Source organism: Capra hircus, chromosome 16 (genome assembly GCF_001704415.2).
Source record: "Capra hircus breed San Clemente chromosome 16, ASM170441v1, whole genome shotgun sequence".
NCBI classification, from domain to species: Eukaryota; Metazoa; Chordata; class Mammalia; order Artiodactyla; family Bovidae; genus Capra; species Capra hircus.
The window spans coordinates 1552033-1837365 of record NC_030823.1 but is presented as its reverse complement, the minus strand read 5'-3'; the positions used below and the strand labels follow the sequence as shown (position 1 = coordinate 1837365).

Sequence of the window (285333 nt, the reverse complement as noted above, 5' to 3'; positions counted from 1 at the left end):
CCTGCAGAATGCCCAGAGTAAGGGCAGAAATAAGAATTAAAGGGAGATTGTGCAAACTTGGAAGGAGAAGGAAGTGATTTAAAATTCAGCGAACACCTATCAAGCCTCTACCATATGCTGGGTGCTTCCGCACACATCACCTCACTGCATGTCTCTATAATCCCGGGGGTGGGCTTTATCTCCGTTTTACAGAGAAGGACACTGGAGGGCGATAAGGAGAAGCAAGGAGACTCGGGGCTGGGAGATCAGGGGCGCAGTCGTCACCTCTGCCGAGGAGACACGAGGAGGCTGGTGACAAGCCCAGAGACACAGAGCCAGGCAGGGGCTCACTGGAAAGAGCTCCACAGCCCTTCACCCTGCGCCGCCTCCCAGCCACACGGTGCAGCTGCGGGGTCGCAGGATCTCAGGTAAAGCCAGGGAAGGTGCACCCCAAGAGGAGACGGTGACCAGGACTGCTTAGTGCCTTGACAAAGGCGGCCCCTCTAGGATCTCACACTTCAGCGTGCATCACCTGCAGGGGTTGAAGCGGAGGGCTGAGCCCCACCCCCTGAGTTTCTAGATCAGTCAGGGTATGTTTATACTTTTTATTTTTTGTATTGTAAGGCACTTTGTAATCTTGAAAACCTTTCTGGCTGGGAAGGACTGCTTCTTGGGCTAATCAGGTAGCGAAGTGTCCAGCTGGGAGCACATCTTCCTTTGATATATAAACTAACCAATCTGGAGCCAAACCTCTTCTAATATTTGGCCAGGACACCCCAGGAGGCAATGCTTCTGCCTTAATCATCCCAAGGCTGGGTACCAGGCAACTAGCAACACCTTATCGCCCAGAGCCCTCCAGAATTGTGCAAACCTGCCAATTTGGTTCAGTTCAGTCACTCAGTCGTGTCTGACTCTTTGTGACCCCATGGACTGCAGCACGCCAGGCATCCCTGTCTGTCACCAACTCCTGGAGTTTGCCCAAACTCATGGCCATTGAGTCAGTGATGCCATCCAGCAATCTCATCCTCTGTCGTCCCCTTCTCCCGACTTCAATTTTTCCCAGCAGCAAGGTCTTTTCCAAGGAGTCAGTTCTTCGCATCAGGTGGCCAAAGTATTGGAGCTTCAGCTTCAGCATCAGTCCTTCCAATAAATGTTCACGACTGATCTCTTTTAGGATGGACTGGTTGGATCTCCTTGCAGTCCAAGGGACTCTCAAGAGTCTTCTCCAACACCACAGTTCAAAAGCATCACTCCAGCGCTCAGCCTTCTTTACGGTCCAACTCTCATACCCACACATGAGCAGTGAGAACACCATAGCTAGCAGCTTTCCCCACAGAAGCCCCAGTAAAGGCTGTGCTGCCCCCTCCCTCCTGCGCCTCCTACCTCCTGACTGTGCTTTCTCGTGTGACCCTCCCTGTGAGGCAAGCTTCCGGTTTCTAGAAGCTGCGAGTATAATAAACGTGTTTCCCTGAGTGTCTCCGGTGTCTCTTCCTATGGCCACACCTGACTGACAACCACATAAAAGAACATAGTACAAGAGCTCCGGGGTGAGCCCTGAGAATTCGAATTTCCAACAAGTTCCCAGCTGATGCTGCTGATCCAGGGACCGCACCTTGGGAAGGTGGACTCAACGATAACTGCGGAAGGGCTAGACAGACTTGCGTAGGGCCCAAGAAGCTTCGTGAAAAGAACACGGCCAAGTCACTGATCTTAAGTTCAGTAAGCAGTGGTGACTGTAGACACCACTGGGGAGAATGGACACCAAGGTCTCCCAGGGAGAACTCATCCTGAGGAAAGAAGCCTCTAGACCAGGCTCTGCAGGGGGCCCGGTACTGGCCCTGGCATCGTGTGGGATGAGAGGAAACGGTTACGCCCCATCCAAGGCCCACTCGGTCAGAATCTCTGAGGTCTGTGTTCGAACAGGCTCTGCAGGAATTCTAATACAATGCACAATACACCTGGGGAAGCCCTAGTCTACACTGGCCGTCTGGCTGTAACGCCGGAGCCCAGGTTATCTTGGTAGCAGAGCGGCTGGTTCCGGCACAGAGGATGGCCGTAGCCAGCAACGCTCCCCAGTCCAGCTGCGAAGGCGGCCTCTGGGGACCGTGGCTGAGCACGCAAGCACACATTCATGCGCAGTGAGTCTGAGGCCCGGGAGTGGAGCATCCCTGCGCTGGTCTGTGTGAGAACCTGAGCAGCAAGGACGTCAAGGCAGCCGTGGAAAAGCGTCGCTGGACCTGAGAGACTGCTGTCAGAGCCTCATTTCAGGAGGAGTGACGCAACGTGGACTGGTGAGGCCTTCCAGTTCTCTGCTCACCCATCTCTTCCCACTTCACAAGGCCTAGGACTGTCCTTACAGTTACAAGGGCCAGGAGTTCTGGCAGAAGAGAGGGGCATCAAGAAAGAGGTACGGGACTTCCTGCTAAACTGGGCAGGTGGATGCTCAAAGGATTTAACTTAAATACTAAAAAACATCTGTGACCTGACTTGTCTCCTAAGGCAATGAAGCAGATCACATTAGTTATCTTTTGATACATTTCAGAATTTATTTGTGTCTCTAACAGAGACGGGTTACTGGTACTTGCCACTGAGGGTTCTGCCTAACGGTAACCTGAAGGTGAGGTAAGGTGTGGCCCAGCGTCCTCACCCTGCCCTCAAAGACTGCAGAGTTCACACAACTGCAGATGATTCCATGAAGGTTTGCTGCAAGAGAGGGTTCCGGCCAGGAGAAGGAACGAGGCCCCTGAGCACCAGGGTGCCCTGGCCTCACCCTCATTTCTCACAGTCACCTATGCCTTCTAAGCCCCGGGCGACTTTCCACCTCTGCTAAGGACGCTCCCTCCTGCTGGAAGGTCATGCTCCACCGTACCCAGATGACAAGTGTCTATGCCTCCTTCAGGACTTGGTTTGAGGACCTTCTCTCAGATTTTCCAGACCTGCTCTCTGATGGTATGGCCATTGCTTTGCCCCCACTGGACACTATCTGTCAGAGCACAGACAAGGCTTTTTGCTGGACTGTAAATCCCCAAAGAGCAAAGATTACCTGCCTTTCTCTTTAGGCTCAGCTTCTTGCTGGGCAAGCAAGATAGTTACTACTCAGGCGGAGTATATAATCAGGTATGATTATTACAAAGTGATCCAGATAAAGAATTCAACCTTGAATGAGGAGCCTTAAATGCCTGATATTTTACCAATTAAACTACCAAGACCTAATCTGCTTAAGAAACAGGCCTACCTGGGGAGCTCCCATTTGATTGGGGAACCCAGCCCCTGCCCGGGGAACACCAGTCTGGTACGGGTGACACATCTCCGGTCCTCAAGAAGGTTCCAGCATGATGGGTAAATATATTCATCAAGACACTGTTACCTGCCATTGATGGGGAAGGTAGCCCCTAGAAGCCCAAAGTTAAATTGCCCTACAGCTCACAGTCCAGAGGAAGAGACCCAGGTCCTGATATCATGTCCTGATGTCAGAGAAGGTCCTGTGCGGCCTGGCAGGGGAGGCAGGGTGAAGAGGGTAGGGGACTGCTCACGCTGCCCAGGCACACAGATGGCTCTGCCGTAGGAGAGGGCTCTGGTGCAGGGCTGAGAGGGTGGACAGAAGAAAGGCCGCTCCGGCTGCAGGAGGCAGACCCCCACACCCAGCCAGGGATGCAGGCGTGGGCACAGACGGCAAGCGCAAGCGCAGGTTTACTCCGAGGGCGCTTAAGCGCGGAGGGAGCCTGGTGGTCCGAGTCAGCGGGGTTAAACAGCAGATGCTGACGGGGAGGCAAACCTTGACCAAGAACTGGAAGAGAGAGGCCCACAGGTGTTTGGGTCAGAGGGCGCGGAGGGGGGTCCTGTCAGATACTGGGGTGCTGGGAAGGGGTCGGGGGCACTCTGAGGAAGGAGAAGACAGTTTCTCAGAGCGTGCTGGAGGCGTGAGGCCCACATTCCCACAAACCTCACTCGGGTCCTCTGCCCCTTGCTCCCGGCTCTAGCACAGGACACGTGCCCCTCAGGGCTTGGCACCAGCTCCTGGAAATCTACAGCTCTTAGGAGGACTAGAGAGGAAAGCGTGTAGCTCTACTCCTTCCAGAGGGAGAGACGGGGCAGGCAGGGATTTGAGTCCCACGGAAGTTAGGAATGACGGTGGGGGAAGGGGTACTGAGTTGGAGAAACTGAGACGGAGAGAGGTTTTTAGCTTGTGCAAGGAGCCGAGTATGGGGTGGGAGCGAACCGAGGCAAGCCACACTGTTGTCATGGCAACACAGGCAAACCCAACCGTGCCTTAAACACTGCCGTCTGCGAGTCTCTTCCTAAACCCGGAGCCCAGAGGCCCTCCCTGGACAGACAGGAGTGAGGACAGCAGAGCCCGGGGTGTGCGATCCCCTCGAAGAGCCTGCCCCCGGGGGTGCTGAACGCTCCCGGGGCCAGGGCAGGGCTGGACTGGGCCCTCCTTTCGGAGGAGGCCGCCTCTCCCCTCGGAGCAGACAGAGGGCAGCCGCTCATGCAGGGCGCCTCCCGCGACAGACAGAAGCTGAGGGGTGCAGCTTGGGCACCCGGAGTGCTGGAGCTGTGGGGGGCAGAAGAGATGCCTTGCCCACGCATAGTCCCAGGGAAGCCGGGACTCATCACCAGCACCGGTGGTCTGGCGAGGCACCGCCCTGCTCCATCCTCCCTGGGAGGGGGCAGGGGGTGGCAGGAGACAGATCCCTTCGGCTGGCTGGAGGTGGGTGGCCGCGGGAATCCCTGCCACCCCGGTCGTCTGCCTCCTCCTTTATTCTCCGCTCCGTCCCCTGCCTCTCCCAGCTCTCAGCTTTCCTGCCCCCCGCCGGCCCGTCTCCCCGCCCACCGCGCGCTGTTCCCCTTCCTCTTCCCCGCGCTGCTTTCCTCCGCCTCTTGTTCCCTCGGTCGCACTCTTCGCCCGCCCCACCTGCCTTCTCTCTATTTAAATCGATACTAAGCCAGAGGAGTGGGTGGGAAAATACGGCGCTGGGGACAGCAGGGAGGAATGCTTTAGAGTCAGGCCTTTTCCTTCCTGCCACAGTGGAAGTGGCAGAGAGCCCAGGGGGCACTATCCCGGGCACGCGGGTCACCACGCACCCCACCCCAACACCGCCCTTGGGAGGCTGGGCGGTGGGAGCCCAAAACTCAGGGGAGGAGCGGGGGGGCTCGCACCCAGCCCCCTCTTCTGTGTGGACACCCTGCAGCTACCTGCGATCTCAGACTCAGGAAAACTGGACCATTCCTGAGGGTTGTTCACCTCGGGACCAGCCCCAGAGAAATCCTAGCTGTTCTGCACTGTGGCTGGCGGAAGCTGACAGAGAGCCCTGTGCGCAGAGTCGTGTGTGGACCGCGGGAGGAGAGCTGGGGCTCTGCAGGAACCCCCGGCCAGTCCTCTGTGCTGGAAAACCCCCAGCTGAGGCCAAGAGAGAGGGCGGGTTGGCCTGAACGTCTGATGCGGACTGGTTGGTGGGGAAGACTTTCTCCAGAATCGAAACTAAAAGTTCATTAATGAGAAAGGCCCTTTGATTCCCATTCTGCTAAAACAGTGATACCTCTTAAGTTGTAAACCCACCGTTGAGACTGCGGCTATTCCTAACGGCCTGTAAACACATTGCCTGGATCTTACACGTCCTAGTTTTTTGGGGGTGAAACTGCGCATCTCGGAGCCCACCCTCAATTCTGGAAGGCTACACTAGATATTGGAGAGCCAAGGGGTGTCTGAGGATGTCACCCTGCCCCCATAGAAACTGTTGGCCCTATAGCAGGTCACCTTTAAGTCTCCAGGGTCCTAGAGTACGGCTAAGGGTGGTGAGGAGCAAGGCTGCACGCAAAGCGCCTTCGGCCCCGGTCCACGGGCCCACCCTGTGCAGACATCTGGGATCCTGGGCACTGTGGGCAGCACAGCTGGTCAAGCATCAATCAGCAGCATCTAAGGTGTGTGTGTGTGTGCATAAAATGGCTAGATCACATACACCACATGGGGAAGAAAGAGATCAGGTTAGCCAGCACAGGGGGTAAGAGCGTGGGCTCAGCAAGGTCTCCCGGAGCACTCAGCTTCCTTCTGGTACTCACCACAGTCTCCACCTGCGGATCATAACACTCCCTGTGACTGCTCTAGAATCTAGACATTCTAGAGCACTCTGACTTTTCAGAGCTCTTTCTCATCCATTATCTCATTTGATCCTCAAAGCAGTTTCACGGGGATACTTTCCCAAATTCCAAGACAAAGGTTGAATTCAGAGAGGTTAACTGAATTGCCTAAGGTCACACAGCTTATTGGATTTGATAACCCCCCAGATGTTTCCACTGGGTTAGAAATGTGTTATTTCTCAAAAAGATATGGCATATTATTTGGTAGCTCACTGGTCTAAAACGTGTCAAGTCTAACATTGGCCTAATACAGCCCAGAAATTTGCCCCTCAGACCGCCTGGGCTTGGACCAGGGTGGAATGTGTGGGCAACTGCCCTGAGAGACCAGGAATAAATAAAAAATCTAGGATGCCTGGGGAAAAGCAGCCCCTGTAAGACCTGTGAACCGCCCCTCAGTGCTAGTTGCTTTCTGTGTGAATGCACACACGCACACACGTCACCTGGGCGCCCTCTCCCTGGGTCTCCTGCGTGTCCTGTCCTTGCTACTGTTGTCCTGTGGCCAGGCCTACTTGAGAGCAGAATCCTGGATCTAGGAAAGGGAGCAGCCCTGTTCCCACACCTGAGGCTCTCCTCACGTGTGCTGCCTGTACACACAGCGATGCGACCCTGGCAAAGGAAACAGAACCAAATGCAGAGAACAGCCCAGCTGCGGCAGCTCTGCACAGCTACGCTGAGGGTGCAGGGCAGGGGCAGAGTGCGGACCCGGGGGTGCTGGGTCCAGGCCGCTGTGGCTGCGGTTCAGAAACTAACTTTAAGGGTGAGCTCTAATTCATACAGAAGTCCTGGGGCCCCTCCGCAGACAGTCGGCGGTGAGCACAACTGGATGGAAGCTTAGACAGCCCCTTGGGCTCTGACCCAGGCCTGAGGCTCCTGTTGGAGCTGCGGCAGGAAGATAAAGCTGCAAGAGATAGATATTGTCTCTGCCAAGGGGTAGAGAGAAGGCGCTTCCCTAGAGGGCTGGGCTAGTGACTTTCTGTGGCCAGAGAAACAGCCTGCTGTCTGAGTGCAGAAAGCCTGTCCTCAGTTCCATTGGCGGGTAGCAGGGGGTCCCTCCCACTACAGTAACTGGCCCTGTGAACAAGCTGAGAGAGGGACCAGCTTGCAAAGGAGGACACGTCAGGGCAGAGCAGGGCACTCTGAACTCCTGGATGCCAGGCCTCCTGCCTTCTTCCTGCAGCTCTTCACCATGGGCCTCATCTGAGATCTTCTGGAGGCTGATTTAAATCAAGCTTGACCAAAAACTTCCTCCCTTGTATCCCTTGGTTCACACTCCCCAGGCTCCAGTTTCCTGCTTGTAATTTGGACCTCAAGGAAAAGACATAAACATCTGTACATTTGAAGCAGCTCCTGGGACCCAGTGATCAGGGGGTGACGGCCCCAGCCCTCCCCCAGAGCCTGGCCCGGGGCTGGAAGACGCGGGGTCCTGCCCTGCCTAGGAAGCCAGGAGACACGGGGAGGAGAGCTCCTCGCACCACGGCTGTTCTGCAGTTTACAGCCGGGCACCTAATTTATAAGCTGTTTTTACTGCTGTTGTCAAACAGCCACAAACCAAAGAAATAAGCAGCCAGAGGAACAATGTCTGCCCTGGGCCTGGGCCCTCCCAGCCTGTCTGCTGTCTCAGGGCGTCTGTCTGAAGGGCCGGGGAGTTGAGGTGCTCTGTGACAGCCCCTCCAAAGTGACTCCCCCAGGCGCCTGTGAGAAGGGAGAGATGTTCAGGGGGCTGGTGGGAAACATTCAAGGCTGGCCCCTGCGCTGGACGCCCGAGGAGAAAGCTCCTGGCCCTCCAGACAAACGAGGACGAGCCCAGACCTTCCCGCCTCCTGGCTGAGCATCCCTGGTCCGCCCTGTGGTCCTTGCTCCCTGAAGCCACCAGGAAGGGCGTGCAGCAGAAGGAAGGGGTGATGACATCCCCCCCACCCCCGCCAGGGTGCACCGTGCCTGAGGAAGGCTGTCTTCTACAAAATGACACCTTACACGGCTTTGGGCCCCCTTCCCGTCACACGTGGGCCTGCAGAGGGCAGCTGAGCAGCACCTACAGGGATTAAATGTAGTTCTGGGAGGGCAGGGCTGAGAGCACGTGAAGGAGGCAGCAGGCAGATGGGAGGGGGCCAAGTGTGCGGGCCCGTCTGGGGAGGGGCGCGTGCCATCTGGGTATGCCTGCTAGACCCGGGGAGGGGTCCAGGGTGCTGGCCACATCTCACAGCCACTCTTCTGTTGGGGGCAAACACAGGACATGATTGGTCAGATGCTGAGGCCCTGACCAGTCTCCCCTGCGGAGAGAAGTGTCAAGGCCTGGCTCCTCTCCTTAATCACGCTGGAAGAGCAGAGAAGGACGGTGTTTCCCGGAGCCTCCAGGAGGGTGTCACCCAGATAAGTATTGAAAACTGAGGTTCCCAGCTAAAGCAGGGGAGACAGCCATTTGAGCCGCAGAAAGCTGGCTAGGTCGTGGTTACTCCATTGATGAAGTCTGTTTGCCGTGGCTCAGCACAGACACCCAAGCCCAACCATAGCTCTGAGCTCTGCAGCCACCCAGACTGCAAGCTCACATCTACCACTCAGAAATCCCTGTGCTTAGAACTGTGAGCCTAGGTGACTCCCCTGCGCATCCTTTAATCCAGACCCTGGCTAACATCCAATGGGAGCCCCTCCGCTGTTCCCTCCTGCCCAGGCAGGCTCCCTCTGCTGACTGTGACTGGCCGCCCTTTTCAATCCTTCACGCGACCAGCACCACTCACCTACCCTCCCACCCACCCACCACAGCTCCAGTCAGTCTCATTTCCATTCAGCAGCCTGAGTGGGCCTCCCCTCAAAGAGGAGAATGCGACATGCTGGGGAAGGAACCCTGAGGGATACCTCGTCCTCGCCCTTGAGGGGCCCACGGTGGAGCAGAAAACCCTGGCATGATGGTGGGATAACTGACAGTCAAGTCATTTCCAAATAATTCCCATGTGCACTCTAACCCAGGAGGGATCATAGTGGGTGATCCTCCTAATAATCATGGCAGGCTTCACAGAGGAGGCGGGCACGCCAGAAGGAGGGGAATCTTCAAGAAAAATGGAAAGGGAGGAACAGACATTGCAGAAGGAGGAAACGGAATGAGCAAAGGCCCAGAGGCCGGATTTGACTCAGTTTGGAGAGAGGATATTGAGTCCCGAGTTTACATATTCTCTTTTCATTCACTCATTCATCCCTTACTCAAAAAATATTTTTTACTGAAGTATAATTTATTTCCACAGTTGTGTTAATTTCTTCTCTACAGCAAAGTGATTCAGTACATACACACACATTCTTTTTTTATATTCGTTTCGTTGTGACCTATCAGAGGATATCGAATATAGTTCAATATACACAGTGTGTGTGTGCTCACTCAGTTGTGTCTAACTCTTTGTGACCCCTTGACTGTAGCCTGCGAGGCTCCCCTGTGCGTGGGATTTTCCAGGCAAGAATAATGGAGTGGGATCGAACCCGCGTCTCCTCCTGTGTCTCCCGCACTGGCAGGTGGCTTCTTTACCACCGAGCCACCTGGGAAGCCTGTGCTATATACAGTAGGACCTTGTTTATCCATCCTATTTATACCAGTTTGCATCTGTTAATCCCGAACTCCCAATCCTTCCCTCGCTCCCTGCCTTCTCCACTGGGAACCACAAGTCTGTTTTTTATGTCTGTGAGTCTTTTTCTGTTTCACAGATAAGCTCATTTGTGTTGTGTGTTCATGTGTGAGATGTTGCCTATAAGTGATACACGCGGTCTTTGTCTTTCTCTCTCTGACTTACTGTCTCTAGTTCCATCCATGTTGCTGCAAATGGCATTGTTTAATTCTGTTTTTTTTTGGTTGCACTGTGAGGCATGCAGGATCTTGATTCCCTGACCAGGGATCAAACCAGTGAATGAGCTTCCCCTGCAGTGACAGCACAGACTCTTTACCCCTGGACTGCTGGGGCAGTCTCTGTTTCATTGTTTCAATGGCTGAGTCATATTCTGTTGAAACTCAACATGCAAAAAACTAAGATCATGGCATCCGGTCCCTTCACTTCAGGGCAAACAGAAGGGGAAAAGTGGAAGTAGTGACAAATTTTCTTTTCTTGGGCTCCAAAATCACTGTGGATGGTGACTGCAGCCATGAAATTAAAAGATGTTTGGTCCTTGGAAGCAAAGTTATGACAAACCTAGACAGCATATTAAAAGCAGAGACATCATGTTGCAGACATAGGACTGTATAACCAAAGCTATGGTTTCTCCAGTAGCCATGTCTGGATGGGAGAGCTGGACCATAAAGTTGAGCACCAAAGAATTCATGCTTTCGAACTGTGCTTCTGGAGAAGACTATTGAGAGTTCCTTGGACTGCAAGGAGATCCAACCAGTCAAAGTCCTAAAGGAAGTCAACCCTGAATATTCACTGGAAGGACGGATACTTTGGCCACCTGATGCAAAGAGCCAACTCACTGGAATAGACTCTGATACTGGGAAAGACTGAAGGCAAAAGGAGAAAGGAGATGCAAGGGATGAGATAGTTAGATAGCATCACCAACTCAATGGACATGAATTTGAGCAAATTCTGGGAGATAGTGGAGGACAGAGGAGCCTGGAGTGCTGCAGTCCATGAGGTTGAAAGAGTCCGACACGACTTAGTGCCTGAACAACAATATACAAACCACATCTTCTTTATCCACTCATCTGTTGACGGACATTTCGGTGGTTTCCACGTCTTGGCTATTGTAAATAGTGCTGTTATGACATGTTTGTTTTGGATTGCAGTTTTGTCCAGATATATGCCAGGGGTGGGATAGTTTTTTGAGGAACTTCCATACTGTTTTGCATAGTGACTGCACCAGCTTCCATCCCCACTAACAGCATAGACGTGTTCCCTTTTCTGCACACCATCTCCACCACAACAAATATTTCTTGAGCACCTGCTCTTTGTCAGGCATTGTGCTAAACCTTGAGGATAGAGAAATGAACTATGGATGCTGTTCTCAAATAACTCAGTCTAGTTGGCAAGATCAGTGATACATGTGAAGATACTAAGGCACACAAGTTTGCGTGCTAGGGACCCAGAGGAGGGGCCCTCCATCCCTGCTTGTAGACTCGGGCGAGATTTCTCGAGGAAGTAGTTTTTAAGCTGAAACATGAGGGGCACAAATATAGAACGATTTTAAAAACATCCACAGTCACTATCATCATAATCAGCGTCGTCAAAATAACTGACATTTATTGAGCCTTCACCGAGTGCCAGAGACTAATCTGAGCACTTTACGTATCTTCTCTTCCAATACTCATGATATCCCTGTAAGACAGACGCTATTCATTAGCCCTATTTAGGGATGAAGAAACACAGGCTAAGAGTGTTCACAAGACTTGTGCAAAGTGACATGGCCAGGAAGGGACAGCGTCAAGATTCAAACTAGGTCGGATGGAGCTTAACCTTTCTGTCCCTATGTACCATACTAGAGGTCAGGAAGAAGTACGCTTAAATCCCATGACATTCATGTTTGCACACATGTGCGTGTGTGGGCAGGTGTTGGTTCGGGAGGACACTTGTTTAGCCAGTCTGCCCACAGCACCCCCAGCATCACCACGACTGCCCGCGCCCTCAAGCTCGGCCCTCCTGGCCCTGGCCTGGGCCGATCCTTCAGTGTGAAACCGCTGCTCCGAAGAGCCAGAGCACCGGAAAGCCAAGGAACCTCCAGAAGAGCCAGAGGCACCGTCTCCCTTTTCCTAAGCTTGCCCCGCGCCTCCAGCCCCTTCTGAGGCACCTGCCGCAGGAAAGTAGGGGTGCGGCACCGACCCACACAGCTGACTCTGAGCTGTTTGCCAAAAAGTAGGGGTGCGGCACAGACCCACACAGCTGACTCTGAGCTGTTTGCCAGGGTAGTTCAGGTGGAGTCCCACATCTGCCATCACCAAGCCTCCCAGTTAACAGACCAGAACAGTTAGCCAGAAATAAATGTATGTAACTCACTCTCCAAAAGAGGCAGCATGGAGTCCCATGGTGGGCTGCAGACCAGCTCTGCCATTAACTGCTGCAAGGTCTTAGGGTCTTCATCCACAGAATGAGGCGTCTTGTCCACAGGAACATGGACACAAGACAAGAAAAGGGGGACATGCACTCCTGGATGATTGCCTGCCTTCCTGGGAGCCCCACGGGATCAGGATGGGAAAGATGAGGGTGGGCCTAGAGGAGCAGTAAGGAGACGGCACGGGATCAAAGCAGGACAGGCCTGGCTTTCCCTCCCAGAGCCTTCGGGCAGGGACAGAGAGCAGAGCCCCTGGGCCCGTTCACAAGGGGAAGGGGTGAGCGTGGTTAAAGCAAGTCTTAGGATGACTCTTTCAGGCCCCTGCCCTGGACTCCCCTAGGGCAAGCTGCTCTCTGTAACCCATGCCAACAGCAGGGTGGGGCCTCGGATCTCCAGGTACACACCACGGGTTCAGAGAATGCAGACATGGCCCCCAAAATGAAGCAGCAACAGAAGCAAGTCTTCTGGTAATTGAACTCAGGATCTTCCTTAAACTTGAAGGTGAAGCTGATTAGACTTAGAATAATCAAATAAAAAAAATATGTTTATACTCCTACTTCACAGGGTAGATAATCCACTTAGAAAACAATACCCCAAGAGGAGGCCCAGGAAGGAAGTATGCAGAGCTCCCAAACCAGATTATAACGATTCTGGGGGAAATGGATTCATTGTAGGTTAGAAGAAGAACTGAAGTATTTTAGCTATCATCCTAATATTTAAGAATGCCAGCAGAATCTGGTCCTTCCAAACCCATCTTGAACATCAAGCCAGAGATCAAAGGCAGCCCAGGGACGGACAAATAGTAGTAACGAAGGGTGGAGAGGTTCCTTTTTAAAAACGAAATAGGAATCGAATACTGGTGCAATATACAGGCCTTACTGAGATTTCACCAATTTTTCATGCACTCATGTGTGTGGTGTGTATACTTCTGTGCAGTTGTATCACACGTGTGTGCACGCTAAGTTGCTTCAGTCGTGTCTGACTCTTTGTGACCCTATGGACTGTAGCCCACCAGGCTCCTCTGTCCATGGGATTCTCCAGGCAAGAACACTGGAGTAGGTTGCCACGCCCTCCCCCAGGGGATCTTCCCGACCCAGGGATTGAACCCGTGTCTCTTATGCCTCCTGCATTGGCAGGTGGGTTCTTTATCACTAGCCACCTGGGAAGCCCAGTATCACGTGTGTAGATTCATGTATCTCGTGCCACAGTCAAGAGGAAGAATTGCTCCCGTCATACCTCCTCATTACTACCTTTTTATGATCACATCACATCTCTTCTCTTAAACCACCCCTCCTCCTCATAGCCTGGTAACCTCTAACCAGTTCTCTGTACCATCTGTACAATTTTGTCATTTTGAGAATGTCATATAAACAAAATCATGCAGAAGTGACTTTTGAAATTGGCTTTTTTCACTCAACACCATGCTCTGAGAGCCATCCAAGTTGTCGTGTGCATTGCTAGCTCACTCCTTTTTGTTGTTGAATTGTATGCTGTGGTGTGGAGGGACCAGATTGTCTAACTATCTACCCTCTGAATGACGTTTTGGTTGTTTCCACTCTGAGGCTATTACAAAGAAAATTGGTCATTCATGTACAGGATTTTATGTGAACATCAGTTCTCATTTCTTCAGGGTACATGTCTAGAAAGATGACTGCAGGATCATATGGTAAGTACACATTTATTTTTTAAGAAACAGCAACTGGGATAAATAAATAGGCACATCTGGGAAGTGCAGGCACCTCCAGCACATGATCAGAGGCAGCCACTAAGTCTGGTTGGGTCCAACTGGGAAAGCAACTGATACTTATCACGCTACAGAGACTGAGATGTCAGCTGACACAGCGGGAAACGGGCAAAAACAACTGGACGGAAGAGCTATCTGAACTGCAGAGCTATTTCAAGCAATCTAGAGAGAACTTAGAAACAAATTTTAAACAGCAAAGTAATACTAGCCTCCAATAAACCCCTAAACATCCTAGAAAGATGGGTTGCCCAGATGATTTTCAAGACTTAACGACGTTCTGATAAATCAAAGCCCTGCGCATAAGGAACGCAATCAGAGGAACTCACTTGTTCACTAAAGAGCTTCATCACGATCCAGCCCCAACCTGCCCTGGCTCGGCCTCCCTGGACCAGAGGGGCAGCCAAGCGGAAGGCACCAGATCACTCGGTCACTCTCTCAGCAGGCATCAGTGGAGGCTCACACGCACAGCAATGTGCCAGGCGTCTGATTCAACCAAAAGGAACCAGTAGATGGTCAATATCCGGGGGGGAAACAAGAGAATGTTGAGGGCTGTCCAAGGTACCTTAAGAAAGTTAGCGTCTTCACCAGAGAGCATTTCTTAAGAGAGGGCAGCCACCAGGCCGTGTGCAAAGGCAAGGTGTCGGGGGCTTTAGGGAGAGTGGCCACCTCTTATTGAGCACTTTGTCACCACCGACACCAGCAGCATGCCGAGCATTTGACAAGATAAATGGTCCCTGACTTCACGATGGTTTAACAATGATTTTTTGACTTTATGATGGCACAAAAGAAACCCTTCGGTAGACACCCTTCTTCAGATTCAGATTTTGATCTTTTCCCTGGCTGGTGACATGCAGTCTGATACCGTCTCACTTCTTAACATGCAAACATTTTATATTTCACTTTCAGTACAGTTACAATCAACTACATGAGATATTCAACACTTTATTATAAAACAGGCTCTGTGTTATATGATTTTTCCCAACAAACGCAGATGTTAAGTGTTCTGAGCACATTTAAGATAGGCTGGGCTAAGCGATGTTATTCAGTAGGTTATGTTAAATGCATTTTTGACTTCAGATATTTTCAGCTTATGATGGGTTTATTGGGATGTGAGCCCATTGTAAACTGATGAAGACTTGAAATTCAATAATGTAAGTTTCATGCAGTATATACTTAATGAGTTTCCTCCTGTGTGCCTGGATGGCTGAAGAAGACACTGATTTCTCAAGATGAGGGGAGCGACTTGGACAAGAGACTAAAGTGTCCCTGGATAGTCCCAACCTGGCACGGCTGGTGCTTTTCTGCTCATCCTGTGCTGGATATTATGGCAGTGATTCAGTGATTCTCATGGAGAGGGGTGGGGAAATTTGATCTCCAATGTGGGGCTTACATAGAGATTGAAAGAGCATATTCAAATGATATTATAATTCTGTTTGGAAAATTAAAATTTTTATTTTTATAATAAAAATTACATTAAGTTGGGCTTGATGAAATGTTCTCAGGTAGTACAGATACGCAGAACAATCATTCTCAAAGAGGGTAAAGTTCTGGGGTGAGATGCTGCTGAATCTCTGAAAGGGTGTGTACTATTTTTATGGTCATCACAAAGAAAATCTGAATGAAAAGAAAAAAAAACCGCATTATATTATAGGGTTACTATAATCACCCTGCCCTGCCCACTTTCTCAAATAGACTCTTCCAACCACAGGTCGAAAGCACAAGCTCTGGAGCACCAGTCAGGGGCCCTTCGAGGCCGCCCGTCCCATCTTTCTTTCTGACACTGTCCCCTCCTCCAGTAAGCCCTTTGTGGATGTCCACGTGTTTCTCTTTTCTCCGAAGGTTCTGCAAGAAAAATGCACCACGTATTGGGGAAACTAACTGGAGCTGGCCCTGGCTAAAAACCCTGGCCCTTCTTTTGGTGACCTTGTCAGAAGGTCGGTCTGGCAGTGAGGGTCCTGCCACATCACGCAATCCCTTCAGCAAATCCAGCAGCAATAGGACAGGAAGGCTGGGCAGTGGGAGGCTGTCAGGCCTCCATCCTGTCGCACCCACTAAAGGCATCTGGCAGCCCCTAGAATGTTCTAAACCTCAATCAGAGGAAAAGGAGCAGATCAGCTTCTCTTTGTCCTTAAGAAAAAAAAGATACATTCCAGATAATTTCACTGTGATGAAAGAGGAAGAACCGCTGAAGTAGCAAAGGAAACAAATTAACGCCATCTCAGCTAAAATCACACACAATTAAAACCTGGATCTGCGTGTACTTTGCTTTGCAGAGAGAGCATCTTGAAAATGACATGCATTAGTCATCCCCTCCAGCCACCCTCCTCAGTGTGGGGAGGTCATCTCCGACTCCGTGCATGGGGGGCGTGGGGGCAGGGAAGGCCAGGCGCTGGGTGCCGGACCTGGGGCCTCAGCTTCCTGTTCTCCCGTCTGGAGTCTGAAAGTCCCACTCCTCTGGGATGGGAGTGTCCTAGTGAGCAAGGGGCAGCTTGTTCCAGAGGCTGTTTCACCCATCTTCCCTTCCAGGGTGGGACCCATCTAGCAGAAACAGGGGCCTGGTGTCTGTGAATGGATGTGCACCACTAGCCAGTCGTGCAGAAGCAGACAGAAGTGACCCGAGATGCCCAGCTCTCTGCCAGGGTCCTTGTCTGCAAGGAGCACGGCACTCGTAACGGGGATCACCTGCTCAGGTCCTGCCTTCAGGAAGACCAGCTTCCCTCAGCTCGGGAAGAGGCGGACTACTTTACAGCTGCAGCTCTCTTCTTTCTCCTGCTTTTCTCCTCCCTCCTCTCAAAATTTTTCTTCTCCCAAAAAAGAAAAGGAAGCCCCTGACCCTGACCACCAGTAACGGAGATGAGTTTACAGTGCCTGCAGAAAAAAAAGACTTCACAAAGCCAAAGGCTAAGGGGTTCCCACATACAGAAACTGGTGACCGGTGACAGGCCATTCTTCATCCCCCCGAGGCTAAAGCAGGAAGCAATGTGGTTTGTGGCAGGAGGAGCAATAAGGATAAAACCTAAGGACGCGTTTTCTGACAGTGAAGATTTTAATCCCTTTGACACGTGGCTCTCAGGAATAGTGGGATGGGGAGGCAGGGGAATTGCACCGGGGGAGGAAAACAAAGAACAACAAAAAGACACAGCGGACTTTGACCAGAGGACATGGGCCTGAGTTGGTGGAACCCATAAGGACCAAGGGAGGCCACTCCCTGCACAGAACCAGGAGCTTAGAGTCAGTTTTATCCAAGTTGCTTATCACGCAAGACAATGCCTTGGGACAGCAGAATGGACCAAGCTGACCTCTGCCTGAAGAAGCATTTAACCCAGGAACAGGACAGTGTTCATGCCTTCCTCTGTCTGTCCATCTTAAGTGTCAAAACTTAGGGCCCAGGATGCTTGCTTTAGCCTGCTCAGCAGCGCTGGGAGTAGGGCGAGGAAAGCTGCCTAGAGCCGAAAGTTAAGGAGGTGCCCCCTCTCAAGGACCTGCAGGTGCAAGGTCAGCCTCTGAGAGTGGTGGTGCTGCTGCTGGTTTAGTCACTAAGTCGTGTCTGCCTCTTCGACCCCATGGACTATAGCCCATAGGACTTTCCAGGCAAGAATACTGCAGTGAGTTGCCATTTCCGTCTCCAGGGGATCTTCCCGGCCCAGGGGTCAAACCCAGGTCTCCTGCATTGAAGGCAGATTCTTTACCAACTGAGCCACCAGGGAAGACATCTGAGACATTTAAGACACTGCCTTAAATTTTGCTCCGTAGGCAGCTAGCTTGCCTCATTCTAGAACTAGCCGTGCTGCTCAGACCCCTGCCTTCGCTCTTCAACGTGTTTCTGAATGGGGAGCACATAATAGCCTTTGATGAAGCTACAGTTCCAGCAGGGTCATCTAGACTCATCAGTTTTTACCGATTCACTTCTCCCTAATGCTATGGAGGTGAGATGGAAAGGACAAAGTCAGACACAGCTGAAATCACCCCATCAATAAGGCTGTTGGATCCAGGGAACAACGCAAACACTTACCCCTGCCCTGAGCACTCGGGGTACAGACTACCCCCTAAGCAGACAGGGGCTGCAAGGGGTAGGGGGGATATACGGGAGGATTCTGTATTATGCACAGAGAGCATATGAGAAGTCTGCCATGAGCAAGGTCCTTTGCTGGGCACACTGGGGAAATAGTAATGAATGATACATTTCCTTGAGGGAGCTAATAATTAAAGTAGGAAGGTGGGATACCCAGATAAAATAAGTTTTCAAAGTGCAAATGATTGCAAATAAAAATAAAGTGGCAAAAGCAAGACTATTCCTGCAGAAGAGAAACAGGAGTGATCAGAATCAGAAGGGAATCGGAAAGCTTCCTGCAAGGAGGTGCATTTTCTCCACGGTTCATAAATACACAGTGTTTCTCAAAGTGTGGTCCTCAGAATCACTCAAAGAACTGCTCAGAACTGCAGTTCAGGAGCCCCACTTCAGATGGATGTCAGATCCAGGAAAGTGCATTTTAATCTGTTGCCCAGGGGTTCTTTCGTATGCACAGTTTCAGAAGTGTGAGTTTAGAAAGCAAAATTAGACCCAGGCACCGGCTGCTGGGACAGACCTTAGGAGTGATCGCTGGAGAGCCCTGTGAGCTCTAAGATCTCTGTTGGAATTAGCTCAAATATTGGAAGTAAGACCATAAAGATTTCCTTTTCTGAAAGAAAATAATAAAGAAAATATAGGTGTTATGAATAGCCAAAGCAGTCTTGAGAAAGAAGTATGGAGCTGGAGGAATCAACCTTCCTGACTTCAGATGACTACAAAGCTACAGTCATCAAGACAGTATGGTACTGGCACGAAAACAGAAACATAGACCAATGGGACAAGATAGAAAGCCCAGAAATAAACCCATGCACCTATGGGCATCTTATTTTTGACAAAGGAGGCAAGAATATACAATGGAGCAAAGACAGCCTCTTCAATAAATGGTGCTGGGAAAACTGGACAGCTACCTGTAAAAGAATTAAATTAGAACACTTCCTAACACCATACACAAAGATAAACTCAGAATGGATTAAAGACCTAAACATAAGACCAGAAACTATAAAGCTCTTAGAGGAAAACATAGGCAGAATACTCTTTGACATAAATTACAGCAAGATCCTCTGTGACCCACCACCCAGAGTAATGGAAATAAAAACAAAAGTAAACAAGTGGGACCTGATTAAACTTAAAAGCTTTCGCACAGCAAAGGAAAACTACAAGCAAGGTGAAAAGACAACCTTCAGAATGGGAGAAAATAATAGCAAATGAAACAACTGACAAAGGATTAATTTCCAAAATATACAAGCAGCTCATACAACTCAATAAAAGAAAAACAAACAACCTAATCAAAAAGTGGGAAAAAGACCTAAACAGACATTTCTCCAAAGATGTACAGATGGCTAACAAACACATGAAAAGATGCTAAACATTGCTCATTATTAGAGAAATGCAAATCAAAATTACAATGAGATATCACCGCACACCAGTCAGAATGGCCATCATCAAAAAGTCTACAAACAGTAAATGCTGGAGAGGGTGTGGAGAAAAGGGAATGCTCTCGCACTGTTGGTGGGAATGTAAATTGATACAGCCACTGTGGAAGATTCCTTAAAAAACTAGGAATAAAACCACCATATGACCCAGCAATCTCAGCTCTAGGCATTGAGGAAACCAAAATTGAAAAAGACACATGTATCCCATTGTTCATTGCAGCACTATTTACAATAGCAAGATGTCCATGAATGGATAAAGAATGAATAGGGCAGATGAATGGATAAAGAAGTTGTGGTACATATACACAATGGAATATTCCTCAGCCATAAAAAGGAATGCATATGAGTCAGTTCTGATGAGGTGGATGAACCTAGAACCTATTATACACAGTGAAGTAAGTCAGAAAGAGAAAGATAAATATCGTATACTAACCCATATATATGGAATCTAGAAAAATGGTACTGAAGAATTTATTTACAGCGCAGCAATGGAGAAACAGAGACATGAGGAGAGGGGAGGAGAGGGTGAGATGTATGGAGAGAGTAACACGGAAACTTACATCATCATATGTAAAATAGATAGCCAATGGGGATTTTCTATATGGCTCAGGAAACTCAAACAGGGGCTCTGTATCAACCTGGAGGGGTGCGATGGGAAGGGAGATGGGAGGGAGGTTCAAAAGGGAGAGGGTATATGTATACCTATGGCTGATTCATGTTGAGGTTTGACAGAAAACAGCAAAATTCTGTAAAGCAAGTATCCTTCAGTAAAAAAAAAATTAATCAAAAAAAAAGAAAGAAAATATCCGGGTTAAAGACAGTGCCGAGAGCCAAGGACAGGATGTAGGATCCAGGGAGTCCTGGTTTTTTTGCCCTGCCAACCAGTTCTGAAATAAAATGCTCAGAAATGAACAGAGTCTTATTGGAAAAGAAAAAAAATCAGAGAATTCATGCCATGGAAAAAAGCTGGATTTGGGTAAACACTTTATTTTTAAAATGTGAGGTTGAGTCAACTCCTAGGCCGGTTGATAAGAAGTCTGGGGTCCCCAAAGAGGAGATAGGGGTCTGGGGCTCTCAAGGAGGAGATAGGGCTCTGGGGCTCTCAAGGAGGAGATAGGGGTCTGGAATTCTTGAGGAGGAAAGGACAAACATCTTTTTTTCCTCTACATTCCTGAGTCTTAGTTACATAAAAATAATTAATTTTAATTAATTTTTTATTAATACTTTTGCTCCAGTTTCACGAAATCTTATGTGTGCACTATGTCATGGTGTTCAATGAATATCTTACCATGGGTCTCTACCAAATTACGGTTATTTATTCCAAACAGTCTGCAAATAAGATACTTATGAGGATCTTGATAGCTTCCTTGGAGAAGGAAATGGCAACCCACTCCAGTATTCTTGCCTGGAGAATCCCATGGATGGAGGAGCCCATGGATGGTGGGCTACAGTCCACAGGGTCGCAAAGAGTTGGACACGACTGAGCGACTTCACTTTCACTTTCACTTTGATAGCTTAAGGTGAAAGGTGTTAAGCTCAGAACTGATGATTACACAGCAAACAACTCAGTTTAAACTCTGTACTAAGGATTATATAACAATAATATACCCTGCTTGAGGACAGTTTTTCCTTCCTGAAAACCTTCTGACTAATCCTGATATCTTAGACTGTATATTATGGGAATGGATCTGGTAAAATCTTTCTATTGTTAAGTTCTAATCTTGTTAGAACTTATTTGCTTATTTTACTTATATGCAGATTATATCATGAGAAACATCCAGCTGGGCTGGAGGAAGCACAAGCTGGAATCAAGATTGCCAGGAGAAATATCAATAACCTCAGATATGCAGATGACACCACCCTTATGGGAGAAAGCAAAGAAGAACTAAAGAGCCTCTTGATGAAAGTGAAAGAGGAGAGTGAAAAAGCTGGCTTAAAACTCAACATTCAAAAAATGAAGATGGCATCTGGTCCCATCACTTCATGGCAAATAGATGGGGAAACAGTGGAAACAGTGACAGACTTTATTTTGGGGGGCTCCAAAATCACTGCAGATGGTGACTGCAGCCATGAAATTAAAAGATGCTTGCTCCTTGGAAGAAAAGTTATGACCAGCCTAAACAGCATATTAAAAAAGCAGAGACATTATGTTGCCAACAAAGGTCTGTTTGGTCAAAGCTATGGTTTTTCCAGTAGTCATGTATGGATGTGCGAGTTGGACCATAAAGAAAACTGAGCCATGAAGAACTGATGCTTTTGAACTGTGGCGTTGGAGAAGACTCTTGAGAGTCCCTTGGATTGCAAGGCGATTCAACCAGTCCATCCTAAAGGAAATCAGTCCTAAATATTCATTGGAAGGACTGATGCTGAAGCTGAAACTCCAATACTCTGGCCACCTGATGCGAAGCGCTGACTCACTGGAAAAGACCCTGATGCTGGGAAAGATGGAAGGCAGGAGGAGAAGGGGACGACAGAGGATGAGACGGTTGGATGGCATCACCGACTCAACTGACATGAGTCTGAGTAAACCCTGGGAGTTGGTGACAAACAGGGAGGCCTGGCATGCCCCAGTCCATGGAGTTGCAAAGAATCAGACGTGACTGAGCAACTGAACTGAACTGAACTGTGGTGTTGGAGAAGACTCTTGAGAGTCCCTTGGACTGCAAGGAGATCAAACCAGTCAATCCTAAAGGAAATCAGTCCTGAATATTCATTGGAAGGACTGGTGATGAAGCTCCATTACTTTGGCCACCTGATGCGAAGAGCTGACTCATTAGAAAAGACCCTGATGCTGGGAAAGATGGAAGGCGGGAGGAGAAGGGGACGACAGAGGATGAGATGGTTGGATGGCATCACTGACTCAATGGACATGAGTTCGAGCAAGCTCTGGGAGATGGTGGAGGACAGAAAAGCCTGGCGTGCTGCAGCCCGTGGGGTCTCAAAAGGTTGGAAATGAGTGAGCAACTGAACAACAATAATGCAGGGGAGGAGGAGACTCTGCAGCCCCCTCTGTGGCTCCCTCCTTTCTCCCAAAAGAGCATTTCTCCCAGGAATCTTCTGACTACATCAAATTAAACTGAATGGGATTTGGTTATCATATCGCCCAGTTTAGATGTTTTATATTATAGTATATACTCAAAGTCAATTTAACAAATAGAGTGCAGGCGTATCATTTAGAGTTCATTAAATATGACGCTTATGATGTTTATACTTATTTCTTTATAAAGCTGGGCACCAGGATTTCGGTGAGGATTGTAATTTCCATCATCACATTGTTTCTGGGCAAAAACAGATTCAACTTACATCACTCTACCTGCAATGTCTTTTCCAGGAATATAACCCAAGATAAATTTGCGGACTCCCCGCAGTTCCACTCAGCTCGGCCATCTGCAGTGCCCTCTTGCATTTCTGCGCTCCAAGGGTGTCTATGGATCTTGGGAGCTCCGTGAAGGCAGGGGCCAGGGGAAGATCCAGTTTTTGTGGAGCCCTCTTAAGAAAAAGAACAAATACAAAATTAGGCCCAATGGTTTTATTTCTTTAGAACTAGAATGATCACAACAATTTATGTAAACCTTGGAAATTCAGATCCCTTTCTTCTGATACCTCTTCATGAACTGAAGTTCACCGGAAATGCTTGCATAAAAATGCCTGCTGTTTGTAAACCGACCTCCCCTCCCCTCATCCCCTCAAGTGAACAACCGTAAAGCTTAAACTCCATCAGCTTCATCATGAATCTGCCTCTGGCAGGGACCCTGTGTTCTCCTTTCACTGTTGTTCCCCAACAGCCGGAACACAGGGCTCTGTACTTGACGTGCCCAGGCAGAGAGAGGCCAGAGAGTGATGGACGCTCCAGGCCAGCGTCTCAAAGCAGAGTTCATCCGCCACTTGAATCAGAATCACCTAGAGCGTTTGCCAAACTGTAGATTCCAAGAACTAGAGGATCGAACTCTGCGGTAGGACCTGTGACGCTGCATTTGTACACACGCTCTAGCTGATGCTCAAGCCTGAGGACCACCGCTCTGGGGCCACAGTCTCTACTGAGTCGAGTCACTGGTGGGACCACAGTCCTCAACGACTCCAAGGGCCTCGTTCAGGGCTGCCTGAGGTGTGGACCGAGCAGAGGCTACAGCCAACGGTGGGGGTTCCATTGAAAGAGGTGGCACCACCCTCCAGCCTCCTTTCTCTAGCTTGGCTCACCACCAGGCTCCAGGAGGACCCCTCCTCTCCTCACTGACCCCCACCACACAAATAGCATGCTTCCAGCTCAGTCTGTGACCCCTACATTAAAGAGCCAAGTGGAGTTGAGCTGAGAATCATTTGTAGTGGTGTGTAACCCCAGCATTCTTCTCCCAAGACACTCTGGGGTCACAGAGTTCCAGGCTTCTGGCAGCAGTGATGCACAGCTAAGCCTAGAGATTAAATCTGGAGGGCAAAAGGCCACTAACCAGGCCATTAAATCTCCTGCGAAATTACCTAAGAGCTTCCAAAGGACTGAGCTGAGTGCCCATCTTTCCCCAGGAAAGTGTCTGGTTCGGAATGGAAACCATGGAAGACGAGTTGAGAGAGAGAGACGACCATTTACTGAGATGCGCTATATGCCGGGTAACATGCTCACTGCCAGACACACGTACCCCCTGTTACATCTCCCTGCAGTCCTATGAGTCTGAGTGAATGTCCCTATCACTACCCTCATCTTCAAGAGGTGGTACAGGCTAGTGGTTCAGTGTTGGAACTCTACCATCAGATACCCTGAGTTCAGATCTCAGCTCTATTATGTACTGGTTACATAACTTTAAACCTCTTTTGTCTTCCTATCTCCAGAGTTCTAGGGTTGACGGAATTTTCAACAAGCTGAGGCATAAATATGCCTTACATGTACTAGGTATTCAAGAAGTATTAACTGCTATTACTTGAATTTTTTTTTACATAGAAAAGAACTGGAGCCCAGAGAAGTTAAAGCACTTTTCCTGAAGAAAGAGAAAGTGATGAGGAGAGTTTCAAACCTCAGGCTCTGAAACCAATGCTCAGCTCCACTGGATTGTAAGGAATCTGGAGTCAGCTCAAGAAGCCTCCCCTATTCTCTGCCCAGAGACAATGTAATTCCCTATCCCTTACCCAGCACACGTCTTACAGGTCTGCCACTTAGAAACAGCCCACTGGCAATGTTACTTGCTTTCACTCCATTTATTCCTTAATTATCAGTTATTGAGCATCTACTATCAGTTATTGAGCACTGCTTCCCTGGTAGCTCAGAACTAAAGAATCTGCCTGCTAATGCAGGCAACTCAGGTTCGCTCCCCAATGAAACGGCAACCCACTCCAATATTCTCGCCTAGGAAATCCCATGGACAGAGGAGCCTGGCGGGCTATAGTCCAAGTGAAGAAGGAATTCATAGGGCCTGGACTCCATCTTAGGCCTGTTCATGCTGATCATGCTCGGCCACCTTTCCAGTGGACTCTGAACTCTGTGTTTAGTGCCTGTGGAAACAACAGAAGGGTAAGACCCCCTCCAGACCGGGGAACCTTGAAGATCGTATCTAGGTTACTCACCGCCTAAGAGAAAATATACACTAATCACCCCTTCCTCTAGACAGGCCATAAATTTTTCTGTATCAATCAGAGCGTAACCTCGGGTTTTATTGATTACTGGCTAATTGTTTGACTGTTTGAGCACATGAGCACAGAGCACGTGAATGATGGGGTTATTGGGATTGTATTTTCCTTGCTTTATGTAAGTCTCAAGGAATTTGGAGTGGTGGGTTCAGACACGTACACATGGGGTATAAAAGATTTTCACAAATGCTGGTTGGGGTCCTTGGCTAAGAGGAGACTCTGTCTTGGGCCCGCCGGTGTAATAAACTGCACTCCACTATCTGCGTTGTCCTTCCGAGTGAGTTTGTTTCCCGGAACGCGTGACTACAACACATGGGGTCACAAAAGAGTCGGACTTGACTTAGCGACTAAACAGCGATAAGGCACTAGTCCTGACCCAGTGCTGCGTGGGAAGTCTCAGCCTCCAGAAGTTCCCCATCGGGGCTGGGAGCTGAGACACCATGCAGCATGGATAGGTGTTGAGGGGCTGGGGCCCTGGAGCGTCGCTCAGCTGGTAAAGGGCTGGTGACATTCCCTCCTTTTTAGGAGTAGCCTGAATACACTGACATTGTCCCTCAGGATGGTGAACTGACAAGGGACTCCAACACTCCTGCTCAAAAGCTTAGAGTCAAGTTGTGACCCCTTTCACTCAATCAGTCAGTGTCAAACTTCTAGCAAATCTTCTTCCAGAGGCCTCTTGCATTTACTCTCCAGCCTCACTGCTCCCCTCCCTTTTGTTCCACCAACAGCCATCTCTCTGGCCTCCCACCTTCCAGCTTCTTTTGTCCCAAATCACTTGTGTACTGGGCCAAGGCTAAACTGTTCAGCCTGGAAATTCATGCTCTTTGCTCTGCAGACCCAATATGGTGTTACAGCATGGGCACTGTGGTTCCAAGAAGAGGTTCAAACTCTGCCCATAGAACTTAAGCTCTCTGAGCCTCTATTCTGCTGTCTGTTAAAGAGAGGTATAAGAGTCAACTCAGAGGATAAAACGAGAGGGGTGTGTGAAAACGCTAACTCCCTCCCTTGCCCCTGCCCTCCAAGCAGCCCACTCTGCTCTGACGTCTCCACTTGCCTGCATGTGCTGGCCCCTGTCTTCTGTCAGTTCCTCCACCTGGGCTCAGCCTGAAGCTCACCTCCTCCATAAAAGCTTTCCTGAATAAACTTAACCTATAACAGCCTTTTCTTTCTGTATTTCTATGGCACTTCCTTTGCCTTGAAATGTTTAAAATCATTTCTTGTAGTTTCAACTTGTCCCTCTAAGCTCCTAGAGGCCATCATGCCCCACAGCAGGAGTGGAGAGCGCGGCATGGGAGTGGTTTAGGAGGTACAATGGGAACTTATTATGTGCTTACTGAATACAAGAAGGTGAGAACCCCTCTGTGCATAGGACACACAGACCTTCAGGCTGATTTGATAAGAGCCTCCAGGCATGGAGTTAGCACTGGCTGTGCCCTTGGAGGAGACAGTGGAAAAAGCTCTCTGAAGCTCACAAGAGGCACTGAGCTCAAGCCCTGGATGGAGGAAGGGAGACCGGATGCCAGTCCTGGCAGGACTCCCCATCCCTTGGGCTCCAGCCCACCTGCTTCTCTATGGTTGCTTCTGCAGGCTCTGGTCATGGATCTGAGCTTGTTTTGAGCGGTCCAGGTCGAAGGCCCCACTGAGGCCTGGGACTCAAGCAGCTGGCCCCAGCAGGAGACACGCTCCCCAGCCTTTGTAAGCCACCACGTAGCATCCGAGCACCACCTTCAGCGCCCTGCTCTCCTTTCCTAGTGTTCACAACGCTCTGCCCGCAGGGGGGCATCCGCCCAAGCCAAGCCCCTGAGTGGGCTTGCCAGTTTCTAACACCTATGGAGATGGACACCTTTGCTAAAGGCCAAGATGGAAACTTCCAGAAGGTCAGAGCTGCCGAGCTCAGGGGGCCATGCTAGAAGGGTATGGAACTGGCGGGGGTGCAGTGTATATTCCACACTGTTCTTTAGGATAAGAGACGCCTGTGCCCGTGGACAAACTCTAACCCACTCTTTGCGTTCCTTAGTCCAGTCCGCTGTTAACTTGGGGAAAAACGGGGGAACAGCACCGCGCAAGGCAAAAATGCTGTGCCTGTAAGTTGCACCTGTCCTCTAAAAGCTGCTGAATTTCCCCCGTCTTCCTTGGCAAGGGAGTAAGAGGCAGTATGAGCACGGCCCCTTTCCCCTCTCGGGTCTCCTTTCTTCCTTCGGACCAGCGCTGCGTCTGAAGGCGCAAGGGCGCCGCGGCCCCGGAGGCCCAGCCGTAGCATCCGGCCCCGGCCCCGCCTCCCGCGGGCTGTGTCGGGAGCGGGCCGCCGGCCACGCAGGAGTTAAAACGGCAGCGGGCCTGGAGGGAGGGGGCGGCGCGGCAGGCAGACGGCGGGGAGGCGCCCGGCGCGGGCTGGGGAGGCCGGGGCGCGGCGCAGCGGCGAGGAGAGGCCGGGCGGAGGGCGCGCGGAGGGGCGCGGGCGCCGCGGGGGCCTGCCGGCCGCACCCGCGAACGCGCGGCGGGCGCAGGAAGCGCCGCTCTCGGCCGCCGCCCTCCAGCTGGGCGCGCGCGCCCGGCGCGGGCGGGGAGCGGGTGCGTCCACCGGCGCCGTCCCCCCGCTCTGCCCCGGGACCACTCCCAGGAAAACTCCGCGGCGGGGAGGCGCCCGCGACCCGGCCCCGGCCTGTGCGCGCGGCCTCCCTGAGCCCGGCCCGGGCGGGAGCCGAGCGGCGCGCGGGCAGCAGACGGCGCCCGGGGTGAGTGTGCGGCTCGCGGGCGGACCCCGGGGGCCTGGGGGCCCGCTGGGGAGCGGGGGGCTCGGGCGGGGGGCGGCCGCGCGGGGGCAGGGAAGGAGGACCGGAGACCGGCAAGGTTGCGGGTCGCGCGGGCTGGACCCGAGGAAGGGGCGTCCGAGCCTGAACGCACCCGGAGAGGTCTGAGCATCCCCAAACTGTGGCTGGCAGAGCGGGGGCCCCGAGATGTCTTGGGGCCGCGAGGTTAGGGGGGGCGTGACGGGGGGCCGACTCGCCAGGGAGGGCTCCGGAGCCTGCGGACTTGCCCTCCCCCGGAGCCTGCGGACTTGCCCTCCCCCGGAGCTTGGGCGTCCAAGGTGGCCTTCGTGTCGGTCCGAAGTCTCTGGAGCCCGGCTCCTCCCGGGCGGCCGGAGTCTGTGCGCGGCGACCTGCGGCGTGGAGGAGGGGCCGGCACGGGCCGCCGCGGCCGCCGGCCGACCGAGGGTGGGCCAGCCACAGGTGGCGCGTCCGTCCTGCGGGCGGAGGGCGGCGCGGGCTCCTGCTGCCCCGCCAGCGGGGCGCCGCCGGGCGGGGGGAAACTGAGCTCCGAGAATCCCCGGAGGTGCGGGAGACTGGGACCTAGAGGGGGGGCCCGGCGGTGTCGCTGTGCCCCCCTTCTGGCCCTGCCCTTCCTCCCCCACCAAAGGAACAGGAAGGAAAATGTCAGCTGGGCTTTGTGCCCTGTTCTTCAGCCTGCCGCAGCTCCCATCTGTTGGAGCCAACGCAGCTTCTAATTGGGCAGCCGGCAGGGTCGGGAGGGGGTAAGCTGGGCGCAGCGCTCGGTTGATAGAGATGGGCCGATTGGGCCCTCTTCTTGAAGACCCCAGAAGGTGGGTGGTAGAGAAAACAAACCCCCCTCCCCCAGGTCAGGGGGGTAGAGATGGCTCCCTGCCAGCTTGGCCATCTTCATGGGGAGATCTGGGTCTTTCCATGCGCCCTGATAGCCGCAGGCTCCCCCTTTCCTGACAGCTTGGGATGGGCTCTGGCCCATGTCCTCTTCCTGAATGAGAAGGCATGGATCCCCTCCCACTGCACACTGCTCATTAAAGCTCTCTCCAACAAGAGCACTGGGCATGGGGCGGGGGGGGGGGGGGGGGCAGGGCCGTGTACAGGGCGCCAAGGCCCCTTTGCCTGTTGTTGTTAGAAGAAAGTCACATGTGAGCGGCCTGACCCACTTTCCTGGCTGGCCAGGTGCCCTTGTGGGGAGAAGATGGAAAGAGACCAGTGAGGGGTCTGAGCCTTCTGGATACCTTTCCTTCCCCTGGGCTGGCTCACACTGAGTCTCCTTCCCATGGTGGCTGGGGAGGGCCACCCTCTAGACCTAGGGTGAAACCTCATTGTTTGGAAAGGATGGAGCGAAACGCCTCAGGCTTCAGGATTGGGACCTGCCCAGGGTCTGGCAGATACCTGGCATCTAGGGGCACCCCCAAATCTACAGCCTCCCCCCTGCACAGCCCAACCCAGAGGAGACGCTGAGTGGCAGGGGGAACTCAGAAGTCTCGCTAAGATGAATTCCACCCAGGCTGAGACAGCAGATTTCCTCTGGAACTCTGCACAGTTCCTACCCACTCCCCATCCTTATTTCCGGTGCCTCTCCCCCACCGTTCTGCTCCTGTCTTCTTCAGGAGTCTCTTCCTCTCACCCCCACTCCCCCCCAACAGTGCTCCCCTTCCTCTCTCACCCTCCTCCTCTCCCCAGATTTCTCCCTCCCTCCCAGGCCTGTCTGCACCTTTCCCCCTTCTCTTCTGTAACCTGCAGCTTCAGCCGCAAGCCTGGCAGTGCTGGGCTCCTGGCTTTGGAGCCTCCTAATGGGAACACCTGCGCTGGTAGCTTTGTTGCGTCCCCTTTGCAGGGGTGGAGCCTGGGTGGCCGGCCTGGCAGCTGCGTTCCCCTGGTATCACTCCTGTACCAGGGCATTTGCCCCTCCTACCCTCTCTCTCTTTGTAATTTGAAATGGGAAGGAAAATCCATTGTTTAAAAAAAAAAAAAAGCATTCATTCAGCAATTTATTGAGCACCTACTGTGCTCAGCACTATCTTAGGAGCTGAGGATACAGCCTTTAAACCTTTATATCTCAAGGCCGAATTTGTATCTCGACCTCCCAGGTGATCAGGTCTCTGCCCACCAGGCTTTTTACCCATTACTTGTGGTGTTGCTGGGGGAGGGGTGTGAACAGTCCTAGTAAATTTTCACCTTTATCATACTAAGTTACCTCCAATGTGACAGGCGCATCTCCTTACAATAAACCAGGTACTGCAAAGCTTACAGACCCGAGGTCATCCTGTCCTTAAGACATTTTTCACCTTCAAGGATGGATCAGTTCATGTCTCATCGTTTATCTGGGACGGCTGAATAGAAAGCCAGTGCCTTAGATGGAGAAGGGAGAAAGAAGCATTTATTATTGAGTACCTACTAAGCATCAATCTGTCAGGAACTTTACAAAAATTATCTGATTCGATCCTCCTAATAACCTTCTAAATTTTGGATTATCATCTGCTTTATAACTGAGGATGTTGAGGACTGTAGAGGATAAGCCACTTGTCCCAGGTCACGAAGGTCTCCATTTTGAAATCACTGCATCTTTGCAGTTCATTTGGCACCTGTGTGTGTGACATCTGGTAACTTATGCAGTTCTCTGAAGGTCACATTTTAACCAAACTTTTCAGAAGCATGCCTTGTCTCCTCAGAATACTAAGATATATAAAGATTTGCTGAATGGTTGCATGAATAAGCTTTCTCAAGGGATCAGGGAAGGCTTCCTGGAGGAGCTGGGACTCTGGGAGAAGAGACAGGGAGGGCAGTGGATCTTCCTGATCCAACACAGGTCTGTGACAAGCTACAGGCAGGCGCGCACACACAGACACAGCACATACGCAGAGACCGCTGTTTTCATTCAGGGTCCGTGTGTAGGAGCTTGGTCCATGGCCAGTCTAATGAATCCATGCCACTGGTGTTCTCAGCTTCCTCGGGGAAGTCTGGATTCTAGAAAAGCTCTAAGGCAGGGAAAGAGGGTGGAAGGCTTTCAAGCCTGCAAGAACTTTACGGAAGGACAGGGCCGATGGGTGGAGGCTGAATGGGACAGGAAAGGGGAAGGGTGACCAAGGAACAGACAAAGGCAGGCGACATGCAGGAAAAGACACAGCGGGCAGGACAGACTGCAGTATACGGTGCACTTGCTAAGAGAGGGCGAGTAAGAAGGATGCCTTTATCTGATACTTTCCAGAGGGCCTTGGTCTCTCTGTCCTGCAGCTCAGAGGCTGGAACGTTCGCCACGTTAGCCGTGTGCAGGCACATGCTTAGCCCATCTTTTCTAAGTGCCTGCTCTGCGTTCAGCCCAGTGCTAGGTGCGAGGGATAGAAACACATCAGGTGTTGCCCCTGCCTTCTCAGAGTTCTAAAGCCACATCACTGGGGCTTGATCCAGCCCCGTCACTTCTGGCTGAGTGACTTTGGGCAGGTTATCTAACGTCTCTGTGCCTCGGTTTCCTCGTGTATGAATGGGATAATAACAGGACCTACTTCATAGAATTGTGATGATTGAATGAGTTAATACATGTCCTGAGTTTAGAACAGTGCCTGGCATAGTAAGCGCCAGATAAATATTTTTCTTAGTATTATTAAGTGGAGTAGTTATGTACTTACAGTAATGAAACAAGTGTATAACGCAGGGCTCTCCTGGTGGTCCAGATGGTAAAAGTGAAAGTCGCTGAAGCAGTGTCCGACTCTTTTCGACCCCATGGACTATACAGTCCATGGAATTCTCCACACCAGAATACTGGAGTAGGTAGCCATTCCCTTTTCCAGGGGATCTTCCCCACCCAGGGTAAAGAATCCACCTAAAATGTAGGAGATCTGGGTTCGATCCCTGGGTGGGGAAGATGCCCTGGAGAAGGGAATGGCTACCCACACCAGTATTCTGGCCTGGGAATCCCATGGGCAGAGGAGCCTGGTGGGTACAGTCCATGGGGTCACAAAGAGTCGGATACGACTGCGCAATTGAGCACATACAACAGCTAGTCTTACGTAAGGAAACCAGTGCTGTAATTCAGGGATCACAGATAAAGAGGTGACTGTGCCTGTCTCCAGTTTACACGATGGACCTTGGAGGCCATGATACTGGGGCATGGTTTGCAAAGGAGTCAGCCAGGCAGAGGCGGTGGGCCTCAAGGCCCCGGCGCTCGGGACTGCGTGTGGAGGGGGCCGTGTTGCGTGCGTGCTGCCCGCTATGGAGGGCAGGAGCCCCTTGGACACATCGCACTGCAGCCTCTGTTTCCAGTGCTCAGAGCTGGGCTTCCAGTGGGGCTGGCAGGTCACCCGGAGCACCCCGACATGCGCCAGCCTCGTTGGGCTTCGGGCCGGGGGCCTGATGCACCCCTAGGATTGCTAGGATTGGTCTCGTCACCATGGCGTCTTAACTGTTCCAAGCCTTCGTCAAGCAGTCTCTGCTCCAAACCCAGAACGGTCCTTGTTCTCTGGCTTCTTGCTCTTCCTGGGGACCCAAGAGATGCCTTGGCCTGAGGGCCTGTCTTAGAAGGTGAGTTGAACCGGGCTTGGCTTCGGCTTCAGTTTCTGTCTGTGCATTTCTTCCACCCACACCGTCCCTGCTGCTCAGCCTTTGACGGGCTTGAAGTTCCCGGATGAAGAGCAGGCAGAGGGTTCGTGGGGCGCTGACTGGTATTCAGCCTCCACCTCACTCGTTGTGATGGCATTAATTATAGCAGCTGGCATTTATTGAGCACTAACTATGTGCCAGGTACTGTGCCGCGTGCTTTACCTACATTTTTCCATTAAGCCCTCAAAAAGTACCCCATTATCCTATTATCCCTAGTTTAAACACCAGGAAACTGAGACTCAGGTTCAGTAACTTGCTCAAGGACATGTCGCTAGAAAAAAACTGAGGGAGGCCTCAACATTCTTTCTGACTGCAGGGCTCCTGCTCCTTACGCCCCCAGAACCCAGTGTTCCCCGCGCCTAGAGGTGCCCTGGTGGCATCCTGCCCGTTCTCCCCACTCCTTCCGACAGTAAGCTGCTCCCCAGAAGAGGGAGATGGGAGGGAGGGGATCTGGGTGTACCTATGGCTGATTCTTATTGATGTATGACAGAAAACCACGAAATTATGCAAAGCAATTAGCCTTCAATTTAAAAAAATTAAAAAAAAAAGATGCCCCCCAAGTCCTGTCCAGGCCAGGACCTGCCTGCCCCCCTTTGGGGACCCTTAAGGAGGGGGTCTCCTTTTTTTATCCTCAGATGACAGCTCCTGGAGAACCAACATTTTTTCCTTCTGCTTCAGCTAAGTGCCTCAGGGGCCACATGGAGCCAGTGACCTCAGAGGATCTGCACCTTAAGAGTCAGTCCCTGGGGACCGACACAGTAGTGGGGCTGACACAGAGGAGACTTCTAGGAGAGGTCTGCTCCCAGTGGCTCCGGGGAACCAGAGTGCAGAGGCCAGACACGGCGGTGGGAGGGGGAAAGCGTGCGATTAGTGTTGCCAGTGGGGTGTCTCTACAAGGGAGGCTCCTGTGTGTTGGGAAGAACAAGAACAAGCAAACATCCTTTTTGCAAACATCTTGCAAGGCAGAGCCTCCAGGAGCAAACATGCGGAAGAAGGGGCAGTGGTTGTTAGGCAGCCAGCGTGGGTCCCCCAGGAAAAGTAGGTCTGTCTTCCCTCATCCCTACCAGAGCGGGAAGAAAAGGGGTAAGGAGAGAGGAAAGGTAGGGAAGGCCATGTTCCTCAGAATGAGCATCGGAGGCAGGTGACGAAAGTGTTTGGCCTGGGAGGACAGGGGTGGTGATGCCCGAAAGATGGAGCGACCACAGGGGCAGCTGATGGGCAGGCTGCAAGTGTAAGCACTGTGTGCAGAGGGGAGGGGCTTGACGCTTGACTCTGCCTGGTCCTCACCCTTCACCTTCTCCTTCTCCTTGGACAGCCCTCCCAATGAGATGAAGGTCACTGGGGCTCACACAGCTCCAGGCCTCCAAACAGAAGGTGCTTGCCCAGAGTTGGCCTGGGGTTGGAACTGTGGAACCCATGGGCTTCCCTGATAGTTGGTAAAGAATCTGCCTGCAATGCAGGAGACCCTTGTTTGATTCCTGGGTCGGGAAGATCTGCTGGAGAAGGGATAGGCTACCCACTCCAGTGTTCTTCGGCTTCCCTTGTGGCTCAGCTGGTAACAAACCCAGGGAGACCTGGGTTCGATCCCTGGGTTGGGAAGATCCCTTGGAGAAGGGAAAGGCTACCCACTCCAGTATTCTGGCCTGGAGAATTCCATGGACTGTACAGTCCATGGGGTCGCAAAGAGTCAGACACGACTGAGCGCCTTTCACTTCACTTTCATCTAGGGAGAACCCACAGGATTTCCTGTCCATTGTCCTGCTCTGAGCACAGCTGTGCCTCGGCCATCTCAGACCAGGGTGGCGCTGGGTGTCTTCATTCGGCATTTATGAAGCACCTGTGTCAGACACTGGGTACAATAGCTGAGCAACTGGAGATCGTCACCCTTACAGAGTTTGTTCTTTATTGTCTGAAGTGAAGTCGCTCAGTCGTGTCCAACTCTTTGCGACCCCATGGACTGTAGCCCACCAGGCTCCTCCCTCCGTGGGATTCTCCAGGCAAGAGTACTGGAGTGGGTTGCCATTTTCCTTCTCCAGGGGATCTTCCTGACCCAGGGATCGAACCCGAGTCTCCCGCATTCCAGGTGGATGCTTTAACCTCTAAGCCACCAGGGAAGCCCTTATTGTCTGAGGATACAGTAAATAAATAGTACCTTGACCCTGAACCACACAGGTTTTAACTGCATTTTTTTTTCCCCCAATAGTAAATACTGAAGCCCTACATTACCCCTAACACGCTTGGCTGAATCTGTGGATACAGAACTGTAAAATAGAGGGCTGATTATAAATTAAACTCAGATTTTCAGCTGTGCAGAGAGAGGGTCAGTGCCCCCACCCCACATCGTTCAGTAGTCAGCTGTGTATTATTAGGTTGGTGCAAAAGTAATTGCAACTTTACATTGTCAGACTTTGCCTATTGATATTGGAATATATTCTTAAATAAATGCGGTTGTGTTATACTTCATTTTAACGTGCGTTTCTCACTTTATGGTCTTTTGCTAATGACTTATTACTTGCTGTTGGTTTTATATTTATTTTAGACTAGGGAAATGATGTTAGACACAAAGCAAATATGAGCGATTTTCTTGAGTTCAAAATGGGTCATAAAGCAGTGGAGACAACTCACAGTATTAACAGTGCGTTTAGCCCAGGAACTGCGAATGGACCTACAGTGCAGTGGTGGTTCAGAAAGATTTACAAAGGAGATGGGTCCTTGAAGATGAGGAGCACAGTGGCCGGCCGTTGGAAGTTGGCAAGAACCAGCTGAGAGGATCATCAAAGCTGGTCCTCTTAAACCTGCACGAGAAGTTGCCGAAGAAGTCAGTGTCGACCATTCTGTGGCTATTCGACATCTGAATCAAGTTGGAAAGGTGAAAACACTCGATAAGTGGGTGCCTCATGAGCTGACCTCGGATCAAAAAAATTGTCATTTTGAAGTGTCATCTTATTCTACACAATAACAACAAACGAGTTCTCAATTGTATTGTGACATATGACACAAAGTGGATTTTATATGACAACCGGCAACAGCCAGCTCAGTGGTTGGAATAAGAAGCTCCAAAGCACTTCCCAAAGCCAAACTTGCCCCCCACAAAGGTCATGGTCATCATTTGGTAGTCAGCTGCCAGGCCAATGCAGCTTTCTGAATCCCAGTGGACATCTGAGAAGTATGCTCTGCTAATCCATGAGATTCTCCATAAACTGCAACGCCTACAGCTGGCACTGGTCACCAGAAAGGGCCCAATTCTTCACAGCTCCCGATCCCACGTCGCAGAATCAGTGCTTCAAAAGTTGAACGAATTGGGGTACGAAGTTCTGCCTCATCTGCCATATTCACCTGACCTTTCCCCAGCCCACTTCTTCAAGCACCTTGACAACTTTTGGCAGGGAAAACACTTACACGACCAGCAGGAGGCAGAAAAAGCTTTCCAAGACTTGGTTGAATCCCAAAAGCATGAATTTTTATGCCATAGGAATAAGCAAACATTTCTCATTGGCAAAACTGTGTTGATTATAATGGTTCCTACATTGATTAATAAAGATATGTTTGACCCTGTTGTTGTTCAGTCACTAAGTTGTGTCTGACTCTTTGCAACCCCAGGGACTACAGCACACCAGGCTTCCCTGTCCTTCACTATCTCCCAGAGTGTGCTCAAACTCAAGTCCATTGAGTTGGTGATGCCATCCAACCACCTCATCCTCTGTCACGCTATTCTCCTCCTGCCTTCAGTCTTTCCCAGCATCAGGGTCTTTTCCAGTGAGTCAGCTCTTCACATCAGGTGGCCAAAGTATTGGAGCTTCAGCTTTAGCATCAGTCCTTCCAATGAATATTCAGGTTTGATTTCTTTTACAATTGACTGGTTTGATCTCCTTGCAGTCCAAGGGACTCTCAAGAGTCTTCTCCAAAACCACAATTTGAAAGCATCGGTTCTTTGCTCCCAGCCTTCTTTATGGTCCAACTCTCACATCCATACATGACAACTGGAAAAACCAGCTTTGACCAGATGGACGTTTGTCAGCAAAGTGATGTTCTGCTTTTTAATACACTGTCTAGGTTTCTCATAGCTTTTCTTCCAAGGAGCAAGCATCTTTTAATTCCATGGCTGCAGTCATTGGTCACAGTGATATTGGAGCCCAAGAAAATAAAATCTGTCACTGTTCCCACTTATTCCTCATCTATTTGTCATGAAGTCAGGGGACCAGATGACATGATCATAGTTTTCTGAATGTTGAGTTTTAAACCAGCTTTTTTACTCTCTTCTCTCACCTTCATCAAGAGGTTCTTTAGTTCCTCTTTCCTTTATGCCAGTAGAGTGGTGTCATCTGCATGTCTGAGGTTGTTGATATTTCTCCCAGCAATCTTTATTCCAGCTTGTGATTCATCCAGCCCAGCATTTCACATGATGTACTCTGCATATAAGTTAAATAAGCAGAGTACAGCCTTGACATACTCCTTTCTAATTTGGAACCAGTCTGTTGTTCCATGTCCAGTTCTAACTGTTGCTTCTTGACCTACATACAGGTTTCGCAGGAGGTAGTCTGGTATTCCCATCTCTAAGAATTTTCCACAGTTTGTTGTGATCTACACAGTCCAAGGCTTTAGGATAGTCAATGAAGCAGAAGTAGATGTATTTCTGGAATTCCCTTGCTTTTTCTCTGAGCCAGCAACAAGACCTGGAGCTGACTGTGTCTCAGACCATGAACTCCTTATTGCAAAATTCAGACTCAAATTGAAGAAAGTAGAGAAAACCACTAGACCATTCAGGTATGACCTAAATCAAATCCCTTTATGATTTTGCAGTGGAGGTGAGAAATATAATCAAGGGATTAGATCTAGTAGGCAGAGTGCCTGAAGAACTATGGACAGAGGTTTGTAACACTGTACAAGAGGCGGTGGCCAAAACCATCCCCAAGAAAAAGAAATGCAAGGAGGCAAAGTGGTTGTCTGAGGAGGTCTTACAAATAGCTGAGAAAAGAAGAGAAGTGAAAGGCAAATGAGAAAGGGAAAGATATACCCAACTGAATGCAAAGTACCTGAGAACAGCAGAGATAAGAAAGCCTGAAGTGAACAATGCAAAGAAATAGAGGAAAACAATAGAATGGAAAAGACTAGAGATCTCTTCAAGAAGATCGGGGGTACCAAGGGAACATTTCATGCAAAGATGGGCTCAATAAAGGACAGAAACAGCAAAGACCTAACAGAAGCAGAAGATACTAAGAAGAGGTGGCAAGAATACACAGAAGAACTGTACAAAAAAGATCTTAATGACCCAGATAACCACGACGGTGTGATCATCACCTAGAGCCAGACATCCTGGAGTGTGAAATCACGTGGGCCTTAGGAAACATCACTACGAACAAAGCTAGTGGAGGTGACGACATGCCAGCTGAGCTATTTAAAATCCTAAACAATGATAATTGACTTTCCTGTAGCTCAAACGGTGAAGAATCTGCCTGCGATGCAGGAGACCAGGGTTAGATCCCTGGGTCGGGAAGATCCTCTGGGGAAGGGAATGGCGATCCACTCCAGTATTCTTTCCTGGAGAATCCCATGGACAGAGAAGCCTGGCAGGCTACAGTTTGTGGTATTGCAAAGAGTCGGACACGAGTGACCGACTAACACACAATGATGCTGTTAAAGTGCTGCACTCAATATGCCAGCAAATTTGGAAAACTCAGCAGTGGCCACAAGAGTGGAAAAAGTCAGTTTCATTCCAATCCCAGAGAGTATTTGAGCTTAGTTACAGTGATTTAAAAGTCAGTCCAAAACTGCAATTATGTTTGCACCAACCTGATAGAAAGTTGGCAAGTGCTAAAAAGAAAAATAAAGCCAGGGAGGGGGATAGAAGAGTCTTGGAGGAGGAGGCTGTAGCTCTGTACAGGCTGACCTTGCTGAGAAGGTGATACTAGGAAAGAGGAAGGTGCAGGTACCGGGTCTTGGAGGCAGGGCTGTGCCTAGCAGGACTGAGAAGGCCAGATCTTGGCGAGCTGTGGAGCTGGGCTGGGAAGTTTGTTTTTTTCTCAGAGCGAGGGGAGCTTTTGCAGCATTTAGGTCAGGAGGTGGTATGGTCTGATCCTTTGAAACCCCAAGGTTGGGGCCATCCATTTCAGTGTTTTACTAGGTGGGAAGGAAGTTCTCCAGGCCTTGAAGCTGGTCTAGTCGACCTGCACTGTCCCCAAAAGTCGTCTTATGAAGGGCACGGCCTCCCAGGCAAGAGCAGGTGGAGAGGAGAGAAGATAAGGAAACAGTAGACACGGCCTTTACTGGTAAGGAAACCTCCCGGTCATTGGAAAGGCAAACTTACAGTCACAAGAAATAAAGAGGGAATAATACCAGACCGTATTTAAAACCAAGTGCCAAACAGTGTGATTTAGACTATAAATGTTACAAGAACTGTGAGCTCTGTGTGGGAGTATATACTTCCCTGAGGAGGTACAGCTGATTTGGGCCTGGAAAACAGGGTAGGGTTTGGATCTGCAGAGAGGAGAACTCTCTGGAGGGGAGCTTGTAGGGTGGGAGGGGGGACGGTGGCCGGGCCAGGGGAGGGTGCATGGCTGTGGGTAAGGTGGCGGGTATAGAAGCTGCAAGGGCAGGCGTTTGTCTCTGGAGTGGCCCTTCCCAATCACCTGGGTTTCTGGGTCCCCTTTATGCTCTCGGGGAACAGGAGCGCAGCCATTTAGTGTTCTTGGCCTCTCCTTTGCAGAGCCAGTTGCTCTCTGTCCCTTGGAACCTCTTGCTCTTCTCAGCCCCAGCCCCAGCTCTCTGGTCGTTTTCATGGACCCGCCGTCTCGCAGTCTGGGGCCATCCATGAGCCCCTGGCCTCCTCGCATTCGGGACTCGGTTCTCTGCAATTCCCTTGAGCTCCTTTTTTCTGCCCTGTCTGCAGCCAACTTCTCTTCTTCATTTCTCACTGCCTAGGCTCCTCTTTGGTGGGTTACTCCTAGAACATTACAGTAGTTTGATGTGCAGTGAAATGGGGTCTTCCCTGGTGTCTCAGACAGTAAAGAATCCACCTGCAGTGCAGGAAACCCGGGTTCGATCCCTGGGTCGGGAAGATCCCCTGGAGAAGAGAGTGGCTACCCATTCCAGTATTGCCTGGAGGAATCCCATGGACAGAGGATCCTGGTGGGCTACAGTCCATGGGGTTACAAAGAATGGGACATGACTGAGCGATTAGAGAGAGCGTGAAATGGAAATGAAATTCTGCCCAGATGTGCCCTCATCCTTCTCTTTGTCCTGGAGAGAGGCTGCCTGGGTCCTGGGGGTCGGGCTTCCTTCTGGAGTATGAAGAGAGACAGCCCTGGGGTGGGGTGGGATCATGGGTGGTGCCCTCCCCTGCCCAGGATGCCGGCCGAGGAGCCGAGGAGCCCAGGAGCCCAGGAGCCAAGCGTCACTTGGGCGAAGCCTTCTGCCCAGTGGTCCGCTCTCCCTCCTTGGGGCCCCCGGCAGCCTGAGGAAGAAGGACCTAGCACCGTCACCTCCAGGATGCAGGCCTGAGCCTGGGGCCCGCCTGCTGTCCAGAGGAGCTGTAACCAGAGCTGCTTCCCTTCCCTGACCGCATGCCCTTGGGCGTTTCACCCCTCTGAGCCTCAGTCTCCTCATCTCTCCATCTGGATTAATAGCACCCACTCCATAGGCTTGTTAACAGTCACAGCCGAGCTGTTGAGTGCTTGCGATGTGCCAGAAGCTTTGCTGCATCCGTCTCACTTAATCCACATAATGCTGTGAAGTAGATGTTATTTTCTCCCATTTTGCTGTTGAGGAAACTAAAGCTGGGAAACATGAAGGAACTTGCCTGAGGCCACACGCAGCCAGCATATGGCAGCACCGGAATTCAGCCCCCAGTCTCTGACTCCAGAGCCCTGGTCTCAACCAAGTGAGCTGATGAGCTCATCTGTGTCGAGTGCCTGCGTGGTAGAAGCTCAATAAATGCCAGTTCCTCTTCTCAGTCTCTGCAGGGCCGCACCTCCAAAGAGCAACTTTCCCCTCCTGTGTCACGTTTCTGCTCCAGGGCTCCCTGGGGCGCATGATGAAAGTAGGAATGGGGATGAGCCATCGGCTGATACAAGGGGGAAGAAAAGCTGAGAGAGGGTGAATAATTTTCATAAAATAAAAAAACACCTGGGCTGTGACTAATACCCAGGGTACCTTTCTCAGAAGAATTTGACTCAGCTCCGCTGGATCCCAGGCAGTTTGGCAGAGACTGTCTTGCAGAGGTGAGAACAGAGGTTATGCTGTATGGGAGGGCCACCGTCTCCTCCAGGGCAAGTGTTGATCCAAAGAGGCCTAGAGACAGGCTAGCCGGGAGATTCTAAGACCTTTGCTTTCTGAACTTGGGTGCTGTTTCTTGAGTTTATTACAAATCATTTGGGGGCTCCTCTGGATGGATTTAGGAGGGGGACAGTGTTGAGGTCACAGTGAGGGAAGAAGGGGTGTTATCTCTTCATTTTGACTATCAGATCAGGACACCTTCTGCACCATATGCAGTGCCGAGGGATAGGAATGGGCAATGGGGCGCAAAGGAAGCAAGGACGTGGCCTCTGGGGTCACCCGGTCTGATGGGGGAGGTCATTCACTTGCATGCCTGGATACACTGCACACGCAAGTCCATCCAACCTGACCGGGAGAAAAAACAAGAACAGATGACTGCAGGGTAATATGTGGGTACAGAGGGATGGGAGAGCAAAGAGCTGAGACTGGTGGATTCCCCAAAACAGGGCTCTTCTGGTGGACACAGACCTACCTCTCTGCATGCCCTGCCGGGACAGCCTAAGCTGCCAACATTCGCTCTCGATGGGCAGGCCCTAGAGTTCCTCTGAATTTCCTTGCAAGGGTCCCCCAGGTCATGGCATTTAAAACTGATGGCAACCGAGAGTCTTCTGGTCATGTGGCTTTCAAACATTGCTAGAAATTGATCCGTTTTTCAAAACAAAGCTATATGTGTGGTAGGTAGAATAATGTGGAAGAAATAGATTTAAGGGCCTAGATCTGATAGATAGAGTGCCTGATGAACTATGGACAGACGTTCGTGACATTGTACAGGAGACAGGGAAGACCAACCCCATGGAAAAGAAATGCAAAAAAGCAAATTGGCCGTCTGGGAAGGCGTTACAAATAGCTGTGAAAAGAAGAGAGGCGAAAAGCAAAGGAGAAAAGGAAAGATAAAAGCATCTGAATGCAGAGTTCCAAAGAATAGCAAGAAGAAATAAGAAAGGCTTCTTCAGCGATCAATGCAAAGAAATAGAGGAAAACAACAGAATGGGAAAGACTAGAGATCTCTTCAAGAAAATTAGAGATACCAAGGGAACATTTCATGCAAAGATGGGCTCGATAAAGGACAGAAATGGTCTGGACCTAACAGAAGCAGAAGATATTAAGAAGAGGTGGCAAGAATACACAGAAGAACTGTACAAAAAAGATCTTCATGACCCAGATAATCATGATGATGTGATCACTAATCTAGAGCCAGACATCTTGGAACGTGAAGTCAAGTGGGCCTTAGAAAGCATCACTACGAACAAAGCTAGTGGAGGTGATGGAATTCCAGTTGAGCTCTCTCAAATCCTGAAAGATGATGCTGTGAAAGTGCTGCACTCAATATGCCAGCAAATTTGGAAAACTCAGCAATGGCCACAGGACTGGAAAAGGTCAGTTTTCATTCCAGTCCCAAAGAAAGGCAATGCCAAAGAATGCTCAAACTACCACACAATTGCACTCATCTCACATGCTAGTAAAGTAATGCTCAAAATTCTCCAAGCCAGGCTCCAAGCCAGGCTCCAGTGAGCCGTGAACTTCCAGATGTTCAAGCTGGTTTTAGAAAAGGCAGAGGAACCAGAGATCAAATTGCCAACATCTGCTGGATCATGGAAAAAGCAAGAGAGTTCCAGAAAAACATCTATTTCTGCTTTATTGACTATGCCAAAGCCTTTGACTGTGTGGATCACAATAAACTGTGGAAAATTCTGAAAGAGATGGGAATACCAGACCACCTGACCTGTCTCTTGAGAAATCTGTATGCAGGTCAGGAAGCAACAGTTAGAATTGGACATAGAACAACAGACTGGTTCCAAATAGGAAAAGGAGTACGTCAAGGCTGTATATTGTCACCCTGCTTATTTAACTTCTATGCAGAGTATATCATGAGAAACGCTGGACTGGAAGAAGCACAAGCTGGAATCAAGATTGCCGGGAGAAATATCAATAACCTCAGATATGCAGATGACACCACCCTTATGGCAGAAAGTGAAGAGGAGCTAAAAAGCCTCTTGATGAAAGTGAAAGAGGAGAGAGAAAAAGTTGGCTTAAAGCTCAACATTCAGAAAACGAAGATCATGGCATCTGGTCCCATCACTTCATGGGAAATAGATGGGGAAACAGTGTCAGACTTTATTTTTTTGGGCTCCAAAATCACTGCAGATGGTGATTGCAGCCATGAAATTAAAAGATGCTTACTCCTTAGAAGAAAAGTTATGACCAACCTAGATAGTATATTCAAAGCAGAGACATTACTTTGCCGACTAAGGTCCGTCTAGTCAAGGCTATGGTTTTTCCTGTGGTCATGTATGGATGTGAGAGTTGTACTGTGAAGAAGGCTGAGCGCCGAAGAATTGATGCTTTTGAACTGTGGTGTTGGAGAAGACTCTTGAGAGTCCCTTGGACTGCAAGGAGATCCAACCAGTCCATTCTAAAGGAGATCAACCCTGGATGTTCATTGGAAGGAATGATGCTAAAGCTGAAACTCCAGTACTTTGGCCACCTCATGTGAAGAGTTGACCGATTGGAAAAGACTCTGATGCTGGGAGGGATTGGGGGCAGGAGGAGAAGGGGACGACAGGGGATGAGATGGCTGGATGGCATCACTGACTCGATGGATGTGAGTCTGAGTGAACTCCGGGAGTTGGTGATGGACAGGGAGGCCTGGTGTGCTGCGATTCATGGGGTCGCAAAGAGTTGGACACGACTGAGCTGCTGAACTGAGCTGAACTGAAAGATGCTCACCTCCTGATCTGCAGAACTTGTAAATTTGTTATGTTACGGGGCAAAGGGAATGAAGGCTGTGAATCAGCTAACGTTAAAATGAAAAGATATCCGGGATTATCCAGGTGGGCCCCGTGTTATTATCACAAGTCCTTTGAATGGGGAGGAGTGGGCAGAAGTCAGTGTCAGAGTGACGAGATGTGAGGAAGACTGGCCGTTGCTGGCTTGGAAGGTGGAAGGGGCCATCAGCCATGGAATGCTGCAGCCTCAAGAAGCTGGAAAAAGTGTGGAAACAGGCTCTCCCTGAGACTCCAGGAAGGAACACGTACCTGCTGACATCTTGATTTTTGCCCAGTGAGACCCATTTTGGACTTCCCAGATGGTGCTAGTGGTAAAGAGCTTGCCTGCCAATGCAGGAGAGGTAAGAGACGCGGGTTCGATTCCTGGGTTGGGAAGACCCCCTGGAGAAGGGCGTGGCAGCCCACTCCAGGATTCTTGCCTGGAGAATTTCATGGACAGAGGAGCCTGACGGGCTACAGTCCGTGGGGTTGCAGAGTCAGACATGACTAGAGCGACTTGGCGCAGATGCACGAGACCCATTTTGGACTTCTGGCATTTTGAATTGTAGACAATTATGTTACTTGAAACCACTAACTGTGTGGTAGTCTGTTACCGCAGCAACAGGAAATTAATGCCGGCTGCTGTAGCTAGAGCAATGCTGAACCGCAGCCCCACTGTTCAGCCTCCTGATCCGCACCTGGAGGAGACGCTCCAGAGCTAGAGGCTCAGCAGAGCCTTGTTGAGGTTCACTGTGTCTGGTTATTTTCCCAATGATGATGTCGAGGCCCAGAGAGAAGTGGCTTTGTCAGAGGTCCCCTTAGACTGGTGTTCAGTCCAGAGCCTGCTCCTGTCCTGTCAGAGATCTCGGGTGCTGACCACGTTCATTCCCATCTACTCATCCATTTGTGGCCAGTGGATGTGTGTGCTAAGCCCTGGGCCGAAGCGCATGTGAGTTCCTTGTTCAGGAAGGTGGGAGAGGGTGGTTGAGCATAGTCCTGCCCTCAGCCCTCAGGGGCTTCTTCCTCCAGACTCAGGCCAGCCGCTGACTCAGGTGTCAGCCTTCCTCCCTGGGGCTGGTCCCCGAGCTTCGTCACCTCCTCCTCCGGGCAGAGCGGCAGCTCTCTGAAGGGAGGGGCTGCCTGATGGCCCGGCTGCTCCTGCCCTCTGGCAGCGTGCAGGGCCTGGGGGAGGGCGGGGGGCTTGGCCTGCTGCCCCCGCAGCCCGTGCCCTCTGGGGCCACCTCTCCCCTCTGCCGGGCGGTTCGGCCTTGCCAGCCCTGCGCGCAGCACACCGGGGCCACAGGCCAGTCCCCGGGGCTGCCAGCTCCTGGTGCCGGTCTCCATGGCAACCCCACATTTGCTGTTCTGGTTCCTAATGACTTATTGGCATGTGTGGTAATTTGCAGAGCTTGGCAGGCAGAGCTAGGGGCGTTTGTGGGGGAGCGGAAGGGGGTTTGGCAGTTGGGAGCGGGTTCAGGTTTGGGATGGTAATGGAGGCATGCTTTCCTTCCCAGCCCACCCTTCCTGTTCTCTGCTAATTACCACCTGCAGCAGAGGAGGTCCTTCAGGTCCAGGGCCCCCCTCTCTGAGGAGCATCAGCTCTCTGCAGGCCCCTGAGATGCAGATGGACAGACAGATGTGGAGCACAGCTGCTCACCTGTCAGGCAGTGGCGGGCAGGCTTGGGCTGACAGCCGTGTCCATCCATGCAGGTCAGACCACTTCTGTTTCCTGACGTCTCTGGCATGCTCCCTGGACCCTGAGAACAAGGTCCGTCTTGGACAGAGAGTCTCTCCACCTTGTGGGGAGGGGACAGGGTTGGTTTATCCACAGGACAGCTCTTTGCTGCGTCTTGGCCTCACACACTCAAGAGAACCAAGCCAGGCCGTGCTAAGTGGGATGCCAGCTCGCATAGGCAGTGGGCGATGCAGCCGAGCAGTCCTGACCCTCTGCGCCTCTCTTCAGCAAAGCTTACCCAGCCTCAAAACCACTCCCCCGGGCAAGGCAGCGGGGAGCCTCGCCTGTGGGTCGCACAGTCTTCGCCCTTCTCTGCCACCATCTTCGCTTCTGTCTTCATTCTGGTCTGTTTAGGTGAGAGGTAGCTTGGTGTGTTGAAAAGAACACCATCTTTAAAGTTGGATGCATCTGGGTTAGTGTCCCAGAGCCACTGTCTACCACTTCTATGACTTTGGACATATAACCTCTCTTTGAGCCTCAGTTTGCTTATCTGTAAAATGTGGTTAACAGACCCATTTCACAGGGTTCTGGAAATGAAGCCAGCTCACACGTCAACAATTGGCATATAGTAGTGTGCTGTGCTAAGTCGGACTTTGTGACCCCATGGACTGTAGCCTGCCAGGCTCCTCTGTCCATTGGGATTCTCCAGGCAAGAATACTGGAGGGGATTGCCATGCCCTCCCCCAGAGGATCTTCCCAACCCAGGGATCAAACCCAGGTCTCCCGCATTGCAGGCAGGTTCTTTACTGTCTGAGCCACCAGGGAAGCCCAAGAATACTGGAGTGAGTAGCCTCTCCCTTCTCCAGGGGATCTTCCTGACCCAGGAATCGAACCAGGGTCTCCTGCATTGCAGGCAGATTCTTTACCAGCTAAGCTACCAGGGAAGCCCCTGGCACCAATAAATATCAAAGAATTTAAGAAATAATCTTTGATCTATGCCAGTAAATAGGAGCAATGTGATCAATAATTGAAACAATTCTGGTGGGCTTGGTAAAGTTTTCTTTTTTAAGTATTTGAAAAAGCGTCTTAATTTATTCAGTAAATATTTACTGAGTACCTACTGTGTACAAAGACCTGGGCCAGATGCCGGTCTTTCCTAATATGATTAGGGCGTAGCTAGGTTGTCTGTGCAGTCCCTAAGCATTAGTGTCAGACAGGAGGTGGGGGGCTGCTGAGGAGGGCTGGTGCAGAGAGAGGGGAGCCCAGGGTCAGCCTTGTAGTGCTCTTCTGTGGGTCTCCGAGGAGTGGCTGGCCCCAGGAGAACGGTCTGCACTGTGAAGGCTCTTTCTGGGTCAGGTGTCCTGAGACATTCTGCCCGACTCCTTGGAAATGGGGAGCCTCTTTTTAGAACTGGGAAGTCTGTGCAGGAGCCAGGAGGAGGTTGCACCTCCACTTCCAGAAGGTGCTGCGGAGGCTTGAGGGGGCCACCCACGACCCCCAGGCCTGGGACGGAAGAGGAGCAGACAGCTGCGGCTCACCTGGGCAGCTGGGTAGATCCCAGCCCTGCAGCTGTTGCTTGGAGGGGGGCGAGGGGGGCAGGAGGGAGCTGGGGACTTGGCTTCCGTCTCTGCCAGCAGATGGGCTCCTGCCTGCAGCCAGAGTCTGTCTGTTCTCCCGTGGGCCTCCCCACACCCCCTTCCGAGATGGAGCGCCGAGACGGCAGGGCCTGGAGAGGCTGGCCCACGCCTCCCCACCCTCTCGTGCATGGAGCAGCACGCAGGCGTGATGACGGCGGCTCAGGAGCTCTGGCTCAGGGCTGAGGGCATCCGTGTCTGAGCACACCTGCAGCCCATCTGGGGCTCCCTAACGTGGACTGGGGAGCGCTAGCTTAGCCAGTTCCCCAGCCTGTTTTTACTGATGTGAAATCTGAGGCTTGGGGAGGGGAGAGGACCTGCCCAAGGCCACAGAGCGTGTAAGCGCCATTAGGACTGGTGTTCATTTGACCTCTGGCCCTGTGCTCTCCGTTGCCTCTTCTCAAGACTCTTTCTGCTTTCCTTTCTGACCTTCCACTCTGGAGAAAGTACTTAAGGTGCAAGGGAATGTAATTCCCCTAAGAGACCATTCTTCCCCAAATCTCATAAAATTAGGCTTCAGCTCCACCTCCCCCTGCCATCACCAAGCGCCCTCTTGTTCATAGAAGCCTTTGGTATCTGCCCCTAGGCATCCTCCCCTGGAACAAGGCTGTCCGTCATTCAGAGTGAGATTAGTGACTCGATGGGCAGTGAGTTCTACCCCAAGGCCCGTCAGCCTCTTTACGGGCCTCCCCCTCCGCCGGCCACTCCCAAGGTCACACACCGGATCTTGCCCTTGCCTGGAGGTCACCTGATGGAGTCCCCCGCCTTCTGGCCACCACCTCCTAGCCCCGCAGCTTGTTATCTCAGACTCCCACGCAGCCATTTTTAACCTCGTTGAGACCTTTGGTTCATATGGATGTAGGTCCTTTTGGACCTGTGTTCTGGAGTCTTCGGGCCACTGGTACCTCTACTGTCTTGCCATCCGTGACCTTCATCTGCCTACTCTTCTTCGAATCCAGAGAGATTCCATGTTCCATCACTTTAAGAACTCTCCTGCCAATATCCTAAACTCTCCTGACTGTCTGTCTTCTTATTGTCCCAGTCTGGCAAAGTCCCAGTTCTGGATTAACCACTCTTATCTGCTGCTTTCTGCCTGCATCCAGTCAACAAACCTGCTAGAAAAAGACTCAAAACGAGGCAGATTGGGACCTGTAAAAATTCACCATCGCCAACCCAACTTACTCTGCAGAACTGCCCAGTGTTCCTACCACATTCCTCTGGTTATCTGCCTCTCAGCTCTCCATGATGACTAGTTCACACCTTCGTTCCCCAAACTCTACCTACGCCCTCACTCTCAGCTCAAAACCTCGCTTCCTACTTCCTAGAGACACAGAAGTGTCAGGAGAACACCCTCAACTCTTTGATCAAGTCCGGAAGCCCACCTGCCTCTGCCCAGCCTGCTCCTCCCGCCTGTCTGAGCCGAGGCGGGAGGCCGTGTCGCCCCCGCGGCCCCGCTCCTGCTCCGACTGTGCGGCACACCCTGTCCTCTGGTCTCGGAACGTCCCCCCAGCCATCCTCACGCCTCTCCCGTCCCCGGCGTCGCTGGGGGCCAGCACGAGCCCCTGCGCTCCTTAGGGGCCGTGCGGCTTGAGAGGGCTGGCTGCGCTGGCTCTCCGTTTCTGCCCTCCCGCCTCTCCCTTGCCCTGCCTGGCCGCCGCCGCCTCAGTGAAACAGCTCTCCGTGGCACTAAGCTCAGGCAACAGTTCTTAGTTCACAGAACTGGTTTTCACTCCTTTCCGACACTTCTTTTCCCTCCGCTCCTCTTACGCCCTGTTCCTGGCTTTCCTGGTTATTCCAGGTCTTCTTTGCTGACTCATCCTCCCCTTGTCTGCCTCTCAACGTTGGCATTGCTTATAGTCTGGCTCAAGGCATTCTTTTCTGCCCGGCACAAGCTGCTGCAATCAGCCCTGTGCAGGCGGGTGTCGCCTGCGTGTTTTCCTCTGAGTTCCATATCTGTGCCCACCTGCCTGGTTGACTGAGCGGGATGTCTCGAGAACCCTCAGACGCCGCACATCTAAAGACAGCGTCACAGTCCTCCTAAATCCCCACTGCCTCTCCTCTCCCCTGCCTGGTCCCCCTGCAGTGTGGCCTGGTTTTTGAATGGCACCACCTCAAGCCAGTTCTGTACTGGAAGTCGTCAGCTCTTCCCTTTACCCCGTTATGGATGGACTTGCTAAGTCCACCCGCAGGTCCTGTCGAGTCTCTGGAGCAGCGCCCGTGTTCCCCCACTCCCCATCCTCACACTCCTCTTCATGCTGCCTTCACCTCTCACCTAGGACGCTGGGATCCGCTTCTGATTCTAGTGTCTACACCTGCCCTTGCCAGTCCCGTCTCCAAATAGCTGCTAGAATGGTCTTTGATGGACGCACATCTGATCTGATCCCAGTCTCTCCCTACTCTCAGAACCCTTCAGTGATTCTTGGTGCCCGTATCAGGCTCTACACTCTGCACGCTGCCTTCTTTCCATTCCTTGCTACATTTTTTGATTCGTGGTTTTCACGCATGCTGTACCCTGGCCTTGCGTCACTCTTCCCATTCCATACTTCTCCCTCAATTCTAGTTAGCCTTCAGATCTCAACTCAAATAACCCTTCTTTAAAAAAAAACTTCCCCAGGGTACCTCTAGAATTTCATCAGGTCTGTTGAACATAGTGCCCTGTATGCTTGGGTGCTTGTTGGACAAATGTCTGTGTCTGCCACTAGACTGTGACCCCGTGAGAGACACTGGCCGTTAAGTTCACTTTTGTGACACAGATTAGGTATACAAAAATTATTTGGGGAGTTTAGTGAAAGATCTTGAAATACAAAAAGGATCCCATGAGAAAAGGTGATGGGAAAAGCCAACCCCAAATGCAGCGTTGGTAGACCAGATGACCACTGCCTTACCTGTGTTCCACTGCAAAAGGAGGCAGGGTTGATGTTCATGTCTCATTTCCCTTCACTCTCCTGCCCCAGCTAAAGACCTTGCCTAGCTTCAGAGAAGATTTACTCTGATTTTCCAGCCAGAGGGCTAGACTCCTCTTCACCATAGTTCTTTCAGGAACAATAGCAATCATCTTCCCCATCTGGACAGTTGTTTGCAACCTACAACGCTCTTTCACATATGTCATCATGGTGTGTTTTAAAGGCCTTTGGGCCACCCCATGAGGAAGCTGGGGTGTGTGTTATGATCACGTGTTTCACAGCAGAGGAAACGACTGCTCAGAAAGGTTTAGGGGCTTACTTGCAGCCATGGGGCTGGTCAGTGAAGAGTCAAGTTCAAACCTAGTGTGTGTGGCCCCACTTCTGTGCTCTCTGCCCTGCTTCATTCATGCTTGTATTCTAAAAAGAGACAAGTTCTGGGTTATCAATAGGTGTGGAAGGAGTGGTACCAAGGAAAACAGACAGACCTACATGGGTAGGGAAGGAGGAGGTGGGTTGGAATGTGACGTGCAATCTGGTTTGTGTAGATTTACCTGCTGAGCGGCTCAGGGTGATCCCAGTGGGCTCTGTGGAGCCTGCACAGGCCTCTCACCTTTCCCAGGCATTTACGGTCCCTTGTTCAGCACAGGACAGCGGGACCGGTCAGGCCCTGGAGCAGGGTGCCTGGGGAATCTGGAGGAAAGGACAAGGTGGCTGAGGCGGGTGGGGGACAGCGGCTCCCACGCCCACCTCCAGAGGGAGGGTTCCGGGCTCCTGGGGCGCCTGTGCCTCCCTTCCTGGCTCCTGCCTGCTTTGCAGTCTCTCCCTACCGCTCTCTGCCGCTCCACACCTTAAGCTTTGCTCTGCTCTTGCTCCTGCCTGGGTGCCTCTCATGGGCACTCACCTGGTTGGCTCTCTCTGTGCTTCAGCACTCAGCTCTGGTGACGTCTTTCCCAGGAAAGCTTCCCCGAAGCCTGGAGACCTCTTCCCTTGTACAAGCGCACTCAGCATGCCACATGAAAAATGTCTTTCCCGTGTCTTCCTCTCTCGTTGGATTGGAAGCTCCTTGAGAACAGAGGTCTCTGTGACTTATTGATGTGGTTCCCCCAGCAACTGGCAGGAAGAAGTCACAACAGGTAATGAAGGCTTGCCATGTTCTAGATGCTAGGTGAAGTGCTTTGTATTAATTCATTGAACTTTAAAAATAACCTTATCCTGTAGGTGCTATATACCCTATTTTCAGAAAAACATTTTGTCTTGAAATAAGTAAGGATTCACTGGAAGTGCAAAGAAGTGTACCGGGAATTCCTGAGTATGCTTCATCCAGCCTCCCCCAACATTAACATCTTATGTAGCTTTAGTTCCATTATCAAAACCAGGAGACCGACACTGACGAAATTCACAGCGTTTATCCAGATTTCATTTGTGCATGTAGCTTTGTGTAACCACCACCACAATCAAGATCCTTAACTGGACGGTCACAGGGCTCCCTGCTGCTACCTTCATAGCTGCACACCCCCATCCCTAACGTCCGGCAACCTCTGACATGTCCCCCATCTCTGTGGCGGTGTTATTTCACAGATGTGACATCAGTGGGATCATACGGTCTCTACCCTTTGCCATTAGCTTCTTTCCCATCAGCCCAGTTTCCTTGAGGTTCAGGCAGGTTGTTCCCTGTATCAGCCGCTGGCTCCTCTTTGTTGCTGAATGGTGTTCCCTCATAGGGATGTGCTACAGTTTAACTCCTCACCCTCTGAAGTGCATTTGCGTTACTCCATTTTCGGGTGAGAAAACTCACTTGCCTAGGGTCGCATAACTAGTAGCCGGCATTTAATAAGGGCTTAGTAATAGGCACCGAATAGATGTCTCTTGTACTAAGCTCAGCTGAAGGCGCTTCGTGCTCTTCTGTTAGTTCCCAGCCTGGTGTCTCACACACAGTAGGTGTTCAGTGCTGTTTGCCGTGAGGATGTGGATGCAATTGCATCTGTGTGTACATAGGTAGCAGTAATGTCTAACTTATCCCTGTGCCTAGACATTTGCAAGAGAGACATTTGATAGCTTACATAACTGCACTTTCAGTTTCACTTGGAATATCAGAAAAGGAAAATTGGGGCAGTAAATATGATCACATACAGGGCTGGCATTTTATTGCCTAAAATGCCCAAAGCTGTTGGTTCCAAATTAATTTATGCCATATTTGCGTGGTATTTTGCATCTAGTTTGCAGGTGGCTCATTTTAGCACAATGGAGAGAGGCCCTTCCAGCTCCTGCTTGTCACCCCCGCCCTCTCAGCTGCTCCAGGCAGGCTGGCTGGTGCAGGCTGCACAGACCATGGTTGGGTCCTGAAAGTACCCACCCGAAGACAAGAAGGCCACCAGGGCATTTTTGCCCATCTAAGAGGACCGGAGTTATTGTCCCTCAGCAGGGGCATCTGGAGGTTTAATTAAGGAGGATTTGTGGAGCAGTTGGAAACCTCAGGTGTGGAGCCAAATGCGATTAAGTGACTGGCAGGGCCCCCACAAAGTGGACTTGTCTCCAGCTGGGCACGGCACCCAATGGATGGGTTTGCTCGAGCCCCTGTGCCATCCCTCCTCCAGGAGTCCAGTCAAGGCCTCACCAAGGGTGCGTGTTGAAGGGTCAAACAAAAAAGGTGAGCCCTGCCCACAAGGAACTGCTAATGGTGTTGACCCAGCCTCAAAGCAATGACTTAAACGCCAAACTAAATGGTACAGGCCCCCACACCAGTGACAGTTGGTGGAAAAGAGAGGCTGTTAACTGGAGACAGTGTCCTGGAGGAGGTCGACCCAGTGGGTGTGCCTCTCGGGGGTAGCTCCTCCTTGACTCAGAGGCTCAGGGAGGAAACGCTAGAGAAAAGCAAGTGTGGGTCTGGCGTGAAGTTCACAGAGAGTCCGACCAGGACTGCAGAGCCACTGGGACCTTTCTGCAGGCCCCTTGGGACGGTGTCCTCAGACCCTTGGGAAAGCGTGACCACTCTCTGTGGTCAGGGCCGCTTCGAAGGAGCAGTTGGCTTGCCTCCCTTTAGAGCGTGGAGTGGTGGGTGGAGAGGCAGCGTGGGTCTTGGGAGGATGGCTCCCTGGGGGCTCGGCCGACGCCGGGGAGAGGGTGTGGCGTGTCTGATTTGGCCAGTGTTCGAAGGACTGAGGTTGGAATTTGGTAGCTTAGGGACTGAGTGGAGAGAAAAGATCACAGTGCTTGGTGGTCACCGGGGTGGTGCTGCCAGTGTGACAAGCGGGGAGACCGGGGAGGGGCCCAGGAGGGCGGGGAAGAGCCTGCAGGAGGCCGGTCCTAGACGGGGTGAGAACTGGGAGCGCGGAAGACGGGGAGAGGGGTCCCCAGAGAAAGGGCTCCTTGCCGAGTGGCTGATTCCATCAAGGGCTCCCGGAGGCTGAGAGTGAAGAAAATGCTGGCAGGTTGAGAAGAATGGTGAGACTGGAGAGCAGCTCACAGGGCACTTTTCTAAGCCTCTATTTAGGAGGAAGAGCAGACCGAAACGGCATTTTTGTTGTTGGTTTTAAAGGTGGAGAGAGGGCTAGTGAAGGACTGAGTTTGCCGGAGGTGGGAAGGGATGAGGTTGGTGTTTAAAGAGAGAAAACCTCTCTCCTTAAGATGGAGCTAAGGAAGAGAAGACGGGCCTCTGGGCAAGGTGGGGACGGAGGCCCAGCACCCGGGGGCACAGGAGGTCGCGCCTGCCCAGCCCGTCAGCCCCGTCAGAGGACACGGAGCGGACGGGGAGAAGCAGGTCCGGGAAAGGGTGCTCAGAGTGTGCCAGGAGGCAGGGAGCGGGCCGGGCAGGCTGCTTCGCGGCTGGTCTGCTGGCTTCTCTTCTTCCTCAGTGCTTTGGGAGGAAAGGAACAAAGCAGGGTAGGGAAAATCGCTAATCTTTTCATTAAGACGGGGTGGCATTGACACCAGTAATCTTTGCCTTACTTCCTGGGGCCTGGGCTCCTAGACTTCTCCAGAGACTTTCCCAGCCTGGCCTCCTCCTGCGAACAGCCCAGCCAGGTGGTGCATCCATCTGGCCTTGCCATCTGAGGAGTCTTCCACCTCTCAAAGGCTGAGGTCATTTCTTCTTGGCCTGACTTATCCATGGATCCGGTTCTAAAAGAGCCCCACTTGCCCTCACTGCTCTCTGGGCCCTGCTTTCATTTTTCTCCCCTCCTTGGTCTTGCAACAACAGCTAAATAGCCTGCGAGAGGGTCAGGCGGGGAAGATGAATGCTGGCCTGCAGGGGCTGCATCCTGCTTCTCCATTAGGGAGTCGATGGAAGGCGGGAAGCAGAGAGTGGATAATCCAAGGAAACACCAACAGACGCAACATGCACCTTGCAGGCTAATCCAAACAGCATTTCCACTTGTGCTCGGAGAGAGCGGTGATGACTCGAGTGCGCTGATTTGCTGGGCTAATTAGCTCTGATTTGGAGAGCACTGGTTGCGTTGCCTAGAGGAGAGGCAGCAACAAGCAAAGCATTGCTGGGGAGAAGCCATCCAGTGAATAATCCCCAAGTGCACGCAGAAGCAGGATGGAGGGTTCGTGAAGGCCGCCTCCCGGCCGGCCATCAGAACACTCCAGAGCCTTCAGAGCACCCTGGGACACAGTCCTCCACACGTGTTGTGTGTTGACCTCCAAAGGCCAGGTTAACCAGGGAGAATGCCTGCACTTTACTCTCTCCCTCGAGATAGGAACAAAGAAAAAAGGGGGAAAAAAAACACCGGATTTTTTCTGAGCTTAACCCTAACCCCCCCTCATTGCACTTTCCTCCCTGTCCCCCACCCCAGGCCTTGGAGGTGTCATGTTTGGTCGCCATCCTTCAAGCTCTGGCGTTTCTGGAGGCCCAGGACCCAGCGCTGTGCCGCCAGAGGACCCAGGCCTGTTCCCCTGCCGTCTCGCTGTCACAGCTCCTAGGGACACGCATTTGCTGTGTGCAGATTGCCAGAATCCAGGCCCACTCCAGATGAAATTGGCCAATTTTAGCTACAAATGAAAAGACAAATGAGATGGAAATTGCGCAGAACAAGCCTGGTCCTCATCAGTAGGCATCAGTCCTGACACACAGAGCTGTGTAGCCTGTTCTGGCCCTTCCCTCCCGCCGAGGTCCGCAGGGCTCTCCCGTGCTGAGAAGACTGGCTCCTTCGCTCCCAGCCCAGCGGAGGGGTGGTCTGAGAGGTTTCGAGAGGAAGCCAGGCGGGGTGTGAGATGGTGGTGGGGAGGGGGTATAGGGAGGGGACACAGAGCAGATGCCGAGTAGCACCATGCAGAAAGAAGAGCTCATGCTTCCAAAAAGGAAGGAAAAAGAATTTTTTTGATCATCTGTGTGCCCAGCCCCGTGCTAAGTGTTCACACTGTAAAGGTAGAGAGCCCTGTGGGGCTCCCAGCCCAGGGGACATGAAGAGAGAAAGCGAGATGATGGGGTCTGAGACAGCAAGTGCAAGAGGACATGCCTGGCAGAGCTAGGAGACACTGGGAGGAAGAAGCGAGATGGGCAGGGGAGCGGGGGTCAGCTCACACAGCGGGGACGTCCTGGAGCCTGAGGTACAAAGCAGGCCGAGGCCTGGGAGGCCTGGGAGCGGCGGCCCGCCTGTCCCCTGGCCCGGAAGGGGCAGCCAGGAGAGCTCACCAGTGCTTTACAGACAGCAGCTAATTGGTTCCAGGCGAGGTGTCAAGGAGTAGGGGTGACGGAGTCCGCGCACCAATCTAGTGAAGGAGGAGAGCCAGCAAGCAAAATGTGAAGCATCGTTTGCTTGCTGTTCGTGAAGAGGAGTCAAAGACCCAGGAGTTCTCAATCCCTGGGTCGAGGGACCTTACACATTTTCAGAGCTGAGGGAGTTGCAGAGAGGCAGGTAATGCAGATTTGTTTTCTTATGGATGCAAGCTAAATACAGCTTTTGTCATAATAATAACAGTAGCAGACACTTGTAAAGCACTTACCAGGAGCCAGGCTGTTGTAAGCACTTAACCCTATTAGTTCATTCACATAGTAAATATGCTGGGGTCTGTGGTTCAAAGCCAAATGACATGTAACTTAAAAGCCATCCATTTCCTTCCCTCTTCCTCACTCTGAAAGTGGATTAAGAACTGGTGGCCACAGAAAGAACTCTGAGCCAACTCTCCCTTGCTTGGGTTAGCATGAAGCAGAAGCGCTGGGGGGCTGGATTTGGGAGCAGTTGCAGGAGACCTTGGATGGTCCGATCTTGGTGGGTCAGACAGCCTCCCCCTCTGCCTCCGCATTCTCTGAGCTGAAGTGCTTCAAGCCAGGCCCCTTGCTAGGGTGGGGCGAGGTGCTCGTGGAGAGGGGAGATCTAGGAGACACCCTGAAGGGGGAAACCGGCCGTGAGGGTGAGTATGGCCGGTTCTCCAGGGACTGCCCGTTACCAGAGCCAGAATCAATATGCATCCCGCCACTGTGAATGTCTTTAAGCCTGACTGTCCCCAGGGAACAAGTTTCTATAGTGACAGAGATACACTAGACCCTTGACATTCTCAAGGGAGACATCATAGCCCATCATGAACCAATGGATTAAAAACTACCCTATAATTTTCCCTGTAAAACACAGTAACGTATGGCTGAGAAATGTAACGAGGATAGCTAGTGAGGGCAAAGTTACCTAACTCCCAGCTTGCCAGGAGGTTTCCCTGAATCAAGACTCGACAGCCTGCAAGTCAGCGCCATGCACTATTTCATGTCAGATGTCAGCTGCTGGTTGCAGTGTAAGCCACTTTATGATAAACTTGAGCATGCCAAGTGTCTGCTGCTCGTCAAACAGCAGATAGCACAGAGGGGCTGTGACGGAACGGGGTAGACTGAACTCATCCATGTTTCTCTCTGCTGCCGCATGTAAACAAGAGTGGAGAAGGGGTGCAAGCCCACAGGGCGAGGGACAGGAGACCAAAGTGAGTCGGTGATGTCTGTGCAGCTTTGGAAGTTGAGAAGCTAACTGACTTGGCTTGATGGAGCAAGTAGAACCTAAAGATCCCCGATGGAGAGGCCAGTGAGAAATGGACAGATTCCTGCCATTGAACCACAGAGAGGCTCAGAAATCAGTGACATCTGACAATAGGGTAAGGGGTAGGGCCAGAAGCAGAAGAGTGATTCCTCAGCCTTTCACCACCAAGTAGCATCCTGGAGAGCACTATTCTGCAGAGAGCCTGAACCCAAGAAGTGCTGGCTTGGGAACGTGGGTACAAGCATGGGTGGAGATGAAGCAATTTATTGAAAAATGGGCATCTGCTGAATGTTCGCAAGCTGAACGGGGGGACCCCCTTGCCCTGTTCTCCCTGTTGGCTCTAGGAATGCCAGTGGCTGGGCAAACAGTGACATCTGGGGGGCTCCACTGACACCTCCCTTGGTGAAATCTGCACACGCACGCAGAGCTTCCAGTCAGCTTCCAGATGCCTCGCTTGCGGATACGAGCCATCGGCCAAGCACCACTAGATTTTTAAGGAAGGCATCCAAAGTAAAAAGCATTAGCCAAAATAAACGTAAATTGAAGACAGTAAACATATGCAGGGAGCAAAAGAAAGTGTAAACACCACCACCATCACGACTGAAATCCTCAGAGAAATAAGGGAGGATTTTTTGTGCCCAAAGAACAAGCATCCTTTAAAAAAAAAAATTGAGAGATAATTCACATACCATAAAATTGGTCCTTTAAAAATGAAGTTTCATGCGTCTTGGTGGCACCCGCAAGGTCAGATCACCACTATGTAATTATGGAATGTTTCATCATCCCCAGGAAGCCCCACATCCGAAAGCAGTCACTCCTCAGTCTTTCTTCCCCCTGCCCCTGGCAACCACTAGTCGACTCTCTGTCTGTCCATTTACCTATTCTGGACATTTCATAAGTGGAATCAGGCAACATGCAGCTTTTGTGTCTGGCGTCTTTCACTTGGCGTAATGTTTTCAAGATTCATCCATATTGGGGCATTATCAGAATGTCACTCCTTTTTATGGCTGGGTAATATTGCATTGTGGATATTTCACATTGTATTTATCCATGTATCGGTTGATGGACATGTGGGTGATTTGCAGACAGTGAAAATGTAAAGAACAAGAAGGAACTCATAAACTTAAAATATATTTCATTTTTTAAAAAATTTTTATATCATATTTCTTAAAGGAAAATGATTACTTTCCAGATCACAAAAATCCATTAGGTGGCCAGCATAATTAGTGACAAAAGGCCCTCACAAAAACATTTTAAAATTTCAAAGTATCGGTGATGAAGTGAAGATTCTACAGGCTTTAGGATAACAGCAGACTTCTCAACAGAACCCTGGCAGCCAGCAGATAGTGGAAAGATTCCTCCAAACACAGGAGGGAAGGTTTTTAAAATCTGAAATTACATTTTCAGTCAATCCGTCAATTAATTATGGAGATTAAGACATTTTCAAGCATGCCAGTTGTCAAGAAACTCACCTCTTGTTCAAAAAAGTAACTCGCTGGTGTGCTCCACCAAAACAGGAAAGATGACGGGAAACCCAGGCAGAGGGACAAGCAGTGAGAATGTTTGCTACCATAGGAGAAAGCCTGAAAGGACCTGCACCAAAATAATAGCATCGCTTAGCCGGAATTGGGAGGTGGAAAAGGAGATTATTCAAACCTTCTCCATGTGTTTTCCTCACTTTTCAATAACAATGCTATATCGCACCTATGTGCCTACATACGCGCACCTCCGTACGTGTCGTCTCGTGCTGAGAGATGAAGGCAGGAGCGAGTCGCAGAGGGCAGAGAGGAGTCCCTCTGGTGGCTCTCTCCTCCATTATTCCCACCGCAGCGCCCCGTGACACGTTGCAGCCTCTGGGGCTGTATCAGACCGGCGTCTGTCTGTCTGCTCTGCTAGGCCGAGAACTTACCCAGGGAAGGGCTGGCTCTTGTCCATCGTGTATACACCTAGTGCCCACAGAGAGCAGGCACAGAACCAGAGCTTGGATGGATCTATGGAGTGAGCAAGGGAGGAGGAAAACAGAGAAATAGGAAAGAACAGAATTCCTACCAAACGTAGACCGGACAGTGAGTGAGACCTGGGAGTAGGGACGCCGTCAGAGTTTACAGATCTGCTGGCCTGGAAGTGAGAGAAGTCGGCTAGAGGTCAAGGAAGGTAGTCGGCCCTGGCTTCCTCCACCCGGGGCCAGTGGAGGCGACTCCTGGAGTAGTAATTCCCCAAACACAGAACTGCACCGCTGAGAGGGACCGGTGGTCACCTGGCTTTGATCTTACAGCTCAGATTCAGTAAGCCAGGTTCCGGTGAGGGCCCTGCTCAGTCTCCTCCTGCTCTGGGCCTCGGTTTCTTCCACTGAAAAGCCAGGAGGCAGAATGAGGTGCCTGAGGTGAGCTCTGGCCACCCGAGGCTCTCAACACACGCGTCCCAGGAGGCTGAGCACCAACTCACCTTACTTAGGTGTGGAGGCAGCCCAGGCAGACGCCTCTGCCTGAGGGTAGGGATGGGTAAAGGCTCCGCCTCCCAGCCAGCTCCATCCCTCTGTGGAGGCAACTTCTGAGATAGGTGTGGTGCTGGACCACGTGGGCCAGCTCTTTTCCCCAGGAGGCAGACGCTAGCCTGGGATAGCAAGTGTGGACCCAGCTGCCTGCATCAGAATCACCTGCTTAGAAGTGAGTTCAGTCTGCAGGTTTCTGGGCTCCACCCCCGGGCTTGCATGATCAGGGACGTAATAGTTGCATGTTCGGAGAAGGCAATGGCTCCCCACTCCAGTACTCTTGCCTGGAAAATCCCATGGACAGAGGAGCCTGGCAGGCTGCAGTCCATGGGGTCGCTAAGAGTCGGACACAACTGAGCGACTTCACTTTCACTTTTCACTTTCATGCATTGGAGAAGGAAATGGCAACCCACTCCAGTGTTCTTGCCTGGAGAATCCCAGGGACAGCGGAGCCTGGTGGGCTGCCGTCTATGGAGTCGGACACGACTGAAGTCACTTAGCAGCAGCAGCAGCAGTTGCATGTTAACAAGCACTCCAACTGATTCTTGGGTGCACTCTGATTTGAGAAATGGATTCAGGGGGCTGGGATTAGGGTTGGGAGGTTCCGTGCTCATAATCAAAATAGCTCCCATTTATCCGGTACCTACTCCACGTGGGGCACTTTCTGACATCTCTCATCTTTACAACCACCAGCCGGCAAAGTAGGTATTACTCTTAATTGTACAGGTGAGAAAAGTGAGACCCAGAACAATTAACTTGCCAGACATCGCACAGCTAATGCGACAAAGAGCTGGAATTATAGCTGAGGTCCTTTGCTGTCCTACTAGGCAGCTCTGGCTCTCCGCGTGCCTCCAGTGTTTGGAGGGGACCCGCTGCACCGGCGGAGGATGGGGTCGTGTAAAGGCGGGGCTGCCGCCTCCGCGAGTCCTCTTCCTTCTTTTCTCAGGCTTCCTTCAGGACCCCAGGCGCGTTTTGACAGGGCCTGAAGCCATCCGCGACCTCTGTCTTCCCTCCTCCCAGCCTCTCATTGTCTTGCTAATTAAAGACGCCTCAAAGAATTGCCCTGCTGCGAGCCTCCGGCCGCGTGCCGCACCCTCTGGGGAAGCGGCGGCAGACTCCTGGGCCCCTGGTACAAGAAGACCCTTGGGCCCTGGCAGGGGCCAGCTGGGAAGGCGGCAGAGCAGGGGCAAGGGCAGCCGCCCAGGAGAGGACTGGGCTGGCCCGCCGCCGGGAGGACGGTGTTCCGGGAGGAGCCCGCCAGCGCTCCGGGCGGTCCCGTCCTGAATGGGAGGCCCCCGCAGCTCCATCACCTGCTCTGGTATTTGCCGTGACTCCCACTGGGACGCGTTCAGGGCCAGGTCACCGGAAAGCCCCACCCCAGAGCCTTCGCCTGCTCTCCCCTCTGCCTCCCAGTGACCAACCGTTTGGTTTGCTCGGGACTGGGAGCTTTGGGGATTCTGGACTCTAAAGCTGGGAACCGAGGACAGATTGGTCATCGTCCTCTGCTTGCCCCTCCTCATTCGGGTCTGGGTCCACTAGTCCCTCCTCAGAGAGGTCTTCCCAGACCCCAGCATACAGAACCACCAAGTCACGATCTTGTCTCTCTGTTTTGTTCCTGGGTGGGTTTTCTATTGCTCCTGGAACAAACCACCCCAAATTTAGTAGCTTAAAGCAACACGCATTTGTTGTCTCACAGCGTGTAGGTCAGCAGTCCATCTGGGTTGGTTCTCGTGGTTTCTCTGCTTCAGGTTTCAAAAGGTCGAAATCAAGCTGTCAGCCAGGCTGGACGCCTCATCTGGAGGCTCTTGGGAGAACCCACCTGTGAATTTAGGCGGGTGGCAGGTGGAGCCCAGCTCCTTGCAGGCGTGGGGCCGACGTCCCTTTTTCCGTGCTGGCTGTCAGCGTCCAGAGGCCTCTCTTCAGCCCTGGGTGTAGCCCCTGTGCCTCCGAACTAGCAACAGGACCCCAAGTCCCTGCATGCCTGGACTCCCCCTCCACTTCAGCTGTTCGAAGCTCCTGCATTTAGGGACTCATGTGACCAGGTGAGCCTCACGTAATAATCCAGGGCACTGCCCCTTAGAGTCCACAACCGTAGTCACATCCGCACTGTCCCTTTTGCTGTGCAGATTTCCGGGGTGTTAGAGGGCATCCCGATCCCCGCCTTCCCTCAGAGCCCTTGCCACTAGCAGGCATCTTACTTGCGTAGGCATTTAGTCTCCGCTTATCGTGTGCCCCTCTCCTCCCCATGCAAGTGCCACACGAGCAGACGGCGTCTGGATTGCCTGCCCTGCAGTGCCCCCGGCCCCTTCCAGTGCTCGGCATGCGGTAGGCGTGGCACGCAGTTTGTTCGATGAGTGTTATAGTGATTGCTGGCCGCCCGGTGGAAAGGGCAAGTTCTGCACCTCGCGCCAGGCTTCTCAGAGCCTGCCCCGCCACGGAGCAGATGGCAGGAGGTCGGGCAGGGAGAAGCCCGCGGCTCCAGTGCCCTTGGCACTGACTTCTGACCAGCCCAGCCTCTCTGCCAGTGTCCCCCTCCTCCTCCCGCAGCCCCCAGATGCTCAGTGTCTCCCTGCCCGAGGACCCCAGAGGGCAGAAGCCTCAAGCTAGCTGGCGGCCCGAGGGGTGGTGAAGACTGCAGGCCAGCCTGGGAGGAGGCAGGGACTGCTGCGGTGGCTGGGTTCAAAGCCAATCCACCTGGGACTCCCAACAATTAATTTCCCCCATCTGCACAACGATCAGCTTCTGAGGGAAAACAATTAGCCCACTGCAAATTGTAATTGTCATCTCACTCCTGACTTTAATTTGGACTAATGAGGCTAAGTGATTCCCGCTCCCTCCTCCTCCCGCTGTCCGGAACCTGGGCCCTCACCTGGGTGGGCAGTTAACCCTTGGCTGTCTGCCTTGCGCCAGAGACTTAGGGTCGTTTGGTGGCTGGCCCAGGCCGGGGCTGGGCCGAGCAGAGGCTGGCTGAAGGAGCAAGGAAGAGAGTGCCTCGGGCCCGCAGGGAAGCCGCCTGTTTACGCAGCTCCTAGACGAACAGAGTTTTATTGAACAGAATTGACTGCTGGCTCGCTCCTTTGTCACAGCCACTTACCTCTGGCGCTCGGTCTCTGGGGACCCAGCGTCCGGGAGCCTCTCCCTCCCGCAGGCCAGGTGCCCCTGCCCACCCTCTCCTCTCTCCTGTGCTGAAGCTGTGCTTCTCCGCAGCCAGAAGAGTCACGGGGTTGGTGTGAGCGACTTGGCATCGTTCAGTTCAGCCCTGCTCCTGCTGCACACACCAAGGCTGGAGCAGACAGGGATTTGCTCAAGGTCACACAGGGGTCTGGCCTCAGAAGGAGCACGCACCACCGTGCTGCTTATTGCTTACCCGTCTCTCGTCTCCTCGGGCGCTTCCTTGCTCTCTTGCCCCTGGCTTGCCCCCAGCCCAATGCCTGGCATCCTCACAGATGCAGGAAACGAGGCACGTGCACAGTCCTGAGCCCGCCAAGCCCCTCACCCCGCTTGGCTGGGTTGATTCATTCGCTCACACCCGTTCATTCATCTGCCAGAGTCAGTGTGCTGGGAACCACGCGAGGCGCGAGCACAGAAACCAACAAGGCCCTTCCCTGCCCTCGAGGACCTCCCAGCCTCGTGGTTCTCGTGTGTGGAGCAGTTCGGCCCTGGGTCGCCAGCCTCCGATGGGTCAGTCTTCAGTGAGAACCGACTCTGACCCTGACCGGCCGCAGGTGAGGGAGCGGACCGTGGTTCCTGGCCCCACCTCTGCTGCGGAGCCACCCTGAGCTCTCCTGTCCCTGCTGCCTGGGGAGTTAGGTGTGGAACCAGGAGTGTGGATTCCTCATCCTGGCTTTGCCATTGGCTTTCTCTGTGGCCTTTCGCAAACCCTCTCCTCCCTCCTGAAGCAAGAGTGCTGAGCTCTGGTGTCTGGACAGCGGCCTCTGGAGACTCGGCAGGGCCCCCGCCACCATGGGGGCTGGTGGGGCTGGTGGGGGCCCTGGGTGACCTGAGCCCAGGAGGCCTGCAGGTGAAGGTCTGCGCTGCAGCAGGCAGCCGTGCAGCCCCTTAGTTGGCCGCTGGCGCCACAGGAGAGGAAGAGGCATTGCTGGTGTTCCCTGTGGGAGCCCCACATCTGAGTGCCATCCTTCAGTTTGGTGGGAGCACTGACTCGTGGGGAGGTGGAAACTGGGAGTCGGGAGAGAGAGGGATCTCTCAGAGCGTCCTCTCCCAGGCTTCCATGGTGCCAGGCACATTGGCAGCTGAGCTTTATCCCCCGTGATATCCCCATGAGGGCGGCCTTGAGGGAGGCCCTGGCCCCTCCGTCGCCCCCTCCTGAGGGAGACACAGGCGACCGCCCCTCTGCTGCCTTCTTTGCGTGCTCCCTGTGGTCTGCCCACACCCGGACCAGCCCGCCCCAGCCCCGGGTCGCTTCCTGCTCCTGCCCCTCTTGGCTGGGCTGGGCCACCGGCCCGGTCCCTCCCCTCCCGCCCCGACTGTGCCCGAGGGACAGGCATGGGAAGGTCAGGACCACTTCTGCTCTGAGGCTGCTTAGAGCTCATCGCCATCGGCCTGTTTGTTGTCCCTGAGGACGGGAGGCCAGACGCCCCAGCATGGCTGGTTCCTCACCCGGGACGCCCCCGCTGCGGCCCTGCTGCCACAGCATGGCCCACTCCCCGGTGACATGCACGGCTGCGACAAGAGGGTGCAGCGACCCTCCCCTTGCGATGCACACCTGGTCCTTCACCTATGCCTGAACCTCCCCCGCTCGCCTGCTGAAGGGGTCGATGCAGCCTGCTCCAGGCTGGGGGTAGGGAGGGCACTCCCCAACCCGAGAGTCTTAGGCTGACCCTGACTGGGATCTCCATCAGTGCTTTTCAAAGACCACCTCCAGAGCGGGTTCAGCATGCAGGTTCCTGGGTCTCACCTCCAGAGAATGTGGTTCGTGAAGTCTGGGTGTGTATAGGAATCTGCAGGATTAGTAAGTACCCTGAGCCTGATTCTGGTGTAAGAGGACCATGGCCCACCCTCCATGAAGAACTCTCCCCTGCTCCTTAAGGCCTTGGATTCAGGGTCAAGGAGAGAAAGCATCGGCCCCTGCACAGACTTGGTCAGGGCTCTGGAGTATTGGCTCACCCAAATTCTTCAGGTTGCAGTCAGCACCCTCTTCCTGCCTTGGTGCCCCTGGTAATCCTGGTCTTCATCCTTATTCCTGCACTGGCCTGGGAGGTGGGCGCCTCAGCAGAGAAGAGGGGCTGGCTGTGGGCAGCATCTGGGAGCTGGCCCAGCTCTGTAGGAAGGGAGTTTACTTCCCCAGGGACTAGGCGGTGCTCTGATGCTCCCCCCACCTTCTTTAGATGCACTTTGAATTCCCCACTTGGGCTCACGAGGTTGGTCACAGCCCAGGCTTCGCACGCTGGTGATGTGGGGGCTTGCTTCAGCACTGTGCCCCACGTCCGGACCCCAGCCCAGAGCTGCCACAAGGCGCAAGCACATCAGGCCACCCTAGGAGGTCAGGAGCATCACCACTGCACCTCCCTCCCGCTACTGCTGCTTGCCCTTCTCAAAGACAGGTGAGGGAACAGGCGCCCGGAAGTTAGATTGTTCACATTATGGGTCACAGAGCTTTGGGGCACACTCAGAAGTCATCGGCCCACCCTTCATTTTACACTGAGAAAACCAAGGTCCCAGGGGGTAACAGTTTCCCAGACTCTCACAGAGGGCCAATGAAAAAGTTAAGCCTGCAGCTAGTTAGTGATGAAACTTGGGGAGTGTTCAGTCTTGGCTCCTACCTAGGACTAGGAAGGGGAAGCCTTGAGTGAGTGGTGGAGGTAGGATTTGGACCTGCATCTTTCTAAACCGCAGTCTATGCTATTGCTCCTCGATAAAAATTTAATACAAACTACGTTTTATATATGGAGTAGCCACATGAGTCTGACACGACTGAGCGACTTCACTCTCACTTTTCACTTTCATGCACTGGAGAAGGAAACGGCAACCCACTCCAGTGTTCTTGCCTGGAGAATCCCAGGGAAAAGGGAGCCTGGTGGGCTGCCGTCTATGGGGTCACACAGAGTCGGACACGACTGAAGTGACTTAGCAGCAGCAGGAAGGGCTTCCCAGGTGACTCAGTGGTTAAGAACCCGCCTGCCGATGCAGGAGACACAGGTTTGATCCCTGGGTCAGGAAGATCCCCTGGAGAAGCAAATGGCAACCCACTCCAGTATTCTTGCCTGGGAAATCCCATGGACAGAGGAGCCTGGAGGGCCAGTCCATGGGGTTGCAAAAGAGCTGGACACGACTTAGTGACTGAACAGCAACAGCCACGTTAAAAATGTGGAAAGAAACAGGTGATGCTAATGACGTGTAACCCAGTGTATCACCCCAGAGTATCATTTCAGCATGTAGTGGGCATAAGATTCACTAGCACTTTGGTTCTTTCTGCTCAGTAAACCTGTCTAAGGTGGCTAGACGGTAGCGTACTGCACTCCTCAGTCTGGACTGGCCACATTTCACGTGTTGGGTGGTCATGGGGGCTGCCATGTTGGGTGCAGGCCGAGGTTTTCGCAGCTGCTCGTTTCTGCTGCATCGCCCAGTGACTTAGCATGAAGGTCAGCCGTCTCCTGGCCTCTGTGCCCTGACTTCCTGCTGATCCCGGGGGCGGCCCTGCTCTTCCTTTGGGCTCTTACAGGATTGTGGTCTTCCTTCCCTTTCACCTGCCCATCTCCCGTCCACCTCTCTCATACCGCCCTCTCCTGAGCTCTCTCCTGGAGGACTTGTCAGACAAGAAACCTTTAAATGGGTGAGACAGAGGTGACAAGTGTCCCTCATTTACATTCAGGTTCTATCTGGCTTTTTTGGGCCTGTTGAATGGCACTTCTATCAAAACATCTCATTTGGAAATGTCAGTGTGGTTTTTGATAAGTCATCAGTCACCGTGATGGCGACCGACAGACGGGAAGGAGTGTGGTGGTATCTAATGCACTGTGGGACTGCTCTTCTGCAATTGCGTAGCATTTTATTTATTCAACGTGGCATGAAATCTCTCTTGAAGCAAAGAAGTGATTAACCCTGCCACACCAGGCCCCTCAAGGTCTTCTTTTCTCCTTAACTTGCCAGCCTCGCTTTTGCCTCCTTGCGCCTTCTCCACCTGGAGTCAGGATCCTGAGGTCACCACAGGCTCCGTGGCACCTCCACTTGAGCGGGAGGCAGGCCAGCCACCCTCCTGGCACCCGAACAGGAGCTGTGAAAACTGCCCAGCCGCTGCAGGGCCCTGGCTCTGAATCCAGGCGCCGGGGCTGCCTATGAAGTTCACCTGGGCCTGAAACAGATCCCGTGTGCAAGGGAGGCTGGCATCCTCCAGTCGCTGTTCACTCTGGTGCTGTTGCTGGTCCTCCTCCGTCTCCCCCTCTCTGCATCCCACCCTTCCTCAACTCCTGCAGAGTCCCCGCAGGACTGCTCGCCCAACCATGCACTAACTAGGTGCTTACAGTCCTGATTTCCTGTAATTTCAACAGAAACAAGAGTAGATTTTTGAAAAGGAGCATTAAATATTAAAAAAAAAAAAAAAAGATAGTGCGCATGCCAAAAAAAAAAAGCACAGGAGTCTCAAGATTTCCCAGATCACATGTTTCTGATAGAAAATAAAGGTTCTGAAATCTGAGGTGGGCTGGTTCCGTCGGAGCAGCTGACCCCCGGCTCCTTCCTTCATTTCACTCCTGTGTCTGGAGTCCCCTCTCCTCTCACCCTGAAGGGATCCCTCCCTCCTCCCCGCACTTCCTCCCGATCCTTTTGGGGCTGAGACTTTGGCCAGGTAGTGCAAGTAACCAAACATGAGATAGAAACAAGCGTGGGCTGAAGCCTCTGGGTTGTTCATCGCTGTGCTGAGAGAGCCATTCCCCAGCAGTACTTGGAGATGGTGACAGCTGCTCGGAGGCTCTCCTTGTGACCCCGAACCCCGTGTGAAATCCCCTGACCCGCCTCCAGACATGTGGGAGAAGAGGTTGTCCGGACCTTCCTACATCTAGTCTCTCTTCATTGGTGATGAAGGGGAAATAGCGCACAGGCACACACGTGCGTGCACAGTCTTTCAGTGTGAGCCTTTCCCCATCCCTCTTCCCTCTGGGTTCTGTTATGATTTCTGCAGAAGACAGCATCTTGGGAAGAAAAGAGCTCTGGCTCTAGAGCGGGACCATCTTGGCTCTGGTTTCAGCTCTGTGCAGCTTCTTGCCTGGCTCTGGGCCAGTGAGTCGCCTCTGAGCCTCTGTCCTCGCTGTGAAGTGAGCAGAGGATGCCAGCCTCTCAGAGCTTGCCCTAACACTGCCAGTGTTCCTGATGATTAATGCCCCTCCCCTTCCCCTCACATCCGCTTCCTCCTGATGCAGGTGCAAGGTAGAGAAGGGTCTGCAGTGATTGGCAGAAACCCTGTGCCCTGGCCCCATGGCTTGAAGTAGCCACGTGCAGCTCCGCCTTCTAACTGTCACCCACTGCTCGAGTAGTCTAGACACAAGGTTAGACCTCCCCCGTCAGGTCACCTTTTAATGGGGGGGCTGTCCCTTTTCAGGAAGCCTCCTGTTAAGGGCAGCCCCACTGCCAGGCATGGGCAGTCACACCACTTGTTCTTTTACCCCCAACCCACATTTGCTGCTGCTGCTGCTAAGTCACTTCAGTCGTGTCTGACTCTGTGTGACCCCATAGACGGCAGCCCACCAGGCTCCCCCTTCCCTGGGATTCTCCAGGTAAGGACACTGGAGTGGGTTGCCATTTCCTTCTCCAGTGCGTGAAAGTGAAGTTGCTCAGTCGTATCTGACCCTCAGCGACCCCATGGACTGCAGCCTTCCAGGCTCCTCCATCCATGGGATTTTCCAGGCAAGAGTACTGGAGTGGGTTGCCATTGCTTTCTCCGCAGCCCACATTTATTGAGCACCAATCATGTGCCAACCCCCGTGTGAGGTGAAGGGGAAGCCGGGAGGAGCAGGCCCAGCCCCTGCCCTGGAGAAACTCAGGCCCAGGAGGCAGCCACCCCATGGCTGCTGCTCAGCTGGGGTTGGTGCTGCGGGAGGGAGAGGACGGGAGGGAGAGGACGGAGGGCATGGATGTCACAAAGGAGGTGACGATTCAGCTGACGGTGGATGGTAATTAAGAGTTTCCCAGCAGAAAATGGAAGGGCATTCCAGAGCAAGTTAAAAGGCCTGCAGGCACGGAAGGGAACATCCAGTTCCTATTCAGCTCAGGAAATGAGGAGAGGAGGGGAGGCCCTGCAGAGGTGGTAGGGACAGATGGGGCTGGGGCTGCTGCTCAAGCAGCTGGGGGTCTGCATTTGGTCAAGGAGAGCTGGTGGCCTCCCTCATCACAAGGGGAGAGCTGAGGCGCAGGGAGTGAGTGACAGATGGAGCGCCCAGAGGAGAAGGGGACCCCAGGGACGCATGAAGGATCGGGAGCTTCGGCAGTGTGGGCAGCAGTAGCTTCTGGCCCATTCGCATGTTAGCAAAAAGCCATTCTCCCTTGGGGCGCCTTCTCTCTGCTGCTGCGCTAGTGAAGCAGGAGGGTGCAGGTGTGCATGTCGTGGCCACGTCTGCTGGGATGTAGAGCTCGTTTGTTGAGCTCCCGCTGTGCGCCCCCACTGTGCCAGATTTTTTGTAAGTATTACTTCATTCAGTTCAGTTCAGTTGCTCAGTAGTGTCCGACTCTTTATGAGCTCATGGACTGCAGCATGCCAGGCCTCCCTGTCCATCACCAACTGCTGGAGCTTACTCAAACGCATGTCCATCAAGTCAGTGATGCCATCCAACCATCTCATCCTCTGTCGTCCCCTGCTCCTCCCGCCTTCAGTCTTTCCCAGCATCAGCGTCTTTTCCAAGGAGTCAGCTCTTCGCATCAAGTGGCCAAAGTATTGGAGTTTCAGCTTCAGCATCAGTCCTTCCAATGGATATTCAGGATATGTTTGATTTCCTTTAGGATGGACTGGTTGGATCTCCTTGCAGTCCAAGGGACTCTCAAGAGCCTTCTCAAACCACAGTTCAAAAGCATCAATTCTTTTGCACTCAGCCTTATGGTCCGACTCACATCTATACATGACTACTGGAGAAACTATAACTTTGACTAGATGGTTGGAGGGCAACACTGACTCAATGGACATGAGTTTGAGCAAGTTCTAGGAGATGGTGAAGGACAGGAAAGCCTGGCGTGCTGCAGTCCACGGGGTCACAAAGAGTCAGACATGACTAAGCGGCTGAACAACAATCTCACCAAATCCTCAGTAACCCTGTGAGACATTATTCCCATTTTACAGATACAGGAATTGACACTCGGAGAGGATAACTAATTCGTTCAAGGTCACGCAGCTAGGAAGAAGCAGAAGTAGGATTTGAGCTCAAGTCTTCCCTATTCTGAAGGCTGTGTTCTCTCCACACTGCTGTGTAACGCGTTTGGTCCCCAGCTTCCTGAGCCTGTTCTCCATCTGGCCCCTGGGGTTCTGGGGGGATTTATGTGACTTTGATGCTGCCTTTGTCATTAGAAGGCTGTCACTGGGGTGACAGAGAACAGCAGATACGGAGCTGTCACAGCGGGAAAAAGGTGACAAGGAAGGCACTCCATCCCCGCCGCTCGATTGGAGGCGGCCGCAGCGCTGCCTGGGCAAAGCGTCCCTGTCATGGCGGTTCTGCTGTGTCCCCAGAGTTGTCCTAGGCCCTTTCTCCAAGCTGGTGGAATCCAGGCCTCAAAATCCACTGCTGGTTTCTGAAGGATGAAGAGAATTTTATGGACAGAGGCCAGTCCATCCTCTTCAGAACTCAACCAGAAATAGAGCAGTGGTCCTTAACATTTGGGGCCATAGACCCCACTCGAGGATTTCTGGACCTCCTCTCCAGAGAAACATACCCATATGCCCACACTCACGCGCGCACACACACAGTTTCAGGACTTGCCAGGCTCTTCAGTCCAGCTGTGGACTCAAGATTAAGCAGGCTTTCTCTCTGGAGATGGGGGACGTGTTCATGATAATCACAGTTGCTGACTGTGTTTACCCTTCTGACCCTTTCCTCGTCCTATGGCTCCTGGAGGAAGCAAAGGAAGTGTTGCTCAAATCCAGCCATTGCTTTTCAAGAGTGTCTTTGGGGACGTGAAGCCACAGGCTGCTTGAGAGTTCTGGCTTCTCTGTATTTAAATTGCTGAGGCCTTCGTGTCTGTGAGGGCTGGGTGGGCTGCCTGGGCAGTTGGGAGTGGGCTCTGTGTCTAAAAGTCTGTCAGGATGCCAGCTCTCAGAACTGCGGGAACTCTCTTTGCCCTGAATTCCCTGAAGACTGCTCTGGAGGAGACAGCCATTGCCGCAAGGCTCTGAGGACCTGCTCCTCCCCTTCGGCCACCTCTGGAAGTTCCTGTCCCTCCCTGGCGGGAAGCACGTGCGCTTGTAATAGAGCTGCCTAATCACTTGTTTAAACTAGACATTTGGTGTGTAATGACTCCTGGCTGGGACCAGAAAAAGCCATCAGCCTTTCTCTGCAGGGATCAGACCTGCTGGCCGTGGCTCCATTGGCTGGAGGAGCAGGGGCCATCCTCCCGAAGGCAGCGCCCCTGTGTTAGGAGCCCAGAGAGGGGGTCACCTTTCCAGGCTGGGCAAAGACGGCTGACACCCCACTTCCTTCCTCACCTGCTCACCTGGGCACAGGGTGAGCCCAGAATGGGAAGGAGTGAGAAGGCAGGGCACCGGGGGTCATTTCCCAGCTCCGCTAGCAACCTGAGGGGGCAGCTTCTGGAACAGACAGTCTCCTGTGCGCCTGCCTTGCCACCCGGCTGGAGGAGACAGGATATCTGGCAGGGCCCAAGGCTTCCCAGGCTCGCAGGTACGACTGGAAAGCCAGCAGATTTGCTGTTTGCCCAGAGTTTTGAGATCTGGGGAGAGAGACGCTGGAGAAATATAAGCCACAGCTGTGTTAATTATTATTATTTTTATCATTATTACAGAAAAGAACATTCCCTTGTTAATTCCCTGGGAAAATGAGCTGGCACCACTCAGGCCTTGAGCCCAGGAGAGCAAGCAGTGGTAAAAAAAAACAAAATAGCCTCTGTATCTGCTCCCTTCCGAGCTGGTTCACCTGGCCGGCTATGCACCTCGCCCCCACACATATGCACACACACGCACCCTCACGTGTGCAGCCCGAGCTCCTCCAGCAGAAGGGAGGGGGCATAGCCCCTGGAGCGCTCGTCCTTATGTCAGTGGGAGAAAGCTGGCCAGGCCAGAGCAGAGCCGTGTGAGAGCTGGGGAGAAGACCCCTGCTTCCGTCATTCTGGAGGTTTCGGTCGAGGGGCACTGTGCGCACATCCACCATCCACAAGTGGGCTCCCTTGCAGCCTGGCACATGGTGTGAGGAGTCAGGACCCAGCGTCACACGGGCTGGGCATGGTTGTGGCTTCTGCACGTGCCGGTTGTGGGGCCTGGGCGGTGGCTTCACTTCTCTGAGCCCCCATTTCCCCTGCGGTGCCTATACCTGCCACTCTCAGAGGGCTATTCATGTGGGTCAGAGAAGAGAGAAACCTTGGGAAAGGCCCAGGACAGAGTAAGTGTCCAATAGATTGTACCTGCTAAAACTCAGAGCGGATGATCTTACCCCATTTTACAAGTGATCTGGGGTTCAGGGAGGAGCTCCCCTAGTGGTAAGTGGTGGGGCTGCTGTTTCTTCGGGAGATTTCCGTGGGGGCAGAGTAGACCTGGGCCTCCCACTGCGGCCAGCTCCGTCATCCCTGGACTGCACACACATGGCCACCCCTCTGGGGACTTCTCCAAGGGCTGACCTGGACTGCAGCTGCACCCAGTCTCTGCCGGGGGGGGGGGCAAGGGTGTGGAGACAGAGGAGACCCCCAGCCAGAGGGCAGCATCCGGAGCTGGTGGGGGCAGGGAGAAGAGTGATGGATGACCTGCAAGGCGGGAGAGGGGCAAGGAGAGAGGGCAGCGGTGAGGAAAGGCGGCGGCTGGGAGAAGGCGGGCCCCACTGACTCCCGGGGAGCCCAGGGCCGGCCTGCAGCTCCGGCTCCATTTGCTCAGACAGCTGGATGCCCCTTCCAAGAGGAGCTTCCTGTTGGTAATAATAAGACATCCTTGAACTTGGTGGCAAATCTGGCCACTAAATTTACCTCTCAGATAAAATCTGATTGTGAATTTGTGGCACATGAATTATATCTGAAAACCATTATGTATATGTAACTATGTAATAATTCCATATACTGCATATACATATATACACATACATATGCATATCCTTGCATATATGTGTGTCTGTAATCACACAGTCACGTCCAGCTCTTTGCAACCCTTTGGACTGTAGCCCTCCAGGCTCCTTTGTACGTGGGATTCTCCAGGCAAGAATACTGGAGTGGGTTGCCACGCACTTCTCCAGGGGATCTTCCCAACCCAGGAATCGAACCCACGTCTCCTGTGTGTCCTGCATCACAGGTGGATTCTTAGCCCACTGAGCCACTGGGGAAGCTCTACGTGCATATATCTCAGTTTATAAATATACAGAATGGGGCTGTTGAGACCACTGGTCCTTGCCCCTTCCTGGTTATCTGGTCTCGGGCAAGAAGCTTAAGTTCTTTTAGCCTCAGTTCTCTCATCTGCACAACGGGGATAATATAATGGTTGTTCTGAGGACTTAAAGAGGTAATGAGGGGCAAGTGCCCGGCAGAGAAAAAGTCCCCAGTGAAATTGGTTTGCATCTGCTTTAGTTGAACAAGGGGTATGCCGCTGCCCCTCGTTTAGGATTGAGGAAAGTGAGCCCAAGAGGACTGTCTACGGGCCTGGGGGCAGGCGCCGGCGGAGCGCTGATTGCAGAGAGCGACAGGTGTTTCGCCCCTTCCTGGGCGGGGCACAGCTCTGGGAGGCCGAGGAGGGCAGCCCTGTGGCCCCAGAGCCGACTGGACCCCCAGTGGACGGAGGGCCCCCCCAGAGCTGCCGGGGCCCGGCTTCTCGCACTGGAGGGACCCTCACAAGTGAGCAGCTGAGGGAGCTGCCAGCGGGGGGGAGGGTGGCCACAAGGTGGGGTCCTTGGTGGGCATGCGAGCCCCAGGCACCCTCCTCCAGCTGGGGCCAGGGGCCTGGGTGGGCTCCCACTTGGGGCAGATGAGCTGAGATGCAGTTTCTTGGCAAGTCATGCCTTTTTAACCCCAACCGCTCTGTCATCAGGAAGTTCTAACCCCGCATCCAGCCTCAGCATCCTGTAGCCTGCTTTCCTGACCTTTGGCTCATAACAGAGATGGGCTTGGCTTCGGGTGCCACCAGCCAGCTTCCCGGAGGCAGCCAGGAAGGCAGGTTGAACCCCCGAATGTGTCCACCTGGGTGTGACATTGCGTGAGGCACACCCACATATTCCTGGCGTGGCGGGGCAGAAGGCCAGGCTCCTGGAGAGTCCCCATTCCCACCCCGGCTTCAGCCCGGAATTACTTTCCTAGCTGGGCGCCGGCAGTGGAACTCGTTCTGGAGGCTGAAACAGGAACACACCACCAGCCTCAGGAGCTAACCGGGAGCCTCTGCAGGCAGCCTGTCTGGGCTTGCTTCTCTGCTGCATACTACTTACCAGATCCTGAGCAAGGTCTGCAACCTTTTAAAGCCCTGGTTTCCTTATCTATAGCGTGGGAATGCCAGCAGTTCCTACTCCAAGGGTTTGGGGCGATTCTGTGAGATCCTGTGTGGGGACCCCTGCGCTGGGTGCCACGTAGGTGCCGAGGCTGGGGTTGGAGGCCTGGCCCTGTGGTACCACCGCCCAGACTGCAGCCGGCAGGCTCTCTGCCGGGGCCTGGTGCTGGGGCCCAGGGGGACAGGCAGTCACGGCCAGGGCCCCTACGCTCAGTGAATGCGTTCATGGAGCAGAAGGGGGGCCGGAAAAAAGCAAAGAAGAGGGAAGAAACGCCAGCAAATTCTCCTCTGTCCTCCCCCAGCTCTGCAGTTCCTGGGGGAACTGAGCTGCATAATACAATGGGATTTAATAAAATGCCTTTAACTCACAAAGTTTGTCTGCCGCCAGCTCCTTAATTAAATTGCCTAATGCTGCTTTGCGATGGCAGCACAGACTCCTGTGTTTAAAGAGCGTGGTGTTGCCATGGCGCTCTCCCGGCAGGGCCAGCCGGCCTGGAGGAGCATACAGATGAGGCCTGGCCCTTGCCTGCAGCGTCCCCCACACCACACACACACACACACCAGACACACACACAGTCACACACACACACGACACACACACACCAGACATACACACACACACACACGACACACACACACCAGACACACACAGTCACACACACACACACTACAGGCCTGGCCCCTGCCCACAGTGTCTGCCCCGCCACATTCACACACACACACTACAGTATACCCTGGTGTTCCTGGGAAAGGGTTTAATCCCTGCCAAGAACGCTAACCAAGGCTTTAGCAAGGGGAGACCTGGGGACACTGAGCAGAACAGAGCTGGCCTGCCAGTGTGGCAGTGGTCCTGGGCCCCGCCCTGGCACTCGGGGCAGCCCCTCGAGGCCTGGGCAGCCGGTATCTCCCCAGCCACCCGCTCCTACAGGCTCCATCTCCCCTGGTGCCCACCCAAATACCCTTGTCTGTGTGTGCCAAGACCCAGGGAGGGCCAGGAGACGCTGGTAGAGTCCGTGAGTCTGAAGAGAAAAGGGTAGGATGTTTTTTCACACATGGAGGGTGGAGGAAAGAGAAGCTCACTTGCTTATGGAATTTTCCTTTAAATGCAGTGTTTCTCAGTAAAACCATACTTTATTATGAAAAATGTTAAATATTGTATCACAGCAAAGTTGATGGAATTTAACAGTGAGCAGTCATACACCCACTACCGAGATTCTACCATTACCCTTGGACGAGACTGCTTTATCATCTCCTCCCATCCATCAATCCATCTTATTTTTCCTGCATTTTAAAGTAAATTGCTGGTATTAGTACATTTTCCCTAAGTGCTTCAACAACCATGGAGTTCAACTTTATTTTACGGATTAGTTTTTTATGTAAAATTTACATGCAAATAAATTCTGAGGAGTTTTCCTTCCATGCCTGCACTGTACCCCCAGAGATTGGTTTAACTGGTCTGGAGTGAGATGCAGATATGAGTATATTTTAAAAGATCCTCATATGAATCTCTGGTGCAGCCGGAGTTGAAAAACAGAGATAACAGGAGGCAAAGAGCTATCATCTTTATTTCCCCCAAGGAGAATGCGAAGCTCTGGTTGCCTGTCGCCTGTTTGTACTCCCAGCCCCGCTTCCCTTCCTCCGCTCCTCGGTGTGTGCGTCACACGTCCACAGTCACGCTGCTTTTAGGGTGTGCGTGTGGATCCACTCACGTTAGCCTTATAGGCTCTCATCTGTACTTCCCAATGGCAAAATCCATACCTCTTTCAGGTGGTGTGCAAGTCACAGAGATGAACCTGAACAGATCTTAGGCTGATCAGGGTGCTTAATTGAGGCAGCGGATGCAGGGATGATGATGCTAGTGAAAGGTGCTCACAGTGAAGCGTGGTGATGACAGTGAGTGAGGGGGTCCTGGAATCACAGCCGAGGACAAGGACGACAACAGGGGGTGATATTGATGGAGACGGTGTGCTGCAGGTGGGGTGACCACCAGCGTGGTGTCAATCCCAGGTGACTGCCTCCTAGTGCCGATTCTCATGTGGCGCTGCTAATGTTTCCCTTCCCGTGAGGGCGTGCAAACAGATGCTCACTCACCACACTGATGCCCATCTGGGAAGAATATTGGCCGTCATATGGCAGGAAGGTTGGTCCCGCCATTTGAGAACCCCACCGCTGCAAATCGCAGCTCCTCCCAAAATGCTGAGAGGTCACCTGAGAGCTGCACCCTCTGGAGCCCTGGACGAGGCCCCGACAGAGCAGCCCTGCGGTCGGCCCCCCGTTTCATTGTGCTTTAACAAGACACAGCTCTAGCGTTAAGTACGAGCGGATCATTAGGAACGTTTATTTAAGCTGACCAGCTCTGAGCCAGCTGGACTTGGGATGCCAGCCATCTCATGATCGATAGAGAGTTTATTTGCTGCCTGCATGGTTTCCTGTTCCTTTGATGCCTGGTAAGCTTGAGTGAGGACAGAGGAAAAGGGCTTGGGTTCCTCCCTGAGGCAATAGGGGGCAAAAGGGTGCAAAGCCCAGCACTCCTGTCTCTCACCACAGCACGTAGCTGGCCCCTCTCTGCATTGTCCTGGGCTGCTGGGGTAAGAACGAAGTTAGGATGCCAAGGTTCAGTACTTTAAATATATTCATATATATCAAATATATATCAACATATATATGTATAAGGAATTGATTTAGAAAAAATATCTTAATGTTGTCCAACCCTTTCATTTTACAGATAAGAAATCTAGGGCCAAGTGGGCAACAAATAAAATCCCTTTCATGTATATAATATTTCTAATGAGGCAAAGACACCTCACACCTGTGATCCAATTGGATTTTTAAACCAGCCCTGTGAGCTGGCAAGGACCTTCCTGCCCATTTGACAGAGGACTCCTGAGTCATTCCCAGATTTTTTTCCACTAGCAGTTAAGCCTAGGTGGTATAGCACAGCCCATAGCATATTTCACACTCATGTTTACATTAGATCTAAATCAGATCTCTGGACAAATGACAGAAGGTACGAGTCTTATCCCCATTTTTCAGAAGTGAAAACTGAGGCTCATGGAGATTAAGTATTTTGCCAAGCTTGTACAGTTAGTGAGTGGTAGAGTGACAGCCAGATTCTAGGATCCCAGCATCAGTTTGCTGCTGCTGCTGCTGCTAAGTCGCTTCAGTCGTGTCCAACTCTGTGCGACCCCATAGACGGCAGCCCACCAGGCTCTCCCGTCCCTGGGATTCTCCAGGCAAGAACACTGGAGTGGGTTGCCATTTCCTTCTCCAGTGCATGAAAGTGAAAAGGGCAAGTGAAGTCACTCAGTCATGTCCGACTCTTAGTGACCTCATGGACTGCAGCCTACCAGGCTCCTCGGTTCATGGGATTTTCCAGGCAAGAGTACTGGAGCGGGGTGCCATTGCCTTCTCCGTCAGTTTGCTGGGGCTGCCATATCAAAGTACTACAAAGTAGACTGGATAGCTTAACCAAAAGTAACTTAATCGCCTCGAGTTCTGGAGGCTGGAAATCTGAAATCGGTAGGTTGGCAGGGCGGCAGGGCGTAGTCTTTCTGCAGCCTGGAGGGGAGGTTCCTTCCCAGCCCCTGGTGCTGTCTTCAGCGGCTCAGAGCTGCAGAGCTTCAATTGCATTCTTCGTCACCTCATTGAATTCTCCCTGTGTCTCCGTGTCTGTGTCCAAGTTTACCTCTTCTTACAAGGACACCAGTATTGGATTAGGGTCCACCCTAACCTAATATAACCTCATCTTTACTTGATTACCTCTGCAAAGACCCTGTTTCCAAATTAAGGTCATAGCCCCGGGATCCAGGAGTAGGTCTGCGTCGTGTCCTTTGTGGGGGCACAGTTCAATCCGTAAGGGCCCAGTGGCTTCTGCAACGCTGCTTGCGTCCTGTGCTTCCCACCCATACTCTCCTCTGTGGCTTCCTCCACCAAGGACGAGTCGCTCCCCTCTCCTGCAATGCAGAAAGCGGGGCTGGCTCGGATCGCTTTTCACCTTCCGCTCTTCCCAAACGATTACAGGCTACTAAGGTGGAATCATGAAACAGAGGCAGGCTTTTTGTCTTTTTTACTCCCAGACAGTAAAAATCATTAAGCCTTGCTCTTAATTAGTTTCATTTTGAAGCTTCTAAATATTGATTTAACCTACACTCCTTTGTACTTGCTGCAGTCACTGAATTATGCCTGATATTGATCATGGGATGGAAGCGTTTCCCTCCACCAGGCCGTGGTCCCCCAGCAGGTCTGTGGGGCTCAGAAGGCACTGATGGGCTTGGAGGCAAGAAGGCCCTGCCAGGTTGGATAGGGCCTTCCTCTCCCAGAAGGGCTATTCAGCTTAGGTCAGGGGCCAGTTTCTTTCTCTCGGGCTGGCCCACACTCGGGGGAATTTGATCAGCTGGAAACCTCCCATTCTTTTCTGGGCCTGAAGAGAGCTGGGCAGGGGCAGCTGGAGGAGGGTGCTGTGGGATCAGGGTTTAGAGCGAGGGCACTGGCACCCGCCAGACCTTGTTTGACTCCCAGCTTCACCAGGTGGATGTTCTTGGGCGAGGGATATATCCTCTCACATCTATGAAATGGGGCTAGTAATCCCCTTATCTTGCTGTGGTTTTGAGCATTGAGTGTGAGCACTCATGCCAGAGCCCAGCCCAAGAGTCCTCAGTCAATGGCTACCATTATCAACATTGCTGTCCCTCTGGGATAATAAATCTGGATTTGGAAACACAGTGTCTTTTAGCTAAAAGCCGTGGCTTTTACTTGCTTGCTATATGATCTTGGGCAAGTCACTTAATATTCTTTCCATTAAAATGGGAGTGATGACATCTATGACCTTGCCAGCCTATTGTGAGACTCACACAGGATCATGGAGGTGGAAGAATTTAAACTGCGAGGTGTGAGTGTCATAAGGAGTATTGTTGTTGATGGCTACGGGAGGCACGGCCTTCCATGCCCTCTGTCTGTGAACCGTGTCCCTTCTGGCTCCAGCCTGCTGTTCCGATCTCTTCACACCACCTGCACTCTCGGAAACTAAGGGGGACCACTCAGTTCTTGAAGTTCTCTTCATCATTTTTGTCCCAGGACCTTTGTTCCTGGTGTCCCCAGTATGTAAAGAATATCTTTCCTCATCTGTGCATCTGTTAACCTGTTGATTTAGACATTTCCCTGGGAGGCTTGTTTTTTAAAAAAACAAAAACAACTTTATACATTTCAGACCTTCAGATCTACCTATTTTTTGTGCATAATTGAATGACTTTGGGAAATTTCCTCTGAATTTTTGCTCGTGTCCCTCATGAGGCAGAATTGTGTTTTCTCCTCTGGACCATGTCCCTGTTGCCCTTGGTAGGTACTTCTGTGACAACTCTTATCATGCTTTAGTAGAGTGGGGTGTTTTCTAATCTGTGATCACACCTGCCCTCCCCATGACCTTGTACCCCTAGCTGCCCATGGTGCTATCATACAGTCGCGACTCTATTAATGCCCATTGGGTAGAGAGTTTCCTTGTGGCCAGAACAGAGGTGCAAGGGGTCTGGAATACTCAACCCTTACCTGTCAGCATGGTACCCATCAGCTCATCATACCCGGAGTTTTAATTAAGCATTCCCAGCTGGCACTGTTCTTGTTTACAGAATTCTAGGCTCAGCTGGGGGCGGGGGCTTAGAGATTATCCAGCCCAGCAGTTCTCCAACATGGAGCCCATTGGAGGCACCTGGAGGGTTTGCTCAAAGCCAGGTGAAACTAGGCCCCACCCTCCAATCCTGGAGGTCTGTGGTGGGCTTGAGAATCTGCATGGCTAACAACTCTCCAGGTGATGCCGATGGTGCCAGTCCAGGGACCCCAGCTTTAGAAGCATTCTGTAACCCAGCCCCCAGTTCACAGGTGAGGGGCCCGAGGTCTGGAGCAGTAAGAGGACGCATCCCCAGGTCGGTCCAGGCCAGGCTGCGAACCCAGTCTTGTCCCGCGCCGGGCTCTGACCTCTGCTCCCGCCCTGACTGCAGAGAAGTGGACGCAGGCACAGGTCACACAGGGCCTCTGACAAAGGCTCTCTGCGGGCCGACTGCAGTCAGGGCGGGACGAGGGGGTGCTGACTGAGCGGGGAAGCAGGGGACGGGGAGGGCCCCGGGAGGGGGCAGGCCCAGGCTGGGCAGGGCGGGCCTGGAGGAGGCCACGCGGACAGGCTGCGCTCACTGCAGTCGGTTGCAGGGGGCCCACCGTGGGGCTCAGCTGCAGCCATCTGTCTCGCAGGCCTGTCCGAGACAGCTGACAGGGAGGGGAGGCGGTGAGCCCCACAGGGGCCGAGGCTCCTTCCGACACGCCATTTATCTCGGAGCTTCATCTGGCAAACCTGCTGATGAAACGAGTCTCCTTTTCTCTCCGCCTCATCAATTTTCATTCTGATTTCATTTTCTTTTTCCGTTAGAAGAGCTTTGGCCTTTCTCCTTGTGTAACTGGTCTGTTCCCCGTTGGCTCTGCCTCTTTCTCCGCAGCCCCGAGCCCGCCCCCCAGGCACCCCTCACGGTGCACCCCCACTGTGCACACCTTCTCTCCCCCTTAGTTCTTGGCACACGAGTCACAGAGTTGCCCTCGAGAGGCTCGCAGTCTGACACAGGAGCTGAGCACCGTACTGGATGTGGGTTCCTCGATGAGAAAAAGAGCAAGGGATTAACTAGCTGGGGGTGGGGGTGGTAATGGAAGATTTCAGAGAAGGACAGTGTGAACTGAGAGCCCAGAGAATTCCCAAGGTACACGAGCAGCGAGAGGGACTTCTGGGTGAGGCCCCTGCATGTGCAGAACAGGGGGCAGGAAAGAGCATTGCTTGCCTCTCTCTGAAGCCTCCCCCTCCTTCCGCCTGCACCTGGCTCTCAGGGACCCACTGCTGAAATGCTGCCCAGGGGCAATTACAGGGCGGGAGCGGGAGAGGCTGAAGGTCGGCGCTTGGCCTTGGCTGCCCCTTGGGCTGGGGGCCAGTGCAGAATGTCTGTGAGCTGCAGTCACGCTGGGACATCTGCAGCGCGGCTAGCAAGGGCCTCTCGACCCTTCCAAGGAGCACCTGGGCAATGGAGGAGCTGCTCACCCCAGCCGAGAAGAGTGAGCTGTTTGTTGGGTGAGGGTGTCAGACATTGGTGATCTATAAGTGGACTGAGTTCCAGAGCCTTCTAGAGTCCTGAAGACTAGAAATAGAACCCTGATTGGAAGCCGCAGGGAGTGCTTAGAGTTGACCCAGGAGAGGGCAGCTCCACCAAGAAGGAGTGTCAGCCTGAGATGGAAGGGCTGCCTGCACTAGGGAGCACACAGCCATAGGCAAGCCGTCTGGGGCAGGCCTGGTACGTGGGGGGCCTGGAAGCTGGAGACTGTGGCCCAGACAAACCCAGGGAGATGGAAGTGGAAGAGGGCTCCACTGAATGCCAGGCGCTTGGCAGGCATCACCTCTTTCAAATTTCCCCCATGAGGGAGGTCTCTCCCCAGTTACCGAGGAGGAGCCTGGGGAGGGATCCTTAAGGTCACCAGGATTCAGGTGCTGACTGACTCCAAAGCCCTCTTTTGAATGGCTGACCTAATCTAAGGTCCCCGAGAGTCCAAGGCCAGTCCAGAGACCTGGAGATGCAGATATTTCTTTCTGGAAACAAATCCCTTCCCTCCTAAGTCAGGAAAAGGTTTTTACTGGAACAGTGACTCCTCTCACTGCAAAGTGGGAAAGAGGGCAAGGGTGGACAGGAGGACCTCGTCCTTTTCCCAAGAGATGCCCCCCGTTTTCATCCCTGCTCTCCTCCAGTCTCCCCAGCATCTTCCACTCTTGGAACAGCTTCTGGCACCAGAATCATGGAAGCAGAAAGGGCTGGTGTGTGAGGTGCCACCGGGTTCCACTCGGGCTCTTCCACATCCGAGCTGTGGGACGTGGGTCTGATCCCTGGGCTCCACTGAGTTGAGGTTTCTCTTCTAAAAAGTACCCACTTACAGGGATGTTGGAAGGGTGGGGTGAGGTATCTAATGGGCCAACAAATAGTAATCCGGCATACAGAAAGCACTCAGGAATGTTGTATCTTCCCTCTGACACTGATTTATATCATCCTTCCTGTGGTGTCAACGAGAGTTGAAGGGACTCACCTCAGTCAGAGAGGCCCTGCAGACTCATCATTTCCAAGCTTTTATAGCTGCAACTCAAGGGCAAAAATGTATGATTTTGCATACAAATGTATGATTTCTGACTGTGTGCAAGTGTGTGTGCGTGTATAAAACAGAAAGAAAAACGTTTCTTAAAACATTGCTTCCTCTAGCTGCGTACCACGCACTCTATTGTCTATTTCATTTTTTTAATGCACATTGTTATCCACTTTAGACTGTTTTCAGGACCCACTAATGGGTTGCCGCTCATAGTTGATGGCTGTAAACACCTCCCACCCTCTACACTGCCCTAGGTTCTGAGAAGACAAAAATCAGTACCAAACCATCCCTTCCTCCAGGAACTGGCATCCTGGTTGAGAAAACAGGCTACTGAATGGCGGTAAGACAGATGCTGTTACAGTGGAGGTTTGTTCCGGGCTCCAGGGGCTGCGGTGGGCATGACCACCTTCCTCGGAGGGACTCTGGGAACATGTCACAAGGAAGTGGCATTTGGGATGGGTTTTTATGACTGGAGAGGAGTTTGTCAGTTGAAGCTGGGGAGAGGTTTTGCCGGTTGAGTGCGAGGCCTGAGGAAGGGAAGGAAATAGCAGGTCTAGTTTGAGGGGAGCATGAGGTGTTTGGAAACAAGAGGGTCACTCAGGGCTGAGAAGGAGACACCAGAAGAGTCAAGACAAGTGATGAGAAGGGAACATAAGCATGTCCACTGCGGCGGGCACGTGTGAGGCGGGAGAGGGTCGAGGTGGCAGAGATTTCCAGTCCTGGAGACTGGTGGGTGCCTGAGCAGGTTTGGTGGGAGGTGTTGGGCTTGGGGCCCATTGAGTGTGGGCAGCCTCTGAAATGGGTAGGTGGAGGGGCCTGGGGCAGCGACAGGGAGTCTGGCCTGGGTCTCTCCTCTCTGGCCGCTCCCCTGCTTGTCCCCTTGCCTGGTGCCGCAGACTCTGTCATCAGAATATCTATAGGTCTGGCAGCAGAAGGGGGCTAGCAGTGCTGCCCCAAGAGCAGGCCCAGACCCAGCAGGGCTTTGGGGAAGGGCTGCCAGGGATGTGTGGGGCCAGGAGCTCATCTTGCCTTTGCCTCGAGGCAGCATAGCACTCATGGGTTTGGGCCATAGGGTTCCAACCCCAGAGGGGACTCTAAGATGTAAACTGTAGATCAAGAAAGAGAAATAGAGGAATCTCCCTTCTTGGAGATCACTGATTAAGAATGAGACCCTGAGAAGCTATAGTCCCTGTGAAGCAGGAGGGTGAATTAAGTGAATTTCAAGTCTGAGGTTCTGGAGTTCCCTAGAGCCAGAGTCAACTATTTCCAGAGCCGTGGTTTTGAGTTGTGATGGGGAAGGACAGGGAATTCTGTGCTGAAAAGATGAAGTTGACTGATGGTGACAAAGTCAGGTGGGACAATGGCTACTCCAGGTGGGAGCTGGACATTGACTGGGAAGCGTCACACAGGAACCTCAGGAGGGCTTGGAAGTATTTGTTTCTTGTTCGGGGGTGGTTATATTGGTATCTACTAATGTCGAAATTAATCAGGCTGCACACTTGGGATTTGTGCCATTTATGTGCTCTCTTATTATACCTGGATAAGAGAAAGGAAAAGTTTACTACAAAAGGTAAGAGTTGAGAAGTAGGAGCTAAGATGGGAGGAGGGGGCCATGAGGGCCGCGAACAGGCATGTCCCAGACCTTGATCCGGGCTCCCCACAGCAGCTCTGTGAGAGGGTCTCATCCTCACCTCCCTGCTCGGGTCACTGACTTTGCCCAAGGTTGCACAGTGAGTGACAGAGCCAAACTCAAACCTGAGCGCAGAGGCCAGCTTCCTTCTGCTTCACCGCTCCTCCTTTGCATAAGTTATTTATGGAATTCAGACTCTGGAAGACTAGATAAACGCTGAGGCCTCCTGCAGCCCTGAGGTCCTGGTTGTCTGTGATTAAATGGGGGGCGGGAGCGAGGGCCATGCTCCCCTCCCAGGGGGAGCTCTCAGGGGCCAGGTGTACAGATGGAGCACTGCCCCCCGGCCCCTCATGTCCCCCCACCCAGAGCTTATCTGCTGGTGAGGAGGCCGGAGTTTATCAACGCTACACTCAATTATGCTGCCCATCTGTCTCCGCAGCTCAGGGGGCCCCGGCACTGAAGCTGCAGTGAAGGCCAGGCCATCAATCACTGCCTGCTGCTCCTCCCTCCTGAGAGCTCCCAGCCCAGGGGGGCTGGGCTGCAAGGAGGGGGGCGGGCGGTGGGGGACAGAGCCGCTCTGCACCCACGGCCATCTGGAGGAGCGGCGCTGTCTGCTGGCAGGAGCCCCTGGCTGTGCTGAGCCAGAGAAACGGGAGAATGTCCGCTCTGCCTCTGACGCCAGCTTCTCCAGAATTCTTCATTTGGTGCTTTGCCAAGGATCGGGGTTCAGTGGGAAGTGTGTGGAGTCCATTCCATACTTTCTGCTAGGTCCAGAGCAGCTGCCTGGAAGAGGGGGTCCATCAGGGCTCACAGAGCCAGCTTTTCCAAAAGAAGCTTTGCTCCTGTCTTCTCTTGGGCTTGACGCCCCACGTCCCCCTCACTGAAGGCCCAGGCTGCAGCAGTCTGCGCACAGCAGCCCCAGCCCCCAGTCCAGAGGCAGCCTGAGGTCTGTGCCACCACACAGCGGAGCAGGGCCTTCTCTGTGTGTCCCTAGGGGAGTCCCTGTAGCTAGGAAGCAAGGCATGGTGCCCGAGGATCCCCTCAGGTCGCCGTCAGGGAGGATGGGCAGAGAGTCAGGTCATCCCTGAGGGGCTGGCCACTGAGGCAGGCTTGCTGGACCACCAGGCCTGCATTCTGCTCCTGTCCAGCTGGCATCGTTCTGCCAGGCAGTGAGCCGTGGGCCAGGGAGGCAGGTTATGGAGCCAGACACCTGGGTCTGAATTCTGACCCCACCACGTCAGAAGCCATGTGACCTCCGACATGTCACTTAACCTCTAGGTGCCTCAGTTGCTTCTGCTGCAAAGACTGAATAATCTCTTCCTTCTCTGCCTCCACACAGGATTGATAGAATTACATACTTCGCTCTCTGTATCCACTCACCAGTACCCTCTGCACACTCAGTCCTACACTGGGCACCGTGGGGACACAAAAACACGCGTGACACAGCCCCTGCCACCGAGAGCTTGAAATCCAGCTCTTGGGGAAAGCATACACGTGGTAATCTGAACTCCTGCTCACCCGGGGAGATTATAGATAAAAGACACTTAGCTTTCTCTGCAGCTCCCGGCAGAAACTGCTAATCAAGCCTGCATGAGTGGGCCATGTGCAAGACAGCCTTAAGTGGTGATGGCAGGTGAGTGGGCAGCTCTGAGTTCTATCCTGGAAGGGGCTGTGAGCTCAGCAGCGATGGGGAGGACTTGTCTTTGCCAAGCATCGGGGCCAGAGGTGCATGTGAACGTGAGGCATCTGGCCGCTGCCCCTCTCTAGATGCCGGCTCACCCCCCAGCCTAGCCACAGGGGCAAGGAAGGGGGTGAGCCTGGGGTGGAGGGAAAGGCGTGTTTCTGAACATTTTAAATGAGCTTTTAAGTGGCTTCACACCGTTGTGCATCAGCAGAAAGAGGCACCAGGACAGAGGCGCTGGAGGAGGAGCCTGGGACTCGGTCAGGGCCTCAGGGCCCTCTCCACCCACTGCAGCCCTCTCTCCCCTCAAGAGCTGTCTTGGGCTCTCCTAATCATTTTGCATTTTTGGTCCTGCCAGAGTGGCACTCTTAAAGGTGTGGCATTTAGTTCTGCCCCCAGCTCCCCATCCCACCTGGGGATGATACCGCGCCCACAATGGGCAAGCTTCATAGGGACTGGTAAAGTCCTAGGACCCAACTTCTACCCCCTCTAAGAAGTCCTGGAGCTGGGGTGCCTCCCCATCCTGGGGGATGCAGAGAACTAAGACTTACTGAGCTCTGTGTGCACCGCACCCAGCTCCTTCAATCCTAATGACGAGCTCATTCTACACTAAGGAACAGATGCTCAGAGAAGTCAACAGCTTTTCCCAAAGTGCTCTGGTAGGAAGTGGTAACAGTAAGATCTGTTTGCTGGTAGGTAGTGCTCTCTCGGAGAAGGCAATGGCGCCCCACTCCAGTACTCTTGCCTGGAAAATCCCATGGACAGAGGAGCCTGGTGGGCTGCAGTCCATGGGGGCGCTAGAGTCGGACACGACTGAGCGACTTCACTTTTACTTTTCACCTTCATGCATTGGAGAAGGAAATGGCAACCCACTCCAGTGTTCTTGCCTGGAGAATCCCAGGGACGGGGAAGCCTGGTGGGCTGCCGTCTGTGGGGTCGCACAGAGTCGGACACGACTGAAGCGACTCAGCAGCAGCAGCAGTGCTCTCTCAAGTCAGGCCTGGGCAAGAAGCAGAGGCCTCTGGTGTGCCTGTGCGGCACGATCAGTCCTAGCCCCACGACAGGAACAGCCCCGCTTCCTCTGCACCCACGCAGCACACTGCAGAGTCCTCACCCCTCCTCCTGACCTCCGCTCGCCGGCCTCGGCTGCTGAGGTCCCCTGGCTCCCCTCTGCACGTGGACGGAGGGGTGCATGCTTTTGGCACGTGTGTTTGTTTGCCCTGAGTTTTACGTGTCAGTGTACACACACCCCCCCACGCAGAACCTCTGTGCATTTTAAGTCATGCTGTTTTCCCACCTTCAGAAATAGCTGCAGAGGAAGGTGGGAAGTAGTCAAATGTAAACAGGCGTGCCGCGCCCCTGCTCAGAGGAGGCCTCCAACTGCTCCCCTCCCAGCCCCAGCATCCTGGAAGTGGGAGGAGGAAGGCAAAGAGCGCCTCTGGCCAACTGAGAGGCACCTGCCTGGAAGGTGACGGGAGACGCAGCTCCCAGCTTCCCATAGCTCCCTGGCAAGTAGTCATCTCCTCGGGGGACACAAATGGGCACCCAGCCTGCTGCTGCAGCGGCCAGGGCAGCTCAGGGTGTCCAGGATTGGGTCGGGCCAGATGTGGGGCAGAGAAGGACAGTGTAAGAAGCACACCCTCTGGATTCCTGACTCTTCCCACTTGGCAGCTGTGTGGCTTGAGCCAAACTCTTTAACCATCTCTGAACCTCAGTTTCTTCATCTGGAAACTGGAAGTATTAATGCATATCTTATAGACTCTTTATGATGGTTAAGTGAGATAAGGCATGCACAGTCTTGGGGTCTGGCAAATTGCAGGTGTTTAGTAACCGTGTGCTCCCCTGACGCCTGCAGCTGGAAAACTACCCAGTCAGACCTCCACTCTGGAGTTAGATGAGTCCTCTAGTTCCCCATCTTGGTTCTAGGCCAAGGCTGGACTTGCATCAAGGGTGATGCAGCCGGGCCCTGGGTTCCAGAGAATCTACACTGGATTGTCCACACCTGCAAAGGAGGAACAGCAGTGGCTGGGGTTCTAGATGGGGGTAGCGGTAAGGACCCAGCTTCCTGGGGAAAGGAGCCCTGGGGCTACAGAGACTGATTTATATAATAAACCCTCCCTGGGCCCCTGCTCTGGGCCGTAAGCATAATGATGAGTGAGACAGGTCCCCAGCTGGAGAGACATTTCCACACGGTGTGATCAGGGCTGTGACGGAAGAAAGCAGAGGGCACTGGGAGGGCAGGAGCCAGGCCCTTAGCCTTCCAGGTGTGCAGAGGGTGAGAAGCAGCTTTCTGTAGGTGGTGACTGGCCTTAGGTTGAGTTTTCAAGACCAAGTGGAAGTTGTCTGGGAGACCGTGAGGAGGAGACGGGTGAATGTCGAGGGTGACTTTGGCCCAGAATATTGGCTGCAGTGAATCAGTATGGTGGCCATAGCTAGGAGAATGTGCGGAGGCCAGATCACCTAAGGTCTTACGTGCAGGACTGAAGAGTTCAGACCCAGGCTCAAACCCACCTCCTCCTCCTAGCAGCTTGGCCAGGCTGCTGGGGAAGGGAAAAGCTCTAGCTCCAGGTAGGGAAATTGGCAAAAGACAAAGCTGGCCTCCATCCCAGGACAGCCTAAGCAGACCCCAGACGACCACCCCACTGCCCCAGCTGGTCTGGGCACAGGGCTGGGGCCCACTGCCTTTCAACTTTCAAAGTCTTAGGAGCTTACCCTGGAATTGGCTCTGCGACCCTCTACCCACACTGTTCAGAGAGATGTCTGAAAACTATCACTTATTTCCATTTACTCAGTGAGCCGGGGAGGGAGTGAGGGGAGAAGAGAGGCAGGCTGGAAAATCGACTTCTCGTCTCTCTGGGCTCAGAAGGACTCTGAAGATGACAGCAATTCCAGCCACCCCCTCTCCTCCACACACGCACACCTTCCCCAAGTTATCCCGGAAGCTTCCAAGGCTCAATTTCTTGCTCCTTCCCTGAAGACTCCCAGTCCCTCCCCCAGCAGATGCGAGAAAAGGACAAGAAAGCCGAAGTGTTGTAAGATGGAACTCAGGAGCCCTGGCTCGTCTTGTCCTTCGGCCTCTTGAGTCTAGCCGGGGAGACGTGGGAGGAGGGGGTAGATTTGGATCCTTTGAACCCTCCTTAACTCTGTGTCCTCCCCTTCCAGGCTGCCCTGACGAGAGAGCAGACCCGGCACCTGTAGACCAGGATGGAGCGCTGTTCCCAGGAGGGCAGGAAATGGTGCCCTCCCGTCCCTGCATAGAATGACTGCCCTGGGGGGGCGGTTCCCTGGGTCCTGGCCGGGCTGCTGAGCTGCCAAGAGCACTGGGACGCCAGACTCTTCTTGTGGATGGTCCCCTGCCCTGCAGCTCCACCATGAGGCTCCTCGTGGCCCCCCTTTTGCTAGCATGGGTGGCTGGTGCCACTGCCACTGTGCCCGTGGTAGCTTGGCATGTGCCCTGCCCCCCTGGGTGTGCCTGCCAGATCCGGCCCTGGTATACCCCCCGATCGTCCTACCGCGAGGCCACCACTGTGGACTGCAATGACCTATTCCTGACGGCTGTCCCCCCAGCACTGCCTGCAGGCACGCAGACCCTGCTTCTGCAGAGCAACAGCATCGTCCGCGTGGACCAGGGTGAACTGGGCTACCTGGCCAATCTCACGGAGCTGGACCTGTCCCAGAACAGCTTTTCAGACCCCCGAGACTGTGATCTCCGTGCCCTGCCCCAGCTGCTGAGCCTGCACCTGGAGGAGAACCAGCTGACCCGGCTGGAGGACCACAGCTTTGCGGGGCTGGCCAGCCTGCAGGAACTCTATCTCAACCACAACCAGCTCTACCGCATCGCCCCCAGGGCCTTCGCAGGGCTCGGCAACCTCCTACGGCTACACCTCAACTCCAACCTGCTGCGGGCCGTGGACAGCCGTTGGTTCGAGATGCTGCCCAGCCTAGAGATCCTCATGATCGGCGGCAACAAGGTGGATGCCATCTTGGACATGAACTTCCGGCCCCTGGCCAACCTGCGCAGCCTGGTGCTGGCGGGCATGAACCTGCGGGAGATCTCTGACTATGCCCTGGAGGGGCTGCAAAGCCTAGAGAGCCTCTCCTTCTATGACAACCGGCTGGCCCGTGTGCCCCGGCGGGCGCTGGAGCAGGTGCCGGGGCTCAAGTTCCTAGACCTGAACAAGAACCCACTCCAGCGGGTGGGGCCCGGGGACTTTGCCAACATGCTGCACCTCAAGGAGCTGGGGCTGAACAACATGGAGGAGCTAGTCTCTATCGACAAATTTGCCCTGGTCAACCTGCCCGAGCTGACCAAGCTGGACATCACCAACAACCCTCGGCTCTCGTTCATCCACCCCCGAGCCTTCCGCCACCTGCCCCAGATGGAGACCCTCATGCTCAACAACAATGCTCTCAGTGCCTTGCACCAGCAGACCGTGGAGTCCCTGCCCAACCTGCAGGAGGTGGGTCTCCATGGCAACCCCATCCGCTGCGACTGTGTCATCCGCTGGGCTAATGCCACCAGCACCCGCGTCCGCTTCATCGAGCCCCAGTCCACGCTGTGTGCCGAGCCCCCGGACCTTCAGCGCCTCCCAGTGCGGGAGGTGGCCTTCCGGGAGATGACGGACCACTGCCTGCCCCTCATCTCCCCCCGCAGCTTCCCCCCGCGCCTCCAGGTGGCCAGCGGAGACAGCCTGCTTCTGCACTGCCGGGCGCTGGCCGAGCCCGAGCCCGAGATCTACTGGGTGACTCCTGCGGGGGTTAGGCTGACGGCCACCTGGGCGGGCCGCAAGTACCGGGTGTACCCCGAGGGGACGCTGGAGCTGCGGAGGGTGACAGCGCGAGAAGCAGGGCTGTACACCTGTGTGGCCCAGAACCTGGTCGGGGCCGACACGAAGACGGTCAGTGTGGTGGTCGGCCGGGCCCCCCTGCAACACGGCAGAGACAAGGGGTGGGGGCTGGAGCTCCGGGTTCAGGAGACCCATCCCTACCACATCCTGCTGTCTTGGGTCTCCCCACCCAACACAGTCTCCACCAACCTCACCTGGGCCAGCGCCTCCACCCTCCAGGGCCACAGGGCCACCGCGCTGGCCCGCCTGCCACGGGGCACCCACAGCTACAATATCACGCGCCTCCTTCAGGCCACGGAGTACTGGGCCTGTCTGCAGGTGGCCTTTGCAGACGCCCACACCCAGTTGGCCTGTGTGTGGGCCAGGACTACAGAGGCCACCTCTTGCCGCAGAGGCTTAGGGGACCGGCCCGGGCTCATAGCCATCCTGGCTCTCGCTGTCCTCCTGCTGGCAGCTGGGCTGGCAGCCCACCTTGGCTCCGGCCAGCCCAGGCAAGGCGTGGGTGGACGGCCTCTGCTCCCAGTCTGGGCTTTCTGGGGCTGGAGCACCCCTTCTGCCCGGGTGGTGTCGGCACCCCTCGTCTTGCGCTGGAATCCAGGGAGGAAGTGGCCCAAGTCCTCCGAAGGGGAGACTTGGTCCCTGCCATTGTCACAGAATTCCTGAAGCTCAGCCTGTTCTCGGCAGTAGAGAAATAACTCGGACTACTTTTTACCAAAAGGGAAGCAATCTGGGCCAGATGCCCTGCCAGGAAATTGACCTGGACCCACGTGCTTGAGGCCTGGCAGCTGAAACGAGACAACCAGCTTCGAGCTCCAGGGGTTGCCCCTGCAGCCTCCAGGAACCGCCCTTACCTTCTGGGGGCACCTCTGCTGCCGTTCTGAGGAGCAGCTCCAAGGAGCAAGAAGGACTCTGGCTAGAGCCGCCTACCTCCCCAGTTGGCTCTGTGCCCGGAGAGCCCTGGGCCTCTGCCTGGATGTCCCCTGCCTGCGTCCCCAGGCCCCCGGCCCACAGGAGGCACCCCCTCCTCTTCCCTGTCTCTGTGCAGTCTCAGTTGCTTGCTCCTTCCCCCACCCTGGGCAAAGGCTGAAGGCTTCTCCTCCCCACCTGGGGCGGGGGAGCTGCGCCCCACGTGGGCCCCCCAGGCCTCTCTGGATTGAAAGGACGTGTGGAAGAGGGATGCCCAGGAACAGCTCTGCCCGGCAGCTGGCTTGCGCTGACAGTGACTTTCTGTAGGCAATTTTGTATCTTCGTGGAGAAACGTGTCACTTCCCCTCAACTCAGTTTTGCTCCTGTTTTGTAAAAAATAAAAATAAGAATAACAATAATACGGGGGGGGAAGGGAACAAAAGAGAAGCGATCATTCAAATACTGAGTGTAACTACAGAACTCTCAGTTCTGAATCCCTTTGGAGCCTGAGGGTGACAGGAGGGCTGGAGGGGATGAGGGAGTCCGGGGAGCTTGGAGCTAGAGGCGCGGTTTGCCCCGCAGGTTTGGAGTCTGACCTGCAGGCGCCTCCAGACTGCTCCCCAGAGAGCTCTGTACCTGAGCAGGAGATCTGGGGACGGTGCACAAGAGAGGCTGACAGGAGAGGAAAGAAGAGGAGGCATGGAGTGAGAGGGAGAGAAAAATGGAGAAGAGTCTGGAGATGGCGACAGTGGAAATTTCCATCACCACACCCTGTCTCCCCTTCCTTTTCTGTGATAAGCAATTAACATGCCAGTACATAGGGAGCACTTCCCAGCCTATTTCTAATTAAACAAACCCAAGAGGCAGAGTCACGCAGAGAATTTCAAATCGTCAAGACAGCAAGGACTTTGGCTCACTGGGGCAGGAGGGGTCTGTGGGGGTGATGGAGGGTCTGAGCGGGGAGGGCTGTGGGAGACGGCAGCATCTATCTTTCCAGTCCATTTCAGTATAATTTCCAAGGAGCCAGGTTTGCTTTTGCAGTATTATTTTTTTTTAATGGATCAACTTCTTAGGACCAAATGTGAAGAGAAATATCTGTTGGAAAAGCAGAAGAGCCGAGGGGAGGGGGCTGCCGTGGCCAGCCAGTGGGGGTTCCAGAGCAAGAGGCTGCCGGACAACAGCTCTTGTTTCTGAGACGGGTCTCTTGAGACGGAAGAGAAGCCACATGTGAACCTGAGGACTCCAATGTTACAGACACAGTTAGCAGACAGGAAGGGAGTGGGCTTTAAGTCACCTTCAAGGTTGCAAATGCAGATGCGAGTGGAAGGCAGACCAGTAGCCAGAGCTTCTGACCCCATGGACACAAGAAAGAGCCCTCACCCAAGTCGGGGGGTGATGCCCTTCTCCCAGTGAACACAAAGACAGTAGGGTTCTCTGAAGACCTTCAGCAAAAAGCCAGTTTAGAAGACTTCTTCCTCTTGGACAGAAGGGTTCTCACACACCAGCCTGCGTCAGAGTCACCTGAGGGCCGGGTCAGCACGGAGGCTGGTCCCACCCCCAGAGTTTCTGACCCAGGTCTGGGCGGGACCTGAGTGTGCATGTTTAACAGGCTTTCAGGTGATACTGGTACTGCTGGTCTAGGGACCACACTTGGAGAACCACGGAGCTCCAACCTGGCGTGGCTGCAATGTTTTGCTTCCTCTAGGTCCTGGTTTGTTTGTTTTTTTCCTAGACAGTGGTATAGGTTATGGCCCTGTGAGAGGGTTGCAGGGCTAGGGGGCGCTGGAGGCTGGTCCATTGGCTCCTCTCCCCTCTACTGCGGGGCTACTCAGCCTGGTTTCAAAAGGACAGCCCATTGCCCTGAGTCAGCAGGCTCCACCCACATGTGTTCTTTCCCATGCACAACTTACATGTTCTTAGGGGAAAGTGAAAAGGAAAGTCGCTCAGTCGTGTCTGACTCTTTGCGACCCCGTGGACTATACAGTCCATGGGCTTCTCCAGGCCAGAATACTGGAGTGGGTAGCCTTTCCCTTCTCCAGCAGATCTTCCCAACCCAGGGATCGAACCCAGGTCTCCTGTTTTGCAGGCAGATTCTTTACCAGCTGAGCCACAGTGGAAGCCCTCTTTAGGAGAGGGAGCTGGAAAAGCTTCAGGACCATCATAGCCAAGTTCGGGGCAGCCTATTCATTGCTGGTTAGGGTTCATCCTCCATGATCCAGAAACTCTGTGGGGAAGAGGCAGGGCAGGACCTGTGTTGATCTCGGAAAACTGAAGTCAGAAGTCAACAGCTCCTCTGTCTAGGATGAAGGGCAGGCGCTACCTTCCAGACGGGCCCATATGGCAAGGAGAATCCAGGTGCTGGTCCTTTATATAAGCACCTAGAGCCCTGTGAGCCCTGCAGCCCTTTCCCAGCAACACCTCCTTTGCCACCTCAGAACTCCCACCCAGAATGCCTCTAAGAGCTCAGGCTTAGTCATAGCAAGCCCCAAAGTGACCCCAGCATACCTCAGATCCTGCAAGTGCAAATGCTTGTAAACACGCCTGGGGTTGGAGGGTGGAAAGGCTGGAGGATAAAAATCATCTCCGCTACCTTCCTTTCCCAAAGACTTCTGAGTTACAGGCAGGGAGCCCTGAGAGAAAGGGGTGCTGCTCTGGCTCCATGCCCTCGGGGATTCCCTGCACTGAGTCCTTGAAAGAGACTCCCTTCTTCTGGGGGGAAAGGCATTATGGTGATTTAACCCCAGTCTCAACTGAATTCCCTGGTCCTGAGCATGTGGCTGCCCCCAGAGAAGTTAGGTGAGCTGGGGAAGGATGGGGGTAAGTGGCCTCTTTTCTCCTGCAAAGAGAGCTGATGCTGCCAGGCTGAAGCCAGCTGGGAAGGGGAGGGATAGACACTTTGGGGTTGCCGTGTCCTGGAATAGCTAGAAACTGGTCAAATGAGAGCCTCTACCCTGGTACAGAGCTGGGCACACGGCTCAGGTGTGTTGCGACCAAGTGGGAGGACAGTGGGACTCACGCCCTGTATGTCTATTAATGCAACCTAAGTGCCATTCAGAGTCTTAGCTTTCCCACTAGACTGGGTGTGTGGGAAACTAAACATGCTGGGGTTAAGACAAACAAAGCGGCTATTTAGCCTGGTCTCTTCTGGATATTTAAGACTGCTTTTTAAAAAATGCTAAATAGAAAGCAGTATTTGTCACTGTTTGAATTTCAGGTTGTTACATTGGGCCTGTCATTTCCATCTATTGAGATGATCTCCAAGGCCAGCTCAGACTTGCTGACGGTGTGGGTTGTCCCTGGCTAGGACACGCCTCTGCAGGATCCGACCCTGCTTCTGTCCTCACTCGCGGCCCAGATGGTGAAGATGCAGGCCAGGTTGTGGTTCTGTGGCTCACCACAGTGGCCTTCCCACAGCATGGACCAATCCACCAACACATCTGAGATGCTCAGCCAACTACAAACCACGTAAACACACCCTTTTGCAGCCCATGTCCCTGCATTCTCCCATGAGACCGACTTCATGGGAGGCTCTGCCAACACAAGGAGAGAGTGAGTGTAAGGCAGGGCTGCGAGCTGTCAGACTAGTCTCCATGTTCAGGAGGCAGTGAGCTGGGCTGATCTAGCGTAGCATGGCTGACTGGGTCTTTCCTGGCCTCAGCACTGAAAGTCCCTTGTTTCAGAAACTCTCTGTCCTGGGAAAACTGGGATGGTAGGTCATGCTGGTCTAGTGACCTCTTTCTCAGCGTACCAGCCACCTTCTTTCCTGCTGTTCTCCTCTCTGCCTTCCCATCGACAAACATTTAATGAACATCACTATGCAGTTGACACAGTTCAAGCAACTGGGCATGCAGATAAACTCTCGGAGCCCATAAACCTTGCATTTCAGTGAGTGAAGGAAGTTGATGAACAGGATAGAGAAGTAAGAATATGTATAGCCATGGAGAAAAGCTTGTGTCAGGGAAGAGGATGAATTGGGGTGGGGAGGTTACATTGGAGGGCTCAGGAAAGGCCTCGCTGAGAAGCTGCATTTGAGCAACGCCTTGGGGGAGGGAACCAACCAGTTATCCTGGAGGAAGAGTGGTCCCAATGGAGAAGGCAAGCAGGAAGCCCAGGGCAAGGAGGAGGGCGGAGGGAGAGGAACTGAGCCCGGAGGGAAGGGAATAGCCTGGCGGTGGGGCTGGGCCTCGTAAGCTCCTGTGAGGACTCAAAGTTTTCATTCCAGTGAGAGGGGAGACACAGGAGGGAGCTGAGCAGCCGTGGCTGGATTTGACTCATGTGATTCCTCAGATCACAGGCGTGTGGGGAGGCCAAGGGCAGCGCAGAGAGGCCACTCGGGAGGCCACAGCAGCAATGGCCTCAGCTTAACCATCGCTTCTAGAACTTTGGCAGAGACGCACACTAATATGCCCGTTTCCTAAGTCTATCCTTTCCCTCATTTTTGAAAATCAAAGCCTCATTTACGCTTTTGCAGGCTCCTGACCCCTCTCACTGGAAAAGACCCTGATGCTGGGAGGGACTGGGGTAGGAGGAGAGGGGATGACCGAGGATGAGATGGCTGGATGGCATCACTGACTCAACGGACGTGAGTCTGAGTGAACTCCGGGAGTTGGTGATGGACAGGGAGGCCTGGCGTGCTGCGATTCATGGGGTCGCAGAGAGTCGGACACGACTGAGCGACTGAACTGAGCCGAGCTGACCGCTCTCATTCTCCCTGCGACTCTTCACGGCAGCTCACCTAGGTCAGGACTCCACCATCACGTCTGCTAGTTCCGCCAGTGCCTGCCTCAGAACAGAGGCTGGAATTTACACAAGGCAGTGACGGATGATCTTCACCGGCCCCTGATTCCGTCTTAATTATGTTTACCATTCAAGCACGTCAGTCATTGCAAGGGAGAAACAGCAGAGGCGGGAGGCCTTATCCTGCCCGCTCCCCGACAGCGCATTGCCGTGGGGCGCTGCACGAGCAGAAGAGATGCGACGACAACCCACTGGCTGTTCCAGGCCTGAAGTCCACCTCCCTTCTGGATGGCTTTACCAAAGGACCCCTGCGTGTTCCTCATAGGTTCCACACACATCCCTAGCCTCCTAGTACAACTGTCACCCATTTGGGCCATGCTTTTACAGATGCCCTTTGATTGACAGTGTTTTGCATTTTTTAATAGAATGGTAATAATGGCTAACGTTGAGCGTTTACCATATGCTAGCCACTCTAGTGGAGAAGGCGATGGCACCCCACTCCAGCACTCTTGCCTGGAAAATCCCATGGACGGAGGAGCCTGGTGGGCTGCAGCCCACGGGGCCGCACAGAGCCGGACACGACTGAAGCGCCTTAGCAGCAGCAGCAGCAGCAGCAGCCACTCTAGCAGGGATTTCGACGGACCACTTCATTTCAGTCACAGCTGCCTTATGAAGTGCGCACAGGGCTTCCCTGGTGATCCAGCGGTTAGGAGTCTGTCTGCCAATGCAGGGGACATGGTTTCAATCCCTGGTCCAGGGACATTCCACACGCTTTGGGGCAACTAGCCCTGCACCACAGCTACTGAGGCCCAGGCTTCAGAGCCTGTGAGCCACACCAGGAGAGCCTACACGCCACAGAGCCCGTGCCCCTCAACGAGAGACGCCGCTGCAGTGAGAAGCCTGCGCGCCGCAGCCAGAGAAGGCCCTCGTCCAGCAGCTAAGACCCAGCAGCCAGAGATAAACAGGTGAACAGTTAAATAAATAAAGTGGGTGCAACTATCCCCATTTTACAAATTTAGAAACCAGAGCTCAGAAAAACTAAAGGACTTATCCAAGGTCACACAGCTAGTAGGTGGCAAAGTCAGAATTCAAATGCTAATTCCAAAAAAACTCTGTCTTAACTACTGCTGTACTATATTCAAATATATGTACTTTTAAAGTATGTCAATAGATTTCCAGAACACGTAAACTTCTCAAATCTGTGTGCAGATTTTAGAGAACTCTCTGTGCAGCCACATCTATTTTTAGATGCTGCCCTCTTTTTTTTTAAACTCAGGATAATTTGTGGCTTCATTGTCAGGCCTTCAGTTTTAAAACCTCTTGAACTATATTCTCTTGAGAATCAGCCACAGCTTCTAACTCTTTTCTGGAAAATGTTTGGAGCGTGCCTTTTAGAAGCCCGGGTGTCTGATCTTGCCCCTCTCCCTCTGTGTCCTTAGATACTGGGAACTCTAAAATTCCACCGTGGCTTTCCCCGGACGTTCTGTTGTCTCTCACACCAGTCAGTCCTCTGTTGATCAGAGTCACATCCAGAGCAGCCTTTGCCCACGAGCTTCCTTTTCGTCTGAGCTCAGACATCGGCTGGCCAAGTCAGGAATGCATCACAGGCTCCCCTTGGAGCCAAGCAACGCACCAAGCAGATACCTAGGTGACAAGAGTCCGCTTACTGCTTCCTCTGGCCTCTGTGCCTGTTTTATAGCATCCGTTAGAAAACATGGTCCCCGTGGCCCTCTTCTGACCCAGTGGCCCACGTCATTCTCGTACCGCAGTGTCCTCTTCAGCCATTCTCCTTTCACCTTCATCCAAAAGCTGGCTCTGCTCCTGGCGACCTTGCATTGCCCGCCACAGCCATCAACCAGTGTCCCCACCGCCCGTCTCCACCACACACTCCAAGCCTCTGTGCCCCTCCGGTTTCCTTTCCTGCAGTCCCCAGCCGGGGAACCCAGAGTTCCCTCTGCCATAGCCCCACCACTACTGTGCACAAAAAGAGACCCGCTTGTCTTGCTTGCGAACGTCTTAGAGCAGAGAGCCAGTGTTGGAAATGGCAGCTCCCTTGGCAACAAGAAAACACCAGTTGGCTGAGGAAACACTAAGGAGCGATCCCTCGTTCCTTCATTGCCACCCTCAGGACTCAGAAAGCGTCAGGCTGTCAGCCTCTGAGGGGAGAAAGAGCCCAGGCTCACCTGTGTGACCAGAACAAGGTGCAGCGTGTGGTGGCCTGTTACTAAGCTCATTGATATGTGCTTTCTCTCGTGCTCTTAGTCACAATGAGTTGTGCTGTACAGAGGTGATTATTATTCCCAGTAGACAGGTAAGGAAACTGAGACTTGGAAATTTAAGCTTACCCAAGGTCACTCAGCCAATAAAGGTAGAATGGGAATTTGAACCCGGTCTTCTAATTCTGAATCCCCACGCTCTGTTCACCTACCCACACTGTACTCTACACCCCGAACACGGAGTGAGTGACGTGTGCGCCTCTCCAGATGGGGGCGGGGGGCGAAGCTGGGTGGACATCACCAGGTACTGACTGCAGAGGAGAGAGGAGGTGGAGTCCCTTGTACTGACGGCTCACAGGAGCTGGTGAGGGGTGCGCAGGAGCAACAGCCCACAGACGGGCTCCAGGACCACGGGGTGGGCTGACCCAGGCAGCGGAGCCACAGCCGAGAGGGCCAGGCGGGGGCAGTGCCCAGCTACGGGGCTCGGAGGCCAGGGCGTGGCGAAGTCCACCTCCTTCAGCTGAAGCCAGCCTCCCAGAGTCCCCTGACCTAGACCCCTGCCTTCTAATGGCCTCAATATCATTACATCTCTGTGCGTTTCACAGTGAGAGGAGGAGAGGGACCGAATCTCTCCACTCAGGGCTGGACTTAGTCATTGGGAGACGGGTGGGCACTCTCCTTAGAGCCCGCTTTTAGAGGCAGTCATTCACAGATGGACTTGGAGAGTCCATGGGCCACTGTGAAAGGCTGGCAAATTTTTCTGTGCACATGCATATGCGACATTTTCTGGAGAAAGGGCAACTTGGATTTAGTAAGACTGAAATGGGCCCCAAATCCAGAAGGACCAAGGATTACTGCATTAGAGGGTCCCAGAGTCCCACTCACAGCGGTAGGCCCTTTGCTGGGTGTTGCCACAGGAAACAGGGCCACCCACAATTTGTGGGTCCGTCCGGGAGGATTAGATTGATGGACATCCTCCACCCTTCGGTGTGCGGGCTTCTCTTTCGCTGTAACAAGCGAGCTCAGTTGCCATGTACCGTGTGGGATCTTAGTTCCTCGACTGGAGATCGGACCTGCATCCCCTGCGCTGGAAGGTGGATTCTTAAACGAAATGGATTCAGATTTCCTCATACAGACGTTTCCTTTACAATGAGGACGAGGGAGTGAATTCGCAGCATTTTCATTTGCAAACATTGTCTGCCCCTAACCAATTAAAGCATCAAGCTTTCAACTCATCAAAACCTATAAGCTCCCTGGAACTCCACAGCACCCCCTACTTCAGCTCCATGGTCCCCCAGCCCTGAGAGCCCCAGGAGAGCTCACTCAGCCACTGAGCAGCACCCATCTGACAAGCATGTGCCCAGGGAAGGCACAGGATTCACCTAAGTTCCCTGGGAAACCCAGGCTGAAGCCCCTCTCTTTAATCCTGAGTAGACTAGAGTCACCCATTCTGTCGTATTTCTCCTTTAGACCCCTTCCCCAATTCCTCAACTTCTCTGACCCCCTATGCACACACACAAGCTGTGTGCACATGTGCACATCCATGTGTTTGCACAAACACACACAACTTTGTAAATGTCATTTGCAGCTCTGTTCCAGCCCCCATTCTACACACCATCTGCCAGAAGCTATTTTAAGCACCTAATAAAACTGTTTTAGAATGAATCCTGGGATGTTCTGCCCTTTGCTTCCCCAGGACAATAGCAGTTGGGCTCCAGATGGAGCTATGTGTTGGCATCAAGCAAAGAGAAAGAGAAAGAATCATCAACCCAGGGCCCGCAAGAGAACCCAATCACCTCCCCACAGCAGTGTGGTGTCTACACAGCCATACACCTGGATTTAAATCTCTGCCGTGAGGACTTCCCTGGTGGTCCAATGCTTATGAATCCACCTTCCAATGTAGGGGATGCAGGTGGTATCTCTACTCAAGGAACTCAGATCCCACATGCCACGTGGAAACTGAGCTCGTTTGCCACAAATAGAGAGAAGCCCGTGCACTGAAGGAACAGCCTACGTGCATCATCCAAGATCCGGTGCAGCCAAATAAATAAAAATAAATCCTCGTGGGGATCCTTACCATCCCTGCGACCTTGGCTACTGACTGCACCTGTCTGGCTCATCTGAGAAGGAGGGCTGCTAGCACCTCCATGGTCCTCAGCCTGAGCACACATCGGTCACCTGGAGGGCAACTGAAACACAGACTGCAAGGCGCACCCTCAAATCTGGAGTGAAGCTTGAGAGCTTGCATTTCTAACACAAGCTCTCAAGAGGGTGCTGCTGCTCCAGGACCACTCTCTGAGAAGCAGTGACCTAACTTGCAAGTTCTTGTGAGGATTAAATGAGAAAATAGATGTAAATCCCCCGGCACTTGGTATGGTAGTGGTTCCCCACCTTGACTGTGCATTAGAAGCACCTAGGGAGCTTTGAGAAGTGGTGCCCAGCATCACAGGCCAATTAAATCAGAGTCTCTAGAGGTGAGATGCAGACATTACTACTTTTTCAAAAAAGTTCCCGGGTGACTTACACGTACAGTCAAGGTTGAGAGCCACTGTAGCGGAGCTCAGCACATTTAAAACACCCTGTACAAGCCGCCCAGCTGCCGCTGTTTCACGACCTCTAGTCTTTCCTCAGGGCCCCATCACCCACTCTGGTTCCCGTGGGAAAGACGGTGGGGAAACGTAACCTTGAACTGACTGCTGGAAGGGCCAGGTGCTGAGGACCACTTGGAAGATGAGAACTGGTTCATTCATTCAATGCACCCAGACAGTCATTCATTTACTAACCATCAACCAAGTTGCTAGGCTTCCCTCATAGCTCAGTTGGTAAAGAATCTGCCTGCGATGTAGGAGACTCCAGTTCAGTTCCTGGGTCAGAAAGACCCCCTGGAAAATGAAATGGCAACCCACTCCAGTGTTCTTGCCTGGAGAATCCCATGGACAGAGGAGCCTGGCGGGCTACAGTCCAGGGGGCCGCAAGAGTCGGACACGACTGAGCGCAGCACAGAAGCAAGTTGCTCTGGCTGTTTATGAGGTGCTCTGGAGAGGGGCACGAGAACGAATAGAACCCAATCCTGCCCACGGGAGCTCGCGCCATAGCACAGAGGAGCTGGACTAATCGCCTCTCAGCTTTGGGAGTTCTCAGCCTCTGCTCCTCTCTGCCTTAGGAGCTCTCTCCACAACCACCCCATCATTTCACCCTCGCTTCAATACTGAGAGAGCTCCCTACCTCACAAGGTGGCCCATGGGGTTCAACATTTCCCCCTTTTAAAAAGTCTTCCCTCAGACTGAACAGAAGCAGAGCCCTTTGACCCCCACTCATTAGCTCTCAACCCGCCCCAGGCCTCCCCACCCACGTGTGGGCTCAGCTGTGCAGAGCTGCCTTCCGTGGTGGGATGGGGGGCTGGCAATTACAGCTGCATGTTTAGAGTGCTTTCTGATTACCGTCGAAGGCTCGGAAGGGCAATGCAGAGGTTCTTGGTAACTGAGTATTAATTCACCAGCTTTCACAGGTTGTGCCAGGACACAAAAGTCAACATAAAACAAAAACACTTACTAATGAACTGACCACACTCTAACCTTAACCCTCACTCAATTTTGTTCTGTAGTCTCAGGCTGACCTCACCCCTGTGGCAAAGGTCTTTGTCCAGGCTCTGCTGACTGTGGGAGGTTAGCAGGAAACAAGTAAGAAACAAGCCCTAATTGCAAAGTAAAACTGCATATCTTGCCCCCAAAATGCAGAGTTTAATGCTGTTGACAAAAATCAGTGTTAGAGAAATATTTAAATCACCCACAAAGCCATGGAAGAATTGACACTCGGGTGGGGACACCAGTTAAAAATGAAGAAGAGAAAATCAACAAGGGTCATACACAGTAGTCACCTCAAAAGTAAACAATTTGGGCACCCCAAAACTGAGACACCCATGGGAAATGCAGGAAGCATGGTAATAGTTGTACAAAATGAAGACCCTCTTTAAGATCTTGTTCCTTCCCTGGTGGCTCAGATGGTAAAACGTCTGTCTGTAATGCGGGAGACTCGAGTTCAATCCCTGGGTTGGGAAGATCTCTTGAAGAAGGAAGTAGCAACCCATTCCAGTATTCTTACTTGGAAAATCCCATGGATGGAGGGGCCTGGTAGGCTACAGTCCATGGGGCTGCAAAGAGTCAGACACGATTGAGCAACCTCACTTTCACTTTAAGATCCTGTTGCAAAAGTAAAGAAATAAAGACTGTTTCTCTGTAAGAATCTATCATTTGGTTAAGGAGCTTAGTTTTACCCAATAAAAGAATTTCTACATTATGCCAGTAACACACAGCAGTGATGGTCAAGAGTTGGATTAAGGAGAACACAGATTCTGTCTTCAGAGGAGGAGAACCGGTGAAGTCTGGAGAGGCCAGTGGTTTTGCCCGGAAAAGGCTTGGTTTTCAGGAAAAATGTACAGATACCACCAGTCTTCCTTCCTGACTCCTCTGCGGATACTCACCACATCCTAGTCAAGAGGCCCCCAAATTTAGGAAAGCCAAGCACACCTGGCCTATCCAGCACACCCCGTGTTTCTGGTCAAGATCCCAGGAACTTAAGCAAGCAATGGACCACACCAAATGGCAGAGGAAGGCCAAGGGCTGGAGAACGCCTGAGGTGGCCGAGGAAACACTCAAGGCCCTGGTTACATCGGTCCAGCCCGTCTGGGGGCGCGCCAACAGCACAATCCTGGGACACCAGTGGGTCTGGCTGCCTTAGCCTGAGGAGGGGTTGCTGGGGTCCAGCCCCGGTGGATCCAGGGTAATTCAAAGCGGGGACGGAGTCGGCGATTGATTGAGAGAGAGATAAGGAAAGAATGTTGTAGATAAGAAGATAGAGGAGAGAAAGAGGCTGATATTCCTTGGTTTACATAGAAAGCCAATAAAACCCCCAGACAAGAAGTTTGCCCTGTTCACGGAGGCCACAAGTGCCCTCCCGGTCTCTCAAGGGAGTGAAGACACAGAACATCTTCCCGTTCAGGTTTAGAAACCTGGGCAGATAAGTGAACACAGGGAGCCTCTATGCTCCAAGGGATCAGCCTGAAAAAAAAAAAGAGTAAGTGAGAGGAAAAAACAAGACACAGGGTGACCAAGCTTCTTCAAGCAAGGCCCGTTACTTTATTGTCAAAAAGGACTTCCATGCCTTTCCCACAAATGATGTTGCGTGCATTATCCTCTGGCCTTGGAGGCCTGTGAAACATTTTATGACCCTCTTTTGATAAAGGCTGCTCAACCAGAAAACTTATTTTCCCTCAAAGTGCTTTTTCTTTATATTTCTAATCCATGTCAGCCTCAGAAAGTGTCAAACAAAGTTACATTTCTCACTGAGCAAAGGTGCAGTAAGTTACAACAAAGAAAGAACCAGTTAGCTCAAAAGTCTGATGTGGTTAATTTCAAGGCTACTATTTTGTTTTCTTACGTTCCAACTATGTTGGCTAAGGCACTCCCAGGTGCACAGCGGATAAGAGGTATGGGAACTTAGCAACAAGCATTGGCCCAATAATGAAATCCTACACCAGCACCACTCTAACAACTTTTAACTCTTTGAAAGGCTCTATGTTTTAGGCTTCCCATGCCTCTCACAGTTTGGGGGGCTGTAAACAATCTCATGCGTAGTTGTAAAAGTCCGGGTAAACCTGTCAGGCAAGTTAGAGAGCCATCAGAGGGGTTTGAGCTGAGACACTCCTTTTATATGCCGGAGACTATTAACTGGAGCTCTAAGTTAACTTTTTCCAGAGAAAGGTGGTCGGGGATAGCCCCCCTGTAATGTCGGAAGAGTAGGTGGAAAGCATAACGCAGTAAGGCAGGCAGACTCTGGTTTTGGGGGTAGATGCTCGAGAAAGTCCAGGGGGACCCCTGAGGCCTGATCCCGCCTTTGCATTTTGTCAGGCCCCTTTCCTCATGACCTTTGCCACAGGCAGGATTCTCCAAGCTGGCTCCCGGCAAGGGGTGAGGAAGGCAAAGGGGAGTCAATGGCTGCCTTCCCCGCCATGTGGGTGAAAAGAGCTTCCCACCCACGAAGACAACCAACCCTGGTCTTCAGCGGGACCTCAGCTCAGTTCTCTGGAGAAACAGAGAGATTGTTTCTCAGCCCTGTGGCTAAGGTCACATGGAGAGACAGAGCGGGGAGGAGAAAAGAGGGAGCCAGAGACACCTCTAGACGAGCGTGGAACCAAGGCAACTTCACGCCGCCACCTCTCAGCCTCCCCACTGCATTTACAGAGAAGAGACAAGCTAGGACTAGTATCAAGGGGAAAGTCAATTGAAAGTGTGTGCTCAGAGCAGATGCAATGTGTGTGTGTGTGTGTGTGTGTGTGTGTGTGTGTGTGTGTGTGTGTAGGAGGTGCAATGGGGAAGCTGCAGCTGTGACCTTGGCCTTTTGGGTCGCAGCTCAACACTCAAGTACTTCTTTTCCTGCTGCCCCGACAGCCGCCTCGTGTCCTCCCGGACCCTGTGAGGGCAAGGGGACCCCTGGGAATCAGACGTCCTCACCTAGGGCTGCTCAGGAGAGGAGAGTCAGAATACAGGCTGACCTCTCCCTACCTACGCCCTCAGAAACGGGGAGCTGTCTATACCCCCACCCCCTGGCCCCTGCTTTGCTTTTTTTTTTTTAATTTAAATCATCTGATTTTTTAAAAATTCATCTTAAATTGTGGTTTTAAACACACAACATAAAATGTAGTATTGTGGTGAAGAACGTGCCTGTCGATGCAGGGGACCCAGGTCTGATCCCTGGGTCGGGGAGATCCCCTGGAGGAGGGCATGGCAACCCACTCCAGTATCCTTGCCTGGAGAATCCCATGGACAGAGGAGCCTGGCGGGCTACAGTCCATGGGGTCAGGAAGAGTCAGACAGCACTGAGGCGACTTAGCACACATGCAAAGCCAGTTCTAAGTACACAGCTCAGAAGTGTTCAAGATATTCACACTGTTGTACAGCCACCTCCACAACGTTCTCATCTTGCAAAACAGAATCTCACTTCCCTTTAAGCAGTGACCCCTTGGTCTTTCCCAGTGGTCCAGTGGTTAAAAATCGCCTTGCAACGCAAGGGACACTGGTGAATCCCTGGCCCCAGATGATCCCACATGCTGCAGAGCAACTAAGTCCAGGTGCCACCATCGCTGAGCCAGCTCTCTGGAGCCCATGTGCCTGGAGCCCGTGTTCTACCGCGAGGGAAGCCACGCCACGAGAAGTCCGCACATCGCAATGAAGAGGAGCCCCGCTCATCGCAACTAGAGAAAGCCTGCGTGCAGCGACGGAGACCCACCGCAGCCAAAAATGAAAGAAAGAAAGAAATCTTCAAAGAAGACAAGCAATGACTCCTCATTTCCCCCTCCCCACAAGCCCTGGAAAGCACCATTTCTACTTTCTGTTTCTGTGAATGTGACTATTCTAGGTACCGCAACAGCACAGTCTTTGGGGACTGGCTCCTTTCATTTACATAATATCTTCAAGTTCCTCCGTGCGCTGCATGTTGTCAGAACGCCTTTCCTTCTGAAGGCTGACTGACGCTCCACTGTGAGCACTCACCGCACTCGGTTCATCCAGCCATCCATTGGTGGACGCTTGTGTTGCTTCCACCTTTTGGTTATTGTGAATAATGCTGCTGTGAACATGGGTGTGCAAATTTCTCTTGGAGATCCTGCTTTCAGTTCTTTTCTATATATACCCAGGAGTGAGCTTCCTGGATCATATGGCAATTCTATTTGCAATGTTTTTGAGGTATTGCTGTGCTGTTTCCCACAGCAGCTGCACCGTTTCACATTCCCACCAGTGGTGAACTAGGGTCCCAGTCGCTCCATCCTGCTTTGCTCTTAAGGAGTGGCCGAGAAGGAGGTGCTCCCAGCATCTCTGGGCTTGACGAGGAGCTCGGACCTCAGGATGCTTGCTGTCCTGTCCTTTCTGGCCTTATCTTCCGAGGTCTCACGTCATCCCTCAGCCCGGGAGGAGTCCTGCTCTCCAGCAGGCCAGGGAGGAACAAGGGCAGCAAAGTCTTCCCAGGTAGCCCGCAAAACAAGTTCCCAAGCGCAATGGTGCTCAAGTGACAGGAGCTCCCGGCAGCGGGACAGGTCCAGGCGAGGACAGGAGTGGGCCGCTGCCCCCACACTGAGCTGCTGCGCAGCAAGGGGTGATGGGGGAGAGGCTGGGTGGGGAGCCCCTCCTTCTCAACAAGCCTGGAAGTCCACGCCGCTGCCAGCTCCCCGCAAGCCCCCAGCAGCCGGCAACCGGGTCTCTGCCTCCCTCATTTTGTGCAGGCTCAGCAGCAGGCAGAGGGCGCCTTTGAACATGCAAACCCCATCCTCTCAGTTCAGTTCAGTCGCTCAGTCTAACTCTTTGCGACCCCATGAATCGCAGCACGCCAGGCCTCCCTGTCCATCACCAACTCCCGGAGTTCACTCAGACTCACGTCCATCGAGTCCGTGATGCCATCCAGCCATCTCATCCTCTGTTGTCCCCTTCTCCTCCTGCCCCCAATCCCTTCCAGCATCAGAGTCTTTTCCAATGAGTCAACTCTTCGCATGAGGTGGCCAAAGTACTGGAGCTTCAGCTGTAGCATCATTCCTTCCAAAGAAATCCCAGGGTTGATCTCCTTCAGAATGGACTGGTTGGATCTCCTTGCAGTCCAAGGGACTCTCAAGAGTCTTCTCCAACACCACAGTTCAAAAGCATCAATTCTTTGGTGCTCAGCCTTCTTCACAGTCCAACTCTCACATCCATACATGACCACTGGAAAAACCATAGTCTTGATTAGACGGAACTTAGTCGGAAAAGTAATGTCTCTGCTTTTGAATATGCTATCTAGGTTGGTCATAACTTTTCTTCCAAGGAGTAAGCATCTTTTAATTTCATGGCTGCAGTCACCATCTGCAGTGATTTTGGAGCCCATCAGCCTTCTTCACAGTCCAACTCTCACATCCATACATGACCACAGGAAAAACCATAGCCTTGACTAGACGGACCTTAGTTGGCAAAGTAATGTCTCTGCTTTTGAATATGCTATCTAGGTTGCTCATAACTTTTCTTCCAAGGAGTAAGCGTCTTCTAATTTCATGGCTGCAGTCACCATCTGCAGTGATTTTGGAGCCCAAAAAAATAAAGTCTGACACTGTTTCTACTGTTTCCCCATCTATTTCCCATGAAGTGATGGGACCAGATGCCATGATCTTCATTTTCTGAATGTTGAACTTTAAGCCAACTTTTTCACTCTCCTCTTTCACTTTCATCAAGAGGCTTTTTAGCTCTTCTTCACTTTCTGCCATAAGGGTGGTGTCATCTGCATATCTGAGGTGATTGATATTTCTCCTGGCAATCTTGATTCCAGCTTGTGTTTCTTCCAGTCCAGCGTTTCTCATGATGTACTCTGCATATAAGTTGAATAAGCAGGGTAACAATATACAGCCTTGATGTACTCCTTTTCCTATTTGGAATCAGTCTGTTGTTCCATGTCCAGTTCTAACTGTTGCTTCCTGACCTGCATACAGATTTCTCAAGAGACAGGTCAGGTGGTCTGGTATTCCCATCTCTTTCAGAATTTTCCACAGTTTATTGTGATCCACACAGTCAAAGGCTTTGGCATAGTCAATAAAGCAGAAATAGATGTTTTTCTGGAACTCTCTTGCTTTTTCCATGATCCAGCAGATGTTGGCAATTTGATCTCTGGTTCCTCTGCCTTTTCTAAAACCAGCTTGAACATCAGGGAGTTCATGGTTCATGTATTGCTGAAGCCTGGCTTGGAGAATTTTGAGCATTACTTTATAGCATGTGAGATGAGTGCAATTGTGTGGTCGTTTGAGCATTCTTTGGCATTGCCTTTCTTTGGAATTGGAATGAAAACTGACCTTTTCCAGTCCTGTGACCATTGCTGAGTTTTCCAAACTTGCTGGCATATTGAGTGCAGCACTTTCACAGCATCATCTTTCAGGATTTGAAAGAGCTCAATTGGGATTCTATCACCTCCACTAGCTTTGTTCGTAGTGATGCTTTCTAAGGCCCACTTGACTTCACATTCCAAGATGTCTGGCTCTAGATTAGTGATCACATCATCATGATGATCTGGGTCGTGAAGATCTTTTTTGTACAGTTCTTCCATGTATTCTTGCCACCTCTTCTTAATATCTTCTGCTTCTGTTAGGTCCAGACCATTTCTGTCCTTTATCGAGCCCATCTTTACATGGAATGTTCCCTTGGTATCTCTAATTTTCTTGAAGAGATCTCCCATCCTCTCACTTCCTTACTGAAAGTGGTTCACGGCTCCTGCTACCCTCGGACTGAACTCCTTGACACGCAGTCACAGCCCTTCACATCCCAGCCCTGCCTGGCCCTCAGTGCATCTGCTGTGTCCCACACTCCTGCCCCGAGATCCAGGCACACAAATGCGGTCCAATTGCTAGAACCCACTACACTCGGTCTCTGTTGGGCTTTTGTACGTAACGTTCTCTCAGCTTGGATCAGTCTCCACAACAGCCTCTCTCCTCTCTTCATCTGACTAGTTCTTGGCGTCCTTTGGGTCTCAGCTTAGATGTCACTTCCTCCAGGAAGCCTCCCATGGCCTCCAGAATTCTAAGTATTACCATGGGGCTCATCTCGGGACTCTGCCGCAGGTATGTTCCCTGGTGCCTCGTGTTCCTGGGACGGTAGGTCCTGTGAGCTGAGTTTTGTCCCTGTTTATCCCAGCTCCTAGAACACTGCCTGGCTCAGGGTAGGTGCTCATGACAAGTTTCTGATGAGTGTGTGAATAAAAGCATTGGAGGCTTCAGTCAGGAGGCTGATGAGACCTGGGAGGTACAGGGGACTGGCTTCCTCCCACCCCCCCTTTTAACCTCATCCTTGTCTTTTGGCTTTTAGTGTCCCCCAAAGTTAAGGGGAAATGAGGATACTCCAAAACGGAAATAGGGACCGTACAGATGAAGCATAAACCCTGGAGTTCCTTGGGGAGCTGTTCCAAAGCTCTGAATTATCAGGATATAATCGGCCGTCCCCGATCTCGTGACCCTGAGTAATGAAGAGTTTATGGCTACTTCCGCCTTCTCTGGCTCCCCAGATTGTGCACAGTGATTGCGTTCTGTCCCCTCTGGCCCACCCCCATTGCTAGGAGACAGCTGTGACCTATGGCCATTTGCCTAGGGGGCCCCCTGGCCAAGAGGCCCAAGGCCCCAGGTTCAAGTGATGCACCTCTCAGATCTGGGCTCTAACGGGCCATTCTCCATGGTGTGTAGAGATTTGGCAAGACAAAATCTCCCCTGAGCTTCCTGAATCTTTCCCCCGCAGCGGAGAAACAGCAAGCCCTGGATCTGGGAACACTCAGAAGGGAAGGGCAGCAGTTTGGGGAGAGGAGGGCAGACCGGGGTCCGTCCCAGTGCCCGGCTCTCCCCAGGGCCCCAGGTTTGTGTGCACCACAGCAGTGCCGTGCCACAGAGCCCAGGCCGTCTCTGCTCCCCAGCGCTCCCCAGCCTCTCCTGTGGCAGGCGGGCGAAACACGCTCCTTCGTCTGTCACGTGGCTAACCGAGGGCACCGTGGTGGGGCCCACAGAGCCCACCCCACCCTTCACTCGGCCCCGGGCACCGTGGCTCCCCAGCTGTTACCCGCTTCAGGACCTGGGAGGGTCGGACAGCACGCCCAAGGCCTCGCACCTCCTCTTCTGGGCATCAGGAGCCACACTGCAGGTCTTTTGGCTGCACTGGGCCTTTGTTGCTGCACTTGGGCTTCCTCTTGTTGCGGCGAGCGGGGGCCACTTCCTCTGGTGTGCGGGCTTCTCACCGCAGTGACTTCTCTCACTGTGGAGCCAGGCTCCAGGCGCGTGCACTCGGTGGCTTTGTGCACAGGTGTGGTTGCCCCACGCGTGTGGAATCTTCCCCAGCCAGGGAATTCCCCGCACTGGCAGGTGGATTCTTAACCTCTGGATGGCCGGAGAAGTCCACATTACGTCTTAACTGGGAGGAAATCTGAGACGATTAGCATGGGCTCTCCTACGAGGAGCATCAGCAGAGAGTGACAACCACCTCCACACACACAGGGGTCTCAGAGCACTTCACCTGGGCTCGTGTGACGCTATTGTCGGCCGAGGCCTGTGGTCTTGGCCCAGGTTACCAGAAGCGGACTTTGGGGACCTCCTGGGTTGCACGCAAACACAGCCTCCTTGGTTATCTCTTTGCACTGGGAACTGGAGGGGATGGAGGGGGTGGTCCAGAGGTCATCTCACGTGTAGAGCTCAGCTCAGCCTGCAAGAAGGTTTTTCCAGTAAAATGAGATCCAGTTACAGCCAAGGTAAGAAAGGAAAGGTCCAGATAGGTGAGGTGAAGTCAGGCACTCGACAGCTGTTCTAGAAGATTATTCTGCCACATCACACACAAACACATGCGTGTACACACACACACCCCACAGCTCCACCCCAAAAGAGACAGTTGCTAAGCATCACAGACAAGCCAGGAATAGCCAGCTCAAAGGCAAGCTCTCCTGCCTCCTTTCTGCCCAGCACTTAGACCCAGAGACTAGACTCACAGATGAGTCAGGCCAGACCTAGGGGGTTTGCAGTCCTTACCCTCTCATAATAGTTCCTGCTTTGAGCTAAGCACCACAGTAATTCACTTACACAGACCAGAGCAGTGGAAGAATTTCTCTTGCCAAAAAAGCTAATGGGAAGTGAAATGGCATTAATAACAGTATAGTGTCTAGACAGGAGGCAATGGCCCGGAAACTCTCTGCCCTGGTCAGGCCTCTCCTTGCTCAGCCTAAGAGCCACACGCAGAGGCCACTGGTAAACCTGGGCTCCGTTCAGCTCCCTTCAGCAAGACCTCCAGAAAGCGGGGTGGGGGTCTAGAGGGAACCCTTCCCCACCTGCAGCCTGTGAAAGCCATCTTCAGATGGCTGAAGGTGGAGGAGAATGGTTCTCAGCAGGGTCAGGATGGACACTCAGGACAGGCCCTGTGAGTTACAGGGAGGTGGGTTTCCACTCAAAGGAGAAAACCTTCTAACAGTCAAAGCTGCTAATGATAGCACTGTCATCTCGTGAGGCGCTGAGACCTCTGTCACAGCATGTATTCAAACAGAACAGTGTAGTGTTTAGGAGCTTAAGCTATAGACTCAGATATATCTGGCTTCAATTCCTTACTGCCACTTACTAATTGTGTGACTCAGAGGAAGTTAATCGAAATTGTTTGCTCATTTGTACATAAACATAATAATTACCTCCTCAAATTTTGAGGCATATACGAGATTAGTACATGTAAAGTAGAGTACCTCATAACCATGAATACTCATTGGAAGCACTGATACTGAAGCTGATGCTCCAATACTTTGCCCACCTGATGCAAACAGCCGACTCTTTGGTAAAGACCCTGATGCTGATGCTGAACAAGATTGAAAGCAGAAGGAGAAAAAGGGAACAGAGGATGAGATGGTTGGATGGCATCACCAGTTCAACGGACATGAACTTGGCCAAACTCCGGGAGATGGTGATGGACAGGGGGGCCTGGCGTGCTGTAGTCCATGAGGTTGCAAAGGGTCGGACATAACTTGGTGGCTGAATAACAACAACTACCACCTCACAGTAATAAGCACTTGATAAATTTTAGCTACAACTATTCTTACATATAATAACAAGGAGAAATTAGGTGACTACCAGTTGGGGGAGGCTAACAAAGAGAGTCTCAGAATGATTAGAGATGGGAATAGATAATCTGAGATCCTTTCCAACTCAAAGGATATACAGAGCCACTTACTCATTTTTTCCTCTCTTTTTTATCATTCAACAAATGAAACCACTCGGTGACAGAAACTATGCTAGACTCTAAATAGACAAAGGATCAGAGGCTACCTCACACTCCTCCTTCCCTCTGAGAGCTCTTTAATCACTCCTTGCCTTAAAGCCCTCCCCAGCTGATCAGAAGATGAGCTGTTGGCATGTGACGCACACACACACACACACACACACCCCCCACCACAGTGGACACACACACACACACACCACCACCACAGTGGACACACACACACACACACACACACCACCACCACAGTGGACACACACACACACACACACCACCACAGTGGACACACACACACACACACACACCACCACAGTGGACACACACACACACACACACCACCACAGTGGACACACACACACACACACACACACCACCACAGTGGACACACACACACACACACACCCCACCACAGTGGACACACACACACACACACCATCACAGTGGACACACACACACACACACACCCCACCACAGTGGACACACACACACACACACACACCACCACAGTGGACACACACACACACACCACCACAGTGGACACACACACACACACACACACACCACCACCACAGTGCTTTGCCCTCACCAACATGACAGACGCTGAGCCCTGCTCACAGGCTGTCTCTGGACACTGTTGATAACCAGCCCTAGCAGTAAGATTTCTCTGCCACAACCTGGCTCACCACATACCTATTCCTTGGGTAAGCAAGCTAAGGGCTACAGATTCCACCATTACAAAAATGACCCTGGTTAGCAGGGACCCTCTTTCCTCCAGGAACTAGTATCTGTTCCAGGTGGGACAGCCCCTCCATGGATCAGGAGCCATATTACATCTCAATTAGAAGGAAATTTGAGGCAATTATCTGAATTAACCAACCTAGCCTAAAGCAGCTGACACGTCCCTCTAGACTATGGTGCAAGTCAGGAGCTCAGGGTTGGCTCCTGCTTTTGGAATGCTGGGCATTTAACGATGGCAGTGATCAGCTTAGTTTTGGTGAGAAGACGTGGCTGAGCTATGCCAGGCTCTCAACCTGGTCACGATGGCTACTCTGTTCACAAGCCACTGAGCAAACACTGGGGGAGGCTGAGGGAGAATCCAAATGCGTCCGAAGCAGACCATCCTGCCTACCTGACGACCAGTGGGAGCTTGGTGAAATTCATGCAGAACATTTTCACGTTCCGTGCGCATTCTAAGAGGCCCATCCAGACACCTTTTTTCTAAACTTCCTTCCTTGTCACCAGTTCTTGAATCTTATCCCTTCCAAGTTCATGACCAAACCACACGAATTAGGCCTTAACTCAGGCCATCTCTCCTTCCAAGTAAAGTTGTCCAGCTCCAAGCACTCGCCCCAGGCAGCATCTGTCCCCATGTGAGGGCCACTCCAGAATGAGCTGCGGTGCGAGGGGAGTCCCTTCAGGTGGGAGTCAGCGTATCAGGACGAGTTCCTCAGCGCAGTCTGGGCTGTTCTCCTCCTTGGTCACCTCCCCCTGAGGCCGCAGGGGTCAGCTGAGGAAGAAGCAGCAGAGAAGCCGGAGCGGACTCCCTGGGAGCTTGAGTGACTCGCCGCGAGAACGCAGGTGAGCCACGGGTGTCGCTCAGCCCAGTCCCGCTGACAGCACCTGCTGCCGATTCTGGAGTGCCGCTGGGCAGGCCTGAATTCACAGCTTGTCAGTCGCGATGAGTAACTGTGGTTGCAAGGTCATGTGTTATCCTGTGGTCAGAGATGTAGTCTATCAGGGCCGGCAACAAGCCAAAACTATTTCTCAAAAGAAGAGTGAGCTGACAACGCGTGTGTTCATTCCCAAAGCCTCAGGACAGACTGCGTTTGCCACGGGACCCACAGAGCATCCCAAGGCTGGTCTCCAAAATCCAGCTTGGAGTCAAGATGAAGCAACAAGGGTAGGATTTACCCTCCCACCTAAAACATCCAAACACCAGACATAATATATGAAAGAACTATCTATAAAACAGCACACCAGGCAATGAAGGACAATGATCCCTGTGAAGTGGGAGACAAACAAGGTCATCCCTGCGACTGCCCCAGCTTGCTACCTTAAGAGAATCTCCAGGCAGCCTAGGGAGAGGGAACCCGTATGGAGCCTGATGGGCTGGCTGAGTCAAGGCAGTGATGCTGAGAGTGCAGCAGGCTGAATTCACAGGACAGAAAACAGAAAGGAAAGAATGCACAGAGGAAGAACTCTGGAGACCTAGAGCGCATCCCTGTCGGGTGCTCAGCTGAGTGCTGATCAGCACGCACACGCGAGGGATCTCTGTGAGGCTGGGGAAGAGCAAACTGCACTCACACAAGCTGGGAACGGCGCTGGTTCCCACAGGCCAGCCTGGCAAACCCGGCGACTCAGGAGCACGGAAGAGAGGGGAAGGGACTTGCCCTAGGACCTGGAGTATGGATTCTCGGCTTTCTCAGCTCACATTTTGGGCTGGGTAATGCTTTATTGTACAATACTTCTAAACATTATATGCCTTATAACAGAGCTTCAAAACACATGAAGCAAAAACTAATAGAACTGTAAGGAGAAATGGGCAAATCCACAATTAGCGATTTCCATACCTGCTCTTAACAACTGATAGAACAAGTAGTCAGAAAATGAACAAGAATATAGGATATTTGAACAACGCTCCATGAAATCAAAAGACACTTACTCCTTGGAAGAAAAGTTATGACCAACCTAGGTAGCATATTCAAAAGCAGATACATCACTTTGCCGACTAACGTCCGTCTAGTCAAGGCTATGGTTTTTCCAGTGGTCATTTATGGTTGTGAGAGTTGGACTCTGAAGAAGGCTGAGCGCCAAAGAATTGATGCTTTTGAACTGTGTTGTTGGAGAAGACTCTTGAGAGTCCCTTGGACTGCAAGGAGATCCAATCAGTCCACTCTAAAGGAGATCAGTCCTGGGATTTCTTTGGAAGGAATGATGCTAAAGCTGAAACTCCAGTACTTTGGCCACCTCATACAAAGAGTTGACTCATTGGGAAAGACTCTGATGCTGGGAGGGATTGGGGGCAGGAGGAGGAGGGGACAACAGAGGATGAGATGGCTGGATGGCATCACGGGCTCGATGGACATGAGTCTGAGTGAACTCCGGGAGTTGGTGATGGACAGGGAGGCCTGGCGTGCTGCGATTCACGGGGTCGCAGAGTTGGACATGACTGAGCGACTGAACTGAACTGAACTGATCAACCAACTTGACCTAATCCACAATTACAGAACATTCCACCTAACCACAGCCAAATATGCATCGTTTCAAATAAACTGTTACTCAACAAGATCATCTTCTGGGCCATGAATAAAACTCAATACACTTAAAAGGTCATACCAAGTATGTTCCTGACTGTAGCAGAAATAAACTAGAAATTAATACAGGAAGATATCGAGAAAATCCCTAAATATTTGGAAACTAAATAACACACCTGTAAATAATCCATGTGCCAATGAAAAAAAACTAAAAAGTATTTTGAATTGAAAGAAAATAAAACCACAACATATTAAAATCATGGGTTTGGGTATAGTGGGACTTATATGATTTTTATTATTAATCATAACAACTAAAATTTATTGAGCAGTTACTGTTATGTGCCAGGCATATGTAGAACCTTTACATATATTATCTCATTTCATCTCTATAAAACTCCACATTAACACAGTACTATTATTATTCCCATTTTATACATAAAGAAAGGGCTTCCCTGATAGCTCAGTTGGTAAAGAATCCACCTGCAATGCAGAAGACCCCGGCTCCTGGGTCAGGAAGATCCACTGGAGAAGGGATAGGCGACCCCTCTAGTGTTCTTGGGCTTCTCTTGCGGCTCAGCTGGTAAAGAATCCGCCTGCAATGCAAGAGCAGGCGGGTTGGGAAGATCCCCTGGAAAAGGGACAGGCGACCCACTCCAGGATTCCGGCCTAAAGAATTCCATGGACTACGGTCCATGGGGTCACAAAGAGTTGGACACAACTGAGCAATTTTCACTTTCTTTCATACATAAAAGAAAGAGAGGCCTAGAGAAACTAAAAATAATCATCAGGATGCTGCTAAAACAGTACTGTGGGGAATTTAAAGCACTAAACACATAGCTTAGAAGAGAAGAATGGTTTTAAATCCATGCTCCAAGGTTACTTCTCTCACCTGCTTCTATCCCGTGGCCTGCGTGTATCCGCCCCACAGGAGTGAGGCTCTGAGGGCTGCACCCGTGGCCTGTGTGTATCCGCCCCACAGGAGTGAGGGCGCTGAGGGCTGCACCCGTGGCCTGCATGTATCCGCCCCACAGGAGTGAGGGCTCTGAGGGCTACATCTGTGTCGCAAGCACCCTTAGTACCCAGACCCTAACACAGAGCCTGGCCCACCACAGGCTTCCAGCAATGTGCCTCGACCGAAGTCCCAGGCTCACTGGTGTCCCTGTCACAGGAGCCAGAGAACGCTTTGGGCCTGGGCCTTCTAGTCTGTTCCAACTGGAATAAACAGGATTCTGGTCCCATAACATGGCCCAGGGAGCCTCTGAGGACTGGCGACGGGCCCACTCCCCAGCCCAGTCTGAGAGGGACCACAGGGCGAGCCACCCCGACCCGCGCGGCTCCACGGAGACCCTTCCCACGGCAGGCCTTGGCACCCGCGCCCTTCCCCCGCGGCCCTCCTCGGGTCTGGCTCTTTCTCATTGCTGCGGTTTCAGTTCACTTCCTCAGACAGGCCTTCTGTGCCCCTTGCCTATAATCGTTCCTTCCATAGCATCACTGGGCTTTGGTTTCGGATAGCCGCCCTCCCCTTGTAGATCCAGTCCTGGTCAAGCTAAGGCGCTCTGGTCTCCCCTGGTGAGAGAGCTGAGGACCTTCTGTTCCTGTGTTGTGACTGCTGAGTTGGGTGTCACAAGAGAATACTGTCCGGGGACCTTTCTCCCCACGTCTACCCCTGAAGAGACAGTCTGCTGGGGCCACAAAATAACCCTGCTTCCTAAGCCTTCCCTTATTCTCTCTGCCTTTTATTCTGTCCTTTGATCCTGTGATCTCCTCTTGTCTGTCCAGAAATTTCCTTTTGGCTGAGTCAGCTTCTTTGGCTTCAGCCATTATCTGTTTGTTCCTCTTACAGCATTTTTCAAAATCCAAAATGATTTCTTTTTAAATGAGCTGACATGTTCGTCGTCTGTCTCCACCGTGTTGGGAGTAGTCTTTTCGGTCTTGCTCCCTGCTGTCCCAAGACCTGGTCCAAAGCTGAGGCTGGCACAGGCAGGGCTGCGGAGGAAGGCAGGGCCACGCTTGGCCGTGTCTCACCGCCAGGCCCTCTGGCTGGAGGGCCGCCCAGGCTGTGTGAGAGGGGGCGGGAGGGGGCCACGGGGACTGGGGGTGAGCCTCCAACTTTGCTCTGGATTCCAAGCAACAGATTCCAAGACCAGATCTGTCTTCCCCTCTCCCTGTGATCTCTACCGATCCTTGGTAAGTCTCGAGCAGTGTCTTCTAAATCTTTAATTACAAAAAAATTTGCAACCCAACCAGTGAACACACGAACACTGTTGATAAATATTTAAAATTGCTACAGCAGCAGATCTGAAGGGATTAAGAAAAGATATATTGGAGTGACAGTTATTAAACACTAAATCCCAGTAAATGTTACTGAGCAGATAAATAATGCAAACTCCTGACAGCCGCTCTGCTGCTGACAAGACAGGAGAGATATCTGCTTGGGGACATGGCATCGGGGGAGGAGAGGCCCTCTCTGCTGCTCTGAGGTGTCCGGGGAGGGGGCAGCATGGACCAGCTCCCTGACCCCCAGGCGCGCCCCGCCTTGTGCTCCCTCAGCGCCACTGTCCTCAGAGGTGTGGGGCATGGCAGGAAGGACAGACAGAGAAGCCTGCGGGACGGCTGCCGGAGGCTCTGGGGCAGGATCGCCTGGGCTGCCGCCACCGCACAGTTCTGAGGAAGAAAGGAAAGCCGCGTCCTTTCACTCAGTCACATCTCCCCAGCCTCGGACTGACCATTCACCTATCGCCCCAGTATTTCCCTAAGAGAGTCGCTCACCAGCGTGTGCTTTCTTTCACACGCTCGTTCAGTTATGCATGTGCTAGCTTACTTATTAGGTGCTCACTCTCTGCTCAAACGCTTGCCGAGAGCTTGTTATAGCTGGGGGGACATGGGGCTTAGCAAGACCCAGACCTCGCCCTCAAGCTCTGAAAGCCTAGGGATGGGGTGGGGTGCAAAGCAGAAAGGTGTAAATATAGCCCCCCAGTAACTTGGCATTTGCAGATTCCATACTTGAAGTCTGACTACTCAATAGACAACCACAAAGGTCTGTGATGTGCCCTGTAGCTGAGACACGTTTGAATCACGTGTGTGCTGAGACTGGTGTGTGGGAACGAGGAAGGCGCCTTGAAAGGTCGAGAGAAGCAAGCAGGGAAGCAAGATGGCGTTAGACGCCGCCTATATGCCCGACACTTTGCTGTATGACTGGATGGCTCTTTTAGTGATCAGAACAATTTCCCAGCCCGTTTTGGAGATTAGGAAATCGGAGATCAGCTTGTCCAAAGTCACGATGACAGCGCCAGTCTATGCAGAACTAGAACTAGAGGCTGCCTGACCCCCACGTCAGGGTGCTTTCTGCAGTAATGCCCAGCTCCAGCGAAGAAGCCTGGGGACATTTTCCCCTGGTAAGAGCAGCAAGGCAAGGTCATTTTGCTTATCGTTTGAGACGTAATTTATGTTCAGTAAAGTGCACAGATCTTAAGTGTGCAGTTCAATAAGCTTAGACAAATGTATACAACCATGTAACCAATATCTAAATCAAGGTATAAAATATTCCCAACACCCCAGAAAGCTCCTACCAGAAGCAACCATTATTCTATTTTCTATCACCATAATTTGATTTTGCCAGTTCTTGAACTTCATATAAATGACTTCAATGTATAAATGGCTTCTTTCCCTTAACATAATAAGAGAAAGTTTTAAAAAGGGATTGTTTAAAAAAAGAAGTTAATGAGAATCCCTCCGAAATACCCAACACAATAAAGTGACATTACCAAGTTCTGACTGAACTATAAAAAAAAGGCAGCTAGATGGGTTGGCACTGCCCAGGCCAGTCAAGATTCCCAGTTCTATCTGCTTGCCCAGTCATCTGCGGAGCGGGTCCAGGGAACCCCGAAGAAGCTTGGAAGGCAGCCCCTGTGCTCTGGGTCGGGGCACCTCTGGCCCTGCAGGGCCCGCCTTGCAGGGGGCGCTCGGGCTAAGCTGCCGTCTGCTCGCCTTCTACCCTGGGTCTCAGGGCCACCCGTCCCCCGGGGGAGGAGGGCCCATTCTGCTCTGGCCTCCAGATTGGCCCCTGCCTTTTAGACTGCCCCCCACCTCCCTGGCCACGCCTTCCTCGCGCCTCCAGGAAGCAGGAATCCAGGTTGTTTCCGGGATTCCCGCCCTTTCCTGGGAGTTCTGGCCACCATCCTGGCTCTGGCTTTCTAGGTGCCCAGCAGCCTCCACACTGGACACTGTCTTCTCAGGAGGCTTCTGGCTTTGTGAGATTCTCTGTGGGTTGGAACCTGCTCTGTGCCTCTGGTCTCTGTCAAGCTTTGTACTCTCTCTGGAGGACCCCAAGTCCCTGTCTGCCATATGAACAGTGCCTCTCTTAAAGTGCGGGGACCACAGAAATGCCTTGGCTCCTGGAACGAACAAGTTAGCTCAGGGAACCCGTGCTGTGGGTTGCAGGGATGACATCCATTGTTCCCTAGGGAGGGGCAGAGCATTCCTGAACACTGCTCCATTATATTTTCAGCACCTGAGGGATCGCTTTCATACATGACAACTGGATAGCAAGCTTTTCTGACGCAGGGAAGGTAGGGGAGGGGAAGGAGTCCCCAAGTGTCTGCAACTGCAGAGACCCAGGTGTGGTCAGGACTGGGTCAGGTGAGGAGCGGGGCAATGACCTTGGGGCCTCTTGGACACTCCACCGTCTTCCCTTAAAAGAGCTGTGGCTGAGCCAGATGACTGATGGAATCTTTTTAACTGATGTCCTAGACATCTCAGCAGTAATTATCTCCGGCTTAGGCTGTCTCTCGCCGAGGCAGCTCAGTACTAATGCGCCCTGTGGCAGCGTTCCAACAGCCCCTCACAGGGGACTCAGGCTTTGCCCGGCCAATTATCTGCGGGTGCTGCTCTCCCCAGAAGGAAGCAGGGGCTGGGACAGAGTAACATCTCTCTCCCGGAGTCTGTCCATCAGTCAGTCAACAACCATTGAGGAGCCCTTCCGAGGCAAATGCCTGTCTCATTCACTCTGATCTTTGACCACCTGGTCTCCCACACGGTTTCCTAGCTGTCTGCTTCTCTTTCCCTCTGACATACTCACTCATTCAGCAAAGAGGTAGAGAACTTGAGAGGCAATCCAGGATGACAAAGGATACTGACTTTGAAGCCAGATAGTCTGGGTTTGACTCCAACTATTCCCCTCACTAGTTCTGTGATTGCAGACGAACTGTACCTCAGAATCAGTAATTGACAGTTATTGCAGAGCGCAGATGAGTTAAATACGTTACTTGCTTTGGCGGGTTTTTGGCACATAGTACTATAGATGCGTTTGTGATTAAAATAATAATCATTAACTGTGTTCAAAGCATGCCACTAGGTCTGGAGATAAACAGTGATCAAGCAGAGAAATTCCGCCTGACTTCATGGACTTTAGCAGGGAGCTGCCTCTGGCTGTGACAGGTGCAAGCATAGGGGCTGAGCTCCCCCCCCGAGGAAGCCACACTGAGAGATGTAATGGGGGGTCACCCGAGCTGAGCTCCCCCCGAGAAAGCCGCACTGAGAGATGTAATAGGGGGTCACCCGAGCTGAGCTCCCCCCGAGGAAGCCACACTGAGAGATGTAATAGGGGGTCACCCGAGCTGAGCTTCCCCCCGAGGAAGCCGCACTGAGAGATGTAATAGGGGGTCACCCGAGCTGAGCTCCCCCCGAGAAAGCCGCACTGAGAGATGTAATAGGGGGTCACCCGAGCTGAGCTCCCCCCGAGGAAGCCACACTGAGAGATGTAATAGGGGGTCACCCGAGCTGAGCTCCCCCCGGAGGAAGCCACACTGAGAGATGTAATAGGGGGTCACCCGAGCTGAGCTTCCCCCCGAGGAAGCCGCACTGAGAGATGTAATAGGGGGTGACCCAAGCTGAGCTTCCCCCTGAGGAAGCCGCACTGAGAGATGTAATTGGGGGTGACCCGAGCTGAGCTCCCTGCTGAGGAAGCCGCACTGAGAGATGTAATGGGGGTCAGCTGAGCTGAGCTCCACCCTGTGGAATCCGCACTGAGCTGACTCCCTGGCTGGATGGTAGGAATTGGCAGGAGAACAGCTGAGGGAGGAGGAAGCCGCAGGCAGGCTGAAGGGGGAGCGCATCTGAGGAAGGGAAAGGCCTGCGTTAGCAAGTTTTCAAAGGGAGAGGCAGGGAGCAGGTGAAGAACCTGGGGTCAGGAGTCAGGAGACCTTAGTGTGCGCCACTTAAAATTAGACAACGTGGAAAGCATGAGTCATGAAAGAAGAACTGGGAAGCTGGACTCGATGAAAAAATGTAAACTTCTGCCCTGTGCAAGACATCCGGAGAACGAGAAGTCAAGCTAAATACTGGAAGAAATCATTTGCAAAAGATATATCTCATAAGGGATTGTTATCCAAAATATGCAAAAAACTCTTAAAACTCAACAACAAAAAATAACCCAATTAAAAGATGGGCAAAATATCTAAACAGACAGCAAGAAAGATATACAGATGGCAAATAAGTACACTGAAAAATGCTGTATGGAATTCCCTGGTGGCCCAGTGGTTAAGAATCAGAGCGTCCAGTGCAGGCACATGGATTCAATCCCTGGTAGGGGAACTAAGATCCTGTATGCTATGGCACATGGCCAAATAAATAAATCTTTTAAAAAAGATACCCGATGTCATATGTCATCAGGAAAATGTTAATTAAAACACGGAAATACCACTACACACTACACATTAGAATGGAAAAAATCCAAGATACTGACAACACCAAATGCTGGCAAGGAGGCACAGTAACAGGAATTCTGGTTCATTGCTGTAAGAATGCGAAAATAGACGATCTGGCAGTTTCTTACAAAACTGAGTTCTCACCATGTGACCCAGCAACTGCATTACTTGGTACCCAGAGGAGTTAAAAACTTATAGTTACACAGAGATTTGCACATGGATGTTTATAGCAGCTTTATCCATAACTGCCCAAACTCGGAAGCTAACAAGATGCCCTTCAATAGGTGAATGGATAAATTGGGGTATATCCAGACACTGGACTGCTGGGGTATCCAGCAGGCACTTAGGTCTATAGCTCTGAAAACAACGAGGTCCTACTGAGAACTATATTCAGTGTCCTATGAAATACTGTAATGAAAAAGAATATGTTTTAAAAGAGTGTATATACTTTGTGTATATACATATACATATGTGCAACTGAATTATTATGCTGTATAGCAGAAATCAACACAACACTGTAAATAACTATACTTCAATTAAAAACTTTAAAAAATTAAAAATTTATGCCTCTGAAGTTCAGAGATGAGGGAGGCATCCACATAGAAAAGATGGTTCGAGCCAGGAGAGTAGAGAGATTGCCCAAAGTGAAGTGAAGTGAAGTCGCTCAGTCATGTCCGACTCTTTGCAACCCCGTGGACTGTAGCCCACCACGCTCCTCCGTCCATGGGATTCACCAGGTAAGAATACTGGAGTGGGTTGCCATTTCCTTCTCCAGGGGATCTTCCCAACCCAGGGATTGAACCCAGGTCTTCCACATTGCAGGCAGATGCTTTAACCTCTGAGCCACCAGGGAAGCCCAAGAGATTGCCCAGGACCATATGAAAAGACAGAAACAAGGGCAAAGATTACACAGGGTCCCTCTTGTGCAGCCCAGCCACACCCCGAGTCCCGAAGCTGTGCCTTCTTACCATCAACGTTCAGGCAGCAGCTCGGGCTCCACCTTCTTAAGGAGAAAAAAAAAATGTGGTCAGACTTCAGGGCCCAAAGTTTAGGTAGGGAGGGTTTGGCAGACTGAGAGAGGGCATGGAGGAGGCAGATGCTTGAGGGACAAGGGAACCTGTGGCCCCAGCTGGGAGGGGAGGGAGGCGAACAAGCAGGAAGGGAAAGTGGTGGGTGAGAGGAAGGAGAGATGGGCCGCAGCGGCCCAGCGCCAGTAGCTCTAAAGAAAACAAAGATCTGGAGGCTAACATTTAGCTACAGTGGAAAAGGGAGCTTCCTGACAAATAACATGAGTGCAGGTATGAGTGTAGATGTAGGTATGAACATGGATGGCGGCCGATGTAGAAACGGACGTGGATGCCTACATCATCGGAGATGGAGGCACGGGGCTGCAGAGCACATCCTGACACGGAGAAGAATGGGGGAGGGGCCGCAAATGAGCAGGCTGCCTGTCTCGGTTCAGTTCAGTTGCTCAGTCGTGTCTGACTCTCCCATCCTCACAAATCTGGTTTCATGTCCTCGTGTGCTTTCCCTGGCCGTATGCACGTGTGTGTAAGATCTTACCTCCCTGCCCTCTTAATGGAGAAGGGATGCTCTCTTCTGCTCCCCTCACGCGCACACACATCTGAGAAGCAAGCCTCTCTGTAGTCGTCTGCCTGGGCCAAGTGCATTAGACTCTAGCTCATTAGAGTCAGTTACCAGCTGGGGGAAGCCAAGCCTTGGACCCCAGGAGGCAAATTCCCCACTAGTCACCTCCCTCTCCTGCCACGCCCCCCGCGCCCACCTGACGCAGCCTGGCCCAGCTCTGGGTTTGTTGCCCGTTGCCCGTCCTTCCTGCTCAGAGTGCCTCTGTGTGCCTCCCGGGCTCCAGCCACTGACCCTTCCCCAGCGCAGCGCGGCAGAGCCTTGCCCAGCCCTCGGTTCCTCAGCTGAGCTCACCTGAGCTCACCTGTCCCACGGCTGACAGGCCCTGGGCAGTCCCTGCTCTCCCTCCTGCTCTGAGTGGCCGGGAAAGCAAAGGCCCAGTGACTCTGCGGCATCTCACCTGAACTCCTTCCCGTGTCACGTGCAAACTGTGTGGTCTCACTTTCACCCCCTGCAGGTCCTCTACCCAGCCATGGCCTTAGGCTGAAAATATAGGGAATTGCTTCAAAGAAAAAGGTGGGGGAGGGGTGTTCCCTCCTAGGGAACCTGAATGATGAGAAACGGTGCACTTCTTCGGATCCTTGGGCAGGTAAGTCCTTGAACTATCTGCTCTGCTGAGACCCAGAGACAGTGGGGTTGACCTGTGTCCTGCCTTACCTGACCTCTTTCCCCGCAGCTCCATGGGAAGTGTTGGGGAGGGCCTCAATCCCAGGGACACTTGGGTCCCCACCGCTGGATGTGCCGCGTTGCTTCGTAGCAGGCCTCAGGAGCCTCCTTCCTCTAGTCACCATGAGGACATGAGGGGCTGATTCATGTTCTCAGCTCTCTGCCCAGCTCTCAGCTCAGTGCCTGACACATCATGACATGAGTGCACAGAGCAAACACTAGGTGAACACCTGCTCTCTGCCAAGCACAGATGCCTTGCCCATATTAGTGCAAGCCATTAGCGTGCCCATTTTACAGATGCTGAGACTGAAGCCCAGAGGCTAATTAACACACCCACAGACATATGGATAAGAGAGACTCAACTCACTTGCAAGCTCCTGAGTTTCTAGTGAAACTTATCTGAAATAATCACATAGGAGGAGAAATCTGGAACTAGCTCCAGGTCTGGGAGGGAGGGCTCAGAGGAAACACTGCCCCTGGACGTGATGTGATGTGAAGTGAAGTGAAGTGAAAGTCGCTCAGTCATGTCCGACTCTGTGCGACCCCTTGGACTATACAGCCCATGGGATTCTCCAGGCCAGAATGCTGGAGTGGGTAGCTTTCCCTTTCTCCAGGGGATCTTCCCAACCCAGGGATCGAACCCAGGTCTCCCGCATTGCATGAAGATTCTTTACCAGCTAAGCCACAAGGGAAGCCCCTATTGAGGTGAGAGGTGACTTATCGACGGTCACAGCACGGTGAGGGCAGAAATGGCATCTGTGAGCTGGAAAGGCTTTCAGAAGAGGATGGAGCTCGTCTTTACCTGGGGAGGAAGCCTCCCTTCGGCTGTTTGCTGGTGGCTCGACGCACCGGAGGGTGGCACCTCTGTGCTCAGGGCCTGGGTCTCATGCCCGGTGCTGCCCATGCACCAGCCTGTTCTTTCTTGTAGGCAGAGGCTGGATGGCTAGCCCTCAGGATGCTGCCTGTATGGTACAGGCCTCCTGTCTCTCAGTGGCTACACACTGCAAAGCTGGCTTTATGAAGGAGGACCAGCAGTGTTTTCCCACCTAAACACTGTTATGGAGTTGCAAACGCCAGACTCTAAAGTGGGCTCGCTGGGTTGGACCTTCTGAGTAACTCTGAGAGTCAGTCATGGAGAAACTGGCCCTTCCACCCAGAATGTGGCTGAACCGAGAGCCTGGGATGGCTTAGCAACGTTGCCACCAGGCCTGTAAGTTCAGGCTGAGCTGCAAGGGGGCACCGATGGAGACAGGCAGGCCCAGCTCTCAGGAGTGTGTGCAGTTGGGGTGTCTGTACAGCTGAAGGGAAACACCCACCAGCTGAAGGGGACTCCTAGAGGGCCGGCTGCCCAGCAGCTCCTCCTCCAGAAACTGGTCACAGCGAGACTCCCAAGTGTCAGTGCCTCTCCCCTGGCCCCGACTCCCAGCCCATGGCTGGACCAGCAGTGCAAATCCATCTTAGCTGGGCCACTCAGAGTTTTCCCCTGAGAATTTGGATTTAGAACCCAGAGATCCCAGCAAGGTCTGGCTTTCTCATAAACAAATGTTAGTCACTCAGTCGTGTCCAGTTCTTTGTGATCAGGACTGCAGGCTGCCAGGCTCCTCTGTCCATGGAATTCTCCAGGCACGAATACTTGAGTGGGTTGCCTTTCCCTTCTTCAGGGGATCTTCTTGACCCCGGGATCAAACCCAGGTCTCCTGCATTGCAGGTGAATTTTTTACTGTCTGAGCAAGAGGGTTTGTAAATTTCAGAAATGTTGGTTGCTGGCCATTTTCCTCCATGTAGGCAAGGATACAGAGGAAGCCAGTCGGCAACAAGAGAAAAGAAGGAGTCAGACCTGAAAAGAGAAGGTCCAGTAGCATCTGTACCTTTGGGTTCTGCAATAATGTAAGGTTCTTCTAACAAAGTTGCCATTTTTGCATAGAGTTGGTTTCTGTTACTCCCAACCAATACAGAATTAATATAATACCATTCAATTGTTCTCAACCGGGGGTGATTTGTTCCTCAGGGGACACTGGCAATGTCTGGAGACATGTTTGGCTATCATAACTGCAGCAACCCATCCTGCAATGCACAAGACAGCTCCCTCAACAAAGGGTTTTCCAGCAAAAATGTCAATAGTACCAAGGTGGAGACGCCTTGCTGTGACTGAATGTACCACATATGCCTAAGGCAAGAGCATCATCATATAAATGTAAGTTCTGTGTTTCAGTTCCTCTTGAGTAAAGATTATTTTATATTAAATAACAATTTTCTGATGGTGAGAATTCTCAGCCCTTGAGAGTGAGAGGAGTGCGGGTTAGTGCAACCTCACTGAAGAATTATTTAACAATATGTATATCAAGATCCTTATAATATTCACTCTTAGATCCAGTAATTGACTTTGCAGAACTTATTCATCATAGAAAATTTTAATACAGAGATATACACAAAGATTTATGTGGGAAGAATATTCATTGCAGCTTCTGCTTTATTGATTATGCCAAAGCCTTTGACTGTGTGGATCACAATAAACTGTGGAAAATTCTGAGAGAGATGGGAATACCAGACCACCTGACCTGCCTCTTGAGAAACCTGTATGCAGGTTAGGAAGCAACAGTTAGAACTGGACATGGAACAACAGACTGGTTCCAAATAGGAAAAGGAGTATGTTGGAGAAGGCAATGGCACCCCACTCCACTACTCCTGCCTGGAAAATCCCATGGGCGGAGGAGCCTGGAAGGCTGCAGTCCATGGGGTCGCTGAGGGTCGGACACGACTGAGCGACTTCACTTTCACTTTTCACTTTCATGCATTGGAGAAGGAAATGGCAAGCCACTCCAGTGTTCTTGCCTGGAGAATCCCAGGGACGGGGAAGCCTCGTGTGCTGCCGTCTATGGGGTCACACAGAGTTGGACACGACTGAAGTGACTTAGCAGCAGCAAGGCTGTATATTGTCACCCTACTTATTTAAATTGTATGCAGAGCACATCATGAGAAACGCTGGGCTGGAAGAAGCACAAGCTGGAATCAAGATTGCCAGGAGAAATCTCAATAACCTCAGATATGCAGATGACACCACCCTTTTGGCAGAAAGTGAAGAAGAACTAAAGAACCTCTTGATGAAAGTGAAAGAGGAGAGTGAAACAGTTGGCTTAAAGCTCAACATACAGAAAACGAAGATCATGGCATCTGGTCCCATCACTTCATGGCAAATAGATGGGGAAACAGTGTCAGACTTTATTTTTTGGGGCTCCAAAATCACTGCAGATGGTGACTGGAGCCATGAAATTAAAAGATGCTTACTCCTTAGAAGGAAAGTTATGACCAACCTAGACAGCATATTGAAAAGCAGAGATATTACTTGGTCAACAAAGGTCCGTCTAGTCAAGGCTATGGTTTTTCCACTGGTCATGTATGGATGTGAGAGTCGGACTATAAAGAAAGCTGAGTGCTGAAGAATTGATGCTTTTGAACTGTGGTGTTGGAGAAGACTCTTGAGAGTCCCTTGGACTGCAAGGAGATCCAACCAGTCCATCCTACAGGAGATCAGTCCTGGATGTTCATTGGAAGGACTGATGTTGAAGCTGAAACTCCAGTACTTTGGCCACCTGATGCGAAGAGCTGACTCATTTGAAAAGATCCTAATGCTGGGAAGGATTGAGGTAAGGAGGGGAAGGGGATGACAGGGGATGAGATGGTTGGATGGCATCACCAAATCAACAGACATGGGTTCCTCCCTGGTGATGGACAGGGAGGCCTGGTGTGCTGCAGTCCATGGGGTTGCAAAGAGTCGGACACAACTGAGCAACTGAACTGAACTGAACTGAATGGTGAAAGATGGATACAACTTAAATATCCAACTATTGCATATTGGTTACAAAAATTATGATACATTCATATCACAGAATAATATATGTAGCACTGAAAATTATGTTTGTAAAGATTATTTGATAACAATGTAATGGGCATTTTATTAACTTAAAAAAGAATTCAAGAATTTTGAAACATAAAAGTATGGGAAAAAAAGGCTGCAGGGAAATATATGAAAACATTAATCATGGCTATATCTAGACAGCACGATCAGTTTGCTTTCTTGGTTTTAAGAAACACTAATTTTTCTACAGTGAAGCGTGTATTACTTCTTCAAAAAATATTTATTTATTCGACTGTGCTGAGTCTTCGCTGCTTCGTGCAGGCTTTCTCCGCTGGCAGTGCAAGGGTTTCTTGCTGCGGCGGCTTCTTTCCCTCCGGAGCACAGGTACTGTGGCGTGAGAGCTTCCGTATCTGCGGCATACAGGCTCCAGAGCTCAGGCTCAATAGCTGTGGCTCTCGGGCTTAGGTGCTCCACATCATGTGGGATCTTCCCAGGTCAGGGACCGAACCCGAGTCCCCTGCATTGGCAGGCAGGTTCTTCACCACTGCACCACCAAGGAAGTCCCTAGAAACATGTATTACTTTTATAATCAGGAAAAATTAATACTAAAAATGAATTCTAAAATTAGAATTGAGGACAATGTAGATTTATTCATTTATCCAAAATTAAATATATACATTAAGAACCTTCCATGTACCAGACATCGTGAACAAAAGACAAGGGCCTGCCTCACTGGGTTTCTAATCGGGAAGGGGAAACACTCTGGAGTTTCCAACCACTTTCAAATTCAGTTTCACAGAAATTCTTTGAAAAGACTTCATTATTAATAGCTAAATATCCGCCATTTATTGAGAGTTTGTTGTAGAAGTACTAGATGCCTTACATTTTGGATATCATGAGCTCTGTCTTGATTCAGGTCACAAGGCTGTTGGCAGTGGCTGGGATTCAAATCGGATCCGTTTATGCTGTGATTCAATTACGTGTCTACTCTGCTTCCTGCCTCAGTGACTGAGCGTTTGTGAGCCTGAACCACGGTCCGTGGCAGACAGGGGTCACCAAGAAAGATGCTAGGAAGGGCCACCAGGGGGTTCGGGTTGGCCTGGGTGCCGGGCTAGAGTGTCAGGCGCTTGCGGTGTCCAGGCCGGCGGCAGGGCCGGGGCGGGGCTGTCAGCGAGCTCGGAGGTCCCACGGGCAGGAAGGGTGGGAGCCGCAGCAAGCCTCCTGCTCCCCTGCTGACGAAAGAGCCCCCGAGAGCTGCGTGCAGGGACGCTGTCGGCTTGGGATCAGCGGACTAACTTTGCGAACTGAACTAAGAAACAAGAGTGGATGCCTGGAGTGGAGCAGCTCAGGCAGTTTGTGCCCGGGACCGAGCGAACGGCGTCTGCACTTCTGACAGCTGGCTGACCGGGTCAAACACGCCCCTCGAAGCCCCGGTCACTGCAGTCAGCGGGGACGTCCTGGCCTCTTCAGTGTCAGAGGCAGAAGCTCGTTGGTGGAGAAATACAGGCAGATTGACCCGATGTGCACTCACAATCTGGTTCTCCGCTTTGGTTCAGATATTTTGTCCTGAGAGGCAAAGAAATTTCCAGGAAGGCTAGGAGCCCAGAGGCCTGAGTCCGACTCCCAAGTGGACCCCTTGTCCCAGGACCAGATCATCCATGTCACCCAGAGCTCCCGAGTCCTCACCAGCAGACAGACTCGGCGCGCTCTCAGACCCACCTGGAGAGGTCAGTCAGTTCTCTAGGGGCTCGGTGTCCCCATCCAGACGGGGCGGGGACAACGGCAGTGGCACACCCCCCTGAGAAGAAGCCGGCACAGGGGGAGTTGCTGCTGCTGCTGTTTTGGGCTACTTTGAGATAGTGGGTGAGGAAGCAGTTTGAGAAACACAAAGCACTCCACGTTCAGATAAAGGTGTTATTTCCATCCTTCCTTCTCTCCACCTAGATCCCCCAAATGCCCCTCTCCACACCAGACAGCTGCCATAATGATGTGTACAATCACCCTGAAACCTGCCTCCAGCTCCCACTCCCGGCCCCGAGGTCTGACTGCCCCTTCACCTGCTTGACTGAATCCTGCTCCACCTGGCTGCCTCCAAACCCCCTCACCCGGCTGCCTCTGACCCCTGTCACTTGGCTGACTTGCCTTTATCTGGCCCACAAAAGCCGACTCTGCTTCCTCTGCCCTGGACGCCTTCCCTGACCCCCCAGCCTGGGCCAGGGGCTCCTCCTCTGGGGCCTTGCCAGCAGCTGTGCTGACTCCTAGCCGCACAGGTTGCAGCTGTCTGCTTCCAGCTTTTGTTTCGTCTTGTCTTTTTTTTTTTCGTCTCTTGCCCTCACCAGTTCCCCTGCCCGCCGCTCCCCACTCCCCACCCCTGCCATCCTGAGCTCCTTGTGCACAGACACGCATCCAATGTGTGTTTGTACCTGGGCTCTGCGGAAATCTAACCATATGATTGTAGGCCCAGCAAATGTGTATCAATTTGAATGAATGGGTAAATAAGGTAACGTATATGAAATCACTTTTGACAGTCTTAAGAATGATGCTTTTTAATAGTTCATTCCACAGATACTCATTCATCACCTGCTACTCTTTATAAGACCTCTACTAGGTGCCTTAGGCAAAGCATATGAGTCCTTGCCCTCAAGGAGTTTGCAGGAGAATGTAGGAGAAACCCCACTGTAACGTTATTCCCTACAAACTACAATAGTACAAACATATTAGCATTAGGATGTGCTAAGGAAGGCCCAGGCGCCGTGGGAGTACAGTGAGGAGCAGCTCTGCCGGGTTTGGGGAGGCTTTCTAAAGGAGGGGGTGGTTTGAGCGCTGCCTGTCAAGAAAGAAGAAAGGGTTAGTTGCTCAGTCGTGTCTGACTCTGTGATCCCGTGGACTGCAGCCTGCCAGGCTCCTCTGTCCATGGAATTCTCCAGGTAGCCATTCCGTTCTCCTGAGGATCTTTCTGACCCAGGGATTGAACCCTGGTCTCCTGCATTGCAGGTGGATCCAGAAAGACCCCACATGCCCTAGGGCAACTAAGCCAGTGTGCCAAAACTTCCATCTGAGCCACCAGGGAAGCCTCTGCAAAGCCTGTGGCAGGCCCCAGCCCTCCCCCAGCCCTGCCCTGCCTCCCCGAGGGCGGAGGTCATCCCAGGACCACAGGGAGCCCTCGCCAGAGGTCCCTTCAGCGCCCACTCTGGCCAGGGCACCAAGGATGGCAGAGGCAGAAGATGACAGAATAGGGCTTCGGAGACGCCAAACTGTGGCGCTGCCACTCACCACTGTGTGGCCTGACATCTTGCCTGTATCCAAGGGTCAGTTTCCTTGTGAACAAAGTGAAGACAACAATTGTAGCTGGTGAGGTGGTGACACAGACGAAATAAAACGAATGGAGAGCCTAGAGCACTAAAAAAATCCTTGATAAGTGTGACTTTTTTTTACTTCTAGGACCCACCAAAATGCAGTGCTTCTCAGCCGAGGGTGGGCCCTGGGCCTGACGGTGGGTCACTCAAGACATCTCATAGGCCCCACCCCTCCCTCTGGTCTTTGGGTTTTTCCTGGCATCTCAGGAAAGTTATGCATGCTTTTAATAGTAAAGCCCAGAGCCCCCAAGTTTTATAGGTACATTTAAGAATCTCTCTCATCATCTGGGTCAAGAATTAGCCTGTGATTAAGTTAAAGATACCTGAAAAGAGAGCATGGTCCCATTTCAGCCTCTGATGCTGTGAGGCATAAGAGGGCAGGTGTGATTAGCCCAGATGAGGAAACTAGGTCTGCAGAGGGGACATGACTTGGTCAGGGTAATACTGAGAGCTGGCAGCAGAGTCCAGACCAAATCTACTCCTGCCTCTGCCACGTAGAGTGACTACCTAGCAGGCCGGATGCCAGGGCTGATCAGAACCCGCACCTAGAGACACCCTCCGTAACACAGGGAATGACTTGCTCGGTTTGGGGAAGATACTCCTGGGAGATGATGGGAAATGTCTAAAACTCTCAGCAAATCCATCTAGCTCTTAGCTCTGCAACCTCAAGCTCTGAGACACTGCGCATGCGCCTTTCTCTCTCTTGGTCCTCTCTCCTCCTCCTTGTGGAAAGAGGTGATTTTCCTTGAAGTCTCCAAGATGTCTTTGCCCTGACTCTCGTGGGCTCCCAGCCATTCAGCAGAGGGGACGTAAGGCTAAATATCCCGCCAGGACCCGGCTGCCTTTCACAGGACACAGGTCTCAGGGAGAGCTAAGCCTGCCCCACCCACTCCCCTCGCCTCCTGCTTCCCAAATGGATCTGCCCCCCTCCCCGAGTTGTCACTGGCTGGCATGGAGGGAAAGAGAGGCCAGATTCGTAACAGCCTTGCCCGTGTCTGCCACACGGTTGTTGTGGACAATCCACCACGCGTGTTGACCCATGGCTTCACCTCCGTCCGCCCACTCACTCTGCAACAGCGTCATCTCCAGTCACCCCTCTCTCCCTGCACCCCATGCCCCAACCACAGACGCTTCCAAAGTCAACAGCCTTGCAGCTGGACCCTTTGCTGTGGGGCCGGGAGCCGTCCGGCCTGGGTATCTCGGGGAGAAGGCGCCTTAGGCCTCTGCTCGCCGGGTCTCCTCTCTGTTGCCTCTGTTCCTGTGTGCAGGGTGGGGAGGACAGCCACCAGTCCCCTTACCTGATACTTTAAGGGTGATGCGGAAGTTTGGACTGGTGTTCCCAGCAGGAGCAGGAGGAGGAAGCCGCTCACTCAGCGTGTGGTAGCCTCTTGGCCAGGATACCAGGCCTCCCTTGCCCCCATCCCTCCCCCTCCACAGATAAGCGGAAGGGGAACTCTGTCTTCTAACTCAGGGTGCTGTGCAGATTCAAGGAGAACTCACATTCCAAGACTGGGATAGGACTTCCCTGGTGGTCTGTTGGCTAAGAATCTGTCCTGCAATGCAGAGGACGTGGGTTTGATCCCTGGTCCAGAAAGATCCCACATGCCCCGGGGCAACTAAGCCAGTGTGCCAAAACTTCCGCACCCCTGCAAAGGGCAACTGCTGAGCCCAGGTGCTGCAAATACCGAAGCCCCTGCGCCTGGAGCCCACGCTCCACAAGAAAAGCCACCGCAGGGAGACGCCCGCACACCACAGTGAGGAGCAGCCCCCACCTGCCCAACTGGAGAAAGCCTGCGCACAGCAGCAAAGACCCCGCGACCAAAGACAAACGTATTAATAAACCAATCTGTAAGGCCGGACCCGGGGCCATGATGGACCGCCCCCCTCTCTCCCGCCGGCGCGGGAAGTCCCTAACGGAAGGCGCCTCCCAGACCCCGGGGCCAATGACAGCACACTCCGCCAGCTAGACCGCCCCACCCCAGCCACGTAGAAGGACCTGTCAGCCCGCGATGCCTCGGCCTGGCGACCTATGCGAACCCCGTTCACTAACCGTACCTTTTTGGGCGATCTAGCTTGACCATCCCCCGCAACGAACGCATATATACCCCTCCCCAGCACAGTCCGGGCGCGGACTTCCTCGACCTGCCTCGCTCGGGTCGGGAACCCCGCCCGGGAGGAGCGCTTCGCCATTAAAAAGCCTGTTAGACACTCTTTTGGTGTCCTGGTCGTTTTTTTTTTTTTTTTTTTTTTTTAACCTAACACAATCAATTAAAAAAAAAAGAATTTGCCTGGCAATGTCAGGGACACGGGTTCAATCTCTGGTCGAGGAACCAGGATCTTCCATGCATCAGGGCAACTCAGCCCACACATCTCAACCAGAGTCCACGTGCCACAGGGAAGGAGCCATGTGAGGCAATGAAGATCCCATGGGCTGCAACTAAGACCTGATGAAACCACATAAATTTAAAAAAGAAAAAAAAGGTTGGGAGAGAAGAGTGACAAAGGGGGAAAAGATAAGTCAGAGACCACACCCCCTAAAGAAAGGAGGCATCTGATCCACAGATCCATTCTTCCAACCCCTTGCCAGCACCCAGTGCCTGGCCCAGCTCCCACTGCTGCTGAATCTTTAACCGGAAGAACAGACTCACATGGGGACAGGTCACCAGCTGCACACCTCATCTGCACCAGAGACCGTCCTTCCTGGAGGGTTGAGACATATCAAGCTCTCTCCATGGAGCACACACTCTCCAGGGGAGCGAAAGATTTGGAAAACAAACAAACAAAAAAGTTGAGGAAAGAGAGGAGAGTTGGGAGAGGGGCAGTATTTGAGGAATGCTGGCCAAGGAGAGCACAGGCTTCCAGGCCACGCTTTCCCCTTGGGTTTCTCTGGCCTCAGTGAAAAGACAGTTGTCCTCAGCTCCAGGGCCCTGCAGTGAGCCCCTCACTCTGTGCACCTGACCCAGTGAAGATCCCGCCTGTGACTTCCTTCCGTCTCTTTCCCCAGTAGCTTACAACCCTCCCTGACCACCCGCCTTCTCTTTCAGGCTTCTCAGCCTCTGCTGCTTCCTCCGCCCAGACTGTCCCTGGGTCAGGTTTCTGTCACTTGCGATCAAGAGTCTAACATAAGAGGATGGTCAACCTGGGGGTGGGGGGCGGGGGTGTGTGTGTGTATTCAGAATGGGTAGTTGGTAAGTACGTGGACTTTGGAGGGAAATTGCCAGGTTCAAACCCTTGTGCCACAGTTTGCTAGCTCTATGACCCTGGGCAAGGCCTTCAGCTTCTCTGTGCCTCAGTTTATTCGTATGTCAAGTTGGGTTGTAACAGGACCTACCTCACAGAGTTGCTGTTAGTGAGTTAGTCTCTGTGACTCTCTGATTAGACGGATGTGCCGTGTAGACACAGGCCATCACCACTGCTGTGGCCATACCCCCACTGGACTGCCTGGCAAGGGCACCTTGCCAAAGCAGGAATTCAAGTTCCTCGTTCAGCCAGTTGGCCATATCTGGTTCTGTAAGCTGGGAGCACGCCCTCCAAGGCCACATCTAAGAGTGGGAGGGTCGGGCCGTCAGCAGGGGAGAGGTTAAGTGGGAGAGGACTGTGGAGGGAGGGCGAGGGGGAGGTGGGGGGCGAGGGGGAGGTGGGGCGTGAGGGAGCATGCACGCAGAGCGTCTCAGAAGCCCTGTCCTCCACGTGGTGCCAGGAAGAGGGCACTGCAGGTCTGCAGAGGGCAGGGCTGAGCTCTGGGCTCCTTGCAGGGGGGCCTCTGGCCCTCTGAACACGGCTTCCTGTGCCACAGCAGCTGGCTCCCTCCTAAGAGGTATTCAGGCGAATGCACCTTGCCACTAGAAGGTCGATTCTTTTCAGAGCTCCCATTCCCACTCCTCCCTTTCTCGCGGCTTTTCTGCCTCACAAGAGCTCAGACTCCCGGCCTTACTTGGCAAGCAGAGCACTTGACCCCATCCTTCACCTTACAAATCGTTTACAAGTTTGCTCCTCAAATTGAGCAAAATTAATTTGCCCTGTATGGGAAGGCAGGGAGGCAAGTGGAGGATGGCATGAGGTGGGGGGTAATTAAATAAATTCTGCTACAACATGAAAGAAGGAAGAGCATAAAGCATTTTTAAGGCGCTGTGAATTAGCACAAACATTCCCTCTCTTCTATGTGATACTCAGTAAATATTTGCTGGACGAATGGCCATTAACAGCATGCGATTCTGTCTTTCCTGCTCTGACAACTTAAAAAGTCCATGTGGCCAAGTCAGCATTATACACAGTTTTGTTCTGGAACCCCAGACCAAGGTGAAAAAAGTAGTTTGGGGCCCAAGGCCAAGGCTGGAAAGAAGTGAGACTGTTCATTCGCTGTCTGTGTTTGGTGGGGGGAGGGTTTACCTGGCTTGGTGTTGGGAACTGGAAGGTGCCTCTCGCTCCTGCAAACGCAGCTCTGCTTCCAGACAAACCAGGGCGAGGCTCCCCATCCCGTGCTGGGACCCCACAAGCAGCTCCAGCGCGTCACCACCATATGGGACTCATAGCTTTCTTGCTGGGCCCAAAAGTGTGCGGGAAAAGAAGGAGCAATGCAGGCAGGACAGGTTCTGGCCTCAGCAGGGCCCTGCCTTACTCACCACAGGGATTTCGGGCTCTGTCCAGTGCTGCGGCTGCTGTCTGCCCTTGGTTCCACGGGGAAGGCACATGGATCCTGGCTGCTGCCTGAATACTGAGCATGCTGGGACATTCTAGGGACAATAATTTCTGAGTAAATTACCTAAGTGCAGAAGGGTCTACCACGGCAGCTAGGGGCGCACAGAGCAGGAACAGGAGGTGGTTTGTCGTTAATCACAAAGCAATCAGTGGATGACAAGGGGCCCTGGAGTCACTTGGCCTGTCCAGCTGGACTTGGTGGAGGGAAAGAGCACGCCTGCCCCATCCATCACCGAGACACCCACTCACCTGGCGTCTGTGTGCTCAGGCCTGCTGTGCTCTGGCTCAGCAGAGATGCCGCACTGACCCGGCTCGTGGTCCTTGATCCTCGGGCCATTCCAGCGTCGCACGCCTGGCCACACCAGCGCAGGCCACCAGGTCTCCTGGGCCAGCACAGTGCAGAGGGGGTGTGGCCTCGGCCAGCTGCCCTTTAGGAGGCTCTTTGGGGTCTGGCCCTCCCCAGCTCCTGAGGTATGCAGCCTCCTCTCCCTGCTCCCTGCGTCTTCCTGGCTGTCACGTGCCAGCGAGACAGCACGGTGCCCACTGCTCTCCCCGCAGTGTGCTCGGCTGACCTTCCCAGCGCCCTCCTGGTTCCACCAGCTCCACGCCCCCCTCAGCTCAGTCCTGTGCAGCCCCGAGGACCCCCAGCCCCCACAGCCCCCCGCTGCCCCTCTCTGCCTGTGCTCTGGCCTGTCAACACCCGTTCCCAGGTTTAGATCAATTTGTTTCGGACATCATTTTCACGGCAAGTGTGTCAGGCCTTAAAGGGCATTTCCATTTTAACGGGGGCACTGTCTGCCCATGTGCAGCACTTGGCAGCGGAGCTCTGCGGCAGGGGCCAGTTTGGGAAGGAAAGAGTCTTGACCAGAAGGGCTGCTTCATGGCTCACACCCGCAGCTCTGGAGTCAGGCCCTAGATTTCAGTCTGGCAACAATTTCCTAGAGGTACAACCTTGGGTCAGTCATTTAACCTCTTCTGGTTCCTCACCAGTAACAGGGACAGAATCTCACAAGTCTGAGGAACCTAATGGTGTACATTTAAGAAGCTGGTCCAAAGTTGAAACTATACCCCAGTGCACGGTAAGCCCGTGCTTTTGGCATTGGACAGGGGTGAAGGGAGGGAAATCAAACTGTCCTCTGCAGCTGAATGTCAGCAGGGCAGGTTATTTTAAAGGCGCTTGGCCCCAAGTATCTATAACCCGATATCCCTCTCGTCACCGTTACGGTCATTCTTCCAGGGTCCTCTTTGGAAATGCGAAAATCCTTGGGAAGTCAAAGTCACTAACACTATAATATGAGAAGCTTAATCAAAAGATGTACTTGCTTTGTGAAAACTTGGGTGTCCTGGGGCTCAGAATCCAGAGAAAGCAAGAACTATCCCCGCTTTGGAAGGCACATCATGTGCCAGGCCCTGGGTCAGACCCTCACTCACCCATGACCTCATTCTACCTCACGACGACTCTCAGAGGTCGTTATTGTGCTATGGAACGCTTTTAAAGGTAGCATCAAGACCCTTGTACAAATATAAAATTAACACGTCAATGATATCATTTAACTCATCAATTAATGAGGGATCTAGTAAGTTGTTGCTGCTGCTGCTGCTGCTAAGTCACTTCAGTCGTGTCCGACTCTGTGCCACCCCATAGACAGCAGCCCACCAGGCTCCCCCGTCCCTGGGATTCTCCAGGCAAGAACACTGGAGTGGGTTGCCATTTCCTTCTTTAAGTTGTTACAGCTCCCCAAAAGAGAATCCAAAGAGCAGGTACACGGAAGCCATCAGAAATGCTGTAATTAGTTTATGTAATAGGTGGCTCAGACGGTAAAGCGTCTGTCTACAATGCTGGAGACCCGGGTTCGATCCCTGAGTCGGGAAGATCCCCTGGAGAAGGAAATGGCAATCCACTCCAGTACTATTGCCTGGAAAATCCCATGGACACAGGAGCTTGGTAGGCTACAGTCCATGGGGTCGCAAAGAGTCAGACACGACTGAGCGACTTCACTCAACAGACGCGACACTGGTCAGTATCCGCAGGGCAATAATCGACCACCGGAAACAATTTGCGCTTTTATTGGCAAAATCATTTACATTGTGGTCAGTTTTCTACAGTTTACAGATTGGTAAAATAGCTCAAAGACTATGAAAGGCAAAGGGGATCCAAAGGGAAGAGGACACCCAATAATAACCCTTTTTGGCCCATTTCAAAGTCTCTCAGAACTTTCCCTAACATGGCAAAGCAGAAACAACAGAGGGGCGCAGAGAGTGGAAGGGAAAGCCGTCCAGGGTCAGCCCCGTCAGACTGCTGAGGGAGCCCGTAAATTGGTCCTTCAGGGGTGGAATTAGGAAAATGAGAATGAGACAACTCTCTCCACAAAGCTACAGAATTTCCTTCAAAGGACTATGCTTTATTAGAGATTATCTCCTTCACACTCTGGCGGCATTAAAATGTCCTTTCCCTTATGAAAGGATGGTAGTAATATATGGTAGCAGTAATTGTTCTTTTTCGGATGTACTGTTTGATGAAATAGAGGCTGGCAACCATGTGTAAGGCCCCATCTTAAAAAAATGTCAATTTTTATTGTTGTGTTTTGTTAGTTTTAATTCCATTCTTCTGTAACAGCCGACAGTCTGGAAATGCTGACCCTACTCACAATTCTGAAATTTTGTGCTGGAGGTAAACTCCTTACAGGATGATTCCTGAGCAATACTGCGGAGGTCCCCCAGCCCCTGAGAGCTGTCCTCGTAGTAGAGGAAGGGAAGTTGACTTGGACAGGCATCCTGATATGAGGCTGAATTGAGAAGGAAGAAGGAAGTGCTGACCGACGGGGCTGACTCCCGGGGATGCTAGAGGGAAGCTGAGACGCAGGAGAGCCGGAAAGCCCCCTTCCCCAGTGCTGGCCTCAGAATTCGTTGTTTATGGTGCCGCGTGGCCTGTCAACAGCCTCTGCGCACACTGTCCTCCTGTCTGTAGCAGAGAAGCTGCTGAGGATCAATAAATCCTGGCCCATGCTGGATATGATGCAGGAAGGACAGGCAACAGGGCTGGGGACCGCCTACCTTCTGAGAGCCCACCCTAGGGCCCAGGGCATAGAAATGCAAGCAAAGCCAGGGAGGAGGGCTTGCGTTCTGACGCCCGTGACTGATGAGACCTGGAGGAGCGGACCAGAGGTTTCCTGGCGTTTTTTGGTATTAATATTTGCAGCCTGGTTTTCAGCTCCTCCGCATCGGGAGTTTGGTTGGCAAAGCCCTGCTCCCTCCCACACTGTTACAAGTCAGAAACAGCAGCGGCGCTGCTTGCAAAGGTGCAGCTCAGAGAGCAGGACGCCCTGAGGGCCGCCCCCAGAGCCGGAGCGGCCCGCGTCTGGGGCTTCCCTCCTGCCGTGGCCCTGAGGGAAGGTGGGCTGACTCCGACATAGCGCCCAGCCTGCTCTCAGTGCCTGCTTTCCACCAGGCTCAGGCAGAGACAGAAGGCAGGCAGGAGGAGACGGCTCCCGAAGGTTTTCTTAAAAAGTGCATTTAAACTTAAGCCTATGGTGCCCCTGAACAGCTGGGCTGGAAAATCGGTCGTTTAGCTCTGCAGCTGATGTCAGGGGCCACTGGCTGAGAGAGAAGAAAGCTGTTTGAGCTTGTAGACTGCCAGAGCTGTGAACCGAGGCAAAGGGCCTCTAGGGAGCGGGGACTCAGGGGCTTCTTTCCCCACGTCTACACATCAAGGGGAACGACAGCACTGAGTGAAGGAGCCATCGCCAGGGCCCGGGGCTGGTGGCACAACAGGCAGTGGCCAGGTTCTAGAGTTTTCCTGTTCCCACCTCTACCTTTAAGGACTCACAGGCCCAGCATTCCAGAGTCTCTCCGGAGGGGACCGGAGCATGCGCAAGAATGCCTGCTTCCGCTCCCCGGATAGATGGGCCTCGGGCCTCTGTGGAACCCAGAGCCCCAGGGAATGCTCACAGCTCCTCTGCAGGCCCCTCTGATGTTTGCCAGCTCGGGAAGGTAGTAAATTCCTTCTGTGTGTGCTGAACCCCACGTCCTTTCCATCAACTAGCATGCTGGGCGTAGCCCTTAAATGGGAATGGCCCCACAGATGACCTGACCCACAGGTCATAAACGACCCAATTCACCTGCAGGCCTGTTTTCTTGGCCTAAATAATGCTTTAAACTCTTCTTTTTAAATCCAATATTTACTCCAGCCCCAGCACTCCCTGTTGTCCCCTGACCCAGTCGCTTTTCTTGTCTGAGACCCAGGTGGCCTCCAGAGGTATGAGCTTGTGAGGCCAGACCTTGCTCATGCGTCGAGTTTTGGCAGTGACCATGTACAAAGAGCCTCCATGTTTCACTCCTGTCCCTTATAATTTAGCCCCTTCCCTTCCACAGCCACCCGTACCCCAGGGATTACCTTCCTCCTGACCTGCTCTTATCTCCATCCTGTGACCTTTATTAATGCAAAGTCTTGTTTACTGCTGCTTTTCCTGTGTGGTTCCAATCAGCAACAGCATCACCTCTACTTTACCTTCTGGGATTCGGAAAAACTGAAGGTATTATCATAGTGATCAAGGCAATGAATGCTTGGGGGTCAAAGATGCTAAGTATCCTGTTGTGCAAAGGATAGTCCCCTTAAAAAAAAAGCCACTAACCCTCATGGGTACTTTCCATGTGGTTCAATGCTAAACAATCCACCTACCAATGCAGGTTCGATCCCTGGGTCAGGGATCGCTGGAGGAGGAAATGGCAATCCACTCCAGTGTTCTTACCTGGGAAGTCCCATGGACAGAGGAGCCTGGAGGGCTGCAGTCCATGGGGTCGCAAAGCGTTGGGCGTTACCTAGCAACTAAGCAACAGCAACAAATCCTCATGGAGAAACTTATTTAAATGGACCTGACTTACTCTTTTTCCTATATCTTTAATTTACTTCTCTATGCTTCCGTTTGTGGGGTCACACAGAGTCACACGACTGAAATGACTTAGCAGCAGCAGCAGCAGCAGCAGCATGCTCCCTTAAAATGGGGATAACATATTTCTTTCATGGGGTTTTTGTGAAGATTATACAAGATAAAACAAACAGATGCTTGACACATGAGCACATAATACATGTTGGTGGTGATGGCAGATTTAAAACATTAAATGGTGAGACAAGAACTGGTGTGTCTACCCATGGATCTGAAGTCCAGTTCGGTTAGAATAGCTAGTCTGCCATTAACCAACCGTGTAATTCTGACCTCTCTGAGCAACGAGGGGTTGGACTAGATTTCTGGAGACCTGTTCTTCCCAAACAGTCTATGATTCCGTGACTAACATGCACAGCCCACCCTTTGAGTGCTCCCAGGCCCTGTCTGGGCCAGTGCCCCCGGGAAAAGTGCCGAAAGCTGGCCTGAGGTTGTATTTCTTCCTCTATCAGATTAAAGGGCAAAGACAGGTAAAGAAGAAACCGTGTGTACAGGACCAACACACACTGGCTCTCGTTTCTTCCCTGTCGTCTGTGATGTTTTGTGGAAGGCTGTGGTGGCTGGCGGCCTCAACTTTTTCCAGTTGTCTGCCTTCCTTAAATGGAGAAAAAGCTTTCTCCCCAGAACACATCCTTTCATGATGGTACCCACCGATCACTAGACTGTCACCACAAAGGGATTCAGGGAAGCAGCTTCTAGGCTCAGCAGTGAGACAGAGGCTCGGAAATCCATTCCCACCCTCCCCTCCTGCCAAGGGTTGGGCAGCTGTACATCAAAGGGACAAAAACAGCAGTCCCGCTCATTTGAATAAACCAGGGAGAAAGGCACTGCAATAGCCTATTACTGAGAGAATAATCCGTAGCTAGGTTACAGATAACCTGAGAGGATGGAGAATGAATGGCAGAAATGGACCAAAAAAAAAGAAAAAAAAAACCAGAAACATAATCCTCTCTGTGCCTGGTGTGGAGTTAGAATACCATTTACTCCAAATTTCCTACTTCAGATTGCCCTCCTGGATATTTGAGGAATATTACAAACAATTCCTCCAGGCACCAGGAAGAATATTTAAAGACTTGACCTAGGGGGTTATCCTCAGGCAGATTGAAGTGTGCTGTTTTAATGAGGACCTTCCCCTTAGACTTTATAGAGCGCTGGGGCCCTCTGGTGGAAGATAAAGGTTACATCTGCTGGTTAGAGGCCACAGATTTGACTGGTCACTCCCCCAGCCCTAAGGTGAGCAAGAGGAAGAGGAACTATCAGGTACTAAGGACCTCACATGCATTACTCCATTTGTCCCTCAACGCTCTGTGTTCCACATCAGTGGCTGAAGCTCAGAGACATTAAGTGAATTGTCTAAGGTCACTTGCTAAGTAGCCAACTGGCAATCCTAATTCAGTGCCCAGGATTCCAGAAATCCTGCTGGTTACACATTTTGAACACACGTGCACACACATACACACCAAGAAGAAGGTGGATGCAATTTCCCCAGATTGTGTCCCATATTTAGGTAACAGCTTTATCCAGTCTAAGCCGTCTGGAGTCTAATTACAGTTTTTCAATGTCGGGCACCAGAAGTTTCATGTTTCTTTAAACAGATTTGAATATATGTCTTATTTCCCACTTTTTCTTTAAATATTAATGATGAAGGGAAAAGAGCCACAGAGGGAGAAGAAGCAAGATGGGGCTACAGGTCAAAGGTTTTAATAGCCAAGCAATGTTCATATTGCTTCCCCTCTGCAAAGTAAGGGTTTTCAAGAAAATGATCTTTAAGGACATGTTAACCTAAAGGGTTTTCTTTGAACATCTTGTCCCAAACCTGAAATGAGCTGCTCACTCCTCTCTCCCTTCTTTTGTCCACCCCTGAAAGGTTCTCTGTGGGGGGTGGGGAGTGAGTGGGGGAAGCAGAAACATTTGAGTATCTAACTGAAATCTAGGAGTCTAGTAGGACAGAGCAAAAATTCCTTCTTCTCCTCATGATCTTGCCTCCAACAATTTCCCACTGTTCCTCTTCCTTCCAAAACATTCTACTATAATTAGACAGCAGCAGTGACCCTCGGAATGGGGTTCCTAGACCAGCATCACCTGGGAACCTTATAGAAATGCAGGTACTGGGCCCATGTACACACATTGGTCAAAGCCTCTGGAATGAGGCCTAGCAAAGCCCTCCGGGTGATTTTGATGCCTGTTAACTCTTGAGAGCTACCGCTGGAGAACAAGGACTTTCCCAGTGGCTCAACGGTAAAGAGTCTGCCTGCAATGCAGGAGACGCAGGTTCAGTCCCTGAGTCAGGAAGACCCCCTGAAGGAGGGCAGGGCAACCCACTCTGGACAATCCCCATGGGATTTTCCAGGCAAGAGTACTGGAGTGGGGTGCCATTGCCTTCTCCGATGAACTACTTAGGACTCTGTAATTCTGTTTCCAGGTAAATATCCCCCTGCTTGCACCCACAAACTCTTCTTTCTTCCACTTTTTTACTTTATAAAAGACACCTGGCTTTCCTTCAAAGACTCTTAGTAGTGATTTCCCCACAACTCACCTACCTTCAGTACAGGAGATGGGCCTCCCCTGTACTGCACCCAGACCATTATCCCTCTGCACATAAAAATCTCTGCTCTTTTGAGGCTTTCAGCTGCTGCTGCTGCTGCTAAGTCGCTTCAGTTGTGTCCGACTCTGTGCGACCCCATAGACGGCCTCCCACCAGGCTCCACCGTCCCCGGGATTCTCCAGGCAAGAACACTGGAGTGGGTTGCCATCTCCTTCTCCAATGCGTGAAAGTGAAAAGTGAAAGTGAAGTCACTCGGTGTATCCAACTCTTAGCGACCTCATGGACTGCAGCCCACCAGGCTCCTCCGTCCATGGGATTTTTCAGGCAAGAGTCCTGGAGTGAGGTGCCATTGCCTTCACCTATTATTCCCTTTTCTCCTTCTTTATTGCATCACCTGCTGACCTTCCAGATACCTGCCCTCATTCACTTTGACTTCCTACAGTCCTGCCATCATCTTGGGTGACAGCAATGTCATATGAATGGCTCAGCCCCAGCCTCACAGGATTGCCACTGAAACCTCAACCTCAACAAATTTCACCTCCACAGCACTTCAACCGCTCACCCTGTGCCATGCCTGGGGCTTGTCCTTGCTTGAGATTGCACCAGACGGCTAAGACTGAGTTACAGAGTGGTAACAAATACCCCTGGCCTGCCTCTTGAGAAACCTGTATGCAGCTCAGGAAGCAACAGTTAGAACTGGACATGGAACAACAGACTGGTTCCAAATAGGAAAAGGGGTACATCAAGGCTGTATATTGTCACCCTGCTTATTTAACTTATATGCACAGTACATCATGAGAAACGCTGGACTGGAAGAAACACAAGCTGGAATCAAGATTGCCAGGAGAAATATCAATAACCTCAGATATGCAGATGACACCACCCTTATGGCAGAAAGTGAAAAACTAAAGAGTCTCTTGATGAAAGTGAAAGAGGAGAGTGAAAAAGTTGGCTTAAAGCTCAACATTCAGAAAACTAAAATCATGGCATCCGGTCCCATCACTTCATGGCAAATAGATGGGGAAACAGTGGAAACAGTGGCTGACTTTATTTTTGGGGGCTCCAAAATCACTGCAGATGGTGACTGCAGCCATGAAATGAAAAGACGCTTACTCCCTGGAAGGAAAGTTATGACCAACCTAGATAGCATATTAAAAAGCAGAGACATTACTTGGTCAACAAAGGTCTGTCTAGTCAAGGCTATGGTTTTTCCTGTGGTCATGTATGGATGTGAGAGTTGGACTATAAAGAAAGCTGAGCGCCGAAGAATTGATGCTTTTGAACTGTGGTGTTGGAGAAGACTCTTGAGAGTCCCTTGGACTGCAAGGAGATCCAACCAGTCCATCCTAAAGGAGATCAGTCCTGGGTGTTCATTGGAAGGACTGATGTTGAAGCTGAAACTCCAATACTTTGGCCACCTGATGTGAAGAGCTGACTCACTGGAAAAGACTCTGATGCTGGGAGGGATTGGGGGCAGGAGGAGAAGGGGACGACAGAGGACGAGATGGCTGGATGGCATCACCAACTCAATGGACATGAGTTTGAGTGAACTCCGGGAGATGGTGATGGACAGGGAGGCCCGGTGTGCTGTGATTCATGGGGTTGCAGAGTTCGACATGACTGAGCGACTGAACTGAACAAATCCCCAGATCTCACTGGCTTCCAGTAAAATGTTTCTCTGCCCATTTCAGGACAGCTTCAGCTCTGCCCCTGTTCTCGCCAACCCTGGAGAAGGCTGAAGGAGCGGCCCATTCTGGGGTGCACTAGCCTCTGTGCAGAGAGAAAGGGGCAGCCTGGGCTGTACGATGGCCCCCGAGTCTGCGCTCAGAACGCTTCTTTCCCACTCACATTTCACTGACAAGCCTCCCGTGAGGGGGCAGGAGGTGCAGTCCTCCACAAGGCCTGATGGGAGAAGAGGCGGATGTCTTTGAAGTCTTACGAGACCATCAACCTCTCAGAACGTGATGACCTGTCCCCTCCTGGCAACAGTGAGAGTAGATACCCTGAACACTGAGGAAGTGCTGACGTGACATGTTACCGTCAGGTATTTCGGCCTTACAGAAGTGACATACCTGTCTCCCCTTTCTTCCCCTCGTTGACTTCTAGATTAGAACTGTCCCTGCAACTGTTAGGGAAACTGAAGGACCAGGCAGAACTGCGAGCCCGGGTCGGACACCTGCATGTGCAGCGACAGCAGCGTGCAAGCTGCGCGCCTTTCCTCCAGAAGCGCTCGGCAGCCGGTTCCCAGCTGGGGCCATCCTCTGCCTGTGACGCCTGCCAGTGTCTGGAGAGACGTTTGCTTGCCATCATCGGTTGGGCAGGAGGTTCTCCCGGCTGCAGGGTTCTCGAGTAGAGGCCACGGATGCTGTTCAACATCCCCTAGTGCACAGAACATCCCCTCACCCCGCAAAGAATTTTCCAACCTGAAATGTCAGTGGTGCGAGAATACTGGAGCAGGCTGCCACGCCCGGCTCCAGGGGATCTTCCTGACTCAAACCAGCATCTCTTATGTCCCTTGCATTGGCAGGCAGGTTCTTTGCCACTAGGGCCACCTGGGCCACCCGGAGATGGAGTCCTCTCAGGCAACTGTCTTGCGAAAGCCTCCTACTCTGTTCTCCCCCCTGTTCTTGAGGATCAGTTTTGGACCTTCTCCATCCTCTTCAAACTCTTGTCCCAGCCACTTCGTCTATTATACGCCACTCTCTCCTTCCATGCTTTCAGCAAGCCTTCTTAGATGTCACTGCTTCCTCACCTTAAAGGCCCTTGCGAGCGTGCATGCGTGTTAAGTCGCTTCAGTCGTGTCCGACTGTGCAACCCCATCAACTGCAGCCCGCCAGGCTCCTCCGTCCACGGGATTCTCCAGGTGAGAGTGCTGGAGCGGGCTGCCGTGCCCTCCTCCAGGGGCCCTTCCTGGCCTCTTAGCTGCAGCGTGCTTCCCCCCTTCTTCAAACTGCTCTCCTGCATTTAGACCTGTTTCTCATTTCTTCAAGGTAGCTGTTCCTAGACCCTCGACTAAATAAGGCCCCTCTTCCATATTTTTCATGGCAGCATGTATTCTCCCAACATAATGCTTCACTGCACAAATAGTGTGTGTTAACCAGTTGGTTTCCCTAAGCCATGAGGGCAGGGTCCACACTCATCACTTTCACCACTGTATTCCCAGTACCTAGAAAGTATGAGACATTAATAGATACTTAGTATTTACAGCCCAGGTCTCTCCTGAGCTCCATTTCCATTTGAATCTCCTTATATGCACAAAATCAACACATGCAACTCATCTTTTCCTACCTCATCACCACCTACACTTTTACCTGTCTTCTTTATCTCAATGAATGGCACCACCATCCACCAACTGTCCAGGCCTTCCTTGACACCTCCCTTTCCCGCATATCCACACCCACTCAAGAAGTCTGTCACGTCCAGGTAGCTTTCTCTCAAATCCGTGCATTTCTTTGGGGCTTTCGTCTCAGATACAATAGTTTCAACTGCCAGCTCTTCAATTCTTACTTGCCTTGAACAGATTAGTTTTGCTAAGTCTTAAATACCTCATGGGAAAATAGATGCCAGGTCAAGTACATACTAAATGTTCAGTAAATGTTACCTATTATTATTCTTTCCAGATTCACTGCCATTAGGCGTATCATCATTCCAGCCCAGCCTGTCACCACAGCCCAGCTCTGTCTCTGATCCAGGCAGCACTCCAGTCTCTTACCAACAATGCAGCCAGAATGATCTTTCAAAAATGCAAATAAGATCATGTCACGCTCATTAGAGTCCTTTGACAGCTCTCCACTGCCTTCAGGGCACAGCTCAAACTTGCTAGCTTGGCTTATCACGGCTTTGTCGCCCAGCCCCTCCAACACTCCAGTCCCACCTCCCATCACTTCTCCAATCACAGCCTCTGGTCCAGAAAGGCAGAACAAGTTTAGGTTTCCCCAACAAGCCATTCTCTTACCTGCAGCTCTTTCATTACTGCTTCCTTAGTCCATGTGGAAATTGTCTTATGTCCCTAACTCAAGTGCGAGACTGTTAGGCAAGTTGAGGGAGATTCCTTATTCACTATCGTATTCCCAGTACCAAGCAGGCTCTGGCTCATATTCACACTTAATAACTGTTTATTCAATGAGTGTAACTCATCCTTTATTTTGAAGAGAAAAAAAAAGCAAAAGGAAAATATTAATTTGGGGTTGGGCATGTCCATAGCAAGAGTATCCCTCTATCCCAAAACATGTTAACAACCTGAAATTTTTCTAATAGCACTAATACTTGTTTTACCTTTAGAGGGTGGATTTAAGCAAATCCCAGAAAACAAGTACTGGCTAAAGATTTGTCTGTTAACAACTATTTAACTCAAGTTACTGGTTTCAGCTTGCCTTCTAGCCTCAAGACTACATTCAGCAAAGATTACAAATCTGCAGTACTACGAATCCAGCTGAGTAGCATACAAAATCCAGGTAACAAAATAAAGTATGTGGTTGTTATTAAAAAGTTAACTTTTTAAAGAGGTCACAAAACATGAAAAAAGCTGTGTGAACACAGAAGCTGGCTCCATCCTTATCTCTGATGTCCATTTTTAAAAAAATGTTAATTTGTGGCATAGACAAATCTCAGCTGAGGCGCGTGGGATCCAGCTTCCTGCCCAGGGAGTGAACCCTGGCATCCCAGCCTCGGGAGTGCAGAGTCCTGGCCATCAGGCCACTAGGGAAGCACCCCGCTCTCCTTTGTAAAATGCCATCCCTGCTGCCAGCGTCATGCTCACCCCCGCCCAGGTGCTCCTCATACAAGCGCCCGCCACCTATCTCTAGGGCACCTCATTTGTGCTCCCGGAAGTTGTGCGAGTGCCAGCCTGTGCCAACTACGTGATAGATGTAAGCTCAGGACAGCTGACCAGAAGCTTTATCCACCTTAACGGCCTTAGGCCTCAGCATGTGTGCTAGCCAAACTCTTTATGGACACGTTTCACTTCTGATATCCCTCCAAAGAACAGAACCTGGGGAGGGCAGGGGGTGGCGGGTGCGGTCACAGACTAGTTTCAGTGAAGCTCCTGAAAGTAAATGTGAAATGTACTTTTAACAAGAGATTTCCTAAGTTTCACAGGCTTTTCAAGGAGGGCTGTAATCCCCAAAAGTTTAGGATCCCTGCTAGAGACCCCAGCACATGCTCAGCATACAAGTGATTAGTGAATTCTTTGTGACAAGCCCTCAGTACCTCTCACACAAGCCTTAATTCAAAACCACAATGAAACAGAATCCTGCACTTGGTGCCCCTTCATAAACTCAAGGGCAATCCCGAAATCTCTGTATCACTAGCAGAGGGTGGCAGACAGGTTGACGTATTCATGGGTTCCGAAGAGTCAGGCAGTCTTGGGACCAGAAGGCGGCTTGCCTTAAATCACTCTAGACACGCAGGTGCTCTATGAGCTCTAATTCTCAGGGCTCTAGGGGGAACCTCCACAACTCACTGCCTTAGCTCAAGTTATTAATAAAGAATACTCTGCAAATTCTGAGGTTACCTTCAAGATTAGGAACCTAAAATTGAAATAGCCCGCCAGGCTCCTCCGTCCATGAGATTTTCCAGGCAAGAATACTGAAGTGCGTTGCCATTTCCTTCTCCAGAGAATCTTCTTACCCAGGGATGGAACCCAGGTCTCCCTCAGTGCCGGCAGATTTTTTACCATCTGAGTCACCAGGGAAGGCTAATAAAAAATTCTCTGCAATTCCTTCCAGATTGGGAACCTAAAAATGAAATATAACATTTACGCTGCTGCTGCTAAGTCGCTCCAGTCGTGTCCGACTCTGTGCGACCCCATAGACGGCAGCCAACCAGGCTCCCCCATCCCTGGGATTCTCCAGGCAAGAACACTGGAGTGGGTTGCCATTTCCTTCTCCAATGCAGGAAAGTGACAAGTGAAAGTGAAGTCGCTCAGTCATGTCCGACTCTTAGCGACCCCATGGACTGCAGCCTACCATGCTCCTCTGTCCATGGGATTTTGCAGGCAAGAGTACTGGAACACTTACTCTATTAATAGTTAATTGTGTGTATGACTGGGGGTGGGGGGATTAAAAGTTGTTTTTAAGTACAATAACTTCTATTGCAAAAGCTACTCTCTTCATTCATTGCCGTCAGACCAAATTTGTGGTCTGACACAAATTCAAAGACAGAAAACAATATTTTGCTGTATACAAAAACAATTCTGTATTTCCGTAATAATGACACCACAAAATGACAAAAAAAATTTAATACAGAAAAAAGCACAACAAAATCAAATACATAGTGCAAAAAGATACAGAGCTATCAACTTAGTGACGCTTATAAAGATTAGGCAAGAACTCATGAAAATATTTCCTTTCTTCACGTTCTAGGCTGGTTTCAAAGTTTTTTTTTCCCACCATATTTGCTACTATTATTAATTATGACAACCTAATTAGATGTTATTTGGAAAATTGCATGATTTCTATATACTGACTGCATTTTATGCCACCTATTCAAGTGCATGTAAGACAATTTTTTATATCAAGACCATAGCAAGGCAGTTGTAGCTACTGCCCGAATTTACATACACAGTTCTCTCAGAACCTAGGGCCAGAACTCTTCTAGACAAGAGACCATGTGAAGCAAAGGGTACATAAGCTAGAGGCATGGGTAAAAGGAAGCATCGTAGGCTCTACTAGGCAGGCACAATGGGGAGCCCAGCTTCCTCTGAATATACACCCCAGAGCGTGGTCTACCAAAAGCTTAATAACTTCTAGTATCTTCTTCAAGGCAATCAGAGGTTCTATTACTCCCCACACTTAGTCCCAGCAAACTATGAGGTAGAAAGAGTAGTATGTGAACTCATTTTACAGATGAGAAAAACTGAGGCTTAAGGTCAAGATTAGGACTCATGATGGTAGAATAATTTTAATCCTTATCTCTATCCAAGAAGCACTTAACAGTGCCTAGCTATAGACTAGAAGAGAGTCCTATTTAAGAGGCTGCCTTGCTAGGTGCTGAGGCCAGAAACATTTCACTCCTTTAAAAAACATTTTCTGTAACTTTCTAGCAAGGAAAAGAAAAAACTAAATGAGGCATTTTGATTCTTTATGAAAAAGAAAAAATGAGGCAAACTGTAGGGGGACAATGTACACAGTTCTATATGTAAATGGACAACCAATCAGGACCTACCCTGCTCAGTACTGGGTGGCAGTCTGTATGGGAGGGGACTCTGGGGAAGGATGGACACATGCATATGTATGGCTGTGCGCCTGAAACTGTCACAACACTGTTAATCGGCTATACTCCAATATACTTAATATTAAGTAAAAAGTTAAAGCAAAATAAAATGAACTCTGCTCGATATTATCTAACAACTTAAGTGGGAAGCAACTGAAAAACAACAGATATATGTATAGGTATAACTGAACTGCTTTGCTGAACACCTGAAACCAACACAACATCGTTAAGCACCTACACTCCAACACACTGATGAAATGAACAGTTCATATACACAGATCTTCAACCACAATTGTTTTTAATAGATAGTAGCTCTGAAGTCATCTCTTTGCTTCTTATTGCTAGATTCCACCACCTAATTCTGCAGGAGAAACATCCCCCAGGACTGACGGGAAAAGAGGAATATTATCTAAAGACACTGGAGTTACAACTGTCCAAGAGGTGATACAGAGAGGCCTTCGGTATAAAAGCAATATCCAGAAGTAGGTAATAACTTTGAATTCCAAGGAAAAAGAACAACAGGATGGAATGGGAAATGTCTGACAACAAAGTACTTACTGTTTAAAAACAAAAACCAGAAAACCCTTGGGATAAGAAACTAGATATTCTGATAAAATGTTTTAATAATATTAGTTTTCAATAAACCATTTACCAAACTACAGCAACTACAACAAATATTTACCAAACGACAGCAACTGAGAAAGGAATTGCTCTGACAGCACCATCTGGCCCTTGTTAGGGTTCTTGACCCATCCTGCCCCAAGAAATAAGCAGTTCTACCTGCTGGGCTATCCTCCAAGATGACATTTAATAAAGATCCCCAGTGAAGAAAAACCACCTGCAGAAGGAGCATCTTGGATTTCAGGTAAGCTCCCAAGAAATACTAAGTACCTCTTTCTGAACACTTCTTTCTCTGTAACATTCCAGTCATTCAAAAGGCTCTTGAGAGAAGTACAGTAAACCCCAAGTGTAAGCTTATTATAATATTTTAACAATACCACGTTCCCCAACAGTGGCATTATTTGGGATTGCACATTCATTGCATTAAAAGATCTATCTCAAAATACTAATAGGACATTTTCCCACGGAAGAAAAAGAGATCTGGTTGCTAAATAAAGAATACAGTAATGGCAAGCAAGGAACGCTCTATCAAGAAAAAGAATATCCCAAGACGATACGGAAAAAACTGTTCCCAGATTAGGTCTGGGGGGGGTCACCTGAACCACCACCTCAGATAATCTCCATTTCCAGTTTAGCTTTGGAGTCTCCAATATTTCTCCTCATACGCTAAACTGCAACTCAGCTAATCACAAATGTGGACAATTCCAGTAAAGTAGCCTCAGGTACCCTATGGCAGTGCAAAATTCTAGACATTTGTAAACACTGTATATGGTATTTTTGGCACAGGGGAGAGCTTGCCGGTCTCTTTATCTTTGAAGTGCAGATTCTAAAATCACCTGGTCCACAGCCAGTGTTAGCAAAAGCATTAACGGTCTTGATAGTGTATGCGCATACATAAACACCCACAAATGAGAGAGCTGTCAAAATGAATGCTTCTTCAGGACATGAGCAATTTAAGCAGGTATTTGGCTAAATGGAAAACAACAGATTCACAGTATCTAAAATCATACACTTTCACGGACTTCCCTGGCAGTGGTTAAGACTCCGTGCTTCCAGCGCAGAAGGCACGGGTTCAATCCCTGGTTGGAGAAGTTCCACATGCCATGAAATGTGGCAAAGAGAGAGAAAGGAGGAAATCATACTTTCAGAAGATTATAATTGTCTGTGGGGAGAAACCAAATAGTTGGTTAACAAGTTTCCTACTTTCTAAAAGAAAAACCAAGCAATAACACTACAATAGCTCTGCAGATACACTGATCCAACAGTTCACATATTTCCCCTTAGCAACTATCAAAGAAGCCAGCATTGCATTCAAAGAACATTTCAAAAACAGGCTACCTAAAAATAAGATCCTCATCTTTAAAAGTAAGCTCTTACAAAACAACATTGCATACAGCATTACACACAGCTTTAATACATAAATATCACTAAAACACAACTGAATATTTCAAATGCCTGGCAGTGATTCAATCTTAAGACAAGTTTATGGCAGTTTAGTAGCTGGTCTGTCTGGACGCTGATCCATTGTTCAAGTCTAGGATTGGGAATCTATGATATTCCATAGATGTGCTCTGAAGAAATGTTAATATCAACTTAAAGCGTTGCTCTAAGATAAAGTCTGATTAAGTATAAAATACAAAAGCATACCAAGGATTCTAAGTACCAAGCACACCAAGGATTGTAAGTAGAGTGCAAGTAAAATGAGTTAATAAGAGGCAGGAGACATTTTTAGCTATAAACTAGAAATTCATTGCTTTTCTAAGGATTTGTCATTTCTGGTCTGAACATTCTGTCTGGGATAACACGGTCATAAATATTAATTTAAATAACTAAAATAAGAAATCTGATGCTAATGTGGGATGATCTCATTAATCACAAGTCTATGGTGTAACGCAGTGGAAACAATAAACTCCACTGACACCTACTTTAACAGATCTTTTCCACACAATTAAGATTTCAAGCAAAGCATGCCTTATCTATAACTAGGACCATAATAATTTAATGTCTAAAAGAAGACGTTTGAAAGTGAAAATGGAGAGAAAGAGAAAACCTGTGTAAGATGCTGAAAAACAGAAGTAAACTGGCCCTGTCTCCAGAAAGCCAGAGCATCATAATCACCCTAATTACAAACTAAATGCTAGTGTTTGGAAGTCAAGGTTGCATCATCATATAGCAATAACTATGAAGTCTTAACACACAAACCACGTCTTGCTTATCTGTACCACAGTGACACTGAAAAAAGAACAAAATCAAAAATAGATCAAGAAGATGATTTAAAACTTACTGCAGGTAAAGCCCTGCTCTGATAGCTTTATTTAGCCCTTTTTAGGATCCCTATGGTTTTTCCAGCGGTCATGTATGGATGGATGCGAGAGTTGGACTGTGAAGAAAGCTGAGAGCTGAAGAACTGATGCTTCTGAACTGTGGTGTTGGAGGAGACTCTTTAGAGTCCCTTGGACTGCAAGGAGACTGCAGTCTAAAGGAGACTGGTCCTGGGTGTTCTTTGGAAGGAATGATGCTAAAGCTGAAACTCCAATACTTTGGCCACTTCATGTGAAGAACTGACTCACTGGAAAAGACTGATTCTGGGAGGGATTGGGGGCAGGAGGAGAAGGGGCCGACAGAGGATGAGATGGCTGGATGGCATCACTGACTCGATGGACGTGAGTCTGAGTGAACTCCGGGAGTTGGTGATGGACAGGGAGGCCTGGCGAGCTGTGATTCATGGGGTGGCAAAGAGTCGGACACGACTGAGCGCCTGAACTGAACTGAACCCGTCCTAACCCGAGAAACACAAGGAGTTCTACTCGCTGTGCTGTGCTCCCAAACAACATTTAATAAACATCCTGGGGGATGGAGGAAGGTACTCCATGAAAGTGGAAATGCGAAAGAAAGCTGGAATAGCAATGCTCATATCAGACAAAACAGACTTTAAAATAAACACTGTGCTAAGTTCCCAGGCGGCACTAGCGTTAAAGAACCCGCCTGCCAATGCAAGAGATGCAGGAGACACAGGTTCGATCTCTGAGTTGGGAAGAATCCTTGGAGGAGGGCACGGCAATCCACTCCAGTGTTTTTGCCTGGAGAAGCCCACGGACAGAGGAGCCTGGCGGGCTGCAGTCCATGGGGTCGCAGAGTCAAGACTATGAAGCGACTTAGCACCCAGAGCACATAAGAGACACAGGATGACGATAGATAATGATCAACGCGTCAATCCAAGAAGACACTGGAAATGCAGAGCAACTGTAAACATAAATGCACCCAACACAGAAGCACCACAATATGTAAGGCAGATACCAAGAGCCACACAGAAGGAAACGGCAGCCCACTCCAGTGTTCTCACCCGGAGAATCCCATGGACAGAGGAGCTTGGCGGGCTCCTGTTCACGTGGTCACAAAGAGTCAGACACAACTGAGTGGCTAAGCACAGCACCAGAGCCATACAGGGAGGAACCGACGGGAACACGCAACAGTGGTGGGCGTTTAACACCCCACAGAAAATCAGCAAGGAAACAAAGCCTTACCTGACACATTAGACCAGATGGGCTTAACTGACATTTATAGAGCTCTGCATCCAAAACCAGCAGAATGCACACCCGTCTCAGGTGCACACGGAACACTCTCTAGGACTGACCACAAGCTGGGCCACAGGGTGAGCCTCGGCAAATTCAAGAAAACTGAAAGAATATCAAGCTTCTTTTACCATCAGGCTATGAGACTGGAAATAAATTGCAGGAAAAAAAACTATAGAAAACAAACATGTAGAGGCTAAACAACATGCTAGTAAACCACCAATGGATCACTGAAAAAAGGTCAAAGACAAAATAAAGATCTAGAGACAGACGAAAATGAAAGCACAACAATCCAAAATCTATGAAATACAGCAAAAGCAGTTCTAAGAGGAAAGTCTATGGAAGTCTCACCTCAGGAAACAAGAAAAAAATCTCAAAGAAGCAACCTAACCTGATACCCAAACCAACTAGAGAAAGAACAAGCAAAACTCAAAGCTTAAAAAAAAAAAAAAAAAATCCTCAAAGATAGTAGAAAGAAAGAAATCACAATGATTAGAGAGAAAATAAATGGAATAGAGACAAAGAAAACAACAGCAAAGATCAATGAAACTAAAAGCCGGTTCTTTGAAAAGGTAAACAAAATTGATAAACCTTTAGCCAGACTCATCAAAGAAAAAAAAGGGAGAGGACTCAACTCAATAAAACTAGAAATGAAAAAGGGGAAGCTGCAACTGACATCACAGAAGCACAAAGGATCATAAGAGACTAACACAAGCAACTGTATGCCAATGAAACACACAACATGGAAGAAACAGACACAGTCTTAGAAAGGTCCAGCATTCCAAGACTGAACCAGGAAGAAGTAGAAAACATGAACAGACCAATCACAAGCACTGAAATTGAAAACTGTGATTAAAAACTCTCAGCAAACAGAAGTCCAGGACCCGATGACTTCACAGGCAAAATCTATTAAGCATTTAGAGATGAGTTAATGTCTATCCTTCCGGGAACCCTTTCAAAAAACTGGACAGGAAGGAAACCCCCAAACTCATTCTACAAGGCCACCATCACCCTGACATCAAAAGAAGACAAAGATACCACAAAAAGAAAATTACAAGCCAATACCACTGATGAACACAGACGCAAAAATCTTCAACAAAATACACGAAATCCGTATTCAACAATACATTAAAAGGGTTATACACTGTGATCGAGTGGGATTTACTAAGCAGTTATGCAACGATTGTTTAATGTTCATAAGTCAGTGTGTACACCACATTAAAAAAAACTGAAGAATAAAAGCCATATGCCCAATAAAGTGGAAGTTGCTCAGTCATGTCTGACTCTTTGAGACCCCATGGACTGTAGCCCTCTAGGCTCCTCTGTCCAGGGGATTTTCCAGACAAGAATACTGGAGTGGGTTGCCATTCCTTTCTCCAAGGTATCATCCCGACCCAGAGACGGCACCTGGGTCTCCTGTATTGCAGCAGGCAGATTCTCTACCATCTGAGCCACCAGGGAAGCCCAATGATCAACAGATGCAGAAAAGGGTTCTGACAAAATTCAGTACTCGTTTATGATAAAAACTCTCCACAAAGTGTATACTGAGGGAACATACCTCAACATAATAAATGCCATATTTGACAAACCTACAGCTAACGTTATATTCAACGGAAAAAAGCTGAAAACATTTCTTCTAAGGCCGGGAACAAGACAAGGGTGTCCACTCTCGCCGCTTTTATTCAACAGTTTTGCAAGTCCTAGCTACAGCAATCAGAGAAGAAAAGGAAATAAAAGGGATCCAGACTGGAAGAGAAGGTGAACTGGAAGAAAAGGAAATAAAAGGGATCCAGACTGGAAGAGAAGGTGAACTGGAAGAAAAGGAAATAAAAGGGATCCAGACTGGAAGAGAAGGTGAACTGGAAGAAAAGGAAATAAAAGGGATCCAGCCTGGAAGAGAAGCTGAACTGTCACCGCCTGCAGGTGACACGATGCTACACACAGAAAATCCTCGAGACACGGCCTGGAGACTGCTAGCACTCATCCACGAAGCTCGTAAAGCTGCAGGCTACAAATTAATGCACATAAACCTCGCATTTCTATACAACAAAAGGTCAGAAAGAGATTCCAGAAACAATTTTACTTACCATTGCATCAAAATGAATAAAATATCTTAGGAATAAACCTACTTAAGGAGACAAAAGACCTGTACTCTGAAAACTGTTAAGATGCTGATGAAAGAAGTCACAGACACTAACAAATGGGAAAATGAAACACACTCTGTGGACTGGAAGAATCAACAGTATCAAAATGACTATACTACCTAAGGCAATCTACAGAGTCAATGTAAACCCTATCAAATCATCAACGGCATTCTTCACAGAACTAGAACAAAAAATCTTAAAATCTGTACAGAGACAAGATCCTGAATAGCCAAAGTACTCCCTGACTTCACAATATTGTTAACTGACCACACTCCAATATAAAATAAAAAGTTTTTAAAAATAAATAAATAAGTGAAGAATAGTCTTTGATCAAATGCTGCTGGGACAATAGGGCATCATAGACAAAAAAAAAAGAAAAATCTTCATCTAATTACCCCAACTTACACAAAATTAAAGCAAGACGAATCACAGATTTAAATGTAAAATATCAGACCACAAAACTGTTACGGAAAACAAGGACAAAATATTCCAGATTTGGGGCTAAAACAAAGAATTTTTAGACTTGACAGCAAAGCACAAAATATATACAGAAAAATTGATAAACTGAACTTTATCAAAACTACAAACTATTTATGAGAAAGATCCTCTGAAAGGGGTAAAAAGACCAACTACAGAGTGGGAGAAAATATTTACAAACCCAATATATAGCAAAGGACTGATACCTAGAGCATAAAAAGAACTCCCAGTCCATCCTGAATATTCACTGGAAGGACTGACTTTGAAGCTGAAACTCCAATAATTTGGCCACCTGATGTGAAGAGCTGACTCATCTGAAAAGACCCTGATGCTGGGAAAGATTGAGGGCGGGAGGAAAAGGGGACGACAGGATGAGATGGTTGGATGGCATCACCAACTCAATGAACATGAGTTTGAGTAAACTCTGGGAGTTGGTAATGGACAGGGAGGCCTGGCGTGCTGCAGTCTATGGGGTTGCAGAGTCGGACACAACTGAGCAACTGAACCCCAAACTCAACAGTAAGAAAGCAATTAGAAAATGGGCAAAAGACATAAACACTTTACCAAAGAGGATGCGTACGGCATACAAATGGTTCAGGTTCACCTGTCTCAGGTTCAATTAAAAGGTTAGGAAAATTTTAATTAAAACCACAACGGGATATCATCACATATCTATCAGAATGACTAAAATTAAATATTATATAATAGAAAGGGAAAGCACCAAATTCTAGTGATCATGCAGAGAACTGGATCACTCCTAAATTGCTGGTGAGAAAGTGAAATGGCATAGCCATTAAGGAAAAAGCATTTGGCAATTCTTAAAAGCTAAAATTCATTTACCATACCTTCTTATCAATTGTATTACTAAGCATTTATCCCAGAGAAATTAAAACTTTAGTTTGTCCAAAAATATGTACACAAATGCTTATAGCAGCTTTTTTCATAATGGCAAAAACTAGAAAGAATCTAGATGTCATTCGAAGAGTGAATGATTAAGCAAACTATAGTATAGCTATATCCTAAAATGCTGCTCAGCAGTTAAAAGAACAAATTATTCACATATACAACTCAGATGTATTTCCAGGCAATTATGCTGGGAAAAAAAAAAAAATCCAATCCCAAAAGGTTGCATACCATATGGTTCCATGCATGAGCATTTCTGAAGTCACAACATCACAGAAATGGAAAACAAATTAGTAATTTCTAGGGCTAAAGAGGGGATAGGGTTATAAGGAACATAACAGGTCTATAAAGGATTATAGGATTCCAGCAGTGATGGAAATGTTTTTTATCCTGACCGCATCAATGTCAACATCCTGGTTGTGATGTTATACTACAGCTTTTCAAGATGTTATTATTGGGGGAAATTACTACAGATTACAAGGCATCTCTCTGTACTGTTTCCTACAGCTGCACGTGAATCTACAATTACCTTAAAATAACTTAATTAAAAGACAAACAAAAATGGGCAGAAGACCTAAACAAACATTTCTCAGAAGGAGACATAGATGGCCTAGAGGCACATGAGAAGGTGCTCAACACTGCTATCAGAGAAATGCAAATCAAAACTACAATGAGGTTACCACCTCACATCAGCCACAACGGCCATTATCAAAAATCCATAAACAGTAAATACTGGACAGGGTGTGGAGAGAAGGGAACCCTCCTATGCTGTTGTGAGAATGTAAAATGGTACAGCCACTACAAAGAACAGTATGGAGGTTCCTTAAAAAAACTAGAAACAGAGCTACCATATGACCCTGCAATCCCATTCCTGGGAATCTATGCGGAGAAAAACAGGCCAGAAAGGACATGCCCCCCCGAGTTCATTGCAGTGCTGTTTACAATAGCCCCCAAAATGGAAGCAACCTAAGCGCCCGTCAACAGCGGAGTGGGTAAGGGAGGTGTGGTCCATACGCACAATGGAATACTGTTCAGCCACTAAAAAGAAGGAAGTAGCGCCATCTGCGGCAACACGGACGGACCCAGAGATGCTGTATGACACGGCAGAAATATCGTGTGACATTCCTTACATGCAGAATCAGAAAAGAAATCATACAAATAAACTTAATTACAAATCAGAAGCAAGTTCACAGACTTAGAGAACTTAGTTACCAGCAGGGAAAAGTGGGGGGAAGGGATGATGAGAGACTCTGAGACTGACATGTACACACTGCTATGTTTAAAATGGATACCAAAAAGGACCCACTGCACAGCACAAGGAGCTCTGTTCAAGGTCACACCGCAGCCTGGATGCGAGGGAAGCTCAGGGTAGAAGGAAGTGAAAAGCGTCAGTCACTCAGTTGTGTCTGACTCCTTTGAGACCCCAGGACTAGAACCCGCCAGGCTCCTCTGTCCATGGGATTCTCCAAGCAAGCATACTGGTGTGGGTTGCCATTTCCTTCTCCAGGGGATCTTCCCAGGGATCAAACCTACGTCTCCCACATCACAGGCCAATTCTTACGGATACATGTATATGTATGGTTAAGTCACTTTGCTGTGCACTTGAAACTATCATAACATTGTTAATTGGCTACACTCCGATATAAAATATTTTAAAAATAAAACAAAGATCCTGGATGATGGGAAACAAACTGCAGAAGCAGCATCTTGGATTTCAGATAAGCTACAAAAGAAATATCACCTCCTTCTGCAGATACAATTCTTTGTAACATTTCAGTCGTTCAAGACTCTTGTAGGGGTGCAGTAAACCTAAGTGTATTTATTGAAATATTTTCAGCTCAAATGTGGTTTAAAATCTTCTAAGCAAAGTACTTACAGCTAATGGGGACAGTAAAAACCCAGGTGATCCAAGGGGAAAAAAAAAGTAACGTAAGACAATTCTGGGACAGGCAAGGATTCACCAAATTAGCAGCAAATATCTATATACAAAAATAAAAATTTCAGACTATTTATTAAGCTTTCTTCAAAAACTCAACTTTATATAAGAGGGACCATAGGGTACAAGTGCAGATCCCAGCTTTCCCTATTCCTCATTTTACTTGCAAAAGCAATAACCTGGCAAAATTAAAACAAAATCAACAGCTATCAAACTATCATGAAGAACAGTATGGGCCGGGGAGGGGGGGGAATGGGGTATAAAGTTACCTAACTTCCTAAATTTTTAGAGCACTTACCATAGTCTAATGAAACACTGAACTTGAGGGACTGATTCTATTTACTGAGGGGAAAAAACCTTTGTCCCTAACGCCTGGAGACAGCCAGAGACCTAAGCTCCATCCCCCAAGGAGGACAAACACTGGATAGACAGTTCAGGTTCCTCTGCCGCCTGTACTTGTCTTTCCAGTGGGAGGAGTGATTTACCGGATTATGTACGAGAAGCGGACATGTACTGCCTTTTCTCTTTGAGGACAAACGGTTAAGTCTCTATTCTCTCTGAAGTCCTATGTTGGCTGCAGCTCATATTCTTCAGTATTTTAAGGCCATCGGTTATTCCAAATTTAATAAACACCACAGTTCAAACAGTTAACAAATAATGAGAAGGAAGAAAGCATGGTTTAGAGATTTACTGTATGGGACTTGGATTCCAGAAAGAGCTCTGTCACTAGCTGTGACTTTCAGCAGTCACTTATCCTTTCCGCCTCATGTGCAAAATAAGAGGTTGAGTATATGAGTGCGTGCTAGTTAATTTCTACAGGTTTAACAAAACTTCTCTAAACATAATGCTAAATAAAGGGATTGTGCTCTACTGTCTGTATCTGTGTGTGCACCAGCACCTGTGAATGCGTGGGTGTGTGTGTTTGGGGCAGGGAGTTGAGCTGGGCTTATAACAAGCAACCCAAGCTAATTCTTAAGATCCTTAACTTTAATAATTTTAGGGCCTTGATCTTCAAAATATTCATACCCCTAAGCATACACCAAAATTTTTTCCAATAGGGAAACTAGATAGGAATATCTATAAGGAAAGCAACTTAAAGATATTCAATTTCCATATGTATTATCCTAATATTTATGTGCTCAGATAAAACCTCTTCAGAGTGATCTTTAAATACTTTCCTTTTCCCAATGGCTATAATCTCTATTTTCAGAAGGCAGGCTGCTTCTCACCCGTCTAGAATCTCATGGGGCATTACCTCAGAACATTAAAAAAAACCACTAGAGGCATCAAATAAAAAGACAGAAACCGCTAGCAGGCTCCCAGGAGACAAAGAGGGCAGAGTACCGCAGAGATTGCTTTGGTCACAATCTCTGCGCCTGTCTTAGAAGCAACTGAGACGGCTGTGCCACAGGTGCACGCAACACACGCACCTGAACTAAAAATGAAGCCAAACAGGGCCTTCCCTGGCGGTTCAGCGGCAAGAAAACTCCATGCTCCTGATGCAGGGGGCATGGGTCTCCATGCTGGTCAGGGATCCCATATGCCGTACAGTGCGGCCAAAAAATAAATATAAAGTCAAACGTTTCAACTGAAAATGAAGTCTGCTTTGGCTGCTTAGTTTTATAATGTGAATAGGCTTTGCCAGTTTATATGACAGGACTTTTCCTATAAATTCAATCAGCCAAATCTACAGCTCCAAGGTTTTGGCAAAAATATATTTAAAGCACAGCTGCAATATATTGGATACATCCTCTTTAAGTACTTAGAGTTATTTTAAAACTTTAGAAGTCAAATTCAACAGGTGCAAAAGGAAAACTAATCAAGGGTGAGAGTCATGAAATGATGGAGGAGCTGCCTGGAAAAGGATCCAAGAGAACATTCCGCGAGACAGAGATGTGCTACTGCTTGCTCCAGGTGGCTACTGAGATGCCTAGAACTCAGCAGAAGGCAACACTTTATTGTTTGCTAACTACACCTCAATTTTTAAAAGGTGCAAAAAGTCATATGTACTTTTTCAAAATTGTTTTTTGAGGTATGTTAGCAAAAATGTTGGATATCACTGTTCTAGGCACTTTACAAAAATAATCGTTTCTCTCAACCACACAACATAAAGTAATCTACTTTATACATTAATTACTTATGCTTTTTCATTGATAGCTTTAGTATCTTTCTAATAGCCACCTTGGATTTTGATGCCCAAGAACATTCCCTACCAGAAAATAACAGTAAGAAATTAAATTAAATAAAAATGAATGTATTTCTATCTGTTACTGCTCCCTCCCAGGCCCTCATCTTTGAAGACAGAATTGATTAACTTCTCTTTTAATGTTAATAGTCTCCAAATTGATAATTTAGTTCTAAAGAACTTATTCTCTGATACTATAAGTTTAGAGGTAAAAATGTCCTAGAACATAAAAGTTCACATGAATAAATGAAATGGGCACCCTGCGTAGAGACGCTCAATACTGATATTAGGACACATGACCAGCTCTGTTAATATCTGTCTGTAATTCACTGATTCAGCTATGCTACAAAAACCTTAATAACCAACTGAATCTCCTTCTTGCAAATAGGACAAGAAGCCCCAGCCTTCTTTAGTCTTCTGGCACAATGAAAACAAGTGACAAGATGGCCTGTCCTCCCGTGAATAATGTTCCCGTTTCGTGGTCTTTTCTCACACAGACTACATGGCTTCAAAAGATTCTGGCAATCCTCCATGTTTTCTGTATCTTTTCTCTGTTCAAAAAGGTTATCTGATTGTTCTCCCATGCTTGATATCGTCTCCTGGCTTTCAGAACTATGAGCCAAATCCAAGAACTCCACCGAGTTGCAAGGATCCAAACGTTTCGCGCTTTCTTCCTTTATGTATGTGTCTTTCGGTCTAACAACTGGAGCCGATACAGTTCTTCTGCAGTCAGGGACGTCAATTCCTTCACCTTCTTGCTTTTCAGGTATGGCAGTGATATCAGATGTGGAGAGAGAATGGGTTAACTTAGAACAATCTGAATACCAATCCTTCCTCAAGGCCCAGCAACGAAAACAGTACCTCTTGCTTGGAGAGTTAAATTTCTTGCACTCAGTACACTGCCACTCATCCTACAAAGACAAATGTAGCCAGTTAGTACTCACTCAGTGGAAAACATGATACTGAGAGAAAGGGAGAGTAGGCCAAATTTCCATCATCTCACACCAGGATAGTGAGAACCCAGGCATTTCACACCAGACACTGAAGTTCTAGCCTAGAACTTGAGCAAAGTCTACAGCTACATGCAAGGACATCTTGAGAAGCTTTACAACGATAGTGACATGATCCCCACTTTAAGCCGAACGTGACGTAGTTGTCTTTCAGGAAGTTAAGCTGCTTTAGCTTTCTATTTAGTCTGGGTGCAGTCTGCAGTGTTTGCTTGTACCCACTGCCTTCTTTTCACAAAAAGGCCGTTCTTTGTACAACTTACTCTTTTCCCCAGCAAGAGGCTAAAGGAGGAAGCAAAGGTAATACTCAAGATGCCATTCTTTACTACTGATTAAAAAGTGTTATGAAATCTGTCAGAAAGGAAGCTGAAATTGATATTTGACGACCACTACATTTATTCCTTCTCTCACTGTTCTCAGGAACAGGTAGGTAACTGTATGCCCAAATCACACTCTGAAAAATGAATGCTCCTGTCCTTGAATGCCAGGTAATTTTTTTCCCCACTTCTCCACATTCAAATTAGGAGATACCAGAGTGCAATGCATTTTAAATGCCTTGCTTAATTCAAAGGTAGCTACCTGGAACCAGTCAAGTGTGTTTAAATGTGGGCAACTGCCTGGCTTTGACAGGATCGATGATTTGATACATGCTCACTTGATTACTTTCAGAACAAAGGCCAAGCACTTCAAGTTTAGAAGTCACAACTCAACTGCCTATACTGAGAGGCAGGGATATGACCATTTGTTAAACTGGGATGCTTCTCCAGAAAGCCTCAGAACATTCTTGCCAGTTTTAAGATCCTCAGATCTCATCTGCAATGCAATACAAATATGCAAGGAACTTCATAAAGATTTGGAATTCATAACTGATGGTGTGTCAGAGTCTAATCTGCATCACTTTTCTTCTTTTAGTAGTACACAGAGTAATAGGGTTTATTAAATTCTATGGCAGCTCTGAATTGATGAAATATAGTCTATTTGCTTAACAGGTTTCCTGGGCCCCAGACTCTCAAAAATCTGATTAGGATAGCACTTACCTCTGCTATTCGTACTATGGTCAAGAACACTTAATGGACCAATATATCTGACGCTATTACTTAGCCATGTACAGACAAATAATTTGCAATGAATTACCATAATGGTCAGCAGTGGTGGGGTGGGAGCTAGGGCACAGGATAAACACTAGAGACAACCAAAGATTTTTATATCCCCAAGCAGCAAACTGTAAAATCCCCTCCTTAACCTTACTCCGCCATCTTTCTTCCCGCAGTGAGTTAGCTGAAGAAAGTACTAAAGAGCCAATGGGGAGCTAGCATGGAAAGAGACGAGCAAGGCATTCATTTGAGTCTAAACCTGAGTGGCCAACTGAAGACAAATCCAAACCTATTCCCTAACAGCTTAATGAAAATTCAGTTAGCAACCCTTCATTCATATAAACCTACATGGAAATTAAGCCATTTTCCATTTGTTTCTAGTTAAGAAAGCATCAAAAGTATAACACTTAACAAAAACTTTCAGATAGCTTACAGGTCTCTTTGGGCAGGAAAAGCAGTACAGGACCCCTTTGAATCTAGGCACCCACTGCATGATTTCCAAAGGGCTTTGAAAGCAGGAAGAAAGGCACACAGAGGGGCATTTAAGTCACCTCTTCCCAAGGCAGGGAAAGCATTCGATCAACTCATTCCCTTCTCTTCTCAACTTCCAATAAAAATCTAACAAGATATAAAGAAACCAACATCTCCTACCACCTAGGAAAAGTAGACAGAAATGGGGAGAAAGGGCACTCTTCAACACAAGTGAACTGCTGGGACATTAACCTCTGAAGACATGAGCAGTGTCAAACAGCTTATTAGAAATTCATACCTCAGAGGTAAGTTCTATATCAGTATCATCACCTATGGATTTAGGGTCCTCAAGGTCATCATTTTTTCCCACTTCAATCACCTGAGAAAGCAAAAACATCTCATTAGCCAGGTTTATGTATTTTAGATGAGGTTGTTACCTGAGAGCAAAAAGAACAGAGCTTCAGTTTAAAGCTCACATTCTTCCTCCATCACTAGTACTTAAAAATGAGACAGTTTATACGTGAGATCGAAAACATGATTCTGTACATACCTAGCTGACACTCCAGTAGAATAAATGATTGAAAAGCACCAAAAAGGGCTACCAAAGATCTCTTCAGCATTCAGAAAGGGAGAGCGTTCCCAAATTCATGTATTTAAATAAACAGTATCAGGGTGTAAATTATTAAATATGGAGATGTTTATCTTGAGAATCTAGGAAGGCATTCATCAGAATAAAATGGGACTACATGAGAAAATGTGGGGGGTGTCTTCTAAACTTTAAAAGTCTAAAAACTAAAACCTCACTTCTGTGATCCACAAAGTCCTATCCTATTTTTAAGACAGGCCTGGTTAACTTAATGTAAATCTTAAAACTGGGTAAAGTATTAAAAAATGAAAAGGGGAGATTACACGAGTCATTTGTTGCACAAAGCAGCACAGTGTCCGGTGAACCGATCTGAACAAGCTATACTACGTGTACATAAGCACAATCAGTGTGAAATTCCTCCACAACGTACCTTTTTGTCTGTCACTTTCCCTACTTCTTCACTTGTTTGTTCAGGATCAGCAGCTTCAACTTTTTTTCCAACACCAAACTGCTCTGACACTGACTCATTCAAAAACCACAAGTCATCTGTGGTGTCTGAAACAATAGCAGTACCTATATCCTAACAGAGAAAAACAAACATCAGTTTTTGGGAAGTGAAGTCGCTCAGTCGTGTCCAACTCTTTGCGAGTCCATGGACTGCAGCCTATCAGGCTCCTCCATCCATGGGATCTTCCAGGCAAGAGTACTGGAGTGGGGTGCCAGTTGAACCAAAGTAGATGAGCCCAAAAGTCAATGTCCTCATACATCTCAAAAGAATCCTCGCCTTTCTTCTGCAGATTTCTATTAATTCAACAGATAATCTACTTGGCAGTGACTATGTATAGACTAATGGGTGGATATGAGAGTACTTGGCAAGGAATTTTCTATTTTAATAGTAACACTAGAGAAACAGCAATGAAGTGCTTAAAAGCTAAAAACTCTTAGCTGCTCAACTAAATAAAATCCATCTACATTCCTTTTCACAGGTGGCAATCTGAGGACCTAGACAACTTTCTGTTAATTGTGACATATTCTTCCCTGTAACTCAATGATGTTTATTAAAGAAATATGAGAGATACTGATGATAATGCAAACCTCTATCCTCTTTCTGAATTCTTCTGTTTTATCAAGGAAAAGCTGGTATATAACACTTCTTTCTTAATTCTTAAACAACTTTAAATATAACTTTATTTTCACACTCATCTACGGATACTTTATGACATGTTTTTCTACAATATTCATGAGACAACTGATTATTTTATTCGTATATGTCCATTCATTTACTGAACAAATAGTGTCTATTATGTGTCAGATACGAAGCAGGTACCACTTACTAAGCAATAGGAATAGAGTGGTCAATAAAAGCAATAGAAAAGAGTGGTCAATTAAAAGCCCTGGACTTATATTTCAATGGGGTCAGACAGACAATAGATACACAAACAAAATACAATAACACAAAGAAGCTCAACGGGGCATATAAAAGAGCAGAATGGTGATGGATTAGACTATGGAAGTAATAAAAAGTGGCTAGATCTCAGGTATGCTTTAGAAACAGAGTGGACAACCTGAATACGGTATATGACAGAGAGAGAAATCAATGAAATCTCTGGATGCATGGCTAGAATAACTGAGTAGAAGGAAGACGTAAGTAAAAGGAAACACTTCCCTGGTGGTCCAGAGGCTGGGACTCAGCACTCCCAGTGCAGGGGGCCCAGGTTCGATCCCTGGTTAGGGAACTAGACCCCAAATGCGGCAACTAATAGCTTGTATGCTGCAACTAAAGCTTCCACATGCTGCAGTTAAGATCGGCGCAGCCAAATAGACAATAATAAATGTTTAATGAAAATATCGAGAGCTTTCTTTTGGGATTTAAAAAACATTTATTTGGTTGCGCTAGGTCTTAATTATAGCACACAGGATCATTACTTACAGCATGCAAACTGTTAGTTCTAGAGTATGGGATCTAATTTTCTGACCAGGGATCAAACCTGGTCCCCTGCCTTGGGGGCACAGAATCTTAGCCACGGACCACCAGGGAAGTCCCGAGAGTTCTGTATTGAACATGGAGAATGTCAGGTCATCCAGTTTTGAGTAGGCAGTTAGATGTGGAAGCTGGGCACTGAGGAGAGACATCAGGGCTGAAGAGACAGATTTGAGCATTGCATGCATATAGATGGCACTGAAAAGTCCTAGCACTGAATGGGAATTCTTAGACAAGGTAATGTATGTTTCAAGAGTAATCAAGAATGTCACTCCATCAAAAGAAAAAAAAGTTCCTCTTCAAATGTGAAATTTACCTGATTTGTCTGTAAATCAGTTGAGCCATTACTTCTAGGTGTATAGTTATTTCTTAAGTTTCCTAAAAACCACCAAGGCAAGCCAGCTACATCCCACTCCTCAAACCCGAGGTCCAGTCTTGACGTCTCTTCTTGTGTTAAATTTGCTACCAAGTCTTCATCTATAAAAGTCAAATGGAAAAGATGATAAATGTATACCACACTTAAGAATCAAGACTCTCTTCCTAATGCTTAAAATTTCTCGTACAAGGCAAGCAAAAAGAAAATCCTTTTCCCAGTAAGAAAGAATCAGAAATCAAATACCTGTATCAGTTGCAAAGCCCAAATCTCCTTCCTCTGCTTATAGATTTCATTAGCAAATAATGAAACTAGAGGTCATTCATCAAGAAACACAAACTCTGAAAGCATCCAAACAATGACACTGTTCTAAAAGGATTTCTAAATGGTCACCTGGGGGCATTTTAAACATGCCCACCACTATAACAACTAAGGAATGACTTGACTCGTGACTGCAAATGGTGACGGCATAGTGGCCCAACCCTTGAGACAGAAACTAGGTGCACAGATCATCTTGAGCAATCACAAGGCTGTCAAGGCAGTCTCACTAGCACCACATATTTTCGGATGTTTCTCAATGATTCATATGTTTCAGTAGGTAACAACCACTATGAGACACTGAACTCTAGGCTGTCCAAATAAATACACATCTATGTCCTTTCTGGATCAACAGGCTCTTCTGGAGTTAAGATATTTAAAAGCTGGAAATACTGCAAATCCAGGACATAGTAAGGGCCCACACATTCCAAATAAAAGATCTTGTGTTGTACATCTGAATGACACTCAAGGGGGTTACTAAGGTAAGTTTGTTGCTGCCACATGGAATTCTTTCCATTCTTTCCCACTGTCCCATATTTTCGTTGTGCTTTCTTACTCTTCTCTACCTCCTCCTAATACACTAGGCACGCCAACGGCCACTAAAGGTGTTTAAATGTGCTAAGGTACATACAGTTGAAAAAATGTCTGCAATAAATGGATCCTTGCCAGAACAGTTACCCTATCTACTTACAAATTATGCTGTTCCTATTAAAAGGTACACCTGTGCTCAGGGAAACTTCAACTACCTTTTATTTACTCACTGCTGAAATTATGAGAAACCTAATTTTCAGATGGTATCACATTAAACTTATCTTCAACTCTTATCTTATTCAAGCTCTGTAACTTCTTCTGAAGGGAATGAAAAAAAGGCCATTCTTTCCACATGTAAAAATTCTGTACTTTCTACCTATACACATCCTTGAGAATATTCAAAATTTACATCATGAACTACAGTTTCTTGTCTTGGCTGTTGTTATATATTAAACAGCCTTTGAGTAGAAAATAAGCAAAGGCTTGTATTTAAAGAAACAAAATTACACACTTAGGACCATACAGACGGAAATAAGCTCCCAGCTAACTAACTAGATAGCCCAACATTCAGCTTATATTCTAAGCAATTTAAAGAAAACAACCTAACATAATAAACAGATTAAAATTTATCATTTACAACAACTGTAGCATCATAACCTTCTGGGATGTTGCTAGAGGTCTAACCTGCCACTTGTGCAAATGTGAGTCAGGTACCTACACTAGAAACCATCATGCCATAAAATATCTTTGAGATATTTATGACTTTACATTATCTTTGCAGGAAAGAGTTTAGGAAAGACTTTATAAAGCAGGGTTTAGGGGAAACTTCTGAAACGCTGCTCAACTCACTTAACCCGACTGCACTATATCTAATATGAATGGGAAAGATCTAATGACTACCATCCAAGGATAAAGGAACCACTAGGCTTCTTATGTCTCATTCTTGGCTCTGAGACATTAGGTCCATTTTACCATCTCTGCAAGCTTCAAAAATATATGAAAATTAGCCTTTGCTTCAAGCAGACAAATAAAAATAAAATTCTAACCAGATCAAATATATACAGGGGAGCCAAGATTTAAAACGCCAAGGCAGCCGAGTTACCAGGTGGCAACTTGATGAATGCATGGCTATCTTCTATTAGCATGCTAGCTAAAGATGGTCTTGCTCCATCCTGGTCACCATGTGTTGCTAAAAGAGAACTACCATCTTCTTCAAAGTTAACAGTAGTAAGCAGGATAAAGAAAAGGTTTCAGAAAAGAGTGAAAATAGGTATGACATATACCGCTGCTACATCACATGAGAGACAGCGTTAGTATTTTTTGAGTCCTCGATGTAACGGTCTTAATAGATGCCATTTCTAAAAGTAAACACCAGAAAAAGAAAGAGAAAGAAAAGTCTACATAGTTTTAATCCAAAACTTACCTTCTCTAGAATTTTTGCATTTATACTGTGAGGTAGGCAGCGTGGGAATATTGCCTTCTTCAGTTCTTTTCCTGGAATTGGAACTTTCCTCTACACTTTGCTGAAAGGAAGCGAAAGGCACCCATCAGTACAGCAGAAATGACTGTGACCAGGGGATGTAGCAGTTCCATTCCAGCTCACCAGTGAGTGTGCGACACAATGGGTTACGCACCAGGAAAGAAAACTCTGGAGTTCACAACAGTCAAATACAGGCAACCTCTCAACCCACTGTGGGAAAAAAATCTGCACCAAAGGTCAAAATCTACTGTTACAAACAGGCTATCAATATAAAGCCTCTAGCCTACACAGAATTAGGCATAATGCAGAAAACATATACCAAGATGATCATAAAGGTTTTGCAGGTTTAGGGAAGCTTTAAGAAATGGCCTGATGTGAACTTATTTGCAACAAGTCTGTTAAAATCTAATCAAGCAATTTCCTCAAACACCTATATACATACACCATCACACACAAGCCCCAAGAAAATGCAACTGGAAGAACTGAAGATCGGAAGTGCTACATCCCAAAGAAAGATTCAGAGACTGGAACTCTGTTATGGGCAGAACAGAGAAGGTTCGCTCTGTCCCTAGTCTTTGAACTCCCAAGAACCTTTCTTATTAAATTCTTACTACATTCAGGAAAGGTCTTGGGAGTCCAAGATCATAGGTACAGAGAAGGGGCCACTCTGTACAACAAAAGAAGTCACCGTGTGGTGATTTTACCTTCAGTTGGTCTTGACTTGGAATATCCATACTGTGCTCCTGTGCGATAGCGAGAGTCTGAGCAGCATCTGGATAGCAAGTAAAACAAAAGGAAAACCTTCCCTGGTAATAGCCATTCTTTCCACACCAAAAGGACCTCAGCAAACAACCCTGAAGCCAGGCTCGATCCCTAATTTTGACTGGCCAAGGCTCTCATCCAAAAGGAAAGGAAAAAAATTAATAAAAATGGCATAGACCAAAAGAGGCTCTATTCAAAATATATTACCAAAATATAATTGAAGAAAAATGAAAAATGAATAAAAAATGTTCTTCCATATCATGCTTTCAAATTTAATATGACTGATTCCAAGCATGGAATAATGGAGAGTATTTTGTCAATTCCTATAGGCGTATTCCAAGTTTGCCTTTTTTAAACGATAAAAAAAAATTTGACTTTTTAATTTTTATTTTCAAGTGTTAAAGCTATAGAGAATTATGAAACCTAAAAATCTAGGTTTGCTTTATGACACAATAGCTCCCTCATGTTAAGTTACATTCTAAGTGTCAATGATATTTCAGTTTAAACTATCATCACCAGGTATATACTTTTTTTTAATGAATAAGTCTTATTTTTCCCAGTTCCTATAAACATTTCCTAAGGAAGAGGAAGAAAATAAAGTTTCTCTCAAGGCCAACAAAAAGAAGTGAAGGAAAGAATAACCTGAGAGAACTTAGATAATCAGAGAAAAATGTATTTCAAGGCCTTGCAAATTTTTCAAGCCAAAGAGAAGATGCAAATTTAGCTACAGGAAAAGAAAAGATGCAGAAAACTTAATAAGCTTGGACCACTCATAATATAAGGCTCTACGTAACTATATGCACTCAAGTAAGTCTATCATGGATTGGGTTCATCAGCTACTACTAGGTCCAGAAATAAGACACTTAATAAAAAATGTCACTCCTCATCCAATAAAGACTTCCAGAGAAAGGCTACAGATCCCACAACAGGTCTGACAAATCAGTTGTTTGGCACAGAGCAAATATTTTCAAACTTGTAATTATAAAGAGCATTATTTCTAGAAGCATTTTTATAGATAAAATGAACATACTAAAAGTTTTAAGAGCCAGCATTTTCTGAGCACAGCAGTTTTTAAAGATTAATTAACATACAATGCAGTGAAGCATTTTTCAATAAAGTAATTTGATTACTGTCATTTCTAGTTCTAAATACTACCTTACTTAGGTTAAAACAATTAGAAGCAAAAAGAAATCAGTGAAAACTACAATGTACAAGGAAATTTCAATACAAAATTTGTTATATAAATTTCATTTTATTCAAATACATGTGGAAATTTGGAGAAATAATTTATAAAGAACCACCTTCATTTCTTCAACCATCAAAATAAAAGGTTTACTTTATTTGCAAAGGTATAAAGTAATTGATAGGGAAAGCAGTTTTCTCATTTGTCCTTTCAAATAAAAGACATGCAATCCAATTTATAAAGAGCAACAGAGATGGCCAACCATAAGCACTAATGCAAGTTCAAATTCAGAACAGACAACCAGTCAGAATTACTTCGGGGCAATTTCCTGGTTTTGATCACTGTACTGCAATTATATCAGTTAGTACCACTGGGGAATCTGGGAACTCTTTTTAGTATCTTTGAAACATTTTTGTAAGTGAAATTATTTAAAAGTGATACATTAAAGAACAAAGAATGTTTTAAAGATTTAATGTTCAGATTTTTAAAAATGTGTTAAAAAATCAATTGGGGCAAATTTTTTAAAAGCAGGGATTAAAGAGACATCGATGTGCGGCATAAAGGAAAGAGCAAGGGCGGGACAGTCACAAATATCTGCTCTCTTATCAGTGGCACCTCATCTTGGGCAAATTACTCATTCTATTAAAAAAAAAAAAAAAAAACTCAAAAATCCTCAGTTTCTTCATCTCCAGACCTTCCTCATAGGGTTGTGAGGATAAACTGAAATGTCTGTTAGAGGAGAGTTCATTTAATATACAGCATGCTAAATTCTGATGAGGAAGTAGAAGAAAGAAAATGAGAGAAAAAGTGAGAATTATGCTCACTCTAGATATTTAGAGAACAGATCAATCAGAAAGCAAATTTTACTGGAAGAATAGATCAGCAAATATAAAATTACTTGTGTATTTCACGACAATAGTGACTATCCTAGGAAAACCATACTATTTCACAAGTGCCTGAACTTCAAAAAAGTGTCCTATCATTTGCAAGGCCTTCCCTCTAAAACAGAGCTTTACAGATGGGTGAAGTGGCTCAGTGAAACCAACAGGCTTCAAAATTCAATTCAAGTTCAAACTTACACTTCAGTATGAGAGCAGAGTCTCTTTGCTCTCACTGTAAAGAGCAAATCTTTATTAGAAATGGTTTTTTTTTTTCCAACCTGTTTGTTTCAGTAAACTATTGAAAAATACCCAATCTAAAGAGATTACCAACTTGGGTTTTCTTCAAAGAACAATGTCACCTAAAATCTAATCTGAAACTCACAAAGGAATGAGGAATGGAGGCTTCATGTAGGAATGGAGAAAGAAAAAAGTTTCATTATTTGCAAATGAGTGAGACGGTTATATTTTAGCTGTATACAGTTTATTCACTTATCTCTAACACACCATACTTCAGACCCCAAAGCAGCCAGTTTCCTTCACAATACTAATAAATTAAACTCAAAGGGCAATATTTAAAATATGTGGAATCAAGCAAAAGGTCAGGCGAATTGACATTCAAATAACAGAAAACTAAAACCTTTAGGAAAAAAGGTTCTTCAGGGGCAGGGGAGGGGGACCTTTTTAACAGATGGTCAGGGTAACATCACATAAAGCCCACAAAATATTAACACCACTGAAAAAGGGATACATAGACCTTACATGGCTCTGATGTGATGCAATAAATGTATGAAGCACTACCTATGAAATCTTGGCAAAAAATTTAACCTTGAATCCATCCAAACACTATTTGTTCAAGCACTATTTGTTCACCAAAAATAGAAGAGACAGAGAAACATGTTAAACAACATCACAAGGACACAATCTGAAAATCAGAATGTGGGAATTTATAAGACAAATGAAATGATCCATTTCTTCAACAAATAAATAATATAATGAGAAGAGGGTTAAGTTTTATAGATTAAAAATACTTAGCAAGATGTATCAACCAAAAGCAAAGTGTGGACTTTGTTTGGATACTGATTTGAATAAGCCAAATGTAAGAGATATTTCTGAAATAACTGGAGTTAACATACATGAACTGGCTGCTGGGTAATGTTATGGAGTAACTATTTTGTTTATTATTATTAATTCTGTTGGGTGTAACAGTGACACTGCAGCTATATTTGAAAGAAAAGAGTCCTTATCTATAAGAGACTTTTAAAGCCTGTGTCGATGAAGCTAATATGGCAGAGCGCTAACAGTTACTAAGTCTAAGAGGTGGGTTTCACTTATACTGATCTCTATTTTTAGTATATTTGAAAATTTTCACAATGAAAAGTCAAATAAATAGTAGCAACATTTTGTGTGACCGCCATCCCCCCCAAGTCATGGCAAGACAGCATTCAATTTCCATCTAAATCCTCCCTTTTTCCCATGATCTGCCCCCTCAAAGTTAAAACTGTGATAAGGACTGAAGAAATATGATGTGACGTACCTGTAGCAGCAGTAGCTAACGTGACAAGATTCTTTCTTAGCATATCATAGAGAGGGCTGTAAAAGAGATAAAATAAAAAATTAATAATCACATGGTTTTCCATTAATATGTAAAATATATTTTTCATATGCTATGTCCCAACATTCTCTATAACACATAAAGAGGCAGAATTTTCTCCCCAGAATACATTTTTTAAAAATTATTAAGTATCAGCATGTTAGTATCCAAGCCCTGTATCACTCTGCCCTCATAAAAAAATTTTACATTTTATTTCATAAGCTAACAGTAACCTAAGTGGGGAGATTTCCTTTAAGACTACTCCCTCCTCCTACATTTTATTGGAAGGGAGTCTTAGAAAACTGATCACAAAGCTATAGAGAGAAAGAGAACACTGACTTCTCAACTATTAATTAGCTCCTGACTGTCTAAGTGAATAACCATATACCCCATGCAGCTGGAAAATGCCACACAGCAGGTCAGAACAGCTCTAGCGTGATTCTTATGAAGCCCACCATTAACCTTTAACTGCCCAGAAACTCTACATTTCTCTTGTCAGCTCATTCTTCCTCTCTCTATAACACTGCTTCATAAAACCTAACCTAGTCACATCAAGCTCCTACCTGCGCCTTTATATACGATGTTCAATCTGCCAGAAGCTCTCCTTCAATAGGCTCTCCCAAGTATTTCATTATCCAGCTCTCAACTCAAATGTCACTTCCTCAAGGAACCTTTCCTCAAGTCCTAAGACCCTGAATCCCACCCCCCAATACAGTCGCATGCACCTCTTTTATGTGGCACTTACCTATGTGATTTTACTGTGAGGAACAGTGTCTACCGTCTCGCTACTCTTTAAGCTCAGTAAGATTAGACACTGTTGCTCACTATCATGTTTCCAGTACCTCACAGTCGCCTGATATATGCAGGCCCAACAAATAACTTGTGGACTAAAGGATTAAATAAACATTAATAACCAATGGGGATTAAGTGGTTAGGTATAAGCACCCCAAAAGATAAACAAACACTCATTGTTTTTACCTTGGATCTTTCACAGAGAAGCTCTGACGACCTAGGAGTTCTCCCAAAAGATCTCCACCACAGTATACCATGTGCTGCTCCTGCTGATCATAAAGCTGCTTCACCATGATATACTGGCCTAGATAATGCATAACCTACATGGGAATAAAATGCCACCAAGAGATTTGTCTCGCTGCAGCCCAAAATACGAATTAAAGGAGGAGAGAAGGTCAGTCCGTTTGCTGGAGGAATAGAGAACATACTATGGACACGACTATCAGAGCTTGTGTAAGGGTCCAACAACACGATAGTGGCCCCCAGTCACTAAGCTCATCTACTCACTGTCATTCTGGACACTAGGAGACCCTTGCTTTTTGGAACAGAAATATACCAGTCTGATAATGAGGAAAAGTGGTGAATTTACCAGGTATCCCCTTAAAAATGCTCTCACCAGTCCAAATAAAGGGATGTGCTCTATTACTAGAAGTAATAAACTTTAAATTTGCCTGGATCATAAAAATGTTTTCCAACCCTAGGGCACACAACCACTATAGACTTTGATGTGTGTTAAGTCTTTCTGGAAAATGTAAGTACAGCGGTTAATAAGCCATCAGCACTGTAAGTACATAAAACAATTTAAGTGTTTATCAAATAAAAATTTAGTCTATCGGACCTTTCCACAGAGTTAACAAAACGGAAGGGAAGACACAGAAGTTAGTGATTCAAAAATTTTTAATTATCTAATTTTCCAAATGTTTCCTCCAGGTGGTAGATTTTTTTTAAAAATTGCGTGTGGGTAGTGTGTGTGTGAGCGTGTGCTCAGTTGTGTCCGATCTTTTGAGATCCCATGGACTATAGCCTACTAGGTCCCTCTGCCCATAGAATTCTCCAGGCAAGAATACTGGAGTAGGTTGTCATTTCCTACTCCAGGGGATCTTCCCGACTCAGGGATCGAACCAGAATCTCTTGCACCTCCTGCAATGGCGGGCAGAATCTTTATCGCTGCTCCACCTGAAAAGCCCTTTGTTTCAACTGCTTCATAGTTAGGCTCACTTGATGACACTAAGAATGTTACCACAGACCACAGAACAGACCAAAGCAGCAGTTTTTACCTTTAGTCCCTGACTTTCCAAGAATTATCAGGTATCTGCACAAAACTCTTCCCTATACTGTTTCTACTATGCTGGAATAGCGATGCTCTCAGGCACTCCTCCATCCCAGGCAACGTGTCCCAGTATTAACAGAGCTCTCATATCTAATTGACTATCTAGAGAAAAGCAAGAGAAAGAACGTCTACTGAAAGGAAAGGGGAGTTTTACATTCATGTCTATCCAACTTCCAGAAAAAAATAGATCCCCTCTAAGTATACAAAATAGGATCTTTAAAAACACTACTCTGAATTTGTACATACTACCATTCTCTTTAGAACTGGACATGGAACAACAGACTGGTTCCAAACAGGAAAAGGAGTACGTCAAGGCTGTATATTGTCACCCTGCTTGTTTAACTTATATGCAGAGTACATCATGAGAAACGCTGGACTGGAAGAAACACAAGCTGGAATCAAGACTGCTGGGAGAAATCTCAATAACCTCGGATATGCAGATAACACCACCCTTATGGCAGAAAGTGAAGAGGAGCTAAAAAGCCTCTTGATGAAAGTGAAAATGGAGAATGAAAAAGTTGGCTTAAAGCTCAACATTCAGAAAACGAAGATCATGGCATCCGGTCCCATCACTTCATGGGAAATAGATGGGGAAACAGTGGAAACAGTGTCAGACTTTATTTTTTTGGGATCCAAAATCACTGCAGATGGTGACTGCAGCCATGAAATTAAAAGATGCTTACTCCTTGGAAGAAAAGTTATGACCAACCTAGATAGCATATTCAAAAGCAGAGACATTACTTTGCCGACTAAGGTCTGTCTAGTCAAGGCTATGGTTTTTCCTGTGGTCATGTATGGATGTGAGAGTTGGACTGTGAAGAAGGCTGAGCGCCGAAGAATTGATGCTTTTGAACTGTGGTGTTGGAGAAGACTCTTGAGAGTCCCTTGGACTGCAAGGAGATCCAATCAGTCCATTCTGAAGGAAATCAACCCTGGAATTTCTTTGGAAGGAATGATGCTAAAGCTGAAGCTCCAGTACTTTGGCCACCTCATGTGAAGAGCTGACTCATTGGAAAAGACTCTGATGCTGGGAGGGATTGGGAGCAGGAGGATAAGGGGACGACCCAGGATGAGATGGCTGGATGGCATCACAGACTCGATGGACGTGAGTCTGAGTGAACTCCGGCAGATGGTGATGGACAGGGAGGCCTGGCGTGCTGCGATTCATGGGGTCGCAAAGAGTCGGACACGACTGAGCGACTGAACTGAACTGACCATTCTCATTATACTATACTGCCTCAATGCACATATGATAAGCAATATTTAAAAATAAAAATAAGAAAATTCTTCATGTACCAAATAGTGTCAAGACTCATAATAAAGAGCTTATTGTGTAAACTGTCCAACTTTTCCCCCATAAAACAGTTTCCCCAAACAATATATACTTAATTCTGTCTTACTCAGGCAAACTCTGCCATGCTACTGAAGGAGACTGCATAATGCATTGTAACAACTTTATTGATATAAAAATCCACATTTTATTAAGAGTTTGGAAAACAGTTTTATCAGAATTTAAAATATAAAGTCCAAAACCATGCACTTAATTTAAAGTGACACAGGAACCATGAGTATTCTGGAAAATCGGAATGCCTCCAGACTCACTTCCTGAAGAGGTGGAGTGACTCAGGAACACAGCACTGCTAACAGGTGTCAGCTGCTATGTGTGTGTGCTCCATTGTGCCCAACTCTTTGTAACTCCATCGACTGCGGCCCGCCAGGCTCCCCTGTCCATAGAATTTTCCAGGCAAGAATACTGGAGTGGGTTGCCATTTCCTCCTCCAGGGGATCTTCCCAACCCAGGCATCAAACCCACATCTCTTATGTCTCCTGCATTAGCAGGCAGATTCTTTACCACTGTACCACCTGGAAAGCCCTGATAACCTTTTATGAAAAGTCAAAGAAAGCTTGATAATTTTGTTCCTTCCCTCTGTTTAAGAAGGGTTAAGATATTTACCCTACTAAATTCAAGCAGTTCAAAGAAACTAATGTTTTAATAGAGTTTTTTCCACTTAAAAAATTTAATTTGTTTTTGTTTTTAAAAAAAAGTTACTTAAATGTGTATTTAAAATAACTCACAGTCCTCAGAAGAGTATCTGACCAGGGATTGAGCCCACACCCTCTGCACTGGAAGCCAAAGTCTTAACCACTGGACCACTAGGGAAGTCCCAGCTTACCTCTTTAACAGTGAACATTTCACCTTGGGCACCTGCTGCTTGCAAAATCTTCAAAAGAGGCAGTTTTGGTCGTACCTGATACAAACATAAAATAAACTTGCTATGTACATTTCAATCAGAGTGGTCTCTGAAATTCAAGGGAAAAACAAACCTTAAACTTTTTTTTTAACAAACCCTGGTAGACATTTAGCATCAAGTAACTACAGATGATCAGACTATTCCTTGCTAATTTTCTGAAAAATCACATTTCAAAAGACAGCATGTTCATATCCACTAGAATGGCTATAACAGAAGTGCTGGAGAGGATATAAAGAAACTGGAACCCTCATGCACTGCTAATGGGAATGTACAATGGTGCAGCAACTGTGAAACCAGTCTGGCAGTTACTCAAGAAGTTAAACATAGAACTACCATATGACCCAGCACTTCCACTTTTAGGTGTACATCCAAAAGAACTGAAAGCAGGGACTCAAGTCAATATCTGTACACCACTGTTCACAGCAGCATTATTCGTAATAGCCAAAATATGGAAATAACCTAAATACCGCTGACTGATGAAGGGATGAGGTGTGGTATATACAGATATGGAATAGTGACTCTGCCATCTTCTGATTGTGGAGTATATCTTTAGTCAAACAATTTAATCTTTTTCACTTTACATGATCGAATTTGTCTTTCTTCCTCTTACAGCCTCTTTGGTTTTGTCTTAAAGTTGCTCTTATTCTAAAGTTTTACAACACCTCCGAAATGTCCTTCTAATATTTTTTATCATTTCACTTTTTACATTTAAATCTCTTTTTTGTTTAAGGTTTGAGGTCTTCCTTTGTTTCCGTCTAGAGATGGCCAATTAAGAAAAAGCCCTTTATTACATAAGCCACATTTTCCCTTATCAAATCCAAATTCCAGCTTTATCATAAGATATATAATACTATATATGGTATAATACATATGAAATAATAAACAAAATTTTTTATTTTCATGTTAAAGGAAAAGATCTGGAACAAGACACACCAAATTGATAATAGTGTTATCTTAGGGGGAGAGAACTTTGAGGGAAGAAGGGAGGAGATGGTCACAGGAATCTCTAGAGATAAGTATGTGATAAAGTCTGAATTTTTTTATAAGAATACACTTGCTTTAATTACAATTTAAAACTGATTTTTAAAGAAAACAAACTAGCTACAATGAAGTGAGAAAGAAGACAAATATACAACTTGGCCCCAAATTCTCCACAAGCCAGTCATATCCTAAAACAGGGTGGTGTTTAAAATGTGCCATTTTGAGCAATCTGTAACCTTTAAATATTTATTTAACTGATGATCAATTCAAATTTATGAGCACTGATGCTATTTATGACATTTAAAAAGTAATCTTTTCTGCTCTACATAAAATCCTAGTCAGTGAAGTCAGCTACATGCCCCAATCTATTCAAAAACTTGAAAAACAGGAATGCCTAAAAATAATTTACCTGATTGGTTTGTTCTGGCGAGATCCTGCAAGCACTGTCAGATGCTGAACACTGGGTAGAGGTGGAAAATGATGTCATTTTGGCAGTGAAGTGAAGTGAAGTCTGCTGTTAAGTTTAAACGGAAAAAAAATTATAAAATATCTTCTAAAGTAGAAAATTCTCTTTAGGATATAGAAAAAAAAGCAGCAAGCAGAAGTAAAAAAAGCCCCATGTATCAGAGCGCCCTACACAAGTGCAGTATACCCATGCTGCGGTTCTTCTGACCACTTTCTAGCTGACTCTGCAAAAAACAGAAGAGCATAATTAAGAGCAAAAACCATCTATACTTCCCTCGAGTGAAGTCTGCAAGAAAAACCTGTTCAGGCATGTTCCAGCCTCTACAGTGATGATGATGAGTACACTGTTTCAGCTCAAAGTGAAACTTACAATCACTCCCTCCCCTGTAGATCACACAGTTCTCCAGCATCGCCTCCTCTTTCGGACAGCGCTCAAGAGCACCCCCTAGGAGACAGATGCAGGGCTGAGGGAATTACCAAGATTAAGTAACAGGTTTAAGATTCCCAGAGCATGCCTAGGAAAACCTCTGCAACATGTTGAAACATGTCTTGGCAAGAGACCACAGGAAAGTGAGTCAAAATATTCAGTATCAGTTCAAGCAGCTTTTAAAATGTGCCAAGCCCGAAGAGTATATAACAACTAAACACCTACAAAATGGGTTACACCAAGGTGGACACACAGCATCAAAGGAGAGACACATGAACTGAATAAAGAGTAAGTACGGTTTAATTATTTTTCACCTTTTATCTCTTGTCATTTAAAACAAAACAAAAACCCTACAGGGGTTTCCCTGATGGTCCAGTGGGTAGGAGTCCACCTTGCAATACAGGGAACACCGGTTCAATTTCCGGCCGAGGAAGATCCCGCATGCCGCAGAACAACTGAGCCCACGCACCGCTGCTGAGCCCACGCACTGCAGCTACTCAAGGCCTGCACGCCCAGAGCCCACGACGACTAGAGAAACCACCACACACCGCCGACAAAGGGTAGCTCCCACCTGCCACCACTAGAGAAGGCCTGCAGGCAGCGACCAAGACCTACCACAGTCAAAATTAAACATATTTCTATTAAAAAAAAACTATAGAGAAAGAAAAAATTTTAAATAAACTTGCATTTACCTTCAGAACTTTTTCTAGTAAAAAGCTGATAAAAGTCAGCAAAATGTACAAATAAAATAAAATCAACAGAGTCTGGTTTGCAGGTAACAAGACTCCTCACTCTTCTGAGAAGACTTACTAAAGACAACGAAGTATAAATTCAACCCACAGGACTTCCCTGCTGGTCCAGAGGTTAAGAACCTGCCTTCCAGGGTCTGATCCCAGGTCAGGGAACTAAGAGCCTTCACACTGTGGGGCTCTGGAGCCCAGCCACCACAACGCTGCGCGTCTCAACAAAGAGCCCACGGTGCATTCTAAGACCCTACAACTAAGATCTGACGCAGTCAAAACTAAAATTTTTTTTAGTGCTACCCTAAATTAATTAATTAAATTCAACCCTCTTTCTATCAGCTTCCCTTGTTATAAAATGGAAGTCAAACAGGGTACATAACTTATCATTTTAAAGCAGCCAGCTCTTTTTTCTTATGAATTTATGGCTGCGCTGGGTCCCCACTGCTGCACGAGGGCTCCCAAGTTGAAGGGACGGGCTTCCTCTCTAGCTGTAGTGGGAGGACTTCCCTCACTGCAGGGCGCAGGCTCCAGGGCACACAGGTCGCAGCAGCCACGGTGCGTGGGCTCCGTAGTTGTGGCACCATGGTCTTAGCTGTCCTGGAACATGTGGGATCTTCCTGGACCAGGGATCAAACCCGTGTCCCTGCACTGTAAGGCAGGCTCCTAACCACTGGACTCCCAGGGAAGCCCTGAAACAGCTAGTTTTTAAGTGGCATTTCAAACCTATTTAAAAAAAACCCCTCATGTCCCTGAACCTACTAGTCCTAGTCTCCGATGACCGCGCTTACGCAGGTCAGGGACCTGGGAGCTGTCCGTGCTTCCTTTTTTCTCTCGCCCTTCACAAATCTGAAGCTCTATCTTCAAACTAAAACCACGTGTCACTACTTCCATTATTACTACACTAACCCAAATGCCCATCTCTCAACTGCCTTAGCTCCGAAAGGTTTCCTTGCTCCACCCTTGCCCCTCTGGCTCCTACACCTCTTCCTTTTGTCTCTGTTTAAAATGTCAGTTTATCAATGAGGCCTTCCAAAGACAACACATTTTTTAAACTGCGCCTCCCAACCTTCCAGTATTCCCTATCTCCTTCCCTGATTTACTCCTCTCTTCTTCACTGTCCTTGTTATCAACCTATTACATGGTTCAGTTTTTATCATCTAAGACATAAGCTGTAAGTGGGAAGGACTGCATACTTATTTGTTCACTAATATATCCCCAGTGCCTAAACTGTCAACTGTATACACAGCAGAACAGCATGGTGAATACAAATACTAGTAACAGTTTGGATGGTTTCCAAAAATGGCCCCCAATGAACCACGTCTCCCCACTGGCTGTCCTACTGGAGACCACACAGAAAGGCCCTGGCCCACTTTTACCTGATTTTTAAAATAATTCAATAAACATCCACAAACTATGATTCTGACAACAATCTACATTTAACCATAAGGTTCTCTCCTACCATCCCCTGCCTCCTCCAATCATTCTGAATCCTATTTCAATTTTCTCTTCTTTTTAAGCACTTCACTGCATCAAAATGGAATCCTAAAAAAATACATATTTTTAGTTTGGTTGCTTTCAACTTACAAAAAAAGAAGTTCATTATATGTAATTACAGGAATTTTCCCAAATAGGTATGGGTTTGGTTTATAGTCAGTTACCTGATCACTAATGATGTTATCTCCACATACTTATCAGCCATGTATATTTCCTCTTTTGTGAAAGGTTGTCTTTTACACACTTTTCTAATTGATTTTTCGTCAATTTGCAATAGTCCTTTGTGTATTTTTGATATTAACCCTTTGTTAATGTAATGTCCTGCAAATACCTTCTCCCAATTTTAACATCCTTTCCATTTTCTAGGTGGAAAAAAACTTTTATGGGCAAAAACTTAATTTTAATGAAATCAAACTTGTATGTATCAATCTTCTTTTTCAGTCAATGGTCTCTGCCTCTTCAAGGTCTCATTTTCACCAATATATGGATGGCCTTTTTTTTTTTCCTGTTCTATCTGCTGAATACTTTCTTGATTGACAGCCACCTCTGTTATGTAGCAACACATACTGGTGTTCACAAGCTCTCTAGTCTGCTAGGTGATCTTTCTGTCTATACAACTCCACATCTAATCCTTACATTTTATGAGTCTTGTTATCCTATAGGGCAAGTCCCTGGCCATTCCTTTTTAGAAGTGACAAGCTGTTCTTGGCCCTTAACTCATCCATACAAAATTTAGCATCATCAAGCTCCATGAAAATCCTTGCTCAAATTGTTTTCCAATCATTAACATGACATATTCCTCTATTTATTAAGGTTTTATTTAATATCTCCTATTAAGTCTTCAACTTTCCCTTTAGAGGTCTAGCATATTTATTTTAGACTGATTTCTTAAGTTGATATTCTTATACTATTGTGATGCCTTCTCTTTCACTGTTTTTTAGTGAGCTTTGCATACGTACAGAAATACAAATGACTTTCAACAAACATATCCAGTCACCTTGCTAAACTCATAATTTTGTCTACAGATCCTTCTGTTTTCTATGTAAATGACCATATCACCTGTGGATAAGAATTTCCTTCCCTCCTTTCCAATTCTCGTGCCTCTAATTTCTTCGCTTGTCTTACATCACTGCTTAGGACTGTCAGTGTAATACTGATTATACACACTGCATCAGGCATCTCTGTCTTTGATTTTAAAGGGAGTGTTTCTAATGCTTCCCTATATAACATGTTTTCTCTATATTTTCCTAATAGTTATACCTTACTGGCTTCAGAGGGTTCCTTTTCTGCCTCACTGAATCAAGATTGCTGGGAGAAATATCAATAACCTCAGATATGCAGACGGTGGCAGAAAGTGAAGAGCAACTGAAGAACTGCTTGACGAAAGGGAAAGAGGAGAGGGATGAGGCTGGCTTAAAACGCAACATTCAAAAAACTAAGATCATGGCATCCGGTCCCATCACTTCATGGCAAACTGATGGGGAAACGGACACAGTGACAGACTTCATTTTCTTGGGCTCCAAAATCACTGCAGACGGTGACTGCAGCCATGAAGTTAAAAGACGCATGCTCCCTGGAAGAAAAGCTATGACCAACCTAGATAGCATATTCAAAAGCAGAGACATTACTTTGCCAACAAAGGTCCATCTAGTCAAAGCTATGTTTTTTTCCTGTACTCATGGACAAATGTCAGAGTTGGACCATAAAGAAAGCTAAGCGTGGAAGAACTGATGCTTTTGAACTGTGGTGTTGGAGAAGGCTCTTGAGAGTCCTTTGGACTGCATGATCCAACCAGTCCATCCTAAAGGAAATCAGGCCTGAGTATTCACTGGAAGGACTGATGCTGAAGCTGAAGCTCCAATACTTTGGCCACCTGATGCGAAGAGCTGACTCATTAGAAAAGACTCTGATGCTGGGAAAGATCGAAAGCAGAAAGGGACGACAGAGGATGAGATGGCTGAATGGCATCATCAACTCAATGAATGTAAGTTTGAGCCAGCTCCAGTGATGGACAGGGAAGCTTGGCGTGCTGCAGTCCATGAGGCTGCAGAGAGTCGGACACGACTGAGCGACTGAACTGAAGAATATACCAAGGGCAAACGTGCTACTATACACAAAACAGAAAATCAGCAAGAACCTACATATAACCATACTCAGTATTTTGTAATAACCTGTAAGGGAAAGTAATTTGAAAAAGAATATATATGTGTGTGTGTATCTATCTATATTTATATATATGTGTAAAACTGAATCGCTGTGTTGGATAACTGAAACATGACACTGTAAATCAACTATACTTAAAATTTTTTTAAAAAAGAATATACCATGGAAGAGTGATTTAGAAAAGGTTTTTTCTTTATGTATTGAAATGACCATGATTTTTTTCATCTTTTATTAATGTGATAAAATTTTGAATTTCATTTATGGATTTTCTAATATTAAATTCCTGCTCATCTGAGATAAATCCAACTTAGGTTTGGATATTATTCTTTTTGTATACTATTGGCTTTGATTTCCTAATACTTTGGTTAGGTTATAAAGTCTCTATGAAATAAATGTTTCCCACTGTCAAGTTTTTGTCTTATTTGAATGTCAGGGTTAGCTGGCCTAACAGAATAAATCGTTAAGTCCCTATCTGTCTACAGTCTGGAAAAATAATTTTATAAAACTAGGATGTTCTAGTCTTTGAAAGCCTCACCTACAAAACTTATAAAACCCAGTGTTTCCTTTCTAGGAAAATCTAATCGCTGCTTGAGTTTAATAAATATTATTCAAGCTTTGTTCTTCTTCAAGCTTTCTCTAAATCTTCAAAATTGATGGCATACAGTTGATAGTATTCTTTTAACCTTTATTCAGTGTACAGATACATCCTTCTTTCCATCTGTGATATTGTTTACTATATCTTATTACCTCTCCAACTTAAAAAAAAAGAATGTATTGTTATTTCCCGATACCACAAATTAGACACTTTGCTGTTGTTCAGTCACTAAGTCGTCTCTAACTCTTTGTGACCTCATGAACTGCAGCATGACAGGCTTCCCTGTCCTTCACCGTCTCCTGGAGTTTGCGCAAACTCATGTCCATTGAGTCAGTGATGCCATCCAACGATCTCATCCTCTGCCGTCCCCTTCCCCTCCCTCCTTCCCAGCATCAGGGTCTTTTCCAATGAGTTGGCTCTTCACATCAGGGGACCAAGGTATTGGAGCTTCAGCTTCAGCACCAATGAATATTCAGGGTTGATTTCCTTTAGGATTGACTGGTTTGATCTCCTTGTTGTCCAAGGGAGTCTCAAGAGTCTTCTCCAGCACCACAGTTCAGAAGCATCAATTCTTCAGCGCTCAACCTTCTTTAAAGTCCAACTCACATTCGTCCATGACTACTGGAAAGACCGTAGATAGCCTTGAGTACACGGACCTTTGTTGGCAAGGTGATGTGTCTGCTTCCTAACACACTGTCTTAAGTTTGACCTACAATTAAGAGACATAAAATGAAATCTCCCACCATGATGGGTGAATTTGTCCACTGATCCCAGGGTGAAAGAAAGTGAAAGCGAAGTCGCTCAGTCGTGTCCGACTCTGCGACCCCATGGACTGCAGCCTATCAGGCTCCTCCGTCCATGGGATTTTCCAGGCAAGAGTGCTGGAGTGGGTTGCCATTTCCTTCTCCAGAGGATCTTCACAACCCAGGAATCGAACTTGGGTCTCCCGCGCTGCAGGCAGACACTTTACCATCTGAACCACCAGGGTAGTTCTACCAATTTCACTTCATCTACTGGAAGAATTTTTCAAGATTATTTACGTTACTTTTTGGCCACGCTGGGCCTCCCTCGCCGCGCTGGGCCTCCTTCGCCGCGCTGGGCTCTCTCTTCCTTGTGGTGACACCCATCTCCCTCCTCCCTGCGGTGGCTTCTCTCGCTGCAGAGCACAAGCTCTCGGCGTGCAGGCTTCAGCAGCCGCAGCTCTCGGGCTCCAGAGCATGGGCTCAGCAGTTCTGGGGCACAGGTTTAGTTGCCCTGCCACATGTGGAAACTTCTAGGACCCGGGTTGAACCCTGGTCCCCTGTATTGGCAAGCAGATTCTCAAGCACTGGATCACCAGGCAAGTCCTATTTTAAGTATTTTTAACCCAAGGCATTCATACTTCAAACTGCTATATCTCTTGGTGCATTCTTAATATACAGTGATTATCACTATGTGAGGATTTTTATCTTTAACTGGTGAATTGAGTCCATTTACTGTAACTGATATATATAAATCTGTCTCTATCATCTTAATTTAGCATTGCAATTTGTCCTATTCTTCATTTTAATATGTTATTACCTTTCTTGAAATTGCATCTCTGTCTCCCTGCTAGTAAGATATGAACTTAAGCACAGCATCATTTGGACTTTAAATTCTGCAACAGAACTATTTTTCTCTCTCTCTATTTTTCCTTTTCTCTTTCCCTCTCCCACTTACTCTCCCTTTTTTCCTTTTGCTTTAGCCTTTACCACAATAAATGACAAGATATTTGATTACCTTTACTTCATGTATCTCCTGTAACATTTTCTTGATTTGAATCAGTACTTATCTAGACCTGTTTTCAATGTAGGTCTTTAGGTGGCAAGGCTTCCAATATTTTATATACCTGACTATACCTGTATCATGCCCTTCTATTTAAAGTTGGTTAGGTATAAAACTCTTTAGTTTTCCTATAAAACCCTGAAAAAACTCTTGTCTTTTTGCATTTATTGATGCTGTTCAAAATGCTAATGTCAATTCAATTTTTGCTTTTTGCGTGTGTGATCTGTTCTTCCTCTCTGAGGCTCCTATAATTTTCTTTAGCTATGATACTCTTAAATTTCACTATAACGCTCCTGGTGTTGTTTAGTCACTAAGTCGTGTCCGATTCCTGTCAACCCAATGGCTGTACCCACCAGGCTCCTTTGCCCATGGGATTTCCCAGGCAAGAATACCAGAGTGGGTTGCCCTTTCCTTCTCCAGGAGATCTTCCCAACCTACGAATCAAACCCGCATCTCTTGCACTGCAGGCGGATTCTTCACTACTGAGCCATCTGGGGAGTCAGTCGTGTCTGACTCTGTGTGACCTCACAGACGGCAGCCCACTAGGCTCCTCCATCCCTGGGGTTTCCCAGGCAAGAGTACTGCCATTGCCTTCTTTCTTCTCTAAGAGGCCTATTATTCAGATGTATCTCTAGATCTAGTCTCCTTATCTTTTAGCTTTTCATTCATATATATATATATATATCTGTCTTTTCCCCTTTGTTTTGGGAGATTTCCTCACTCTCGAATTCCAATTCGTCCAAGTGTATCCACTGCATTATTTCACCCACTTGATGCACTGTTCTATGTTTCAACCACTGCATTTTTAAGCCTGCTATTTCTGCTCGGTTCTCTCAGCCTCTGCTTATTCCTGCTTCAAGTTGCTAATATCACCCCTCTTTCTTGCAGAATGATCATCTAACTTTAAACCCTTGATCTGTCTCTTCTATTATTTCTGTTCCGAGAAACCTACGCATTGTTCTCCTCTTGAAATACCTGTGCTCTTCAACATTCTGTTATTTTTCCCTAGAGGACGGAAGCTATTCTAATAGGTAAAGCATTAGCGACAAGACCAAATTTCACTCAGTATCAGTCACAGTAAGCTGAGTAAGGTAGGAAGTAAGCGCTAAAGCAGGAAATCCCAAGCACCAGAAAACCACAATTACTCTCCACCCCATACAATCACTGCTCAACCAAGGATTCATCTTTTGTTCCCCAGAGAGATACAGCATTATGATAGGGATTTGGGGAGACCTAAGAATTAGGCATCTCTGTTAAGCTAGTGGATGCAATGGAATTCCGGTAAAGCTATTCAGATCCCTGAAGGGTAATGCCATCAAGGTGCTGCATTCAACACATCAGCGAATCTGCAAGACTGAGCAGTGGCCACAGGACTGGCAATGGTCAATCCTCATCCCAATTCCCAAGAAGGGTAATGCTAAAGAATGGCTAACCGTCAGACAACTGCACTCATCTCCCATGCTAGTTCAGTTCAGTCGCTCAGTGGTGTCCAACTCTTTGCGACCCCATGAAGTGCAGCACGCCAGGCCTCCCTGTCCATCACGAACTCCCGGAGTTCACTCAGACTCGTGTCCGTCGAGTCCGTGATGCCATCCAGCCATCTCATCCTCTGTCGTCCCCTTCTCCTCCTGCCCCCAATCCTTCCCAGCATCAGAGTCTTTTCCAATGAGTCAACTCTTCGCATGAAGTGGACAAAGTACTAGAGTTTCAGCTTTAGCATCATTCCTTCCAAAGAACACCCAGGACTGATCTCCTTTAGAATGGACTGGTTGGATCTCCTTGCAGTCCAAGGGACTCTCAAGACTCTTCTCCAACACCACTGTTCAAAAGCATCAATTCTTTGGTGCTCAGCTTTCTTCACAGTCCAAGTCTCACATCCATACATGACCACTGGAAAAACCACAGCCTTGACTAGACGGACCTTTGTTGGCAACGTAATATCTCTGCTTTTGAAAATGCTATCTAGGTTGGTCATAACTTTCCTTCCAAGGAGTAAGCGTCTTTTAATTTCATGGCTGCAATCACCATCTGCAGTGATTTTGGAGCCCCAAAAAATAAAGCCTGACACTGTTTCCCCATCTATTAAGGTCATGCTTAAAATCTTGCATGCTCCCAAACAAGATTTGCACCTGTATGTGATGAGGCCTTGTGTTATAGGCTGAAACAAACTCTTTGTATGTCATTGAATATGCCAAATAAAATATATGCAGTTAAGAATTAATTATTTTTCTGTATACCAGTAGTCCAAAATTGTACCCTTGTTTTAATAGTTTCTGTCAATATCTTCTCATTTTTCCTTACAGACTACCAGGGTGTATCATAAATACTCCCTATAAGAATTTGCACTTTAAGTATTTGTGTGCGTGGTTTTAGCCAAATGAAGTGTTATCAGTAATAAACAGGTCTCTTCATAGGCCAAAAAAAAAAAAAAAAAAAATCTTGCATGCTACGCTTTAGCATTATGTGAACCAAGAACTTCCAGATGCCCAGGCTGGGTTTAGAAAAGGAAGAGGAACCATAGATCGAATTGCCAACATTCGCTGGATCATAGAGAAAGCAAGGGAATCCCAGAGAAACGTCTACCTCTGTTTCAGCAGCTATGCTAAAGCCTTTGACTGTGTGGATCGTAACAAACTGTGGAAAACTCTTAAAGAGATGGGAGTACCAGACCATTTTACCTGTCTCCTGAGAAACCTGTATGAGGGTCAAGAAGCAACAGTTAGAACCCTGTATGGAACAACTGATTGGTTCAAGATTGAGACGGGAGTACAACAGGGCAGTCTGCTGTCACTCTATTTGTTTAACCTATTTTCTGAGCACATCATGAGAAATGCCAGGCTGGAAGAGTTACAAGCTGGGATCAAGATGGGGGGAGAAACATCAACCACCTCAGATATGCAGATGACACCACTCTAATGGAAGAAAGCGAAGAGGCACTAAAGAACCTCTTGCTGAGGGTGAAGGAGGAGAGTGAAAGAGCCAGCTTAAAGCTAAATACGAAAAAAACTAAGATCACGGCGCCTGGCCCCATCACTTTATGGTAAACAGAAGGGAAAAGGTGGAAGTAGTGATGGATTTCCTCTTCTTGGGCTCCAGAATCACTGCAGATGGCGACTGCAGCCATGGAGTGAGAAGACAATAAAGCTATGACAAACCTAGAGAGTGTGTCGAAAAGCAGAGACGTTACTCTGCTGACAAACGTCCACACAGTCAAGGCTACGGTCTTCCCAGTGGTCATGTATGGTTGTGAGAGCTGGACTGTAAAGGCAGAATGCCAAAGATTGATGCCTTTGAACTGTGATGCTGGAGAAGACTCCTGAGAGTCCCTTGGATAGCAAGGAGATCCAACCAGTCAATCTTAAGGGAAATCAACCCTAAAGACTCATCAGAAGGACTGACGCTGAAACTAAAGCTCCAGTATTTTTTTTTTTCACTTCACCACGATTTTTGCTTTATTACTGTGGTCTGGAATGAAACCCAGGGCTTCCCAGATGGCTCAGTGGGTAAAGAATCCTGCAGTGTAGGAGACACCGGTTTGATCCCTGGGTCAGGAAGATTCCCTGGAGGAAGGCATGGCAATATTCTTGCTTGGAGAATCCCATGGATGGAGGAGCCTGGAGGGCTACAGTCCTTGGGGTCACAAAGAGTCAGACACGACTGAAGCTACTGAGCATGCAAGTAAGCGTGGAACCAAACTCAAAGTATCTCTGAGGTCTGCCTGCAGATGGCCTTCTTCTTTTCCTATTGCAGTATAGTTGATTTACAGTGTGGTTTTAGTTTCAGGTGTACAGCAAACTGAATGAGTTATCCATATACATATATCCACTCTTTTTTAGATTCTTTTCCCATATAGGTCATTACAGAGTACTGAGTTGAGTTCCTTGTGCTATACAGTAGGTTCTTACTAGTTATCTATTTTATATAAAGTAGTATGTATATGTCAATCCCAATCTCCCAATGTATCCCACCCCCTCCATCCCCTGGTAACCACGTTTGTTTTCTACATCTGTAATTCTATTTCTCTTTTGTAAATAAGTCCATTTGTACCCTTTTTTTTTAAAAGATTCCATGTAAAAGGGATGTCATATGTATTTGTCTGTCTCTGCCTGACTTACTTCACTCAGTATGACAATCTCTAGGTCCATCCATGTTGCTGCAAATGGCACAGTTTCACTCCTTTTAGTGTCTGAGTAATATTCCATTGCATATATACAGTATTTTGGTCATCTGATGCAAATAGCTGACTCATTGGAAAAGTCCCTCATGCTGGGAAAGACTCAGGGCAGAAGGAGAAGAGGGCATCAGAGGATGAGATGGCTGGATAGCATCACTGATGCAATGGACATGAACTTGGGCAAACTTTGTGAGATGGCGAGGGACAGGGAGGCCTGGCATACTGCAGTCTATGGGGTTGCAAAGGGCTGGACAGGACTGGGCAACTGAACAAGAAAGAAGGAGGTAAAGGACAGAGAATGGACTGCCTTAAGTCAGTCATCACTTTTTTTTTCTCAATCCCTCCTCCCAAGTACAGACTCCTGTTATGCCCTGATTTACTTTTGAGGAGAGCTAGACCAGAGCTGAGTCACAGTAAGTGTGGAAAAAGATAATTCCAAGGTAGTGAGGCAGGGAAGAAACTAGGGCGTCCCAGCAGTGCTCTTCTTCCCTGGTTTTATTCTCCTACAGCCACGCCTGGCTGACTCCTGCCTAAGGCCAAACACCCAGCCACCCTCCCCCCACTCACCCAGCAATTCAAAAACGCCCACATCACCCACTTGTTTCTCAGTCTTTGCCTTTTATAGTGCTCTCGAGATGACTTGGGAGAACAGAGTCAGCAGTCATGCTAGTTCAGCAACCTAGCAGGAACAGGACTTGAAGAATTTAAGCCTCAAAAAGGGTTTAACATCTGGCAGAAAGTGTTGTGCCACTAAAAAGACACTGGAGAGGGAGACGGGAGGAGGGCTCAGGAGGGATAGGACATATGGTAGAGGCCAACACAATATTGCAGAGCAACTGTCCTCTAATGACTGTATTTTGTTCTATGTCTCAATATTGCACAATTATATCGATAATTATTATTCAAAAAAAAAAACTGGAGTTTACAAAGTACTTAGATCCATAATAGCATGTAACAGTTGATTATGAAATCTCATTATCTGTCACTTCCTATTATTCTGCTTTTACTACATATTGTTTGTCATACATGAGTTAACTGAAATCATGAATTATAACAGAGCCTCCATTAAAAAAAAAAAAAAAAGATACTGGTTTAAGGGCCAGAGTAGTTCTGAGCAGGACAAATTACTTTTGACTACACAGAGGAGGAATAAGAGGGAATAGACAGCAGTGGAAGGATTTTTAAATGGGAGAATACTGGAAGAATAGGACAGAAAAATCCCTGGAGCAATGGCACTACTCAAGGACATACATGAGAAATGAATCCAGCTGATGGGCTTTGAACCCAAAGCAGGATCTTCCTCCTTTCCCACCCGGAATCTCTTTCGAGTGCAACAGAGTTAGGTACATTACTCGCTCCTTAAAAGAGAAAACTGAGGCTTAAGGAAGTCAAATAACCTGTCCAAGATTAACGCTTATTCTTTTACATTCGGTTTCTCAAAACAGGGGCTTCCCTTGAGGCTCAGCTGATAAAGAAGCCGCCTGCAATGCGGGAGACCTGGGTTCGATCCCTGGGTTGGGAATATCCCCTGGAGAAGGGAAAGGCCTGGAGAATTCCATGGACTGGACTGTATAGTTTATGGGGTCACAAAAAGTCAGAAAGTGAATGATGTTCACTTTCACTTCTCAAAACAGAAAGTTCAGTCATCATCTTGCTCTCGCCCTCCTTCTCCATTATCACATCAAACTTTATGGATTTTAACTACTGAAAATCTTTCAAAACCACCCCTTCTCTCCATTTCCATGGCCAATTCCTCACATCGAAAAATACTGCTTCTTGCCTGTGTCCCTGCAGTAGACCTGTAACGGTCTCTGGCCCCACTCCAATTCAAACTCCACACTGCAGCCAGCAATCCCACCCTGCCAGACCCTACACCACTGCTTGGTACTGTTCTAGAAACAGCACCCTTCCTCTTTCCAGCTTGCACTGCTCTACCCCACGCTCCATGCACCTTGTCCACACTGATCTTTGCTGTTTCTAAAACAGGGCCTTTGCACACATTGTCCCTTCATTTTGAACACTGAGTTCTGTACCAGACTGACTCATCCTAAAATCTCCAGTCTCTGGGTTAAATGTCATCTTCTCAAAAATCATTTAAGTGAAAGGTTGGGGGAAGGGGAAACTTTTAAACACATTGAGCAGGCTTACGGCATTTGACCCATTGACCAAACTTATCTCTAAGAGGCAGAGGCATTCACAAATCATGTGCTTTCCGTGAGAAGCAAAGGAAAGCAGCCAGTACTTCCTATGAAGCATTCTTGACCCCCTGCCCTCAAGTCCAAATCTAATCAAGCCTCTGGATCTAACTACTACTTATTTGTAGTGGGAAAAAAATTGAGGAACATTAAAAGCAGGCAATCAGCCAAATCCAGAATGTAGGAAATTCTACAGCACCTTGGGTTACTGCTAAAGTGGAAGACTGTTCACAGAGACTTAAAAAACATTACCCTAATACAACAGATGGACCTTGTTCAAGTCTTGGTTTAAACAAGCCATCTGCAAAAGTGTCATTTTTCCTAAACAATCAAGAAATGCTGAATTAACTACTAGGTTTTAGATACTACTAAGAAGCTGTAGGAGGAGCCTGGTAGACTGCACTCCACGGGGTCGCTGAGCTGGACATGACTAAGCGACTTCACTTTCACTTTTCACTTTTATGCACTGGAGAAGGAAATGGCAACCCACTCTAGTGCTCTTGCCTGGAGAATCCCAGGGATGGGGGAGCCTGGTGGGCTGCCATCTATGGGGTCGCAGAGAGTCGGACACGACTGAAGCGACGCAGCAGCAGCAGCAGCAAGAAGCTGTTAATGGTAGTCAAAAGGCACTGTGGTAACTTTTTAAAAACTGCTAAGAGGCAAATTTGGCCTCAGAGTACAAACTGAAGCAAGGCAATGGCTAACAAGAGTTTTGCGATGAGAACACATTGGTCATAGCAAAACCCTCTTCCAACAACACAAGAGACATGGACATCACCAGATGTCAATACTGCAATCAGACTGATTATATCCTCTGCAGCTGAAGATGGAGACCCTCTATGTAGTCAACAATAACAAGACCTGGAGCAGACTGTGCTCTGATCATCAGCTCCTTATTGCAAAATTCAGACTCAAATTGAAGTAGGGAAAACCACTAGGCCATTCAGGTATGACCTAAATCAAATCCCTTATGATTATACAGTGGAAATGTCGAATAGATTTGAGAGATTAGATCTGGTAGACAGAGTGCCTGAAGAACTATGGATGGAGGTTCGTAACATTGTACAGGAGGCGGTGACCAAAACCATCCCCAAGAAAAAGAAATGCAAGGAGGCAAAGTGGTTGTCAGAGGAGGTCTTACAAACAGCTGAGAAAAGAAGAGAAGCGAAAGGCAAAGGAGAAAAGGAAAGACTTACCCAACTGAATGTAGAGTTCAGGAGAATAGCAAGGAGAGATAAGAAAGCCTTCCTCAGTGATCAATGCGAATAGAGGAAAACAATAGACTAGCAAAGACTAGAGATCTCTTCAAGAAAATTAGAAATGCCAAGGGAACATTTCATGCAAAGATGGGCTCGATAAAGGACAGAAATGGTATGGACCTAACAGAAGCAGAAGATATCAAGAAGAGGTGGCAAGAATACACAGAAGAACTGTACAAAAAAGGTTTTTATAACCCAGATAACCACGACGGTGTGGTCACGCATCTAGAGCCAGACATCCTGGACTGTGAAGACAAGGGTCTTCTCAGCCTTAAGAAGCATTACTATGAACAAAGCTAGTAGAGGTGATGGAATTCCAGCTGAGTTATTTTAAATCCTAAAAGATGATGCTGTTAAAGTATTGCACTCAATATGCCAGCAAATTTGGAAAACTCAGCAGTGGCCACACGACAGGAAACGATCAGTTTTCATTCCAACCCCAAATTTAAAGGCAAGTCCAAAGAATGTTCAAATTACCGTACAATTGCACTCATTTCACAAGCACGCAAGATTATGCTCAAAATCCTTCAAGCTAGGCTTCAGCAGTACGTGAACTTCTAGATGTACAAGCTGGATTTAGAAAAGATAGAGGAACCAGAGATCAAATTGCCAACATCTACTGGATCACAGAAAAAGCAAGAAAATTTTAAAAATCATATATTTCTGCTTCATTGACTATGCTAAAGCCTCTGACTGTGTGGATCACAACAAACTGAAAAATTCTTCAAGAGATGAGAATACCAGACTACCTTATCTTTCTCCTGAGAAACATGTAAACAGGATAAGAAGCAACAGTTAGAATCTTACACGGAACAATGGACTGATTCAAAACTGGGGAAGCAGTATGTCAAGGCTGTATGCTGTCACCTTGCTTATTTAACTTATAGGCCAAGTACACTATGCAAAATGCCTGGCTTAATGACTCAGAAGCTGGAATCAAGATTGCCGGGAGAAATAGCAATAACCTCAGATATGCACATAACACCACCCAGTGGCAGAAAGTGAAGAGGAACTAAAGAGCCTCTTGATGAAGGTCAAAGAGAGTGAAAAAAGTTGGCTTAAAACGCAACATTAAAAAACTAAGATCATGGCAGCCGGTCCCATCACTTCACGGCAAATGGATGGGGAAATAGAGGAAACAGCGACAGATTATATTTTCCTGGGCTCCAAAATCACTGTGGATGGTGACTGCAGCCATGAAATTAAAAGACGTTTGCTCCTTGGAAGAACAGCTATGATGAACCTGCTGTTGCTAAGTCACTTCAGTCGTGTCCGACTCTGAGACCCCATAGACGGCAGCCCACCAGGCTCCCCTGTCTCTGGGATTCTCCAGACAAGAACACTGGAGTGGGTTGCCGTTTCCTTCTCCAATGACGAACCTAGACAGCATATTAAAAAGGAGAGACATTACTCTGCTGACAAAGGTCTGTATGGTCAAAGCTATGGTTTTTCCAGTAGTCATAGACAGATGTGAGAGCTGGACAAGAAAGAAAGTTGAGTGCCAAAGCTTCTGAACTGTGGTGCTGGAGAAGACTTTTGAGAATCCCTTGGACCGCAAGGAGATCAAACCAGTCAATCTTAAAGGAAACCAATCCTGAATATTCATTGGAAGACTGATGCTGAAGCTGAAACTTCAGTACTTTGGCCCCTGATGCAAAGAGCCAGACTCACTGGCAAAGGCGCTGCTGCTGGGAAAGACTGAGGGCAGGAGGAGACTGAGGGCAACAGAGGAGATGGTCGCATCATCAACTCAATGGACATGAGTTTGAGGAAATTTGGGAAATAGTGAAGGACAGGGAATCCCATCACGCTGTAATTCATGCGGCGGTAACAAGTCAGACATGACTCAGCGACTGAACAACAACTTAGTAAGAGTTACATCATGACATATTTAAAGGAAAATGAAATGACACAGCTGTGAAACTTTAAAATATTTCACTACAAAGGTGGGAAAAAAGAAAAAGCAATCCTGAATCAAAACAATGGGTTTTAATTACCCTATTGAATGGTACAGAGTAAATGTATGCTGAGTGTGCTCAGTCATGTCTGACTCTGTGCGACCCCATGGACTGCAGCCTGGAAGGCTCCTCTGTCCATGGGATTCTCCAGGGAAGAATATTGAAGTAGGTTGCCATTTCCCATAAGAAAACACAAAAATCCCATGTGTCTGCCAATTGTAGCTTGAAAAAACTACTAATCTTGGTTTCTAGTCACCTCCTTAGTCAAGGCTTTTCTGACTCCCCAAAGAAGGTAACGACACAAAAGCACCTCTATTAAAATACCCACGATATTAATTTTATGTTTTTATGTGTGTCCCCTACTGGACTGAAATCAGAGTGCAAGAACAGTCTTAAACGTCCCTCAAGGATAATGGAAGAGTCATTTTTACCCTACACTTAGTCCAAGAGACTCTTAAACCTGATCTTTGATCTCTACCTTTGAAGACAACTATAATTTAAATACTAACTAAAATAAAAGCTTGTCAGAAGTTAGCAAAACTAATCATTGTTATCAATTCTTTGAAGTCCTGAGCACCTCTACTAAACACTACTGTCTGATTCCCTTTCAGCTAGATACATGAAAATAATAAAACCAACTTTTTTCTTTAGCAAACAACAACAACAACAAACTAACATTCAGATATTGTTTTAGTTCTTACCAGATCCGCTACACACCTAAAAAAGTGACGACTGTAGCAAGAATATACTCCAGCAGTTTGCAAAACAAACAATACGCTTTAGGAAACAACCTAAAAATCCCCTGAAGAAATTCTTGTGCGCAATACTCAAGTCCTTAAAAGAAAATACTGTATGTACACTTTATGGAAAGTTTTCTCTGATGTTGCTACTGAAAAATTTAAGGTGCAGAATAACAGACACAAAATGACCCCACTGTTGTTTAAAAGTAAGAATACATGTGCAAAAAGTCAGGAAGAACATAATATCCAGCAGTTAAGGGTAGCTAGCTTGAGGAGGGGGCAGGTTAACAGTTCATTTTACACACTTCTATCCTGTGTGCTTTTCTTCAACAACAGGCAAGTAGTAGTTTGATTTTAAAAAAAAAACTATAAAATAAAAAGTTGTGATCCTGACTATACTGTGAAACAAAATATTCTTGAGTAAATATTCTAAACGAAATGAACTTTTCGTAGCAGAAATGTATGAGGAGTACGTGCATGCATGTTAAGTCGCTTCAGTCGTTTTCGACTCTTTGCGACCCCATGGACAGTAGCCCACCAGGCTCCTCCGTCCACGGGACTCTCCAGGCAAGAGTACTGGAGTGGGTTGCCATGCCCTCCTCCAGGGGATCTTCCCGACCCAGGGATTCAACCTACGACTCCGGCATTGCAGGCGTATTCTTTACCGCTGAGCCACTGGGGGGTCCAAGTAAGAGGGAGGAGACCAAACCCAACTGAGATGCAGTAATACTTAATACCAAAAAGTACCAAGGACCTTTGATACTTGTTTCCCATGCCAACATCCCACGGCACGGAGGAGCTTCCTAAGAGAGCTTCCGAGATGAAGGAAAAGAGCAGCAGCATTTTCTCTGCGTGTCGCTTTATAACAGTGGTTTCCAGACTTGGGGGTGTACAAGAACCAACAGGGGAACGCGCTGATTAAAATACACCTTCCCGAGCTCCAGCTCCTGACATTCTGGTAGGGGAAGTATGGGTGTGGCCCCCAAATGAGCAGTCTTCAAACGAGTACTCAGGTGCCTCTGAGACAGATGGTCCGTGGCCCTGAAAATCACTACCATAAAGTCTTGAAGACAACCGCAGTGTCATTCTCTCCTCCCTCTTTCCCGCCTTTCTTCCAAAGTGCCTCAGTCGTCCCCACACTTCGCGTCCTATCGAGCATCTTCCATCTATCCCGACTTCCGGTCGGTAACCCGCCGGCGGACCTGCGCCTAGTCATGCACTCCCACCGCCGTCCTCCGCGGATTCGCGTCGCGTGGCGCGTACCCCACCAGCCCGGCCTCGCCCGGGCGACCTTCCGCGCGCCGCCACCCGCTCCTCCGGCTCCTCCCGCCGGCCACCCCCTGCCCCGGGCCGCACACCTGCCCGCGGCTCTCCCACCCCCCCGCCCCCCGCTCCGGGCCTGCCGGCACCTCGCCAGCGAAACCCAAAAGCCACACCTCACGGCCGTTCCATGAGTCGCTTTCCGCCGAGCCCGGGGGTGTGGGGGCGTCACTCAACTGTCCCTAAGGTCTTAGCAGCATTTTGAAACGGCGAGTAGTGAAGGCGCAACTTCCGGCCTCCCCAACCCATCGCCCACGGGAGCTTCCGGTGAGGCCTCCGGAAACCATAGATGGGCCGACGGGAGGGCTAGAGAGCTAGAAGGCTGAGCCCGCCCTACCATAGAGGAGACGCCAGTCCGGGGAAAGAGAGTAGTAGGGCCTGGACGACTGAGACTTCTGAGGTTTCAAGAGATACCATTTGAGGAAAAAGCAGGGTCTTATGCTATTTATAAACATAATCATGTTTATAATGCTATTAATAAACATGTCCTGGGAGAGTAAGCAAACAAACAAAAAACAAACAGGGAGGAGAGAAAGCTAAAAGCACCATCAGAGACACCTTTTTAGCTCTTCAGAAAGCTGAAAAGCCACCCGCTCCGCTGCTCGCTGTTAGCTTATTCATTCTTGCTCCCCAGACGTGGTGGAGCGGCACGCTAGTGTTGACGCTAATTGGCCGAGGATAAGATTAGTATATACACAGGTCACTACAAAATATGTGGTAAATGTTAAAAGAGAAGTGCAAAGGACAATGAGGTGGAGCTTATTTGGATCACATAATTCAAGTCGTCTAGCCTACTCTCTTACAACACACAAGTGCCTTCAACAAACTTCTCAGACAGGCTGTTTGCCGGTGCCAAATGGCATGACCCCTCCCAAATACTTCATTTCGTTTATCGTAGGTTTTAGTTCTGCACTTCGGAGAAGACTAAGGCTTCATTCTTTCTAATAGAAATACTTTTTTTTTGCAGACAGCTACCATGTCCCATCTCTAACCTTCTGTTTTTCTGCTTGTTGAAAATCCCCTCAGAGCTTTCAGCGACTTATCTGCTGTGGCTTCAAGAACCTGTTTGTCCTATTTAAAATGTGCCTCCCGGAACCAGATACACACCTATGCAAAATAAAATGAGGCAATGACCTCTCTTTATTTGCACATTGCACCTTGCCCTGTTTCTGGCATCGCCTCCGACTTAGGTGGAGATCCAGAGTTCTGTAAATGAGCTGAAGAATTAATTCCTTTTTCACACTTGCTCCCAGAAGGCTTTTCTAGGTGAACTGTTAACTATTTCTCCTCTCTTTTTCTGCAATTAATTTTAATTAAAAAAATATCCCAAACAAAAATTTGTTTTGAATCTTTTAACTAGTACTTGGTTATTTTAGGTCCTTTCCTACTGTCTACTGGACTTTTTGGATTATGGATCCTGTTATGCAATTCAGTTTAAGGTCCACTAAGTATTGCTTGAACACCTACTATGTGCCAAGCACCAATTTAGAGGATTCTAAAACAAGTGACACCTGGAGTCTGTCTGGAGGTGCCGTCAGAACGTCCAGGTAAGGAGAACGTGCTAAGTGCAATGAGAGCTGCGGTTGGCCTTGCCTGGAGAGTCAGGAGGGATTAGCTCTCTCGCTTTTGCATACTGTTGATTAACATATACAAATTATTTTCATTTAAAGCCTTGATAAATATGTTGAGTAGGAAATGATTAAGATTAAGAACAGAGCCGAGGCTTCCCTGGTGGCTCAGTGGTAAAAGAATCCACCTGCCAATACAGAAGACACAGATTCAATCCCTGGTCCAGGAAGATCCCACATGCTGCAGAGCAACTAAGCCGGTGTACCACAGCTGCTGAGCCTGTGCTCTAGAGCCCACGAGCGGCAAATACTGAGCCCGTGTGCTGCAACGAATGAAGCCCACCTGCGCTAGGGCCAGCGTCCCACACTAAGAGAAGCCGGTGCGGTGAGAAGGCCGCAGACCACAACTAGAGGGTAGCTCCTGTCCTCCACAACTGGAGAAAAAGCCTGAACAGCAGTGAAGACCCAGCACAGCCAAAAGTAAGTAAGTTATTGTCAAAAAAGAATAGAGCTTACCCCTCATAGTTGACTCTGATTCACGATTCCAGAGTTCCTCTTCCAGAGCTGTTCTCAAACCAATTATTCCACCTAACAGAGGTCAGCATCTGGCAACATTTCTCCGACCTTTCCCAAGGAGTTCATAACTAAATAAATAAATAAATGACTTGCTATAATGAAAACAAATCATATTTATAGTATTTCTTCTACCAGTCGAGTAATCTTGCCGAAAAAGAAAACAAAATTGGTTTAACAAGATCATAACTGATTTAGTGATCGCCGCTTCCAAGAACTGTGCTCACAAACCATTTACTTAATAAACAGGAAATCTGGGTTTAGTCTAACTATTCTAGAAACCAGAAAGTTCCACAGGTCTTTAGTTTCCCAATCTGTAATGTAAAAGGAGTGATTTGAATAAATTTTCTAAGGCCTACTGCAGTTTTAAAGGAATTAAAAGCCAATGTTATTGGTCTATTGCCTTTCTGAAAAGCTGTAAGAAACTATTTCAGACATGCAAAAAAGTATAATGAAGAATATGACTCCTTTCCCCCATAATTCTTCGTAGAGAACAATACATTACCTGTACAAAAAAGTCCTGCATGTGGGACTCTCCTGGTGATCCAGCGGCTGACTCTGATCTCTCAATGCTAGGGCCCTGGATTTGATCCCTGGTTGGGGAACTAGTTCCCACATGCCACAACTAAGACCCTGTGCAGCCAAATAAATAAATAAAAATAAGTACTTTTAAAAGTTCCCCTTCAGTCTCTTCTCCGATGACATTTTCCTCCTTCAACTGAAGAGGGAACCATTATCCTGAGTTGGGTATTTACCCCTGCAACCATTTGGTCTTTTAGGATTTATACCTGTATATATTCCTTTCAAATATTTCATGTTTCAATTAAAAAAAAAAATTGTGTTCATGTTTACCCTTCTGTCTGTGTACTTTGTGTGTATCCTAATCTCCTTTTCTCATGAGGACATCACTTCAGTTCAGTCGCTCAGTCGTGTCCATCTCTTTGCAACCCCATGAAGTGCAGCACGCCAGGCCTCTCTGTCCATCACCAACCCCTGGAGTCCACCCAAACTCATGTCCATTGAGTCGGTGATGCCATCCAACCATCTCATTCTCTGTTGTCCCCTTCTCCTCCTGCCCTCAATCTTCCCAGCATCAGGGTCTTTTCAAATGAGTCAGCTCTTCGCATCAGGTGGCCAAAGTACTAGAGTTTCAGCTTCAACATTAGTCCTTCCAATGAGCACCCAGGACTGATCTCCTGTAGGATGGACTGGTTGGATCTCCTTGCAGTCCAAGGGACTCTCAGGAGTCTTCTCCAACACCACAGTTCAAAAGTATCAATTCTTCTGCGCTCAGCCTTCCTTGTAGTCCAACTCTCACATCCATACATGACCACTGGAAAAACCATAGCCTTGACTAGACCGACCTTTGTTGGCAAAGTAATATCTCTGCTTTTTAATATGCTGTCTAGGTTGGTCATAATTTTCCTTCTAAGTAGTAAGCATTTTTTAATTTTATGGCTGCAGTCACCATCTGCAGTGATTTTAGAGCCCCCCAAAATAAAGTTAGCCACTGTTTCCACTGTTTCCCCATAGAAACAGTCCTTCCGTCCACCCAAACGAGCCAGGATACACTCCTCCCGTCCACCCAAACGAGCCATAGAAACAATAGAAGTAAAAGCAAAAATGAACAACTGGGACCTAATCGAACTTACAAGCTTTTGCACAGCAAAGAATATCCTGAAGAAAACAAAAAGACAGCCTACAGACTAGGAGAAATATTCGCAACATGAGCCTGACCAGGGATTCATTTCCCAAATTGTATACAAACCAGTCATACAACTCAATAACAAAAAACCCAAACAGCTCAGTCTAAAGATGGACAGAAGACCCAAGTAGACATTTCTCCAAAGAAGATAAATAGATGAGCAATAGGCACATGAAAAGACACTCAGCTTTGCTAATTATTAGAGAAATACAATCAAAACAACATTGAGGTACACGCTTCACACCAGTCAAAATGGCCATCATCAAAAAGTCAATAAATAAATAGCGATGAGGGTGTGGAAGAAAGAGAACCCTCCTAACATTGTTGGTGGGAATGTAAATTGGTGCGACCACTATAGAAGATACTATGGAGGGAGGTTCCTCAAAAAACTAAAAATTGAGTTGCCACTAACTCCAGGAGATAGTGAAGGACAGGGAAGCCTGGTGTGCTGCAGTCCACGGGGTCGCAAGGAGTTGGACATGACTGAGCAACTCAACACCAATGATTCAGCAATCTCCCTCCTGGGCATATATCCAGAAAGAACTATAATTTGAAAAGATATATGCATCCCAATGTTCTTAGCAGCACTATTTAGGATAGCCAAGACATAGAAGCAACCTTAATGTCCGTTGACAGATGAATGGATAAGAAGATGCGGTACACATATTCAGTGCAATACCACTCACCCATAAAAAGAAAGAAAGAATGCCATTTGCAGCAACATGGATGGGCCTAGAGATGATCATACTCACTGAAGGAAGTCAGAAAGAGAAAGACAAATATCATACGCAGGTAGAAACTAAAATAAGATAAAATGAACTTATTTACAAAACAGACTCACAGACATAGAAAACGTGGTCACCAAAGGGGAAGGAGAAGAGGAGGGATAAATTAGGAGTTTGGGATTAACAGGTGAAAGCTACTGTATGTAAAATAGACAACAAGGTTTCACTGTATAGCACAGGGGAATATATTCAGTATCCTGTAATAAACCGTAATGGAAAAGAACATGAAAAGGTATGCGTGTGTGTATCTGAATCACTTTGCTATATACCAGAAACTAACACAACACTGTAAAGCAAGTGTACTTCAATAAAAAAATAAATGTGTTAAACTTTATATGTAGCATGACTATAGTTAATAATACTGTCCTATATGTTTGTATTGCTAAGAGAGTAATCTCGAAAGTTCTAGTACAAAAAAAATTTTGGTAACTATATGTGGTGACAGATGTTAACTAGGTTTATTAGGGCAATCATTTTGCAGCATATACAAAAATCAGATCATTAGGTTGTGCACCTGAAACAATGTAACATGTCGATTTTACGTCAATAAAAATTAATTTAAAAAAAATGTGTTAAGCACTTGTTGAAGGTGGGATAGTGTCAGAGAACCATAGAAACAGAACCATGGAGTCTGATCTTGTTATATTTTTATCTAACTTTGTGAATGCTTATTATATGTCAGACACTATTCTAAGCAATTTACAGAAACAATCTTATTTAATTCTTGCAATCATTTTATTGTCCTGAGACAGAGAAATAGTTTACTCTAGGTCACACAAGGTAGTAAGGTTTCAAAAAGGGGCACCTAACTTCAGCACCCAGGCTTTATGGATCCTTTCCATTTTTGAAGGTACTTACATGCATCCTTTAAAAAGTTTCAAGTTGAACTATAGTTGATATACAATATTGTATTAGTTTTAGATGAACAGCATTGTGATTCAGTGTTTTTAGAGATACTGCTATTGAAAGTTATTACAAAGTAACGGCTGTAATTTTCTGTGCTGTACAATATATCTTTGTTGCTTAATTTTTAAATTTGAAATATAGCCTAACACTATCTTACAATTATTCCCAGATTGTGTTCTTTTACATGATTATTAATGGCTACATATCATTCTTAATAGCTGCTGCTAAGTCACCTCAGTCGTGTCCGACTCTGTGCGACCCCAGAGATGGCAGCCCACCAAGCTCCCCCGTCCCTGGGATGCTCCAGGCAAGAACACTGGAGTGGGTTGCCGTTTCCTTCTCCAATTCATGAGAGTGAAAAGTGAAAGTGAAGTCGCTCATTCTTAATAGGCCATACCATAATTTATATAGCCATTTATGTCATTTACAGTTTTTTTCCAGTTAAAATGCCTTGATGTTCTTTTCTCTCTAGTAATCAAGTCTTTTTGGACATCCCTGATTATTTCTTTAGGACGAATTCCTGAGAGTGGAATTGCTGGACCAGGGGAATCACTTAAAGCAGTTGGAATTAAGGGAAAGCAACGTCAGCTAAGGAAAACCCTTGGATGTCCCGCTCTAAGCCCCACGGAGGGTTAATCCGCCACGCCAGCCCTGTGGCAGAGGGCAGCGCTCAGAGTACTGGCGGCTGTGGAAGAGAAGAGCCTCCGATGCCAAGATCGATGAAATGTCTCACCGCTGGCGTGTTCAGCTTTCCACTCTGGTTTCCTGGGATTTCTGGCTGGAAGGCCACTGGGGTTTGTGTCACGTAAACCCAGGACTCGGACCCCATGACGGGACCCGCAGGGCAATCCCACCAGCCCTCTGCGGGGTCCTTTCTCCCGCTCCACACTACACAGCTCAGCTCAACAGCTTCACAGCAGCGTATCTGCATTCTCTTAACAGTTTTTTTTTTTTTTTTTTTTTAATTGTCAGGAACGTTTTAGATACCCACCCTTTTATCAAGAGTGTAATAAATCTTATGTCACTACGGCTCTTCAAAAGTGGCCTACTTAACCGTTCTGTTCATCCTAGACTTGTCAGAGAGATTATCGAATTATTATTATTACCTAGTAATGGTTATCGGGCACAGAGGAGTCTCGCAAGCCTGAGCTAACCGGTAGTGCTGGTTGAAGGTCGGCGAGGCGCGTTCTCTTTGCCCCGGCGCGCGAACCCAGGGCTCCATCGGGCTCACCGCAGCTCCACGAAGTGCCGGCAGGAGGCGGCGGGCGCGCGGCGCCTGTCGTCCTTAAGTAAGACACCGCAGGAGCGCCGAGCGTCCGTGAGAGCCCGGATAGCTCAGTCGGTAGAGCATCAGACTTTTAATCTGAGGGTCCAGGGTTCAAGTCCCTGTTCGGGCGCTCTGATTTTTTTTCACCTTCTGTTTTGTTTTCTTCCCCAGTTTTTAGAAATCTGAAGGAAGAAAATTCCTCCCGGGCAGGACATCACAGTGCAAAACCTCCGTACTCACCAGGAAATTGAGTCATTTTGCGTAGCCGCTTTTCATTCTTCCCTGACTGTACGTTTATCTATCATACTCCGAAATCAATGAAAAATAAAATTGATACGACTTAAGGTACAAGTCGACTTAGCAACTAAGCAAACCTTGGAATTTTCGAAAAATTAGAAGGCGCCCGAACAGGGACTTGAACCCTGGACCCTCAGATTAAAAGTCTGATGCTCTACCGACTGAGCTATCCGGGCTCTCTCGAAAAGTGCTTTCTTTTCTGTTTACTTGATGATATTCTAATAAATTGGCTCTCAAATCTAAATTGTAATTAGTATTATTTTTTCCAGTAAGATGAGGAAACACAAACATTCATTTTTCTGTGGTTTTCTCCATTCACTTAATACATGTTTCTTCAAGTTCCTTCATATTTCATGTCTGATGAATTTCCAATATTCACTAAGCTCTCTAAAATTACGTGGTAGTAAATTACAGAAAAATGGGCAACGGAGACGAACATTAAAAATTCAGACAGCGGCAACCTCTTTTTACTACACTTCTGTCTTCAGTATACTGCTTCCCTGATAGGGCCTCTGAATCCCGGTTATACTCTGCAGAACCAGGTTTCAGTGATTTTCCCTATATTTCTAATGAACAATAGGACCTCTGAATGTCAGTTATATCTACTGAACCAGGTTACAATATTTTCCCCATATTTTTAAAGAACAATGTATTTCCATTCACTTGATGATATAGCTGTTAAATAGGCATTCCTTAGCACAAAAGAAGGAAAGATACATTTGACTTAGAAATAGAGGAGGAGAAGGCGATGGCACCCCACTCCAATACTCTTGCCTGGAAGATCCCATGGGCAGAGAAGCCTGGTAGGCTGCAGTCCATGGGGTCGCTAAGAGTCGGACAGGACTGAGCGACTTCACTCTCACTTTTCACTTTCCTGCATTGCAGAAGGAAATGGCAACCCACTCCAGTGTTCTTGCCGGGAGAATTCCAGGGACGGGGGAGCCTGGTGGGCTGCTGTCTATGGGGTCGCACAGAGTCAGATACGACTGAAGTGACTTAGCAGCAGCAGCAGCAGCAGCAACATAGGAAAAGAGAAGTGACTGTGGAAAGGTGGATCCGAATATAGATTGAGAGAAAGGGAGTTTAGACCTTTAATTCAGATTTTGATTGAATTTTTCCCTTTCTCCCTCTTCCAGACAAGTTGCAGTTTTCAAATCAGACTCCTAAGGTGAATCCTTCTAAAGCAGTATTAGCGTGTACCAGTGAAAGCAACATAAATTATTAAGAATAAAAATCTCCAGATCAGCCTGGCTTTTCCTAAAATCACCTTCATCAGCTGTGATGCATAGGGTGAGGAAAACAGGATTATGAAATTTCAAGACTGATAAGGGAGTGCGTTTTTGTTTCTGGGAACCTGGGGCTTCTGACACAATGAACAAAATTGCCCAGCCTCAGCTGCAGAAGTTTGTTTCCTACAATTGCCTGATTCTTTAAAAACAAAGGCCAACGAACCGTGTGATCCTAAACAGGCCTGAGTTTCCACATCCATAAAACGAGGGAAGTTGATTAGACGACCTGTAAGACACTTTCTAAATCTAAAATTTCTACCACTCTTCTTACTTTTTCTGCGGGGAATAAGATTAGAAGGAAGACTCAAAACGCAACAGGAAGGAATAATGTAATTGTACAAACATTTATTGATCATCTATGGATATTACGGCTTAGGTTCTGTGATGAAAGTCAGAGGTATATAGGACCTGGATCCTGTTCACAGTCTAGGAAAGGAGGCAGACATTTAAGCAATTAATTTTAACAAAGTAATAAATGCAGTAATAAGAATTCAAGTACAAGAAGAGGCAGGAGATGAGAATGAGCAGAAAGGGTGTGCAAGATGAGGGCAAGGGGTCCTTCAGTTTTCAGCAAGGAAAACAGGAAACTTAACAGAAAGTTAAGTTTCAACAAGTTAACTGTCAGAGGTATGCGGAGGAAACTGTAGTGAGCCAGACAGACATTTATCTATTCAGATATTTCTTGAGCATTCATGTGTGAAATAAGGAAAAACTTTTTGCTCTGTTTGAATGAGATGTGAAAATGTATTATACCTAACTTCTTTTTTTTTTTTTTTTAAGGAAGGGAAATAGTAGCTATCCAGTGTCTCTCAAGAAGCAAAAATAAAGTTTTTTTTTTTCCTGCCCAAAGGCTTCATTCGTTACATCGTATTGCCTTTCCTCCAGGAAAATAAACCAGCTGTTTAAATAGACTAACTCATGAATTGCTTATTGAGCACCTACTATTTCCACAGCAACGAGATAGGCACAGTGGGAAGGAAAACAATAAGTCTGGAAGGAAAATGAGAACTGAAAATTGTGTTTTGGGGATGGTGAATAAATTAATCTGGCTATAATAAAGGGAGGTGGACAGGGAAAGTGTGGGATTGGAGACAGCTGATGGGATTTATTTCAGGCTAGAGGAGAATAATTTTATCATATAGGCAACAGCAAAGTTTGCAAGTCAGATTGAAAGTTTGGCTTGTTAACATTGTAAAGTCCCATCTGAAGTAGCATGAACTGAATCTGCTTTTTCTATATTGGGTTACAAAATACCATCAGTAGAGCTTTCTCCTTTTTAAGCATGAAATCTTCCTGGAGTGCTGCCAAGCTTCTCTCACGTTGACTGCTGAACTTAATTCTCCCACTGGAGGGCAGTCTAAACTCACAGATTCTAGATTTGTGGCCCACCCCCCACCCTCCACCTTCTCAAACTGAAATTTCCCCACTAATTATTAAACACATGCTCTTTGCTCTTCTGCTCATCAGTCTCATTGGTCTTTGAAAATTTCCATCTGTATCAGCGCTAGGAGAGTTGTGGATGAAGAAATGGGTCCCTAAACCAATGCCTAACGTGCCTACTCAGAGACCCAGTGCTTTACCATCACTGTACAGTCTTTGAGTTGACACCATTACAAGGCGCAGAGATGCATGGTGCAGAGGAGTTGTTCTGAAAAGTTTCATTTTGTGTTTTTGGCCCAATAACTCCAAACTGAGAGCAGCCTGGGTTTCTGGTGGGCTCTTCAAGCTCTCTCCCACCGCCCTCCTCTCTACGACAGAAAGGCTAACAACTCAAGAAACCCCTCTAGCATCCAGAATTCACTGACTTCTTGTCAATCCAAAAGGCATTTCCAGCCCTGCTCCCTGGATGTCTCAGCCGCACTTGTGTTCCCATCCCTCTTTCCTGACACTTTCTCTCCTCCTCCTTGCTGACACTCCGGCCTCCCAGCTCCTCCTCCCATTCAGGCCTCTTCCTTCCTCTATTTGCCCACACCTGGGTGATGTCACATGTGTAACTTTGTTTATCATCTATGAATGGAAGAGTCCAAACCTGAAGCCACTTGTCCATGCCTCTACTTTAGTTTCTACTTCAATTTAGTTTCATAAATCTAAAGTCTACTAGACATCCCCACCCGAACATTCCAGAGACACTGCAAGTCCAAATCTGATTTAATGTCCAAGATCAGAGTCATGATGGCACCCCCAATACCCGGGCCCTGTCTTACTACAGTCCCTCACTTAGCAAATGGTACCATCTGCCCCCAATTAAGGCATCAGGTGGGGAGTAGTTCCACACTCTACCCCTCACTGATGGTCCCTACATTCAGTACAGTACCAAGCATTACTGACTCGACTGCCTGACTCTCTTGTATCTGTCCTTCCCTCCCATCCCATACTTCTGCCCCTGCTTCGAGATTCTCTGCTCTTGCACCCTGAATGCAACCATGCCTCCCGTGAGTTCCCAGCTGGTACTCCTAAGTGTGCAAATGGCACACTCCAATTTGAAGGAACAACTTACAAAGAGCCAGCAGGGTATAGAAAGCCAAAAGAAACAGTGTGCAGTCCCCCTGGCCAGCAGAAAAGGGAGTTTCCACTTCTTGGCCTGAAAGTCGAAGGAAGGTAGTGAGCGATTCTCTAAATGAAGAGAGAAGAGGGAAAGGGAGAGGGAAGGGGAAACACCTGGAGGAAGCTCTGTTGAGCACGGCAGCCAGCCCACAGTAACCCCAAAGAGAAGGAGCCCAAGGAAGAAATGTCCAGACCTCTTGACCTCCCTCCTCCCGCTCTTCTGAGAAGGCTCCCCACTGGCCCACCGCTTCTAGGAAACCAGAGGGCCCAGAGTGGATCTGCAGGGGCAAACGGAAGACATCAGTATGTATTCCAAACCCTCCTGTAACAGGCTGCATCACCGATCACAGCACTCCCAGTCTGCACCCTGGGTGCTCTGTGGCGTACAGGGCTAAACCTAAACTTTTTGACATGCCCTGGTTTCTCTTATAATACAGAATTTTCTCCCTACCAAGATGCATTAAAAAGCCTTTAATATGATCCCAGCAACTCGGGCAGGCCTATTTCCTGTTAGCTCTTCAGTGAAGACTGTCCACTCCAGCAACCCTGGACCACTGATGGCTCACACTACTGTGTCCTCTCAGGCTTCTGAGCTTAGCCTGATGACAGGCACATAGCAAGCGGTCATAAATGTGTGTTGTGATCACGCAGTGAATGAGTGAATGAATGCACGTTTTTATCCCCTGAGGCTCTTGAGCATTAGGAATAGTGTCATATATACGTTATATGTACAGAACACACAGGCTGTGGTCATCAAAATGGTCCATTACATTCTTTCCTTTGATCTTCACAACAGGCCTGAGTGGGAAGCAAAGCCAATAGAGCTATTGATGCTCAGAAGGTGAAGTGCACTACCCAAGGCCACGGTGCAGTGAGCAGAAAACAAACACAAGCCTTTGTCCCTTCTCTTTTCATGAGCTTCTTCTCCCATTGTCTCACTCAAGGTTGCCTGCAATTAATGGTTCTTTGCACTGGCCCAGATTTCACCTTATATGAGAACAAAACAATATCCGAAGAGGTACCTCCAAATCATAATCTCACTTTTTACATTGCTTTCTCCCTCTACATAGGACTTCATCTGGTTATTCAAATTTCCTTCCCCAAAATAGTTATCCTCCTTTGAGCTCTAAAGTCTCTTCCATTTAGGAAATTTTAAAACGCCCTTATCTTTTTTAAAAGGCCTTTCTGACACTCTTAAAAAAAAAAAACAAACCCACAAAACTCCAGTGAACCCCAAACAGACTGTAAGAGTAGCATTTTAACAAACATTTCTTTGAGACCAGAGAAGGCACGGGTTTGCAGATGTTTCCCTGAGAACCCTGGCAGGGGAGTCCTGGGCCTCTGACCTCAGGCTGGGAGTACTGAGCCCTAGATACCTGAAGGGGACGGCAGGGGAGGGACACTGAGAACCAGGTGCTGAGCGTAGTCTGGCAAGGAAGAAACAAGGAGGATCCTGGTGGAGAGCAAGACTCAAGTTTTGAGGAAAACACACTTTGAGATCAGAGAGCATCGTTATTATGCAAACCAAATGCAAATGAGGTGCTGGCCAACTATATGGGTATCTTTGGGTGGAGCCCTTCAGAAAATTCTTCTAGAGACCACTGCTCAAACAAAGGTACTGAGTCAAAATTTTAAATAGAACGTAATGTATGAAAGATTTTCCCCTCGCTCTGGTTGGGCTGGAGGATCAACCACCACCCTTCCCCCTCAGGTTGTAGACTGCTATTTAACGGGGCTCGGGTCACACGACCCACTAGGGCGAACGGAAAAACCGATGAAGCAGAAAAGTGCAAAAGGCAGAGGCAGCTTCCCCCCGCCGTCTCCTCCGACCTCAAGGTAGGGACTCTCTCGAGCATCGCTCTGTTAATGATGGGGGGGAGGAAATTCCATCCACCGATACCCGGACCTCAAAACTCTGTCATTTCCAGTAGAATGATCGGGCATTCGTCCGGCACACAGCAAAGGGGTCCCAGCAGGGGAAGGTAACGACCATCTGCAAACACCCTCACGCGAGTGGGGAGTGGAGATCTCGGCCCCTGGGTTTCCGAAGCACGACTCGACGCCTTGCTTTTCCCTCCCCGAGCGCAAAGGCCGGGGAGGCGGGGAGCCGAGCGGGAGGGGCAGGCGGCCGGGCTCGGGGCCCGCCCTCCTCCGCGCTCCGGGCGCTGCGGGCTGGGGCCGCGGCCTGCGGCTGCCCGCCCTGCCCGCGTCCGGCCGAGCCTCCGCCGCCGTGCAGTGCGCGGGGTCTCCGGGAGATGGCTTCCCCGCGCTCGCCCGCGGCTGCCGCTATTGTCTCCCCCGGGCCCGCCGGACCCCGCGGGCTCGCGCACGCCCTCCGCTGAGCCGACTCCCTAGCCGGTCCTCGCGCCCCTTCTGCCTCCCCGCTGCCCCGGGCCCGGCGCCCGCCGCGTGCTGCCCGAGAGGGAGCGGCCCGGAGGAGGCGGTGCGCCGCCGGAGCCGCAGGGAGCCGGCAGCCCGGGTCTCCGAGCGCAAGACCGCAGGAAACCGCAGTGGGCGCAGGTAAGGCGCGCACCCGGCCGGGCGACCCGGCCCGCGTCTGCGGATCACCCGCCGAGTGGGGCGGACGGAGGCCGGGGGCTCTCCCTGCAGCATGGCAGCTGCGAGGTTCAACAATGGAAGGAGCCGAGGGTTCCCGGGGCGCGGGCCGCGTGGGCGGTGGGCGCCGAGCCCCGGGCCCCGCACCCGAGCCGGCGGCCCCGCCGCCTCCCTGCTCCTGGGGTCTCCGAGTGTCTCGGACCGCGGACGCCCTCTTCCCCACCCCTTTCCCTCTAAACACACTTCCTGGCTCCCAGCGGCAAGGCGCCCTGAATCAGCCAATGGTTTTGGTGTTTTGGTTTGCTTAAGATGAGAATATAAAAGGCAAAACCTGCCCTGGAGTGAGAGTGCTGGGGTGGTGCTTTCTCTTGCGGTAGGTGAAAAGTCAGCATCTAGCCTAGGGAATATATAATAGATATACATTTTTTTTTTTAATGCGGACAGATAGGAAAATGGGCTTCTGCCTTATAAGGATACTGCAGCAAAAGGGGAAAGCTTGGGAGAAGGAGAGGGGCCTTCATGCCGGAGTTCCAGGTCCTTGGAGTTGAGGCGCAGCTCCCCCGGCCTGTACTTGTCTCTGGTTTTCAGCTCCCGACAGCGGTGGCTTTGATGTTGGGGCGCAGTCGCAGCAGCAGGAAGCCCCGGGGAGCCTGCCAAGCCCGGCTGGGGTAGGGTGGGAAGCCCAGGGGCTCGGCAGGCTCCCGGGTTGTGAGAAGAGGTTACTAACATGTGAGGTTAGCGCACACACCCTGGTTGGCCGCGGGGCGCGTGTGAAGACCCTGCCATTGCTCCGGCTCTTCAGGCCGACCTCCTTTCTCTTGGTCTCCACCCCCTTGTGGGGTCTTTATGGCTTCCCAGTCCCTCCAGCCTGGCTGCGATGGAATCTCTATTGTCTCTGCTGCCCTGATGTTTTTTTCTCGGTTCTTTAGAGAATTTTGTACCCTGGGTGGCTGGTCCCAGCGTGGCACCAGATTCCTTAGCACACAACTACCCAGGCTTCCAGAAGTGGGCCAACATGCCCCTCCTTCTCTGTCTAAACTACCTGACTGTATGGGTTGTGGCCAAGCAGATGTAAGTAATTTGCACTGAATTCCAACCCTGTATCACCCGCTGAATGAACACTTCTTCTCTTGCCACACAAGGCCTCAGGAAGATACTGGAAAAGAAATGGTCCAGGGGGTGCAAACCTGATCCCTCTATACTCCTCCCTCCCGCGCTCCAGCTGTGCATCCCAGAACACAGAAGTTATGAGGCTTCAGAATTGCAGCTCCTCCAGAGCCTGGCGGTTCCCTCTGGGGTTGTGTCCATGGAAAAATTAAGTCGAGTCCCATTTTATAGCCCTGCCTGGCAGCCAGCGTCTGAGGAGGTGGTGGCTTGGAGCCGGAGCCCTGGACTGAAGCTGTGGCTGCTTCCCCTTTGGCCTTTGGGTGAGCCCAAGGTTTGACTTCCACGGCTCTGAATTTATTGCTGAGTGTGCATGGGTGTGTGTGTCTGACTCTGACCAAACTCTCAGCCCTGGCCAGAAGGGAGCTAGTCCATTTCCCTCTTCCTGGAAAGACTGGTGAGGGAGGCTCCGCTTATCTGGGTCCTCAGGCCTTTCCCTGGAGTGCTCCTTTGGATTGTCCAGTGACTTGGAATACCTGCATACTTGGCCAGGATGTAACGACGCTCTGGCAGATGTCCCACATTCTTGGGGGCCTTAGGTCTCCTCTCCCTGATTTCTCCACCCCACCAAGGCCTGACATTTTGCAAGTATCTAGTGTGTATGGCCAACAGGAATAAAAATGAGGGACCTCTGTTCCCTTTGGGGGAACTGGTAACTGGCCATAAACTTCAGGCTCCTCATGCTCCCAGGATGTGTACTTGGGTGTGATAGTGCGGACTAGTAGAGAAGCAGTGGGTGGGTTCAGTGTCAGGAGGCCTGGCTTCCTAGCTGTGTGAGTATGAACAACTCATGAACCTAAGACTCAGTTTGCATATCTATAAAATGGGGGAAAATACCTTTGGCTCATAGGATTAAGAATGAAAAACACTGCTTACCATGAACTGAATAAAATCATGTATGCAAAAGCGCTGAAAACTGCAGAGTGCTGTACAAAAGTAGGTTTACATCCTGAGCTTAGCCTCACTAGTGAGAGAGGGAAAGCTGGTGGGGATGGGGGAGAGGGGTGAGAGGAAAGGGATACGAAACAGACAATGTTCTGGAAACTTTCCTTTCTGGCTAAGGGAAAGTAATGTGGCAATGCCCAGGTGACTGTTCTTCGGGTACTTCTCTTTAAACAGGGTTGCTAGAATGGGACCTGGGAGAGAAGGAAGGTCTACTTAATGTATTGCTAGGGACTCAGGGGGATATATAGTCAGTCCCCCAAAGGCTGACTGCCGTCTATAGGGTAGTACTGAGCTGGCAAATAATATTGTAGCTGACACTTACTGATGTCAGCTGGCTAGTCAATGACAGAGGAGAGATTCAAAGCGGGCATTCCCTCTCCAGACCCTGTGCTCATAACTTGGGTGCCCCTCTCAGGGAGATGTTGGGTCCTGGGAAAGGAGCAGCAGAGTTACCGAATTCATTTATACTGGACTCCTTGAGTTGAATGCCAGTGAGATGTTACCAGACTGGGACATACCTTAGATAACTCACTTCTCAAGGACAGAGATCCTGGGGGACAGATTTCCTCCACCCAGCCCTAGTCCAGCATAGCACCTCCTGAATTCTTGCATTTCCTAGGATCACATATAGTTTTAGAATTGGAAAGTCATTTCTCTGCAAAGAAATGACTCTTCCAAGGTCACGCGATTTTTAACAATGCTGGAACTTGTTGCACAGATCATTTTACTACCAATGAAAGGACTGTCCTTTAGCACTTTGGAATGTACCTATCAGTTGACCCTATCATTGCTGGAAAATTCTCTTCTCTCAGGATATCGGTGATGGAATTCACTGTCCTCAAATCTCCATAGTGTTAAAGGGATTAATGACACAGAACACCTTTTGAGCTTTGGGGAAGAAGCCCGCAACGTATGGAGGAGGAAGAGGAGAGCAGTACCAATAGTCTTGGGGCAGAATATAAAATCTGTGACAAGGGATCTTTAGCAACTTGTCCTTCCTCTTCTTGAGGACATCCTGTAGGAAGTCTCACCTAGCAGAGGCTCCATAGTGTTTCAACAAGAGGCCAAAAATCATTTGCCTCTTTGGAAACTTTTTTCCTTCCTCCTTAACTTCCGCACCTGCCACTCTTCTTTCTTGAAAACAGTGTTCGACACCCTTCATCCTGGACCTTTCTCTCCTAACCTCAGCCAACCCTAGTCACTGCGAGACTAGTTTCCTGGGCAGTGGGTCCTTTTCTCCTTGGCTTTTCTCCCACTATGTTTTATGGCTCATTCCAAATCTCAGCCCGTGGATCCTGTCTTAGAGGTTAGCTTCTATTTCTGCACCTCCCCACTGTGGAGGTGGGTGCCCTTCCTGAGAGCTGCTCACTCACTCTGGTTCCCCAGGCCCACCAGGAATAAGCTTGCTTGGAGGCATCCTCTCCTGCCAAGGTTTCCTCTCTTTCTGTCTTAGTCTACTTAGTACCCTTGACAGCAGACCAGAGGCACAGGGTGAGGGGAAAGGAAGAGAGGGCCAAGGAGATTCCATTTTGAGGAAATAGTACAGTTTGTCTTGCCAGGTGAAGAAACAGATATGAGCTCTTCTCATCTTAGGTCCAAATTAAGCTAGAACCCAGACTGGAGTGATTAATGGTGCCCAGCCTCCTCTGAGGGCCCTGAGTGTCTGTCCCATCCCTGCCTTGTCACTCTCAAGTGTCTTCCAAAGGGTAAAAGAAGTTAAAGTACGAGGAACACTGGAGGACTCATTTAATTCTGACCCAAAATGGGGAGATTGTTTGCAAGTTGGATATTACGGGCACCTGGGAGAAGGCAACTGTATTTTCCCCCAAAGTATTATAACTAGGACGTCAGATTTATACTTTAGAATTCAGGAAGACAGATTTTTTTTCTTTTTTTTAAATTAAGAGAAAAGATGGATATAGTTCCCTGACAAGAGATTTTGAAAGAGTGGCTCCAAAGGGTTGTCAGTTCTCTGGAGTGCAATTTTGGTTATGCTATTGTAGATGGTCCAAACAAGGAAGGCAAAAAGGAGCCATTTGAGAAAAAGTTCAAATACCAAGCAAGGAATGATACAAATACCAAGCAAAGCGTGATAAAAAAGAATAGCCACCAGCACTGAGTGTCTGTCTTCCTGTAGCTTTTCAAACCTTATCTTAATTCCCACCCCCACTGCAATCCTTGGAGGAAATAGACGATGAAATTGTCTCATCCTCCTTTGCAGATGAGAGACCTGAGTTCAGCTCAGGTTTAGATTCAAACCAAGATTAAGGTTGTACAACTAATGGGAAAGAGCCAGGGTTTGAATGTAGGTCAAGATACCTCTAGACCCTGGATTCTTTCTATGCCGCACTGGAGGCACCTGTGAGGAAAAAATGTCAACGAGGCCCAGGCTCTGAATGAGACGGGGCTTCCTCAAAAGTCAGGTGACAGCAACAAGTGTTCTTCTTAAAGCCATCTGTGGAAGAAGACGTGATCACAGAGGGAAGAAAGCTTGTCAGTTAATGTTTAAAAAGAGCGCATCTGTTCATTCACAGATGTTTTTTGAGTGCATGTTAATGATTTTAGGTGCTTTCAGTGGCTAGCACCTACAGCCTTCCAGAACTTACTGCCGGGTGGAGAACATAGACAAGTGAGTAGGCTGTAGTATGGGATGCTTAAAGAATTCGTAAATGAGGCATTTAGAGGGGTCAGAATTCCTGGTGGAAATGAAATGTTAGCTGAGATCTGAACTTCAATCAGTAGGTGTTGGGATGGAACGGGGAGTGAAACAAGTGGTGAACGAGGTAACGGAAGTGTAGTTTAATTTGGCCCAGACTCTTGCCTGGAAAATCCCACGGATGGAGGAGCCTGGTGGGCTGCAGTCCATGCGGTCGCGAAGAGTCGGACGCGACTGAGCAACTTCCCTTTCACTTTTCACTTTCACGCATTGGAGAAGGAAATGGCAACCCACTCCAGTGTTCTTGCCTGGAGAATCCCAGGGACGGGGGAGCCTGGTGGGCTGCCGTCTATGGGGTCGCACAGAGTCGGACACGACTGGAGCGACTTAGCAGCAGCAGCAGCACTGGAGGAGCTTGCATTTTATCTTTTGCTCATCCATCACCCATTATGCATTGAATGCACATGGTGGACCTGAGTGCACAGCAGGGAAGACAGACAAAATGAATCACTGGGAGTAGGAGCTGATGCATGGCGAGGACTCAGCAGATGGTGGCGGTCAGCTACTTTATCATCTTCCAGTAGCAGGTGCTACACCCTCAGAATATACACTTGAGTTCAACATGGTCCCTGATCTTGGGGTAACCACACTATACTCCATAAAACTCAAGTGAACAGATGAGCTGCATGTAGGAGTTAATTCTGTAAGCTCAGTATGAGTCAGTTGTCCTATGGTTGCCCCAAGGCAGCATTTCTTAAAAAAGTATAGAAACTAAGACTGGAGTACTTAATATTTTGGGGGGCATGAATTCTGAGAACCTAATAAATGCTACCTGGAATCAGTTACAATTGATTACAATCAATTACAACCTGGAAAAATCAATTACAATTTTGCCTTCCTTGTCTAGCTTCAGAATCCCTGATGCTACAACAGGAAAGTGTTCATTCTTCGCTAGATTGGTCAGAGCACCCTCAGAACACAGTGTTTAACAACTCTGTCCTGTGTGTAAAGTGTTGTATTGAGTATTGTGGGGAAGACAAAGACAAACAGGAGATAATTTTTTCCTTAAGATTAATGGGCTTATGTTTATAAAGTGCTTTGTAGTTATAAACCACACACATGGATGTTTGTTTTTGTTGTTTTTAGTAGCTAAGTCGTGTCTAACTCGTGCGACCCTATGGACTGTAGGATTTCCCAGGCATGAATACTGGAATGGGTTGCCGTTTCCAACTCCAGGGTATCTTCCTGACGGAGGGATCAAACCCACAGCTCCTGTATTAGCAGGCGGATTCTTTACCGTTGTACCACCAGGGAAGCCCCACCTACATGGATAAGTTATTTTTATTCTAATCACCAGTGGGGTAATACCAAACAATATAAATACAGTGGGATGCATTAAAATTTTTACAGACATTTGAAAGAGAGCAAAGTCACTTTCAGTCATAGGAGATGAAAGAAGGCTGTAACATAAGAGCAGGTCGGGCAAGCCAGAGTGTTCTAGAGGGCACACGCATGAGCGAAGGAGTGCTCCAGAGGGCGCTCGCGTGAGGGAAGGGGTGCTCCAGAGGATGTTCGTGTGAGCGGAGGAGTGCTCCAGGGGGCGCTCAGGTGAGGGAAGGCGTGTTCCAGAGGGTGCTCGCCTGAGCGAAGGAGTGCTCCAGAGGGCGCTTGCCTGAGCGAAGGAGTGCTCCAGAGGGCGCTCGCCTGAGCGAAGGAGTGCTCCAGAGGGTGCTTGCATGAGTGAAGGAGTGCTCCAGAGGGCGCTCGCCTGAGCGAAGGAGTGCTCCAGAGGGTGCTCGCATGAGTGAAGGAGTGCTCCAGAGGGCGCTCGCCTGAGCGAAGGAGTGCTCCAGAGGGCGCTCGCCTGAGCGAAGGAGTGCTCCAGAGGGTGCTCGCATGAGTGAAGGAGGGCTCCAGAGGGCGCCCGCGTAAGGGAAGGAGGGCTCCAGAGGGCGCTCGCCTGAGCGAAGGAGTGTTTCAGAGGCCACTCGCATGAGTGAAGGAGGGGTACTTGCCTGAGCGAAGAAGGGCTCCAGAGGGCGCCCGCGTAAGGGAAGGAATGTTCCAGAGGGCACTCGCGTGTTCCAGAGGGCACTTGCATGAGCGAAAGAGTGTTCCAGAGGGCACTCGCGTGTTCCAGAGGGCATTCACGTGAGCCAAGGAGTTTTCCAGAGGGCACTTGCGTGAGTGAAGAAATGTTTCAGAGGCCACTCGCATGAGCGAAGGAGTGTTCCAGAGGCCACTCGCGTGAGTGAAGAAATGTTCCAGAGGCCGCTCGCGTGAGCAAAGGCGTGTCCCAGAGGCCACGCGCATGAGTGACAGTTTGTGGGAGAGCGTGGGGCCCTGAAGAATGGGAAAAAGACCTCAAACAATTTTGGCCTCAAACAAGATTCAGTTTAGCCTTTACTTATTTATTTTAAATTTTATTTTCTTATTTGCTTATTGACATATAATTGATTTATAATCATTTGACTCAGTCTCTTTTACTATTTGTGTGACCTTGGGCAAATTACTCAATTCCTTTCCTGTTTTCATAAAGTAAGGATAATAATATAAACATTTAAGGATTGTTGTAAGGATGAAACAAGACAATACCTGGCACAGAATGCCAGATAGGGTGGGGGTGGGGGAAAGATCTGTTTCCTTCCTTCTATTTCTTTGACACTTATGTTCACTCATCGAGGCTAGGGTCACACTTGGGTATCAGCCATTGCCTTAGTGTGCTAGAGTCCTTGAAGAGTAACTGCTGACCTTATTCACTGACTGTGACCCTTATGGCATAGTCAGTCACCAGGTTAGTTACATGCATCAGATGGTTACACAACTGTTAGATCGATTAGTGCCCACAACTTAGGGAGATGGTAATAACTATTTGTTTAGGAGCCCTGTATTATAGGAGTGTGTAGAAGCTGTCAGGTCCTGAAGGAGGGCATGGAAACCCACTCCAGTACTCTTGCCTAGAGAATCCTATGACAGAGGAGCCTGACAGGCTACAGTCGTAGGGTTGCACAGAGTCAGACATGACTGAAGCGACTTAGCGTGCAAACATGCACGCACATGTTCACTTAGGCTTCCTCTCTGTCAACCCCTAGTACACCGCCCCCCCTCCCACCTTCGCTTTGTTTTCACCAGAATAAAGTGTGATAACCTCACTCCAGGCAGGACAGTGGACATATCCTTGGGGTACTAATTTGACAGATTTGTAATGATGTTTACATGCATTGAAATGGTGTTTCAGCAAGGTAGCTATGGATGGTTAGCTCCATTGAGCCTGCACATATAGCCACGTTCTGGCTTCTCTCATCCAGCTGCAGGCATGCAGGTAATCTCTGCTGAGGACAGCCTCTGACTGTTGCTACCCTATTGTAGACCCTGGGTGACGGACACATGGGCAAGGGCCCAATGACGGTGGGGCTGGTGGGATGTGAGTGTGCCTCACTGAGCCAGGTGGGCAACTGAGTCCCTATGCTGGGTATAGCCTTGGCCTCTGTCTCCCTTGGAACTTCCTGTGCAAAGTGGGACATCAGTTCAGTTCAGTCGCTCAGTCGTGTCCGACTCTTTGCGACCCCATGAATTGCAGCACGCCAGGCCTCCCTGTCCATCACCAAATCCCGGAGTTCACTCAAGCTCATGTCCATCGAGTCGGTGATGCCATCCAGCCATCTCATCCTCTGTTGTCCCCTTCTCCTCCTGCCCCCAATCCTTCCCAGCATCAGGGTCTTTTCCAGTGAGTCAACTCTTCGCATGAGGTGGCCAAAGTATTGGAGTTTCAGCTTCAGCATCAGTCCTTCCAATGAACACCCAGGGCTGATCTCCTTTAGGATGGACTGGTTGGATCTCCTTGCAGTCCAAGGGACTCTCAAGAGTCTTCTCCAACACCACAGTTCAAAAGCATCAATTCTTTTGGCGCTCAGTCCGACTCTCACGTCCATACATGACCACTGGAAAAACCATAGCCTTGACTAGACGGACCTTTGTTGGCAAAGTAATATCTCTGCTTTTCAATATGCTGTCTAGGTCAGTCATAACTTTCCTTCTAAGGAGTAAGCGTCTTTTAATTTCATGGCTGCAATCACCATCTGCAGTGATTTGGGAACCCCCCAAAATAAAGTCTGACACTGTTTCCACTGTTTCCCCATCTATTTGCCATGAAGTGATGGGACCAGAAGCCATGATCTTAGTTTTCTGAACTTTGAGCTTTAAGCCAACTTTTTCACTCTCCTCTTTCACTTTCATCAAGAGGCTTTTTAGTTCCTCTTCACTTTCTGCCATAAGGGTGGTGTCATCTGCATATCTGAGGTTATTGATATTTCTCCCGGCAGTCTTGATTCCTGCTTGTGCTTCTTGCAGCCCAGCATTTCTCATGATGTACTCTGCATGTAAGTTAAATAAGCAGGGTGACAGTATACAGCCTTCATGTACTCCTTTTCCTATTTGGAACCAGTCTGTTGCTCCATGTCCAGTTCTAACTATTGCTTCCTGACCTGCAGACAGAGGAGATGGGAAAAAGGCATTAGGGCATGTACAGAGCAACACCAAAATGGACAGGACTCCTCCTCTACTCCCCCACCGCCTAGGTTACTTCCTACTTAGGAAAGAAATCTTGACCCCTTCACGTGCAGAGATGCAGAATGGTTGTTGTAACACCATCTAAGACAAAGGTGTTGTTCTTGTGCCCCTATTCGAATGTCATGTCATGTACACAGCATCAGAATGTTTAGGAAACACTGAGAGCGTAAAAGAAGTAAGACGAGTTTGAAACAGCTTACTGGGGAAGGTTTCTGAGGATCTTGAGTTGGGGTGGAAAGAGGAGAGAGAAAGCGGGAGGGAAAGCGTCTCCAGCTGCACTCATGGGTCTTGAGGCGCTAAGGGTCAAGTGGGACCAGTAGGAGCCCCTGCACTGTGGCAGGGGTAGGTAGGGGGTGACCAGCTGGACAGGAGTCCTGGCTGGGATCCCCTGTGAGTGGGCACTGTCAGGACCTCTGCCCACTTCCCAGCCCCCTCCCTGGTGTCCCCTTCCCTGTGGTTTGGGGATTCTGAACACTGGGAGGCCTTCTGGGGGAGGATCTCATCTCCTAGTTCCCTCTTATGGCCCTGCATCCCCAGTGGGGTTTCCCCTTTGACCTTGGTGAGACGGAACCCTTGGTCTCCTCCTGGGTTCTGTGTCCTTGGCTGACCCGGGGCAGGATATCCTTCCGGTCTGCAACCAGGAAGAGGAGAGAGGGACTTCATGGCTGCAGGGTGAGGCCAGGCTAACAGCAGCCAAGGCCAAGGATCAGGGGGTCAGTGACTTAAAGGGTCAGGCCGCCTCGTGGACAGCGCTTAGGGGAACTTGTGCCTTGGAGAGGTCAGGAGCTGGGACCAGGGGAGGAGTGGCAAGGCCTGTGTCAGGGATCCGTGTCCTCCACCTTCTCATGCTTCCGGTGCCACTCGCAATTTCCTTTTCCATTTCCAGATTCCCTTAGGTTGAGCACCCTCTCCTCGGACTCTGCTTTTTAACTGCAGGCTTCCCTCTGACACCCCTGAGTAAATTAGTATCAGATGTTTGGTGGTGTTTTGTGTGTGGTGTGTGTGTGTTTCCGGTTTGAAAGAAGGGGGCCACTTGGGAACTGACACCCCTTCCCTTGCCCATCCTGGTTTGTGAGGACCCCAGGGTTCTCCATTGATTGAGGGGATAACCAGCCGCCGCTGAGGCTGACCAGGTTTGTTTAGGCAAAGGCCCTCCGGGGCTGTGTGTCTGGGGTCTCCTTCCCTGGCGTCTCCCTCCTGTGAGCGCTCCTGGCTGGCCCAGCCTGGCCCTGCACCCTGGAATGTGGACAGGGAAGGGCCCTGGAACTTAGGGGCCCCGTTTTCCTTTTCTTTGGGTTCAACTTCCTGCTGCTTTTCTTAGGCTTCTTTGCCAGTGGCCCTAGAACTGTCCCCTCAGATGTCTAGGCCGGCTTCCTCTGCCCTCGGGGAGCTGCTGAGGGGGTGAGTCGGAGGGTGTGTGGTGGGTGGGAGTGTGCGGGGTGGGAACGTATGTAGTTTGTGTGGTTGCTGTGGCTCTGGGCCCCTGGGAGTGACTGCAGTCTATTGGGGACTTTCTTGATTTGGGGAATTGGCACTAATGGAAGATATTCAGACAGCCTATCAGGATTGCTGGGTTAGGGACTGTGGTGGCAGAGAGACAGTGGTCAGAGCTGGCGGAGGGAGGTGCAGAGCCTCCCTGCCGAGAGGGCGGGAAGGAGCTTGCCCTGGGGACAGTGCGGGGGGCTGGTCTTCACTCCTCCGAGGTTCCCATGGGTGACTGGCTCAGTCTTTTTCTGCTCGACTTCCTTTCACCCTTCCCTGAGCCAAGCAGGTGGCTGTCAGCTGCCCACACAGCCTGGCTTGCCCGCTGGCTCCTCAGCTCGGGCTTCCAGCCGTTGCCCTGCCCCTCCCCACAGGTGGCACCATGGCGTGGGGGCTGCTGGCTCCCTTTCTCTACTTTGTGGACTTGTTCTGGGGACCTAGCCCCCAGGTCCTTCTCGTCCCGGGCTCTGACCATCATCAGTGCCAAGCGTGTCCTCGTGGGGAGGAGCGTGGGGCTGGGGCAGGCTTGTTCCCGAAGACCAACAGCAGCATGTGGCCTCCCCACACTGGGTCATGGGCCCTTCCCAGCTCTGCAGTGAGAGCCGGGGCAAATGCACTGACCGTTTGTGGGTCTCATTTGCCTCATTTCTATTAGACAGGCGGATCCTGTCATGGAGACGGGAGATAGCCTTTCAGATGTCCAGGAAAGGTGCTACCAGAAAACAACTGAAGAATGGTTAGAAGTGAATGAATTGGAGACACTCCCTGCAGATCAGAGAGTTGATCCTCAGCAAAGATGCCATTCTTGTGGAGGATGGTCTCACTGGCGTCATTCAGTTGACTCTGGCTATTCTGATGCCTCGGTGGTTACCCCGAGATACTTCCCCCTCCTCTTGCTGGGGGCATGGGGCGTCATTTGCGATGCTGCTCACTGCTCCCTTCTTCTTCCCTGCAGACTCTGATGGGCTGGCCCTGCCCAGCTTGTGAGGACTTGAGGAGTCTGCACTGGAGCCGTGAGCCAGAGTGACACCGCCTGTCAGCTCTCCCCTCCGGTGAGTCCTCCAGGCAGAGCAGAGCCTTGCTGGTGTGTTGAGTCCTCACTTTGGTGCCTTGGCTGGATGGGAACAGCTGTGACCTGCTTTCTGGATTTTGCTTAATGGGCTGGCCTCCTCTAGGGAGTTTTCCCAGCCCACGCAAGAGTCCCGGAGAACTGGATTCCAGCGGGCATGAGCTGGGGAAGCTAGACTGGAGGTTCAGCTGGAGGTGTCGGGCAACAGTCTAATCTTGCAGGAGCTCTCAGCTGCAGCCAGCAAGTGGCCCTGGGAAAGGCTGCTGTGTCCCCGTGCCGTCCTCCACCCACTTTCTTATATCCCCCTCCTTGAGGGGCTTCCTTTATGCTTCAGGGGCCTACAGTAGATTCAGAGAGGCTGAGGTTTCCTAGATTTTGGAAACGTTAGGTTGTTTTTCTCTTGTAGGTAGGTTGGGGTGCACTTTTGTGGGAACCGATCTGAACTAGAAGGACTGGTTCCTGGAGCGGAGGGCAGGCAGCAGAGAAAGTGGGAAACGTGGCCCAGGCAGAGGGCAGGTGTGGCTGCTCTGGCTCCTGGGATGGTTCCTGGGTTAGAAACTCACATGCTGCCAAGACCTTTCTTTCCTTTTTGCCAAATGTTCCATTCAGCTGACTGCCAGCTCCTGGTCCTGGGCCCTACTGTCTGTAACAGGGTGGCTCTTGGAAAGTTTTGAGAGGAGCCATGAGCTGCTGCCTCACCTCTTCCATCCCTGACTGTCTTAATACCAAGACCCCACGTCTACAGGGTGTGTGCCAGGAGCTTTGAGCCCCAGGAATTCCCTGTGTGTGCACGTGTACGTATGTGCGTGTGCTTTGAACAGAACCTGCTGCACAAATGGTTTCTGAGCAGGGACTGGGGACTGAATGCAAACCTGAAGGGTGTAACTGTGTCACATGGCCTCCTGACCCTCTGCTCTCTTAGAACCAGAGAGCCTTTTATTAGGGCTCTTGGGTCTGCTTTAGCTTCAGATTGGTGGAGAATCCAGGGTAGGCCCAGGAGAGAGAGAGATGGAAAGTAAGTCCAGTAGCAAAGACTGAGCTACATGGGACTGCTTTAATTTGGCTAAGAGGGTGCTGGAGAGGGGCTGTGTGAGTAGGGAGAAAGCGCGAGTCTCTTCCTTCTACATTTGGAGCTGAGTGAGAACCATGCCGAGAGAACATGGTCAATAAGAGGAAGGCTTTGTTGGTGTGTGTTACTCAGTGATGGGCCTGACTTCAAAGCAGCCTGCAGAGCTGCATGAAACCTGTAGGTTTTCATTACGGAAGCAGGGATCGGCTGCACCTGTTTGAGGCAGAGAGCTGACCTACTTGACTTCTGGTTATACCTCCCTGCCGGAGGAGTCAGATTCCTGGCACAGGGCACGCTGACTTCCCTGTTGGAGCTGTGGGCGGGGAGACGTGGAGCAGGACAGCAGGGTGTGGGTTGAGGGGTGGGTGATGGGTCCCTGGCTGCAGAACCACTGGAATGGAGGTCTGGATACGTGTGGCTGCTGGGCGTGGCTAGGGGGAGGGTCCTCTCACAAGAGTAAACTCTGTGAGCCAAAGGGATTAAGCCTTAATGGCCTCCGACCCTTTGACCCATTCTGTCTGGAGAGGTGGTGTGGAAGGTCTCCTCCTAGGGCAGCCCTAGGACTGAGTCATCTTAGGGAAGACAGAGGCTTGAGACTGCACATTTCTCGCCACCCTTCTTGATATCTCTCCGTTTCCCCTGCTTGGTGAAGATGGGCCAAGATGGGCAAGGTTCAGGCGGGGATTGAATTATTTATGATACATCTGTCACTTTCGCTAGATTGTAAGCTTCCTGGAATTGTGCCATTGTCAACTGAATACTTGGGTCTAGTATGGTGCCTGGCACGTAGCTGGTACTCAACACCCATTAGATTCCAGTCTGTGGCTCAGCATGTGGGGAGAGGACCCAGAACCATTAGTCTGTCCCAAGCAGGGCAGTTCTGATACAGTGGCCCCCATTGAGGCAACAGGAAGCCCTCTCCACCCAGAGCTGGAGTCACTGCTGGCCCCTGGGGCCCCGCCTTCTCTGGCACAGACCCTGCACAGAGTCAGCTCACTGCAGGGACTGCCCTCTCCTTTCTCCCCACCCTTTGACTCTGAACCATTGTTTGGCTCTGCTCGGACCAGCCTCCTCCCCTCTGACCTCCAGCCATCTGTTGGCAGCTGTGTGAACCTGAGTTTGGTGCCTGGTGCTGCTTAGACCCTGGCACCGGCCCGCTTGGCCATAAGCCCCTTTCCCTTCACCAGCTGACTGCCTGGTGCTCTTCGGGGTCCCTTTCCCCAGTTCCTCCTGTACTCCTGGTGGTTCTGAAACCTTAGTCCTTGGTGTCAGATCTGCACATCTGTGTTGCCTGAGGGTCTTGGAAATGTTCAGAGTCCAGGGACTCACCCTACTAAATCAAACCCTCCAGGAGAAGGGCCAGGAATTTGTATGTTTGAAAAACTTACCAGATGGCAATTACAAGCATTCAAATGTGGGCCCTGTATTAGGTAATATTATTGGGTCAGCGTTACATTTTGCAGGTATGCTAACTGGCGTTGTGTTTACCTCGGAGGATGGCCTAGTTCTTCTGTAGAGATTCAGGCCAAAGCATTTAGAAGTGAAGCACTTGCATCTTACTTTCAAATGTTAGGCAGAGAAAGTGTGTTCAGATGTGGGGAAATGTTAATAATGAGTGCATGCAGGTGGGAGGTAACTGGCTGAAAATGGTCTTTCAGGTGGTTTTCATCTACTTTCTTGAGAGATGGATACTGGAAGAGAAAATAGCTGGGGCCCCCAAGGCGCACAACTCCAGGGGGCACCCCTCTCTTCGTTGTGGTAGACGGTGTCAATCACACAGAGTATGGTGTCTGGGTGCTCCTTGCAGTTTGTGAGAGTGGTCTTGGCCCCTGCCTTCTCTTCCTGGATGAGCTGCAGAGTAGCAAAGACCCTGGTCCTCTACCCCAGCTCTTTCCTGGGACTTACATCATGCATATTTCTTTCTTTCTTCTTCTTCTTTTTTTTTAAACAGAATCCTTAGTAGCCCTTGAGGACTCAAGGAATAGAGAATTTGTCAACCCAGCAGAGTTTGGCAGGGAGGGAACTGAACTGGAAAGAGAATGGGGGAGGCAAGAAACACGAGACTCTGATTCTTAAAATACTTTGTGTATCCACACCCCTCCTGGAGGATGAAATTCAGGAACGAGCCCTCAGTGGAAGCCAGCTCCCTCTAGCCCCAGGTGGTTGGGATCCTGCCTTCTCTTTCTCTAGATTTCCGCTGTGCCTGCTGCAGCTCTGAACCTTCGCTCCACCTTGGGGGATGGCTCTCCCAGTGCTGCCTGCGCACCACGGGCCGTCCGCAGTAGAGCGAGCAGAGCACTGCGCTTTTGGAAGGCAGCTGCCGGTGTGGCCCGGACAAGACTTGTCAGTAGGCTGGGCCTCCTCTGCTTGGCCTGGTGGTGTCCTGGCAGGGAGCCAAGGGGCTGGTGGTTAGAGAAGGGTAGCTCAGCTTTCTGCATTTGATTTCCAGTTTGGAAAGAGCCGTAGGAGCTGGGCCTGCTGGATCTCCCTCGGGCTTTTTTTTTTTCCCTTGGCTACACCATGTGGCTTCTGGGATCTTAGTTCCTGAACCAGGAATTGAACCTGGGCCCTCAGCAGTAAAAACGCCAAACTGTAACCACTGGACTGCCAGGAAATTCCCTGTTGGGGCTTTCTTCTCTTTCTTCCTAGGGCTAACTTTGGAGTCCTCTGAGAAATCAAGAGAAATCAACAGGACTGAAGGGAATCAATAGATCAGAATCAAAGAATCCCAGGGCTGGAAGGCATTTTGTGTGGTGGTCTTGTCCATTTGCCCACCTGCATTTATAGATGCTAAACCTGGTCCTATTAGCTGAAGCCTAGTCCTTCCTTTGAAGGATCCTCAAGGAAGGATCCATCTGTATCCTGACCACCCATCTCCTTGAATGAAAATTCTTACCGTCAGAAAGCTCTGCCCTTATGTCCCAGTTCAGGAGCATTTTTTTCTCAGTGGAAATGAGGTGATATTGGAACTTGAGCTTAGTTGGGGGGTAACAGAATCATACACATTTAATTTTGGATACATATTTTAAGCTGGTATTTGAGGTATATATAAGTTGCTTCCCAAGTGGTGCTCGTGGTAAAGAACCTGCCTGCCAATGCAGGAGACATGGGTTCGATCTCTGGGTCAGGAAGATCCCTTGGAAGAAGACATGGCAACTCACTCCAGTATTCTTGCCTGGAGAATCCCTTGGACAGAGGAGCCTGGTGGACTACAGCCCATAGGGTTGCAAAGAGTCGGACATGACTGAAGGGACTTAGCACATTGAGAACAAGAAGATAGGGCCCTTAATTCAACCTGGGGGTCCGGAGAAGGCTTCCTGAAGAACCTGATGGCTGAGCATTTAGAATCAAATAAGCGAAGAACACTGGCAGTTGGGAAGGGTGCCTTGGAGCAGAAAGATACTGCATAAAATCACAGAGGTATCAAATAGGTAGTAATGAATGGTTGGGGATGGGAGGGAGATGTGGGCTGGTGATAAAGGCCTTGTTAAGGAATCAAATAGCCTTTGAAGGGGTTTAGAGAGTGGGATGATTAGATTTACGCTTTAGAAAGAGCCCTCAAGCCGCTTTGGGGAGCAAGCAGTAAAGAGGGAAAGGTTAGCAGGAAAGACTGTTAGAAAGAAGGCTATTACGATAGTCCAGCTGAGAAGGTGTGGGTCTAATTAGGGCGGCAGCAGTTAGGATAGCAGGAGGGACTCGATTTGGGAAGAACTCAGAGGACAAGCCTTGGTGACTGGACGGAGCTGAAAGGAAGGAGGGATCCAGGAGGACCGTAGCTGCCTAGCCTGCGTGACTGCCTGGTGCTGCTCACGGCGGTGGGGAACCAGGAGGGGGAAGGCTGTGGGAAGGAAATACGGAGGTGGTCGTTCATTTGGGCATCTGGGCTTGAGATATGGGTGGCCATAGCGACTTGAGGGGAGAGAGACTCATCTGGGGCCATCAGCACGCACCTTGTATGAGTGGGGAACACACCGAGACTGCCCAGTGTCAGCCAACCCGAGGCGGAGAATGGAGTCACGCGCCTACGCCAGCATTGCAGGGGTGGACACAGGAAGAGGAGGACAACGGTGGAAGACGAGAAGAAAGAGAGTCATGGGAGGCAGCGGGTCAAGGGCACGGGAAGAAGGGAATGGTCCACGAGCCAAGGGCAGCAGCGGTGTCTGGGCAGATGGAAACCTCTGTGGAAGCGGGGAGCCTGGGCGTTGTTGCTGGGGCATTCCAGTGGAGTGCTCGGGGCAGAAGGCACATGGCAGTGAGTTGAGGAGCCAGTAAGGGAGACCTGAGAAGCGCCGTGTGTCGTCCGCTCTTGGCTCGGAAGGGAGGGGAGCACTGAGCGGGCATGAGCTGAAGGACAGGAAGCCAAGGTGATTAGAGTGTGTGTAGGCTTCTGTTTCTTCTTTCTTTCTAAGACCAGAAGAAGCTTGAACATGTTTAAGTGCTGCAGAGAGCAGGCCAGGTAAGGGGAAGAGGTGAAAGTCCGGGAGAGGGGCGGGGAATTTGTGGAGCATGTGTGGAGGAGACCCAGGGGTGGGGCAAGTGCCCAGGAGGCTTCTAAGTCAGCGGGATGGGCACTGCTTCCCCAGAGGCCGACGGAAGAAAAAGAGGCTGAATGCAGGCATGGCTCAGTTAGTTAGTGGGCAAGAGAGGCAAGATGTTGAGAGAGATTATTTCCAGTGGCCTCAGTTTCTCTCTTCACAGCGGTGCCAGGCCAAGCCATCTTACTACTATGCTTGTTCCAGCTTGGGGCTAAAAATAGAGCCATTCTCTGGATTAAACCTGGAGGAAGGCATGGCAACCCACTCCAGTATTCTTGCCTGGAGAGTCCCCATGGACAGAGGAGCCCCGAGCTACGGTCTACGGGGTCACAAAGAGTTGGACATGACTGAGCGACTAAGCAGAGCACAAGCTCAGTTCAGCTTTGAGCGTTTATCTCGTCTCCTATCAAAAGCGCTGGGCCTGCTTTTCTTGGGTCCAGTGTCCCGTCTCTGGGCAGCCAAGTTCTGGGTATCTCCATCTGCTCATCCAGTTCCTTGGAATTTTAACTAGCAGGACTCTCTCTCTTCCTCTGTGGACAAAAAGTAGTCTATAAGGAGGTGTTGAAAGGTGGAGAAGTGCAACAGATAGAGGAAGCAGCAGAGAGCCGTTTTTGCATACCCTGAAACTGGGCTGGGGCTCTTCCACTTTGGGGGAAATACATTCCAAGACTCACGGAGCCAGCCTGTGCCTAATGGGTGCTCCAGGATCTGGGAGGGGCCGCATGTAAAGGGTGCTCTTGCCCTAACTCATTTGGGGTGTGATGGAACTTGCCACCGTGCACCTATCTGAACTTATTTTCTATTGATGTTTTCAATTTTCTTATCAGGAAGGACATGCTTCGTGTGTCTGTAACCTGCTGGGCAAAACAGTACAATAAAATGAAGGATTTTTTTATAATTTTAGAAATGGTGAACTCAGCTGCTGGTGAGAAGCATCAGAAGTGACTTACTTCACACTCAGCTGGCCCAACCTAATCTGAAACACACATACACACACAGGTCTGTGGTTCTCAGCTTCGGCTACAGTCTAAAGTCTCCTAGGGAGTTTTTAAAAATACCACTGCCTTACTGCAGACCAATTAAATCCGAATCTCTTGAAAGTACCTGGGCTTCAGTACTTTAAAAAATTCCCCCAGTGTTTCTAATATGCAGCCAGGGTTGAGAACCACTGGGCCAGGCTAACCTGTCATCACAACCATGTCTTCATGCCATTTCATCCCACAGCACCTGAAGGAGAAGAATGCCAACGCTGGAGTAAATGAACGGGGCTGCTCATGGCAGAGGCAGCTGGCCAGGCGTGTGTGTGTGTGTGTGTGTGTGTGTGTGTGTGAGGCAGCTGGCCAGGCGTGCGTGTGTGTGTATGCGTGATCTTCCTGTGTGTGTGTGTGCGTCGTGTGTGTGTGTCATGTGTGTGTGTGTGGTGTGTGTGTGGTGTGTGTCGTTGTGTGTGTGTGGTGTGTGTGTGTGTCATGTGTGTGTGTGTGTGTGTGTGTGTGAGAGGCAGCTGGCCAGGCGTGTGTGTGTGTGTGTGTGTGTGTGTGTGTGTGAGGCAGCTGGCCAGGCGTGCGTGTGTGTGTATGCGTGATCTTCCTGTGTGTGTGTGTGCGTCGTGTGTGTGTGTCATGTGTGTGTGTGTGGTGTGTGTGTCGTGTGTGTCGTTGTGTGTGTGTGGTGTGTGTGTGTGTCGTGTGTGTGTGTGTGTGTGTGTGTGTGTGAGAGGCAGCTGGCCAGGCGTGTGTGTGTGTGTGTGTGTGTGTGTGAGTGTGTGTGAGAGGCAGCTGGCCAGGCGTGCGTGTGTGTGTATGCGTGATCTTCCTGTGTGTGTGTGTGCGTCGTGTGTGTGTGTCATGTGTGTGTGTGTGTGGTGTGTGTGTCGTGTGTGTCGTTGTGTGTGTGTGGTGTGTGTGTGTGTCATGTGTGTGTATGTGTGTCGTGTGTGTGTGTGTGTGTGTGTGTGTGTGTGTGTGTGATCTTCCTGTCTGGTTTCCCAAGGGCTGAGGGAAATCAAGATTTTGGCACACCTCCCCTTCATCAGACACCCGGGTCTCACCTGTTGGCAAGTTTTGTTTTATTGCTTGTATTGATTTGTTTTGGGAGGATCTCAGTGCAGTCTGACTGGTTGTTTCATAGGGCCTTATTGTACTTTTCATTATAGATTTATTGACGTATAATTGACATATAGTAAACTGTACATACTTAGAGTGTGCAACTTCATAAATTTTGAAGCCAGTGGTAAAGAATCTGCCTGCCAAAGCAGGAGATGCAGGTTCAATTCCTGGGTCAGGAAGATCCCTGGGAGAAGGGAATAGCACCCCACTCCGGTACTCTTGCCTGGAGAATTCCATGGACAGAGGAGCCTGGCGGGCTATTGTCCGTGGGATCACAGAGTCCACACAACTGAGTGGGCGACTAACAGTTGCACTTTCGCTGTAGATTAGTTTTACTTTTCCAGAATTTTATATAAATGGAATACTACATACTCAATCTTTTGTCTGACTTGTTTTTCTCAGCAAAGTTATTTTGAGATTCATCCGTGTTATTGCATGTATCAGTAATTAATTCCTTTTTGTTGCTGAGGGGTATTCAGCTGTGTGAAAGTATCACATTTTTTAATCCACTCACCTGCTGATGGACACTGGGTTGTCCCTAGGTTTTGATACGTCTGTTAATCCCGAACGCCTAAGCCTTCCCCACCCCCGCCCCCTTGGCAATCACAAGTCTGTTTTCTGTGTCTGTGCCTCTCTTTCTGTTTCGTAGATATGTTCATTGCATCATATTTTAGACTCCACATATAAGTGATATCAGTATGGAATTTGTCTTTCTCTGTTTGACATACTTCACTCTGATCATCTCTAGGTCCATTCATGTTGGAGAGCTGTCAATTGACTGCAGAGCCCTTGTCTCTATCTTTTTGTCTTTGCTGATGCAAGGTGCCTCCTTCTTTCCTTGGGGTACCTGTAAGCGAGATGAGGATGGGATTTAGGGACCAGAGATAGAAACATGTATGGATGAATGGAAGGGTGGATGAATAGATACATAAAGTTCTCCTGGTGTCGCTCTGTTTTTTTTCTCCCTCTTTCTGTTTCTTTCCATCTGTTGTAGGCACTCAGGAAACAGAGAGTGGCCCAGATTCTAGCGCCCAGTCAGATTGCTGACCCATCTCTGTTTGAGACCTAATGACTGGTATTTTTACCCCTTCCTTGCAGGTGCCCAGACACCATGCCACAGCCCTGCAGACTGGACGTTGCCATGGAGTAGACGACCTCCTTGTCTGCTCTCTCCCCCGTCCTCACCATGTCTTCGACTCAGGGCAGTGGGGAGCACTGGAAGTCCCTGGAGTCGGTGGGCATCAGCCGCAAAGAGCTGGCCATGGCTGAAGCCTTGCAGATGGAGTACGATGCGCTGTCCCGGCTTCGGCACGACAAGGAGGAAAGCAGGGCAAAGCAGAACGCAGACCCCTCTCTGATCAGCTGGGATGAGCCTGTCCTGGATGTCTATAGCAAGCCAGCCGCAAGGCGGAAGGACCTCAAGCTGCTACGCGGTCTTTCTGGCTCCGATCCTACCCTCAATTACAACTCAGTCTCCCCACAGGAAGGGCTGCCCAACCACTCTACCTCCCGGGGCTCCCAGCCTGGCCCAGATCCCTGGCCCAAAGGCTCCCTGGCCGAAGACTATCTCTACATTTTTGATGGTTCAGATGGGGGGCTCTCCTTGTCCCCAGGACCAAGGCACAGAGAAGACTCTTCTAAGAAACTGTCCCCGCCTCCTCTGCCTCCCCGAGTCTCTATCTGGGACACTCCTCCCCTGCCTCCCAGGAAGGGGTCCCCCTCCTCTTCCAAGGTTTCCCAGCCCAGTGACATCAACACTTTCTCTTTGGTTGAACAACCTCCAGGCAAGTTGCTGGGGCCCCGGATCCTAGAGGAGGAGGAGGAGCTGGGAGGTGGGAGTCCGGGGCGGCCGCTGGGGTCCATGGACTACGACGGCATCAATGACGCCATCACACGGCTCAACCTGAAGTCGACCTACGACGCAGAGATGCTGCGGGATGCCACCAGGGGCTGGAAGGAGGGTCGGGGGCCCCTGGACTTTGCCAAGGACACTCCTGGGAAGCCCGTGGCCCGGAGCAAGACCATGCCTCCCCAGGTGCCCCCCCGCACATACGCCTCCCGCTGCGCCAACCGGAAAAACGCAACACCCGGCAAGAACCGCCGCATTTCCGCAGCCCCGGTGAGGACCTCTGTTTCTTCTGTGCCCGTTCCCCTTGTCCCTCAGAAACAGAACAGTCCCTCTTTCCTCTTCACTGTCCGAATGCAGCTCTGCTCCACCCTCGCCCCTGGCCTGTGCCCCAGGCCAGGCTGAGGAAGGGAGGAAAGATGCCAGGAGAGGGAGCTCCTTTCAGGGCCAAGTTTCGTGTGTCCCGGCCAAGCGGCCCGTGTGGGTGCGGGCGTTTCTGAATGCCCACTTAGTGATACTAGGGGAGACCTGGGGTGAGGAGATGCAGCGCTGACTGCGTGGCCGAACGGCCTCTGCTTCTGACTTGCTGCTCGGCCAAAAGTGCTGCGCGACGGTGGGGTTGAGTCCCGAGCCTGACCCATGTTTGGCGCTCACGGAGCCCGTCCTGGCCAGACCTCTCAGCGTCTTGCGTGATGAACCGCAGTGCAGAGCCCTGCTGCCTCTCACCCCAAAGCTCCGCTGTGCTCGCTCACCTTCTCTCTCTGTGCTCTCTCCCCCACTTCTCCCCGGGTCTCTGTCTCTCTGCCCTGCTGTCTCCTCCCTGTCCTCTGTGCGTGCACGCGCATGCCTCTCTCTCACTGGAATAAAACATACCTCCCGTAAATCTACTCTGCTAACCAGTCGTCAGTATGCAATTCAGCGGCATTAAGTACGTTCTGGTTGTTGTGCCGTCATCACCATCATCCGTCTCATTTTGCAGTGAAAATATTTAGGAAAAAGTATGCAGTGTGACAGTAATAGCTTCACTTTTATCAGTACATAGTGTGCAATAGCAGAGTATTTACACAGGAGCACAGGGTAGGTGTTTTCCTTTGGTTTAAAAAGTGTCAGCAGCATCCCCCTCAGGGCAGGACCTGAAGCCTGCTTCGTGTTTCACCCTTGGGCTCTGGAAACCCTGGCCCCAGAGGAGGCAAGAGGCACCCCTTGGCAGATGCCTTCTGTGCTAATGGCGTTCCACTTCATTCCATCCTTGTTTTCTCCTTACCCATTGTCTAACGGACACTGGGGCTTTCCCACGTTACGTCCCAGTAATTGGGATCCTCCACGACTCTGGAAAAGCCACGTGGTCCTTCCTTCCTGTGCTGGTTAAGAGAGTCCCCAGAACAGAGGCAGCTCCTGGGATAAGCTGTAGGGCACCAGGCTCTTTAAAGGCCCTGCTCCGAGAGGTGGGGCTGTTCCTGCTATTTATAGGGACAGGGAGAGTCTGTTCTCGCACAGCTGGGCCTGCTCGCACTGAGTCAGGCCACCCTGGTAGGTGGGCACCCCTGTGGCTCCCTTTCCCCCTCCCCAGCTCTCACCCTTCCCACATCCCCTGTGTGTTATCAGAATTCTTGGGGGAAACTTGATCCAGAGTCTCCTTGAGGGAGCTAGGGCAAAGCAGAGCTCTTGCCCGTTCTTAGGGGGACATGCGGCCTTGGTCCTCCCCACCCCAGCCTGGTGTGGGGGCTCACCCCAGGAGTGGGGCCCCTTCTGGCTCCCGGCCCACACCACCTCCTCGCCTTCGCCGGGCCTCCAGCGGGAGCGACCCTCCTCATCCCGGGGCTGCAGGGCCAGCTAAGGAAACGGCTGGTGCCACGTGCCGGCGCGGTGCCCCTGCTGCCAGCCTCTACCTTGCAGGTGCCCCTGGCCAGCGTCAGGCGATGCCCGCAGGGCCTGCCGGCCAGGCAAACGTAAGTGGCTTTGTTTTGTTTTCTTACGGAGCCCGTGAGCGGCACTGAAAGGGCCTGCGTGGCCCTCGCTGGCCACTCTGTTTTCTGCCCCTGCCCCCCCTCCCCTCCCTGTCTGTCTCTCTGTCTCTGTCGCTCTCGATTCTGTGGGTGAGCTGCTGACAGTGGCGCTATTGTTTTGACTGGGATACAGCACGAACTTGGCAGGGCCGGGACCTCCCATGCCAACTGCCCCCACGCTGCCCTCCCCTCTCTGCACACCCTCCATGCCTGCCCAGGGGGGCAAGGCCAGGGCCTCCATGCCAACTGCCCCCACGCTGCCCTCCTCTCTGCACACCGTCCACACCCACCCAGGGGGGCAAGGCCAGAGCCTCCCATGACAACTGCCCCCATGTTGCCCTCCTCTCTCTGCACACCCTCCACCCCCGCCCAGGGGGCGAGGCCAGTGAAGGAGGGTCACTCAGAGGAAGCGAACTGGATATTCAAAGGAGGAGCTCACTTGCTGCCATCTGCCCTGGGGCGGGGCAGGCAGGATGAGAGGTAGGGCTGGTGTGAGCAGACTGGTGCGCGGCTTCTCGGAAATGGCGCTTTTACCCGATGCCAGCTGGCACTCCATCCGAGCCGTCACTTCGTTCCTTGTGGGTGGCCTCCCCGGGGCTCTGGGCAGGTCTGTCAGGCCAGACCTGCACCAGCCCCTCCTCTACTTTGTCCCCCCGGGGCTGTGCTACAGGCCTTGTTGGAGTGCTGCTTTAAAACTCTCCATGGATGACTGGACAGCCCTGTGGTGGAGGTCCTGTCTGAGAATCCCAGGTGGCACACACGTGTTCTTGGACCGGAAGCGGAGCTCAGGCAGGCTCCCTGACATTCCAGCTGTGGGGGACCAGCAGAGTAAAGACCCAGGAGGACCTAACCCTTCTAGCAGGTCCTTTCCTGCCCAGAGAGCTGCTTTGACACTGTATTCCTCAGACAGCATTGACCGGGAAGGCACGTGTGTCTGAGTCACCGCCTCCATCTGTGGTCTCTTAGTCTCTCTGTGTTGGGTCCCTGGGGCTTGCTGTGGATGTTGAAGTGTTGCCCAGGGCCCCGCTTCCTTGGGGACTGTTTGGGCAACCTGCTTCCATGGGCTTCCGTTCTGGGATAGGGGAAACAGCTGTCCGCTCAGCTTCCCGCCACGCCTCTGAGAGCACCCCCCAGAAAGTCAGCCCCGGGGTCCAGCAAGCCGGGCGCTTGAGCTTATTAGACACTGGCTTCTCCGGAAGGAGGTTTGGCCACGCTCAATCCATCTCATCCAGGCTTCCAAACTCAGGCAAGACTTCAAGTGCTTTTTCAGCTTGGCTCTTAGTCTCCCAGGACAGTATTTATCTATTAGATAAATACATTCCTGAAAGTCCCACATTTTCCTATGCCCCTCTCACCAGGAAGCCTTTACACCCAAAGGTTAAGAGTTTGGATCGAGGAGCGGCCTGTGGGAAGGGGATGATGAGGGAAAGGCTCTGAGTCAGCTGCTCTTCTCTTAAAGGTGGGCTCCCGGCCCCACGCCGTCGCCAATGGCCACGAGCTGTTTGAGGTCTCAGAGGAGAGAGATGAGGAGGTTGCTGCGTTTTGCCACATGCTGGATGTGTAAGAGTTAATGACGGGGTTAGGGAGGGCTGTGGGATGGGGAGGAGACTCGCTCCTTTCAGAACTTTCCAGGCAGGAAGAAGAGCCATGTGTAATAGATCTCAGTGATAACTATGGAGCTCTTCCTGCAGCCGGTATTGGTAGGCTCTTTTGGAGTCTTAGAATTTTCACATTTTGGACAACATTCATGAAACTTGGCTCTAACAAAGTATTCCAATCACTTCAGGAGCAGTTGCCCTTAGGAGCAAATATACCCCAGATGGAGATAAAGGGTGTAATCTTATCTGGAGCTAAAGAGAAAGGAAATGGATCCAGAAAAATATTCCTCGGAACTTAATACGGAAAGCTGTGTTGTTTAGAATTGTCCCTAATGTTCAACTCAGCTTGAGAAATGTTTTGCGACTGTAACAAATGTGTCAAGAACATGGTTTAGCAGAGATGCTTCCCCACTGTCCCCATCCTGGCCTGAAGACCTGGAGGGCCGCAGGTGGGGTGGGGATCGAGGGGCCCTTGGGCCTCAGGACGGAGGTCCCAGCAGGCGTCTTGTCCGCCACTGTCTCCCGAAGGCACAGGTCTTCCCCTCTCTTTCTGCACAGCCTCCGATCCGGCTCTGATGTCCGGGACTACTCCCTCACCGGGTATGTCTGGAGTGCTGTCACCCCGAGCCCGGAGCACCTTGGGGACGAGGTGAACCTGAAGGTGACCGTGCTGTGTGACAGCCTGCGGGAGCCACTCACTTTTACCTGCAACTGTAAGTTGGGGGGGAGGCGGCGTGGGCATCCTCAGAGGTGGGGCAGGGGTGACTGTTTTGAAACCCCAGACTGCTTCATTGGCTCGTGTTGGGCCTGCAGGGCGAGGGGGCTCAGGCTGAGCCCCGCCTGCCTCAGTGACCCCCTTGTTGCCCCCCCGCCTCACCCCTTTCAGGCTCCTCCACTGTAGACTTGCTTATCTACCAGACCCTGTGCTACACCCGTGATGAACTGAGGGATGTCGACGTGGGTGACTTTGTGCTGAAGCCCTGTGGGCTGGAGGAGTTCCTGCAGAAGTGAGTGAGCGGGTGGGGACAAGCGGGCAGGAGGTGGCACGTGTCTTCTGGGGCGCAGGGTTGTGAGAGGGCTTCGCAGGGGCACGCTGGGCTCGAGGCCTGGCCACAGGCAGGACTCCTGCTTTCCGGGCATACTCTCAGCCACGTTGCGCTTTCCCCAGGAGCTCGGTCTTCCAGAGGGCTTGGCTGGCTTCCTGAGACAAATCTGCTGTGGAAAGGGCTTGGAACTGGGATTGGGCAAAGATCGTATCTGCCTGCAGACTTCTGCACGTGGAGAGATGTGTGTGGGGGGTGGGGGGCTATGCTTCTCCTGCCCCAGATTACGTGCAGTGTCTTTACGGCCGGGGGCAGGAGGAGGACTGGGCAGAGTGCCCCCAGGACCAGGGGTAAGAACCACAATTGCTCTCCTCCCCCTTCCTCTGCCAGCGAGCCCTTGCCCCGCTGGTATGTGGGGCTGGCTGTCCTCCCCACCAGAGGCGTGCCTCCAGCACCCGTCCGTTCGGCGTCCTCTGCAGCGAGCAGCCTCACTGGAAAGTCTGATGGGGACCAGACTTCTTTCCACTGCGCCGGGCTCTGGGGGGCTGGGCTGGTGGAGAGGGGGCTGCACCCCTCGGGTGGCATGGCTGTGTGGCGGGCTGCAGAATCAGCCAGAGGTCAGCAGATCAGGAAACAGAGAGATCTGCCCTCCCCCTCAAGCTTCAGCCACCTGCTGCCCTCGTCCCTGGCCGCCTGGTGCAGCCAATCCTGGGAATGGGGAGAAGAGGCTGCCTCTCAGGGCTGAGGGGCTGAGGGGCACGTGGGGAACACCGCCACTTGCTCCTTCCCTTCCATGCAGGTCGAGAGGCAAGGACGCCTAATCTGTGACTAGCACCATTCTTGGCTGGCTTCTCAGGGGTATTGTGGGCCCTTCCTGTCTCTGTGCCCTCAACAGGAAAACTGAGAGAAAAGAAGAGGGCAGGGCCCTACGTGGCACAACTCCAGGGAAGTTCAATGTATACTTACTTTCCCCCAGAAGAATAAAAGGGGCCCCAGGCTCAGGGGCTCCTGGCAGAGAGCCCCTGCCACTGTCGGAAGGAGCAGTGGGCACCGTGGGCACCTAAGCACAGCGGGTTGGGGTCTGGCTGCCTCTTAACTGGTTGTGAGACTCTGGCCCTCAGCTTCTTCTGTAAAATGCGGCAAGGGTTATAGATGAGAACACCCTGATGAGCAATCCCTAAATATTCCCAGAGAAGGACCAGTCCAAAGAGAGGACCCAGGTCAGCTGGATACTGCCATTTCCTTTACGGCCCCTAGTCCTTCAGCCCCTGAGTTCAGAGGTGGTGGATAAGCGGTCAGGTGCTGACTTCTTGCCAAGACGCAGGGGGAGTGTCGCAGGCGAGGGGAGCAGGATGGTTGGTCCTAGGGTCAGGCCTGCCTCCCTCTACCTGGAAGGCACGTGGAGGAAGGCCTTCCACAGAGAAAGTCAGGCATGCTCCCTGGGGACTTGTGTCCATCACTCGTGGTCCAGGAGCCCTCCTCTGCCAGGGCTCGTCTCTTCCCTCTCGTGCAATAGAAAAGCCCAGGCCCCTGAGCACCTGCCGTGAATGGAGGTGGGAAGGCCCCTCCAGGGGCTCCAGAAAGCTGCTGCCTCCCAGGAGGCCCTGGGTTTCCTCCCCTGGCCTAGCAGAGGGGCTGACGCTGAGGGGGAGTGGCAGTCCAGGATGCAGGCTGCCCCGATAAAAACCTTGAGATGGTCCCAGGGGAGGGCTGGGTTTCCTGCCGCCTCCCCCACCTCCGCCGCCTCTTCCTTCCTCCTGGGCACTCCTGCCAGCCCCGCCCCATGGCCCAGCCTCTCCCGCCCCCAGGTTTCGGCTGCCACCCAGTCTCAGCAGGGGGGTCCCAGTTCAGAGGCTTGGCCCCTCTGTATGTGGACAGCCCACTTACGTCCCAGTGGCCTGGCCTGGCCGTGGGCCTGGGCCCCTCTGTCGGCTTCTGCACAGAGCCCTCTGCGTTGCTCTCTTCGCCGTTTCGGGCCTAGACTCCCGGCTCTGCTGAGGAAGGAAGTCCCTTTCCGGCTTCTGTTCCCCAGCTGCTGGGACCTGGCCCAGGCCTGCCGAACTGGCCTGCAGGGGGGACTCTGTCTGCCCTTATCCCAGGCTTCCTTTCTGACCAAGATTTGACTTGGGGCTGGATCACCGGGGGACCCCCTAGTGTGCCTTCTCTGGAGCCTGGGCAGGGTAGGGGCACAGACATCTCGTGTGTTGTCCTCTGAGCAGGGCTAATGGCATGCAGGTCGTCTGTAGAGATTATATTGTTATTCACAGTCACATGACCCACAGAGGGAGGTGAGAAGCAGGACTTTGGTTGGCGATAATTCCACCTGGAATCTTGGTGGGTTTGCTTGTTTGGCCTCGGCACCCCAGATGGTAATAGTGTGACTTAAGACCACAGTGTGGGGGTACTTAAGACCACCTGTGCTTACGCTGGCTTCTGATCTGTCCTATATACCAAAGTTAGGCTTCCCTGGTGGCTTAGTTGGTATTGAATCTGCCTGCAGTACAGGAGACCCAGGTTCAGTTCCTGGGTCGGGAAGATTCCCCTGGAGAAGGGCATGGTAACCCACTCTAGTATTCTCGCCTGGAGAATCCCAGGGACAGAGGAGCCTGGTGGGGTATAGTCCACGGGGTCGTAGAGTTGGACACGACTGGGCAACTAACACACATATATACCAAAGCCAAGAGGAAAAGTGAAGTTGCTCAGTCGTGCCCAACTCTGCAACTCCATGGACTGTAGCCCACCAGGTTCCTGTGTCCAAGGGATTCTCCAGGCAAGAGTACTAGAGTGGGTTGCTATTTCCTTCTCCAGGGGATCTTCCCAACTCAGGGATTGAACCTGGGTCTCCTGCATTGTAGGCAGACGCTTTACTGTCTGAGCCGCCAGGGAGGATGGAGTTTAAACACTACCCCTGAGAAATCTGTTCCCTCCTCTCTCCAGAAGTTCCCACCCCTGGAGTTGAACCAGTGATAACGGTAATAAATACCTAGCAAAGTTAGTGTTTGTGCAGACCGAGGGTTAGCTGTATTAGGGGGCTTTTCTTTAGATACACCTCTGTTTCCTTCCCTGAGTTCTGCTGAGACATTTCCCAGCAGCCAGGATAGAGGGAACAACACAGATATACTACCCCTCTCCCGCCTCCCCTTCCTCTTGTTTCTCTGGCCCCTAGGCTGAGGTGTGCACTTCCCTTGAAAGTTCCACTGAGTCTCTAGGATGCTAACGGCCTTGTCCCTCTGTCCCTCCAGCAAGCACGCCCTGGGCAGCCACGAGTATATCCAGTACTGTCGGAAGTTTGGCGTCGACATCCGGCTGCAGCTGATGGAGCAGAAGGCTGTGCGCGGTGACCTGGCCCGCACGGTTCGTGTGTGCCGGGGAGGGGGGCCTGCACGGGGACACGGAGCACGCTGCGTGGGCCTGGGGCAGGAGCGCGGGGCTGCGGTAGAGGCAGCGCCCTTCTCTGAACAGGGTGCCCCTCACACAGGTGAATGATGACCAGAGCCCCTCCACCTTGAACTACCTCGTCCACCTGCAGGAGAGGCCAGTCAAGCAGACCATCAGCAGGTGAGAGCGGGTGCTGTCCTGGATGTGGGCCAAGCAGAGCGCGCGAGGGGACCCTAGGGGCACCCCCGCTTGCCTTTCTGCCGGCGCCCGGGCTTCTTGCAGGTGTCGGGCATGGGGTCCAGAGTCTCACAGGAGAAGATCCCCACTCCAGGGTGTGTGATGTGCCTTCCCTTAGTACTTTCCAAGTAAGAGGGGGCCCACAGAAGGGACTTCTGGCCTTCAGTCTGCATGGGACAGACGGGAAGAGCAGAAACCCCTTAAACCAGAGCCTGATTCCTGAGCTGAGGAGGAGGAGGGAGAACATGGATCTTCCAGAACCCTGGATCTGTCCTGACTTCTCCTCTGACATTTCCCTGTCCCAACTCCCCAGGCAGGCCCTGAGTCTTCTGTTCGACACTTACCACAATGAGGTGGATGCCTTCCTGTTGGCTGATGTGAGTACAAATTCTGGAGCTGGCCCAGTGGCCCCAAACTTCTTCCTGCCTCTCCTCCAGTCCTCCTGGGATCAGTGAGCACTAAAGGGATCTGGAGCGGACCCTGAAATCTATTAGCAGAGCGCTTTTCATTCCTCTAGCACGTGGGCACACCAAGACTGCCGGCTGTCGGGCGGCTGGCAGCTGTGTTCAGAAGGGTTCTGCTCCTCTGTGGGAGCAGGTCAGGAGTCATTCCTGGATCTTCTCTCTGGAGCACAGCATCTCCAAAGCTAAGAGACGTAGAGTTGCTGCCTCGCTGCAGAACTCGAATGTCCTGTGAACAAGGCCAGGAACCTCCTATGTGCTGAGTCACAGGTGGCAAACCATCCGGAGGTGGAAGATCCCAAAGGTAGGGAAGGGCCAGGACTCTCCCCACTTGGATTCACATGGAGTTTTAAGCCTCAAAACCATAAGAATGAACATGTGCCCCAAATGCTGTGACGGAGAAGGCAACAGCACCCCACTCCAGTACTCTTGCCTGGAAAATCCCATGGGTGGAGGAGCCTGGTGGGTTGCAGTCCATGGGGTCGCTAAGAGTCGGACACGACTGAGTGACTTCACTTTCACTTTTCACTTTCATGCATTGGAGAGGGAAATGGCAGCCCACTCCAGTGTTCTTGCCTGGAGAATCCCAGGGATGGGGGAGCCTGGTGGGCTGCCGTCTGTGGGGTCTCGCAGAGTCGGACACGACTGAAGCGACTTAGCAGCAGCAGCAGCAGCCACATGCTGTGAAGTTGAAGAAAGTCACATAGTGGTCTTCAAAAACAATCCTTATCTCATTGATGCTGTTTAAATGGTGGTCATCCTTTTGGGGGAGCTGGATATAGCTTTGTATCTAGCTCACCCCTCCACTGACTGCCAGACTCCCTGCTCTAGCAGCCTCTGCTTGGACCTTTACTGTGATGAGAGATGAGTTCTCTGAATGCCTCTTTTGTACTAGTCTGGCCCTACGTTAGTGGCCGCTGTGGGTGGAGAAGCATAAGAATTGTGTCAGGCTTCCGGGAGCTTGTGTTCCTGCCAAAAGAATGAAATAGTAACATAAAGCTATTAGTAGACAGAACAGGTTGGTATTGGGTAATCAAGGGCTCTTTGAGAGTGATGTAGAGGGGGACTGCTAGGCAAGGCTCTGGGAAGGAAGTGAGAATTTAGCTAGTCTGTGATCTGCGTGTACTTAGGTAGTCAGGGCAGGGAAGGTGAAGGGATTCCACAGTAGAAGGCCGCTGGAGCCATGGTGCAGGGCATGGCATGGCTGTGGGGCTGAGATGAGACCTCCGGGACAGGCTCGACGCTAGTGGGAGAATAAAGCTGCGTGCGCAAACACGCCCCTTGCTCTTCATTCTCTGTGCGTTGATTTTATGAAAACTGCACGTCACCCTGGTGAGACCCCGCATGTGTCTGTGTACTATAAACAGACGAGTGGACAGAGGGAGGCTGGAGATAAGACGAGGTTCGGTGAGGATGGCTGAAAGCATTGGGGAACATGGGCACGGCTCCTTTAATTCATCAGGAGCTGTGTGATATTCGCTAATGCTGGGTGTCTGAAAATAAAGCACGGGTCCCGCAGGTTACCCTCCCAACCTGTTCCCCTTCAGCACTTGCCTGCCGGCCTCATTGTGCTGCCTTCCACAGGGGGACTTCCCACTGAAGGCCGACAGGGTGGTCCAGTCCGTCAAGGCCATCTGCAACGCCCTAGCTGCCGTGGAAACCCCTGAGATCACCAGCGCTCTCAACCAGCTGCCCCCCTGCCCTTCCCGAATGAAGCCTAAAATCCAGAAGGTAACGGGGTGCAGAGTGCTAGCATGGGGAAGGAGGAGGGGAGTAGCCCGGGAAACCAGGTGGCGGGGTGTTCACCTACTGAAGGGCTCTTCCCTCCAACTGCATCTTTCATTTCTGCACGCTTGGTCACAAAGTTCCTGGGAAATGGGGGCCAAGTGTGTCTCCTTTCCCTGAGTCTGAGCATGGGAAAAGTATATATATATATACTTTCAATGCTTTGGGGCCTGCCACCCGGACTGAGGCCAGGAACGCAGGCAAAGGCTGCTCACAGTCACAGAGGCACTGCCTGGCGGTTCACATACCCAGTGGGGTGCAAGACCAGAATCTCCTCGAGCCTGGGACGGGAGGCGCCACGGCGGGGGCTGCGCGCTGTGCAGACAGGGCCAGACGCACCGCAGACGCTGCGCTCTAACGCTGTGGCCCGAGGGCTGCACGGGCTCATTTAGGTGGACGCGATGGCTGTATCCTGGCTCGTTTGGGTGGACGAGAGGACTGTACCCCGGCTCGTTTGGGTGGATGGGAGGACTGTGTTGTGGCTCATTTGGGTGGACGGGAGGACTGTACCCTGGCTCGTTTGGGTGGACGGGAGGACTGTACCCTGGCTCGTTTGGGTGGACGGGAGGACTGTACCCTGGCTCGTTTGGGTGAACGGGAGGACTGTACCCTGGCTCGTTTGGGTGGACGGGAGGACTGTACCCTGGCTCATTTGGGTGGACGGGAGGACTGTATCCTGGCTCGTTTGGGTGGACGGGAGGACTATCCTGGCTCATTTGGGTGGATGTGATGGCTGTGCCCTGGCTCGTTTGGGTGGATGTGATGACGGTACCCTGGCTCGTTTGGGTGGACAGGAGGACGGTACCCTGGCTCGTTTGGGTGGACGGTAGGACTGTATCCTGGCTAATTTGGGTGGACGTGATGGCTGTGCCCTGGCTTGTTTGGGTGGATGTGATGACTGTATCCTGGATCATTTGGGTGGACAGGAGGACTGTATCCTGGCTCATTTGGGTGAACGGGAGGACTGTACCCTGGCTCGTTTGGGTGGACGGGAGGACTGTACCCTGGCTCATTTGGGTGGACGGGAGGACTGTATCCTGGCTCGTTTGGGTGGACGGGAGGACTATCCTGGCTCATTTGGGTGGATGTGATGGCTGTGCCCTGGCTCGTTTGGGTGGATGTGATGACGGTACCCTGGCTCGTTTGGGTGGACAGGAGGACGGTACCCTGGCTCGTTTGGGTGGACGGTAGGACTGTATCCTGGCTAATTTGGGTGGACGTGATGGCTGTATTGTGGCTTGTTTGGGTGGACAGGAGGACTGTACCCTGGCTCGTTTGGGTGGACGGTAGGACTGTATCCTGGCTAATTTGGGTGGACGTGATGGCTGTGCCCTGGCTTGTTTGGGTGGATGTGATGACTGTATCCTGGATCATTTGGGTGGACAGGAGGACTGTATCCTGGCTCATTTGGGTGGACGGGAGGACTGTATCCTGGCTCATTTGGGTGGACGTGACAGCTGTACCCTAGCTCGTTTGGGTGGACGTGATGGCTGTGCCCTGGCTCATTTGGGTGGACGGGAAGACTGTATCCTGGCTCGTTTGGGTGGATGGGAGGACTATCCTGGCTCATTTGGGTGGACGTGATGGCTGTGCCCTGGCTTGTTTGGGTGGACAGGAGGACTGTATCCTGGCTCGTTTGGGTGGACGTGATGGTTGTGCCCTGGCTCGCTTGGGTGGACAGGAGGACTGTATCCTGGCTCATTTGGGTGGATGTGATGGCTGTGCCCTGGCTCGTTTGGGTGGACGGGAGGACTGTATCCTGGCTCGTTTGGGTGGATGGGAGGACTATCCTGGCTCATTTGGGTGGACGTGATGGCTGTGCCCTGGCTTGTTTGGGTGGACAGGAGGACTGTATCCTGGCTCGTTTGGGTGGACGTGATGGCTGTGCCCTGGCTCGTTTGGGTGGACGTGATGGCTGTGCCCTGGCTTGTTTGGGTGGACGGGAAGACTGTATCCTGGCTCGTTTGGGTGGACGGGAGGACTATCCTGGCTCATTTGGGTGGATGTGATGGCTGTGCCCTGGCTTGTTTGGGTGGATGTGATGACGGTACCCTGGCTAATTTGGGTGGACAGGAGGACGGTACCCTGGCTCGTTTGGGTGAGCGTGATGGCTGTATTGTGGCTTGTTTGGGTGGACAGGAGGACTGTACCCTGGCTCGTTTGGGTGGACGGTAGGACTGTATCCTGGCTTGTTTGGGTGGACGTGATGGCTGTGCCCTGGCTTGTTTGGGTGGATATGATGACTGTATCCTGGCTCGTTTGGGTGGACAGGAGGACTGTATCCTGGCTCGTTTGGGTGAATGTGATGGCTGTACTGTGGCTCATTTGGGTGGATGCGGTGACTGTATCCTGGCTTGTTTGGCTGGACACAATGGCTGTATCATGGCTAGTCTGGGTGGACGCGAGGACTGTATTGTGGCTCATCTGGGTGGATGCGATGATTGTATCCTGGCTTGTTTGGCTGGACACAGTGGCTGTACCCTGGCTAGTCTGGGTGGACGCGAGGACTGTATCCTTGCTCTGGCTCCTTGTCCGTCACACGGATCTGGTACAGACTGTCACTGTATCCTCCCTGGGGAACCTCTGGTCCTCAAATTTTGGTTCAGCCTGGTCCAGATGAGGGCAGCTATGAAAAGCTGTGACGGAAGGGACTGTGGCCCTGAAGCTCCCCTTCTCCTCCTTTCTCCCCAACAGGATCCCACCGTCTTGGCCGTGAGGGAAAACCGAGGTAAGGGACCGCTCTCTTCATGCGGGCGGGGAGGGTGAAAACTGCAGGCTCTGCCCAGATTCCTTTTTCTCCGCAGCTCCCTTGATTTATGGGTCCAGTCTGCCTCTGTGTGTGTGTTTTCCTATATGAGGTGTGGACACAGCTGGAGAGCACATTTCTTTCCACAAAATGTTTTTGCATTATTTTTCCTAGTTATTCCTATGGTGTCCCTGGGAGATGGAGATGAGTTGGTGTAAGTGTGGGGGTGGGCATGGTGCCCCGGCTTCCAAATGGGAAAACTTTCACTTGAGTAGGTTGTAGGCTCATAACCCCCATGTTTCCAATTTAGCAGGGGCCTAGGACGACAGTGATAAAGAATTTGTCCCTAGGATCCCCTCTTAAGTCTTTCAAGCAGAATGTTGCCCATATCCTAGAAATATGTTGCTTATATCTCCAGGATTCTTGGTCAGTGATTCCCAATCTTTCAGATTTTGTGGACCAAAAAGTATTATTTCGGTGACCAGCATACAATTGCTGGTCTTATTTTGCTAAGCAGTGACTTCCTAGTAACTGATAACTCTTATTCCGACTATTTCCTAAAAGAGAGGACATTTAACGCAAAATACGTAGCAGCGCATATGAATAAGGACGGTGTTTAGGACTGAGCATCCTTCCCTTTATGAGCAGCATGTGCTGCGCTCCTGCTTGCCCCATTTCAGCGCGGACGTGTGGCTGGCGGCTCAGGACCGCGGTCCCGGGCAGTGCCTTGCCCACGCAGTGGGGCTCGCTGCCCCTCAGTGCTCTTCCTCCTGTGCCCTTCCTTAAACAGAGAAGGTTGTGGAAGCCTTGACGGCTGCCATCTTGGACCTGGTGGAGCTGTACTGCAACACGTTCAACGCAGACTTCCAGACTGCGGCGCCTGGGAGCCGCAAGCATGCCCTGGTTCAGGAGGCCTGCCACCTCTCCGGGCCGCTGGCCTTCACGGTCTACGCCACCCACCGCATCCCGATCGTCTGGGCTACCAGGTGAATGTGGGCCCCTGGCCCAGGCCTAGGGAGCGAGCCGCGTGTCACTTCGGATGCCTTTCTGTCTGCATGGGACTCCACGGCCCTAAATTCGGGATCTGTGGCACGGTGGTGCCCCGTGCGCCCACTCAGAGGGACACAGAAGGGGGACATGCAGCGGGGAAAGGGGCAGCGGCAGCCGGGGCTGGCATTCCCGCTCCGCTCAGTGCTGGCTGCAGAGGCATCCCTGCCCCTCCCACCCAAGGCCAGCAAGGGGGACACGCTGGCAGCAACAGATGGCTGCTTCCCGGCTTCCCAGGCTGAGTGCACCCTCCCACCGTGACCGCACTCCCCTGAGCACAGTGGGCGGGGCGGGGGCGCGGCAGACCCTTTTGTCTGGAGTCCCCCAGGCCCGCGGGGGCTGGGTGGGGGACGTTAGCGTGATCCTCAGGCCCTACCGTGCCGGCCCCCTTGGCCCGAGGGGATCAGGCCTGTGGCGCCCCCCACTCCGCCCTCCTCCCGGACCCTCGCCCCCTTCCCCGCTCTTTTTGTTCCCTGCTTAATGTATTCCTCTGGGCGACTGGCGGAGAACAAAGGGCGACTCTGGGAGCCTGGGCCTTCGCTGCCCTCCTCTGTCAGGCACCTGTCGGCGCAGGGACCCCCCCTGTGTCGGCATTCACGTCTGCATCTGTTGCACTCTCCTCCCACGCCCCCCACTCCCTATGTGCACCGGCGCAGATGTACACACGGGCCTGGGGCTGGCACTGGCCCTGGCCCTGGGCAGGGGCTGTGGGCTGAGTCCAGTAAGGGGCAGAGGCCAGGGCTCTGCATGCAGCCTCAGAGTGGGCAGGGGCACCCAGGCTGAGCTGCTTTTCCCGGAGCCTGCGTCCCCAGATCCTACCTGGCTGTCCGGCCCCTTGACCGCGTGTTCTGGTCCCACAGACCGAGAAGAGTGTAACCAGGGGAAATGGAGCTTGGTGTGGTTCGGTGCCAAGATGCCGTCTGGGAGCCGAGGGCCCTGACTTGCCTCCTTTCCCTTGTAGCTATGAAGAGTTCTACCTCTCCTGCTCTCTCAGCCACGGCGGCAAGGAATTGTGCAGCCCCCTGCAGACCCGACGGGTCCACTTCTCCAAGTACCTCTTCCACCTCGTCATCTGGGACCAACAGTAAGCGCTCCTCCCATGCCGACCCCCTCCCTGAGGCTCCAGGGCCCACCGCAGACCCTCTCTCAGCCTCTGAAGGCCCAGGTTAAACCGGGCTCTCTCATTGACTAGCCAGGAGAGCCATTCAGACTCTTGAGTCTCCACTTCCAGAACTCTTAAATGAGGACCGGTGTAATTTCTAACTTTAAAGTGGTTATGAGTCTCCATTGAGAAGTAACCATAAAAGCATGTTGTAAACCATGAAGGACCATATAGACATTAGTCTTAATAATAATTCATCATTTTAATCTTGTCTCCCTTAAGAGGTTTAACTAGTCTGATTGAGTCTCATCTTCTCCCTTGCTCCTAAATTGCCTGTAGAAGAGGGAGACAGGACTGTGTGCTTTCTCCCTTACGTATCGGAGGAAAGGCTGCCTCTGGGGAAGAAGAATGGGCTTGGAGCCGTAGGAGTGAAGCTCTGTTTCTAGCTCTACCCATAGTCCTAGATTCTCTGAGACCTCAGTTTCTCAACCTGTGAAGTGGGGACATTTGTTTAACTCAGAGGCAGTTGTGGCACTGAAATGAGATAGGTTACAGATATAAACATGAAACCACAAGCACAGGATAGTAACACCATGCTATTAACAGTAATTTGCTGTCAGGAAGGTAGGCATCAGCCAAGCAAAACAGGAAGGAAACGGAGGTGCGGTTGCCTTGCTGGCAACATTGCAGAACCTCGTGTGCCTTGTGCATTTTCCGTGCTGTGCTCCATCCACTCAGGGAGTTTGGTTGCTCCCCCAGCTTCACTTTCCCAGATTGACTTATCTCTGAGTCCTTATGTACAAACCAGAAGATTTAGGAGATGGAGGAGGGTCCTTGGTGAGGCCACGGGGTGCTGAAATAGATGCATGGCGAGCCTGGAGGTCTGGGAGAGGTGGGCCATTTTACGGGTGGCTGAAGGGGGACGAGCAGGATGGAGGGCAGCCCCTGTCTCCTGCCGTCCACTTTTACGGTTCTTAGAGCAATAAAGGCGGAAATACGGTTCTCTGATTAAGCAGCCGCCAGGGCAGAAAAGTCTCTTTAGAGGCGGAGGATGGCTGCATTAAAAGGCTCCCGAATTCCATCATCCCCTCGGGATTCTCTGACTCACTTACCACTGCTGCTAAGGGAGGGAGCGTTACAGTGCTCTGGCCCAGGCAGACCCCACAGTGAGCCGTTCCCCGCGGAGTGTCAGAGGCATGGAAGCAGCTCAGCATGTTCTGCCCTGGGCTCCCTGAGTCTCTGCCTCAGACCCCACGGGGCTGGTCTCCTGCCTAGAGCCTCGTGGAAGGGGTCGTCTCCACGCTGCCCCTCCAGGTCGCCCTTGGGCACCTTCCTGATCGAGACCAAGGCGCGTGGGAGGGCGTGCTACAGTGTGGGGTTCAGAGCACTGGCTTGGAGTGCCACCATCCTCTCCTCCCTGCAGGTGCCACCTTGGGCAGGTCATTGAGTCCAAAGTGGACGGTGATACAGCCTACCCTGTAGGGCTGTTTGAGAGCAGTCGAGACATTGCAAGTAAAGTGCTGGGCACGATCCCTAGTGCGTGATAAATGCTCTCTTCTCTGTGTCGTGCTTTGAGCCGGGGGAGCCCTTTCAGTTCCGGTTTCTCTGTTCCGAGTGACTGGCGCAGTGACTGACACTTGAAGATGTTTGTGCGTGAAAGGACTAAATGTGTAACTCAGCTGCAGTGCAGTAACCGCAGTGTCACACAGAGAACAGCACACAGTATACACACGTGTCACACACGTGAAGCTCTGACAAGCAAGCTGAGGCACAGGGGTGTGAATAGCTGGCCCAGGGAGCGGCAGAACCAGGACTGGAAGGGCACATCCCAGGACCCCTGCCGGCAGGAGCTGGCCCCTGGGCCATGCTGTTGAGGGATGGGGTGCAGAAGGGAGGAGGCCCAGGGCTGCAGCTCACCTACGGGATGTCCTGACTGACCCCAGGTCCATGGGGAGATTTCAGAATACCGGATATACCCAAGGGGCGAGGAGAAGCGGGCCTTGGCTGGGGCCAGACTTGCTGCTTTCGGTTCAGAAAGTTTCCACACTTCACTTTTCCTCTGGGTGCCCAGCTGGAAGCCTCTTCTTGGGTGAAAAGAAAGGATCGGAGCTAGCTCGTCTCCTCTCTGCTGTGAGGCCAGCCGGTCCTCTCCCCCACCGTAGTGTGTGGATCAGCTAACTCTCAAAATAGGTACAGCAGCCTGGCTCTGCCCCTAGCCCAGCCTGGCATGTGTGCTGGCTCCTGGAGGGGTCCTAATTATAGCTGTGGGCCCCCGGTGTAGGGACGGGGCAGGGCCCTGCCGGTCTCTGGCAGGGAGGCGGGAGTGCTCCGCTTAGGTGGAGGTTCCCCCAGGACTAAGGGGCACGGTGGGGGGAGCTGCTGGTCATGAAGCTGCTCACCACGGGGGTGGCCGCCCTGCCTCTGTGTCCTCGGGCGTAGAAGCTGCTGGGCCCGGGGCTGGCCAGAAGGGTGTGACAGCATGGACTTTGGCCCCGGGACAGCTTCCCCGAAAGGTAATGTGGGTCCTCCCTCTTCCCACAGCTCCCCTCCCCTTCCCCCTCACCCCACCCCAGGGCCTGCTCCTGAACTTGGAGGGCGAGGCTGGGTGTGGTGTGACTCAGATGACCGGAGACCATCTGGGTCCCCCAGGGCTTCTGTGCTTGACTTCTTCGGACCCTGCCATTTGCTTTCTCACTACCCGGGGGCTGGGAGGAGCCCCTTCTTTTTATCCCTTTGGTTTTCAAAATGTTGGGGGTGAGAACAAACTATTTGTGCCTGGTGGGTTAGGAGAAGAGGGGGCTGGGGAGGGCTGTGTGGCGGTGGGGGTGGTCAGCAGGAGGAAGAGATCCTGCTGCTGCTTCCTGGTGGCGGGGATTGTTCAGTGGGAAAGGACTGTCAGCAAATGGGTTCTTGGGGACCCTCTGCAGAAATCCTGAAACTCAGGAAGGAGTGCAGCAGACAGTTCGGGTCATGTCGTCACCTGAACTCTAGGTGGCTCTGGCTAAGTGAGTTCTGTCTGGTTACACTGAGGAGCCTCAGAGTCAGATGTTTGCCTGACTCTCCGCAGAGGCTGCAGAGACTCTGGACTGTGGTCCCGAGGGCCTCGAGGAAGTTTTGCCTGCAGTCCAGGGTCTGTCCTGGTTCTGCAGGAAGGCTTCCCCAGGGAGCACGTGGGAGGCGGAGCCCTCAGCCTCAGCCGGCTGTCCTGGCCGCCTGGCCCTGGAGGCCACAGGGGCAGCACTGGCTGATCTGGTTTCCTGTGCTCCCTAGGATCTGCTTCCCTGTGCAGCTGAACCGGCTGCCTCGGGAGACCCTGCTGTGCGCCACCCTCTACGCTCTGCCCGTGCCCCCGCCTGGGAGCTCCTCGGAGGCCAACAAGCAGCGGCGGGTGCCTGAAGCTCTGGGCTGGGTCACTGCTCCGCTCTTCAACTTCAGGCAGTATGTGGCCTTGGCTGGAGGAGGGCCTAGGCAGAGGTGTGACCAAGGAAGCTACTGGGCAGGACTCACGGCCCAGGACTGGTGGGAAGGGGCAGGGAAATGCGTGCTCAGGTAATGCCATCTGGTCTTATCATTGGAAGGACCAGTCCCCCTCTCTAGCTCATGAAGGCGTCCACCCCAGGTGTGGGGAGCTTAGAAAGGCTTCCTGGAGAGAGTGGGATTTTTTTTTAAGGCTTGAAAGAAGGAAAAGTTGGTGGTCTGGGGGGAGAATGAGAGAGAAGAGTTGGGCAGAGAATTCAAGCAGAAAAGGCAGATTTTTGGATGGGGAAGCAAGAGAAAACCATGTCCCTTAGCCACTGGGTTTGTTGGCTCATCCCCTCTTCCATCTCCCTTAGAGTCCTGACCTGTGGCCGGAAGCTTCTGGGCTTATGGCCAGCAACACAGGAAAGTCCCAGTGCCCGCTGGAGTGCACCTAATTTCCATCAGCCAGATAGTGTGATCCTGCAGGTGAGAGCCCAGCCCGTCCCTCCCACCCTCAGACCCCTCCAGAGGCGGCTCCAAGGCTCCCCCCCGGGGTCTGGGCCGGCGGTAGCAGAGCATTCAGAGCTGAGGCGGGGGCCGCCAGGCGCGTGAGGCTGGAGCAGAGTGGGAGGGCCGTCTCTGTGGAGTCCGAGTCCTGTCTCCTGGAGGTCACCTGATTTCAAGGAGCCCGAGGCGGGATTTGAGGCCCTTGCCAAGCAGGGCTCAGCTCCTCAGAGCCCCTTGTGATGAACTCTAATATTAGTAGGCTGAGCCATCCCCTCTTGGTGCCTGTGGGGGGACCCATTCTCTGGACAAGGGAGTAGTCGGTCAGGTCCAAGGTCTAGTTACCACTCTCTGGCTCCACTGTGGTCACGAGATGCTTTGGTTTGGAATATGGAATATCAAAGTGGATGCAGAATGAAACCTCCAAGAGGCAGGCATTTTTATCTGTCGTATTTACTACTCTGTACCCAGGGCCTAATGCTTGGCGTATATTAGGTTTCAATAAGCATTTCTTGAATGGAGGGATGTGGAACTCCCTTTGAGGACGGTCTCCCTGAGCTCTGACGTCCGTTACAGGAGGGTGAGCGTGGCAGCACAGAGGAAGGGGACGCAGCATTGTGGCCTCAGAGTTGGCAGGGCCCTCGCTGCGCGTGTGGTCCCGGCTTCCATCAGGTGGTGCCCGCTAGCCTCGGCCTAATCACACATCTGTTCAGAGCTCTGGCCTGGGACCAGTCTCTTCCTCACTTGACCATTTTTCTTTCTGTCTCTTCATTTCCTTCTCATTTTTTTGCTGGAGGTTATAGCTGGAAGGGACTGTAGTGATCACCAGGTCCAACAAGGTTATTTTGCAGACAAAGAATCTGCGGGGAGGGAGGGAGGGAGGGAGGCAGGAATGCTGGCAGGTAAGAGCGAGCTGGAGCCCCGGGTCGGCGGTAGCCCCACCCAGCTGTGGTTCTCTCTCCTCACTTTCCCGACGTCATCCCACAGATTGACTTTCCCACCTCGGCCTTTGACATCAAGTTCACCAGCCCTGCTGGAGACAAGTTCAGCCCCCGCTATGAGTTTGGCAGCCTCCGGGAGGAAGACCAACATGTGCTTAAGAGCATCGTGCAGAAAGAGTCCCTGTACTGGTGAGGCGCAGGGCATGACCCGCGCGTGACGAGGCCTCCAGTGACTCCTCGGGTTCCAGCTGGCCCCCCAGCGGGTCCCTGTCCTCCCGCTCTGGGGGGCGAGGTGGGCTGGGGTGGGCATTGACTGCCACCTGGGCGGGAAGTCCTGGAAAGAGGGCTCCGCAGCCCCTAGAGCTTTTCCAAAAGCTGGCCTTAGGAGAGCGGAGAGCTCACAGTGAGGATGTTAGATCGGGGAGTGCCCCTCCCCACAGCGGGCACTTGACCCAGGATCAGCTGGCCAGGAGCCCCAGAGCTCTGCCCACCGCAGATGAGCTGTCCGCTGTTTGCTGTCCGCGGGGGCCGCTGGGCTTCCCACCGTGCCCCCACTTGCTGCCCCTGCCACACCCACAGCCTCGGTGTTTCTCTGGCCCTGCCACTTTCCAAAGAGGATCTGCTGTCCAGGCAAGCTGGCTGCTCTCGGGGGTCTGTGAGCCCAAGCTGATCTCCCCTCCTGGGGGCCAGTTCTCTCGGCTGGTTTGGAGGAGCCTGAGGAGCCGTGGGGTCCGGGCGCTCCCTGGCCTGTCCTCTCCTGTTCCTGTCTGGCTCTGGCACGGCCCTGCCTGTGGCAGCTGAGGAAATGAGAGAGCTGGGGCTGCTCTTGCTCGCTCCTGTCCCTTCAGGGCGCCCCCCCACCTCCCGCCCTGCTGACCCCTTACTCATCCGCCCCTCAGCTCCCCCCGCCCCCATTGGACACCTCATCTCAGGCCAGGCCCGTTAGCTGCAGGCGCTCCAGCTGGCCCCCAAGGTCCCCAGAGGCCTCTCAGCTGCCCAAACCCTGGCGTGGGGACCGCTGCCCTCTGGTGGCTCTACTTGGGAGATGCCCTCGGTGATGCCCTCTGCATCCTCAGGAGGGGCAGCCTATCCTGTGCTTGGCCCGGATGTCCCTGAGATTTGGACTCTGGCTCCCAAAGTTCACTTCCCACGTTGCGATCCCTTAGGGATAGCATCTGACTTCCCCATTCTGACTTAAGGGCTCTTTGGTGTAGCCTGGACAGAGGCGTTCACAGCGCCCCTCGGGCACTAGGCGGGAAGTTCGGGACTTTCTCAGTCGTCGCGCGCTGCATTCTCGGAGGCGCAGCGTTCTCTTGGAGGCCAGGCGCGCTGCAGACAGCTGGCCCCGCGCCCTCTCACCGCCCCCCGCCCCTGCCCCCAGGCTCACGGATGCGGACAAAAAGCGCCTGTGGGAGAAGCGGTATTACTGCCACGCGGAGGTGAGCGCTCTGCCGCTGGTGCTTGCCAGCGCGCCCAGCTGGGAGTGGGCCTGCCTCCCCGACACCTATGCTCTGCTGGCGCAGTGGACCCCCATGAGCCACCAGGACGCCCTGGGGCTCCTGCACGCCACGTGAGTCGCGACACCCGCCTTTCCTCACCAAAAGTCCTGCCCGAGCAGTCACGTGGGCGTGGAAATTCAGGGCTTTCCCACTTCTGTTTCTCCACCCCTACCCTTCATGTTATACTATGAACATTTTCCAAACATACAACGAAACTGAAAAGAGTGAACATCCGTATTCCCACCACCTAGATTCTAACCTTTAGCATTTATTACATTTGATTCATTGTATATGTATTTCCATCAATATATCATATTTTTATATGCATTTTGAAGTAAATTGAGACATCCTAACTCCTTCCTAAATTCTTTAGCAAGCATATCATTAACTAGAGCTCAATGTTTATTTACAGTTTTTCCTTTGAGATAAAATATACATATAAATAAATGCCTGAGCCTTATGTGTACATGTGCTGAGATTTGATGTATGCACACACCTGTTTAACCCAAATCTTATTACTTTTTCAAAAGTTCTACTTTTGAAGCCATCGCTTTCTTCTTTCCGCTAGGGACACAGGCTTCCAGTCTCAAACCCCTAGATGGTACCCACTGTTCTTGGCTTATTTTCTACTACTCTTAGTAATTGAAATGTATCTAATCCATGCATTTTGCCTTCAGGACTTTTTGAGGCAATGGATTTGCTAATCTCTGCTAAACTAATTCTGGCTAAGTATACTGGCTTATATATAGTGATCTCTGTTACTCACCAGACAAGTTTCGCATTAAAGGATGGTACCAAGAAGTGATAGCACTTTGACTCTCATGAGAGCTCTTTGATGATGGGAATTTCTGGCAGAGTGGGAATTAAGGAAGAGATCTTTGGGAGTGGGTTTGAGGACTTTGTCTCATTCTCTTTAGCTCATACAGGGAATGAGAGTGACTTCCATGGCCTGAGGCTGACTCTGACGTGGGCTGGGACATTCTCAAGGATTGCAATCCAGAAAAGGTGCTTAGGACTCCTAGTGGCTTTGGCAGATTCTGGAAGTCATTACCTTTTCTCCGCCCGTGCCTCTGAGGCCGCGGTGTGAGGGTGCTTGCTCACTCCTGTGCCTCAGACCCTGGGACTGGATTGTCAGCATTCTGGGCCCTGTCTTGCAGGTTCCCAGACCAGGAGGTGCGTCGCATGGCTGTACAGTGGATCGGCTCCCTCTCTGATGCCGAGCTGCTGGACTACTTGCCCCAGCTCGTGCAGGTGAGTGGGCTGGCCTTCCCTCCCGTTCTGATGGTCCCGCCCCCTGGGACCCCAAGACAGACTGTATTCTACAAGGATATTGGTTGGTATAGAGTACGGACAGTCAACAAAGCCCCCTGTCCCCTGTCTCCCACCCAGGCCTTAAAGTACGAATGCTACCTGGACAGCCCCTTGGTGCGCTTCCTCCTGAAGCGAGCTGTCTCTGACTTGAGAGTGACTCACTACTTCTTCTGGTAAAACTGTGCAGAAAGGGGGGAGGTAGACTTGTCTCCCTCACTTGGGAGCACTTTACTTTCAGCCTGCAGGATGGGGGCTTCCTGGGTGGCGCTAGTGGTAAAGAACCCGCCTGCCAGTGTAGGAGACAAAAGAGGCGCAGGTTCTGTCCCTGGGTTGGGACGATCCCCTGGAGAAGGAAGTGGCAACCCACTCCAGTATTCTTGCTTGGAGAATCCCACAGACGTAGCAGCCTGACAGCCTGTAGTCCGAGGGTTTGCAAAGAGTCAGACACCATTGAAGCGATTTAGCACTGCCAGGTGGGGAGCTGAGCCGTCTGGGTTGCAGTATTTGGGCCAGCACCTTTTCCTCAGGGGGTCTCAGCCCACCCCTATGGTAAGCAGAGTGGGGAATTGTCCCTGGCCCTCCCCTCCACCCTCATGTGGCAGAAATATAAAGGAGAAACCAGATGCATGAGGCCTTTGAGCTCTACTTAAAAACAGCATGGGCAAGCTGAGAGGTGGATGAACACCTCTGTATCAGTTTTACATCCAGAGTGTGTTTTCTGTCCCAAGTTTGGGGTGGGTTTTCCAGGGAGTTGGAGCTGGGTCTGCCCATTCCCCAGCCTCCTTGCCTGTGGTCCCTTGGGTGTTCTGACTGCCTCGCTTCCCTTTGCCGGATAGGTTGCTGAAGGACGGCCTCAAAGACTCTCAGTTCAGCATCCGCTACCAGTACCTGCTGGCCGCCTTGTTGTGTTGCTGTGGCAAGGGGCTGAGAGAGGAGTTTAACCGCCAGTGCTGGCTTGTTAATACCCTGGCCAAACTGGCCCAGCAGGTCCGGGAGGCTGCCCCGTCTGCACGGCAGGTGAGCAGGGCGAGGCTGCCTCTGCCCCATTCCGGTTCTGGGCCTCTGCAGCCAGTTGTAACTTCTCAGGCCTCCTGACCAGCAGGATGGCACTTGACCATCGCTGGTGAGGGGCTGAAAGGAGGTGATTCTCTAATCTACAGGCTACAAACCATGGGTGTGTTTTCTTTGGCTTGCTAAGTATTAAAATGTTTATTTAACTGTTTGCCTTCAAGGCTGAGCCAAGTTGTATCAGTGGTTCACCGCGTAAGAGCACCCAGCCAGAGGGGCCAAGTGGGGGCGAAAACCCAGTCATCCTTTGTTCACTGTGCAGTGAGCCCCATTTCAGGACCACCAGAAGGGACACCTTTATGTTTGTACAACGGGCCTGTATGGGCCAATATTAGGGACCCTGGTTGCTAACCTTTAAAAATTGGGAGATGATAAGTCTAGATTATTGGCTTTCTCTGGCCACGGCCCAAGTGGCAGCTCCTGCTTGGCCTGCGGCCCCCCTCGCGTTCACTGCGGCCCCGTGAGCCATTCTGCCATCCGTTCCGTCTCTGCAGGTGTTTGGGCTGTGGCCTGGCGCTGGCCCGGGCAGGGGTGTGGGGGTGGTTTTCCTTCATCGTGGTCTGCAGGAGGCTGTCCACACCTCTCCGGTGATTATTTCCATACCAGCCACTACTGGGCACCCGGCCGGGGAGGGGCCTGGCTCCGGTGGAGCCCCCGGCGCTCACCCCACCCGCTCCCCCACAGGGCATCCTCCGTGCCGGCCTGGAGGAGGTGGAGCAGTTCTTCGCCCTCAACGGCTCCTGCCGCCTTCCCCTCAGCCCCAGCCTGCTGGTTAAGGGCGTTGTGCCCAGGGTGAGTGACTGGCAGGTGTGGGGCTCTGGGAGTGGGGAGGGCTCATGGAAGCAGGGCCCTCACTGACCTGCTTACTGAGAGAGACGAGAAAGAGGGGCTCATGTGGAGCCTCTTCCCAGCCCTGACACGTGTGGTCTTTCACCTGACAGCTGTGTGGTGTGGGTGAGCGTGTGATGTGGGTGTGTGGTGTATGGTGTGGGTATGTGGTGTATGGTAGGGGTATATGGTGTATGGTAGGGGTAAGTGTGTGGTGTGGGTGTGTAGTGTGAGTATGTGGGTAAATGTGTGGTGTGGTGTGGGTAAGTGTGTGGTGTGTGGTGTGCGTGAATGATGTGTGGTGTGGGGCTGTGGTGTGGGTGTGTGGTGTGTGCTGTGGTATGGGTGTGTAGTGTGTGATGTGGGTAATGTGTGGGTTGTGGTGTGGGTAAGTGTGTGGTGTGGGTGAGTGTGTGGTGTGTGGTATGGGTGAGTGTGTGGTGTGTGGTCTGGGTGTGTGGTGTGGGTTTGTGGTGTGTGGTGTGGTGTGGATAAGTGTGTGGTGTGGGTGTGTGGTGGGGGTGTGTGGTGTGGGTAAGTGTGTAGGTGAGTGGTGTGGGTATGTGGTGTGTGATGTGGATGTGTGGGTATGTGGTGTGGAGGTGTGGGTGTGTTGTGTGTGGTGTGGTCTGGGTGTGTGGTGTGTGGGTGTGTGGTCTGGTTGTGTGGTGTGTGTTGTGGCTGTGTGGTCTGGGTGTGTGGTGTGGGTGTGGTGTGGGTGTGGGTGTGGTGTGTGGGTGGGTGTGGGGTGTGTGGTGTGGGTGAGTGTGTGGTGTGTGGTTGAGTGTGTGGTGTGGGTAAGTATGTGGTGTGTAGTGTGTGGTGGGGGTGTGTGATGTGTGGTGGGGGTGAGTGTGTTGTGGGTAATTGTGTGTGGGGGTGAGTGTGTGGTGTGGGTGTGTGGTTTGGGTGAGTGTGTGTGGTGTGGTGTGGGTGTGTGATGTGTGGTGGGGGTGAGTGTGTGGTGTGGGTAATTGTGTGTGGAGGTGAGTGTGTGGTGGGTTGAGTGGTGTGGGTGTGGGTATGTGGTGTGGGTAAGTGTGTGGTGTGGGTGTGGTGTGGGTGAGTGTGTGGTGTGTAGTGTGTGGTGTGGGTGTGTGATGTGTGGTGGGGGTAAGTGTGTGGTGTGGGTAGGTGTGTGGTGTGGGTGAGTGTGTGGTGTGGGTGAGTGTGTGGTATGCGTGTGTGTGTGTGGTGAGGTGAGTGTGTGGTGTGGGTGTGGGTATGTGGTGTGGGTGAGTGTGTGGTGACTGGTGCGGGTAGGTGTGTGGTGTGGGTGTGTGTGTGTGGTGTGTAGTGTGTGGTGTGCATGCATGGTGTGTGGCGGGGGTGTGTGGTGGGGTGAGTGTGTGGTGTGCGTGTGTGGTGTGTGTGTGTAGTGTGTGGCGGGGGTGTGTGGTGTGGGTGAGTGTGTGGTGTGTGGTGTGCATGTGTGGTGTGTGGTGTGGGTGAGTGTGTGGTATGTGGTGTGTGTGTGTAGTGTGTGGTGTGTGTGTGTGGTGTGTGGTGGGGTGAGTGTGTGGTGGGGTGAGTGTGTGGTGTGGGTGTGTGTGTGTGGTGTGTGGCGGGGGTGTGTGGCGGGGGTGTGTGGTGGGGTGAGTGTGTGGTGTGGGTGTGTGTGTGTGGTGTGTGGTGGGGTGAGTGTGTGGTGGGGTGAGTGTGTGGTGGGGTGAGTGTGTGGTGTGTGCTGTGCGTGTGTGGTGTGTGGCCGGGGTGTGTGGTGGGGTGAGTGTGTGGTGGGGTGAGTGTGTGGTGTGGGTGTGTGTGTGTAGTGTGTGGCGGGGGTGTGTGGTGGGGTGAGTGTGTGGTGGGGTGAGTGTGTGGTGTGGGTGTGCGTGTGTGGTGTGTGGCCGGGGTGTGTGGTGGGGTGAGTGTGTGTGGGGTGAGTGTGCTGGGTCGGGCTCTGTCCTGGTGGTGCCGAGGCTGAAGGGCAGCTGGCGCCCGTCGTCTGCCAAGCACTCCCCTGTGCCGGCCGTGCTCTCGGTGCTCCCCTTTGGCCTCACGTCTCCTCCTCCCCGCTCTCCTGAAGTGAGTGCTGTGAGCCCCGCTTTAGGGGCGAGTGTAGATGGGACGCCTGATTGCCAGCAGTCACACAGCAGAGCAGCGGAGTGAACAGAGTGAACGGAAGGGCCAGGAGGTCAGGCGCAGAGCTGAAGCTCTAACACGCTAGACCGGGGCGAGGGCGACGGGAGGGCAGAGGAGGGTGGGCCGCAGGGGCTGGGAAACGGTGGGCCGCCATTTTCCCGCCTGGGCCTGGGCCGCCCTGACCCTCACCGCTACCCTCTCGACGGCGGCAGGACTGTTCCTACTTCAACTCCAACGCCGTTCCCCTCAAGCTCTCCTTCCAAAACGTAGACCCGCTGGGCGAGAACATCCGTGTCATCTTCAAGGTGAGGACCCCTCTCGAGCCTGGTGGGGTGTAGGCCGTAGAGAGGAGAGGAGGGAGTCCACGGGCAGAAACAGCCTCAGGGCCCTTCTCATCCTGCTGACCACACTCACGCTGCCGCTAGAGTGCGTGAAAGACTGTTGGGTGAAAAGGAAACAGATCGACTGTGTGTGGGCCCAGAGAAAACCAGGAACAGTGTTGGAATGTACAGGGAGGTAGCTGACCACCTGTGTCAGAAGTGCTTTCTAGAAGGCCAGCAATGAAGCGGATAAGGTGCTAACCTGCTTGTCCCTGGGGTTTTCAGGCTGAATCACTGTGACAGGCATGCTGAGCGGGAGATTCATGTATCAGGTGCAGGTTGGACTTCGATGAATCTTGAGGTTCCTCTCACTGGGCCGTCCCTGATTCTGAGGAATAAATATAGGCTCAGAGCATACAGTCCAGGGGGGAGTGAAAGGCATGAGCGTGGCTTAGTCACATACACGTGCTGCATGTAAGCTCCACCAAGGTGTGAACACTTGACTTGGATGGTTAGGAGGGCTGCGTGAAGGAGGGGACCCAGACTTGGCTTCAGATGGGGGTATGGGGTTGGGGAAAGGCCACAGTAGTGCAGGGATAAAGGGTGGCTGTTGGCCCCTCTCTGGCGTCTGACCTGGTGGGAGCTGGGTGAGCAGGTCCAGGGCTGAGGCGGAGAGCCGGGCAGTGCCGGCCACGGCTGCCCTCCCAGAGGGAGCTGGGGCCTGTGTGAGCTGGGGAGGTGAGCGAGGTGCTTCTGGTCCCCGTCTTCCCTCCTCCAGTGTGGGGACGACCTTCGCCAGGACATGCTGACCCTGCAGATGATTCGCATCATGAGCAAGATCTGGGTCCAGGAGGGCCTGGACATGCGCATGGTCATCTTCCGCTGCTTCTCCACCGGCCGCGGGAGAGGTCAGTCAGGGCGGGGTGGGCTGATGGCTGGGCTGCCGCCGAGGGGGCGTCCTTGCTGAATGCCCTTCTGCCGTTCCTTAACAGGAACTCTGTGCTTCTCCAGGAAAATGGAAAGGGCGGGGTTATGCCGTGAACTTTGTGCTTCTCCAGGAAAATGGAAAGGGTGGGGTTATGCTGGTAGAACCTATGGAACAGCATAGAAACGAAGGCAGGGAGAGAGACTCATGAGATAAAGCAGACTTGGAGGCACGGCAGCCATGTACGCTGGGTAGACTTTGGATTCTGATCCTAACAGACCCAACTGTGGGAAGATATTTTTTGAGACAGTTGTGGGAAATCTGTGTATAGGTTGGGCTAGATCAGATCAGATGAAAGAATGACTGCTAAATTTTTAGAGTTAATGCCATAATTATGTCCTTGTTAGTCATACTTGGAATACTTATGAGTGAAATGACATGTATGGGATTTACTTAAAAATACTCCAGATGGGATTGAGGCAGGAGGAGGCTGGAGGAGAGAAGAGGGAAGCAGGGCTGGGTAACTGAAATAGATGAAACAGAATTAGCAAAGTGTTGATAATTTTTGAAACTGGATGATGGTGATGTGTGAGTTCATGATACCTTTCTTTACTCTTAACATGTATTTGGAAATCCCATGATAAAAATTAAAACAGTAAAAGATGATGGCTGTGAGCTGAGGACACCACAGAGTCACAGTGTGGAATATGAAAGCAGGGCCGTATCTTTCCCCTTAGTGTATATGTATATTTTAATTCAGCTATAACTGCTGCATAGTACTGTGCCGCACGTATACGTATCCCCCCTGCCTCAGTCTTGCCTCCCCCGGCCCCTCATTCTGCCTTCTAGGTCGGCCCAGGGCGCTGAGCTGAGCTCCTGGTGCTATCCAGCAGCTCCCACCGGCTCTCTGCTCTACGCAGAGCGGTGTGCATGTCTGTCCCAGTCCCCAGGTCGTCCCCTGCTGCCTCCATTCTCTGTGTCTGTGTGTGTTTCTGCCCTGCAAACAGGCTCATCTGTGCCATTTTTCTAGATTCCACAAATACGCCTTATTATACAGTATCTATTTTTCTCTTTCTGGTTTACTTCATTCGGTATGGCAGGCTCTAGGTCCATCCACTTCTCTACAAATGACCCAATTTCATTCCTTTTTATGGCTGAGCAGCTTTCCGTTGTGTATCCGTACCACATCTGCTTTACCCATTCATCTGTTAATGGACATTTAGGTTGTGTCCATGTCCTGATTATTGTAAATAGTGCTGTGATGAACATTGGGATACATGTGTCGTCTTGAATTAAGATTTTCTCCGGTCATATGCCCAGTAGTGGGTTTACTGGGTCATATGGAACCTCCATACTGTTTTCCGTAGTGGTTGTGTCCATTGACCTTCCCACCCACAGTGTAGGAGGATTCCCTTTTTTATACACTCTCCAGCCTTGATTGATCGTAGATTTTTTGTCTTTGACCAGTGTGAGGTGAGACCTCATTCTAGTTTTAATCCACGATTCTCTAATAACTAGTGACACTGAGCATGTTTTCATGTACCTCTAGGCCATCTCTATGTCTTCTTTGGAGAAATACCTATTTAGGTCTTCTGCCCGTTTTTCGATTGGGTTGTTTGTCTTTTTGATATTGAGCTGTATGAGCCATTGGAGTATTTTGGAGATAAATCCCTTGTGAGTTGCTTTGTTTGCAAATATTTTCTCCCATTCTGAGGGTTGTCTTTTCATCTCATTTATAGTTTTCTTTGCAGTGCAAAAACTTGTAAGTTTAGTTAGAGCCCATTTATTTCTTCCTGTGTTTAGTTTCATGACTCTAGGAAGTGGGTCAAAAAAGATCTTGCTGTGATTTATGTCAAAGAGTGTTCTTCCTGTGTTTTTCTCTAAGCATTTTGTCCAGTCTTTCATTTCGGTCTTTAATTCATTTTGAGTTTATTTTTGTGTATGGTCTTCAGTGCTCTAATTTCATTCTTTACCATGTAACTGTCTAGTTTTCCCAGTGCCAGTTATTGAAAGAAACTGTCTTTTCACCATTGTATATTCTTGCCTTCTTTGTCATACATTAGGTGGCCATAGGTGTGTGGGTTTAATCTCTGGGCTTCCTTTTCCGATCCATTGAACCACATTTCTATTTTTGTTCCTGTGCCATACTGTCCTAATTATTGTAGCTTAGTCTGAAGTCAGGGAACCCGATTCCCCCAGCTCCATTTTTCTTTCTCAAGATTGCTTTGGCTGTTTGGGGTCTTTTGTGTATCCATACAAATTGTAAAACTTTTTGTTCTAATTCTGTGAAAAATGCTGTTGGTAATTTGATAGTGATAGCATTGATTCTGTAGATTGCTTTCGGGTAGTAAAGTCATTTTCACAATATTGATTCTTCTAATCCAAGAACAGGGTGTATCTCTCCATCTGTTTCTTACAGTTTCATCAGTATCTTACAGTTTTCTTAGTACAGGTGTTTTGCCTCCTTGCGTAGGTTTGAAGGTACAGGTGAAGGTGCAGCCGCTCAGTCGTGTCCGACTCTTTGCGACCCCGTGGACTGTAGCCTGCCAGGCTCCTCTGTCCAGGGGATTCTCCAGGCAAGAATACTGGAGTGGGTTGCCATTTCCTGTTCTTTTGTTGCAGTGATAGATGGGATTATTTCCTCAACTTCTCTTTCTGATCTTTTGTTGTTGGTGTTTAGGAATGCAGGGTCTTTCTGGGCATTACTTCTGTGGCCTGCGGGTTTACCAGATCCATTGATGAGCTCTAGAAGTTTTCTGGTGGCATCTTTAGAATTTTCTATGGACAGTATCATGTCGTTTGCAAACAGTGACAGTTTTACTTCTTTTTCAATTTGGATTCCTTTTGTTTCTTTTTCTGCTCTGATTGCCATGGCTAGGACTTCCAAAACTGTGTTGCAAGTGTGGGCAACAATAGCGGCAAGAGTGGACACCTTGTCTTATTCCTGATCTCGGGAAATGCTTTCCGTTTTCTGCCATTGAGAATGATGTTTGCTGTGGGCTTGTCATATATGGCCTTTATTATGTTGAGGTAGGTTCTCTCTATGCCCACTTTCTGGAGAGTTTTTATCATAAATCAGTGTTGAATTTTGTCAAAAGCTTTTTCTGCATCTATTAAGATGATCATATGGTTTTTCTTCTTTGTTAATATAGTGTAACACATTGATTGGTTTACATATATCGAAGAATCCTTGCATCCCTGAGATAAAAATCCCACTTGATCATGGCATGTGATCCTTTTAACATGTTGTTGGATTCTGTTTGCTAGTATTTTGTTGAGGATTTTTGCATCAGTGTTCATCATTGATTCTGGCTGGTAATTTTCTTTTTTGTGATATCTCTGTCTGATTTTGGTATCAGCGTGATGACGGCCTTGTAGAATGAGCTTGGTGGTGTTCCTTTCTCTACAGTTCTTTGCAAGAGTTTGAGAAGGATGGGTATTAGCTCTTCTCTAAATGTTTGATAGAATTCGCCTGTGAAGCCATCTGGTCATGGGCTTTTGTTAAAAGATTTTGAATTGCAGTTTCTGTTTCATTACTTGTGATTGCTCTGTTTGTATTTTCTATTTCTTCCTCATTCAGTCTTGGAAGGTTGTACCTTTCTAAGAATTTGTTCACTTCTTCCATGTTGTTCATTTTGTTGGCATGTAGTTGCTTGTAGTAGTTACTTATGCCTTGCTGTATTTCTGTGGTGTCAGTTGTAATTTTTCCTTTTTCATTTCTAATTTTCTTGATTTGAATCCTCTCACTGTTTTCCTTGATGAGTCTGGCTAAAGATTTATCCATTTTGCTTGTCTTCTCAAAGAACGAGCCTTTCATTTCATTGATTTGCTATTGTTTTCTTCATTTCTCTTTTATCTCTGCCCTGATTTTTATGATTTCCTTCTTTCTACTAACTTTGGGTTTTGTTTGTCCTTTCTCTAGTTGCTTTAGGTATAAGGTTGATCTTCCCCCTTATTATCAAACTTTGTCCAAATGTCCGAGGGCTTAATTTATAGGGACACATCCAGCAAAGCCCCTGTAGTCCTCTCCTGACAGATGTCTTTTCTCTGCTCTGGAGAGTGACTTGGTGTCTCCGCTCACAGGGATGGTGGAGATGATCCCCAACTCTGAGACCCTGCGCAAGATCCAGGTGGAGCATGGGGTGACTGGTTCCTTTAAGGACCGGCCGCTCGCTGACTGGCTGCAGAAGCACAACCCTGGGGAGGATGCGTATGAGAAGGTAGGACTGGAGAGGGGGGTGAGGCTGGGGTGGGGTGCGCGTGGCCTGGTGCCCTGCCGGGTTCCCCCAAGGCCTGCGTGTGCACAGCGAAGGCGGCTCAGCTGTGCTGGGAGGGAAGAAACACTCGGTGGACTGGTGCCTCCCAGTGAGGGGGTCACATGCCTGATGTCAGCTGCCCGAGCGCATCCTCTGGTATCCAGCTGGGAGGCCTTCCCTGGCTCCTCTGGCAGACTGGGTTTGGAGGAAGGGGTGCCGTGTCAGCCATGGGTCCTGTCCACGTCCTCCTGTGCCTTCGGAGGAGTCCAGTGGTGCTTTGCAGAATAAGAGTTGGAAGAAACTTAAGAGATCATTGTATCCACCTCCTCCTTTTAATTAATGTATTTTTTTAATTGAAGGATAATTGCTTTACAGAATTTTGTTGTTTTCTGCCAAACATCAACATGAATCAGCCACAGGTATACATATGTCCCCTCCCTCTTGAACCTCCCTCCCATCTCCCCATCCCACCCCTCTAGGTCATTACAGAGCCTCTGTTTGAGTTCCCCGAGTCATACAGCAAATTACCATTGGCTATCTATTTTATCCAACTCCTCTTTTTCTTAGATGTGAATTAAGGTTCATTCAGTTGTTCCCGGTTATGGAGTTGGTCTGTGGTGTGCAGGGTTGAGGGTAGATAATGACACCAAGATGATGGAAAAGGCAGTTGACTTTCCTCAGGAGGGGCTTTCCTGGGTGGTAGGGCTCGGTGACCTGCCTAGTTTTGTGGCTGGTCCACAGCCTCACGGCTCTTGCCTCTGGGTTAATCATGTTTAAGGGAGAGAGAGTAAATCATAATCACCACGCTCGTAAGAGAATGACCTTAAACCAGAATGCGAGTTTATGGGGATCTATATATACTGACTTTTCTTGACCAGTGCCTTTTATCCCTCAGGGAGAACCTACATGGGCAGCCAAATTATAATCAGAATGTTGTGGAGTGAACATGTAATTAGATGGTCTTCCAAGGCCGTGAGTGTTTGCGTTCCGCAGGGTTTAATTCCTGGCCTGCTGAGCTCTTTGTGCTCTTCTTGGGCCAGTTCATCATCTGTTACTTTACCCCCCTTGCTGATGACTTCCAGAACCACTCCCTCTTTCCTCTTACTGCCCGATTGCTGGGCCTCTGCTTGTGTTGACCTGTGCGTCAAACTCAATACCGCCCGATTGCTGGGCCTCTGCTTGTGTTGACCTGTGCGTCAAACTCAAGTTAAAACTGAGCTTTCTGACTCTCTTTGTCCTCTTGAAACCTGGTTTTTGTGAGTTTCCTGAGTGATAAGGCTCTCTGTGTGGTCTCCCAAGACAGAGCCGTGAGTCCTCTGCTCTCTATTTTACTTCGTTCAGCTTTTCGCTGTGCTGGGCCTCCATCGCTGTGCGTGGCTCCTCTTTGCAGGGGCTTCTCTGGCTGCAGAGCCAGGCTCTAGGGCACGTGGTCTCAAGCAGCTGTAACAGGCGGGCTCGAGCGCAGCCTCAGGAGTTGTGGCACTTGGGCTTAGTTGCCCTGTGGCATGTGGAATCTTCCCAGATGAGGCATCGAATCTGTGTCCCCTGCATTGACAGGTGGATTCTTAACCTTAACCATTGGACCACCAGGGAGGTCTGAGGCATAAGTCTTCCTGATGCCTCCACTCTGCTTCACTGAGCCCTGATGATTCTGTTCCCCAGGGGCCTCTTGACTCTGTCTTATTTCTTCTCATGACTTCTTTCAGCCGGTTTCTGTCTGCCCCCTGAACCGCTGGAATGCCTCTCCTCGTCCCATTCATTCTCTGCTTGATTTCTGAGGCTTTCAAAATAAAGTGCAAACTGCTAATATCACTCCTTTGCTCTCTGTCCTTCAAGGACTGCTTGTGTCCTAAGAGATGAGCTTATCGTCCACGACACTGCTGCAAAGCCTCCTGTAACCCAGCCCCGCTGACCCCTGTGGTCTCCTCCTCTGCGCCTCCCCGCCCACGACACTGCTGCAAAGCCCTTTGTAACCCAGCCCCGCCGACCCCTGTGGTCTCCTCCACTGTGCCTCCCCGTCCACGACACTGCCGCAAAGCCCTTTGTAACCCTGCCCCGCCGACCCCTGTGGTCTCCTCCTCTGCGCCTCCCCGTCCACGACACTGCCGCAAAGCCCTTTGTAACCCAGCCCCGCCGACCCCTGTGGTCTCCTCCTCTGCGCCTCCCCGTCCACGACACTGCTGCAAAGCCTCCTGTAACCCAGCCCCACTGACCCCTGTGGTCTCCTCCTCTGTGCCTCCCTGTCTTACAGTCACTTATGTTATAGCTTAGGGAGCCACTTCCATTTCCTAGATTCCTTTAGACAGTAGTGCTCCCTTTGCCAGGAAAGCCTTTTCTTCCTTTCCCCATCCCTCCAAACCCACCTCCTCTATGTGGTGAATGTTAAGGTCCTTTACCCTTGGAAAGAAGTAATATTGTTTCCACCCTCCCTCGACTCCATATACTATTTATACTAACATGTATTTTTCAGGTATTAAATAGCCACCATAGACAGGCACTATACTTGGTGTTGGAATTGTGATTACTCCTTGCCAATGTAATAAAGAGTCATAGTAAATGTTATAGAAGTTTGTACTACAAGAATACACACAGAGAGAAATTCACTCAGCATCTCAGCGTTTAATATCAGTCTTTCAGAGGTAACTCTCAGCTCCTCTAGCCTTCCTACTAGGATGATGCAGGTAGTTTCTTATGGCGCCTTCCAGGAGGAAAAAGCTAGAGATGCTTGTCCCTTGGCCACCTACTCAGCAAACAGAGTACCCCCATCCTACACATGAAACCCCTTAAATCAGGAGCGCTCTCTTTAGACGCTGAGACTTCCTGCCAGTAAGCAGCTAACACCCTGTGTAATCAGGTGAGGAGACTTTAGCCATTTACTCTGAGATATAGTATAGGCATACAGCTGCTTCGTAAGTCGAAACAGGATGCATTTCAGGTAGCAAGAATACCTGTGACAGGAAGACAGGTAGGTAGAGATGGTCAAGACTGAGAGTCGGTGGGTTATTGAGCGGTGTCTTCTCAGTACGTATTTCCCTATCATAGAAGTTATCTTTTTTTTTTTTTTCAGGATGTATATTCTGTAAGTTCTTCACGAACTTTCTATTCTTAACTTCCTAGGGATTAGTCATCGGGTTTAGTTTAACAAGTAGCTGGGAGATTTCTGTATTTTGAAATAGGCCTGTGGAGCAGCCGAGAGGCTGCTGGGAGGTAGGATCCCTGGACCCTGGGAAAGGGAGAGCACTGAACTCTGAATGAGTGTTGCTGCCTGTAGGGGATCAGCAGGGAGGAGTCAGTGCCGGCTGGGAGGGTCTGGGCACTCAGGAAGGTCCCTGAAGCCTGGGTAGAAATTTGCAGAGGGAGGTGGCGAGGGCATGTTCTATAGCTGGGAAACTTTCTCTCATGCCCAGTTTCCTGCTTGGCTCTGACAGCTCTAGCCTCTGCTCAGGTCTTTCTTGAGGTCTTAGGAATTCTCTGAACCTTCCAAAGAGGATTTGGAGGATGAAAGGTGTCCATTCACGATTTCCATGCATTTTTACTGGAAAGCCAGATAAGGGGGCAGATATTAACCAGATAAAATAAGGTAGATCTAACCCCTTACTCCTCCCCCTCCTGCTTTAAACTCAGAAATAGCTCTGACACATTTTACCAACTAAAGATGTCTGATTTTCAAGTGTAAAACACCCTCTAGAAGGGTTCAAACTCCCTCAGCTCTTCCTTGGAGTGAGGTGAATTTAAGTAGATTAGCATTTATTGGTTACCGAGAACACCAGAAATGGGAGCTTTATTTGGGATGGGGATGCAGACAAAAGAATTCTGAGCAGGGTCAGGAGGGGACCTTTGAATCTGCTGCCTCGGTGCTATGCTTGAGTTAAGGTCACCACAACGAGGTGGGAAAGTTGTAAACATCAAGCCTGCCTGATTCTGGGCTGGTCAAGCCTGGGCTCCTGAATCAGTCCATTGTCCTTCCAGCCAGTTTCTCGAGGAGAAAGAAAGGTGCAGAAAGTGTCGTGTATTGCAGATAACAGATATATTGCGGATAGTGGATATATGCGTATAAGCCTCCCGTCTCCTTTTTGCTCTGTAAGATACAGGACAAGCTTCCGTGTGCCCCAGGGTGTATGTCAGTGTGTGATGAAGGCTGAGCAGGCAGATGTGAGAGCCCCTGGGCTCCTGGGAGAAGGTCAGGGCGGGCTTGGGTCAGCCTGGTTTTGCCCCTGGGGTCCCTGTGCACCGGCTTTACGTCCTGCTGTCTGCGTGCCCTCCTCTCAGGCTGTAGAGAACTTCATCTACTCCTGTGCCGGCTGCTGTGTGGCCACCTACGTCCTGGGCATCTGTGACCGACACAATGACAACATCATGCTGAAGACAACCGGCCACATGTTCCACATAGATTTCGGCCGCTTCCTGGGCCATGCCCAGATGTTCGGCAACATCAAGCGGTAAGCAGCCCCCTGAAGCCAGCATGTGCGTGTGGGCCTGGGAGGTCAGCGGAAATGGTTCAGAGCTGGAACGCAAGCCCACGATGGGAGAAGGCCCCCACACCGCAGTGTGGCCCCTGGGTTGAGCAGCTCTGGGGAAGAGAGCACTGAGGCCTTGCAGAAGAAGGCAGGGACCAGCCCTCGCCCCTGCCTGCTGAGGGCTGAGCAAGGGGAAGCGAGCCCAGACCACAGCCAAAAGAAGTACCAGGTACCCGGAGGAACATCACTAGCTCACAGGCAAGGGACCAGCGGACGACGTGTCTGGGCATCTTCTAAGGTTAAAGTGGGAAAAGAAACAGTGTTGGAGGAGCCCGTGGACCCAGTGTCACGCAGGTTTCGAGGGATGAGGGGAAGCTCCCCCGACAGCCCACACGGTGAGCCTCCCCTTGGTGCTGACCTTCTGCCTGTGTGTTCCCCTTGGCTCAGGGACCGCGCCCCCTTTGTCTTCACCTCGGACATGGCGTATGTCATCAACGGGGGTGACAAGCCTTCCAGCCGCTTCCATGATTTTGTTGACCTTTGCTGCCAAGCCTACAACCTCATTCGCAAGCACACCCACCTCTTCCTCAACCTTCTGGGCCTGGTGAGGAGCTCCATCCCTTTCTGAAACCCTCCTTCTTATCATCTGACACCATCTTTAAGACTCTCCGTCTTGCTTCCGGAGATCTGCTTCTCTGAGCCCGAGATAAAGGCAGGGCCCAGACCACCTGGGGACAGTGGTGTCTGCTGGTGTCTGACTTCCTGCTCCAGACCCCCCAGCTCCTGTGGCCTGCCAGCTGCTGCCCACCACATCTCCCTACCACCCTCTAGAAGGGTTAGGGAGCGAAGCTGTAGAAAATCTTGAACTCCTGGTCCTTACAGACACCCTCTCCTCTTTGCTCTTCTAGATGTTGTCCTGTGGGATCCCTGAACTCTCAGACCTGGAAGACCTCAAGTACGTGTACGATGCCCTGAGGCCTCAGGACACGGAGGCCAATGCCACTACCTACTTCACCAGGTGAGACGCTGCCTACGAAACAGTGCTGCCCAGTCTGGTAGGTAATTTCCAGGCCGCTCGATGGGGAGGAGCTGGGCTAGGGAGACGGGAGAGGCTTTGCTCTGGTGGCAGAGCTTAGAGTTGACAGCATGGGTCAGTTGTCTGACTTGGGTAAATCATTTTACTTCTCCCGGGCTCAATCTCCCACCTGTACTTGGGTGCTGACCTTTACACAGAGGTATTGCGATCCCTTGCTTGCTTTCTCACCAGGTCACGGTCAAGGACGTTGTCTGTGGGGCCGTGTACAATAGGGATTTTGTAATAGTTTTTAGCTCTCTCGATCGGGACCTTCCCCCTTGTCAGAACATGGAATTTCATGGTTCCATTTTCCCACATTCGATGTTTTTAGACACATTATGTATGGAAGCAGGAAAGTGCCTGTGTACTAATGTCGACGGTTTTGTCCGTTTTATTATGTACCCTTTTGGGAAGTTAGCGAGTTAAATTTTCTCTGGGGCTAATACAGTACCTTTCCTTAGGAACTAAAATCTCTGTGTTGGGTTTTGTTTGGTGAGGATCTATTGTCCTGAAGCTTGAAACTCAGTTTGTCAACAGTATTTAGACTTTTACGTGGTGACCCCACGGTGGCATCCCACGGTCCCTTCCTACTTTGGCCCAGGCAGGCAGTGAGGGGAGATGAGACCCCCAAGGTCCACAGGAGTAAACTCTATTCAGATGATTGTGCGCAGTCGTGTCCTTATAAGGCTAGCACACAGGGGAATGATCTGAGCTGAGCTGCGTGTTAGCCTCCGGTGTCGGGCGACATTCCTTGAGATACAGCTCTGCCCAGGCAGCGGGGACTTGGGTCTGTGGTTGTGACCTTTTCTTCCCATCCTTCCGCAGGTTGATAGAGTCCAGCCTTGGCAGTGTAGCCACAAAGCTCAATTTTTTTATTCATAACCTGGCTCAGATGAAGTTTTTAGGCTCAGATGATCGGCTGACCCTCTCCTTTGCTCCACGAACACACACTCTCAAGAGCTCAGGCCGCATAAGCGGTGTGTTTCTCTGTCGCCACGAGAAGGTCTTCCACCCCAACAAGGGCTATGTAAGTGTCTGCTCCAGTCTGGCTCTCTCCTGCTTCCCCGCCACCTAGCTTGTTGTGGCTCTGCTTCTTTCCTTCCACACTGTGGGTGCTGGAGCTGGCTGAGCACCCTGTGCTGGGGGCAGTTGCAGACCCTTTCCCCTCCCCTGCCCGAGTGGCCTGCCTGCCGTCAGGGAGATGAGTTGGATGGCTGTTCCCTCTGAGCCGAGGGTCTTGTGAACTAAGGATTCTTGTGAATCTTTGCTTTCATTTTCCTGCATATATGTATTATCTTCGTCTCCATTAGAGACATTTTTATCTTCTTCCTTCTGGAACGCATAACTCTTCCAACACACACACACACACATACACACACACCCTCTGTCCCTTCACCTGCCCTCTTCATTGGTTTGGCAGGGTGTGTTCACTAAGATTTGGGCTTTGCAGATTTACGTGGTGAAGGTGATGCGAGAGAATGCTCACGAGGCCACTTACATCCAGCGGACGTTTGAGGAGTTCCAGGAGTTGCACAATAAGCTGCGGCTGCTCTTCCCTTCTTCCCTCTTGCCCAGGTAACTGCTCCGCCTGCTCTCTGCACTGAGGGGTAGCAGGAAGGGCAGCTGGGGGCTGGACAGCACGGCCCTTGGGAGTTAAGACCTGCGTCCTTGGTTTTCTTAACTGGCAATGTGCCATGACAAGCGCTCCCCCTGCTGGCCGTGCGCTTCTGAGGCTCTCAAGTGGTCTTCTCCAGCCTCAGAAACAAGCCTGGGTGCACCTGCTAGGGCGGCAAACTGGGTCTAAAGGCAGGGGATTGACGGCGTCTGAAGATGTTTTGAAGTGTCTAATCTTCTAAAAAGTATTTTTGAACTATGTAAAGAAAATGTGATGTATATACAAAATGGAATATTACTATACTACATGATTCCACTTATGTGAAGTTCTTAGAGTAGTCACATTCATGGACACAGCAAGTAGAATGGTGGTTGCCAGGGGGAGGGAGCAAACGGGGAGCTGCTTAATGGGCACAGAGCTTCAGTTTGGCAAGAGGAAAAGGCTGCAGAGGGATGGTGATCATGGTGTCACCACAGTGTGAGTGTGTTTAGTTCCGAACTGTACACTTACAAATGGGTAAGACAGTAGATTTTATGTTAGATGTGTTCTACAGCAATTTTAAGGAGCAGTTTTTCAAATAGAGTTTGAACCATGATCAGCTCCAGAGCTGCCTGAGCACTTCTGGACAGCTGCAGCGCTCTGCTCAGCACTTTGGGTTTCTCTTCCGGGGTCCGTGGAATTGTCCAGTGGGAGATGCTGCGCGTGCGTCCTCGGCACAGACCTGCGGAGCCGGGCGAGGCGTGGAGTCGGGGAGAGGTCCCTGGGGAGGGAGGCCGGGAGAAATGCGGATCAGGTGGCTGAAAATGAAAGTGGAATGGGACTAAGGGCTATTGCTTCCTTTTCTTCCCACCGGCCGCCAGCTTCCCCAGTCGCTTCGTGATTGGCCGCTCGCGAGGAGAGGCGGGGGCCGAGCGGCGCCGGGAGGAGCTGAACGGCTACATCTGGCACTTGGTCCACGCGGCCCCGGAGGTGGCCGAGGTGGGTGGCCCTCTGTCCCTGGCCGGCCTGGCGCCGCTGAGAGGTGGGGAGTGTGGGCGGAGGCGGGTGGCCATCGCAGAAGGCGCTCGCGTTTCCTGGGTCTGTCCGGGGAGGGCGGAGGGCGGTGGGTCGTGGCACCAGCCCCATTGAGCTGCGCTCAGAAACGTGAAACCCAGACACACAGTCGGGCACACGGAGACACAGATCTGTGTCAGCTGCCGCCACACAGTGCTTGTGCTAAGCAGGGGCCTGAGGAAATGGAAGGTTTCTGAACAAGCTGAGTATGTGTACCACCTGGATTTTTCTTTTAAACAAGTGGTGTTACAATTTGGTATTATAATGGTCATAAAGACAGAGAGTCATCAGGAGTCTCATCACCCTAAAAAACCGTCTAACCCTATTTCCATGTTTCCTTCCTATCTGGCCATATATGAATGTGACTTTTACAGTTTTATAGTAGTTTTTTAATTTTTACTGTAGTGTCTGTAGTTAGCATAACTTTAAATATCTATGCTAAGTTAATATACTGACTTGCAATACCAGCTCTTTAACCATTCGCCTCTTGAAAGATATTTAGATAATGCCCCTCCCCACCTTTTCACTATTAATGCTAGAGTGGGTATTGTCACACATTTTAGTTTTTGGTTTTGTTTCCCTAATTGCTTAGGAAACATTCTCAAAAGTACGATTTATAGTCCTTATCCAAGGCTGGCTTAAGCTAGGGATCAAGCCTGGGACCAGGCAGTGAAAGCTCTGAGTCCTAGCCACTTGCCTGCCAGGGAATGCCGAGAACGGACTGCTTTTGAGTTGATGTGACTACTTTTATTTGCTTTCTTTTTTCAAAACTTTTTTATACGGGAACTTTCAAACATACAGAAAAATAGAGACATGGTATAATGAATACCTATATATTCATCACCTAAACAGGTATTATTTTTTGCCATGTTTGCTTCATCTGTTTTTTCTGAAATATTTTAAAGTAAGTCAAAGCCATCATGACATTCTACCCCTAACTACTATGCATCTCTAAAAATCAAGGACATAATTTTACATAACTGGACTGTTGTTACACCACCCAACTCATAGCCCATATTTAGAATTTTCCTGTCGTCTTCAAAATTCTTTAAACAGTTGGTGTTTTTGAGCCATGACCCAAATAAGAACTGCATATTACATTTGGTTATCACATTCTGTAAGTCTCTTTTAATGTTGAGGAGTTCCTTTTTTCATTGGGCCGTTGTCTTACTGAGGAATGACCCTGTTTTCTGATTCTGTTCCAGTGTGATCTGGTGTATACCTTCTTCCACCCCCTGCCCAGGGATGAGAAGACTGCGGGCAGCAGCCTGGCTCCCAAGTCCTCAGGTATGGTGCCGTCTCTGTGACGTTTCTGCCAGTTTCCCTGTTGTGGTTCAGTCACTCAGTCGTGTCCGACTCTGTGACCCCATGGACTGCAGCATGCCAGGCCTCTGTCCTTCACCATCTCCCAGAGTTTGCTCAAACTCATGTCCATTGAGTCGATGACACCATCCAACCATCTCATCCTCTGTCTTCCCCTTCTCCTCCTGCCTTCGATCTTTCTCAGAATCAGGGTCTTTTTTTAATGAGTCAGTTCTTTGCATCAGGTGGTCAAAGTATTGGAGCTTCAGCACCAGTACTTCTGTTACCGAATTCGCAAGCCTGTGTGCCCGATGCACAGTGAGGCCTATCAATATGAAACATTAGAGCCTGGAACAGAGAAAGGTTTTATTACAGATTCATACAAGGAGATGGGTGGCTCATGCCCTAAGGACCCCAGTGTTACTGAAAGCTTTCAGCTAGGCTTTCTAAAAGCAAAAGGTGAAGGATAGGTGTGGTTAGTTCTTGCAGACTTCTCGGTGTCAGAGTCTTGTTCTTGAAGTTAGGTCAGTGGTCAGGTAACAACGTTCCTGTGAATCTCTGCTGGACAAATGTTATTCTCTGTCCTGATAAGAAAGGGCAAAGTCCCAAGGCACAACTTTAACCCTCCAAGGTCCCAGTCCTGGCTAAGGGGAGGCATATCTCAGCTGGCAGCTCCTCAGGGCCAGGTTCCCATGTCTTGCCCAGCTGTCATCCCTGAGGGAGCCTGGCATCTAACCCACTGGTCCTCAGTCTCCTCAGGTTGCCCAAACGGGGAGACCAGGTCCCCCAGACTGTGACCAGGCAGACGGCCACTGCTAGAGGGTCACAGAGACAGGGATGGGGGAGAGGGGCACCGCTCCTCAGGGCCAGGGCCAGGGCTAGTGGAGGGCCTGAGTGAGGGCTGCCAGGAGTCATCTGCAGTCTATTCCCTGGGCCCCCAGCTCACCACTGGCCCGAGGCTGGGTAAGCTGGAGGGCCTCCAGGAGAAGGCCTGGATCTGCCTCTTACTCACTTCCACCTGATGACCACCATACCTCTGACCCTTGACTCAGCCACTTCCCCAGTGCTCCCTCACTGACAGTCACCAGTGGGCGGGGCCCGCTGCGGCCCTGGCAGTAGCTGAGCAGGAAAGGGACATTGCTCGTCGACAGTGGCAGGGTCTGCTGAGGGACCTGAGCGGCTGCTGAGCAGGACCTGTTGCCCAGTAACAGGTGCAGAGTGATGAGGCCCAGCAAGGGCTGCCTGCTCAGGGCTGTGCTCACCTTGTTCCTCTTCCAGTGAGTATTCAAAGCTGGTTTCCTTTAGGATGAACTGGTTTACCTCCTTGCTGTCCAAGGGACTTCTCGAGAGCCTTCTCCAGCACCACAGTTCAAAAACATCAATTCTTTGAAACTCAGTCTCCTTTATGGTCCAAATCTCACATCAGTCATGACTACTGGAAAAGCCATAGCTTTGACTACATGGACCTTTGTTGGCAAAGTAACATCTCTGTTTTTTAATACGCTGTCTAGATTAGTCATAGATTTTCTTCCAAGGAGCAAGCATCTTTTAATTTTATGGCTGCGGTCACTGTCCACAGAGATTTTGCAGCCCAAGAAAATAAAATCTGTCACTATTTCCAACTGTTTTCCCATTCTATTTTCCATGAAAGTGATGGGACCAGATGCCATGTTCTAAGTTTTTTGAATGTTGAGTTTTAAGCTAGCCTTTTCACACTCCTCTTTGACCTTCATCAAAAGGCTCTTTAGTTCCTCTTCGCTTTCTGCCATAAGGGTGGTATCAACTGCATATCTGAGGTTATTGATATTTCTCCCAGCAGTCTTGATTCCAGCTTGAGCTTCATCTAGCCCGGCATTTCTTATGATGTACTCTGTATAAGTTAATAAGCAGGGTGACAGTATACAGCCTTGCCGTTGTACTCCTTTCCCAGTTTTGAACCAGGCCATTGTTCCCTGTCTGGTTCTAACTATTGCATCTTGACCTGCATTTAAATTTCTCAGGAGGCAGGTAAGGTCTGATACTCCCATCTCTTTAAGAATTTTCCACAGTTTGTGGTGATCTACACAGTTAAAGGCTTTAGCATAGTCAATGAAGCAGATGTTTTTCTGGAATTCCCTTGCTTTTTCTATGATCTGGCGGATGTTGGCAATTTTATCTCTGGTTCCTCTGCCTTTTCTGAACCCAGCTTGTACATGTGGAAGTGAAATAAATGCAGTTGTGTGGTAATTTGAATATTCTTTGGCATTGTCCTTGTTTGGGATTGAAATGACAACTGACCATTTCCAGTCCTGTGGCCACTGCTGAATTTTCTAAATTTGCTGGCATACTGAGTGCAGCACTTTAACAGCATCATCTTTTAGGATTTTAAATAGCTCAGCTGGAATTCCGTCACCTCCACCAACTTTGTTCACAGTAGTGCTTCCTAAGGCCCACTTGACTTCTCATTCCAGAATGTCTGGCTGTAGGTGAGTGATCACACCAACATGGTTATCTGGTTCATTGAGACCTTTTTGTCCAGTTCTTCTGTGTATTTTTCCTCCCTCTTCTTAATATCTTCCGCTTCTGTTAGGTCCATGCTGTTTCTGTCCTGTATTGTGCTCATCTTTACATGAAATATTCCCTTGGTATTTAATTTCCTTGACGAGATCTCCAGTCTTTCCCATTCTGATTCTGTTGTTCTTTTCTATTTCTCTGCATTGTTTACTGAAGAAGGCTTTCTTATCTCTCCTTGCTCTTCTTTGGAATTCTGCATTCAGTTGTATCCATTCCTTTTCTCCTTTGCCTTTCTCTTCTCTTCTTTTCTCAGCCATTTTGTAAGACCTCCTTTGACAACCATTTTGCTTTTTGGACTTCTTTTTCTTGGGGATTGTTTTGATCACCGCCTCTGTACAATGTTACGCACCTCTGTCCATAGTTCTTAGGGCACTCTGTCTATTAGATCTAGTCCCTTGAATCTATCTGTTACTTCTACTGTATAATCATAAGGGATTTGATTTAGGTCGTACCTGAATGGCCTAGTGGTTTTCCCTACTTTCTTCAATTTAAGAACCAATTTAACTTCTCTGAACCTTCCGAAAGGTAATTTTTCCTGCCCCCATTTCTTCCCAGGTCTCTCTCCTTGACTCATCTCTGTTCCTTGGCTTACTGGCTAAAGAATCTGTGGGGTCCACAGCTCCTTGAGCAGATTTATCATGGATCTACTTACAGACTGAAATTGGATAGACTCACCCCAATCCAAGTCATGCTGGCAGACAGCAACCTAAGTCGTGCTCGCAGATGCCACGTGGCCGATCCCTGATGGGATATCAGGAATCTGACATGGAGATAGGGCAGGGGGTCAGAAGAACACAGAGACATCTGCCTGGCACCCGATGGGGCAGGGCTGGCCCCCTGACCTTTCTCTCTGTCCTTTGCCCCTACAGAAGGCACATGGGCCCGGCCAGTCGGGAAGGTTGGCGGAGAGGTGAAACTGTCCATCTCCTACAAAAACAATAAACTCTTCATCATGGTGATGCACATCCGGGGCTTGGTAAGTGCCTGCTGCTGCTGCTGCTGAGTCGCTCAGTCGTGTCCGACTCTGCGCGACCCCATGGACGGCAGCCCACCAGGCTCCTCCGTCCCTGGGATTCTCCAGGCATACACAGTCCTTACTGGGATCTTTATCTTCTGGCACTTTTCTGACTGATGAGACCTGTTTTGTACCCCCCTCTCATGAGAGTAATCACAAAAGTTTCTAGATGAATCCCCAGTGAGCCTGCTCCCATGCTGGGCCTATGGTATGACCAAGCAACGCTGGACACAGCTTCTTACTACCTGTGGCCTTTGGCAATTAGCCCAGTTACTCTTAGCCTCATTAAAATGAGATAATGTTAGCGTCTGCCACATAGGGTTATTATAGGGGTTAAATGAGATAATGCAGGTAGAGTACTTAACATAGTGCCTGGTATTATTATTATTATGGTGATTATTATGAGAGAGACCCAGGGGGCCTATTTCCTGGTTATAGAGGTAAGGCAGCCATATGACAGCCTTCAAGCAAAATCAAGGGAGTGTATAATTACTAAATTTTTGATATGTTTCTGAGAACCTTATGAGTGGAAGGGGAAGGGAACTCAGAATACCTACGGAGTCCTGGACTTTTGCAGGTTGCGGCACTGCTGTGTGGCAGGAGGTCCATGAGGTCTGGAATAAGAGGTGATAGGGGTTCACCCTCAGCATCACTCATTCATTTTAGCCAACAAGTCTTCATCAGTCCCTTACTGCGTGCCAGGCACTGATACATTGGCTCTGGACAGGAGGACAACAAAATAAAGTCTCTGCCTTCAGCGAGCTCACAATATAGTGGGCGGAGGGAGGCAGTTAAGTGAAATACACGGCAGGTCAGATAGTGGTAAGCACTTTGCTAAGAAATACAGCAGACGAGGAATACCGGGGTAGCAGGAGGGCATCAGCAGTTTCTCAGAGCGGCCAGGGAAACCCTCACTGATGAGGAGGTGCGGGAGGGGCCATGTGTGTCGGGCCCTGCAGGGGGGCCAGTGTGACTGAAAGTACTGGAGCAGGGGGAGAATAGTGGATGCTGAGGTCGGAGGGGGCCGACCAGGGCGGTGGCCCTGCACTCAGGAGCATGGCTTTTCCTTGAGTGAGATGGGAGCCACTGGAGGGTTTGAGCAGAGGCATGCCAAGATCTGACTGAAGTTTTAAAAGCATCAGCCTGCGTGAGTCACTAATTGGCTGACCTTGAACAAGCAACTTCATCTCTCGGACTCATTTCTCTGCTTATCTCTCACTAGGGGTTTCCTGGGTCAAATGACAAAGTAGACAGACATTGGGTGAAGATATCTGGGGATATTATGGTTCATTCGGAACAGACCAAGTTCTGGTGTGCCCTGAGCATTCATATGCAGAGTATAGACTGGTGTCATGGGTGATCTGATGTTTTAGGATGACATCTAATGTTACCGTGGTAGGTGTTTCTGGCAGAATGCAGTAGGCTGGCTGGGAAACATAAGTGATTGTGCATTGCTAGAAGCTGGGTGTGGGAGAAGAGAGACTGGATCAGGGAGTGGTCACAGGAATAGTGATACAGGGGCAGATAGACGGTTTGGTTTCTCATTCCCTTTGTAGCAACTGCTCCAGGATGGGAATGATCCCGACCCCTATGTCAAGATTTACCTCCTTCCTGACCCTCAGAAAACCACTAAGAAGAAAACCAAAGTGGCCCGGAAAACCTGCAACCCCACCTACAATGAGATGGTATGTGGGGAAGGTGATGGGCGGGGCTGGAGTTGGTAAACAAACTGTGCCTGGTTTTGTAAATAAAGCCGTAGAGGGACATGGCCATTCCTGTTCGTTTAAGTCTTGCCTGTGGCTGCTTTCACATTGTTCCAGTGGGGTGAGTATCTGTGACACAGACCAAACTGTATGGCCTGCAGAGCCTAGTGTATTCCCTATTTGGCCCTTCATGTTAAAATGTTTGCTGATACTTAGGGTAGGGATTCCACAGTTGGGCGTGGTCTGTGGGGAGGAGGAGCCTGCTGGCCCTTTGCTGATAATGAACTGTGGCCCCGATGCTGAGCCTTCGTCTGCTGGAACCCTGAGCTGAGAATAGGGTTCTTCGAAGGTCCCCTTGGGTACTGTATGCCTCCTGTATTCCCTTGGACCTTGGTTGGGGAAGTAAAGTGGTCTTACGCTCAGCCAGATCAAACCACCACAAACTACCTTTTTTTTTTTTAACCAGAACATTTTTTCTTTGTTAGGTTCACTTGTTCCCCCCGCCCCCCCCAGCATTTGTTTGTTTATTTGGCTGTGCCAGTTCTTAGTTGTGGCACACAGGATTTTCGATCTTCACTGAGGCATGTGAGATCTTTTAGTTGTGGCAGTAGAATCTAGTTCCCTGACCAGTGATCGAACCCAGGCCCCCTGCCCTGGGCGCATGGAATCTCAGCCACTGGTCCGCCTGGCAAGTCCCTGAACCACAGCAGACAAGCACCTCCCCCTTCCGTGTCCCCTCTCTCACTGCCTCCCTCTCTTCCCAATTTGGCGTCTGCAGCTGGTGTATGATGGAATCCCCAAGGGCGACCTGCGGCAGCGGGAGCTGCAGCTGAGTGTGCTGAGTGAGCAAGGGTTCTGGGAGAATGTGCTCCTTGGGGAGGTGCACATCCGCCTGCGAGAGCTGGACCTGGCCCAGGAGAAGACTGGCTGGTTTGCACTGGGATCTCGAAGTCCTGAGACCTTATGAACACAGCGGAGCCCGGGCCTGGGACCCCAGGCTCACGGCAGAGCCGGGGAGAGGACTCGTCCCTTCCTCGGGCAGGGGCATGGCCCTCGGTGGGCCTCCCTGCCGTCTTGGCCTCCAGGGTGGGAGACACGGAGAGTAAAGAGGCTCTCTGCTGTCCCCTCCTCTGAAGACTGCGTTTGAGTTGGTTGTGATGAGCAGCCCTGTGGAGGCTGTGAGGTTGCAGCAAAGTTTTAAGTTTACCTTGTGTCAAGGGAGCAATGCCTGGTTTGAGGTGTGTGAGGTGTGCTGTAGAAGTAGCATTTAGCGGGAGGGTGGGTGGGTATCTTTATTTTTATTTTTAAAAAATGAAATAGTAATGTTGTCCTAACTGGACAGGAAGCCTTATGAGAAGGGACTTACATGTGCCCTAGAAGGCAAAAGAGGAAGACTATTTGGACTTTTTTTGATTAAGGTTCTTATTGGACTTGCCCCTAGGTTTTTGTTTGTTTTGCGTCTCTATCTATAGGAATTATTTGGGGAGGGGCCCAGTGGGCCCTTGGGGAGCATCCTCCCTCCCTGAAGCAGGTCAGGAGGGGCAGGGAGGGCTGGGTGTGCTTGACTGAGGCCTGCATGCTGGGCCTGTCTGATTTTGCCTCCAAAGGAGAGCAGTGTGATGCCTGTGTGTGTAAGGAAGGGCCTTCCGGATGGGGTTCTACAGAGGACCTGTGCTCAGGGACCTGGGCTCGTCTGGGGGGAGTTTTTCCTCTGGTCTGGCCCTGTTCTGCTAGGGCATGCCTTGAACACTGTCTTCTGCCCCTCCGGCAGCCTTTCTGGGGACCGTGCTGTCCCTGTGAACGCGCTGGGGTGATCCCCCACAGGCCTCTCCCTCCAGCTCCCTCCGGTGGGACGGGCCGCGGCTGGGTTTGGCCGCGGGCGTCCTGGCCCTGGGGAGGGCTCCGGGCTGCGCGTGCCAGCAGGGCCGCGGGTGGGCTGGCCCCATCACCTGCCACTCCCTTCTTGTCACTGCTTCTCCCCCAAACTCCGCCTCTGTCATGTTTTCTAGTAAGGATTGCTTTCATTCTGTGGGGCCATAAACCTGTTATTCCGGAGCCAAAGGGGTGCCCTGACTGAAGAAAAGGGGTGCGGGTGGGGGATCCCATCAAAACTGGGTTTTTTCCTGTGATTTTCTTTGGTTGTGTGGAGGCTGGATTGAGCTGAGCTGGGAGGGAGGGACTGGGTCTCTGAACTCTTATTACTCTTCATTCCCTACCAAATGGATTTGAAATTCACTCGTGCGCTTTACTCCAAAGGGTTGTCCTCCTTGAAAAAAGAAGGAGCGACTTTGAATTTGATATTAACTTTTTAAATTGGTGGCTGTGTCCAGTGATTTGGGAATGGAGTTAAATGGGGATACTCTTTGGATTGTCCTCCCCAGCTCCAACAAGGATCAGAAATTTCCCCTTTTGTTAACTCATTCCATAACTGGAGAAAGAAGCGCCATTGATTAAAGCCACAGAGCAGTAAGGAAGTTATAAACTTTTAAAGTAAAAATGCCAAGAATATAGCTGGCTGCTGTGAGCAGGAGTTGGGAGAGTGGGGAGCAGAGGTGGAACTTCTCCAGGTGAATGGACCAGAGATGTGTTACTGGCTTTTTGCCTGTAGCTCATTTGACTTTGACCCTCGATGCCCCTGATTTAAAGAGATCTGTGTACTGTACCCACTTCCCAGATGTCCTTGTATCTCCTACTTTCTCTGGAATTGTATTTTCTAATAAATTGATGTTTAGAAAAACAAAACTATCATTTTCAAGATTTGTTTATGTTTAAATGTTTAGGTTAAAACGTCTGACATATGAGATGAAGATGATAATGTTAGTAATGGTTCCATAAATGATAACTTTTATATGCATGTGTCAGCTGAATCTTTCCTTACAACAGCTTGATCAGGTGAGTAGTATTATCTCCCAGTTTACAGACAAGAGATAATTAAGTAATTTGCCTAAGGGCATAGCCAGTCGGCCTTGGCTCTAGAATTTGAACCCAGGTTTGACTCCAAACCTGTGCTACTTTTTCTAGGCAGTGTTTAATACAATCCTTTAAGTTATTAAACACTCGATAGTTTTGTAGTGTTTTAATATACATGTCATTTTTCATTACAGCTGTGCTGAAAAGCAGGTTCATTTGTTAACTGTCAACATTTACTGGGCTCACCAGTCACTGCTACCTGGGGGCGTGCCTCCACCGCAAAGAATACAGTCCTTGGAGCTGTGCACTGGGCCCTCTCTGATTTAGTCACTAAGTCGTGTCCGACTTTTGCGACCCCATAGACTGTAGCCTGCCAGGCTCCTCTATCCATGGGATTCTCCAGGCCAGAGTACTGGAGTGGGTTGCCATTTCCCTCTCTACCAGGTAGCAAAGATTACAAAGATAAATGAAGATGGTTCTCTGCATTTAAGAAGTTTACTGCCTAGTGATAGTTAACCCAGCCTGTTTCATAAGAGAGGAAACAACCTTTGAGAGGCCACACAATGATTATATTGTTAGAGCCGAGCCATTGCCCAGAATTGAACCCACATGAAAGCTGGAGGTGATGTGACCCTTGTTGCAAGCAGTTTACTCAGAAGTTTTCAAAAGTCTCCAGTGTGGAGTCATATTTCATGCTGGGAAATTTTGTGGGGCTTCCAAGGGACCTTTAGTAGTAACAGTAGTAAGTGATAACCTACCTTCTGTGTTTCTAAGTGGCTTTGAGATGTCACTGCAGTTCTAGGCAAGTCCCAATAG

At 50.0% G+C, this 285333-nt stretch overlaps 3 protein-coding genes and 2 non-coding genes across 11 annotated transcripts; 3 read left to right on the top strand and 2 right to left on the bottom strand.

Moving 5' to 3' along the window:
* On the top strand, nucleotides 27548-91349 carry LRRN2 (leucine rich repeat neuronal 2). 3 transcript variants are annotated; one of them, XM_018060018.1, is made up of 2 exons: nucleotides 27548-27726; nucleotides 88316-91349. In XM_018060018.1, exon 2 carries the CDS (start codon nucleotides 88525-88527, stop codon nucleotides 90661-90663), a length of 2139 nt encoding a protein of 712 aa, XP_017915507.1. In that variant the 5' UTR covers nucleotides 27548-27726; nucleotides 88316-88524; the 3' UTR covers nucleotides 90664-91349. The 3 variants fall into 3 exon arrangements, with proteins under 3 accessions (XP_017915507.1, XP_017915508.1, XP_017915509.1); XM_018060019.1 differs by lacking the exon at nucleotides 27548-27726 and adding an exon at nucleotides 79871-82182; XM_018060020.1 differs by lacking the exon at nucleotides 27548-27726 and adding an exon at nucleotides 84067-85105.
* Nucleotides 148975-199531, bottom strand: MDM4 (MDM4, p53 regulator). 5 transcript variants are annotated; one of them, XM_013970022.2, is made up of 12 exons: nucleotides 199419-199531; nucleotides 180376-180480; nucleotides 178908-178982; nucleotides 175590-175723; nucleotides 174555-174610; nucleotides 170899-170966; nucleotides 170138-170237; nucleotides 167809-167969; nucleotides 165942-166091; nucleotides 165224-165304; nucleotides 163215-163264; nucleotides 148975-149038 (listed from the first exon to the last, which is right to left on the bottom strand). In XM_013970022.2, the coding sequence occupies exons 2-12, from the start codon at nucleotides 180451-180453 to the stop codon at nucleotides 148999-149001; spliced, it is 993 nt and encodes a 330-aa protein (XP_013825476.1). In that variant the 5' UTR covers nucleotides 180454-180480; nucleotides 199419-199531; the 3' UTR covers nucleotides 148975-148998. The 5 variants fall into 5 exon arrangements, 4 of the variants coding, with proteins under 4 accessions (XP_013825476.1, XP_005690447.1, XP_005690449.1 ...); XM_005690390.3 differs by lacking the exon at nucleotides 148975-149038 and having other exon boundaries at nucleotides 159892-163264; XM_005690392.3 differs by lacking the exon at nucleotides 148975-149038 and having other exon boundaries at nucleotides 159892-163264; nucleotides 180376-180477.
* On the top strand, nucleotides 206164-206236 carry TRNAK-UUU. The gene has a single exon. It is a non-coding gene; the product is annotated as a tRNA-Lys (tRNA).
* Nucleotides 206507-206579, bottom strand: TRNAK-UUU. Its single transcript has one exon. It is a non-coding gene; the product is annotated as a tRNA-Lys (tRNA).
* On the top strand, nucleotides 212403-284349 carry PIK3C2B (phosphatidylinositol-4-phosphate 3-kinase catalytic subunit type 2 beta). Its single transcript, XM_018060016.1, has 34 exons — nucleotides 212403-212756; nucleotides 224564-224660; nucleotides 233488-234508; nucleotides 237701-237801; nucleotides 238398-238552; nucleotides 238726-238846; nucleotides 242125-242236; nucleotides 242361-242440; nucleotides 242811-242874; nucleotides 244543-244689; nucleotides 247438-247471; nucleotides 248280-248475; nucleotides 249498-249620; nucleotides 252909-253076; nucleotides 253472-253583; nucleotides 254589-254731; nucleotides 255924-256112; nucleotides 257199-257292; nucleotides 257431-257525; nucleotides 258189-258369; nucleotides 259105-259212; nucleotides 261546-261638; nucleotides 262432-262561; nucleotides 266662-266798; nucleotides 271104-271273; nucleotides 271739-271895; nucleotides 272200-272309; nucleotides 273192-273393; nucleotides 273817-273941; nucleotides 274842-274959; nucleotides 276240-276321; nucleotides 279759-279865; nucleotides 281461-281589; nucleotides 282386-284349. The coding sequence occupies exons 3-34, from the start codon at nucleotides 233576-233578 to the stop codon at nucleotides 282572-282574; spliced, it is 4905 nt and encodes a 1634-aa protein (XP_017915505.1). The 5' UTR covers nucleotides 212403-212756; nucleotides 224564-224660; nucleotides 233488-233575; the 3' UTR covers nucleotides 282575-284349.

Bases quoted from the DNA above. Each gene is read 5' to 3' on its own strand.
- LRRN2 (XM_018060018.1), top strand. From the start codon at position 88,525: ATGAGGCTCCTCGTGGCCCCCCTTTTGCTAGCATGGGTGGCTGGTGCC.
- MDM4 (XM_005690390.3), bottom strand. From the start codon at position 180,453: ATGACATCATTTTCCACCTCTACCCAGTGTTCAGCATCTGACAGTGCT. The intron at 175,724-178,907 runs GTAAGCTGGGAC...ATTCCCATGTAG, and splicing joins AAATGTTCACTGTTAAAGAG to GTTATGCATTATCTAGGCCA. The intron at 174,611-175,589 runs GTAAAAACAATG...TCTCTTTTACAG, and splicing joins TTCTCTGTGAAAGATCCAAG to CCCTCTCTATGATATGCTAA.
- PIK3C2B (XM_018060016.1), top strand. From the start codon at position 233,576: ATGTCTTCGACTCAGGGCAGTGGGGAGCACTGGAAGTCCCTGGAGTCG. The intron at 257,526-258,188 runs GTAAAACTGTGC...TTTGCCGGATAG, and splicing joins GTGACTCACTACTTCTTCTG to GTTGCTGAAGGACGGCCTCA. The intron at 266,799-271,103 runs GTAGGACTGGAG...CCCTCCTCTCAG, and splicing joins GGGAGGATGCGTATGAGAAG to GCTGTAGAGAACTTCATCTA.